At 34.5% G+C, this 231,407-nt stretch overlaps 8 protein-coding genes and 1 long non-coding RNA gene across 25 annotated transcripts; 4 read left to right on the top strand and 5 right to left on the bottom strand.

Moving 5' to 3' along the window:
- Positions 1-13,787: 13,787 nt before the first annotated feature.
- LOC106052575 (tubulin alpha-1 chain-like) lies at positions 13,788-32,875 on the bottom strand. 2 transcript variants are annotated; one of them, XM_056039819.1, is made up of 7 exons: positions 32,704-32,875; positions 30,731-30,947; positions 29,630-29,778; positions 28,855-29,007; positions 26,009-26,179; positions 18,777-19,133; positions 13,788-14,595 (listed from the first exon to the last, which is right to left on the bottom strand). In XM_056039819.1, the coding sequence occupies exons 1-7, from the start codon at positions 32,704-32,706 to the stop codon at positions 14,332-14,334; spliced, it is 1,314 nt and encodes a 437-aa protein (XP_055895794.1). In that variant the 5' UTR covers positions 32,707-32,875; the 3' UTR covers positions 13,788-14,331. The 2 variants fall into 2 exon arrangements, with proteins under 2 accessions (XP_055895794.1, XP_055895795.1); XM_056039820.1 differs by having other exon boundaries at positions 30,731-30,794.
- Positions 32,876-32,947: 72 nt separating this feature from the next.
- On the top strand, positions 32,948-82,462 carry LOC106080093 (rab GTPase-activating protein 1-like). Of its 6 annotated transcripts, XR_008779596.1 has the most exons (25): positions 32,948-33,002; positions 36,343-36,668; positions 37,886-38,090; positions 47,376-47,396; positions 51,918-52,101; positions 52,649-52,905; positions 54,944-55,010; positions 57,035-57,137; positions 58,785-58,954; positions 59,929-60,085; positions 60,689-60,936; positions 61,332-61,445; positions 61,700-61,774; positions 62,343-62,468; positions 64,549-64,692; positions 65,288-65,329; positions 66,707-66,835; positions 67,184-67,276; positions 67,380-67,490; positions 67,963-68,067; positions 68,918-69,001; positions 69,112-69,183; positions 70,378-70,494; positions 74,476-74,874; positions 80,775-82,462. XR_008779596.1 is itself a non-coding variant. In XM_056039817.1 (24 exons), the coding sequence occupies exons 2-24, from the start codon at positions 36,377-36,379 to the stop codon at positions 74,665-74,667; spliced, it is 3,105 nt and encodes a 1,034-aa protein (XP_055895792.1). In that variant the 5' UTR covers positions 32,948-33,002; positions 36,343-36,376; the 3' UTR covers positions 74,668-82,462. The 6 variants fall into 6 exon arrangements, 5 of the variants coding, with proteins under 5 accessions (XP_055895792.1, XP_055895788.1, XP_055895793.1 ...); XM_056039817.1 differs by having other exon boundaries at positions 47,379-47,396; positions 74,476-82,462; XM_056039813.1 differs by having other exon boundaries at positions 74,476-82,462.
- LOC106080094 (uncharacterized) lies at positions 52,709-56,526 on the bottom strand. Of its 2 annotated transcripts, XR_001220125.2 has the most exons (3): positions 56,277-56,500; positions 54,685-54,766; positions 52,709-52,891 (listed from the first exon to the last, which is right to left on the bottom strand). It is a non-coding gene; the product is annotated as an uncharacterized LOC106080094 (long non-coding RNA). The 2 variants fall into 2 exon arrangements; XR_001220126.2 differs by lacking the exon at positions 54,685-54,766 and having other exon boundaries at positions 56,277-56,526.
- Positions 82,463-85,432: 2,970 nt separating the features above from the next.
- LOC106061769 (zinc-binding protein A33-like) lies at positions 85,433-89,250 on the top strand. Of its 3 annotated transcripts, none has more exons than XM_056041443.1 (4): positions 85,433-85,557; positions 88,244-88,431; positions 88,538-88,775; positions 89,020-89,250. In XM_056041443.1, exons 2-4 carry the CDS (start codon positions 88,264-88,266, stop codon positions 89,037-89,039), a joined length of 426 nt encoding a protein of 141 aa, XP_055897418.1. In that variant the 5' UTR covers positions 85,433-85,557; positions 88,244-88,263; the 3' UTR covers positions 89,040-89,250. The 3 variants fall into 3 exon arrangements, with proteins under 3 accessions (XP_055897418.1, XP_055897417.1, XP_055897419.1); XM_056041442.1 differs by lacking the exon at positions 85,433-85,557 and adding an exon at positions 86,376-86,511; XM_056041444.1 differs by lacking the exon at positions 85,433-85,557 and adding an exon at positions 87,558-87,621.
- Positions 89,251-91,086: 1,836 nt separating this feature from the next.
- On the bottom strand, positions 91,087-133,877 carry LOC106061766 (DNA (cytosine-5)-methyltransferase 1-like). 2 transcript variants are annotated; one of them, XM_056041440.1, is made up of 29 exons: positions 133,682-133,877; positions 122,194-122,242; positions 120,495-120,602; positions 120,074-120,337; positions 112,480-112,672; positions 112,083-112,161; positions 111,499-111,645; positions 111,270-111,387; positions 111,073-111,182; positions 110,591-110,709; positions 105,749-105,993; positions 105,207-105,388; positions 104,933-105,101; positions 104,262-104,359; positions 103,052-103,265; positions 101,841-102,068; positions 98,747-98,995; positions 98,110-98,265; positions 97,651-97,826; positions 97,121-97,385; positions 96,710-96,824; positions 96,047-96,241; positions 95,268-95,524; positions 94,590-94,736; positions 94,009-94,129; positions 92,979-93,174; positions 92,646-92,886; positions 92,301-92,417; positions 91,087-92,064 (listed from the first exon to the last, which is right to left on the bottom strand). In XM_056041440.1, the coding sequence occupies exons 1-29, from the start codon at positions 133,750-133,752 to the stop codon at positions 91,879-91,881; spliced, it is 4,815 nt and encodes a 1,604-aa protein (XP_055897415.1). In that variant the 5' UTR covers positions 133,753-133,877; the 3' UTR covers positions 91,087-91,878. The 2 variants fall into 2 exon arrangements, with proteins under 2 accessions (XP_055897415.1, XP_055897416.1); XM_056041441.1 differs by lacking the exon at positions 133,682-133,877 and adding an exon at positions 125,698-125,784.
- Positions 133,878-136,568: 2,691 nt separating this feature from the next.
- On the bottom strand, positions 136,569-157,539 carry LOC106050159 (procollagen galactosyltransferase 1-like). Its single transcript, XM_056042320.1, has 14 exons — positions 157,256-157,539; positions 149,664-149,776; positions 149,245-149,360; positions 149,062-149,126; positions 148,259-148,334; positions 145,970-146,171; positions 145,221-145,340; positions 144,738-144,817; positions 144,297-144,403; positions 143,867-143,941; positions 142,754-142,811; positions 142,458-142,585; positions 140,807-141,010; positions 136,569-139,427 (listed from the first exon to the last, which is right to left on the bottom strand). The coding sequence occupies exons 1-14, from the start codon at positions 157,513-157,515 to the stop codon at positions 139,169-139,171; spliced, it is 1,863 nt and encodes a 620-aa protein (XP_055898295.1). The 5' UTR covers positions 157,516-157,539; the 3' UTR covers positions 136,569-139,168.
- A 54-nt stretch (positions 157,540-157,593) lies between these two features.
- On the top strand, positions 157,594-184,467 carry LOC106075069 (hamartin-like). The gene is made up of 25 exons (XM_013235989.2): positions 157,594-157,735; positions 159,016-159,146; positions 159,717-159,820; positions 160,236-160,388; positions 161,210-161,354; positions 161,878-162,032; positions 162,393-162,466; positions 162,661-162,806; positions 162,997-163,203; positions 163,818-163,888; positions 164,915-165,051; positions 165,310-165,418; positions 165,699-165,843; positions 166,241-166,365; positions 167,056-167,326; positions 167,452-167,685; positions 169,170-169,313; positions 171,033-171,199; positions 172,286-172,416; positions 173,701-173,797; positions 173,924-174,019; positions 177,447-177,588; positions 177,954-178,042; positions 179,979-180,047; positions 181,962-184,467. Exons 2-25 carry the CDS (start codon positions 159,026-159,028, stop codon positions 182,463-182,465), a joined length of 3,636 nt encoding a protein of 1,211 aa, XP_013091443.2. The 5' UTR covers positions 157,594-157,735; positions 159,016-159,025; the 3' UTR covers positions 182,466-184,467.
- A 1,491-nt stretch (positions 184,468-185,958) lies between these two features.
- On the bottom strand, positions 185,959-206,778 carry LOC106075070 (28S ribosomal protein S18b, mitochondrial-like). Of its 2 annotated transcripts, none has more exons than XM_056042323.1 (6): positions 206,637-206,778; positions 193,850-194,015; positions 191,452-191,546; positions 189,294-189,365; positions 186,724-186,850; positions 185,959-186,092 (listed from the first exon to the last, which is right to left on the bottom strand). In XM_056042323.1, the coding sequence occupies exons 2-6, from the start codon at positions 193,986-193,988 to the stop codon at positions 186,034-186,036; spliced, it is 492 nt and encodes a 163-aa protein (XP_055898298.1). In that variant the 5' UTR covers positions 193,989-194,015; positions 206,637-206,778; the 3' UTR covers positions 185,959-186,033. The 2 variants fall into 2 exon arrangements, with proteins under 2 accessions (XP_055898298.1, XP_055898296.1); XM_056042321.1 differs by lacking the exon at positions 206,637-206,778 and adding an exon at positions 197,664-197,802.
- LOC106068769 (serine/threonine-protein phosphatase 1 regulatory subunit 10-like) lies at positions 206,127-231,140 on the top strand. 6 transcript variants are annotated; one of them, XM_056042318.1, is made up of 21 exons: positions 206,135-206,286; positions 210,052-210,139; positions 210,368-210,443; positions 210,575-210,672; positions 210,885-210,971; positions 211,812-211,996; positions 212,410-212,484; positions 212,851-213,373; positions 215,548-215,696; positions 216,748-217,028; positions 217,410-217,572; positions 217,951-218,085; positions 218,950-219,014; positions 219,135-219,188; positions 226,071-226,192; positions 226,617-226,695; positions 226,801-227,088; positions 227,986-228,067; positions 228,215-228,403; positions 229,245-229,382; positions 230,363-231,140. In XM_056042318.1, the coding sequence occupies exons 3-21, from the start codon at positions 210,441-210,443 to the stop codon at positions 230,458-230,460; spliced, it is 2,814 nt and encodes a 937-aa protein (XP_055898293.1). In that variant the 5' UTR covers positions 206,135-206,286; positions 210,052-210,139; positions 210,368-210,440; the 3' UTR covers positions 230,461-231,140. The 6 variants fall into 6 exon arrangements, with proteins under 6 accessions (XP_055898294.1, XP_055898289.1, XP_055898291.1 ...); XM_056042317.1 differs by lacking the exon at positions 210,052-210,139 and adding an exon at positions 207,876-208,003 and having other exon boundaries at positions 206,137-206,286; XM_056042315.1 differs by lacking the exons at positions 206,135-206,286; positions 210,052-210,139 and adding exons at positions 206,769-206,904; positions 207,876-208,003.
- The last annotated feature ends 267 nt before the right edge of the window (positions 231,141-231,407 follow it).

The raw sequence follows: 231,407 nt of genomic DNA, 5'->3' as shown, positions 1-231,407 counted from the left end.
CTTGTATATGGAAAGGAAGAATTGTGTGGACTGAATATAGAATATGTATGTTTTAGAACCCAATAATTTGTCCGGCGGAACTGTTCTCACTAACAGGAGAATGGGCAAAGGCGAGTAATTGGCGCCTTAACCAATAAGCTTCGGTAAGGAGGGGCTAGTTAGCCATGGCTGGCTACCCACCTAGGAGAAAGAAAACTGAATTCAAACCTTTGTTGCCTTGCAGCTATACCCAATCATGGAAAGGCCTCGGGAGTCAACCCTGAGGAAAAATCAGGAGCTGGCGACCCTAAGGCAGTTTGCAGCACCCAGTGCTACACCCTGGCAGAACCTGCGAGGCCGCTGACCCCAAACTATCGGCACTGCCGTTCCTTTGGATACATCAGCTACGTGGAGAGGGGGGAACTGATGTGTGGGCGATATCGTTCCGACCACAGCTAATGCCCAGGCATTCATCTCATGTCCATAAGATGATCCATAGTTGCTTCGCGACTGAAGGAGTCCATCGATAGAATAGAATCTGTTGAGAACAAAAGATACCTATGAGCATTAGTTAACATTGAATTGCAAACATTTAAATAAAGCCTCAAAAAAAAAAAGTGTAGGTCTATGTTTAAAAAAATAAGGTCAGTAGTTTTTTGAAAGAAAATATTTTCCAATGGCATACTAAACACAAATGCTAAATAATGGGGATGACGGGTGGGGGGGGAAGTTAAAGTATACCCTTTTAGACGTCAATCATTGTCACCAAACTTAATTCGTAGAACAACTGACACTACTTTTTCAGAGTGGTTGCAGTGATGTTTCGTAATCTAACACCATACTGGGGTTAGCTGACACATTGCATGCAGTAAAGAATCAAATAAACACCAAAACCCCAAAAGTTTGGAGGAGCTAAAAAAAAATAATCAAAACAAAATTAAACAATTAGTTTATTATGTGTAATTGTTGGTGATTAAATATTTTGATTTTGAAATAAGGGGAATAAATACTATTTAATAAGAGATGTGGATATATGTATATATATATATGGATTTAGTCCCCTTATAACTTTCTGCCACGTTTTTTCTCCCACTTCCCTTTCTCGGATCAAGTTGAAATTTTGCATAATTATTCATAGTCGATAACAACACACGAATCAATCCAATTAATTTTGTTTTATATAGTATAAAGGAAATTAAACCTTGTGATTAGTAGTTAGATGGTAGTAATTATTCGGTTATTGGATTTTAAAAAAAAAAGTATTCTTTTTTTCTATTGCTTGTTACGGTTGAAATTCAAAACAACAACAACAAAAATAGTTAGCTGATAATTAATGTCTCGTGATTTGAAATAGTCTAAAGTTGAACAGTTGTTTTTACTTACACAATTCCGGACTTCTCAAAACAATGCAGCGTGGTAGGTGATGATTGGAAGCAGTTGTTGGATTCAACTTCTCTTTCAACCTCTGGTCTGGTCTGTTTTATTGATGTCAATGTTTCTATTGTGTTGTTTTTATATGAGAAAAGAGTCCTTGTAATCACAACACATTTCCATAAGGATTAATAAAGCAGTTTTAGTCTCTTCATATATCATTTCATCCTCTAATTGTTTTATCCAACAAATAACAATTGTAAAAATTATGACATCTGCAATATTTCATATATTTATTTTTATTTACATGACAAAAAGTGCGAAATATTATAAATAATAAAATTTAATGTCATTAAAAAATGAAAATATTAGACATCTATAGATAAAGATCTAGCGGGTTACCCGACTAAATAGCGATGACAAGATAGCGCGGACGTATATATAATATGTATATGAAGTAATAGGATTTTAGAAAGTGAAATTCCTGGGCAGGATCTTACAGATCGTCCAAGTACATGCACTCATTGATCACTGAGCCGATCATCTGTTATATGCACTACTGACATCTAAATTGGAAGCAGAGTATGTTCGACTCTTCAGGAAACTGCAGCTACATATCGTGATGATAAAAATGTTACTCCCTATAAACATGCCCATTATGGCTCAGTACCGTTTTTTATTAGGGTTGTCCCCCATTGCCCCAAAAATAGCCCCATGCGGGCCCTAATTGGCGCGGTTATCGTTTGCACATTTGCGTCATTAGGAATTTCCAGAATCGCGCCGTAATCAAGCCCATACCACCCCCAATGGTTTAGTAACTGACATTTTTATTGGGGCTCAATTAGGGAAAATCTTTATTATGCCATTATCGTTCCGATGCTGGCCCCAATGGCTTAGTAACTGAACTATTTATTAGGGCTCAATTGGGGATAACCTTTATTGTGCCAATATCATTCCAATGCTTGCTCCAATGGTTTAGTAATGTAAATTTTATTGGGTTTCTATTAGGGATGACCATCATTAAGCTATTATCATGCCGATACTGGTTTAATTAATAAGGGATGATCTTTATTGTTCTTCAATTCTTAAGTAATAAAAAAAACTCATCATGACTGATTTTTTGTTTGTTATGCCCCTTTTTTGTTCAGATGCAGCTCAATGGTTTAGTAGAAATGAAGCCACATTGTTACAATCAGTGTGTGATCTATATACATGTAGCTATAATGTCAACATATTCAAGCAATAATGTACATATTATATTACAGTTTTGGAAATGTACTATATAGGACTTGCATGCTCCGATCATTCATTCTAAAATTAAACTTACACACACAAGTAAGACACACAAAAAAAATTAAAATCTTTATTCATGGAATAATAAACCAACACAAAAGACAAATATAATGACACAAACAAGATATGAAGACAGCATTTTCATTCTATCCCCAGCACTCTTTACAGGCTAACTTCAAGGTTTGTGCCTGGTGGTAATAATTTGAACATCAGTAAAGCGATCCTATTTTGACTTCCATGCACAGCAGCTGAAACAAAAAAAAAAATAAAAAATTATTGATCATGTAACAAAACTGGTGACCCTACAAAATAGCGCCGACATAATAGCGCGAAATTTCCCGACAAAATAGCGCGGACTTACATATGGTGTGTATAGAAGTACCGGCTTATTAGTAATTTAAAATCCTGGGAAGCATTTTTGTTTAGGTCTCTATCTTTTTCAAAATGAATACATCTGAAAGTGTGCCATATTTTCACCAATATTTCAAATGCATAACTTGCTAAAAATAGGATTTTGAAAAGGGTTAGGTTTATAATGATGCGTGTCTTACAGTGTGTTATGCTATAATCAGAAATGTGCGGCATAATTCTTTGATCAAAATAGTGCGTTTTTGCCGCAACATTGACAAACTTAGGTGTGTCAGGAGTAGTTAAGATGGCGATCACATTTCTAATCTCGCCAAATGTTTGTTTCATCTCAGGCAGTGACTGACCGATTCAATCATTAATTTTGGTATTTCCTGTCTATCTTTGTCTAACACCATCAAATAGATATCAAATTTAGGATTGTCAATTTGGACTGTAGGCCTTAATCAACTTCCAGTTACACCTGTTTTTAAAGTACACTTTGGAATGTAAATAAATGATATATTTTGAAATAATTCATCTGAACTTATTATGCTACTATTTGCATATTTATGTTTTAAGATATCTAAAGTGTTTCATGCAAAATGACTGAAAAATAATGATAACATTAAAACAAAAACATTGGCTTTATTCATTCTATATTTTACGATATCTAAAGCATTTCTTTCAAACTGACTGAAATATTATTATTTTTTTTGCGCTATTTTGTTCGCGCTATTTTGTCGGGGTACGAACAAAACTATCTTCATCAAGCTGTATTAATAATTTAAAAAATCTAACCACTAAGCATCAAAAGCATCATGTATGTGGACATACTATTTTACAGTGATATTTCCAGACCTTGGAGGACATTGAGAACAGAACACTGAGAACAGAAGTACGCTGAGAACAGAAGTACGCTGAGAACAGAAGTACACTGAGAACAGGAGTACACTGAGAACAGGAGGACGCTGAGAACAGAAGTACACTGGGAACAGGAGTACACTGAGAACAGAAGTACACTGAGAACAGAAGTACACTGAGAACAGAAGTACACTGAGAACAGGAGTACATTGAGAACAGGACAATGAGAACAGAAGTACACTGAGAACAGGAGGACACTGAGAACAGGAGTACACTGAGAACAAAAGTACACTGAGAACAGAAGTACACTGAGAACAGGAGGACACTGAGAACAGGAGTACACTGAGAACAGAAGTACACTGAGAACAGAAGTACACTGGGAACAGAAGTACACTGAGAACAGGAGTACACTGAGAACACAAGTACACTGAGAACAGAAGTACACTGAGAACATTAGTACACTGAGAACAGGAGTACACTGAGAACAGAAGTACACTGAGAACAGAAGTACACTGAGAACAGAAGTACACTGAGAACAGAAGTACACTGAGAACAGAAGTACACTGAGAACAGGAGGACGCTGAGAACAGGAGGACACTGAGAACAGGAGGACGCCGAGAACAGGAGGACGCTGAGAACAGGAGGATACTGAGAACAGAAGTACACTGAGAACAGGAGGATACTGAGAACAGGAGGACACTGAGAACAGGAGGACGCTGAGAACAGGAGGACACTGAGAACAGAAGTACACTGAGAACAGAAGTACACTGAGAACAGAAGTACACTGAGAACAGGAGGACGCTGAGAACAGAAGTACACTGGGAACAGGAGTACACTGAGAACAGAAGTACACTGAGAACAGAAGTACACTGAGAACAGGAGTACACTGAGAACAGAAGTACACTGAGAACAGAAGTACACTGAGAACAGGAGGACGCTGAGAACAGAAGTACACTGAGAACAGGAGGACGCTGAGAACAGAAGTACACTGAGAACAGGAGTACACTGAGAACAGAAGTACACTGAGAACAGGAGTACACTGAGAACAGAAGTACACTGGGAACAGGAGTACACTGAAAACAGAAGTACACTGAGAACAGAAGTACACTGAGAACAGGAGTACAATGAGAACAGAAGTACACTGAGAACAGAAGTACACTGAGAACAGGAGGACGCTGAGAACAGAAGTACACTGAGAACAGGAGGACACTGAGAACAGGAGTACACTGAGAACAGGAGGACGCTGAGAACAGGAGTACACTGAGAACATGAGTACACTGAGAACAGGAGGATACTGAACAGGAGGACACTGAGAACAGGAGTACACTGAGAACAGGAGTACACTGAGAACAGAAGTACACTGAGAACAGGAGTACACTGAGAACAGAAGTACACTGAGAACAGGAGTACACTGAGAACAGAAGTACACTGAGAACAGGAGTACACTGAGAACAGAAGTACACTGAGAACAGGAGTACACTGAGAACAGGAGTACACTGAGAACAGGAGTACACTGAGAACAGGAGGACACTGAGAACAGGAGTACACTGAGAACAGAAGTACACTGAGAACAGGAGGACACTGAGAACAGAAGTACACTGAGAACAGGAGGACACTGAGAACAGGAGTACACTGAGAACAGGAGGACGCTGAGAACAGGAGGATTATTTTTACTATTATAATTAATGGAAAACTTATGCTTAGTATGAAGTCATTGATAATTTATAGGCTTATAGCGCTGTCCCATCCGATACTCAATGAAAGGATCCACATATTGACATATAGAAGTTAATTCGGTTCGGCTTCTCTACTCACTTAAAAAGTTTGACAACACTTTCTAATCTATCAATAGAGATGTATGCTTAATTTGAAAACTTACATACTGTATTGGTAGACTTTGTTATAATTGTAGGCTACTCATTAATGCAGCACAGAAAGTGACAGATGTCTCACCAAAGATCTATCTAGGATGAACATAATGACTCTCTGTACGACAACTTATCAAACATTAATATTCCTGTAGAGAGTACTGTAGACACCAAGCGACTAGGTACACGTTAACATACACCGGGGAAAGTCGACAGTCTCCGATTTCGGTGTTCTACGGTTACATCCTCACGGACAAAAAAGTGTTATGCTTTTACTATAAGAATTTTAAAAACAAACAAACAATTTTTTTTTATTCTTGGCCAGTCTATGGTAGATGTATATCTGCCCTGGCCTATAGTGCGCACTAAATGAATAACAATAGGGTTGGGCAGAAATAAAAATTGAATGTTAATTTGAAGCATTCTGATTTCATAAAACGTTTTCTCGGAGGTTCTCGTGAATATATTTGAGTCCAAACATGAACGTAAAGTGTAGGGGGGAGGAGGCCCATCAATTATACGTAGCGATCATAAGACAAAACAGCTTCCAGTTTCAGACTGGTCATGCACATGCACGCAAAACGCAGAAGTAGAAGACAGACATGTAGGTAGAAGACGGACATGTAGAAGACAGACATGTAGAAGACAGACATGTAGGTAGAAGACGGACATGTAGAAGACAGACATGTAGGTAGAAGACGGACATGTAGAAGACAGACATGTAGGTAGAAGACAGACATGTAGAAGACAGACATGTAGAAGACAGACATGTAGGTAGAAGACAAACATGTAGGTAGAAGACAGACATGTAGAAGACAGACATGTAGGTAGAAGACGGACATGTAGAAGACAGACATGTAGGTAGAAGATGGACATGTAGAAGACAGACAGACAAGTAGAAGACACAGACAGACAGATAGAAGACAGACATGTAGAAGACAGACATGTAGAAGACAAATTGACAGACAAGCAGAAGACAGATAGTTGAAGACACAGAAAGACAGGTAGAAGACAGACATGTAGAAGACAAACAGACAGACAAGCAGAAGACAGTTGAAGACACAGAAAGACAGGTAGAAGAAAAACATGTAGAAGACAGATAGTTGAAGACGCAGAAAGATAGGTAGAAGACAGACATGAAGGTAGAAGACAGACAGGTAGTGTAGACAGACAGACAGGTAGAAGACAGACAGAAGGTAGAAGACAGACAGGTAGTGTAGACAGACAGACAGGTAGAAGACAGACATGAAGGTAGAAGACAGAGAGGTAGTGTAGACAGACAGACAGGTAGAAGACAGACATGAAGGTAGAAGACAGACAGGTAGTGTAGACAGACAGACAGGTAGAAGACAGACATGAAGGTAGAAGACATAGAGGTAGTGTACACAGACAGACAGGTAGAAGACAGACAGTAGAAGGCACAGACAGGTAGAAGACAGACAGACCGGTAGAAGACACAGACAAACAAGTAGAAGACAAACAGCAGACAGATAGTTGAAGACACAGACAGACAGACAGATAGGTAGAAGACAGACATGTAGAAGATGTACATGAATGTAGAGAACAGACATGTAGAAGACAGACAGACAGGTAGAAGACAAACAGAAAGACAGACAGACAAGTAGAAGAAAGACAGGTAGAAGACAGACATTAGAAGACACAGACAGACAGGTAGAAGACAGTCAGACAGACAGAAAAATAGGTAGAAGACAGACAGACAGGTGGAAAACAGACAGACAGGTAGAAGACAGACGGACAGGTAGAAGACAGACGGAAATCTAGGCTCATAATCACTAGGTCCCTAATACTGAACAATTCTAGCACGCACTCCAGGACACGAGAATACGCAACGGACGTAATAACTTCTCTTTTGAAGGAGCGTCTGTGATTCATAAGATTTAGAAGACAGAAGACAAATTATTTAATTAAAAAAAGACAAATTTAGATCTAAATATTTTTTTTTTATTATTATAATTAATGGCTGTCACATCCAATATTTAATGAAAGGAGATTTATATTTTCAATAATGGGTCATGACATATTCATATACGATTCACGTTTTTTTTAGAATGTACTTGTAAGTGCCCCTCAAACCGTTCTGCATTCTCTTCTTTTAATGGAATAGGTTGCATGAGTCAGCCAAGAAAACCAATGACTTAGCATATTTTAAGTCACAGATCAACATGCATGACTAGAATGACACATAAAATGCGTAGGACGTAACTATTTTATTTTTTTGAAGAAACGTCTGTAATCTTTAAGTAATACCAAAAAAAGTTAAAACTCATTAAGGCTGATATTGTATTGTTTATTGTATTCAGACTACATGCATGTATAAATAAAATATAAAATACATTATTTAATCCTACGCAAGCAAACATTCCAGTTTTCGATGGGTTATCAAACTGTATTTATTTTGAAGAGAATTTGGCTTACACCTATGGACGGAGCCGGGAGGAGGGGGGGGGATTCAAATCATCACTTGCCTCAGACCTCATAGTATCTTAAGTAAACTACAGCCACCGAATTTCCTAAGCGTAGCCAAAAGGGTTTTGTGGTTATCCTCCCCCCCCCCCTCCACTACAAAAACTAAAGCAAACTCTAGTTACCATGTTCTACCAGTCGTTGGTCTCCATTAATTAAGTGCAGTGAATAGCAGATTTGGTTTATGAATTTTTTTGCGGAAGAGTAGCAAGCTAATTGCACTGTAGATAGGCTACCTTAGAATATGCATTTTTGTAAAGCTTAAAATAACGGAAATAATGCTTGGATCTGGAGCGAAGCCTCGGACACAGGTGTGTGCTCCCCCAGACTGCCTAGCTGTTCTTGGTGGTGTATACTGTCTTTCTACTAATTAAAAGAGGAAGCTAGTCTAGGTTTAACAAAACCGCCCGAAAGAATGAAAAGTCAGAATGAAATGAAGATTAATTACATACATATACATTGCAGAGGGGGGTAGAAAAAAATCCCCCCCCACACCGAAGAACGCCCATGACATGACGCCATTCATTTGTGGGCCGTTTATATGGTAATGCCCGGGCCGATTTTGATACCCAGTCCGCCCCTGAAGACAAGGTACCTCCAACTTAACAGACCTCTTGCAGCTATATTACCTATGCACGATAAAAAGACACTGATGAAGTTTCTAGTTTCTACATAGCATTGCATACAATTTGACTTTGTGAAAATCCTTTTTTTTTTAATCTGACGAATGCGTGTGTGTTTTTGAAGTGGGGGGGGGGGGGGTTGGAATATAAATAAATATGAAATATATTGAGATTATTCATTTCTGCTATTTTTGAATATTCCTATTTTACTAAATTTGAATTTTGTTTACTGTAAAATGACTGAAAAATAATGATACAATTAAAAATATTTGTTCTGCGTTTTTTGTTTTTTTTTTGCGCTATTTTGTTCGTGCAATTTCGTCCGCGCCATTTTGTCGGGTTACCGACCTAACGTAACAATTGTGTTTGTGTGTTAATGTAATTCAGTAAGATAGGTTTGATCGTAGGTAGGCCTACTTGAATGTTTAACAAAGCTTATATAGGCGATATGAATCAGCTCCAGAGGATGGGAGTGTCACGAATCGATAGTGTGACCTCATTCTACTTTTTCTAGAAAAGGTCATGTCAAAAGCGAGTCTCAGGAATAAGCACGCATTAATCATAATTAACCAATCAGAGAAAGAGGTCAGGAAAAAGAGTCGCAAACATCAGTTTCTTTTCAAGAAAGTCATAGCTAAGTGAAACATTTGGAACTGAAGTTTCTGGGATTCTAGAAAAGATTTTACAACGTACAAATTGGGGGGAAATGAATTAGTCGGGGTACTTGAGTATTAGCGGGTCCATCAGCTGTTGCAGGTCCATAAGTCGTAAAAAGTCTTTGAGTACTTTACATCTTTGAAGTCAATTCTAGAAAAGTTGAGTTGTTCAGTTGTATCAGTATATTTAAGTGCTAATACTTTGTGGATTTGTCATTTCAGTGGTCTTGTTAGAATATATGTCAAGTACTGCTGTATTGTGATCTATTCAATAAATGTTTTGAAGGAGTTCATTAAAAGAAAGAAAAAATAAGTCTAGAAGTTTCTGTAGATGTATTTTGGTCAGCTTAAATTTCCCCGGCAAACAATTCTGTTTGTGCCATAATATATACACAAAGGAAAAATTAGCATTGTATTGTAAACACAATCATAAATATAAAATCGTCACATATTAGACAAAGAAACATAAATTTTCACAGGGTGAAGACAAACGTTTATTAGAATAAATAAAATGTTATCTCAAGGTTAAAATGACGAGGCCATATTATGATATTTAAGAAGGTTTGATACATAGAGAGAAAAGAAAGATGGCCGTCTGGAGATGGGTTATCAGCGTCTTTAACATAATTATTCTAATCATTCTCATCTCTAAAAAGAGTTCCACTACTTCCGCCATACCTTGGCCTTTTATGACATCTGGTCAAATAAGTTAATCACAGGGTGGTCAAATAAGTTAAAACTGGTCAAATAAGTTAACAAAGACTGACCAAATAAGTTAACAAAGACTGGCCAAATAAGTTAACAAAGACTGGTCAAATAAGTTAATAATAATAATAATAATAATAATCTTTATTATCCGTAAGGAAATTTGTCTTACAATTTGTGCATTACACCAAACAAAAAACATTATAACTATAAGAAACCAAAGTGTACATTCACACCAGACGCACTCATAATTTACATGTGACAAAGTTTATACCAGATTGTTCTTATTTAATGATTTGATTGCCAGGGGAACAAAAGAGTGTTTGTGTCTGTTTGTCTTTGCTATCGGTGTCTTGTATCTCTTTTGTGATGGTAAAATCACAAAATCCTGACACAAAGGGTGATTCTTTATTTCGAGGACCTTGTTAGCTTTTTTATAGATGTTTGTCTCAAACAACTGCCCAAATGGGGTTTGTTTTTTGCCAATGATTTTGCCAGCAGCATTTAGGATTCTATTAAGTTTATTTTTATTTTTAATGCTCAGATTGCCATACCAGGCAGTGATATTGAAACTTAAAATATTGCAGATGTGAGCGTGATAAAACATAGCCAAGGCCTTTTCGCTAACATTAAACGAGGACAGTTTTCTTAGTAGTCGTAATCTTTGCTGCCCTTTTTTGCTGATATAATCAGTATTTGCAGTAAAATTTAGTTTATTGTCTAGGATAGTACCAAGGTATTTAAAGGTTTGCACAATTTCAATAGTCTCTCCAGCTACAGAAACAATATCATTTTCCTTCTTTTCCCTACGAAAATCGATTATCATTTCTTTGGGTTTTTTTACATTTAATAATAAAAAATTATCTTTACAGTATTCCTCAATGTGTTCTAGTTCTTTGAAATACTCATTTACGTCTGAGCTCTCTGAGAGCAGGGCAAGAAGAGCCGCATCATCAGCGAATTTTGTGAAGGAGCAACAAGAACTATCGGATTGAAAATCATTGGTGTACAAAATGAACCACAATGGCGATGTTACAGCCCCCTGGGGCGCCCCTGTGTTAACTATGCGTTCATTAGATATAACATTGTTTACCCTAACCCTCTGATCTCTCTGGGTCAAAAATTCATTAGCCCATAGTATTATGTATGGACTAATCTGCAACGCTTTCATCTTTTCAATGAGTAAATGAAGTTGTATAGTGTTAAAAGCTGATGAGAAATCCATAAAGAGCAATCTTACATAAGTGTTCGGTAAGTCCAGATGTTTGTAGACACAGTTTAAAATATTTAGGATGGCATCGTCTACACCTTTACCCTTTTGGTAAGCAAATTGTAAAGGGTCTAACTTATTACAAAGATCATTCAGAAGAAACATTTTAACCAATTTTTCTAAACATTTAGACACAATGGAAGTAAGTGAAGCAGGTCTATAGTCATTCATTTCCTTCGGTTTGGAAACCTTTGGCACAGGTACAATTATAGATGACTTCCACACAGGTGGTATCTCATGGTTTAGTAATGAAGTAGAAAAAATATCTTGGAAAGGTTCAGCTAGTTGTTCAGCACATTCTTTTAAGATTCGCCCTTTTATTCCATCAGGCCCACCAGCTTTCATTGGGTTGACGTTTTTGAAAATGTTACAAACTTGCTCTTTAGTAATCGCTAATTCTAAGCAGTTGTTAACATTGACATCCTCAAGGGCTTTGAGTCTTAGATAATTAAAATCTTTCGTGTCGAAGCGACAATAGAAATCATTTAACTCGTTGGCCAATGTTTTTTCGTCTCTTGTAGCAAGATTATTTTTAAATTTGACTTGTGCTCCTGCCATTTTGTTCATGATGCCCCACGCCTGTCTCATGTCACTTGTATTAATTGAGTCTTCCAGCTTGGTGCGGTAGTTTCTCCTCCCTTCCTCAAGAACGACGTTGAGATTTCGTTGAGCAATTTTCCTTATCTGTCCATCGCCACTCATAAATGCTCTTTTCTTTTTGATTATTTCCCGTTTTATTTTTGCAGTGACCCATGGTTTATTGTTGGGGTATATCTTGATGCTCTTAGTACTGACACACATGTTTTCACAGAATTTGATGTAATTTGTCACTGCGTCGACCCATTCTTCCAGATTTGAAGTGGTCTCTTTGAACAGTCAGTGCAGTCTAGACATCCCTGTAGTTTGAGAATATTGTCTTGTGTCCATTCTTGTACGTTTTTTTGAATGATTTTTCCTTCTTTAAGTTTTGTACGGTAAGTAGGCAGCAGTTGTATTGTTTTGTGGTCCGATGATCCTAGTGGTGGCTTTTCACGAGATGTGAATACTCCTTTGATGTTACAATAACATAAGTCCAGAGTTCTGTTTTCTCTTGTCGGACATGAAATGTGTTGATAGAATGTGGGTAGGTCAACCTTCAAGGTGCATTTATTAAAATCACCCAGTATAACTACTGGTGCATCCGGTGACCTTGTCTGAAACTCATGCACTACGTCAGCGATTATTGCAGCTGCAACTTCCGTTTTGGCTGTGGGCGGAACATAAACCAGGACAATGTAAATAACCCCAAAGTCTCGTGGCAAATAAAACAAAGTTAACAAAGACTGGCCAAATAAGTTAACAAAGACTGGTCAAATAAGTTAACAAAGACTGGCCAAATAAGTTAACAAAGACTGGACAAATAAGTTAACAAAGACTGGACAAATAAGTTAACAAAGACTGGACAAATAAGTTAACAAAGACTGGTCAAATATATTAATCAAAGACTGGTCAAATATGTTAACAAAGACTGGACAAATAAGTTAACAAAGACTGGTCAAATATATTAATCAACGAGTGGTCAAATAAATTAACAAAGACTGGTCAAATAAGTTAATCAAAGAGTGGTCAGATCAGTTAAGAACTGGTCAAATAAATTAACAAAGTCTGGACAAATATATTAACAAAGACTAGTCAAATAAGTTAATCAAAGAGTGGTCAGATCAGTTAATCAAAGAGTGGTCAATAAATTGAAAACTGGTCAATAAAGTTGACAACAACTGGTCTAAAAAAATTGAAAAGAACTGGTCAAATAAGATAATCACTTGTCAAATAAGTTAACAAAGACTGGTCAAATAAATTAATCAAAGACTGGTCAAATAAAATGACAAACACTGGTAAAAGAATGTTGACAACTGGTCAGATAAGTTAACAAAGACTGGTAAAATAAGTTAATCAAAGAGTGGTAAAATAAGTTAATCAAAGAGTGGTAAAATAAGTTAATCAAAGAGTGGTAAAATAAGTTAATCAAAGAGTGGTAAAATAAGTTAATCAAAGAGTGGTAAAATAAGTTAATCAAAGAGTGGTAAAATAAGTTAATCAAAGAGTGGTAAAATAAGTTAATCAAAGAGTGGTAAAATAAGTTAATCAAAGAGTGGTAAAATAAGTTAATCAAAGAGTGGTAAAATAAGTTAATCAAAGACTGGTAAAATAAGTTAATCAAAGAGTGGTAAAATAAGTTAATCAAAGAGTGGTAAAATAAGTTAATCAAAGAGTGGTAAAATAAGTTAATCAAAGAGTGGTAAAATACATGACAACAACTGGTTAAAAAGCAACACAAGAAATGTTATACTTCTTGCATGATTTTTTTTTATTTGATTGCTGACAGAAAAAACAAAACAAATCCTAGGCAGCTGTTTTACTGGACTACACACATTTTTAACAAAAATACCGCACAATAAAATATCTTGTACAAGATCTTTTTACAACCAGAAATCTCGAGAAACTGTTTTCAACGTACAATGAAATAAGCATTTCATTAGCTATATATTTTATAAAGACATAACACTTTGTCACCGTTCAGACTTATCGTTATTCTGGGTATTATATAAGTGAACCTATCAATTCAGAAAGCTCTGTATGCAGCCGTCAGGTAATCAAGCATCACAATGATGTGGTGACACATCAGCCCACTTATTTGCCCCAATGAAATTCTATTATGTTGAAACCGTATGTCAAACTGTTATTTAACATAAATAGTTAAAAGGTAGGATACACTATAGCTCAACTTCGTAATAGTTGTGTCATGTAAAATGCGGCAGATCTGGTAAACTTTCTAACAGTTCTGTTATTTGAAGAAGCTGTTTACAACTTTGGCAGAGCTTGCAAAAAGTGGGTTATGATGGCAGTCCAACTTCGTAATAGTCCCTCTCCAATGCTGCCAAATCAACTCTGGCATCAAGAAACTCTGTCTGGGCCATTCCCTCTTCTGTGTACCAGTGCACAAAGGCCTTCTTGGCGAACATCAGGTCAAACTTGTGATTGAGTCGAGCCCAAGCCTCCACTAAGGCCGTAGAGTTGCTGAGCATGACTACTGCTCTGTTAGTAGCTGCTAGATCTCCGCCAGGTACTGTTGTAGGTGGTTGGAAGTTGATGCCAACCTGGTCAAGAACAGTTCATGAAATCATTAGAAGTTGTAAGCAATGATAGGGTAACGAAAACAATTGGCAATTGAAAGAAGGAGTATCTAAGCTTGTTGCTTCCCTTTTTTCTAAGCTTAGATATCTCATAGGTGTCACTAGCGGATCCAGGACTTTTGAGGGGGGGGGGCTATTTTTTCCAAACCCTAACCCTTACGCCAAGTAAACCTAACCATACGTATGAACACACACAGCATATTGTAACGATTCTTACAAGCCAGGTTCTCTGCAAACTGTTCCACCCAACACCACTAAAACAAAGAACTTGACAACTGTCTCCAAAATAACGTAACACTTAAATGTCCAATAAATCACAGCCAATACTGTACCATTGGCAACACGTAACACAGACTGTACAAATACTTCTCCGTTAAAAACTGTAGAGCCGTATCAACTCTTGCACTGGCCTCTCCGCACTGGCGGATTCGGGGGAGGGGGGGGCGGCGGTAAGGGCGATCGCCCCCCCCCCCACACACACACACTCGGCCGACCCCCACCCTTCGGGGGGGAGGGGTCGGACGAATTTTAGTATAGAATTCACACAATTTGTATACGAATTTATTACTTATGTTAATAATATATACTAATTATTTATATTTCAAACTATTTTTAGATTATTTCGCCCCCCCCCCCTCTAGTATGTTGGCCGATTTGGTGGGGTCGGGAGGCCATCGCCCCCCCCCCACCATAAACTTTCGAGTGTGGGGGGGCGGTCCAATTTATTTGTAGAAATCACAGCTTGCTAACAGAATCAATTAAATATCTATTTGATTTCAACTTGTTATTGATATTTTAACCGATCGTTATATTATGTCGTTCCCCTGTTGGCCGATTGGGGGTGGGGTGGAGAATACCTCTACAGCTCTTCTTACCTAAGCCTTTGAGTGGGGGGGGGCGCTCCTACTTTTATGGGGAAATCATAGTTTGTGACAAAATTAGTTGAATTAATATATACATTTTATATTATGTCGCTCCCCTTCTGGTATTTTGGCCGATTCGGTAGGGTAATGGGGGTGGGGGCGATTGCATGTACTAACCTCCTCACTCTAGCCCTCTGAGTGGGGGGCCGGTCCTATTTTTATATTGAAATCATAGTTTGTGAACAAAATTAGTTTGGATATCCATATAATATAAACTACGTATTGATATGTGAACCCATTGTATATTATGTCGCACCACACTCTAATCTCAAATTTTATGATTAGTAAATATAAAATGAAAAAGGGCTGCACCAGGTGGGAGGGGTGATACATGCAATCGCCTTCCCCCCCCAATCGGACAAACCAATACTTTTTCTTTTGTATTATATGTTAAGAAATTACAAAATAAGAAAAATCTGTCACTAATATAATTTATCTATGCTATAAATTAAACTCTTTTATCGAGTCGCCTCACCCCTATTCTTTAATGCCAAATGCAATCATTAGCAGAAATTATAAAAAGGAGCGAGGATTAATCGTTTTCACTCTACCGCCCCACCCCTTTCCAGACAGAGTTTATGTAAGTTTACATGAATTTATCATAATTATTTTACAAAAGACTTTGCTTTGGAAAAGTTAGAATTCAAACGAAATTTTTTTAGCATAAGAGTCACGATTGAGATGAGTTCTAAACCCAGATAATAATTTCTTAGTCGCCTTTTTCCAACCTTTACTCAATCTGATATTTTTCTAGTTAAATAAATTTGGGACTATAACTCACATATTATGGGTGAAGTTTATTGAATATTATTAATCGAATAATTTATTTTCGGCAGCGATCCTCAGCCTTAATCTTCGCCCCGAACCCCATTAATGAATAATGAGCTGTAGATGTTACGCGTATGCGTTTCTGCAGTGAAAAATGCAAGAAAACGCTTTTGGCGTCGGGGCTAAGCCCCGAACCCCATTGGGAAAGCTTACGGCGCTCCCCCAAACTCGCAAAAGGAAGGCCTCAACATGACTGGGGTTTTTTTCCCTCTTGAATGTGACACCACTGTTCTTTATATAGGGTCCCCGCTGGCCTTCCAGAAATCGACGTATCGTCGCTTGACCATTCCGGTGGATCACATGACTATAGATCTATCAGACGTGACTGGCCTGAGTAGTGTTCACATTAGATGTTTCTTGAAACTTCGCCAGTCATCTCTCGTCTCGTGCCGGCTGGGGCGATTTGCGTCGGCTAACTACACACTCACTACTACACCTATTTGCACCACACGGTATATCAGAGAAAAACAAAAAGTGATCTGTATTTTTTTTTTAATGTATCTGGTGTCCCTTCTCTTGACAACTAGGGGGCCTTGCACTCTTAACTAGCAGAAACGCATTCTCCTGACATCTAAAGCTATTATTCATCCTATTAAAAAGACAGGTCAAATGAAGTAAAAGTTGGGGCAAGGGCCGATCCTGAAGTGTGACGAGGCAGAAGCAGCGTTAAGTAGATCTTTATTACGGGTATTTATCGTCATATTCTCTTCATGTTAAACGAGACCTCTTGTAGTCGGTATGTTTTGGTCAGCAGAAGACGACAACAGAACTGTAGTTGAACGCTCTTTGTTTATTCGACGCGCGCACAATGTCTAATGTTTAAGAACCTTTTGAATAATGTTTTTACTTGAAAAAATATTTTAATATAAATTCATAGGCCCTAACTACATTTGAAATCCAATCAATTTGTTCTTTCAAAAGAAATATACCCCACATAAAATGATTTAGATTAAAGGCTTTAAGGGTCGCCGCCAAAAAAAAAATTTCTTCGAAAATTAACATTTGAAAAAGGCGTTCATTTATAGGTCATTAATTTTGTTCACTACGCCTTTTTTTGTAATTGTTTTGTTACATATTATAATTAAAAGCTTTGTACATATAAATTCGGAAGAGGGATTTTAGAAATCATGCATACATTGTGAATTATAGTCCCAGAGTTATTTATACAATAGAAAAATAGCAGATTGAGTAAAGGTTGGGAAAAAGGTGACTAGAAAAAAAAATATTTGGGTTCAGAACTCATCTCAATCTCATCTTTTATACTTAAAAATTTCTCATGAATTCTAAGTTTTCCTAAACAAAGTCTTTCTTTCAATAGTTATGACAAATTCATGCGCAATTACATGGTGTCTGTCGCCATATTAGACTATTCTGTTTTAAAACGACATGTTTTCGTCGGAAAATGGGAGGGGGCGGTAAGGGACAACGAATAATCATGTACGAGTCCTCTCTCCTTTTTATTAGTCTTGCTACTGATTGCATTTGGCATTATAAGACTAGGAGGTGGGGCGTCTCGATGTAAGCATTTAATTTATAGCATAGTGAACTAGTAGTGACAGGGGGTTTTTTTAACTTATTTTTTTTAATACAATAATTCTTTAAAGTACTACAATATAAAAGATAAAGCATTGGTCTGTCCAGTTTGGGGGTGGGGTGGGGAGGAGGGAAGATTGCATCGATTGGCCTTCCCACCTGGTACCACCCTTTCATTCTATATTTACTTATGATTTCATTTTTAGATTAGAGTGTGGTGCGACATAATATACAAATGGGTTGAAATATCAATATGTCGCTTATATTATATAGGTTTTCAACTAATTTTGTTCACAAACTATTATTTCTGCTTGAGAATCGGCCAACATACCAGAAGGAGAACGAAATAATATAAAGATTTGTTAAAGTTTCATTAAGAAGCTTTTATCATATAATTATGTAAGTAATTCTGTTAACAAACTGTGATTTCTACACAAAAAAGGAACACCCCACTTCCACTCGAAGGTTCGGGGAGGGGGTTGATGCTTTTGCCACCCCCAATCGACATACGTAGCCTACTAGGGGTGGGCGACATAATATAAAAATTGGTTAAAATATAACTAAATAGTATGTATTATTAACATAAGGAAAGAATTCCTATTCAAAAAATTTTGTGATTTCTCTACTACAATTTGTCGGCCATCGCCCCTTCCGCTCCCAGCCCCTCCCACCCCCCCCCCCCCCCCCGATCACCCTGTGGACTGCAATAATGTACTCAAAGTTTCATCAGAAACTCGACACTAACACATGAACACACTCCAAAATTTACGCATTAAAGATGTATGCTTGCAAAAAAAAAAAAGGAGGCGTTCCTCAGATTCAATTCATAAGACACTTGTTATATGAACTACAAATGATTACCTTAAAACCAGTAGGACACCAGTCGACAAAGCGAATCGTTCTTCTTGATTTGATACTGCTAATGGCTGCGTTGACATCCCCCGGAGTCACATCCCCGCGGAAGAGGATCGTACAGGACATGAAGAGGCCGTGGCTGGTGTTGCACTTCACCATCTGATTGGCCGGCTCGAAGCACATGTTGGTCAGCTGGGACGTGGTCAGAGTCTCGTGGTACGCCTTCTCCGCGGAGATGAACGGAGCATACGTGACCAGAGGAAAGTGAATTCTGGGAAAGGGCACCAGATTGGTTTGCCACTCGGACAGCGATGTGTTGAGGGAGCCTTCAAATCTCAAGGGAGACGTGATGGCACTGACCACCTTGAGAGAATCCACAAAGTACCGTATTAAACAAGCTTATTGAAGAATAATGTCTTTATGTACAGTTCTAAAATGTTTATTGTTACATGTTGATTTCACTGCTTGAAATTGTACAAAACATGTCTAGCATGAAAGTTGGTAATCAGCTAAATTAGTAACACGTTATTACATACATTATGAATCGGTCATATACAAAGACAATGAAACAAGCTGATGTCATTTTTTTTGGTTGGATTGAGAAACTCGAAGCATATACAGATGGTACAATCAAACTTGATAAACTTCCTCCTTAATAGGAAACAAATCTTCCAAGTTCCAAATTTACCTTTCAATCAGATTAAGTTCCACACACCTAACCATTATTTAAATTAAAAAAAAAAACATCTCTAATAAGACTGATCTGCGAAAATGAACCATCCTCTTAAGTAATGTGTCTCAGTTAAGACCAGTGGCGTCACTAGGGCGTGCGGGGGTGTGGTCCGCACCGGGTGACACCCGTTTTACCCAAGTAAAAAATGCATATTGTGAATAACTGACAATGGCTAAATATTGGAACATGTTATTCACAATACATAGATCTATCTCCTTTTTTTTTTCATTTCGACTAAACGTTTTAATTGTTTAATGAAATTCTATCAAAAGGTTTAAAATACTATATCATACTTAATACCAGAACCAATAGTCAGTGTTTAACAAAGAAGACATTCTTCAGACATAAATATTATTGAAATCTTACATGTAATTAATGTAAATTGTGTAGAATTGGAATGTAAATAAGTGGCCATTGAGATTTCTAAAGATACTGATGTTATTTTTGTAAAAGAAGCGGTAGCCAAGATGAAGAAATTGTTACAATGTGTCAGTCGAATGTTATACTTGAATATTGTAGAGGAATTTCCATCTTGGCCAGTGCCAAGAATGGTTTTAATGCTGCCTAATGGGGACGATTTAGTCGCTTAATAGCAAAAACTTTCTACCGTTATCGACTATTTTCAACTAATTGTATTGGAATGAAATAGAAATTTTTAACTTAATTTAATGTGTGACTGAAATTAAGTCCGATATTAGAATATTAAAAGACTTATGAAGAATTCAACTGAATTGGAAAATTGGAAAACAAGAACATCCGGCTACAAATACGATTGGTAAGGAAGTCGTTGCTATGATTGATGTCAAGAAGTAAAACAATGGACGGATATATTGCACGGACTGTTTCTATAGAAGCAGAATATTTGACATGTTGTGACCATATTAACAACGAGTTTTTAATAAATAAAGAACTCCCGTAAGATGAGGAAAATTTCACATAAATGGGACCCGTAGCTTAAAATACATCTGTAATGTTAAAAAGTTTATAAATGTTTTAGCAAACAACATAAAAGATACTTAAGTCAGAATGACTGTAAGCACCTTTGTATTTTGTTTGACAACACACCTGACATAGCACACACTTTATATGTGGAGCTCAAAAATATGAAAATGCAGCTTCAATGTCTGGAGCCATGGAGGAGTACAGGAAATGTATCAAGAACCAACAGAATGGCTATTTAATAGATATATAGAGCATTTACTCAATCTATGTGGTCAACATTCTTTCTCAGAAATTAGTTTTTTTCCTAGCATTTTGTGATACGATTGAAATATTTTTTTCGTTCGGAAATTATTGCCACTAGAGGCGCAGCTTAAGATCTTTTATTTTACTTATCTTTACATTTTTTTTTTGGGGGGGGGACTTATACAAGTAGGCCGAAGATACACAAGAGTAGGGGCCTATCTTTAAACTATTGACAATGTGGTAACTAATTAAACCTTCTCTTTAACAAAAGCATAACATTTTAGCACAAAGTGTTATAAAAAAGGCTCTTCTTAAAAAAAGAACTGTGATTCCGAAGAAAACAAGTAATAAAAACAAGAAGAAAATGTCAGGCGAGCGATTACAAGATGCTGGACTCACTATTTAAGAAGAGAAAAAGTGGTTCATTCTTATGCGCATTGATTTTTTTGTTAAACCCCGAGCTTCAACTCCTACTGGAAGCAATCATTGATATAGCAGATACATTTGGAGCAATCCAACCAAAAATTCTTTAGTTCAACAACCAACAAAATATTGTTGATGCCAGTTTCAAAATATTGGCGTAGGCCTATATGTTAATTTTTCCAATAGGCGAATTTCTAAACGAAATACAATGACTAAGAAGGAATCTAAAGGCAACAAAAGTTATTTTTGAAGAAAATAAACGTTGATATTGCATGATTCATATGCCAATAAGACATTAAAAAATATATCTAAATCATTTAACAAAGCCTTCAACCATTTCTTACCATCTGGTTATCTATGGCGTCTCGTGTGAAAAAGGATACATTTTTAATTAAAATTAAAATTTTTTAGAGACAAAGGAACAAGCGACACTTTTACAAAGGGGAATTATATAAAAAAAATAGATCATATAGACATTAACTTTGATACAGTTCATAATACGTTTTCAAGTTTGAAATCCAGAAAAAAAACTGTCTAATTTACTTATGGTTTTATTGTTGCAAAATAGAACTATAGATTAATGACAATATCTTCAATTCCGAAGATTAAGGATGAGTGCAGAGTGTCACGTGACTACGCAAACCCTGTGAACTGTAGATAAATTGTAATAAACAACTGAATTTTAAAATTTAATAGACACTCGTTTTATAGTTGTTGAACACTCAAATAACGTAGGTACATATAAACTAATAAGTATTACATCGTAACAAACAAACGGAAAAAATGTAAAAGGGGGGATGGGGATGACACCCTGAGCTGACCGCACCGGGTGACACCCACCCTAGTGACGCCACTGGTTAAGACTGTCTCTTTTGGAACGCACGATATTCTTCGGGTAGGTCTATTAAGTAGTCACATTATGTGTATGGTATCGTTTAAACACACATTGTATTTAGCAATAATGTGTTCATTACAGGTTAGATCTTTTAAAATATATCGTAAAAAGAATGATCGTTTGACTGCTGAATGGAGAATGGAGCTATTTATAAACTCGTTTACGTTATTATTCATCTCGTTTACAAAGGATTAACATTGCCAGTGTGGGACTAGAGTGTATAACATTGCCAGTGTGGGACTAGAGTGTATAACATTGCCAGTGTGGGACTAGAGTGTATAACATTGCCAGTGTGGGACTAGAGTGTACAACATTGCCAGTGTGGGACTATAGTGTATAACATTGCCAGTGTGGGACTAGAGTGTATAGCATTGCCAGTGTGGGACTAGAGTGTATAACATTGCCAGTGTGGGACTAGAGTGTATAACATTGCCAGTGTGGGACTAGAGTGTATAACATTGCCAGTGTGTGACTAGAGTGTATAACATTGCCAGTGTGTGACTAGAGTGTATAACATTGCCAGTGTGGGACTAGAGTGTATAACATTGCCAGTGTGGGACTAGAGTGTATAACATTGCCAGTGTGGGACTAGAGTGTATAACATTGCCAGTGTGTGACTAGAGTGTACAACATTGCCAGTGTGGGACTAGAGTGTATAACATTGCCAGTGTGGGACTAGAGTGTATAACATTGCCAGTGTGTGACTAGAGTGTACAACATTGCCAGTGTCGGGCTAGAGTGTACAACATTGCCAGTGTGGGGCTAGAGTGTACAACATTGCCAGTGTGTGACTAGAGTGTACAACATTGCCAGTGTGGGGCTAGAGTGTATAACATTGCCAGTGTGTGACTAGAGTGTACAACATTGCCAGTGTGGGGCTAGAGTGTATAACATTGCCTGTGTGGGGCTAGAGTGTACAACATTGCCAGTTCGGGGCTAGAGTGTATAACATTGCCAGTGTGTGACTAGAGTGTACAACATTGCCAGTGTGGGGCTAGAGTGTATAACATTGCCAGTGTGGGGCTAGAGTATATAACATTGCCAGTGTGGGACTAGAGTGTATAACATTGCCAGTGTGGGACTAGAGTGTATAACATTGCCAGTGTGGGGCTAGAGTGTATAACATTGCCAGTGTGGGGCTAGAGTGTATAACATTGCCAGTGTGGGGCTAGAGTGTATAACATTGCCAGTGTGGGACTAGAGTGTATAACATTACCAGTGTGGGACTAGAGTGTATAACATTGCCAGTGTGTGACTAGAGTGTACAACATTGCCAGTGTGGGGCTAGAGTGTACAACATTGCCAGTGTGGGGCTAGAGTGTACAACATTGCCAGTGTGTGACTAGAGTGTACAACATTGCCAGTGTGGGGCTAGAGTGTATAACATTGCCAGTGTGTGACTAGAGTGTACAACATTGCCAGTGTGGGGCTAGAGTGTATAACATTGCCAGTGTGGGGCTAGAGTGTACAACATTGCCAGTTCGGGGCTAGAGTGTATAACATTGCCAGTGTGTGACTAGAGTGTACAACATTGCCAGTGTGGGGCTAGAGTGTATAACATTGCCAGTGTGGGGCTAGAGTATATAACATTGCCAGTGTGGGACTAGAGTGTATAACATTGCCAGTGTGGGACTAGAGTGTATAACATTGCCAGTGTGGGGCTAGAGTGTATAACATTGCCAGTGTGTTACTAGAGTGTACAACATTGCCAGTGTGGGGCTAGAGTGTATAACATTGCCAGTGTGTGACTAGAGTGTACAACATTGCCAGTGTGGGGCTAGAGTGTATAACATTGCCAGTGTGTGACTAGAGTGTACAACATTGCCAGTGTGGGGCTAGAGTGTATAACATTGCCAGTGTGGGGCTAGAGTGTACAACATTGCCAGTTCGGGGCTAGAGTGTATAACATTGCCAGTGTGTGACTAGAGTGTACAACATTGCCAGTGTGGGGCTAGAGTGTATAACATTGCCAGTGTGGGGCTAGAGTATATAACATTGCCAGTGTGGGACTAGAGTATATAACATTGCCAGTGTGGGACTAGAGTGTATAACATTGCCAGTGTGGGACTAGAGTGTATAACATTGCCAGTGTGGGGCTAGAGTGTATAACATTGCCAGTGTGTGACTAGAGTGTACAACATTGCCAGTGTGGGGCTAGAGTGTATAACATTGCCAGTGTGTGACTAGAGTGTACAACATTGCCAGTGTGGGGCTAGAGTGTATAACATTGCCAGTGTGGGGCTAGAGTGTACAACATTGCCAGTTCGGGGCTAGAGTGTATAACATTGCCAGTGTGTGACTAGAGTGTACAACATTGCCAGTGTGGGGCTAGAGTGTATAACATTGCCAGTGTGGGGCTAGAGTATATAACATTGCCAGTGTGGGACTAGAGTGTATAACATTGCCAGTGTGGGACTAGAGTGTATAACATTGCCAGTGTGGGGCTAGAGTGTATAACATTGCCAGTGTGGGGCTAGAGTGTATAACATTGCCAGTGTGGGGCTAGAGTGTATAACATTGCCAGTGTGGGACTAGAGTGTATAACATTGCCAGTGTGGGACTAGAGTGTATAACATTGCCAGTGTGGGACTAGAGTGTATAGCATTGCCAGTGTGGGACTAGAGTGTATAGCATTGCCAGTGTGGGGCTAGAGTGTATAACATTGCCAGTGTGGGACTAGAGTGTATAACATTGCCAGTGTGGAACTAGAGTGTATAGCATTGCCAGTGTGGAACTAGAGTGTATAACATTGCCAGTGTGGGACTAGAGTGTATAGCATTGCCTGTGTGGGACTAGAGTGTATAGCATTGCCAGTGTGGGGCTAGAGTGTATAACATTGCCAGTGTGGGACTAGAGTGTATAACATTACCAGTGTGGGGCTAGAGTGTATAGCATTGCCAGTGTGGGGCTAGAGTGTATAGCATTGCCAGTGTGGGACTAGAGTGTATAACATTGCCAGTGTGGAACTAGAGTGTATAGCATTGCCAGTGTGGAACTAGAGTGTATAACATTGCCAGTGTGGGACTAGAGTGTATAGCATTGCCTGTGTGGGACTAGAGTGTATAACATTGCCAGTGTGGGACTAGAGTGTATAACATTACCAGTGTGGGGCTAGAGTGTATAGCATTGCCAGTGTGGGGCTAGAGTGTATAACATTGCCAGTGTGGAACTAGAGTGTATAGCATTGCCAGTGTGGAACTAGAGTGTATAGCATTGCCAATGTGGAACTAGAGTGTATAGCATTGCCAATGTGGAACTAGAGTGTATAGCATTGCCAGTGTGGGACAAGGATGTATAACATTACCAGTGTGTGACAAAAGCCCATTACCCAAATACAAATAAATAAAAGAATAAAGCTATAGGGTTAGGTAATGTTACTGGTGTACTCCTTTTCCGACCTCATCGTGGCACCTGGAAACTTCTAGAAGAGGAAAGAAGAGTCTAGCGCGAAAAAGAAAATGCAACCTCTTCAGTATGGAGTAGGCCCTACTTTGCATGTTGTTAACCCTGTCTCATCAGCCGTTTCACGCAGGGGCTCTACGCTACGTGAGGTTCTTTCTAGGTTATGTGCGTTAGCCTACATAGGAAAAATATGAAAGAATCCCTGGTGGTGTTCGGCCTCCGACTCCGCCGGATAGTTGGAACCGGGCGTGGCTGGAGGAGTCGCAACTTCACAATAAATATATGTGAATAAATGATTGAGGGGTAACCTGCGGGCAAAGAGACAACTTCATAGATCTGGTCTCTCTGTAAACTTTTTCCATCTACTCTCAAGGACTAAGACTGCTTTATTGATCCTTATGGAAATTTGTTGTGATTACAAGGACTCGTTTCTCATATATATATATATGGCCTACCTTAGTTCGACTCTTTAGTCACTATAAAGGTTTTGGTGTAGGTATTTTTCAAATATATCTATGAAGTTTATAAATTACAATCTTGTGAAGAAGAAAAAAACTCTACTTATTAATTTAAAAACCCAATCGTGTATCTGTGGCGTACCTGTGCTATAAGTCTATTCAAATTGGTGTAGGAGGGACGCTCCATGTCTAAGTTTCGTCTACATATGTCATAGCAGGCTTCATTGTCAAATAGAAAACAACAGTCTGAGCTTTCGATGCTAGCGTGTGTGTTTAATATCGAATTGTAAGGCTCGACAACAGCTGTGGAGATCTGTCCATGGACGATACAGTAAGAATCAAACAGGCATAGGCTTCATAAGTTCAACTCTTTATGCTGTATAAACTTATAGTTTGTAAAAAAAAAAAAATAGCTTTATTACTTTGTTTTTGTTTTATCATTCACAGACACTTCTTATCCTGACGAGTTTTTTTCCAAACACATTTTAGTAGATATTGCCAGAGTGATACTTTGTGGTCAAATTAATATTTTTTTTAAAAAGAGAGGAAATATAATATAACTAGTCGACCGGCGGCGTAGCATACGCCGCTATTTGCAGGGCCGGCCTTAGATGACCGCAGTGGGCTCCGCACTTATGCGATCGCAGTGGGCCTCACACTTTCATAGGACCCGCGCTAATTCTAGGTGTATAAATCCTATTAAATTAAACCATTGTACAACTTATTACAGATTTCCCGCTGCCTCCTGTAGATTTACCAGGAGCTCCTGGAAATCTCCTGAAATTGTAAAACATACGAAAAAGTCCTGGAAATATCCGGAAATTATTAAAATCTTTAGAAAACTCACGAATCTCCTGAAATATACAGACTAAAATTGTCATTTCGGGGTGTTATTCAATAAGTAAAATGCCAAACCTACGAGCGATAAAAGAAAAACGGCATTATCCCGTAATTGTGTAATCTGGTGAAAGAAGCTTCTCGCGCCTCAAACTAATGAAGAATTACTTTAGTTCAACAATTCTCGTAGATAGATTGAAACATTTGGTGATTCTTGCTATTGAGCATGATCTATGTAGGAAATAAAATATTATGATATACTGTATGACTTTGCTACACGCAAGGCTAGTAAAGTTCGTGGGATAACTCTATCCGCAGAAATAAAAGAGTGATCTTTCCTTTACTTCTTCTTCTCGTTCAAACTCTTGAGCGAAGAAGAGAATTATATATATATATATATATATATATATATATATATATATATATATATATATATATATAGATAGATAGATAGATAGATAGATAGATAGATATAGATATAGATATAAGTGAGTGCATAGAGTTGTTATCATTGTGTAAAATTTTACAGATAATAGGCTGCCCACCCAAGCTGCTAAACGTAATTGTCTTCTTCCCCCAAAATATGATGGGTAGGTCTACTGTGCAGTTCAACGGCGCCTGTTCGGAAAGTTTCAGTATAAACAGCGGAGTTAAACAAAGATGTGTGCTGGCCCTAACCCTCTTCAAAATACTCTTTTCACTACTAATCAACCAACGTTTGACAAATCCACCGAAGTAGATATTTTGAAACAATTATTAAAAGAATGATAAATGTATGTTTTTCTATGAACATACATATCACTAACTACACACATTGGGTGATGGATAAATGTCTGTTTTTCTCTGAACATAACGCTAACTACACACTGTCACACACATTGGGTGATGGATAAATGTCTGTTTTTCTCTAAAAAAAACGCTAACTACACACTGTCACACACATTGGGTGATGGATAAATGTCTGTTTTTCTCTGAACATAACGCTAACTACACACATTGGGTGATGGATACATGTCTGTTTTTCTCTGAACATAACGCTAACTACACACATTGGGTGATGGATAAATGTCTGTGTTTTTCTCTGAACATAACGCTAACTACACACACATTGGGTGATGGATAAATGTCTGTTTTTCTCTAAACATAACGCTAACTACACACACATTGGGTGATGGATAAATGTCTGTTTTTCTCTGAACATAACGCTAACTACACACATTGGGTGATGGATAAATGTCTGTTTTTCTCTAAACATAACGCTAACTACACACACATTGGGTGATGGATAAATGTCTGTGTTTTTCTCTGAACATAACGCTAACTACACACACATTGGGTGATGGATAAATGTCTGTTTTTCTCTAAACATAACGCTAACTACACACACATTGGGTGATGGATAAATGTCTGTTTTTCTCTAAACATAACGCTAACTACACACATTGGGTGATGGATAAATGTCTGTTTTTCTCTAAACATAACGCTAACTACACACATTGGGTGATGGATAAATGTCTGTTTTTCTCTAAACATAACGCTAACTACACACATTGGGTGATGGATAAATGTCTGTTTTTCTCTAAACATAACGCTAACTACACACATTGGGTGATGGATAAATGTCTGTTTTTCTCTGAACATAACGCTAACTACACACATTGGGTGATGGATAAATGTCTGTTTTTCTCTGAACATAACGCTAACTACACACACATTGGGTGATGGATAAATGTCTGTTTTTCTCTAAACATAACGCTAACTACACACATTGGGTGATGGATAAATGTCTGTTTTTCTCTAAACATAACGCTAACTACACACATTGGGTGATGGATAAATGTCTGTTTTTCTCTGAACATAACGCTAACTACACACACATTGGGTGATGGATAAATGTCTGTTTTTCTCTAAACAAAACGCTAACTACACACACACATTGGATGATGGATAAATGTCTGTTTTTCTCTAAACATAACGCTAACTACACACATTGGGTGATGGATAAATGTCTGTTTTTCTCTAAACATAACGCTAACTACACACATTGGGTGATGGATAAATGTCTGTTTTTCTCTAAACATAACGCTAACTACACACATTGGGTGATGGATAAATGTCTGTTTTTCTCTGAACATAACGCTAACTACACACATTGGGTGATGGATAAATGACGAACTCCATCAATCCTTTTTTAGCGTAGTCATTTCTCAATTTGTTTAGGAGCAGAGAACAGAAACCGGAACCAGTCCCGCCACCGAAACTGTGAAAGAAAAAAAATCCTTGCGGAGATGCACACTCTTCAGCCTGTGGAAGAAACAAAACCAAATTCACAACTTTTAGCCAATGGCTAAATAGCATCACCAAGTCACGAGTATGAGCGGGCAGACATTTGGGTACCTGGCGACGTGGACTTCGAATACTGACAAGAGATCATGCCCACTAAAGGCAGCATGGAAACCTTCAACCTGTAACCTTCCTCTTCCACTATAGACAAAAAGCATGCTTCTTGGTTGCATAATGAAATAGAAGCTTATTTCCCTTTCAACACACTTTTTCTAATTGCACTTTCCTCGTAGTCCAAAAAAAAAATATTTCGATAACTTTGTATTAGCCCATCCGGCAGACGTTCGCACATGCTGCGTGACAACAAATTAACATTTCAGAAGGATCAGTTGACTGATTATGGAATTCATTAAAATTAATTAAAGCCCAGTGTTCCGGTTATCAGACTTAATGGAACTAACAATAATAGTACTATTGTATTTTTTGTATTACTTAGTGTCAGTAAAATTCCTTTTGCATATGACCGCCCCCATGCAATGATAAGACTTACTTTTAAAATATCATTGGAATTAAAAGTAAGAAATTATATTCATTTAATAGTGCTTGTTGTTTGAGCAAAGTTAAAGAAAGTTATGTAGCCTACTTGTCTCCAAATCTTCTCCACAGCAATATCCAGCATTTGGCTGCCCTTCGTGTAGTGCCCTCGGGCATAATTATTGGCAGCGTCTTCTTTACCACTTATCAGTGCATTGGGGTGAAACAGTTGACGATACACACCAGTTCGTATCTCGTCTGTTATATTATAGGATAAACAAGAAAAACATTTAAAATACTTTTTCTAAATCACAAAGCTTAGATGAAGTGTAATTGTATCCATTAGTTTGGATCAGTCATAGGATGACATTTGTCATAGATCTAGACTCTAGACAAACAATAATAAATCTGTACGATTAGAAATATTTTACCAATTTATTTTTGTTTAGCGCAATTTCATGCTTTTTAGCTTTCTCGATACGCTATGATCCTATCACTTGTCTGGACCAGTTGGGGTGGGTGGAGTAGGGGATATCTGTTTTAATGTTACAGTGATCGCTTTTTTAAATGCATTAAATAAAACGTGTTCACTCATGGCTCAAGCCTTCTGTTGTGGCTAATTCGACTAATACCGCCTAATCTTTCAAGTACGATTTCTAGTTAATTAACTAGTTGGTTAATTTTGTCATGTATACGAAATAATTGTGCGGCAGAGTGAATTTGATAATTAATTATATTGTTTGGTATCTCGACAAGAGAAAGAAATAGTACTTGACTGTTAAGGTGGTATAAGTTGAATTAGTCCCCTTTATACTTTGTAGAGAAAAAGGTTTTAAACTAACAATAGATAACTAAAAAACCTTCTATTTTCATAAGCACTTCACTTGCGCAATGGTTAGTGTATTGGCTTGAAGAGGTTGAGGAGGTGTTGGCCCTCGAGTTCAAATTCAGGTCGTTCACCTTTTTTTTATAAATGCATTTTAAAAAGCGATCACCCAGATACCCCCTTTCTTTCTCTTCCCACCTCTTTCCAAAGGGTCCAGACAAGTGATAGGGTCATAGCGTATTGAGAAATCTAAAAGCATGAAATAGCGCTAGACAAAAACAATTGGTAAACATATTTTTCTTGTTTTTATTTCTCGAACTGTATACTTTTCGGATGTCACTAAACTGTTTTGATCGTCTGGTTAAAGGGTGAGAAAGTACTAACCAATGCATGTCGGCTCGAGATCGACGAAAGTAGCTCGGGGAACGTGTTTCCCTGCTCCGGTTTCCTGAAAGAAAGTGTTAAAGGAATCGTCAGCCATGGCCAACTGATGTGGCATGTAGCCTTCCGGGGAGATTCCATGTTCCAGACAGTACAGTTCCCAACATGCATGCCCCACTTGGACACCGGCCTGTCCAATATGCACTGAAATAATTTCACGCTGGCGAACAAAACAGTAGCATGTTTAAAAAAAAAAAAGTTGGGAGGAGAAAGTTTGTGAAATTAGAGTAGGCCTACCTTCCTTTTGATTCTTATGAGAGTGAGGGTGTAGTCGGCCTACCTTTCTTTTGATTCTTAGAAGAGTGAGGGTATAGTCGGCCTACCTTTCTTTTGATTCTTAGGAGAGTGAGGGTGTAGTCGGCCTTATACCTTCCTTTTGATCCTTAGGAGAGTGATGGTGTAGTCGGCCTACCTTTCTTTTGATTCTTAGGAGAGTGAGGGTGTAGTCGGCCTACCTTCCTTTGATTCTTATGAGAGTGAGGGTGTAGTCGGCCTACCTTTCTTTTGATTCTTAGGAGAGTGAGGGTGTAGTCGGCCTACCTTTCTTTTGATTCTTAGGAGAGTGAAGGTGTAGTCTGCCTTATACCTTCCTTTTGATCCTTAGGAGAGTGAGGGTGTAGTCGGCCTACCTTTCTTTTGATTCTTATGAGAAAGAGGGTGTAGTCGGTCTACCTTCCTTTTGATTCTTAGGAGGGTGAGGGTGTAGTCGGCCTACCTTCCTTTTGATTCTTAGGAGAGTGAGGGTGTAGTCGGCCTACCTTTCTTTTGATTCTTAGGAGAGTGAGGGTGTAGTCGGCCTACCTTTCTTTTGATTCTTAGAAGAGTGAGGGTGTAGTCGGCCTACCTTCCTTTTGATTCTTAGGAGAGTGAGGGTGTAGTCGGCCTACCTTCCTTTTGATTCTTTTGAGAGTGAGGGTGTAGTCGGCCTACCTTTCTTTTGATTCTTAGGAGAGTGAGGGTGTAGTCGGCCTACCTTCCTTTCGATTCTTAGGAGAGTGAGGGTGTAGTCGGCCTTATACCTTCCTTTTGATCCTTACGAGAGTGAGGGTGTAGTCGGCCTACCTTCCTTTTGATTCTTAGGAGAGTGAGGGTGTAGTCGGCCTACCTTTCTTTTGATTCTTAGAAGAGTGAGGGTGTAGTCGGCCTACCTTTCTTTTGATCCTTAGAAGAATCTCTAGGAAATTTTGTAGTATTACATTAGCTAACCAGCCCAGTTGCTCTGTTGACATGACATGATTGACATGAGTATATCGTGGCTTTTCAAACAAAAATCCTAGCAACGAACTTTCATGAGTCTTATAGCCTTACTTAATCTACGCCTTATTTAATGGGATATCCCCACTCCCTTAATTTAATTAGGACTTTGGTTACTTAGGGGACACGACAAATCGTTCACTGACATTTCGGGGTCTGAAGGTAACTCCATTTAACTCCCGTGTCTGTTACATTTTATTTATTAAACTTGTGCTGGTGGAAGCAAGAAAGTCCTTATGCACAAAACTTAAACGTTTAGTGTCGGCTGATGTCAATTTAGCTGTCTGGCGTCTAGTAATTGGTTAACATGCATTACGCGTAGGACGTAGACCTAATCATATTCTTTTTTTTTTTTTTGAAGTAACGTCTGTAATATATAAGATAGGCCTAAGATAAGAAATAATAACTTTTACCAGTTAAAAAAGATAATTGCGATTTCTTAAAACATGAATTCCAAACTAGTTTTAGACCTAAATGTAAATTTAGTATAGAACAAATATAGCAATAAGCCTAGTTTATAGACACTCTAATTGAATTTCTAGATTGCAGTTGTTGTTTTTTCTGCATCTAGAATCTAGATGTATATAGGTAAAGTTCTGTAAACTAAAGCAGTTCTATTTCATCTAATCTAAACAGTAAACGATTGTAAATGTTTTGAATACCATATTATAATGTCGGTACGGGTTAGAAACTTCAGTAACGAAATACTTAAAAAGTATCTTGCTACCAACTATCTACCACGATACTTTGTGTACGTGTCGGATCAAATGGACATTCTCCTAATCATCGACTTCGCCAGCATCCTGGGCAGTTCCATATTTTGGAGATGTAGCGGGAACTAGGTCAAGGGAATACCTTCCGTTACGCATTTCCGCGAAGACATGCGGAAGTAAACCCTGGTTGTGACCCGAGAGTAAATCATTTTTGACGTCATTGTTATAGACGCCACCTACTTCCATGTGTAATTATTGTTTTGATCATGATTTACACTGACATAATCTAGACTCTAGATCTAAAACTAGTCTTATTGTATGAAAATCAGATTGGGGTTCGCATTATGATTATCAATGTAAAGTTTAAGTAGCTCTAAATCTGCTTACTATTTAATAATTTATCTAATATGCAATTGTTATGGTTTGCATATGATAATAACACGAGTCGTTAAGTGTCATTCATAAAGTTTCATAATAAAAAAAAGACAGTCAATAAATTTGAATAAAGACTAAATTAGTGATCTTAAGTCGTAAGACTTATAGTCTAAGACTTAATTAATAAGATAATCATAAAGTAAAGATGTGCAGTAGCAAAACCAGTGAAGTCTGTTGTCAGTGTTGTTAGTTTTTATTATTAATAGAATTAATGACTTTAATCATCATTAATGTGTTGTTACTCACTCAGTTTACTGTTACTCATTGTCACTTTGTGTAAACGGTTACTAGATCTGATCTAGATTATAAATCTAGTCTAGATTCTAGATCTATAATTTATAATTGAATAATTCTAGATCTATATCACTAAATAATACTATTATTATTATTAATATCATTCAGTGTGTTGTCACTGTTCAAGAGACTGTTGCATGTACACATACTGCTTAGCAGCATAGTAATTTTAACTTCAAATATTATATGGCTCCTTTTGTCTCGAAAGGCAATGGATGCGCCCAAATGAGTCACTGGTTTTGGCTTAATCTTGAGACGGGGCAGAATCTGGTGTGGCTAATCAAGCCAATTCTAGAACGGCAGACTTTGCCACAATTCGTACATGTGTATGCCTCTGATTTAGGGCTAGCAGACAGGGCAGCTTTCTTTTTTTCCCTCTTAAAGCCGCTTCAATTCTTTTGTTCTCAGCAAGGGTTGTCCCAGCACGCACAGTCTGTCTCTATGCACTCCGGTCTTTGGCTATGTTTTCCCACATACTTTCGCTGATGCCTGAGGCTCTCATGTCTCGCTTGCAGACATCTCTATATGTTAGTCTTGGGCGGCCCTTGGGTCTGACTCCTTCCACAAGCTCAGCATATAAGATATTTTTCGGGATTCTACCATCTGGCATGCGGGTGACATGTCCGAGGCAGCGTAATCTTCTTTGTGTCAGGAGAGCTTACATGCTGTTCATATTGGCCAATCTCAAAACTTCCTGATTGGAGACATGGTCCCTTCAAGAGATGCCCATTATGCGTCTCAGGCAGCGCAAGTGGAAACTATTCAATCTGTGCTCTTGGTACATGTATGTTGACCAGCTTTCACTGCCATAAAGGAGAGTGCTCACAACACAGGCGTTGTTGTCTTCCCATCGCTTTCTCTGTCTTACTTTCTTCTTCTTCTGGTACTGTTCCTAGAAGGAAAGTCTTTGCGACCCCTCAGGACTAGTGATGTGGCCTTAGAGTTTGAGTTTAATTTTTTATTTTTTTTACTGTAGTTAGCAGGTCTTCATGAGTTCCATTTGCTCCTGTTTCTCTTCTCTTCATTCGTGATGCAGTCTTGGTAACTGACACCTAAGATCTTTCTGTAGCATCTTAGTTCCATTGCTAGGATCCTCTTCTCAAGATGTGCAGTCAGCGTCCATGATTTGCATGTATATAAGAATGTGACAGGGACTGCATCATTCTGATTTTTATGTAGAGGGCTATGCCTTTGTGGGTCCAGACAAGTGCTGCTGTAGACTGTGCAATTCTAGTCAGTAGTTCAGGTTTGGCTCCTTCATCTGAGACAATAGCTACAAGATATTTAAAGCTACTGACACTTGTCAGCTTTTCGCCTCCAATACTGGTGTCCATTTTTAAGCCCTGTTGGCTATTGGTCATAAATTGTGTTTTTTCGGAATTGATTTGCATACCATATGCTGCAGAATTCAAGTCTTGTCTATGCACATAACCAAATCAGCTAATTCTTTTTCTGTCTTTGCCAGACTATGTCATCCACAAAGCACAAGTTAATAATTTTTCTTCCTCCAATGCTTACAGAACCTTCGTAAACCTCGAGTGCATCTTCCATTATCCTATCAAGGAAGATATTGAAAAGAGTTAGTGAGAGTAGGCAGTCATGTGTCACTCCAACTGTGGTTTTAAACCAGTCTGCAATGTTGTTGTTGAAGTACACTGCACTAAATCTATATAATATTTATAATTAGTCTAGATCTAGTGAAATCCAGTCTAGACAGACTAGGCAGTCTAATAGTTATAATCTATGAAAAAAAATATATATATAGATCTAGATTCCAATTTTTATAGAAGACATACTTGATAAATATTAGGTAACTAATGTATAGAGTAAAGATCTAGAAGTATACTAGACTATACATTTTTTTATATATTACAGACGTTACTTAAAAAAAGAAGATAATTATGTCCTACGCATTTCATGTGTTGATCTGGTCATGCATGTTAATCAGTGACTTAAACGCGTTTTCCTGGATGATTCAGGCAACCCATTCCATTCTCTATGGTACTTGGGAAGAAGGAACACTTGTAGGAATTGTTCTAGCATATGGAATAAGAAATTTGCCTCTATCTTTGTGTCTTTCTGAGTACTTCATTAGGTTTTGTTTTTATATTTGTAAATTATGGTTTAGTGTTTTATGTATTATAGCTACTTTACTTTTGTTCTTCTGTCCTTAGTCTTGAGTTGAGGGATCCCAAAGAGAGGATGTAAACAAAAAGTATTCACCATGAGAATTGTTTCAACTTTGATCTTGTCCTTATGTAATAATTTCTTATACCTTTTATACACACACAGACAAAGTTCTTTTAAAATTTCATAGCTCCTTTAAAAAAATGAAACAATAAAACTCAATCTGAGATCACATGTTTTCTTTTCATCATTTTCATTGGCACTAATGAAATGTCAAGTTTCTCAAGCATTCTTAATTGTATGTATTAGTCCAGTTAGTAAGATGGTGATTGGGGAATAATGAGCTTGAGACCTGTGTCTGTCAGATTAACATTTGGATTTAATCAATGACATTAAGAAATTAGGCATCTAAAGTAATTGTTATGCTTTTTCATTTTTACATACTTTATGTTAGTTTCAAGGAAAGTAGTTCATGAACTTATGTATTTACATTGAATACAACTTGCAATGTGAGTGTTAAAAAAGAATAATAATATTTAATTTTTTGAAAAATATTCTAATAGTTAAATACTTTATTTTTTAAAATAAATTGCTAAAATCAATTTTGAGTGGGTGTGTTTCTTAAAGATATCCGACTTCCATGATGCCACTTTAAAATATATAATAGCTCATTACAATGTTTAAGCGGAAAGACCATAAAATTTAACAATCTCCTTTTGTGTTCATTTTTAGGTATTGAGGGACAACTAAGAATGTCAAGATCAAAATGGATGATGCTGTAAGTCGTGACTCTGTAACTTCCTCAACAAGTGAAGAGTTTGTTGTTGTTAACGGAGAACCCAAGCTAAAAGTTGCAGCAGATGTCAATGACATTAGTGAGGAGATTGCCAGTGCCACTGCTACAGACTTTAAAATGTCAGACAGTAGAGACAATCTTGAAGAACATTGTGACCATGTGATACCTGGTAGCCAGTCAGTTAACATTCTGAGCTCCGAGTCAATCTTGGAGAACTACCCAGACACTCCTAGTGAGGAAAGTAAACCAATGCCTGGTTCAGGTAGGGATTGATGCATTCGTTACTAAAATAAACCTGTGTGCTAGATTAAAACTTCTTGTGGTACTTTAACTTTATTCATTCATTTGTACTTTGAGATGTAGCAGACCATTTGTTGCTAGGTTAAGTCCTCTTGTAGCATTTCTTTCAGTCCAGCAATAGATTTTTTTTTTTGGCATTTATGTTAAGTATCTGGTGATTTACTCTTACCCTGTGTACCTAATGGTGTATTTTTATCATGAGTGTCTAAATGGTGTACACTTATCTGAAGTCTCTAGTGGTGTGTTCTTATGAGTAGCTGATGGTGTACACTTATCTTGAGTCTCTGGTGGTGTACACTTATGAGTACCAGATGGTGTACACTTATCTTGAGTCTCTGGTGGTGTACACTTATGAGTATCTGATGGTGTACACTTATCTTGAGTCTCTAGTGGTGTAAAGTTGTCTTGAGTCTCTAGTGGTGTACACCTACATTGAGTCTCTAGTGGTATAAAATTATCCTGAATCTCTAGTAGTGTTCACTCTAATGGCTAGCTCATTGGTTGGCTTTATTCCTTGGTGTCAAACCATTGTTTCTTTGCTGAGAAATCTTGATTGATATGGCACTAATTATTCCCTCCCCTCGAGATCTTGATCTGATTTTGCTGTCTGAACATTCCTTTAAAAAGTGGTTCTTTTCTGTTGTATTAGTGCCAGATCTGACCTTAACTTGCAACTGATATACTAAAGGGTGGGGTGATTTTAATAAGAGCACTTTACTTCATAGCTAAAGTTGGTATGAATGCAAAGTGCCCTAACCCATGGATTGCAAATGAACTTTTGAGTACTACATTTGTAATTTCAAGTTCTTTCTTACAAGCAATTTAATGTTCCTTACAGCCCTATGCTGTTGTCATACCCAAATAACTTGTATTCCCTTACATATTTCATAATTTTAAAGATTATGGTGAATGAAAGAACTTCTTTTTAGCATGATAAGTACATTGTTTCCCTTGTCCGTTACTAATGATGATTGAAATAAAAAAAAAAAATTAAAATAATCTACCATAACTAGTTCCTGTCACAGATTCTAAGTACATTTTTCAAATAGCATTTCAATGTTACATTTGTAAATACCACCACTTATCGCCAAATTCTAAAATTAAATTTAAAAAATGCATGCATCACATTTTACAAAATCATTCTAAGCAAAGATTAATTTTATTTAAAACTAATTCCAGACCGGGTGCGATCAGCTTCCCTTCCTGCAACTCCTAATGGGGACTGCACTATCTTCAATGGAGTGACCTACCTGGGCAGTGCCATGGTGAATGCTCCTCGGAGTGAAGGGGAAATCTATCGCAACATGGCAGTGCTTAACCAGCACAGTCAAAGCGCCATCCCAGTAGCCCTGTCTGTTCCAGCAACTTCTGAAGGAATAGTCAAGTAAGGAACTGAATTTGTCTCTCTATGTAGTATTGTTTTGTTGTTGGTTTTTTTTTTCTACATATTGTATTTTAGCAGCCCCCAAAAGGGAAAAAGATGCTATTAGTTTTGTGTGGCCTGTCTGTCCATCCGTCCCATTTATATCTCAGAAACTAGAAGAGAAAATGAAAATCAGACATCATGATATTTTAGATCATTCAAAGTTCTGATGCAATGGCTACTTTTTTCTTTTCCGAAAGTGAACCATCTAATTTTTTAAATTATTTATGCAAGAAGATTCTTCAAAAAATTACACCACTTTTCAATGAAAAAGTTCATGGTCTTCTTCATTAATAACTCAAGCTTCATTCATAGATTCGCGCATTGGTACAAAAAATTTGCATCTAAGGTCACAATGGTAAAAGTGTCAATGGTTCATTATAAAATATATTATCCATTTATTAACTAACTCATTTTATAGAATACTGATTCAAATGTTGTTTTTTTTTTAATAATTTTGATACGAACTTCGTTTTAGTTATACGTTTAAAAAAGAATGAACTACTTTTATAGCGCGCAGTTTTGACATATCCTCATTATAGGGGCCTACACTTGACAGTCTTAATAAGACTAAATAGAGCCCAGATCTAGATATATTTATAATAAATGTATTAATAATTTGAACACAATTTTAATTATTTAGGCAATGACTTATCTTCTGACAGCTTAGGGGTGCAGGTTTATTTATTATGTAAACAATAGTTACGAATAGTATCACATTTAAGAAATGAATCGGATACAAACAGCATAGTACACCATTGGTAATGGCATTACCCGGTAACAAAAAGCCTACTATTCATGATCATAACATTGGCCAAGGTCTAGTAATTTTAAGATTAAACATGTAAATTCATACAAGTTCTAGTCTAGATCTAGACTAGACTTAGATCTATTTCTAGATCTAGACTTAGATCAAGAGTCTAGATCTATGTCTAATTTGTATGACAAATGACAATGGAGATATTAATTTTTATTTTGCGAGGGGAATGTCTGTGCACTGTACGTATTATCATTTGCAAAACGTTAGACTGTACTTTCTGCTATGCACGAGCGGCATGGACTGCTTTGATGTCTTCGAGGTTGTGTTTGGCCTAATCATTTTGTTGGTCGGCATGGACCTTTGATGACACTCCCATTTTTTGCCTTCCCTCCCCTTTTAATGGTTCCAATGAAATTAAACCAAAAAGAGGGATGAGAGAGGTTAAGTAAGAAAACATGGATATAACGCAGCAAAAAAAAAAAATTTTTAAAAAGATAGGCGCAACAATTAGCTCTTTAACAATACTTAATAGAAATTAACTTCAACACATACACACAGCCGCGAAATTGCAAACCACCCAACTTATTCACAGCTCAATATGGGTATAAAGCTCTACTTTCTGCGATTTGAAAAGAAAAAGCAAGTTTGTTTTTGTTTATTTTTAATAACATAGATCTAAAAATACTACACTTAGGGCTTACAGAAAAAATTTAATTAAAAAAATAAATCTAGATCTAAATCAATTTTCATACTATTATAATTAATGGCAAACTTATGCTTATTATAATAAGGCTAGTCTTCGAGTCCGAAGATAAGTGAGAAATGCAGTATTTCCCGTGGCTGCGCAGTCCAAGCTGTGATCTACATATTTTGCCACATCCAGAGCAAACATAACCATTGTCCGCAGGTGGTTGATTTAGATTTTCTTTTCGCCGTCTGTGTTTGTCCTTGGCAGCAGACTTTCTTTTGGTCTCAAATGTGTATCCCGCGGCCTTCGTGAGTGACCTCCAGCTGTCTCATTATGAGGCCGCATGCAACCAGGTGCTCTCTTCTATGTCAGCCAAGGAAAGTTGACGCCTAAGCTGGTCTTTGAAGCGTTTCCGTGTGACGACTCTGTTACGTCGACCACCTTTTAGCTCACCAAAAAAGAATGCCTTTGGAATACGTTCGTCTCCCATACGGGAAGCATGCCCTAACCAGCACTGACAAAAGAAGTCCCTCTATATTGTCCACACGTTCGATATGACATCGCTGTTTGTAATGCGGTCTTGCCACTGTATGTCCATGATGAGCGCAAGCATCTAAGGTGGAAGCGCTCAAGAAGTCTTAGATGTTTCCTGTATAGTGTTCATGTCTCGGAGCCATACAGAAGGGTTGAGAAAACCACCGCCTGGTAGACACTGATTTTTGTAGGCAGGCGGAGCGATCTGTTCCTCGCCTGAAGGCGTCCAAAAACGCTACTGGCCGTGGCAAGACGGTTATCAACTTCCCTTGAAAGTGAGGCGTCATTTGACACTATACTACCTAGATATGTGAAGTGGTCTACCACATTAAGGGGCTGTTCATTTACGGTGATCCTTGGGGCTACGTATGTTTTATTATTGACTTCTGGAACATGACTTCTGTTTTCCCGAGGTTTATAGATAGACCGAAAGAGGCGGCAGCGTATGCAAATTCGTTTACCGCGTTCCGGAGGTCATGTTCATTGTGAGCTAGCAGGGCGCAATCATCGGCTTAGAGAAGCTCCGTTTGCATTGGTCTTGTAATTGTCGTAGAACAAATATCATGCCAGATGTACCTCTACCGGCTCTGAAAACACATTGGCTTTCAGATAAGACCTCGTCCACTAAAGAGTGGGTTAGTCGGTCGAGCAACTTAGTATGAAGTCATTAATGATGAAAATTATTACAATAATTACAATAATTTATATAGCGCTGTCACATCCGATATTTAATGAAAGGATATTTATATTTTAAATAATGAGTCATGGTATATTTATATACCAATCGCGTTTTTGAGAATGTACTAGTAGTAAGCACGGGCTTTTCACATTAAGTATGTGCCTCTCTAACCGTTCTGCTTTTAATTTTATTTTAAGTCACAGATCAACATACATGACTAGATTGACACATGAAATGCGTAAGACATAACAATCTTATTTTTTTAAGAAACGTCTGTAATCCATAAGTAATACCAAAAAGCTTCAAACTCATTAGGCTGCTATTGTATTGTTTATAGTTTTCATTGTCTGAAAGAGAAACTTTACTTACTGCCCCAGTGCAGCCAACTCATCACCAAATTTCATGAGCGTAGCCAAAAGGATTTTTGTGGTTTCCCTTCCCCCTCCAATACAAAAAAACTAAAGCATTTTACCATTTTTTACCAGTCGCTGGACTCCATTGAATAGCAGATTTGGTTTTTTAATTTTTTTAGCGGAAGAGTAGCAGGCTAATTGCACTGTAGATATCTCAGAATATGCATTTTTAAAGCTTAAAATAACGGAAATAATGCTAGGTTCTGGGGCTTCGCCACAGACCTCACTGGGTGCAGCTCACAGCGCTCCCCCGGACTCCCTAGCTGCCCTTTGGCTGTGTGTACTGTTTTTCCACTAATTATAGGAAGAGAGTATTCTAGGGTAGAAAAAACGTTTGAAAGAATGAAAGATCAGAATGTAATGAAGATTTATTACATATACACACACTAATATAAATAATACACACACTAATATAAATATATGACATGCCATTTGTGGGCCGGTTTATATGGTAATGCCCGGGCCGATTTTGACACCCAGTCCGCCCCTGCATGTTATTAATTTTGAATTCATGGATAAGGTTAATAATTATTATTTTTAAAAATATAAGTATACGCTAAATGAATATATGGAGATGCTGTGGCTGAGTGGTAAAGCACTTGGAACCAGAAGTCTGTGTTCAAATCCTGGTGAAAACTGTAGGTAGACCACTTCGGGGGCCGATTTTGAGTTTGTGTTTCCACACAAACTGTCTTTGTAACCTTGTTTCTTTTATATAACTATGTGTCTGATTGTCTTATATAGAGGATTGTTGTAAACAAAAAGTATGTACAGCCAAACCTCTAATCAATTTCACTGGAATGACTGACTCATTGTATTGATGTAATACATTCAGAACAAAGAATAAAGTTGATGGAGGTTTAGCTACAAGTGTTTGTGTTTGGAGACACAAAAATCTGTTATAATAATATAAATGGATAGACTTCTAATTTCAGAAAATATTTATACAAGTTAATAAGCACATGCAAATGATATAGATTTTAGCTACAAAGTCTTGCAAAGTATACTCAAGTTGATTGTAAATATGAGTAGAGTCCTTTTTATTATTAAGTCTATTATAATGCATATTTCCATCTCCAAAGAAAGTGACAGTCAATACAATTGTTACATATATACGGAGACATGCCTACTGTGACAAGTCGGATTAAAGTATTGGCCGTTTTGGGTGTCTAGGGGATTTTATAGTTTGAGAATCCTTACTTGCACATATAAACTACAAGCACAGCGTTATAATGCAGGCAACAATACTAGGTTTAGATGTAAAATTATGTACAGTTTATTATACAAAATAAGATAATGAAGGGTGAAATGCTGTACAGATGCTAGAATGGGGTCTAGCGTATTTACATTAGGAGACTATCATCATCAGATATTAGAACCAAGTGGTCTGAGTGTCATTAGGCTGGTTGCTTAGCTTTTGGTCCTTGTGCTGCACTGGTGAGACGGGTGTGGCTGGTACTGATGCTGTCTGCTGGTGGGCTGGCGTAGTGGATCCAGGCTCCGTGTGCAGTCCAACTTGTATGGTTGCAGAGCTAAGCTGCGTCTACCAATCAGTTAAGCCAGTGACGAGTCTGTGGCTAGCGTTGTTACTTGGACTCTTGAAGGATGAGTAGGTCTGACGTCTACAGATCTGGTGCCAGCAAATCTGCTATCAGCTTTAGGTTGCTAAGATTTCAGGCGGATGTAGCCTATAGATAAAAGCTGCAACGATATGATGTATGCGTCGGTTTAGCCATAATGATAACACTGGGAGGTAGATGCCTTTCCGTGAAGGACATCTTCAGACTGATGTATAGAAACCATAAGCTAGTTTCATATTTATCAAAGGGACCTAACCAATGAATAGTGTCCCATCAAGGGAGATAACAATAATAATGGGGACTCCCATAAAGGGAAATAACAAACAGTAATAAGTGATATATGATAAGTAATACAAGTGTCGTTCACCAATCACGGTGAGTAGCAAGTACATACATCACTAAGATAAATGAGATGACAGGAGAAGGGGAGATCAACATGTGATACTCGCCCGTGCTCTCACATAAGTAAACATAGAGCATAAGTAAATACATACTCAGTAATAAGACATGTTTACAGAAATGCTTTGATAACTCCCTGCCAAGGAATTAATCAATGATAATATATTAAAAGCTCGTGCCGAGCGCTAATATATCAGAGTTAAATTAATAATAGTTAAAGAGCTAAATACATCTGGTAAGAATTGTTAATAAACTCTAGTCCAGCTGGTTTGAACATTTAGCCACAAAGTCATGATATAAAATATAAGTATACAGTAATCTACTTACATTATCCATGATAAGAATGCACAAATAGGTACACAAATAATGTAGTAATAAATGCACAAATATATATATACATTACTAAGTAAAATGGTTCTCAAGCACTTTACTAAGTTACATACCACCAATCCAAAGTGAAATAAGGGAATCAAAATAGTCTAGAGCTCAAGCAAGAGTTAGATGTGCTCCCTGTGGGCTCTCCAGCGTGAATGAGATCGGACGATGAAGTTTGTCCATATACACATGGATAGAAGGGGGGGGGGTGAGTGGCGGGAGATAGGTGCAAAGGTGGTCTAGACTATTTGACGTCTTTGACAAAGGGGGTCCACGCTTGACCGTGACGACAGTTTCCGGGAGATAGACATTGCGCGAAGGCGCGAGTTGAAAGTCCAGGAAATCAGCCCAGGTGGTCAGGTGGATTATGAAGGGGAGATTATCGGAGCTCGGCCAAAATCAAGGGAGATTATACCATGATAATGGCTAGTGCTAGACGAACAGCGTTGCCCGAGGCGTTAAGTTGAAAGGGTACTTTGAAGTGACCAGCCGCTCCCGGAAAAGGGGGGGGGGGTCAACGGATGTTTGCCACGATAGATGGAGGGAGTGTAATCTTGTCAAGAGTCTAGTGTGACACGTGTCAAAGTGGGGATAGTAAAATGTGACATCGATGCCAAAGGGGTGGGGTTGGATTGGAGGGGTGGTGGCTGTGCTTTTAGCGCTTGATTGGCTAAATTAATAAAATTGATGATTAATAGCGAGTAAATAAATTAATTAAATGCTTAGACCTGAGTGATACCTCGAGTGAGCTAAAACGGTTCGTCACACCTACTATTCCACATTTTCTGAAAGTGTCTAGAAAATCAGTCGAAATTTTATTTCCATCTGAGTAGTGGGGCCTTATTTGTTCTACGCTGAAAACTTTTTATTTGATAACTCAAAACTAATTTTCTGAAACTAGGATGAACAAAAAAGACTGAATTTTTTCTTTCTGTCTGGGCATGCACACACACTTCCACTTCCTTTCAAACAATAACTTTACAGTAAGAACAATTTTACTAACAATATCACTAACTAATGAACAGTTATGTGGAAAAATATGTAGATTCTAGACTAGTGATAGCACTTGTATTGACAAAACAGTAGAAATCATTGATACCAAATATAGATATAAATCTACAGTTCCTATAAAGCCTAGAAAAAACAATGATGTAAAAACAGAATTCTTAACATACTTTACATTTACTTCACTACATTAGAAAAATGTATTCAGACCTAATATATAACTACTGGTTGAATTCAAGTATAAGGCATCTATAGATGTCAAAAGTTTTTTTTTTTTTTTTTTTTTGTCCATTTCAAGTTGCCCCCAAATATTTGTGTTGTGTGCATGGTGCTGGTTTTTAGAGTTCTGATTCTCAACATAATTGTGTTTGTATATGATGGACATTGTGGATTATGCATGTCTATATACATATCAATTTTTATTTAAATTTCTGGTTCAAGCAAAGTTGATTACCTTTCTAACATTTCATGAAATAATCTGAAAGTAAATTATTAATAATTTTCAATATCAAAACGTATGAGCACCTTGTCCTGATTTTCTTTTATAATTTTTTATTCTTGATTTTATGAATCAAGAATAAAAAGTTTTTCACATCTTATAAAATAGTGTTTTAAAATGTTTATTTTCAACTCCAGACTTGGGGGCACAGCTTGCTCTGATCAGCAGTTTTTGTCATGGTATTTACGAACGTTTATATCATAGTGAATCACCAAAATGAATTTTGTGAACACATTTCTCAGTGTATCAAATCCTCTTTTGAAAAAGTGTTTAGTTTTAATACACATTTTGTTTCTGTAAAGGAAACATTGCATGAGCTATTACAAATTTAACTTGTTTTTCTTTCTTAGTTTTCTGTTTGAGCAAAAAATGTCATAGTTAAAAAAAAATATTGTAACATGAGATTGATTTTTCCTCAATATGTTCTACCATAAGGTTTTACACTAGCTAGTACAAGTCCAAATGTTTCTCTCCTTGTTCTGGAGCAGCTGTGCTACTGTAGCTGGCCGTGCTACTGTTGCTGGCTGTGTACTGTAGCTGGCTGTGCTACTGTTGCTGTCAGTGTTTCTTTCCACAAGCATATCATCTATTGGTGTGATAGTTACTCATGGCTAGATTTTGTTTTCTTTTGGCTTTTCATTTTCTTTGCACACTGCAGCCTGTTTTATTTGGTGTGTAATTTTGTTGGATATTGTTGAATTCTATATATAGTACTAACTTGTACCACTGCTGGGTGTGCTAAGTATTTCAATCAGTTTACCAATTAATTCTTGATTAAAATTGAAATATATTTCAGGACATTTTTTTTCAAAGCACATAATAGTGCTAGAACAATTAATAAAATAAAACCCCAAGACTGTTTTTTTTTTCTTATTCTCTAGTACTAGCTTAGGCAACTTACTTTTTGCCCATCAGTTATGGCAATATCTTATTATAAATGGAAATCTTGTATAGCCAAAATGATTTACACAGTTGTTTTTTTTAAAGCTAAAATTTTATACACTTTTTATTTTAAATATTTAACTTCTAGAGTTTCCTTCTTTTCATTAGTTTTTCCGTTCAGGTTTTTGAAAAGCAAGATTTGTTTTTCTTTTGCATCTCTCAATTTCTCAAGGCTCATTTTTTTTTTTTGTACTAGGAATAAACAAATGAAAACAATTTCAATCTGTACTGGACTATAATCTTTACCCTTTAGAATATTGGGGGACCATTCATAAACTGATTCTTTTTTTTTTTTAATATGACCTTCATCTATTTCTTCTTTTCATGTCCATCTCATAGCATTCTAGTCACAGCCATCTTCTGTTGTTGATTACTTGCAGGATGTCCATTCTTCTTTTAAGCTCTTCCTTTAGAATAATATTTGAAATGAAAATTCTCAATACAGTAATTATTGGTGTTTAGGCATCAGACTTTATTTTAGCTGTAATAAGCATGGACCTGTGTGGTAGAATTAGTCACTTGTGGCATTTTACAAGTTGTATTCATCAATGATTCTTTTCTATGTCAATTATTGTTATATAGATTGCACATTCCTCTTCATTAATGTTTTATAAATATGAACAAACTAAAACATTCAACAAGATTTTGGTCATTATAACAAACTCATCTTTTATTTTACAAAGTAGTGACTAGGTTTTTAGAATTCCAATCATGTTTCTTGTGAAGCTCAAATGATCATGTTTTGTTTGTGTATCAATTATTCATGTTATTGGTTGTCTGCCTTGTCTGTTCAATTCTCTCATTTTCAAATCTCATAGAAGTTGCTTATAGCTCATGAACACATTCATCTTTATCTTGTTTCTTTAAGAATGGGTTAAAGTTTATAATATGCATTCATAGCACACATTACTAGTTGTATGTAGCAATTAGATAGGTGTACATCAGACATAGAAAAAATGTGCTTTACTTTGAGTAAAGCATGTTTGATAAATTAGATTTCATGTTGAAATAAAACTATATGCCTATAAGAGGAACTACCAAATCTTTTGAGTAAAGAATAGGAGAAGTTAAACCCCTCTTTCTGGTGCTATTAATGTGAACAGATTCAATTGGATTAATTCCCCCTGAGGTTCTTTAAATAAGGGACTTCAATTTTGTATGTCTCTCTTTGACTGGTTCTACTTAATAAATGTTTATACCAATTTATCTTGGTGGCATTATCTTGATGCATGGTCTTGCCTATTATTGTAGTATATTGTCATTTACATTTGTTTTATTTACATATAATAGAAAATGAATAGTTTTTTTATGTGTTAATTTCATGTGTTTTTTTTTGTCTCTTCCTATGTTTTTTTTTCTTTTTGTTTTGCAGCAGAAGTGGAGAACTAGTCCGGTATGCATGATCATTTTTTTTTTTACTCATAGAATTTTTTTTTTCTATCATTTTTTTTTTCAGATAAATAGCAGAAATTAGAATGGGAAAAAAATCTTTGTTGTTTTTTTTTTCCTCAAATGCATTAACACTGACACAGGAAGGCATTTGTTTGCATGTTCTTCATGTTCAATTATTATTTTGAGTGCTGGCAATGAGTTTTTGTTTAATGCAACATTCAAGTCAGGAAGTTTTATTTCTTCATGTAGTTGTTTGTTTTTATTTTAACAATGGTTTAGCTTGTTTTGTTTCGCTGTCTCCATTACTGCATGTTTTTGTTGTACTAATGACAAAGAAAACTTGTTCTCACCAGCAAGCTATCTCCCTGGAATGTGCAGACAACTCTTCAATGAGCATTTTAGTTTGACCTTCTTTAGTTATCTTTCCCTTAGCGTATCCTTTTACAAGCATTGTCCAGAGATTTGTAACAGAGCTTTTGGTTGTCTGTGTTAACATTTGATTGAACTGGATGAGCAGTGTGCATTCTATATAATTTATGAGCCTCCATTTTTTTTTAAATTGGCTTTTAAATTGCTTCATTGTGTATGCATAAATACTTTATCTGTTGTTGTTTTTTTTGTTTGTTTTGTTAAGCTGCAGACAGCTATATATATATATCTACAAATATCTGGACAAAAAAAAAACTAAACTAAGTTTAATTAACCTAACTTGTTTGAAATGCGAGCATCCTTGCAAATATAATTAATATTAATTCTGCATTTTAAAACATATTAAGTAAATTATTTCCCTAAAAAGATGTAATTGCATGATATTAGTTGTCTCAGAACTAATGCTTCAGTGGTGTAGTCCCTCAAATGATATATAAATATGTATTAAGTTTAAATGTAGATGTATGTGTTTGTGTAGATGCTTTGATTGTGTTTTCTTGCTCTAGAAGTGTGCTAGCCACAGTGCTTGTTGTGTCACACTACCAGATTATATAAACAAGCAAAAAAAAAAAAATTTTAAATACTCGAACTTGTAGACTAAAACCTTCTCAGGCTTCTCAAGCCAACATGATAATCACTCTGCTAGGGAAGAGCTTATGAACATGGAACATTGTTTCTATTCCATGGCCTATAAAAGGGACTAATTCAGCTTATACCACCACTTTAGTCAAGTACAATTTCTTTCCCTTCTTCAAGATACGAAATGAAATAATTAATTACCAATAGTTAATTAACTAATTGTTTGACCAGACAGACAGAGTGATTTGATATAAGCTTTGTAAAAATACTTTGTCACTTCTGTTAACAGACTCTCAAGATCAACAATTTGTAAAATGAAAAATGTCTGGAATTTTTTTTATACATAATTTCTGTTTCAGTTATCATATGAAACTTTTTCTTCTGTGCTATTTTAATATTTACACTTAGTTGACATCTAGCTCCCCTGCACTAAATGAAACTTCATAATACATTAGAATATTTTGTCCAATATCTGTGTGGGAATTGTTTTTGCTTAAAATGTAATTCTGAAGTAATCCATGTTTGAAGTGCTAAATGTAATCAACATTAACACTCTACAGTTCAAAGATAATTGACATTTTATATTCATAGTTGTTTTTTTTTTGTTGGCACAGACTGAAAAGACCTAGCACTTAGCTGCAAAAAACTGAACTGACTTAATAGATAGAGGATGAAATAGTTCAATTCAAAAGATGAGCCTCACTGCAATGACTTTGTTTTCACTCTCCTTTTAAGTTATTAACAAGTCTTGCTTTTTTTTTCTTTAAATAATTAAACTTTGTACTGTGAAAAATTCCATTTCAAATAGTTTGTGACTTGAAATTTGGTCTAACCACTCATTTCAGAAGAAAAATAAAAGCTGATTGTTTGATGTCAGTGTGTGCCATCAGCTGTCATTGTAGTATGTTGTTGATTGTATTCCTCTCACTTGCTAAGTATTTGAAAATGTTTTAATAACTTAAAACATTTGTAAAGGGCTTTATTGCTAGAAAAAAAAAGTTAACATTGACAATATTCTATTAATTGTGTCAAAGTACAAAATGATAATTTGTACTGTTAAGACCTAAATGATTTTGTTACGAGTATTTTATTTCCCAAGTCAACAGCAAAAGAACAAAGTGCAAAGATAGATGAATCTAAATTTCAAATTTGTCTCTAGTTGATTTGTAGTTTTTAGACCTAGATTGAATAGGGTTTGAAAACACTGAAGGAAATCAAATTTTGAAACAAACTACAATCTCTACATCTATTGAATTGAATGTACAAAACATAAAATGAATTCCATATATAGTGAAGACACATAACAGAGATCAAAGCTATTGGAGAAATACATTTAGCTCATTAAATAGCAATGTCTACTGATGAATTTTGGGGTTGTGAGAATATATTTGATGCAAGTGAAACAGAAGAAGATAACATTTGATCATTTGAAAATTTTTCTTCACGATTAAGTACTGAATTTGGAATCAACTAGACAAATGTCAGCAATTGACTGTAAAACCTCCAACAACAAAAAATGTTTTCAATATTTTAAATTTCTTTGTTGCAACAAGGTGCTCACACACACACAAAATGTACTTTTATTTATGAATGAATCATTTCTTGCCACACTAATTCCAAAAGCTAAATGTCTGCAAGGATTTGAGATTTCTGTTTATCTAAATTATCACCCACTCTGAAATGTAAAGTACTTGTATATGGCATTTTTCTAAATTAGTATCATGTGACTGTGGTACTTATTAAATCTTCTGTGCTCACTAGCCACTCTGTCAATGTCCAGAGGGTTACTTTTTTTTTTTTCAATCACTGATGCAGTGGCTGAGTGGTAACGATTTTTTGGCTTCCAAACTGAGGAGTCTCAAGTTGAATCCAGGTGAAAACTAGGATTTGAATTTTGTTATTTTAAGAACACCCCTTAGTCCACTCAACTCTTATTAGTACTTGACATACATTGGGGAAGTAAAGGGAGTTGGTTCTCAAGCTACTGTCAGCCACAGAAACAGATGAGCGTTACATCATCTGCCCCAAGGTCTGGAAGCAGTATGCCTTTATCTATAATTTCTTCTGTTGGTCTTTCCTCATACTCATCTTTCTTCAGCACAAAGGTGAACTGGCACTTGTGGTTAAAACATCTGATTTAAATACAGACTTTTAACATTCTTTTTTAGCATGTTATTGAAAATTTTCTCTTTAATCTAATATTTAATTTCTTCATATGCAAGAAGTTCTATACCTCCACTTTAATTAATGGGAGATGCTAAATAAAGAAAACAAAAGTCGTTTAGTGTAAACACTTGCCGTCATGAGATTAGGTATTTTTTTAAAAGTCTGAAAGGATTTTTTTTTTAAAAGAAGAAAACTTCCATTTAGAATAGAAATTTTTTTTTAAATTAGAAAATGGAATATTTACATTAACGAAATCTTTAATTTTTTATGTGGCTTTTACTCTTTCTTATAGAAATTCAAAAGTTTTAATAAGAATGTTTATTAGTATGACCTTCTTTTTCTTTTCATACTGAAGTGCATGTAAAATTTTTTAATATATCAACATAACTTTATGAAGTACATTGGTATTTTCTAATAATAACCTTATTTGTGTAATGTAAAGTCACTAATTAACTTTCATGACTTTAAACCTTTTTAGGATCTAAGTTCTGTTAACTGCTACATTGAATACATATATTTACATATAGACATTCATACAAAGTAAAGGTATTGTTAAGATGTCTTGAATGGTTGTTAAATGGGTTTTGGTCTGTCTCAAAGAAAATGGTAGGGCCTTTGAATTGAAAGTCCATGGCAAGAAAAGGTTGTTATCTTATTCAACTCTTAACAAATCACAACCACATTTATGCAAGTTGAGCTCAACAGAAAACTGCACTTATCTGTAATGAACAATGAAAGTGTGCTCTGTTTGATGGAGAGTGTGTAGTTATAACCTGAGCAATGAAACAGAAAATGTAAAACCTGATCAGAGTAATTATTTCTTGTCATTGTTCTCACTTCTAGTCTCCCCTTGTCTGCTGATTCCCAGCTATTGGAACACTAGTCAGTTTTTGTCTCCCCTTGTCTGCTGATTTCCAGCTATTGCATTTCATGTCATGGGCTGGAACACCAGTCAGTTCAGCTGTGAAAGCTGCTAGATTGACTTAACATTTATGTTAGTGGGTTTGTCTAGAATTTAGGCTCATGTCAGTTAAAATTTTAATTCATATAGAACAGATTTTCTTGTATTTAAATTCTTTGGTTATTGTTAAAATTGTATCAGTGACAGTAATATTTCATGAAATTATGCAGGGGTTATTTATCCAAATTGATACCAGTTCATTGAAGTATATGACTATGAACATTTTATTTTGGTATTCCCCCAAACTAGTTTCAAAACTGTATTTGAATGTTTCAATTAGAAATATCTGAATGTTATCTAGCCAGCCTCAGCCACCTTCTCTTTAGTGATCATTGAATCCAATGAAACTAAGGACCTAAGGAGACATCATTCTTCTTGTCCTTTCAGATTGCTGGAACCCACCTCCAACACAGAGATCACCAATTTCAGGATACATCGCATCTTGTTTTGTGCCAGAGGCCCCTCAGACACTGACGAGAGGCAGTGTTTTGCTTTCACTTGTAGCCATGGCGACACTGCTGAGAATACCATCTTCCAGTGCCATGTTTTTCGCTGTGATATCCCTGAAGCAGTAAGTTAATGTATTTATTAACCAACTGAAAAAACTTTTTTTTTTCTTTTTTTTTTTAAGCTTCTTTGATCCAACAAAACATTCAATGTCCTAACAAAATGTTAATCATTAGTGAATTATTAGAATTATTAATGAATAGTTATTTTCTACACACTTTAACTTGGATGGTTACCTCGTCATGTGATATGCACTTCAGACTGTTTTTACAATGGTCCCAAGTTCCAAACCTGCCTGCTGTTAATATTATCCCATGTCTTCTTTTAGGAGATTTGGACTAGGCCATAATAATTGTAAAGTCCAAAACGTATGAATAAAAAAGAAAGAAACAAAGATTACAAATCATTATTATCTTGTAAGTTCTATGTGAAATGGTTATACATATTGAAAGACTTTAAAACTATTGAAATATTTCGTTATTATATAATTTTTCAAGCTATAACCATATCTTTTGTTATTGTTTTATTTATATTTTGTTGAAATCTATAGTGTTAATTTAATAATTAGTTAATTGGCTTTATTTAACCAGAATCATTTTTGTTGCTAACAGGTTCCAAAAATTTTATACTGCTTTGCTAACACATTTAGAAGAATTCCAAAAAGACAAAAGTCTAATGAGGCATCATTTACTAGCAGTGAGCATACTTTTACATTTTCTGTGAGTCTTGAATTCCGTGAAGATGATGGCAAGGGAGGCTACTCTGTGTGTCCTAAAGACAAAGATGTATTTAAATTCAGAGTCAACACAGAGAAGCGTCTTCAGATTTCTGTACAGCAGTCAGGTCCTCATGATCTGAGAATTGAAAGGTGAAAGATTAATTAATTCAACTGAACACTCAGTAATTATAACTGTTTCTAAAACTTCACAGAAATATCTTAACAATTTGATTATTGTGCATATCCTGGAATCAAATTTAGCCGGTTTTTATCCTTTCAATAGGGAGTGAAAGTAATATTTTTTTACATTCTAAACATTTTATAAATATTTGGAATCTTAATTTTTTTTTTATAAGAAATCAATTTCTCATTGACTCAGCCATTGAGCTAATATCTTTAATCTTATTGTTATAACTCTGGTGGTGATGTGGATAGGGGTAATTGTGTGTATGTAATCACTAATCAGCTGACACAAATTACACAGGCCAGCGCTAGACGAGTGTCAACCACGGCGAGTGGCAACGAGCAACCACTACATGTGACAGGAAGGATCTGTGTTATGAATAGTATTAAGGTCAGTCATGTGATCAACCAGAATGGTCAAGCGACATTCCGTCAGTTTCTGGAAGGCCTTTGGGGACCCTATATTAAGAGCAAAGATGTCACAGTCAAGACTGCTTGGCTTGGTTCATTTCATTACGGTTCAACAGTGTAATTCTGTCCTGCGCATTATGCCGGTTCAGTGCGGAGTAGAGTCAAGACACCTCTTGAGAACGAGAAGACATCTTGATCTACTATCAAATCCAACACAACATGCACAGTGTGTGAAGTTAGTTGTGAAAAGTGGAACTCAGTGCAAGTTCAGGATGAAAAGGGGAGAGGCCAGTGGAGTTCGATACAGTGATACAAGAGTGATACGCTGGTATGGTTGACAACTATGAAACATTTGTACAGTCAGCGTTACATGTTGCCAATTATACAGTATTGGCTGTGATTTATTGGACATTAGTGTTGCATTATTTTGGAGCCTATTTTGGAGCCCTAAGTTGTGAAATTCTTTGAGCTGGTAGTCATGTGTAGTGCAGTTTGCTGAGAGCCTTGATAGTGAGAGTGTTTTGTAATCTTTTTTTATGTATTACAAACATTCCTTCAAAAAAGAAAATAATTATGTCCTACACATATTCATGTGTTACTCTAGATGTGCATGTTTATTAGAGAAATTTTGTTAAGTCATTGGTTTTTCTAATTTAGGCAAACCATTCCATGCTCTAATAGCACTAGTGAAGGAGCACTTTACTTATTTGTCCGAGCATATGGAATAAGGAGTGCGCTTTCATCTTTGTGTCTTTATTAGATTGTGTTTTGTATCTGTAGGTTATGGTTCAATGGTTTATATATTGTTCCTGCTTTACTTTTGAGTCTCAAGTGTCTCTAGGTTTAGTGATTTTACTTATGGTATTTCTTTAGTTAAATGTGAATATTCATTTGTTATAATTCTCTCGTCTGTATTTTGTGTTGTTATTGTTTCTTTATGCATTTATGCATGAGGACACATTCTAATACTGGTCTAACCAAGGCCGTTTCCTAATACGCCTATTTACAAGTTCTTGACGATTGTTGAGGAATTGGTCTAAAATGCAGTATGAATGATTGATTGTAGAAATGGGACGAATTCCACATCTTTATGTCTGAAAGGAAAACTAACTAGTAGGATCGAAGCTTGACTTTTAAAGTTTATGTGATTGGTTGTAAGCCAGCTTGTTAGTACAGTACTTATTATCTTTGATAGTTTGTTATTATTAGACTTGAAATGTCTTTTGGCTTCCAAATAGAATTGCCGAGCTTGAACCTTGAAAGAAATAGATTTTTGTTTTGGATAGGAGTTGTAGAACTTAATGTGTCACTGATGTAAGTTAGAAAATGTAGTACCTTAGTCAATCTGTTGGACACATGGAAACAAACTTTATATACCACAAGGAGCTGTATTTCTTTCATAAGTTAAACAATAAGCCTTTCAAACATAAAGAAAAAGTAAAACATTTTGAAATGAACTAATTAAACATTTTGATATGAATTAAGTAAAACATTTTGATATGAACTAGTAAACATTTTGATATGAACTAAGTAAAACATTTTGATATGAACTAAGTAAAACATTTTGATATGAACTTTATTTTTGTTATTGCAGATGTTTTGGCTTATTGATTTCACCTGGAAGAAATGTACAACACAGTGATATGCAGTTGATAGAATTGGTGAGTCAATCTTTACCTTTTTTTTTACCTATCCACTTAGAACAATATTTTCTCTCTTGACTTTAAGGTTCATAATGCAAGTTTAGAAGAGGTTGTTGTTTTTTGTGTTACTTTTATGGTCAGAGTGTATTGTATAACTGTTATTGTCAGAACAAAATGTTTTACTGTTATGGTAAGTGTGTATTCTGTAGCTGTTATGGTCAGAGTGTGTTGTGTAGCTTTTATGGTCAGAGTGTATTGTGTAGCTATTATGGTCAGAGTGTATTGTGTAACTGTTATAGTCAGAACATAATGTTTTACTGTTATGGTCAGAGTGTATTGTGTTATTATTATGGTCAAATGTACTTTGGTGAGACTGTACAGTGATGTGAATAGAAAAAACATAATTGAATTTTATTAGAATTCAAATAGATAAGTTCAAGGCAGTCTTTGTTAATGATTGAATCAATAGTTGTAAAACGGAAATAAGAGTGGTGTAATGTCACCAGGAATTTCTCATTGTGTTATGTGCCAAACAGCTAGCTTAGTTGAAATTCTTCTATAAGTGTTCTGGTTAGCTAGACATCATATTTCCTCTGGATAAATTGTATCTGAATAGTTTTAACATGTTTAAGTCAGCAAATTTATAGTTCATATTCAGATTCATAGTGCCCCTTCTATGATGTCACCAAAAAAAATCTGGATAGAAGAAGAATAAAAGCCTTATTTAGAAACATGAACAGTTTTAGCAAAGAGTTTAAATAAATACTGTTTAGATATAATTTTAAAAAAACAAAGAAAATTGTGTGATGAAGAAAATTAAAAACACACAGAACTGAAACTTAGCTAATTTAATGCTTGCTCATCAAAATTATTTTTCAAAAAAAGGATAAAGAGAAAAAATTTGTTGATAAAAATATTTCATTGGAAACATTAAAATTAAAAATAATTGTTAATTGCGAAATTAATACTAGAGTTAACGAGTGAAATCTAGGTCAAATGAGAATGAAAATAATTTTAATGACACTTCTATTTCCTAATTTCTAGGAATACAACAAATATTTTCTTTCTAGACTCATTGCAACTTTTTAAAAAATGTGGATATATAAAAAAAATTCTTAAAGTTTCATTTCGGCTACTTCTTATCAAACAAGTTTAGTGTTTGTATTCTTGAATGCTATGAATATTAAGTTGGTTTGCTAAGTCAGTCCTTATCTGCAGTCACTTTAGAAGTAAAATACTACACGAAATATAAGAAATAAAATCTCCAACAAGTATATTCCTTACAAAGATTGCTTGTAGTTATCAAAACATAGTTGTTATCTAAATTAGTATATATTCCATTATATAGAGAGTAAGTAATACAGAGACATCTAGTTAGCAGTTTTTCCATTCATAATGAATCAGTTAAGTGATACAAGATACCACAAACTGACAGCCTCATCTAAAGCTGGTATTGATTTGGTTTCAGGCCAGATGTAATTGATAGGAGTTGTAACATATGTTAGGGTTTTTCATCACTACACACAGATGATTGAATCAGTTCACACACACACACATACACACCAACCTTGTCAACATACCTATTAGATATCTCCATTTCAGACGTGCTCAGCACAGCTGTGGTGAGTTTGATGACAACAAATATTATTAATAATGATCTCATTGGAGTTTGAAATCTATGCAGTAAGATAAAGTACTATCAATGACATCAGAAAGATGTGTGCTCCAATAGCTACAGACTTCCTATGTTATTGCACTTAGTTGTTGTTTTTTTATCTATGTATCTTTAAAGATGTGAACTTGGTATTTCTAAACAAAGGAATTTTTAGTGTGTATATTTGTATCTTATTTTTGTAAGTGCACATTACAAAGCCTGACAGTTTCAGTCAAGTGAAATAAGAGGAATAGTGCTAGGATCTAGAGATACTCTACACTAAATACATATTCTTATGTCTGCTCCTTTTTATGTAGTGAAACAAGTTTGTTCCTGATGTTTGTGTATTGCCAAATGTTGTTTAGTTGTTTGCTTGTACCACTTGTAGGTGTCTATGGGCTATGCTCCTGACACCAAGCTGTACAATGTTGCTGGACAATGGGATCCTTCAGAAAAATGTTTTGCTATACTCAACACTGAGACAGAGAAAGGTGAGTTCCATTTCATTTCAGTGCGTATCTCTCATGATAACTGAGACTTACTTCAAGCTTACTGAACAAGTCATTACTATTTTAATATACATTTAGTCTGCTGGTTATTTAGTGGTTATTTGATTTTTCTTGATTTCAGATTCTTCTAACATTCAACATATAACTGAACATTGAATGTTCTATCATCTTTGTTTATCTTAAAATAATGGGGTGTCTTTTAAAAATAGAAGGGGAAATTAACAAATTTAATTTAAAGCTTAATGAACCAAATTATTTTTAAAAAAAAACATGATTGTAAAGTATTCATTTGGAATGATTTTCATTTGAGGATATTTGATAGACTTCTATGCTTTTATTTGAGGATATTTGAAAGACTTGACCCTTCACTTGATTGCTCAAGTAAATCAAGATCAAATAATCTAAAACATTGTTTAATAAACAATTAGAAGTAATATATCAGAATACTTAAACATTGTACACTCAGTCTACAAAGTTAGTAGCTCTTATATCTACTTACATCCAACACTCAGTCTACAAAGTTAGTTGCTCTTATATCTACTTACATCCAACACTCAGTCTACAAAGTTAGTTGCTCTTATATCTACTTACATCCAACACTCAGTCTACAAAGTTAGTTGCTCTTATATCTACTTACATCCAACACTCAGTCTACAAAGTTAGTAGCTCTTATATCTACTTACATCCAACACTCAGTCTACAAAGTTAGTAGCTCTTATATCTACTTACATCCAACACTCAGTCTACAAAGTTAGTAGCTCTTATATCTACTTACATCCAACACTCAGTCTACAAAGTTAGTTGCTCTTATATCTACTTACATCCAACACTCAGTCTACAAAGTTAGTTGCTCTTATATCTACTTACATCCAACACTCAGTCTACAAAGTTAGTAGCTCTTATATCTACTTACATCCAACACTCAGTCTACAAAGTTAGTAGCTCTTATATCTACTTACATCCAACACTCAGTCTACAAAGTTAGTAGCTCTTATATCTACTTACATCCAACACTCAGTCTACAAAGTTAGTAGCTCTTATATCTACTTACATCCAACACTCAGTCTACAAAGTTAGTAGCTCTTATATCTACTTACATCCAACACTCAGTCTACAAAGTTAGTTGCTCTTATATCTACTTACATCCAACACTCAGTCTACAAAGTTAGTAGCTCTTATATCTACTTACATCCAACACTCAGTCTACAAAGTTAGTTGCTCTTATATCTACTTACATCCAACACTCAGTCTACAAAGTTAGTTGCTCTTATATCTACTTACATCCAACACTCAGTCTACAAAGTTAGTAGCTCTTATATCTACTTACATCCAACACTCAGTCTACAAAGTTAGTAGCTCCTATATCTACTTACATCCAACACTCAGTCTACAAAGTTAGTAGCTCTTATATCTACTTACATCCAGCACTCAGTCTACAAAGTTAGTAGCTCTTATATCTACTTACATCCAACACTCAGTCTACAAAGTTAGTAGCTCTTATATCTACTTACATCCAACACTCAGTCTACAAAGTTAGTAGCTCTTATATCTACTTACATCCAACACTCAGTCTACAAAGTTAGTAGCTCTTATATCTACTTACATCCAACATTAACATTTTCTCTTCAGATACGCGAGTTTTTCTGACTGTGGCAGTTGACTTGGTTCTTTTTGGCATCCAGGAACCTGTCAGGTTTATACTGGAAACTAGGGCTAAGATATATCCAGTGTCTGAGAGGTTCTGGTACCTGAGTCGTAACAAAGGCTTCACAGAACAGTTTAGTGTCAGGCTAAAACAGGTTGTTAGAATAGTGATATATTAGTTTAAAACAACTTGTTAATGTAGTAATACATAAGGTTGAAACACAAGGATGTTAAAATATAAAATAGTCATACATTAGTTTGAAACATGTTGTTATAATAGTAATACATTAGTTTGAGTTAAAACTTGTTTGATAAGCTTATCTAACCCTCACACAGTTTTTTATCTAGATAGGCTGCAACTGTGACCATGTTCTTACTGTCAACTTTTAAAAGTCTAATCTAATTGTGTGATATTCATATGGTACTCAGAAGAAACAACCCAAAGCTTAGGAGTGCTCTTTGTAAACATTTTCAACTTTAATTTTGTGACATTCAAACACTGTGCTATTTACATGTCAAATTTTTAAAACTCATTCAAAATGTTTTACAGAGCTAGAAAAAAAAGTGTATCATATTGTGAACTTTACTTTAGATTTAGAGTGTTGCTAACTCTATTCTACTGTACTGATCTAAAGCTCTATTCTACTGTACTGTTCTAAAGGTCTATTCTACTGTACTGATCTAAAGCTCTATTCTACTGTACTGATCTAAAGCTCTATTCTACTGTACTGCTCTAAAGCTCTATTCTACTGTACTGATCTAAAGCTCTATTCTACTGTACTGATCTAAAGCTCTATTCTACTGTACTGATCTAAAGCTCTATTCTACTGTACTGTTCTAAAGCTCTATTCTACTGTACTGATCTAAAGCTCTATTCTACTGTACTGTTCTAAAGCTCTATTCTACTGTACTGTTCTAAAGCTCTATTCTACTGTACTGTTCTAAAGCTCTATTCTACTGTACTGTTCTAAAGCTCTATTCTACTGTACTGTTCTAAAGGTCTATTCTACTGTACTGATTTAAAGCTCTATTCTACTGTACTGATCTAAAGCTCTATTCTACTGTACTGATCTAAAGCTCTATTCTACTGTACTGCTCTAAAGCTCTATTCTACTGTACTGATCTCTAGGTGGAGGGTAATGGTGATGGCAAATGTTATGAAGTTGTTAAAGTAGAAAGCCAGACAGAGGTGGAGAGAAGAACTCACAATATGACCTTGAACTTGAGTGGCACTAACAGGGCTCCACCAGAATCCATTAAAACTCCACAAGAAGAGGAAGATTCAGGTATGATTGAAATTTGTTTCATTTAAATTTAGTTGCAATTAAGGAACAGTTTTTATATCCCCCCCCCCCCCTTTTTTTAATTAATTTACCATTGTGCAGTTTGCTTGGATGAATCATTCCTGCTTCATATTTTAAGAACATGAGAATCAATGAATACAAATTATTATTATCTCTGTTTGTTAGCAAAAGTTATAGATATGTGAACATTATATTAGTGAAAGTTATAGAAATGCAAACATTATGTTAGCCAATGTTATAGAACTACACAATATATTTTTTTCTTGTTAACTGTACTTGTTATAAATTAAGTAATAAAAAAGTATTTCAACTTCCAGGCAGTACTTGTTATATACTCATGTTATAAAATTATACTTCAACTTGTTGGCAGTACTTGTTATATACTTATGTTATATATGTATACTTCAACTTGTTGGCAGTACTTGTTGTATACTCATGTTATAAAAGTATACTTCAACTTGTTGGCAGTACTTGTTATATACTCATGTTATAAAAGTATACTTCAACTTGTTGACAGTACTTGTTATATACTCATATAATAAAAGTATACTTCAACTTGTTGGCAGTACTTATGGTTTTTTCTAGATATTGATGAGCCTTTGTTAAGTGGCTCTGGTATTGTCAGTAAAGAGGTCACTGATGAGAACTTGCTGGAAGCCTGGGCAGAAGTCCTGGCCAGGTGGAGGAAGAACCTCTCCTCAAGACCACGTCAGGTGACCCAGCTGGTACGTAAAACCATTCCAGAAGCTCTGCGTGGGGAGGTCTGGCTGCTGTTGGCTGGTTGTCATGACAACCAGGACTTGCTGGAGGCTTACAGAACATTAATCATCAAGGTATGAATCATATGCATTGCATTCAGCTTCTAAAGTTAAGCTTTTGTACATTTGTTTGTTACACTCTGCTACAAGGGCTACACTGCTGAGTTTCTAGTTTAAAGTTGTACTTTAATGTAAAATGTTATTCAATCAAGAATTGTAAATTTAATATGGTTCTATATTTAAAGTGTCAGAAGTCAGATCCAAGTAGAATTTTTTATCTTTTCTCAGGATGTGAGATTATATTTAAGCATCCCAAATACCAGTATGTTGTTATAAAATGTTCTGCCTTAATTCCCGAGTAATTACATAACAAATGTTTAACTTTTTATTTCTATAATGACATTAAAGTTAAAAAAAATATTTACCAGTTGTTAAAGTGTTGACATTCAAATGTCTTGTACACTATTCAGGATTCCCCATCTGATGCTGTGATACAAAGAGATATCAACAGGACATTCCCTGCTCATGATTTTTTTAAAGATGCTGGAGGTCAAGGTCAGGACTCCCTTTACAGAATCAGCAAGGTAGAGATGTGTTTGCTTCAAGTTTAAAGAACAGCTCCAATTGAGTGTTCATGTTCATCTTGGAATAGTTTGATACTGGCAAAGTTTTGCTATACATTTACTATTGGCTAAGTCAGTAGTTAACAGTCCCCATAATTACTTAGTTGGGTTGTTTTTTTATATTATCTTTTTGTTAGTCTTTTAATAACTAATAGATTTTTCTCTTGTTGCTTCATTATTTATTGTCTATTACTTAGTATTATTCTACTTGACAGGCTTACTCTGTGTATGATGAAGAAATTGGCTATGTTCAGGGCTTGTCATTCCTTGCAGCAGCTCTCTTGTTACATGTAAATACGTTTTCATTTGGATGATTCACTAAAAAAAATAATTTTGCAGTTGTAATAATAAACATTTTTTTTATTGCTAAAGTTAACAATTAACATTTAATGGTCAAAAAAAAAAAAGTCAAAATGTTCAGTATTAAAGTTTGTTTGTTTGTTTGTTTTTTGTTGTTGTTGTTGATTGGTCTTGTCAGAAACAACTTATCTGAATTATAATATTATATTTATAATTAATCGAAACAGAAACCCAATGTGGGAAAAAAATCTCTTTAGTTGAAAATATAATTGAACTAGAGTTTGATCCATATGCTTGGATACAATTTCTTGTTGTTTGTGAAATAACAAAAAAAAACAGTGTGTAGAAATTGAAATATTGACATTTCTTTCTGACCTTATTTTCAGGGAATACGTAAATAAGATTTATAATAATATACTTCTGTCTTCTTCCTAATATTAAGAAAAATTCAGATATCATTAGTGTTTTTTTTTTCTGTGAATTTATAGACAATTATAAGATTATTATAAATATAATTAATACATGAACCTTTGGGTTTAAATTACTCTTTGAAACTAGATGCCAGAAGAACAAGCTTTCTGTGTCCTTGTAAAGATCATGTATGACTATCAGCTGAGGGAACTTTTCAAACAAGGTTTTCAAGTTTTACACTTAAAATTTTATCAGCTGGAGAGACTAATGCAGGTAATGGATGCAGGGGTGCCACTTTTCCGGAATAACCCGGAAATCCGGGTTTTGATGGGTCCGATTTTCCCCCCCTCCGAGTTTGTCTTCTACAATTTTGTAAAAATCCAGGGTTTTAGTTGATTTAGATTTTTTTCGAAATTTCTGGTCATTTTCCCCCGTTAATTTTAGTTTGTTAGTTCCGATCGCGCGAGCCGCCATTTTTAAACAAAATCGACCAGTCTCGTATCTCGCTATTTGCGAGACTTTCACTTTGCATGCGCACTAAGCTTTATTTACCGGTATAGTATTTTTTTATTCTAAGTGACAAAAAAGTGTAAACATTCTAGATCTATAGAGAATTTCTAGATCTACGGAACGCGCCTCGAATCGGCTCGATTTAGAGTCTAGATCTATTTCTATGATCAATCTAGATCTGATCTAGACTGTAAAGTCTTGTATTTAGTATAGATATAGTCTAGAATAGTCTAGATCTACTCGCATACCTAGCGGCTAGTCCTAGATCTAGAAATAGAAAGAAAAAAAAATTCACGAGTGAGAAAATTTTTTTTTTCCCGTGTTTTATATTTTAAAATTTGTATAGGTTCCATATAGACATAGAGCCTTAGCCTATGTCTAGAGTATTATAGAAGTAGGATCTAGATTTAGGATATTTATATCGTTTTTAGATCAGAACTAGAATCAATGATTGAAGAATTAAATTAGTAAGTTTGCATTCGCCTGGAAAAAATAGATCGATTGGTCAATAGATTTATAGTTGTTTTTTTTATATAAATAAATTATAATTATGTATTGGCAGTCCAGCACATTCTAGCCATCTAGGTCTACATTTAAATATTAGAAACTAAATCTTAATGTTCATTTTGGAGTAGATCTGTACTAAATCTCAAAATCAATTTTATCTTGTTGCAATAGATTTGCAGGTCCATGCGTGTACATTGATGGAATCAGTTTTATCAATGTTGATTAAAGTAGGCTGCTTCAAATGAATAATGAGGGAAAAAATGTTAAGAGAGAAACATCATTTAAAATAACTGTGTGTTGGGGGGGGGGGGGGTTTACAAACATTGTTAATATAAAATTGTACTAAATCCTCTTAACTTGTATTACAAGCTTTATCAATAAATACACACAAACTCTATTTATTATAATGATAGGCTTACTAATTACATATTTCAAACATGGGGGGGGGGGGGCATATGATACAGATCTAGGTAGTAATTTAATACTGTTCTTCTTTCGTAAAATTTTGGTGCTTAAATTGTATATGCGGTACGTTTCAGGGTTGGTAAAGTTTGGGGTTTATGATTTCAGGGTTTGTAAAATTTGGAAATTCTGGTTTCAGGGTTTACTTGGTCTCATGGGTGGCACCCCTGAATGGATGAAATTGTTCCTTGTTAATAAGTAGACTTTTTTTTTAACAGGTGTATGTTATAGTCATGGTATTTTTAAATATGAAAAGTTTATCTGCCAAAAAAGGCACAGATTAGAGTTTTAAATATTTCTGTAAGCTACTTGTCTGTGTTTGAGTTTCTGTAGCTCTAGCAGAGGCACTTTGGCTGAGAGGTAAAGCACTTGGCTTCCAAATCAGAAAGTCCCGGGCTCATATCCTGGTGTTGACTGGGTTGTTGTTTTTCAGGATCTTTAGGGCCTCAGTCCACCCAGCTCCAATGGGTACTGACACTATTTGGGGAAAAGTAAAGGCAGTTGCTCATTGTGCTGGCCACATAACACCCTCCTTAACCATGGGCCACAGAAGCTGATGATCTTTACATCATCATCATAGACAACATAGTCTGAAAGGGGAACATAAGCATTAAGATCTGTAAGAATACACTTGACAAATTTTAAGCAAAATCAGCTTGGGAGAAGTGGTTAGCAGCAGAAATGCTTGTAAAAATAAAGCAAAAATTAATTGTAAAATTGTCTAAGAACAAAACAAGTTATGTAGAAAATTATAATTACTATTATTTAACAGGAACAAACAAGAGTTAATTGGGAAATGTTTTTGCATGAAAAAAAAAATTATGTCACATGTAGTAAACTTGTTTGGTAATTTAACCATTGATTTGATTCCCAGGACCATCTTCCTGACCTATATGATCACTTTGCTGAGATGGGTCTAGAGATTCACATGTTTGCCTCCCAATGGTTCCTGACTCTTTTCACTGCCAAGTTTCCTCTTCATTTAGTCTTTGGAATTCTAGATTTGTTCTTGAGCGAGGTGATGTATACAATAAATAAGATAAAATTAAAGCTCTCTTGCATTTATCTGTCCTCGTTTCTTTTATCTTTCTTTTCAACTTGTTCTCTCTTTCTCAGAATCAACTGCTCTTTCTTTTTGTACTTATGCATGTGAATGTACTAGTAATAAAATGAGATCAAGAAAAGGGAAGTTTTAAAAACAGGAAGCTAATGAAATAGGAAGAGAATTGCTTGCAATTGTAATTTAAATCCTTATCCCATGTGTTATATTTAATCTTTTTACTTCATTAACTTTCTCTCCATAATTATTTTCCACGTTCTGATTGAATTATTCATTTGGCTAATATGTATTTCACAACTCTGTTATGATTAAACTTTAATAACTTTTCTGTTTGTTATCAGATAATGTTATATTTGGTATAGAATTAAAGGAGAATGCATGCCTTTTTTAGATAATACAAATGGATGAAAATCAACTATGGTATCATATAATTGACTGAACTTTTGTATATGTGGTTACATTTACCGCTACAGTTTTCCCTCCAATTGATTCCAAGCTAGAATTGATAGCTCAGTCTGTGCCAATGTTCTCAATGTCCACTCTTTTGTTACAGGGTCACCTCATTATATTCTGTGTAGCTTTGGCTTTACTGAAAGTGAGTACACCAATAGTTTGGGTTGTTTTTTTTTACATCTAAGGTAAAGTTTCTCTTTGAGATTTACAGTTTTACTATGAAGAGATGAAAACTGGGCTGGTTTGGTCATATTGTAAGACATGACTTACTATCAAAAGTCATTCTTCAAGATACAGTGGAGGGAGCACAAAAGAAATGGTTGTCCAAAGAAAAGCTCATAACATAAAAGAATCTGTGGCCTCTCTTGATATCCTGCTAAGAACAGTTGCTGATCAGGAAAAGTGGACTTATTAGCTTATGCAAACTGTGACAGCCTCCCTGTGACAAAAGTCAAGGGACAGATGAGAATAAAGATGAGAATAGGTCTTTGTTATAAACAAAATAGAACACTCGAGAACCATTTCCTTATAGTATGGCTTGCATACACTAAGTGTACATATCTGGCTTGTTGGGAACATACACATCAACTTAAGGAGGGCAACTGATACAATAAATCACATTCATGGCAGTCCTTTGTTTTGAATAAAACCTTAGGCAAGTGTCATGTGGTTAGTGCAATGATCAAACATTTTGATATTTGAAAACAAATGTACAATAACTCACTTTTTCTTAAACCCCAAAGTAATATTCCAATCCTGAACATAGATTTTAACTTAAGACCCTCAGTTTGGAAGTTTCAAATTTGACCATTCTGATACCTTTATAAGAGATTGTTGTTTTAAATATGTTGACTTATGATTATGTTAGTTATTTGAAATTTTTAAGCTGTGTTATCATTGGGACAACAAATTTCAAAAGGCAACTATTATAATAGTGGGATGTGTGGATGAGTTGCATAAAGTGTTTCCCTACCTAATATAGGGGCTTCAGTTTGAATCCCAGATACTCCCACTCCCCCATGTGGTCTATTAAGGGGATTGGATCACAGTGCTCTGAGCTTACTGGATCACAGTGCTCTGAGCTTACTGGATCACAGTGCTCTGAGCTTACTGGATCACATCACTCTGAGCTTACTGGATCACAGTGCTCTGAGCTTACTGGATCACAGTGCTCTGAGCTTACTGGATCACAGCGCTCTGAGCTTACTGGATCACAGCGCTCTGAGCTTACTGGATCACATCACTCTGAGCTTACTGGATCACAGTGCTCTGAGCTTACTGGATCACAGCGCTCTGAGCTTACTGGATCACAGCGCTCTGAGCTTACTGGATCACAGCACTCTGAGCTTACTGGATCACACAGCTCTGAGCTTACTGGATCACACAGCTCTGAGCTTACTGGATCACACAGCTCTGAGCTTACTGGATCACAGCGCTCTGAGCTTACTATTAAGTTGTTCCACACAAAACTATTTTTTTTCAAAGTTAACAAAAACAAAATGTGTTTTATCTCTGACAGTCATCTCGCAAAGACCTTCTAGCTCATGACTTTGAGGGCGTCTTGAAATATTTCAGAGTTCATTTGCCCAAGAGATTCAGAGGAGAGGAACCTGCCAAGGAGCTGATGAGGTCAACTGTCAACATGAAAGTAGGTCAAGCACAATAGTTTTATACAAATGAATTTTCATCTCGGGATCAAGAAGTGCCATGAAAACCTTTTAGAAAAATCAATAATTTAGCAATTTAAGCATTTGAAAGAAGGAACATTAATTATAACATCTGGATAGACATCTAAAAATTCTTTATCCTAACGAACTCTAGATTTCTGGCTATTTATTTTGGTATTTAAGTGCTCTGCTCATAAGCAATCATGTTCCACTACATTGTCTTATGACCAATGTATATAGTTCTCATTTTATTGACTTGTATTTGAAATAAATAAATATAGTATATATATTATTATTATAGAATCTAGTCCTTGACTTTGATTTGACAGGTGAGCAGTCGTAAACTTAAGAAATATGAGAAGGAATATCAAACAATACAGGAACAGAGTCTAGCACAGGAAGATCCTGTAGAGAGATATGAGGTGAGTCAATATTTGCTTGGATTTGGTTTCATTTAGTGTAGCTCATTTAAAAGCAGCTCTGTAGTGGAATTTCTATGTTTTGTTTGTTTTTTCAACATTCTAGAGAGAGAACAAACGGCTCCTAGAAGCTAACATGAGGCTAGAACAAGAGAATGATGACTTGGCTCATGAGCTTGTGGACAGCAAACTAAACTTAAATAATCAAATTGATACTGTGAGTTATCTCCCTTTCATTGATAAATAATGTCATTATTATGACATTGTAAGTTGAACATTATTTGTTGCCTGCCTAAATAAATCCTGGGAAGGGAAAGAGAGATGTAAACTTTTTTTTAATGCAACCTTGGAAGATTTTTTTTTTTTTTGGTAAACTTTTAGGGAACATTTCTTTAAGCTTACTTCAGTCAGTATTATGCTACTTGTATTAATGACATTAAATTTAAAAAAGCAATTTGATAGGACTTGGGAATGTAGGATAGACATCACAGGGTGAAGCTTGTCATTTGTTTTTATAATCAGTTATGTTGTGCTGTTTAGGTCTAAACATTCAAACTTATCTACAACACAATGACATCATTTAAACCAAAATTTCCCTCCCTTTCTTCAACAGACTTTTTCGACTTTTTCCTTATTTTATACATGTTTTGGCTGATTTATTGATAATAATGGCAAACTTTGATCTTCAGCTGACTGACAAATGTCTTGAGTTAGACAGAGACTTGAAACAAACTAGTCATCTCCTCAAGGAGACTGAAGATGAGAAGAAAAGACTGGATGCTGAGTCCAAGTCTGTAAGTGAATTTCTCTTTAGCACTCACTTGGAAAACTGTTTTTAACACTGAATTTTACAAATTATATACCATACAGCTCAACTTTTTTTTGTGACTAAACAAATGCTCATGAAAAAAATTAACCTTTTAAGCATTTAACTAAGGAGTTGTCAGAAGGAATATAACTCCATATCAATAATTTTAAACTATCTTTTTTTATACTAAATTCACAAAACAAAAAAAAATAAAACTCATAAAATTTTTCTTTTTATAAAAGAGAAAAATAGGTCATCATGTTGCAATTCATAAATAGGTTACAGAAATCAAAAACATTAAAATATCACATCAAATTTAGCTGCATTCCAACCTCCAGTTTGACTAGATGTAACAAAATACTGTTTCTTCACGTTCACTTCTATCTGTCTCAACTGGCTCTAAATCACTTTCCCCTATCATTATTTCCTTGTTCAACAGCTGAAACAACATTCCCATTAAAATCCTATTCAATTAAAGCTAAACTTTGGCTAAATATGTTCCATTTTTGAAGGCTGGAAATAAAATAATTTTTAAATCATAAAAAATCTATTCCAACATGCTGCAGATACCAAATAAACACCTAAAAAATTGCTTCACTATTGCTCTCTTAGGTCAAAGTTTGTAATGGTATAAATAGGTACTAGAAAAATAGTGACCCAAAATCAGTGACTTGTGGCTACTATAGTTGTCTACCAGTAGCGGCGAGTCCCAACGACTATAGTTGTGAAAGCGTTATGGATTGATTGCAAAGTCCTGACATTTTGTTGATTTGTATTTACTTTATGGTTTGGTAGTTTACATTTTTGCTCAGACATAAGTTTTTTTTTGTCTACAGCTGAAAGAAATGTGCCGCAGAGAACTGGAACGGGCTGAATCAGAGTCCAAGAGAAATACAGCCATTATAGCAGATTATAAACAGGTAATCATAGGACTTGATAGTTTTAACTTTAAATTATAAACTTTATTGGATATTTCACAAATATTTAGTGTACTAGGTAATTTAAACTAAACTTTATTCTTTGTCTCTAGATCTGTACACAATTGAGTGAGAGGTTAGAGAAACAACAAACAACATTCAAAGAAGAATTAGTTGCTATCAAGGTAAAATTCCCCTTACTGACCTTGCAATTTCATGATAATATAACATGATATTGTAATGACCATGTTCTGTAGTGACTCTATGGACTCTATAAAAGGTGAGAGTTCGTCTAGGACAAACATGGCAGAAAGCAGTCGTCATTAAGAAACATCCATCACCCAGATCTTACATCATAAAGACAAATGATGGGAAAATATACAGACGAAATCAACGGTTTTTAAACAAGAGCTATGAAGAAGACATCTCTGGGTACTATGACACCGACGAAGACAATGAACAGCAAACTGTTAGAACAAAAGAAACAGACAATTATAAACCAACATCTAGAGAACTTGCTGTGCCGGTCAAGACAACCAGAAGTGGTCGAGTTCTCAAAATTCCTTGTAAATATAAGTATTAAGAACTTTAAAAGGAAGGATGTGATGATAGCTTCAAAAGGAAGGATGTGATTAGAAGATATTACGTCATTGTTTGTTATTTATGTTTTATGCGAAAGCAAAGAATCGAACGGAAATAAAAAGTTAGTTATATATGTCTACCTTGATCAAGACAGTCTCGTTATTATCATTATTAAATAGTAACGTCTACAGTAATTTATTATTAATCTGTGACTACGGAACAGTTTCAATTGGAGATAGTTAAGAAGAGTATTATATTGCCAGCACAATGACCAACCACTTTTACTTTACCCAACTATTGTCTGATACATATTAGAATTAGTGAACTTGGGATGTCCTAGAGATCCTAGAGCTAAATAAAAACAAGTCTTCATCTAGTTTCAAACTCAAAATGACTTGGTTTGAAAGCTAAATTAGCCATCAGGCCCTTAATATTTGAGACAGAATCAGTTTGGACCAAGATAACATGGGGTTGACTAAACAATTTAAATGCCAGTGCTAAAAGTAAGTTTTATGCACTTTTAAAATACAAAACTTTCCAAAGACACTGAGTATTTTATTTCTAGTATTGTTCCATTATAAACATACAAAGCCTGCACTTTAGAGCAGTTTATTTTAAAATGAACTTTATTAGAATCAGTTTAGTGCTCAACCTTTTCTTCTTGTTGCTTTGTAGTCAAGTAAATGTCAATTCTGATAACATGTACACAAAAATTACCTTCTGAATATTGTAAAGTGAGTCAAGTTATATTGCAGTTGATGATTGCTAACGTTTAGTTGTACATGTTGACCTCCTAGGCTCAAGTGAAATCCTGTAACCAATGTTGTGCTTTGTTTGATGGAGATAATTTGAGAATGGTAGACAACTCTAGAGAAACCCAGGAAGATCCAGATGTAACATTATTGCAGAAACATGTAAGTCACAGAATAATGTTGTTGTTTTTTCAAATATCTCATTACTGAGGTTTGTAAAAGTTGTATAGTTTAAATGAAATATGGCTAAATGTTAAATTTTATATATTTATTAGCGGCCCCCGTAAGGGGAAAAAGCCGCTATTAGGTTTGTGCAAAATGTCCGTCTGTCACACTCAGATCTCGAAAACTAGAAGAGATATGAAAAATATTATTTCATCATTAAATCCGGCTTGAAAAGTTTAGGTGCAACGGCTACTTTTGGTTTTCTAAAAGCAAACCGTTTAATTTATAAAATTAATTATGCAAGCGATTTTTTCATAAAAATACACCAATTCTAAAACAATTACGTAAATGTAAGGGAGGCAATGTTACAATATGCTAACAAAGATGGACAATTTTTGTGTATTTTCAGTATCACTAAGTCAAATATATTTTTAAAATGTACAGGAAATGTTTACAACAAATACAAATAATAGTTAAAGATGTTTTTTCTGGTCAACTAGCTGCTAAAATTAAAAGAAAACATTTCTGTTTGTTTATAAAGGCTAATAATGCACTTTGTATATAAATATCACGCACATTTTTTTAAATGGACTTTTTATGCTGCGATTTTCGTGCAGTAGCGTAACGTCGCAACATGATCAGGTGCTAAACCAATTCCTTAAACTTTTTTTAAAATCAGATTTTATTTATTTTTTGTTTAGTGCCCCCATCCGAATAAAAGAAGCTTATTTTTGTGCGTTTTGTCTGTTGGTCGGTCTGTCCGTCACGTTTAGATTTAAAAAACTAGAACTCTAAAAGCTATTGAAAATCTGATTTACCCTTTAATGTTCCTCCCATAACATCTCAATAGTTTTAAGTATCTAAAATTGATTGTTCCGGATTTTTTTGTGCAAAACTAATCAACGCCAACAAATGTTTGTTTGCTCTTCTAACTTATATTACATTCAATTTCCATGCTTAAACGTTGCAAAAACACATTATCAATAATATGTTGTTCCGTTTTTTATGTAAATAGCATATTAATGCTAAATCATAATCTCTATACTGACTTATATTTCATTAAGTGTAAAAATGTTCCGGATATTGTTTTATAAAACATGAATTATGCCTAATGATTGTTTGAAATCGCATAAGGCTTTTAAAAAAAGTAATTTACTAGAATTGATTACTGAAAATTACTTTTTAGACATTTAATTTTCTTGTAAAACATAACATAGAAGTTTTGTAATCGATAAAGAAAGTTCCGGATTTTGTTTCCTACAAATCGTCGCCAGAAATTTCCGAATTTATTTAAAAATCTACTAACGCCAAATAATTGTTTGAACTCCCTCTTCTAATTAATAAACAAATAATTTTCTCATTTACGAAATAATGTTTCTACAGATTTTTATGAAAAATATTTTAACTCACTACTCTCTTACAGTACATTTAACTTTCTACCTAAAACATTAAAAAATCTAATTATCGTTAATATTATGTTCCGATTTTTAAGGAAAACAGAATCTAAACACCAAAGTAAGGTATGAAAATCTCTCCACGTGGCTGTAGTACATCTAATTTTTATACGAGACCATCCAAAAAATTTAATTAACGGTATTACATTTATCTGAAATTCTCTTTTTCTTTTACTATTTATACAAACATTCGGAACAATCTATTATATAAACTTTTCAATTGTGTTCATACCTAAAAATTATTGCGATGTTTTGAAACGTAAAATAAAGGTTAATCAATTTTTAATAACTTTTAGTTGTTTTTTTTATATCAAGATAACGGACAGACCGACTGACAGACAAAACGCAAAAACAATGTGGCTTTGATCCTTTTTAAATAATATCTATTAGAACTCAGTGCACCAATGTCTATGAACCCTCGTTAAATATCTCGTGTAAATAAAGACATTTTTTTTTATGGTACCGGTACTAGCCTATTGTGAGGTAATGGAATTTTTTTTCTTTGACGTCATATGAATGGACTCTTTAAATGTAATGTTAAAAGAACGCAATCGGTGCACCAATGTCTATTAACCCTCGAAAAAATTGCTTGTATTAATGAAAACATATTTTAGTCTAACTAAGCCGTGTGACGTAGTGTTTTTTTTTTCCTTTGACGTCACATGGAATGAATTCTTTAAATGAAATGCTAAAAGAACGCACTCGGTGCACCAATGTCTATGAACACTCGAGAAATGGCTCGTGTTGATAAAGGTGATTTTTAGTCTAGCTAGGCCTTGTGACGTAGTGTTTTTTTTTCCTTTGACGTCATATGGAATGAATTCTTTAAATGAAATGCTAAAAGAACGCACTCGGTGCACCAATGTCTATGAACACTCGATAAAAGGCTCGTAATGATGAAGGCGATTTTTATTCTAGCTAGGCCGTGTGACGTAGTGTTTTTTTTCCTTTGACGTCATATGGAATGAATTCTTTAAATGAAATGCTTAAAGAACGCACTCGGTGCACCAAAGTCTATGAACACTCGATAAATGGCTCTTATAGATGAAGGCGATTTTTAGTCTAGCTAGGCCGTGTGACGTAGTGTTTTTTTTTCCCTCTGACGTTATATGGAATTAATTCTTCAAATGAAATGAAAAAAGAACTCGGTATAGTAATGTTTATTAAGCCTCGTTATGTGACTCGCGTTTAAAAAAGGAATGATATCTTGATTTAGATCTATCTAGATTTTTTAAACTAGATCTAGATTTTTATTACAGTATATCTAGATCTGGATTTATATTCTAATTAAAATTATTTTAGAGTCTAGATCTAGAATTTCTAGATCTAGTTTAGACTAAAATAGACTAGATTAAGATGTAGAATTTCAATTTCTAAACTTAAAGTGTAAAAAAAAAGTGTAGATTTTCATTTCCAAACGTTTTGATCAATATTGTAATGTTTTAATATACTAAAACTAATCTACTATTTTTTTATTAAATTTAAATTTACGGCAAATGAATCTTTGAAACATTATTACTTTTGACCATCGGATGGCTGCCTGGTCGTGCGGTTTGCGCGCTGGACTGTCGTTCAGATTTATGGATGGCCCAGGGTTCAAACCCTGCCCGCTCCCATCCCTCGTCGTCCTGCGGGAGGTTTGGACTAGGAAGTAATTATCTTCAACTCTGAAGGAACATCCGAAACGTGTAAAACATTTTACATCAAAATTAAATCACCTCTTGAATATTATTTGCGAATATGCAGATCCGACAGGGATCCAACTTCGACGGGGGCCGCCTCTGAGTTTGTGTAACACAAACTCTCTTTGTAATCTTGTTTATTTTATTTTAGTATTCTATTTCAATTTCATTTTTTTATACAATGTTAATATGTTTTGTTAATAATTTAACACCAAAATTGGTTTTGCAACTTTTGTAAAACTGAGGCTCTATTTCACTGTTAATTAAGATGTATATAAATTGGATGAATTAGATTTTTTTTTCTTACTGGGAAATATTCTTTCTCATGGTCCATCCATCATCTAAATGTTGTCTATTCTACTCATCCAATTTGTTTATGAAAATGTTTTCTTAATAATAACTATCTATATAGAGTGGCTGACTGGTTTTTGCTTTGTATCTGATTACCCAGGTTACCCTACCATCCCCAGCCCACCTTGTACAATGTACTGAAGATCCTTTTTTTTTTTGTAGAGAGATAGAAATGAGTTCAAATGACATAAACTTTCTTGTAAAGCCCAAACGGAAAGTATACAGTTATCCTAAGATTTATAATTAAGCTCTGAAAAAGTTGCATCTATTCTAGCAAGCCATTTGTCAGTTTTAAATTACTCTGGATACCACAAGCAGCAGGTAACCATAAAAACTGACTAATTTGCGGCTGCTTAGTGTTGGCATATTTGTCTCTTCATATCAGATTTCAGCAGTAAAATGTAAAATTCCTTAATTCTGTTGCCTCTGAATTTCTAGCATAGAAATACTTTACATTCTTTTATACATTATCTTTTCTTTTTTAAATTCAGATCCGTGAGCTAGAGCTGGAGTTAGCTCAAACTAAACTAGCTTTAGTAGAGTCAGAATGTAAGACTCAGGACCTGACCCATCAGCTGAATGCTGCTGTCACAGAGATTACTGCCAACAAGAACACCTGGTTCCAAAAGACTCTTAGTTCCATCAGGGACGTGGCCTCCACAAAGAAGGACCCAAAGGATTAGAGTCAGTTTTATCTCTTTAGTCTTGGTATTCATGGAGTTGGACTGTGGACACATGAAAATACAAACGATGTCATTGTTAAACACTTGATCTGTTGGTGAATGAAGAGATAGATGACCACTGTGCTGTTGAAACTATCAAACATCTCTTTGAGAACTTTGGATTGTTGAGTATTCTTTATGGAGTTGGTCAGCAACTGACCCAAGGGGGTAAGGGCATTCTGTTCAAGTCTTTGAGCTACTTAGGAGACCTTCTAAGTTTGTGAGCTACTGAACTAGGAAGCAGTGTATGGGAATCTACTAGTCTACATGTATTATTGGCTTTGTTGTTTTAACTGGGCATAATTTTAGTGAGTTCAAAATGTTCCTGTGTCAATGTCACTGTGGGGTACATCTTGCTGAGCTTCTTTCATAACAAACACAGCTCTCTTGCATGGAGTCTCAAATCTGCTTCATGGCTGTTCTTGTTCTTTTCTTAAATGTACATTTGTAAAGAGTGCAGTGTTGTCCTAATTTCTTGGTCTCTCTTCAAATCTCAAGCTCTCAGCAGTTAACGTTTTTTAGATAAATATCAGATTTGACAACTATTTCCATTCGTGATGCTAACAAACAGAAAACTGAATGCTACACTATTTATATACCTCAGGGTTATACCAGACCTGCCTACCTAAAAAAGTCCAAATGTGTAACACACAGTCAAAATGGGTATTTTGGTATCTCAATATGCAACATGTGCCAACAAATTATTTTTAACAGTATAAACTGGAATATTATAATTATTATAAAAAATGCTTATATTTATATAGGCCTACAATTTTCACATCCAGATCAATTTTAAGTATTTACAATTATATTTTATTTATTCTCTAATCCTCTTTTTGGAGAGATTTCCTAGAGACTTTTCAAATCTCTCAACTCAACATCAGTATACTTTCTTTTTTGTCATGCGCTGCTGGAAAAGGCCTGGGCATGTGTGTAATTAAAATCAATTATTAATATAATTTAGTTTTGGTGACATTAGGTCTTGTGGTTTTTTAACGCCGCCACAGACCAGCGTGCATTACTGGAGGAGAAACACAACACACAGGTAGCATACCATAGAGAAGAGAATCCCTTTCATTAACAAGATTAAAATTTTAATGTAATTAAAGATAAAAGTGAGAGGGATTACTAAGATGAGGATTATAATTATGCATTCTAAAGTAACATATCTATAAGTAAAGATAAATGATATGGTTAAATCATCATATTGACTGCTGACAATAAATTTGTAAATGCTCTATTGTTTGTATGACTTAGCTCTTAGGCTCCTGGATTTGGTCATTGTCTCAAAAGTTTATCCATCTGCCTTGGTGCTGTAGACTGTTTTAGTCTGCTAGCGCAAGCAGCAACTTGGGAGGTGCCAGCTACAACCAAAATACTACAGTTGAGTTACAAATAGCCAGCCACTGTTATGTGACCTCAAAGTGGGAGTGACACAGCAGAGGGTGGGGCAACATCAACGTTGATGCAGGCTGCAGGTGCTGAGAATAGACTTCAGATATAGAAATTAGTACTCAATGTTCACTGGTGCCAAGGTTCCTTCCTCCAGTCACAGAGTTAAGGGTTGATTTAACAGGAATAGCAGGAAATGGATTTCGTTGTATTGAGCCAGGAGGGCTACTACAAGTTCAGATATAGAGTAGGGAGGAATCAATCATTCGGATCCAGCAAGAAGTCTGCAAAACAGGAAGTTTGCAGATTCAGCTAGAAAGGGGAGATAATTAGCATGCAATTAATAAATAATAATTAATTCTGTGATAAAATTTATTGTAAGCAAGCTTGTGACACACATCCAGATCAATTTTAAGTCTTTACAATTCTAGTTTGTATAGTCTCTAATCATCTTTTTGGAGAGATTTCTTAGAGACTGTTTTCAAATCTCTCAACATCAGTATACTTTCTGTCCAATGCATTATTTTCTGGTCTTGATTTGGCTATAAGCAATGCTTCCAAAGTGTCATTACTGAGGCTACTTCTGGCATCAGTCTTCATTTTTCTCACAATTGAGAAAATGCATTCAAAGTGAGCAGATGAATGAGGAATAGTCAGAACTGACATCATGGTTTGTGTCAGAAATGTAAATATTTTCTCATTATTTTCTTTTAATCCTGCTCTAGCTGACCATGCTGAATCTTTTCTTTCTCTTACACTGTCACTGATATCAGTCATGTTAGCTGCATTCTCTGGCACTATGAAAGGAAATTTATCAGCAAAGTAATCACTTGCTGAAGTTTTCCCATCAGCTACATTATGTAAGGATGTATCTACAATTTCAGCATGTTTCAAAAGCTCAGTTGAAGTGGCAGCTTATTTGTTTGATACTTAACAGAAGTCACATAAAACTGTTTGACTGCTTCCAAAAATTCTTGCAGACTTTCTTGCCTAAGGTGAACCTCTTCTTTTCTCTTCTTGAAGTCACTTGCTGACTGACCTAAGTAAATTTCTGTGGAGTCTTAAATGTTTGTTGCAACAGAAATATTAACCTCCAGTACATCTTTGTTCAACATGGCAGATGGTTTAGCAAAACGAATGAGCAAGGATTTGATCAGTTTTTCAAGCCTTCTTCTTAAAACATGAATCATTGGAGAAGCACTTTGCAATTTTAGTGTTGTTGTCATCCAATGGTTGAAGAGCTTCAACCAGAAAATAAATCAGACTGCTAGTAGGTGAAGAGAACATTTGTCAAAGTTATCTGCTTTTCTATGCCTTTTGCTTTTCACAAAAAGATTTGGCATGTTTTTCTTGATATTTCAAAAACTCCAGTAAAGGCTCCCAGTTCTCCAAAAGTCTTGGTAAACATCTCTTAATACTCAGCCACCTGGTGCTGACATGCTTCAAAGCTTTGAGTTTGTAATTTCATGCCAATTGTGAATGTGTTTAACATTGCTTTGTCAAACACAGCTTCTTTTAAAATCATACAAAACATTGATCAAAAGTTGTTCAACACTGAATGCTTGATGCACCTTGTTCTGCTGCAATATATATCTGATGACATAATAAAAATAGTAATAAGGCTTGTCTTCTGCCACTACCAGAAAAAAAAGTAGTGGGATTTTCTTTTTTAAGATATAACCATAGACTCCTTTCTCTTTTCCAGACGTTACTGGAGCATTGTCTGCACCAAGAGAAATACAATGTTCCCTGGGTACTAAGTTTTAAACTCATTGTCAGCTAGGGTAAATTTTGTCTCACCTGTTGTAGGTGTCTCACACCTTTTTAACAGAAGATTTAGCTCTCTATTGGAAATAGTTTATTATTGTTATTGTTTCCATCTGATGAAGTGGTAAAAAGAAACATCCGCTTTCTTGATGCAAGAGTTGTTGTATTTTTTGCAGCTATCTCCTTAACAATGGCAGTTCCTTTAGATCTTCCACATGGAAATATCTGTGCCACATCACTGTCATAAGTTTAAAAGCATTTGTCAGTTTGTCAAGACATGACAATGGAATGCTCATTGTTTACTGCTAGATCTTCTAGCCTAACTTCAGATCTAACAATGTTTTGGAATCAGATTTACTAAACTACTTATAGACTTTGTCTCTTTCACACGTTTGGACAAATCATTATTTTAGTTTTAGTGTCTATTAATGATGAATTTCTGACTATTACAAATGTCACAATAAGTATTTGACTCAAATGTTGGTCTCGCTTTAACATAAGAACATTCTCTAGTATATTCCTTTCTGAAAATTTGAACACGTTATTTTGCATTTGATGGAGCAATATTTTCAATGACTGTGTACTTAAACATTCTCGATTCAATTGAAATTTCTAAGGAACAGGAAAAACATTTGAAGGCTATTATTGTCTTCGACTTTTAATTGTTAGAATAGGCTATCAAGAACAAATAAATAGTTGACCTATGGTACCAAAATGTCACACACAGCACAGTGTCTTCGCACAACATATTCTGTTAATTTTTTTCCACATAGAATGGCTTGGTGACCTACGTACCACTAGTAAGCTATCAAGAACCCATCAATAGTTGACTTATGGTACTAAAATGGTACTAAAATATCACCCACAGCAAAGTGTGCTTTCTTCCTGAGGTAGTATTTTCAGCCCACCTTTTCTATTTATTTTTTTTCCCAATAGGACAGCTTAGAGTGACCTCCATAACCACTCATAAGCTAGCTTAGAGAGGAAAAAAAAGAAAGCAAAATGTGTAAGGCCTCAGACTAAATTGGCATTTGCCTACTGGCTCTCATTTTTTTTTTTTTTTTTTTTTTTTTTTAAGAGATTTTACGTAACATTAGGCAGGTCGGGTATACTTTATTTTTATAATTTATAACTGTTGAGAATGATCTATTTGTTTAGAATGAACGTAATTTTTTTTCTTTTTGTCTATGTTACTAAATGATTTAAACACTTCAGCATTGACGACAGCTTTGTTTGTGTCAAAACGAATTCAAACTGTACTTATTGATCCCCTCAGAATTCATTTCTCAGCACAAAAACTTACACAATATCATTTCATTGGGGAATCTCTTCATACATTCAAAGTCCTACACTTTTTTTTTTCAAGTATTTTATTTTGTTGACACCAGAGATTATTAACTTACTTTATTGAATGGAAATTCTCTAGCATAATACTCAAATGTGACTTTCAGTCTGTCAAGAGTTTGTCCCAGTTTTATACGAGAATTATGTTTGAAAAAGTATTTCTCTAGCTAGTAACTTGTCACACTTACATGAAACATGGATATTTTGATTTATTTTTCTAGATCATTAAAACATTGAGCTCAAATATTTCAACCTTTTTCTAATTATCAATAATAATGATAAGATTCAGTGTTTTTATATCATTACAAAGCTTATATCAATTCACTCTGTCTAACTGTCTGTCTGCGATCTCAGATTAAGCTGAAATTTTACAAAATTTTTTCTTTTACCTGATAACACAAGAATCATAAAAAAAATTAACCAATTATTTAATTAACTTTTGGTAATCAAATATTTTGTTTGGTATCTAGAACAAGGGAAAGAAATCATACTTAACAGATGTGGTGGTATAAGTTGAATTAGTCTTGAGCCCTGAGTGAACATTTTTTTTATGCATTTAAAAAACAATCTTGTAAACATTCATCGAGATACCTTCTTCTTCTCTCCCCCTTTCACAACTGGTCTAGACTCCTGATACAATCATAGCACATTGAAAACGCTAAATGCTAAACAAAAACAATTCATCAATTGGTAAAAATATTTCTAATCACACAGGTTTATTATGTCTAGGTCAATCATACATATACATGACTGATCCAAACTAATTGATACACTTACACTTATTATAAGCTTGTTTTTTTTTTTTTAGTAATTTTTATGTTATTTTTTTTTAGTTAAAATATAAATTTCTTTTAGTTCTTAAAGCTTCTTAGGGTACTCATATGATTTATTGGTTGTGAAAATTTAAATTAAGTGTAGCTATCAAATCTTTCTTTTGTCTGGGAAGCGTGGTCGAGAGGCTAAGTGCGCTAGAACTTGGCTTTGCTTGGCTACATACGAAGGGGGCTCGAGGTTGGACACCCGACTCGAGCATAGTTGTGTTTACTGAGGCAGCACGGAAAAACCTTCTCCTAGATACCTTCTCCCCCCATTGGTTCTACAAACGAGATTGAACCAAAGCGCTCTGAGCATGCTATAAGCATGAAAGTAGCGCTATATAAAAGCCATAATTTATTTAATAAGCCAGTTGTAGAGAGTTGATCTGTTGAAGTGAGAATCCTTATCCAGACTTCTGTTTCGTCAAAGTATTGAAAATTAAAGAATTGTCATGAATGATAATCTTACTAGTCATTTTGTGTGATCTTGTAATGATTGTTAGGAAACAGTCTCTTCCCCTCCCTACTGACTCTACATCTAACTCCATTCACTGACTAGAAGAGGCTTCTTGTCTGAGTCAGGGACCAATATTATTTTAAGAATGACCGCAACTTTCTTGTTTTTGCTGATATTTATATTGTTATGATCTGTTTTCATGGCAAGACAGTGAATCAATGTGATAGCAAGCTTTTGTTTGTTGTTTAAGAATAACTGCAACACTTCTTTCTATTCTTTGTTGTATTCTGTAGGTTCACTTTGTTAGCATCTGTTGACTTGAAAGTAAATCTTGGAAAGACAACATTGGTTTCAGCGCTAGATTCTTTTAGCTTCTAAAAGTTTATCATTTGAAAGTCTGCACTTTGCATTAATTATGAGATTGCTGACAACTAATGCAAGTTAATACAGTATCTATTACTTTTAAAATAATAATATCTTATCTTATAAATTACAAGTGTCATCTAAAATGAATCTTAATAAATACTATGCATTTAGTATGTCCTCTTGGTTTTATTAATTAGAGACAATAGAGTCATTTCCTGGCTGATTTAGGTACACCAAAATTACAATATTTTGTTTCAATACATTAATAATTATATTAATTGGTATTTAACTTGGGGATTTTTCTTTACCATTTTTGTAAAATTAACAAAGAAAAAAAAAAAGGTTGGTCATATTAACTAAAGATAATATAGTCATTCCAAACAGATTTGGCACCAAATTTTTTTAAGCATTGATAATTATACTAATTTGTATTTAAATTACTGATAGTTTAATTATCCCAAAAACTTGCACTGAGAGATACACTACACTGTACTGCAGTTTGATGAGTGTTTTTCTTTTACAGTACCATTTTTGTTTTAAAAAAAAAAAAAGGATCATGCATTATCTTGATAAACATAAGGACATTTAATGGAACAAAATGTTTTTTTTTATTCAGGTGAAATAAGAACAGTATGTTTTGGTTAGGCTTTTTTCTGTCATCATAAACTCTTGTATGTGCTACTAACATTGAATATTGTTGTGTATATATCAAGTCTGTGTACAGTGTGTAGAGCAGTGTACAAAGAAAAAGTGCTTCTTTCTAAGTCTGTGCAATATCCTGTACTACTTATTCCCCTATATATACATATATAACATTGTTTTATATCATTGGCATTAATGTTATTAATAGTTTATGAAAACGCCTCAAATGTGCATTTTTGTTTTCTACATAGAATTTCATTTTTTAAAACTAGTGTTTGATTTTTTTTTCCCAGACCAAATTTCATAATTGTTGTTAGCTTTCTTACTCAAGAAATACTAATAAATGCTGTGCTACTTGAGAAAAACAAATTGATGTATGTACATAATAGTATATTAATATATTTCTTTCACCTATATTTGTTTCATTTATTACATAATCAAAAGAAATGTAATAAACAAATGTAAGGGTTTACTTTTTAATATTTAATCAAAATATTTGTTTGTTCATATTGTTTTGTTGTTTGTTTGTTTTTTATAAATTTTTGAATTGTGACATTTCTTTTATTAATTAATCCACTGTTGTCTGTCACTAAGACAATTATATTTATTTATCCAGTGTTAACTCATAAATTTATGATGATCCATCTATTAAATATGTGCTTGACAATTGTTGTATTTATTGTTAGAAAATTCCTAATTTCACACTTCAACTCTTCAATACTGGTGGAGCTATTTGAAATATTATTATTGTCCTATGAAAATGAGTGTAAATGCTTGTATTAGTTAGAACTGCAAGAGATGAAATGGAAAGTACACGTTTCATTGTTCCAATCATTGAGGTGTTATGTAGGATCTCAAGTTGTTTGCTGGATGTTAATGCTAGAATCTAGCAAACATTGTTAGCTTCTAATCTGTATTTTGTAGTTCTGCCCTAAATAAATATTGCACATAACTTTTGCAGTGAATGACGTGACATATCATTTTTTGTTTTCTTGAAATGTTTGTGCACATTCAGGTTTGCTGATACTAAAAAAAAACGTATTAGATATTTGGTTGGTCTGTGGTAAAATTTCAAGCTATTTAAACTTTAGAAATCACTATCCTGACCTTAAAGCATGCTCAAGGTACTGATAATTTGTAGACCCAATACCCAGGGTATTGCAACATATTTGAGGTTCTAAGCAATTGAAAACAGCGTCTCTAGCAGTATGTCATGGGGACCTATGATGGGTAGGAGCCCATTGTCCACATAGGGTCAACTTTTTATTAGACCAATAGACTTATGATCTGAGAATAGTAAATACCAGGATCAGCTATTGTCCATCAATTTAATCTCAGACAGACAGTTCCAAATAGTCACTTATACTAGCAACTTGTGAATAATTATCAAGACTTTTAAAATCCTTGTCTGACATCTTCCTTGTCAAACTAAATTATATAGGGATAAACCCACATTTCTATCAAAGAATCAATCTACATAGATTGGATGAAATAAATAGTATCCATCTTTCCTGTAAAGCTTTAGGACACAAAGGGTTACATATTTTGACAAGTCCTTATCCATCTTTCTGCAACCCAATGGGTGAGACCTGTAGAAAAAAATCTTTACAAAATGTGTAAATTTTCTCATAAAATTATCTAGTAACTACAAGTTTGAGCAGGGTTTTCTTGCTGCATTATTTTATTCCAACTTTGAACCTGTTTCACTTATCACTGATAGTTTTCAATGTTGGAGGACCACAGAATAGAAGTTATTTTGTTTATACTTAATTTTTTACAATTATATCCCTCAAAAACAAAGATTTACCGATGCAGGGCTGAACGACTGTATAGAAAATACAATAAACACAAGAGTTCACACTACTACTAGTAACTACCCAAATAGTAAAGAAAGAATAACTTGTGAGTGAACAACTCAATACATCAGAGTACAAGTCAAAGAAAAGTTAATTGTTTTAAGGTAAAACATAATTGATTTGGTTAATACTGAGTCACTATGTGCAACACAAACAAATTAAAAAGTATTTTAGTCTAGACCATTTTTTTTTTCTTCTCAAGCAATCAATTAGTGATAAACTATGTGCTCTAATGACCTCTCTCTGAACAATGTCAGTTACACCTATCCAAATGTAGGCCTTTAGATACAGACATTATTCATGTTTTTTTTATCACAGACTTGTTCCTGACTAATTTGTTTTGTGAAATATTTCCTAGACATGAATTTATGAATGTCTGTTAATCTTGTCAGACTAGTTTTGTTTCAATGCTTTAACTATTCATTCCACATTTTTGTATTTCTCCTTATTTTGTTATTGTTTTTCAAAATAAAAACACTTTCATCCAATTGTACTTTGCAGAACTAAACAATAAAACAAGTTTAAAATGTGTTTGCCGGTCATTAGACATTGATTGATTTATGATCTTAAAATATTTTTCAGATTATTCTAGATGTAATAATTCTGTGGCATCTAATGGTCAGTACATGATAAAAACTGTCCATACACACAAAAAAATGACCTGAAGCTTTCTACAGAATAAAAAAGATTTCTTCTACATTTATTATCAAGGTTGGCTGCCTAAATTCGACTTTTCCTGACCTGAAGAATTGACATGTACTCAGGCTGTGTAAAGTTAGACAATCTCTTTGAGCTTTTCTTCACTGTTCCAGAGTTTCCATGTAGGTTTTAAGGACTTAAAACGATTTTAAATTAAAGGACATTTTAAAAGTTAGTAATGTCTTCCTACGCGGAGTGGTAAAGTGCTTGGCTTCCAAACTGACCTACGGGGAGTGGTAAAGTGCTTGGCTTCCAAACTGACCTACGGGGAGTGGTAAAGTGCTTGGCTTCCAAACTGAGTCTCGGGTTTGAATCTCAGTGAAGACTGGCATGTTTAATTTTGGGATTTTTGAACACACCTTACACTAGTAGGAGAAAGTAAAGGCTGTACTGGTCACGTGACACCGTCGTTAACCGTTAGCCATAGAAAAAGATCACCTTTACATCACATGCCGTAGGCCTATTAATCTTAAGGTCTGAAAGATTGCTTTACTTTTTTTTTTACAAAGCTTATTATCAACTCGCTCTGTTTGTCTGGTAAAACGTGTGTAGGCCTACACGTTATTTCTCCCACACCCAATTCCAATTTCAGATCAAGCTGAAATTTTGCACAATTATTTCTTTTACCTGATAACACAAGAATCAATAAACAAAAATTAACCAATTAGCTATTTAACTATTGGTAATAAATTATTTTGTTTTCTCGAACAATGGAAAGAAATAGTAATTGCTTGAAGTGGTGGTATATTAGCTGAATTAGTCGTCGTCTGAGTCTTAATGAACACAAGCCTGAAAAATTGGACGAGACTATGGAAACAATACCTACATTACATAAGGCTACAAGCTTCCATGTTTATACGCTCTGTACTGGCTTAGTGGTTACCGTGTTGGCTTGAGAAGGCTTGAGCCATGAGCTTAATGCAGGTCGTTCCCCCTTTTTTTATTTTTATAAATTCCCTTTTTTTTTAATGGCTCCATCTGTAGACTTTAAAGCAGCAAAACATTTAACTCTGTCATCTCTTTGGTGGCCAATGAATATAAAAGTAGCCAATGTACAATTTATTCAACTGTTCCACTGAACAATGCAATAGTTTATAGCTGGAATGTAGTTTAGGGTTTATGGAAGTAGATTTAAATCTAAAAAGATAATTTCCAATTATTTTTAAACTTGGCTTAATTCCCTCAATGTGTTGTTTTTGTTTTACAAAATGCTTTGATAAAACAAGTAACCCACAACAACAGAGAAATACAATTAAGGGAAGATAGCTTGTACATGATTGTGGTTTTTATGAAATGACCTAGGACTTACTTGACGTTGTTTTTAATGACCTAGGACTTACAGAAGATCTCCTCGTGGTTTGGTCCACAGTTCACATAGACTACTTCCTGTTGTAACTTTTCATTCTTGCAAGATCTTCTTATCTTAGCTTATAAAATACAGACGTAACGTCTGTATTATATAAGATAAGTAACTTCAAAAAAGAAGATGATAACGTCCTGCGCGTGTTCCTAGGTCAGTCTAGTCACAAACATCTAGTAGGATGGAATCTTTCAGTGTGATCTAACGAAAAGCTTTAATTTTGTCAACTTGGCAGCTTCTCTCTCTCTCTCTTTGGTAGCTTAAATTGGCCGCATCTCTCTCTCTCTCTCTCTCTGGTAGCTTAGCCGCTTCTCTTTCTGTCTGTCTCTCTCGACTTAGCCGCTTCTCTCTCGACTTAGCCGCTTCTCTCTCTCTCTCTCTCTCTCTGGTCACCTTCTGTCAACACCTATCAACTAGCTCTAGATCTAATTCTACGTTTCTAGGCATTTCTTCATCTCTCGCTGACTTTGTGTTTGTTTGTTGTTTTGTGATTTTTAACTTCCCGGTCGTTTGACTGGCGGGAAGTTAAAAAAAAAAAGTAGACTACTAGTATAAATATTATATGACGCTTTCTATCTCAAAAGACAATGGATGCGCCCAGGTGAATCACTGGTTTTAGTTGCTTCTTGAGTCGGGGCAGAATCTGGTGTGATTCTGGAGCGACCAAGTTTTAGTTTGCCACAGTTCAAGCATGTGAATAAACCTGTTTTAAAGCTATCAAATAGTGCAGCTGTCTTATCTCGTTCTCGTGTCTAAAGCCGCTTCGTTTCTTTAGCTCTCACCGAGATATAGGATTATAGGCCTATGTAAAAATGTGAATGTATTTGTTGAATTTTGTTCACTTCACTTTGTTCTCTTTCTTATGAGTTAACATACATGTAGGCCTATCAGATCTAGAGTCTCTTCAGTTTTAATGATTTTTTTTTATTGTGCCTGTGTTGCGCACGGATAGCAAGTGCGCACCAACTGGCGCACCATCCTTAACAGAATTAACGACTTCTGCTTAGGACTTATAGTTATAGCCGCTAGGTAATCTGGAGCAGACTTTACCAGAGACCTCGCTACTGGCATCAGTTTTTGTACTAGATTTACTAGATCTAGTGCAGGGTAGGCTATATCAAAGTAGAAATATAGTCTATGTAGCCTACAAGTCTATCCTTTATTGTTAGATCAAAACAATTTAGCATTAATTAAAAATCAAGATTTAGTTAGTTGATGCTCGGTAGTTGGACTGTTGCTCCAATGCCTCTAGAGTCTTATTTGACACTCTCGTAGGCTCTAGACAGCTTTAGAATAGGCTACTTTAGATTCTAGATATAGATATATATAGATTTAGAGAATGGATCTCGATCTAGAATTAGAATTAGAACCTTCGATGGGAAGTTTTACCCTAGAAATAACTTGAAAAAAAACACTTCTTTTGTGAACAAAAACTCAAAATAACTTTAATTGACAATATTTTGAATATTACAGATTCAATTTAGCAATAATAATATGAAATGATTTTTTTTTAATCTAAGTTTTAACACTACTACAGAAACACACCCTTTATAGTCTCTAGTTATCCCACAACTATCAAACGTTTATAGGCCTGTGTCACTTTTAAATACTAACATGCATTATTACATTTAAGAGTTAATTAAAATTTAATTGCTTATTATTTTAGACATGAGTTTACCTTCAAATATGCCTGACCATTAGTTTTTTTTCTTCAAAGCCAAGAAGCTCTTCAAAGATTATCAAATTAGAAATTATCATCAATTTCTCTAATAAGAATTATACACTGGGCAACATCATAAATATTAGTAAACTCATGCAAGACTAATGAAACAAAAGAACATGCTTAAACAACGCTCTTTAGATGCTGGGATACATCATGAGAAAGTTCTTCGTTGACTTGAGAAATTTTATTAGTCTTTCTTTCAATACTTTTTATCCCCTGTTTCACATCACTGCAAATATTTGAAGACACGGTTAAACAATTTCATTTATCCACATTCTTTTGATCCAAGACAAAAGCCATTTAGTAGGCTGCTTCAAACATTACAAAACTTTAACAATTTTTCTAAACTAAGAGACTTTGCCTATTTTTATATTGTCTTTTTTCTTGTCCACCATTTCTTTCTGCAACTCAGATCCAGACAATTACTTCTTCTATTTCCACTTGGTGTTTCATAATGTGTCTGCTAAGATTGTATCTTCTTTTATACCAGTAAAGTGAGTAACAATTAATGCACGCTAGTTTTCCAGAAAGATTCGCAAGAATAAGAATTTATTTTCCCAATGTTCATGAAACTTTGTATCATTTTCTTCTGTTCATGTTCTTGCTATTAACAGGTTTAAAAAAAATTAAACCCTCCTATATGTAACTGATGACATTTTGTAAGAGGGATAACTTGGCTCTCAATAACTAATGTAAGAGTAGTTATGAAATTTACTAATGTCAAGTATCCATTAAAGTTGAGTAGACTCAGGGTGTCCTAAAAATACAGATATTTACCATCAAGTCTTCACTGAGATTGTAAACTAGGACTCGCCTTGATTCGGAAGCCAAGCACTTTACCTCTCAGCAACCACGCAACCTATGTATGTCCCCTCCCCGCAAGTGGCTCCATCCACTTATAAATCTAAGAGTCTAAAAGATTCTAGGTTGGTGATTTAGATCCAGAACTGGAAACATTAAAAGAAAGTAATCTAGACTACTCCATGTACCCAATAAAATACATCTTATAACTGATTGTAATGTGACACTTAAAAAAAAAATTAAAATTATTTTTATGTTTTGCAGCCTTAACTTTGCATACAAAACTTCATTTAAAAAAAAATGTGCTGTTTTCAGTTTCTGAAATTGATCCAGACATGTCAGAGCAAGAACTGGTAGGGCAAGAATTTATTCTGTCAGAGCAAGAACTGGTAGGGCAAGAATTTATTCTGTCAGAGCAAGAACTATCAAGAGTTTCTGAGGAGTTGCAAGATGTACGAGCTGAACACGAAAGAATATTGGATGTATTGAGAAGAATTAGAGATGTCAGTTCACTTTTAGTTACTTGTAATTAACAATATAAAGAAAATAAAAATAATCATTCAGCATTAACTATCTAGAAATATATTTTTGATGGCTATTTTTTTCTAGGCATACCTATCACTTAAGTGCCCAGGATGTAAAAACACTTTCACCTCAAAAGGGAATCATTGTCCTAAAGTATTAGGATGTGGACACAGCCTTTGTAAGGCTTGTGTCTCTATGTATACAGTGAAATGTACCTGCTTCTGTCCTGTAGACAATGAGGAAACCCTTGTAGAGAGAAAACTAGCCACCTGCAAACTTATAGCATCTCTTTTGGAGAAAATGGAACTTATATTTTTGGATGGTAAGTAAATTCTATATGACTCAGTTTTTAATGTGTGTAATAAAATTTATTTTTTACATTTTAATTAGCCATTTCGTTCACTTTCTGTTTGGATTTCTTTCATATTGTGATTTTTTAAATACTTAACCCTATTGTAGTTGTCAATACAATCATTAGTTTAAAATGAAATGATTTTTAAGAGAATATGTGACATACGTTAGACTTATTCTAGTTTTTTTTTGATAAATGTATTTCTTTCAAAAAGCAAATTTTCCAAAGCTCTAAGCCAGTAGACCTACTGGAATGTCACTCACCCCAGCTTGCCACACAAGACATCTTTACAAGAATGTAAGCTCTGGCGAAGACTTCTTTTGTGTCTGTTCACAATGTTAATGAAAGTGATTCAGCTTCTCAAGATCTTTAATTGAATTAGAAGATGCATTGTTTGACTTTTGATACTGTACTAAATACTTTCTTTGCTGAACTATTTGTTCCATATTTTTTGTTCTCTTCATTTTGTTATCCCTTGTTTGTTTCTTATGGACACATTTTCATCCACTTGTTCAAGGAGGAATAACTTCATAAAAATTAAAAAAAAAAAAACTTGCTAAAATTGTTTTTATGATGGCAATGTCTTCGATTCCAAGATTAAGGATGAGTGCAGTGTTTCACATGACTACACAAACCCAGTTGGGACATGCATATTTTCCCGCATTTTTGTCTATGTTCAATAATGGCCTTTCTTTGAGTCTCAAATGTTTGTCCCGCAGCCTGTGTGAAGTAGGGTTTTGTGCTTGCTCTGACACTCTTTGCAATATTCTTCGGAGCAATGCTAAATAAAATGATTTGACACCTGCATGAGGGCATTTACATTAGGTTCCTAACCGATGGCAGCATATTTAATATACAGCGCCTGCTCTCCTGTACAAATATTAAAGAGATGATTGCTTCTGAGCTGCTCTGTGGACAATTGTGCCCTTCTTGCACACACCGAACAGGAGCTTCAACTTGCCGTCCATGAATTTGCTGAGGCTGCTGCTTGTTTGGTCTGTCCATTAACCTAAAAAAACGAGGTCATGCTTCAGAAGTCCCCAATGGGAACTAATCCAGAGCCACAAATCTATGTGAATGGCCTTCTCCTTTACGTTTACTTTACCTACTTAAGCAGCATGCTTGCAGCACGGTGTCCAACGTTGCGCCACTGTCCAAAGAAACCTCAGACTGAGGAGTATGGCGGAATAGGTCTCTTCACCTAGCAACAAAAATCAATGTTTATAAAGCAGTGGTTCTCACTACACTCTTGTATGGCTCTGAGACCTGGGTTCTCTACCGAAAGCATTTTATGCTCTTTGAACACTTCCATCAAAGTGCCTTTGCCTCATGATGGGCATATGCTGGCAAGACAAGACATTACAAATATAACTATGTTCTGTTGGAGGCCATGTGGAACTGCTACTGCTGCAACACATTTTGTATTATAAAAGAATCAGTTTATATTTCTTATATTGTGTCATATTTTTCAATATTTAGAATGATGGTGAACCTCAAAACTATATGAAATTTTCTAAAATCTCCATTCTGTATTGAGTATAGTTGACAGTTTTAAGAATATAATGGTCAGTGTAGGATAAATGCTGCATCAGAATTTGTAATAAAGTTGGAGTCATAAAGATTTTTTTACTAGTAGGTTTAAAAGGAATAAAAGTATAATGGGAAATAATTCTTTGGAAAATATTTGCATACCGGTACATAAGGAAAAACATTTAAAAATTATTTTTTTTTACTATTTAGAGCTTCACAATGTTTCTCATTATCTAGACTCTAATTATGACAACTTTAAATATATTTAGATTTAGTTGAAATGTTTCAAGCCCATTTTTTGAACTGAGCAAGAAAGGTGGGGACAATAAAGTTTTAATTTTGACCTAAGAACTACTCCTCTACAAATGTAGAATTATTTCCCTTTTTAACATGAAACAAAAAAACTTAGTAACCCCAAATATTGAACCATATCCTTTCTGATTTCAATTGTCAGTATCACACAAAATAAATAATACCAATAGTTAATTGACTATTGTGTTTTTTTAAATTGATTCATGTATTATCTTCCACCAATGAATAATTGTGCAAAGTTTCAACCTGGACTAAGAATGGGTGTATGAGAAATAATGTTTTAACCAATGTGAGTTGATAAAAGCTTAGTAAAAAAAAATCCATTTGGCAAACAAAAGTGAGTACCTGATCCAGTAGAACTGGCCCTGGATGGATTAGAGTTTATATAAAAAAAAAACATTTTAGACCAACATTTGCTGGAATGAAGTAAATACAGAAAGATCATTTAAAACTGTATTTAATCTTTTTTTTTTATCTTCATAATAAAATGAGTACTGTACAACAGAGAAATACAAGAAAAGAATACTTGTATATGATTGTGGCTTTAAAAATGTCCTATAACTTATGCAAGTTCTTGTCCCATGGTTTAGATCAGTTTTCAATTGATAACCCAAGGACAACACAAGGTGAAAAAAATTGTAAATATATTAGATGATGTGAGCTACTTACAACAAAAAAATAATATGACCAGAAATAAAAATTTTTTTTACTAACATAAAATAGTTTAGCAGAAAAATTTTGCTGACTCCCTACCCTGATCTATTTTTGCAAGCAGAAATGAGAATTAGCTACACAAGAATAATAGATCAGGTCCACTTTGTATACGGTACTCAATCTGTATGTAGGCAACTAAAATATATTCATAACAAAAGTTTTTAAAAAAATAATTACAATGTATTTATATAATAACAGTCTCATTAGCCACTGTGATTTAATGAGCTTTCTGAAATCAAAATTTACAATTTTTAAGTTGGTTAATTAATTTACTACATGTCTTTAAAAGTACCGGTATTATAATTTTAAAATATGAATAAAGACGTGATATTACTTAAAAGAGTGTATTAAAATTCTATAAATTTTTATAAACAAGCATTTAAAAAGAAATAATTAGCACAAATAGCAATAAGTATTTTTTTTAAATATAATTTCAAAAAATACATAACTTTTTTTAATTACAAATATTAATTTAATTTCAATATTAAGTTTCACTACTTTTTGTAATATATTCTTATCAGCTGCTGGAACCACTTCCCCCTTCTTTATGAAGCACAATTTTTTCTTCTGTATCTAAATCTACAACTGATATTGCCTCCTCTTTTCCTGGTGTAGGATGTTCTAAACTTTCCTTCCAAACTAGGCATTTTTTAATCTCTAGACCAATGGCGCGTCCCAAGGGTGGGGGAACAGCATTGCCAACCTGTAAACAAAAAGACAATTGTTTTATCTACTAATAATCCCATTAATTGACTACCAATGTGTTCCAAAAGGTCCACATGACAACAGTGGAAGTTGAAGAATTTCACAACTATGAGTTTCTCTGAGACCTTTACTAATCATGCATTTCTTATGGTAAACCTTTTTATTTTGACATTTCATAAAGCAAAATGAATCGACTAAAGATTATCATTTTATAAATCACTCAAGTTTATCGACCTGTCTGTGTTTATCCAATATGTTGCCAAAGAATCTGTATGTGTCTGGAAAACCTTGAGATCTGGCACACTCTCGAACACTGACTACACGATGCTGTTCAGGATGAAGTACTCTACCCTACACGAAATAGTTTGAACAATATATAGGTTAGCAGCAAAACAAGGCAACCTGGACCCCCCCTCAAAAGATCAGCAACACTAAACCCATATGAATCAAATTTATCCCCAATATAACTTTTTATTTGACTTACTATACTTCACATACAACTTTAATTCAAATAGTTAACTCTCTAACTACTAAACTCAACAATAATGTAATGAACAAAAAAAAACATGAAGGAATTACTTGTTTTCCCATTGGTTCAGGGTTGGTAATAGTTGTGCTAAAAAACCCATCCCAGTCCAACCTTCCATAGAGACCAGCCCAGTGGTTATGTCTGTTGCCTGTGTGAGGTAAACACCAAGGTATCAATGTATTGAACTGACGATCTAATGGTTCACAAGCCTTTCCTGTAGCACAGGTACACACACCACGGAGCTGACCATTTGAGCCATTGCCATTTCTTTTGTCTTTATATGGATACAATCTGAGAAAAGAATAATAAAAGTATACATCACTTAGACAAAAGAATCTAGGAGCCAGAGCAGAATTTAAAAAATCTCTGAAACTATTACTCACAATTTTTTAGTCTTGTTTCCATCAGACAATCTGAGTTCTAAATTTGGCAGGTCTCTCCAATCAGAACCTGGGGCAAGTGGTATGTGCATCATACGAGCAGCCACGAGTGGGTTCATTTCTTTACAGATATGGTCCCTGAGGATAGGTTGGTGTTGATTGCCCCTTATAAGTCTCTGGAAATGAGTTTCAGGATCACCTGATTCAATCAAGAATGCAGGATATAAATATAAAAATATACTATGGTAATTAACTGCATCCGACATATTAGTTAAACATACATGTATATAGAAAATATTGTCCCTGAAATGTCGTTTAACCCTAGCTGCTAAATTAAATGGTCTCCAAAGTTCCTGAAGGCCAGAATCTCCATTATCTTACAATTAACTGAGCCTCAAAGTCTCAATTAAAGGAACAAGCGAAATGTAAAAAAAAATAAAAAAAATACAGGCACTTAAGAAACAACACCCCTTTTTTTGTTGTTTGTTTCTTCTAAAGGGAAGAACTCCACATTTACAGCCATATACTTCAACGCTGTAAGGTTTATGTACTTTTGTAATGTCAAAATTAGTTAATTGCCATTATTTCATGACTTAATGTTTAATTTTTTGATTCATTAATATTTTGTTAGGAACAATGAATTATTGTGCAAAGTTAAAATTGATTTGAGATTGGTAAGTGGGAGAAATGTGTACAAGACAGAGTGAGTTGATAGAAGTTTGGTAAACAAATATATTCTTCTAAATCAACTAAATATTGATCAACTTTAGCTTATTACAAGCCTAGACAAATGTTTATGAGCCATGTTCATGTTTGTTGCAAGTTTTACAAACATTTTTCAAAAAAAAAAAAAAAAAAAAATCAATATAAACACGTCTTGGCAGCCATTTGCAAGGGCTAATCATGTAGTTTAATTGGGATTAGTTGGTTATTTGTAAATTCTGACAAATTTTCCATTAAAAATACAGTTCGATTTTTTTTTCCATCTCCATTTAAAAAAAGACAAAGGTACATACAAGACAAAGGTACATACCTTTGTAAGAAATTTCTTCAGCTTTAGCTCCATTCTTGACTTCAGGAAGATCTGACATTGCATCTCTCACAGTGATAGTACGATATGGTGTGGAGCTGGTATTTTTTATGTTACTAACAAACTAAAATAAAATACAATGAAAGCCTGTTTATTTTTGCTATTAAGACATTATGATTTCTGGTCAAATCAAGTGTTCTTACAATATCCAGTAATATAAGGTTACAGCCTTTTGTCTACAACACTGCCATTTTTTAAGTCGAAGTTTTCAATTAACCTTACAGACTAAGGCATTGGTTTCACTTTCTTTTGTCCCCATGGAAATAAACAAAAAGATTGTCATAAAGATGTAAATTTTTTTAAAAATTAATTTTCGGGTGTTCTATTATCCCAGTTTTGAATACATTTGTTTAAAATATTTTTGTTGAAAATGTAACTCTTTTCATTAAACTTTAAAATGTCAGCACTAACTTTAAACAGCGTTTTGAGCATATTCTGGTGGAATCATCTGATGGTGAAACATTGCTATTGGTACACTATTGTGCACATAAAGTATGACAAAATCAGATATTATTTATCCTTACCTTCTTTTCATCCACCATGACTGACAACTGCATAGCCCGTGGGGCAAAGGTGTGCATGGGCTCTGGAAACATTGGTAGTTTTTCTCCTGGAGCAGCAGCTAGTATAATGGCTCTCCGTCTGGTCTGTGCAACTCCATAACTTCCAGCCTGAAGACAAAAATATCAGCATTCTTCACAAAACCCAAGACACTTTCATCAGTTAACATGAAAAACTTTTCATAAACAGGATGAAATCACATCAAATGGTCTTGCCTATTGCGGTAGTATGTGCATTTATAGTAGATACCTAATGGGGTAGGGTGATAGGAAGTTAGCAGTTTTTAACTTTCATATAAAAAGAGCTTATGTCTTTTCGAAGCTTGTTTTATTCTAAAGGTATTAAAAGTATTCGTTTTTTAAATTAAAAGGCTATAATTTTTCTATTTCTTAAATTGTTTTTTCTTTTCAATTTTAGTTACCCCTCTTTGCTTACATATTATGTTCACTTTTGAGTCTAATCTATCTGTCCATTACTGAACATCAGTTAAATTAATGGTAATTTGTTGAATTTTGCTGCTACAAGTTTTGAAAGTTGTTTCGTGGTGAGGTTTTTAGTTTAAACTATCCAGTACAATGTATTCAAATATACTTGTATTTTATTAAGTCAACAGCTTTATGCATAGGTTAAAAAAAAGGTACCTGAAGTACACCAAAAGTACACTGGTAGCCCATTCTCAGCAGGCTGCGAAGTGTTAGTTTGAGAACCATGCTGCGTTTGAAAGAGACAAAGTTTCTGACATTCTCTAGTAAGAAGAATCTTGGCCTGAAGTAATCACAGTAACTCAGATAGGAAGCGATCAAAGAGTTTTTAAATTTAGAGTAATCTCTAGAGTTGAACCTATTCATTCCACTAAAGCCTTGACAAGGTGGACCTCCACAAAGGAGCTCCACATCACCTAGTGAGACATTAGAAACAAATAAGAAATGAAGTTCAAGGTGGAATACATCAGATACTTAACAGATACTTCAATTCTATTCAAATATATTCATTAGGGTCACAGTTCAAGGAAATCTGGTTGTCCATTCCACTAAGCATGATTCAATAGAGGTCAAGCCTTACAATACTCGTTAGGTTCAAACCCAAAGTGTTGATTTCCCCCAGATCAACAAATAGCTTCTAGATGCAGTTCAATACAAATTCTGAACCAGTGTGTTCATCAAAGAGAAGAGTCATTCTTATATATAAACAAAAACACACAACATAAAAACTATAATACAGATTTTATTGAATTCATAAGGGATGCGTGGGAGTGTTTAAAAAAAAATGAATTAGTAGATTTAAAAAAAAACACTTCTTTCATTTTTATTTCCAAATTCTTAGCAATAGGAAAGAGAAATATGGTTATATTATTGATTGCAGTTAATAAAAAAAATTTTGAATAAGATATAAAATAGCGCATTTTATAAAGAGACTCAACCTTTTTGTGGTAGTTTCTGTCCTAGTTCATTAGTTTTCTCCCCTTGCATGACTCTCTGCAGCAGTAAATTACAATCATCAGTAAACACAACACAACCAGGATTGTTCAGACGAAAAGCCTGGGCAGCAGGTTGCTCTTTCTCAATGGCCCAACGAGTTTCTGCCATACCAGCCTGATGGAGTCCTTCAGATAAACCTAAACAGAAGTGAAGCACAGTTGAATCCTTTATTGTAGAAAGAAAAGCCCATTTAAAAATTTTAAAAAGAAAAAAAACATTCTCTCATACAGATCATAGAAAGAAAGTTAGAGATTTTTTTCTAAAATTGATATACAGTGGTGCTGTTATGGTGAAGCATTTGTATAGTTGGTGTTGTGTAGCCAATTGTACAATATTGTTTGGAACCCTAAATTGTCAAGTTCTTTAAGTTGATAGCATCATGTTTACTGAAAGCCCAGATATAGTTGTTACAATATATAACTACTTCACTTGCCACAAGCTTGAAGGTCTTCAAAGAAAACTATTTCAGCATTATGAACTTATAAATTATTCCTTGGATATTTCTTAAATTTTTATTTTTGATAGAAAGAATGTGAGAAGATAAAAAGTTTAATCAACAGAAATACTTGATGAACTATTTTTAAATAGTCTCTCAAAATATCTACCTCCGCATCCGGCAAAGACATCCAAAGTTCTTAGTTTATGTATTTCAACTTTTTTACTTTCTTCCGTTTGTGTGTCTTGTTTGTCACTAGACTTTCCTTTGCCTTTACCTTTGCCCTGACATTCAAATAGAAACAAACATTATGTATTCAGCAGTCATTTGAACATAGATTCAAGTTCTAGTGATAAAGGTTTCAATAATGAAAACCATGCTAGAAAAATTGTGAGATAATTTAGTAATTAAGTTGTTTTTTTCTTGTACTTAAACAGAAATAAATTTTTAAAAAATTAATAGTAGCTTTTAAAAAATATATTCTTATTATGTTTAATAGAAATATTTCAGGTTATATTCTCTAAGGCTCAGAATTCACACTACCCATATTTTAAAGGAAGATTATTCTAGCAAGACTTACTTTTCCTTTACTTCCCATTAATCTTGCGATCCTTGGTGGATCTTCAAACTCCCGAGACTGACTATTGTATGATTCATTGAAATAAAATCTGTCGCTGGTCCCCAGGAAGTAGTCATCCAGGCTCTCTAACAAATTTTCTTGGTACATAACAGTGCACTTCCCTCGGATGTAACTGATGGTGACAGTCACCTGTTCATCACTCCAGTAAAGTTTGTTCAGATCCGAGTGATACACTGCTTGTTGTCCCTTATGTGTGTTCTCTATTCTGTTTACACAGGTTAATACACAAAATATATAAATAAAAGATAGTTTGTCCCTAAATTTGTCATGTGTTCATTAAAATATTTCTTAATGGTCACAATGATAGTTTATTTATATATTTGTTTCTACAGGGATATTTTAAAATTGACAAGAAAATATATTCATGTTAAAAAAGTAGCCTATCATAAAATTTACAAAACTAATGAAGGAAGAATTTTTAGGTAAAATGAAAAGGAAAAAATGTAAGAAAATTACAAATTAGCACTTACCTATAAAATTTGTTGACTTTAATTTTAACATCTTGAACATCTGACTGTTTGTTTTTGTCTTGCTTGACAAATATCTCAACAATACGAGCCACGCGAAATGGTTCAGGGCAATCATCATTAGATCCTTTCACATATTCTGATTTTCTATAAGCTTCAGGATAAATATCCTCATCTATCTGTAAACAATGTACATTATGTGAATAAATATAATAGGAATAAATTAACTAATTTGGTCAAGAGGAATGTTTTAGGATTTTTGGGAACAAATCAGAAATCTACAATTGTCTTAAAAGTTTTTGTTTTCAAAAAAGGAAATTTAAACAAATGAGTATAGAAATTGATTTAGTTAACACCATTATCCTTTACAGTAACAAGTATGAAGATAGTCCAGATTAAGCATGTGTTAAAGATTTCCATCGACACAATAGGCAATGTACAGAGAGACATATTTTCACTTACATGTTTATCTTTGGTTGTTCTGGGTGCAACTTTAGGATGTTTAATAGAGAAAATAAAGGCTTCAGGATCTAGGTAGCAGCAATCACCAACTTTGTAGGTATCGCCATCTTTGCTGACACTACTGTAATATGTGTACCCAGATTGAGCATTGTCCACCTTTAATCAGAAATAAACGCATACAACAGCTGTTTTATATAAATTTTAAAAGTTAGATGATGTTTTTTTGTGTCTTTTTCCTGATTGTTGTTGCATTGAACAAAATTCTTAATTATCACCATTTTCTTAGTGTGTCATAAGTTAAGAGACAACTCTATATTACTAGTATGAATACAGAGAATGTACATTGGTACGAATGTGCTGTTGAATGGAACAGACATCATAGGAGAAGCTAGCTCAGACTGTTGATATGAGAGTAATCTTTTGGTCAATCAAAGAACTTTCAAGCCAGCCATTGCTGTTGAATGAATCACTAGAGATAGCTAGGTAACAACAAGTAGACCCCATGAAAAGATAAAGACCCAAGAACGCTATAATATTTTTTTAAAAATCCTTTCTACTAACAGGTTGAGCCAAATGGACTATTACCTTCATATTATATCACGAATGAGGATGGCCTTACTAAATCAACATTAATTACCTCAGCCTTTGTTCCAAGTGAAGTTTCCATCAATTTTTTGTGTAATTCCACTCTTTCACAGCAGGAGCAAACTATCTGACCTTCAGCACATTTTAAAACTGGAGGATCCTCAAATCTACCAAACTCAGGGTCATAGAACTTCTGGTAATAAAAAGATTTCCCATCATCCTCTTTAACAACACTATCTTCGTCTGGATTATCAATACCACCTTTCATGTTCCAGTCAATGGGCACTGTCTTTTGAATGACCTGATAAAAGAAACAATAATTTGATGAACTTCAAGATAAATCTAGTGAAAGATAGTTATGTTTTGCTGTAACTAGTACATAATGTAGCTTAGCTCATTATTTAAAGCTTTTTTTTATATTTCAAGATATAATAACAGTTTTGATTTAACTCTTTCTCTCTAATTATTTACCAAATTCTGGTGAAATCAAGGCTGGTATCTGTAATAGGTGGGGAAATGTGACGTGTGTTTGGCGCGTTTAATGTCTAGGGGATGATTATTTTTAAAGCTATCACACACCAACCTATCAGCATATGAATCGGGAGCAGACACGCAACGAGACAAGCAATGAAAGATAGATACAAAAGTTAAAAATGAAGAATATTTATTTACATAAATATACATATAAGAATAAAAAGGGGGAGGGTTTGCATCTATCTCCAAATAATACTAGATTTAATCATCACTCTTGCACTTAATAAGAGAGTATGTCACTTTGTCCTCTGACTTAGCTGGTTTTCCTGTTGATGTCGCAGCTGGCTGTGTCCTGGCTTGAGGTTCTGCAGCTGGAGGTGGGGCTCTAGCGGATAGAGGGACGCCGGTGATTCAGTTCTTGTGGAGCCTCAAGCCAAAGTTCTGATATCTGTAGTGGGCACAGTAGGGCGGGTGGCCGGTTACCGTGGGCACAAGGTTACTGCGGGCAGAGCGGATCTGCCGTGGGCAGCGTAGTGAACAGGATAAGTCCAGTGAGTTGCAGAGGGTTTGGCGTAGCTATGACGTCTCGCACAGATCTGAGTCTATAGGGACGTCGCACCTAATAAGTTGACAGGTGGGCTGTCGAATAGGCGGGCAATGCCAATAGCGCCAAGTAGTAGAGTTGAGTAGTGTCGAGTAGACACTAAACAGCAAATAGGCAGATCTCAGTAGGAGAGTGCAGTGCTGAATAGCACTCAGCACATAAATAGGCAGACACCTGCGGAAGGCTGCGGATAAATAAAGACAAGTTAGGACATGTCTCTCATGCATCTTATCGATGCCCTCGACTGAGGCGCATTCGTCAGATTGGTAACTTGCTTTAGAGCACAATGGGGAGATGATGACAAATGGGATTTGGAAAATAGATGGCAGATAGTAGCAATATAGAAATGTAGATAAAAAGGGGAAATAATAATATAAAATGTACATATAAGGGGAAATAATAATGTCAAATAAACAACACAGGTGGATAGAGAAAGAGGGGGGAGGTGCAATGGGCGGTGGTCAGCGACCAAGACGGTTTGTTTACATACGACCGTCGGTCGAGAACAATAGAGCGCGCTTGAATGGAGAGGGTGTCTGTTCAAGGGGCGCAACTCTCGCTAGAGTAAAATGACTACAGGGGAGATAATTCCTTACAGGGGGGGGGGATAATTCATATCTCTTTACTAGATGCAGTATCAGTGGGCTAGTAAAATTATCAAGGCGGCCAACCGAGATAAAGGAAATAAAATATGATGTACAAATATATACATGGTTGCATCAACGATCAATTGAGCAACATAGCATTAATAGATTAATGCAATACATAAATAAATACATAGGACATGTTTGTGTTTTCTACTTACGCCAGTGAGAAATACACAATGCACTAATTAAATATAAATGAAATAATAAAATACACATAGTAGTCTCCAGTGAGAAAAGTAACTAAGATGGAACTTGTGATTAAGTTCGGCTTACCACCAGGTATTCCTCTAGGAGTAAAATAGTATGAAGTAGTCCAGACTCGATTGACAGCGATAGAGAAATAAGAGGGTCTGATTTGATTTGGATCTACTTTATATAGGCCTGGAAAATGCGGGCGGAAACAGGAAATGTCCTAGGCTTAGAATTATCTTACACGTGGGTGAATTAGACTTGAGATGGGAGTCGCACATTGGTACGCCGAGAGGCGCTTTGACTCGAGTAATCTCCTAGATCAAAGAGAGACGTAGGAGAAAAGGGGGGGGGGGGAGAGGAGTGACTTGCATTCCGCACAAGGTGGTGTCCACTACGGCTGTCAGACATCCTGCCGATAAGATCAAAGAGTGTGTATCTTTGCCCCGATCAAGGGAAGATAAATCGAAAGACGTGGCCTAGCTATCTCCAATGTGGTCAACTAAGTCTAGCCTGGAGCGGAAAAGGTGGTGCGGGTGAAGAATTTGGGGGTAGGATGGGGAAATAATTAAAATAAAATAAATAAATAATGAATAATAATAATTAATGCTGTGATAAATTTGAGTGACTGACAGCGAGTTTTTGACTTGTCACAGTATCGAGAAAGAGTTAAAAAGTTAAAGAAAAAAAAATTATAGTTATAATCTAGTTAAATAATTGTGAAATTATCTTGACTTTGCAAATATCTTTCTTTAAATGCAATTTTTCTCACTTCATACAATTGCAAGTAGGTATAATTGATTTTTATTTGTTGACTAAAAATACAAATAATATAGAACAGCTTCTGTTTATAAGTAAAAAGTGATGCACTGGTCATCTTGATGTGTGACATACTTTTAAAGCAAAGTTAGTCATATGAATTTCACTAAGCTCCTCATGTTTATAAGCATGTTTTTAAGACTATTTATCCTACCCAAAACAAGTTTAATACTTTTTTGACAAGTGAATGTAGAAATTAGATGAAATTAGCCAAAAATACTGAACTTTCAGACTGGTAACATTTTACATTTAATTTACCTAGGCTGGCCTGAACAGTAATAAATAAGCCTTGTTTAAATTATATATTTTTTCTAAGCTTCCAATAGTCTCATTTGAATTGTGACACCATTGGTGTAGCGTTCACAATCAGTCAACTAAAGTGCGTCTCTTCAATATCTAAAAGTTGAACTTACTGTGACTTTATTGTGTATGGTTACTAAATCATTATCATTGCAATCATTGGATATGAACAGCTCCAATGGATCAGAGGCTTCACCCAGAACAGTTTCAGACCCTCTGTACAACCAGTTGATGTGTGCATACTTGCCAGAAGCATCTTCGTACAGATATTGTATCTGTGCTATGAAATAGGGTTCAGTAGGGTCTGAAGGAGTTACTGAAACATAGTCACCTGGGGCAATCTGAAGAAGATAGAAATAAACTAGTTTAACCAAACTGACTAATTCTAGATCTTATTTGCAAAAAATCAGGATGTGCCAAAATAGACAGAAAATAAATATACTTGGTAAAAAAAAAAAATTTTTTTAAAAAGTCAAATCTAACAGGGGTGGTATAAGACAAGGACACAGATTAATACTAGTGTTCCTTCTTCCCTAGTGTCCCTAGAGTATGAAATGGGTTGCCTGAATCAGCCAGAAAAAACAATGACTTAGCAAAGTTTAACATGCATGACTAGATAAGCAAATGATGTCAAATGGATAGACATGTAGGATGTAATTATCTTTTCTTCAGAAGGAATGCTTATAATTTGTGACAAGATTACTAATTTTCCTTTTCTGTTTAATGAGATTTATAATTAAATTTTTAAAAAAGACAAAAATAAAAAAAGACATAAGCAAAAAATAAATAAATAAATGAAACAAAGTCCAATTATTGGGGACAGACTTAAGACAATCTGGGACAGAATAAAATGAACGAAAGTACATAATGCAAAGACCACCGTGGCCTGTAGAGCTACAGGAGTAGAAAATTTTGTTAGGACTAAGAATACATAGAATGCAAAAAGGGGGTAAATACTATACTAGGTCATAGTTAATTTTTCAGTTTTAAACATGTTTAAATTTTAGAAGCTAGCTTAATAAAAAAAAATATTCCTATTTAAATTTAGAATTTCAAACTAGTTTGTATGCCCAGATATAAAACTTGAAATCTAGATAACTAGAGCCCAGTTGCTAAAGATGATTTAGAAATTTAAATATTCTTGAAAAAAAATTATTTATATATAAATAAAATAGTATATATTTACTATAGAAATATCCTAGAGAGGATAAAGGCAAGAAGATAAGGAAACTCATAGACAAAGAAGAAAATGTTGAAATCAAATGAGAGTGAACTAGAGCCACTCATTGTGTTCTACATGGGAAGTGAGTTGTGAACATTTTACCTCAAACTCATTCAACATTGCTTTAGAATAATACATTCTTTTTCCTTTCTCATTGATTGAGTCACCAATCCATTGGACTTGAGTTTTGATATTTTTAGCAGCTTTGTGTTTAGGGGCTGTGCTGATACATTTCTCTTCTTCAATCTCTTTGTCTATTTCTGTCTCTTCTTCAAGGTCATCATCTTCTGCTGATTTCACAGCCATGTAGGGGCATCTAACAAAAACAAAATATAATTTACAAGTTAAATCAATTTTCACTGTTTCAGAATAAATGCTATTAAAAGGGTAAAAGAAAGGGACTTGGAACTAATTCAAAAGATGTAATTAATCTTTCTTGTCCACAACTGATTTCATGTTCCTACTAAAGGCTCTGGAGGCATGGTGGCTGAGTGGTAAAGCACTAGGCTTCCAAACCAGAGAGACAGAGCCCTGAGCTCGAATCCTGGTAAAGACGGATTTTTAATTTCATGACATTTTTTAAAATTTCCACCCAACTATAATGGGGTACCTGACATTAGTTGGGGAAAGTAAATGCGGATGGTCATTGTACTTGCTACATGACAACCTCGTTAACCGTGGGCCGCAGAAGCAGATGACCTTTACAGCATCTGCCCTATAGACTGCATGGTCTGAAAGGGGAAATTTACTTTTTATGATAGGCTCTAAGGCTTCGATCCACAACTATGAGAGGAGGTTCCCATTAGAGTTTGAAAGATAAAAATCACTTCTAATTTGTTTAAGTAGAACTTCAGCCTATAACAATGGTTATAATAACAAACCATCTTTTGCGATGATTTCATATCTTAAAAAGATGAGCATCTTCTATTTTCATTACATATCAAATTGTGGAGTTTCAAATCACTTCATCATCTTACAATCTATGGGGGCAGATGATGTCAAGTTCATGTTTCTATGGCTGACAGTTAATAAAGTTACCAGCACAAGGATCTATTGCCTTTCCTTCCCCAACATATGTCAGATAGTGTTGGCTGGATTAAGGGGTGTCCTCAAACTCCTGTCTTCACCTTTATTCAAATTCAAAAACCTTCCATTTGGAAGCCAAAAACACTCTGCCACTATGGCCCACTTTGGGTTGAATATATCTCTATAAATATTTTCTGTTGATTCAAAAACATTATCTTCCTTTGACTATTTCAGTTGAAATATTGAAAAAGGAACTGGAGAAAAACAACTGAAATTAATCTCTCACCTCCTCTCTTTACAAGCCTGTTTAGCACGGCCTGTACCACCAAACTTTGTCATATCCTTACAAGCTGTACATTTGCCACAGTCTGGCTGCTGACAAATCTGGAAAGGAAAACAATACTTTATCATTAGTACAATAGAAATGGACAAACATGTATAAACAACATGAATAGTAATATATGATATGATAATTGGCTCTGTAATTGAAATTTTAAAAAGTTCCTACATCATTTAAGGGTCCTACTGTCCACTTCATCCACAAGATACCAACAATATAATTATTTTCTGATATCTGATCCAATTGTGCACTTTTCCATTAGTTGTGATTAAACTTTTTTTTTAAGAATAAAATGTTTATGGATGTTTATTAAAAGAGAACTAATTATATATTAAATTCAAAGCAATTAAAAAAAGAAAAATTGAAACAAATTAGTTTTTAAGCATTTCTCAAACAGAAAATAAACTATTCAAATCAATGTAGAGAATACTAAACTAAACACAGAAGAAATAAGTAAGTTTTTTTTTCTTCAAAATCTTTATGTCAGATATTATTTATGCATGGGAATTATAAAAAATAATCAACAAATATTTTGTATTAATATAAATTTAAATTTGAAGACTAAATTTGTAAGCACAAGAAAAAAACTAGTAAAAAATGTGAAGTGTTTCTAGTACCTCACAAATGCCACATCTCTGTTTTTTAGTTTTCACTGCCTCATCAATTATCTGTCCTTGAAAAATAGAATCAAAAATGCTGTGTACAAGGGGAGTTACTGTTGCCTTGGTATGAACCTGTTTCTCTTTCTTCATTTTCATTCTGTTAACTTCTTTAGCAAGTTGCCTCCTAAATACAAAGTAATACAATTGTATCATTGTTATAAACATTCAGCAAACATTTTACATTTGTATTAGCTAAAATGTATTTACACTAGATGGCAACGTTTCAAACCTTTTCCCCAGTGTTACTCCAGCCAGTTTGATCAGTGCTCTCATGCATGGTGTTGTGATCAGTAGAAACTCATCATTTTCAGCAGCATCATCATAACTCTGAACTTGATCCACGATGAACTGTGCATGCCGCAGTAAAGAATCTTCTGAAAAACTAGTCAGTCCAGCTGGTGGAACTGTGGTCTGAAATTGAAAATATATAGTGTTACTGTAGAGAAAGGTCCTAGTTTGTGTCAATTTGTCCAAGGATTTAAGGAAGTTTGTATTTGAACAAGCAAGCACTACTGGTGGTATGGGAAGGTGCTAAGATGACACAATCCTTCACTTCTTGGCCACAGAAACACTATTTTACACCTGCCCAATAACTCTTCAGAACCTAAAAAATTACTCTTATATTTAAGTTTCTAGTCTAGAAATAGATAAAAATAGCCAAAGTTAAAAGACAAATAACCATCTCCAGAAAAGAAGGTTAACTTTCCGTTGATCAATTATTATATAGAATATTTTTTTTAAAACTATATTGGTATGATAAAAACAAGATACCTGTATTTTGTTTAACAAATCTTCATACAAAGCATCTGGATTGTTGGACAGAAACTCGATGACTATCTTGGACATGTGAACCTTGACCTTCATCTGATCAATGAAAGGCGCATAGGCTTCACTGGGCTGCATCAGAATGTACTCTGCAAACCCAGTGGAGAACCCAATCAGAGCATTCTCTCCACCATCAAAACCTGATACAAACCATTCATTGATTGGACCCATATTACGACATGGCACTCCTCCTAGAAAACAAAGTAAAAATTTTTAAGTAAATGAACAATACTATTGCATTTGAATGTATTCTTTCTAGACTGACTACGATATTGTGGAAAATTATTTTTCTTTAAAAGTAAAAAAAAAAAAAAAAAATATTAAAAAAAAAAAAGACATTACAAAACTTGAAGAAAGAGCAACCTTTTTTTTTTCTATCTTCAAATTACTTTACTTAATTTATTTTTAATTTTAATAAAACAACAAACTTTTTTGTTAAAAATACAATTCAAAGCAAGAGAATATCTATATTATAAAGTAGAATGTGTGGTGTATGTATGTATGTATGTATGTATGTTACTTATAGACATCAAAACCGCTTGAACAATCTTGATAAAACTAGGCAGGAATGTTCCTTGGGAACCAACTTAGACCGTAGTGTATGTATTGTAGCCCTAAAACAAACTTAAGACCCTCAAAAAAAATAAAGTTGTCCGACTCTATTACAGCTATAGTATTTTATGGATCTAGGCCATGTCTACAATGTTGACATGAGAAAAGATAGAAAGGATTTAGACCTAGATCTAATTTTAAGAAATACACTTTGCGCAGATAGTTTTTTACTTTGACACATGAAAATACAAAAGAAGATCCATTGATTTCATTATATAATAAAATTAACCTTCAATTTTATGTTTCAAAAGCATTTTTTACATTAATTAGTTCCTTATATCTGTGATTACAGATTTCCTGACGAACATTCTTTCATTAGACAATTCCGTAATGAATCGCGTACTAAATATTATTTCGTTTAATTGTTTACTTTATAATCCCATCCCTAGATCTAAAACTCTAAGATGATAAAACTTCTCTTCGCACAGATAGTTTTATACTTTAACACATAAACATATTAATTAAAGTCCATTCATTTCATATTTTGATCAAATTTGGTTTTCTAATTTGGTTTTCTAAAGCTACATTCATATACATTCATATACGAAAACTGCGAAGCCGAGTTGAGATAGGCCTAGATCTATATTCATTCATGAATCGCGTACTGAACATTATTTCGTTTAATTGTTCACTTTATAATCCCATTCATTTAACAAAGCTATCGCTCTTTTCGTTTTTAATAGATATGAATGTATCGACTTCGGGTAAACCCATTTTCGCAAAACTAATTTTATTTTCGTAGCGAAAGAGAAATAACGTGAAAGGATCATTAGCTACGTTTAACATACATCTAAATCCAATCCACTAGATTATCCAAAAGCATTTTTTACATAAATTAGTTCCTGATATCTGTGACTACAGATTTCCTGGCGAACATTATTTCATTAGACATTACCTAATGGTTACACATTAACACATCTCTCTACTGAGTCTATTCCTAGGCCTAGGTCTAAAACTTTTATTGAACTCTAAGATGATAAAACTTCTTTTCGCAAAGATAGTTTTATGCTTTAACACATAAACATACTAATTATTGTCCATTCATTTCATATTTTGTATCAAATTAACATTCAAATTTTTTTTTCTAAAGCATTTTTAATACATTCGTTCGCTGTTCGCTAAAGTTGCGTAGCCGTGTTGAGGTAGGCCTATATTCATTCATGAAAAAAAGTTCATGCATGCACAGTACAGAATGAGCTCTATAAAAGCCAATTTTTAACTCTAGATTAGTGTAGATTTAGATCTATGTCTACCTCAAGATCTACTTTATACTTTATACACATGAACATACAAAATTTAGTCTATTCATCTCAAATTTTAATCAAATATATGTAGGCCTACAAGCAAATGTTTTAATTTGAAAAAAAAAATGGATTTAAGCCTATTAGCTATTTTGATTTGATAGCTTCATTCACACTATTTTTACATTGACACATTCGCTTTACTTATTACATTATTATTTCGTTTAATTGTTTACAAAACACTCTCAGTGACTATATCGACAGTAATGCGCAAATAAAGACCCGCGAGTCGCGGGTAACATATGTCTAGTTCTAAATATATCCAACATATTCCTGTTTCACTGTTATACTACTGGTCATAATATTGCACTTTTGTGTGCATGGGATACTTGGAAACTGTAAAAGAAAATTGATTCAGCAAAAGAGAAAAGTGTATCACAATTAATGCAACTTAAGATTCTTTTTGAATGCTGAAGCTCCTAATAGGTAGAAATTGGTGGAATAGTTTGGTCCAAATAATCTATTTAAAAAACTAGTCGACAAGTCGAAATTGCAAAATATATGAAAAAGTAATGGAAATCTCCAGATATTATTAAAAATCTTTTGAAAACTCATACAAATCTCATGAAATATATAGACAAAATTGTCATTTTGGGGTGTCATTCAATATGGAAAATGCAAATCCTATACACGATAAAAAAATTGCAATATGCAATACCAGTGATCTATGTAAGAAACAGAATTCTTATGATATACTGTATGACTTCGATACACACAAGGCTCGTAAAGTAATTCAGCATGTAGTAAAGAGTCAATAAAATGCAAAGACGAATTTATTTTCTAATACAAACTCTTAATTTTCAATTATTATCCGTATCCCTACCCAAACGGGGCCCTGCGCAATCTGTTTCACATAGGGCCCCACAAAGGTTAAGTATGGCCCTGCTATTTAGTGATGGGTGAATACAGAGTAGAATATTTGTTCTCCCCACCCCACCCTTTTTTTTTCGCCACTAAAGTTACGTGGGGTAACTGTAGTCCGACTTGCAGAAATGATCTTTCCATGACTTCTTGGTCACAATGGCTAAGTCCGGCCCTACTATTTAGTGACGGGTGAATGCTACTCATTCTCCACCCCGCTCTTTTTTTTTTGTCGATAAAGTAACTCTAGTATGACTTGCAGAAATAAAAGAGTGATATTTCCTTTACTTCTAGGTGTCAGGAATGGTTAAGCCATGAAGAGAATTATATGTATATATATATATTTATCTTTTGAAAACTCATACAAATCTCCTGAAGTATATTGACAAAAATTGTCATTTTGGGGTGTCATTCAATATGGAAAACGCCAATCCTAAACGCGATAAAAAAACGGCATTATCGAGTAATTGTGGAACCTTATGAAAGAAGATTCTCGCACCTCAAACTAATGAAGAATTACTTGAGGTCAACAATTCTTGTAGATCAATTGAAACATTTCGAAATTCTTGCTAGTGAGCATGATCTATGGAGGAAACAGAATTCTTATGATATACTGTATGACTTCGCTACACGCAAGGCTTGTGTAGTAATTCTGTGCATGGTAAAGAATGAATAAATCCATTTTGCATTGGACCCACAATGGTAAAGTCCGGCCCTGCTATTTAGTGATGGGTGAATACAGATTAGAATATTTGTTCTCCCCATCCCCCCCCCCTTTTTTTTTCGCCGCTAAAGTTACGTGGGGTAACTGTAGTCCGACTTGCAGAAATGATCTTTCCATGACTTCTTGGTCACAATGGCTAAGTCCGGCCCTACTATTTAGTGACGGGTGAATGCTACTCATTCTCCACCCCCCTCTTTTTTTTTTTTGTCGATAAAGTAACTCTAGTCTGACTTGCAGAAATAAAAGAGTGATCTTTCCTTTACTTCTAGGTGTCAGGAATGGTTAAGCCATGAAGAGAATTATATATATATATATATATATCTTTTGAAAACTCATACAAATCTCCTGAAGTATATTGACAAAAATTTTCATTTTGGGGTGTCATTCAATATGGAAAACGCCAATCCTAAACGCGATAAAAAAAACGGCATTATCGAGTAATTGTGGAACCTTATGAAAGAAGATTCTCGCACCTCAAACTAATGAAGAATTACTTGAGGTCAACAATTCTTGTAGATCAATTGAAACATTTCGAAATTCTTGCTAGTGAGCATGATCTATGGAGGAAACAGAATTCTTATGATATACTGTATGACTTCGCTACACGCAAGGCTTGTGTAGTAATTCTGTGCATAGTAAAGAATGAATAAATCCATTTCGCATTGGACCCACAATGGTTAAGTCCGGATCTGCTATTTAGTGATGGGTGAATACCGAGTAGATTACTTGTTGTCTTTCCATGACTTCTTGGTCTCAATGGTTAAGTCTGGCCCTGCTATTTAGTGACGGGTGAATACTACTTGTTCCCCCCCCCCTCTTTTTTTGTGGGTTAACTCTAGTCCGTCCATATTGCAGAAATAAGAGTGATCTTTCCTTTACTTCTTGTCTAAACTGTTGAGCCATGATGCCAGCCTTCAACTATGATTAAGCAAATTTTAGGTACAAGTGAATAAGTCTGGTTAATAATTAATCATTTTAAAATAATTAGCATTTAAAGAATTATAAAATAAAATTTTAACCTAGCAAGAGTAGTTAAGACGGGAAAGCTAAATACTTTTTTTATAGAGTCAAAATGTCCAGACTTTAAATATTTTTTTTTAGTACATGCATCATACAATTACTCAAACTTAGTAAGATAGGAAGGATTTAAAAAAAAAAAAGGCAGTCTCAAAGTAGACATTTTCTACTTGCAATTATCAAGCATCTCGATAAATTTAAGTAGCCAGTCAAAATAAAAAAATGTATCAGAATTAAAAAAAAAACAACAACTAATTAACTCAATGCTCTAACCTTCAGGACTAGAATCTTCCTCAAATATAGGTTTTAAAACTCCACTGAAGAAAAGATATTTGTTGCGTTCTATCAAGCCAGTATCAAAAGCACAAAGATGAGTATTTTTGTCATAGACGCTGAAAATGTATAATGTTATAAAATTATATATTTATAGTATTGTATAGTAATAGGTCAAACAAAAACATATTTAGAGCATACTAGCTAAGCTGGTAACAAATGAATGTTACAAGCTAAAATGTTCAAGCGCTGTTGGAATACAATGTTATACATATAATGAGAATAATAATAATGAATTCTAGATAGTACTAGTTAGTAAAAGTTACAAAAAACATCCTTGTAAATTAAACATTATTAGCCATGCCTCCATCGGTGGTTGTATTTTCTTGTGATAAGATATAAAATCCTTTTAAAGAAACTTGACAATCTTAAAATACACTTTGATGCACATTATGAGTAACTAAATAATTATTTCCATTTACCTAAAGTTGGTTATTTTATGCTGTGGTCTGTCTTCTGCCATTTTGTCATGATCTTCATCGCCAGTGTATAAAGATAACTTTGGATCAGTGAGAGCTATCATTTCTTCCACCTGAAATTTCATAAATGAAAATTTGGTATGAGGAGCTGTATGATGAGTATCATTTGACAATCAGCGCTGAATATCTAGTAAACTTACTGCTTCATCAGCATCACCAGGGAAGAGTTTTAGGTCAGGATCATCCAAATATTTCAAACATTCATTGCATCTCAGCGGTAAAGCTTTAGCAGGACTAGGACTGAAGACTGAGTTAACTCTGAAGTTAAAAAGTATACACATGTATTTTTCCTTCAAATATAAATTTCAAGAGAAAGATTAACAAAAAATTGAATGAATTCTTAAATTTATTAAACTTATTAAAACATACCCATCAGACTTTCTCCTATAATCTTTCTGAAGCTTTATTCTCTTCGCACTCCCTTGTGTGTCATCATCAGCTTCAATAAAATCATCTTTAACATTGTCCAATACAACATCTTCCATTTTATCTGATGCTACATTTTCTGTTTTGGGTCTAGGGATAACAAAATTATTCATTGGCAGGAAGAATATGCATGCAGTATTAGCAGACAACAATGTTGATGTAACAGCATTTAAGAGTGTCTCATTAATGCAAGTATTTTATCAGAAGTGACAATTAGACTAGCAGAACGGCAGTAGAGATTATAGTGAAGTTGTATTATGCAATTAATACCATAGATAGATGGTGCTGTTTTTAAAAACAATGTAGAGAGACGGTGCTGTTTTTAAAGACAATGTAGAGTTGTTGTACTGTTTTTAAAGATAATAAGCATTGTTTATATATTATGATTAAAAAATAATCTCATAATTAACAGTCAAGAATTTAGGCACCTTTCATAATAAGGACATTCTACTCAATTTATCTTAATTGACATTTTATTTTCAAACCTAACTTTTTGGGCAATTGTGGCTTTTTAATGTTTTACTTACTTGGCATTCATCATAGATAAAATAGTTGGCTGTTTTTCATCTTTCTTACTGCTCAGTCGTCTAGAGGTTCGGGATGGTGCTGAAAATAAAATACTTTAGACTGTTATGCTAACAGAAATATGAAATTGAGTTGAATATGTTTTCTTGAAGTGATCTCAATGTTTATTCAACTGGTGAAAACAATGGATAAATTAGACCAAGAGTTTTGCACCTAAAATGTTTCTTTAAAAAAAATAAAAAGTTTAGATATTTAATTTTTTTAGTTATTTAAATTTAAAAAATCATTAATTCAGAAAATGTAAGAAAAGATATAAATGATTTAATTGTATCTCATGCTTGATAGGTATCTGACATACTAAACTTAATAAAACATGTCTTCTAATTCACAAAAACTTACTTCTCTCTTCTTTGAATGTACTAGAGTTTCTCTCCTTAGCAGCTTTAGACTTTGTAAGTTTTTCATCTGAGCCACTTTCACTTTTAGACTTTTTAGCAGGGGAGTTGTCATTTGTGTTAACTGATTCAATTTGAGTTGTGTCATTATCTGATTGTTTCTCTGGTAAACTTGTTACTTCTGAGCCACTTTCGGCCTTTAAATAAAATGTAAAAATCTTTTTTCAGAATATAAAAAAAATGCACTGCTATTGAATTCATCTTCTGCTGTTGAATTGAATCACTAGTGTCATATTTGTAACCAAGTATATTTTTTTGCAAATCATTTCTTTCATTTTAGTTTCCATGACAATGGGAGAAAACTTTTGAAGCAGAATCCTCAACAAATAGGAGACCTACTTTTACTTATTTTGTTTTTTCTTTCTATAAGAACAAATTTCCCACCCTGGTACTGACATTTTTTAAAAACTTGTACCAGGCGGTACAAAAACTCGTTCGTTTTGTATTCAGACTCTATCAACATCACTCGATCAGGAAACATGAACAGGACCAAGAGGTCTGTGTGTAGTCGCTGAATGAACTCTTTATGTTGTGTCTATTCTATTTATGTGTTTGTTTCTGTTATGACTTTATATGAGAAAAGGATTTTTTTGGATTTTTGGATTTGAGGCACATCGGCACAATTTAGGCCATGTCGTGCCTGCAGTCCCTTAAGGACTACTCTCTCTCTAAACAACAAGGGCCAGATTCTATACAGTCATATAATTAAAATCAAGGTCTATTCACAGTTAAAATAGTAAAGGTAGTAAAAATTTAAATATTTGGTAAAAATCTAATGTAAATAGTGCATGTTCACAAATTCAGAAATCAGATCTTCGTAGATAGCCCCACTTCCCGAATAAAGCCCAGTACCTTCCCAGGGTCGACATTATTAAATAGTGTTTTTAGATTAGTGGCTCTAAAATATTTCGCCATGACATCCTGGTATCTGGGGCAATCGATGAGGATATGTTCCACGGTGAGGCGAGAGTCACAGTACTCGCAAAGTGGGGGCTCCTCTCTCTTCAGTACAAAAGAGTGCGTGATGTAGGTGTGGCCAATCCTAAGTCTGGACATGGTTGTGCTACCACGCCTTGTCAGACCCTTAGATGTGGGCCGCCACCTGACATCCGCCACAATCTGCCTGAGTTTACTGTGAGTCTCAGCCTCCCATCGGTTCTGCCACTCTCGATAGGTGGCAGAGGCAATACTTTGTCTCAGGTCCGAGTAGGGAATTTGGGTTCCTGACACCGCATGATTTAGGGCTCTCTTTGCTTCTCTGTCTGCGGCTTCGTTTCCCTCAATGCCAACATGGGAGGGGACCCAGATGAAGGTGACATCCCTACGGTCGGCTGTTATTAGGTCCAACAGCTTCAGGCTCTTATGTACCAATGGGATGTCAGTCTTCATCCGCCCCAAAGCTTGCAATGCAGATTTGGAGTCGGAGCAGATTATAAATTTACTCCTTTCTGATGCTTTTACGGCCATAAGTGCAAGCAATATTGCGTGCAATTCGGCCGTAAAGATGGAGCAGCCATCGGGGAGTCTACGGGAGATTGTTTTGTTCCGAAAGGAGCAGGCACACGCGACCTTTCCCTCCATTTTGGATCCGTCTGTGTAGATGGTGCCACAATCTCCGTAGCTCTCCTGCAGTTCCCTAAAGTGGACTTGTAGTATGCTTGGGTCTGTATTTTCTTTTTTGAAATTAAGGAGGGATAAATTTAATTTGGGTTTATTCATTAGCCAAGGAGGATTCTGAGGGGTTTCTATTTTAGAGATTTGGTCAATGGGTGGGGTTAAATTTTGGATGGGTTCTCTCATTCGAAGGCCCAACGGCTGTATGACGTTAGGCCTTCGATTGTATAATTCTACCTCTGTGGGGTTAAATATGGAGTCAAAAGCAGGGTTCGTGGGGTTGGATTTTAGCTTGACTATATATTGCATTGCAAGCTTTTTCATTCTTATATCCATGGGGAGTTCTCCAGCCTCCACATGGAGACTTGGGATAGGTGATGTACGAAACGCGCCGAGACAGAGACGCAGGGCAGCATTTTGTATTGGTTCCAGTATTTTTAGGTACGACTTCCTTGCTGCTCCATATATTATGGATCCGTAGTCTAGCTTGGATCGAATTAGACTCAGATAGAGCAGCAGCAAGGTATCTCTGTCAGCTCCCCAGTCCGTATGGCTGAGTACTCTTAGTATGTTTAATGACTTTTGGCATTTCTTCTTAAGTTCCTTAATGTGGGGGAGAAAATTAAATTTGGAATCTAAGGTGAGGCCTAAAAATTTTGTAGTTTTCACGACAGGGATCTTCTTTTTGTGTATAAATAGTTCAGGGTCTGGGTGGAGTCCCCTTAGATTACAAAAATGCATACTAACTGTTTTGGAGTCTGAGAATTTGAAACCATTATAGTTTGCCCAACCCTGAATTTTGTTTAAACATAACTGTAATTTCCTTTCTAAGGTGTTCATGTTTTTCCCATAAGTAAGAATGACAAAGTCATCAACATACAAAGAGCACTCTATGCCAGGGGACAGCGCATTTATGATGCTATTTATTTTAATGTTGAACAGGGTGACTGACAGAATGCTGCCCTGGGGTACACCCATTTCCTGGTCATGAGTGTCAGAAGCGGAGTTGCCCACTCGAACCTGAAATTTTCGATCTTTCAGGAATTCCTCCACAAAACGGGGGAGGTGTCCCTTAAGCCCCATAAGCGCCAGGTCACGTAGAATGCCATGTTTCCAGGTTGTGTCATAGGCCTTTTCTATATCGAACAATACAGCTACTAGATGTTCTCTTCTGAGTAATGCATTTCTAATATAAGCTTCCAGCCTTACCAGGTGGTCAGTTGTCCGCCCCTGCCGGAATCCGCACTGGTAGTTTGAGATCACTTTATTCCTTTCCAGGTACCAGACCAGCCTACTGTTAATCATTCTTTCCATGGTTTTGCAGATGCAGCTTGTTAGTGCTATTGGTCGATAGTTAGCTGGGTCAGAGCCGTCTCTTCCCGGTTTAGGTATCGGTATAACTGTGGCTTTCCTCCAGCTGTTTGGGAAAGCGCCTGTTTGCCACACACAGTTATAGACCCCTAGCAGGACTGCCAATGAGGGTTCGGGAAGGTGCTTGAGGAACTGGTAATGGATTTCGTCTTCTCCAGGCGCTGTGTCATGTGACTTGTCCAGCGATTCCCTCAGTTCCTCAAGCGAGAACGGTTTGTTGTAGTCTTCATTGTTCTCTGACCTGAAATCAATGGGGTGTCTTTCCTCCCTGGTTTTGACTTTTTGGAACTCTGGCGTGTAGTGTGCAGTGGATGATTTTTCTGCTATTGAGGATGCAAGGCAGTCAGCTATTTCTCTGGGGGACGTGACAGTTCGTCCTTGGTTTTTCAAATGCCCTATTGCATTTGATTCTTTCCCTTTGATTCGCCTTACTGCCTTCCAAACCGCTCTAGCAGAAGTTTTGGCATCCAGACTGCCGACAAAACTTCTCCAGGAATTCCTTTTGGCTGACCGTATGGTTTGTCTAGCCTTTGCTCTAGCTATCCTGAATAGCTTTAGGTTTTCCTGGGAAGGATTCTTTATAAATGCAGCCAGTCGTTTTTTCCTATCACCAATAGCACTTTTGCAAGCTGTATCTAACCATGGTTTGCTAGGCCGTTTTGGATTTGCAGAGGTTAGGGGTACAACTTTCCTGGCTATACTTAGTAGCTTGCTAGCAAAGGTATCAGCTGGGTTCTGTTCATGGAGGATATTTTCTGTGATATCCTCAGAGCATCTTTTTTGGAATTGTTCCCAATCGGCCTTATTCAGTTTCCACCGCTGAGGTCGTCCCAATGAAGGGAGATTGTTAGTAATGATGATTGGGAAGTGATCACTTCCCCGTAGATCATTGCTAACTGACCATTGAAAATCGTCCAGAAGTCAGGGGACGCATACGGTGAGGTCAATGCATGTGAATGATCCAGTTCCTGGGTGCAAGTAGGTCGGTGATGCATCATTAAGTATGCATAAATCATGTTGGAGGAAGATATCCTCCAACATACGACCTCTTGTGTCGGTATTGTTGGATCCCCACATGGTGTTATGGGCATTGAAATCCCCAAGGATTAAATAAGGCCGGGGGAGTTGTTTCAATAGGTCCTCCATGTCTGTTCGGTTTAATGGAGCGCCTGGTGGTAGATACAGGCTGCAGCAAGTGATAACCTTGTGAAGGGTTATCCTAGCTGCTACGGCCTGTAGTGTGGTCTGTAGTTCTACCCTCTCATGGGGGATGCTATCCTTCACAAGGATACAGACTCCACCTGATGCTCTCTCTGCATCCTCAACATTCTTGGTGTAAGCACGGTAGCTTCGGAAGCTGATGCAATCTTTCAGAAATGTTTCCTGTAAGCAGACAGCTACAGGAGTCTCAGAGTCCATCAGTAGCTGCATTTCCTCGTAATTGGCCTTGAGGCCTCTACAATTCCACTGTACAATTCTGGAATCCATGGCTTATTCTAGATGACCTACTTGGAGCTATTTGGCCTTGGGAGGCCCCCGGAGGGGTTTCCCTTTATTCCAGTGACCTTGGTATTTTTATTCTTGGGTTTGGATGGAGAGGAGGACAACCCCCTTTTGGGGGAAGTCTTTCTCTCTGGAGAGGGGAGATCCCTCTGGTTAGAGCGGAGGTTATTTCCTCCTCTCTCACCTCGGGCATCCTCTCCGCTTTGATTTCTCCCCTTAGGGAGTTGGTCAACCTCTAACTCGGTAGAGGTTGGGGTGTCTGGCTGGGTTCTCTGAGGAGAATCTGTATCAGACATGATGTCTCCAGGTTCTCCCGGAGTATTGGTTTTGACATGCTGCTCAGTCTCCATGCTCTCATCAGCGAGCACAGAGAAACTGTTCTTTAGCATGACAACAGGGCTTTCTTGTTTCTTCAGAGGTGTGTTCTTTGGCGGTGTTTTCTTCTGAGTTGGGGGAGGAGGAGGGGGTGGTGGGGTCAATGTGTCCGTCTGTGTGGCTATGGATCTTCCTTTCTTAGCAACAGCCTGGGCGTAGGTCTTTGTCAAGCCGAATTGGCCCTTGGGTAGGGCCAGTACAGCCGATTTCGCCTGGCTAAAGGTACATCCGTTTCTTGCCTTGTACTCCTGCACGGCAACCTCCTGTTTCCACACAGGGCAGTCCTTGGAGTAGGCTGAGTGGCCAGCTTGACAGTTTGGGCATTTGAACTGGGCTGTGCAGCCCTTGTCCTCATGACCCTCTCCAGCACATCTGGCACACACAGTGTTCCTCTTGCAGACTGCCGCGCCGTGTCCATAACCCTGGCACTTGAAGCACCTCATGGGGTTAGGTATGTAGGGCCTCACTGGAACTCGTAGGTATCCTGCCTTCACATACTCTGGCGGTGTCCTAGTTCCGAATGTGAGGATAATAGTGGCGGTTTTGACCTCCTCACCCTCCCTGCGCCTGGTAATGCGCCGGGCATGGGTGACTCCTTCAATGCCCTCCACTATTTCCTTCTCGGAACATTCCAGTAGGTCCCTAGAGCTGATTACACCTCTGCTGGTGTTCAGACTCTTGTGTGGCATGACTTCCACTTGGAGATCACAGAGTCTTCTGCATCTTAAAAGCCCATCAGAGTGTGTCTTGCTGTCTACTTCTACAAGGAGTTCCATTGTTTTGTGTAGCTTAGACACACTCTTGGGCTCTCCCACTACTGACTTGAGTCCCTTATAGATAATAAAAGGGCTCAACTTTGTCAGGCTTTTTTCCTCCTCTGTGCATCTAACCACCAGAAATGATGGCCAGGTGGCACAGCTTTTTGGGACCTCCTCTTTTTTATCGTCAATTCGACGTTTCTTGCCCAGACATAGGTCTGGGGCAAGTAGTTTTGTGTGTGTTTTTTTGTCCATATATATTTTGGTTAATTCGGCACCTGTGCTCCCCACCCGCCATCGAGTCCAACAAGGGGACGGGCCATTCGGATGTCCAGAATGAGCCCGCCAGGGCTACACAGGTGCTATACTCAGTCAGCTGCTACATCGGACATGTGTCCGATACAGCAGCTCCCTGATTGACCCTCCAGCCACCGCCCTCCAGCATAGGTCGACGACCTATGCTGGTAGCTCGGCATGACCAGCCGGTTGACCCAGAGCGGGCCATCTGGGTCTCAGGTCTAGGGGAACTTGGAGCCAAAGTATTGTGTTGTTGTGGTTTATCCTCAGATAGCCACCACTCAAACACCAGGATCTCTTTATCCCCCCTTACCCGTCGCAGTCCACGGCAAACGGACTGGTCTAGGACGTAGTGAGAATTTAAAGTTAAGGAGACAGTGTGATGATCAATGAAGGCAGACTTAGGAAAAGAGGAGGCAGACACAATGATAGAAAAGAAGTAGGGCACTTTTGAGCTCCAAAAGTGCTAAGGAAAGAGGAGCGCAGTTTAACGTCATGTCTCGGGACGGGATATGAGAAAAGAGTCTTTGTAATAACAACTCTTAGTCTTATTTATTACATGAAAAAACTTGGCATAAATAACAAGAGTTAATGGCCCTGTGTAAAAGTAACAAAGATATGAAATGAAACAACTCAACAATGACAATTAACAGTAAGAAAATTGAAAAAAAAAAACTTATGTCATGATTAGATCTACAATCTAAATCTAGATCAATACGACAATAGAGATGATATCTAGACTAGATCTATGTCTATATAATGAATATAATCTACTCTAGATCTGGGCTCAAGAGTTATCGATGCTGTGGATCCGCTACAAATGTAGGTCTACTCCAAACTTTCGTAGGCATACCTTCATCCTTGATCTATTCTATACTAAGACTAAGAATCTAGTCTAGATCTAGACTAGATGGTAGTAGATGTTATCGATCTAGATCTAGATCTAAATCATATTACAACTAAATTGGATCTAGATTGTAGAGTAATGTAGAGAATCATGACATAACGTAATGACTAGCTAGACTCTAGCTAGATCTATTCCTGTATAACAAGTTATCTAGATTCTAGATCTAGAATCCAGATCTAGATTAGATATCTACAATGTCACTCAATGTGTTTTAAAACTGATAGTACTTCGATATTTTTTTCTATACAAATGAATACGGGAATCAGGGATTAATTAATTTCCACTAATGAACTTACAAAAAAAAAAAAAAAAAGTCACGTTGGTGTATCAGCTAACTGACGGTACCAACCCGCCACTCCCTCACTCTCGCGTTCTTCATTTCTAGACTAAATCTAATTGCTTTTAAGAACCAATCAATGTATAGATCTGGACACAATGTGTTCCCACACCTTTCCTGATCCCCCCCTCCCCAACAGGACGGCTTAGCGTGACTGCTCGTAAGCTAGTCAAGAGAGGAAAAAAGAAAAGGATATGAAATGCTTAACGCGACGGGTTAAATGCGTATTTGCGTGCTGACTGTCATTTTTGGGAGATTTTGCGTAACGGTAGGCAGGTCTGATATTCAGTATAACAATATTTTGAGTATAAAACGACTGTTTAGAAAATGATAAATTATCTGAAAATAATACAATGTTTCAAGAAAAAAAAAATACCTCATCAACCTCCATTTTACTTTCACAAACTTGGCTTTGATGGTGTCCATTTTGTTTCAGTTCATTATCACACTTGATCTCAACAATATTTTGTTTGGACACTTCTGTTTCTTTCCTGACCAGTGGCATAGAACAATTCCCATTTGTATTCACTGAATTATCTCCAGTAGTGTCAACAGAGTTCTGGATCAGCTTGCAGACATTGTCTTTTGTTTGTTCTAGAAAGTCTTCAATAATACTTTCCAACTTTTTGTAATAACCTTTCTGTTGATGAAGGTTACTATGTTACTAGGTTGACTGACACATAAATTAAAGTAATTTTTACAACTGGCAAAGTCTAAGTAAGTATCTTAACATTAGCTTAACACTTAGTGGATCTGAACTTTGATTTAAATCTGTAATACTGAACAAAATTTAATACCTCTGTGATGTCGCCACCTTCAAATTCTTGTCTGAGATTTTCCACTTCAGATCTAAGTTTTCCAGGCAAAACTTTTTCCAGTATACTGTACTTTTTCTTCCAATAGCCCTAGAGTTGCAATCAAAAATAGGAAAATGTAAATTACAAAAAAAATTTTAGAATAAAAAAAAAACAAAAAAAAAAAAATGACTTTCAATAGTTGTTAAATAACTAACATTTCTGATATGAGTGCCCAACTATGTCATGGCACTACATGACTAATGTAAGGTAGGTTAGTTAGACCCTGCTCATAGTATTTTGTGTTAACCAACAAAAACTTTTGTTCTCAAATAAATAGCCGTTACCTATTTGTACAGTTTGATTATATTGACTTGGCGCGCGTCCAAACCGAGGGTTCCGAGTTTGAATCCTGGTGAATACAGGGTTATTTAGTTTTGGGATCCTATGGTACCTCTAAGTCCACCCAGCTCTAATAGGTACCTGTTGGGAAAAGTAAAGGTGGTTGGTCATTGTGCTGGCCACATGACACCCTTGTTCACCCCAGGCCACAGAAACAGATGGCATTTACATTATCTGCCCTATAGACCACAAGGTTGAAAGGGGAATTTTACAGTGGTGTGACAACAAATTTAAGCAACCAGGCAAAAGTTCTTGATTAAATTGGGAAATAACTATAATGATAATTTAAAAAAAAAAAAAAAGCTTGTGTATCTGCAACTATTATTGAACTGAAGTATCAAATTTCACAAAAGAAATAATAAGGAAAGGAAGTAATTAATTCTGATAAAAGCTGAAATCTAAAATCTTGGCTGTAAAATAAACATAGAGCATACTAGCTAAGCTAGTATCCTGCATTTACAGAACAACCAGATAGACGACCTGTTAACTACCTCACCCTAAGGTCAATGTTAGTCAACAACCACAAGAGGATTGTCTCAAACCAATGGGCATCAGAAAACACAGGCAGAGCCATGTACAAAGAAATGACCATGCCAAACAAACCAGACAGTATTAACTTCCTTCCCCACAAAGAGCAATCATCCAACTAAGAAGAGGACACACACCTCTGTTAAATTACCATCATAACAAAATAAATCCCACACACCTACCCATTTGTAGACACTGCCCACCCTTATGAAACCATTTACAGCATCCTCTTTGAATACCCATTCCTAATCCACCTTAGGCAGACCCTACTACCATTTCAGCCCAACATAACCAATACCCTGTACAGCAGTGCTGAACAACTGAAGAAAACAGCATGCTATTTTTTCCTTGGCACAGTCTGCAAAAGAGCTCACAGCTCAGCAGCTAAAAGCTGGCTAGAAGAAGTAAATCCTGCATACAGGGAGAAAAGGGAGCTACACCACTATGCTTGACCCAACGAATTAAAATCACTGTGCCAAGAATTAGAAAAAAAAAGTTTCAAGTGATGGTGACCAATACAATGTGGTGGCAAAGACCAGCAAGTGAGGAGATTTGTAAGGAAATAAGGGTGGACTGTGTTGCTTTGATGTTGTGCTGAACTTTATCTTTTGGGACATCAAATTTTTTTAAAAACATTTATAATCCCAGGCCAATCCGGGATTCAAGCCTAAGATCCTCATGAAGTAACCAAGTGTTTTATCATTTGGCCAACATGGCTAATATACATCATTATCATTATTATATAATAATAAAAACACCAAAACCAGTGTACCTTAAGAGTGATATCACCGTCTTGAAACTCATTTTCAATTAATTTCAACCTGCAAAAGATTTTTAAAGTTACATAATTGTGTTTTCAATCTAATAAATATTGATATGACCAAAATAAATATGGCCTCATTCAGCTATAGCATAGCAACTATATATCTAAGGATCGTTTCATAGAAATGAGATGAATGCCTGAGCATTAGCTATGCTATGATTGGAACGATGTCACTCACAGTTCCCCCCTCTCTACACAATCGATCTATATCTATAGATCTAAAGCAATACTGATAGTTTGGAGTCAGTGGCATCACAGATTCTTCTTATCTTATATAATACAGACGTTACTTCAAAAAAGAAGATGATTATGTCCTACGCGTCATGCATATCAAGCAATGACTAAAATTCTACCAAGTTACTGGTTTTCCTGGCTAGCTCAGGCAACCAATTCCATGCTCTAATAGCACTAGGGAAGAAGGAGTATTTGTACAAATTTGTCCTAGCATATGGGACGAGGAATGTGCCTTTATCTTTGTGTCTTTCAGAGTATTTTATTAAATTTTGTTTTTTGTATTTGAAGATTATGGTTCAGTGTTTTATGTATAATTGCTACTTTACTTTTGAGTCTTCTGTCCTGAAGGCTTTCTAAATTTAGTGATTTTACTAAAGGTGTTACTCTAGTCTAATGTGAATATTCGTTTGTTATGAATCTCTTCCTTAGGTTTGCCAGCTCCTGATTTTACTTCAGGGTTGACTCCCAAAGCCTTTCCCATCATTGGGTATAGCTGCAAGGCAGCTGAGTCTGGCAGAGGTTTGAATTTAGTTTTCCTTCTCCTGTGTGGGTGGACAATAGATTATCTTTTAGATCTAGATAACCCAAGCTTGATACAGATTCTAATCTATTCTACAAGCATATATATTTTTATTTTACACATACCACTCACTTATGTTCTATCAAGAGATCTCTTTTAAAAGATATCAAATGTATCAACAAGAAATTTCATCACACACAGATTCCTTTTACCTCTTAGGTCAAGTTATGTTTAAATAAGAATCAGCTGGGGGGGGGGGGGGGCATCCAGAAGGTGTAAACAATTACAACTAATAAAAGAAATTAATTATTTGATAAAATAAAAGTATGGAAAACAGGAAGAGGTATTCGATTAGGGCTTTCAGTGAATGCATTTTTCCCTCTTGGTCTGAAGATGATGATCTAAAGAAATGTGTGAAAGTGGAATTGGTTAGAATTTACGGCAGAAAAGTATGTGAGCGTGTGTGTGATGGGAGACATTATAATTATAATGCAGGTCATTCCAATTCAACTAAAAAGTAAATGTCTATAAGAACATAATAATGTGCAGGGTGAAAGAAAAAACAAAAAGCTTGAAAGAAGTTCAGAGAGAGAGAGAGAGAGAGAGAAAAGGTAAGGAAAGAGAATGAGACTGGGTCTTTTCATTTTAGTGTAACAGATTAAAAGTTCATTAAACAGTAGACAATAATTCATGGGCTAAAACTAGTAAAAAGTAGATAACTTGAAAAAATGTAGATCTATTCTATATAAAGCCTGGCAGGGAACAAATCAAGGGCTTTGCCTTTAGGCATAACTCTAGTGCAATACATACTAGATATATAATATAGTATAGTACTTGAGTTTAATCATGATGATACTGATTACTGATAGTATATTGATACTCATACTTTACTAAGCCATACTGCACTGATAGTGCCAATCAATACTAGATTCTAGATCTACTATTATCTAGAATCTAGATCTAGAAATAATTTAGATATGATATTCGAAATTCTAGATTATTCTAGATCTAGATCTTAAGTCTAAAGTTAATTCAAGTATTTTCAAGGCATCAAGAATCCAGGTAACTTTTATATACCGTATAGATCTAGATGATACTACCTCTAGATCTAGTTATTACTAGATTTACTAGATCTAGAGTATAGATCAGTGATTCCCAAAGTGGTCTATATAGACCCCCAGGGTCTACGAAAGTGAAAAAAATAAATTGGGGGGTCTCTGAGATGTCCATGGGGGTCTACGATAATGAATTTCATTTCATTTGTGACTTTAATTTTCACTCCCATTAATGCAATTATTTCCTACACTAATATGTAAATGTACCTTTAATCCTTTAAATATTTATACTGCTATTCAAATGAAAAATAAAGATAAAGTTCAGAATACACTTACAAAATCTCTCTTCGACATCATATAGAGAAGATGATGCGTTAAAAACATTGATTTTACCTGCCCTTGAAGTAGTTTTAAAAACTTGTATTACACACAAACCTACATCTGATATTATGAATTTTTTAAAGCAACAATACAGTTCAAGGGCATATCGGTGGTATAAATTATAACATTAAAAGCTTCTTATGTAATTCTTTGCAAACGACATATATACAGTTTGGGATCAACGGTCTAGCAGGCTCTGACAGGATGTAGAGCTGTTTGCTGCAAACTGCCTAAGGGTTGCTGGCTCCTTATTTTTCCTCAGGGTTGACTCACAAAACCTTTCCCATGTTTGAGTATAGCTGCAAGGCAGAAAAAGGTTTGAATTCAGTTCTTCTGCTAGGTGGGTAGAAAGCACCAGCCTTTCCAAAGCTTACGGGTTTTGGCGTTAGTTACTCGCCTTCGCCGCTTCTCCTGTTAGTGAAAACAGTTCTGCGTGCTCAATATTTGAGCCACACATGAAAAATCCAGAAATACAAGAGTAACTGCTCTTTGTGAAAATGTTTACAAGAATCCCTAAAGCAAATTACTGAATTAATATTTAATGTTTCATAGTACAACAAATTCCTATATGAAACATAATATCCGTAGCTACGGATGATGAGCCTACAAAAAAAAAACCAACATTTCCAGTGTGTTTGATTCCAGAAATATAAAATCTAGATATATTTTATATTTAATTTATATCTTTTTTTTTTTTAGCTCTTTTAGCTATATCTTTTTTTTTTTTTAGCTCTTTTAGCTCATTAGTACTTTACTAGACTTCTAGTCCTAGATCTTCGTCTTCATCATGATTTAGATCTTATAACTTATATAATTAAATAATGCAGCTGTTACTACGTTTAGATCTATCTGAATCATCTAGACCAGTGGTTCCCAAACTTTTTTGTCTCGTAGACCCCTTGCCATGGTTTCTGATTTTCCGTAGACCCCCTGCTTAACTTGTGTTGCATTATTGCAAATCAATCAACATTTTTTAAAACTAATGTCTAACTGTATTAAGTATAAGAGTGAAAAGGCAATTAAAAGCTACATTTGAAGTTATACAGATTGATAAAATTTAAATTTAAACCAATTAAAATAACAAAATATATATAATCTAGATTCTAGAACCATGCCTATGGCAGGCCCACTAGATCTAGATTATACTCAGTATAAATTATGGTAATCATGAAGATGAGCGTCAAAAATTATTGATTCACTGAAAATTCAATTTAAAAAAAAAATACAATTAATAAATATAAATAGTGTTTTTAAAAGATTTACTTGTAAAAAAGAGAACTTTTATATTTATATGACATGAACAAAAAGCATTAGCGACGTCAAGGTTGCTCAGCACGCTGCCATTTTGTTTACAATGTCACAGAGGTGTTGCCAACTTAGTATTCTGAGTTTTTCTTTTTGTTACACTTGCTTAAACCGGTGCTGCACGCTTGTTTGTAGGCATAAATTATATAATTAACTATATAAACACTTTCCTTTTTCTAACAATTATATTAATAAAGTTACAATAACACAAATATATGCTGAACTTGTTTTTTTTGTGTGTGTTGATTTGGTTTTTTTTTATGTTAAGTGTATAGCCTAGATCTAAATATAAGATGAATATTATGTTTTGTTCTGTTGTATTTGAGTCACTGGTAAAATAGTAATCATGTGGCAGTTTCTAATATTTAGGTGATTTTGGCCAATATAGAGCGTGAAAGGATGACATTGTGACCCGCTTCTATTGAACCACGGATAAAAGAATCAGCAATGCTATAAGCCATTTAAGAAGAAAGTCAAGCTGTAGTAGCTGTGTAAAAAAAAAACATGAAGGAAATCCAAGTCTAGTAACTAGGCCTAAGTAGACTAGTAGTCGGTCGACCTGAGAGTTGTTAGAAGTTTTTAGAAAAGTAGCGATGTAAAGAAAAGTGATTAGGTCACAGTAGAAGTCACGTGAGAAGCAATAATTATATAAAAGTCTGTATGAAGTAATTGACTAGTTTTATGTGTTGAAATTGATGTGCTCGTCTTTAATAATAGTTAAGTATCTGGGCAACAAGCTGCTAAGACATATTTCATTGTATATTTCATAGACAAGATATTTCGGGTGTTCATGTGCGCCCGCAGGATTTTTTGAAGGGGGATGCAAGTTGCCACCTATGGCTCAAAGTCATAGCTTCCATTTTTTTCTCCCGAGCATATTAAAGAAAAGAACTGGTGTCCACTCGCCCCCCCCCCCCGGCCACCTATACGATATTAATTTCACTGTAAATACATGGCGCGTTGGACGTAATCATCTTCTTTTTTGAAGTAACGTCTGTATGATATAAGATAAGTAGATAAATACTTGTTTCATGCTCTTGCATCATTTTAGGATGTAAACAAAACTGGTTGAACTGAGCATTAGTATTGCTTGAAAAGAGAGACGTTAACGAAGAAACTAACGAATCCAGATACGGACTGTAAAGCAGTGTTCTTTAATAATCCCAAAATCCAAACAAATGTTTTTTTGCTTGGTGTGTCTGTCGACTACAAATTATCGGAAGCACTAATTCATAACCTAGTTTGTCTGCCAATAATCTCGCCTTCCTCAAGATGTTATCCCTGAAGTGTTCCTAACCATGGTCAGTTTGGTTTTTGATTATGTAATTAATGTGACTGCTGGTGTGCTTTTGAGCGGCCACTTATGCTAAGATGGACAGACTGCAACGTACAACACGGAAACTGGTTCAAGAACAGATGAATAATTGATTACAATTAAAACACACATCAGAAGCACACGAGAAGCAGGCACTGATTACACATAAAGCAGTTTGTCTGGTTTCACTTATAGTCGACCTAACTAGGACGACGGGGGATGGGAGCGTGCAGGGTTTGAACCGTGGACCATTGACAAATCTGAACGACAATCGAGCGCTCAAACCGCACGACCAGGCAGCCATCCAATTCAAAGATCTTCTCAAATTGACAGCTGACTAGAATTTTTCCTCCAAGACAAAAAGAAAATAATATTTTATCATATTCTAGGCCTTTACTAAATATAATGATAGCTATAATTATGTGCAAATGAAAAAAAAATCGTCACGACTACGTTCTACAGAATTTTGAATTGCAAGCCATAAAGTGTGCATGGTCGGACATGAACTACAGATTAGCTTATTCCAGTTTATTAAAATTATATAGCTTATCCTTATAAACTTTATTTCAGTGAAATCACTACATGCTAAGTTGCTTCGTATCAGAAGTTAATTGATTTGAAGGTGTAAAAAACATGACAACTCTCTCTCGCGCTTAAAGATTGCACGAAACAGGAAAGGCTCGATATTAACTATCAAACAATTTACAGCCCAGACACCAGAACATAACATCTGGCATAGGTTTCTGTCACATACTCGTTTGAGATTCAATGTGACATGAAGTGAGTTAATAGTCATTTGACTATCTCGTGCCTTATTTACGAAGAAATTATTGGTCTGTAACTGACCATGGGGTGAAAACCTCAGTTACCTTTTGGACTCCTGAGAGTAAGGAGATGTATATATGTATTGTGTAAGAGATGCGAGATGTAATATAAATGGGTTCTAAGTGATGTATTTCCATGGCTGGAGTTGCCAAGTTTTTATGCACTATTTTATTATGATTATTAAACGTTTTGTCTGTTGAGACAATGCTTGCTACTAAATATATGTGTTGTGGTCAAATTACTCAGTGAACATAGTGGCACTATGCAACAACAAAATTGATCAGGATAAAGTAATTTAATGTTTGCACAAAGAACATTCTAACAAGGCCAGAAGAGGCCCTAATGCTACACAAATAAACATTCGCGTTATCAACATATGCCAAAGATATGACAGTTTCGAAACAGCTTATGGACCTGATGTAATCAGAAGAAAAAGGGAACATTATTGAACCCCAACCCCCCTGGCTGCGCCTATGCACAGTAGCGGCCTTAGGGGGTGGCAAGTGGGACAACCTCCCCAGGCCCTGCGATTGGAGATTCCCTTGACACTGTCAGCTTCGAAAACCAGAACAGTTCTCATATATACTCAATATCTTTGGAAATCTTTCCAGGCATCTTTATAATACCAAATACTATTTCTATGTAAGCTCTTAACATGACATAAACTTCAGCAGCACGAGGTTTCTGTATATCCCGTTAAGTGTGTGACTTTGTGGTTGGATTTAGCTCTGAGAATGTCAAATGGTAGCACAACGAATAACGTGATGCAAGAAAAATTAGAAAAGTAAAACTGCTGTAGCGCGCAGTCTTAACAAAAATTCTAGCGCTTGTACAGTACCTTTAAGAAAACAACACCGCATATAATGGGAGAACAGAGAAACAAACGAACAACGGTGATAGCCGAAGTCGACCCAACCATGCAAGTACATCTTCGAAGAATTAAGAACGCTGAGGCTCACGGCCATTACATCAGGCATAGGATTCAAAACGATAATATGAAGATTATGGCATCAGAAGTAAAAGGGAACATTATTGATAAAATCAAACTAGCAAAATATTTTCCCGTCATTCTTGACTACACCTGATGTTAGCCACAAAGAGCTGATGTTCCTTATATTGAGTTTTTTGGACGTATCCTGATGTTGACAAACAGGAAAGGGTTTGACATGGCGCTTCTTGATGCGCTGTTGAACGTTGGTCAGGACATCGCCGATTGTCGTGTCCAGGGATACAAATACAATGGTGTAAACTTGAAGGGAAAGCACCAAGGAGTCCAAGCACACATTATTCGCATCAACAATCAACCTTTTGCGCTCTTCTTGCGGCGGCCATAATCTTAACCTTCGGAGTGTTTACCAGAAATATATTATTATGTAGTTTGTTGATTGTTCATGAACAAATGTCTTAATCATTAGTTACGTTGATTAAACTTTAAGGCAAAATCTTTCATAAAGTACATTATGTAATGTAGTCAAACGGCCAATAGTACAGTACATACGTAAGGTACTATATTTTATAGCTAAAATAAGACAGCATTAAAGGCGGACGAGGCATTAGCGTGATGTGATGTGGTATGGATATATAGCCTACACTTGCGGCTTAGGGCCCCGCATATGACATTCGCCCAGGGCCCCGCGCACTGCCAAGGCCGCCTCTACCCATTGCCTCCAGAGTGTCGAAGTCCGACAGCCATCAACAAATACAAAGCAGGACTATTACAGTAGGCCTACACACACAAGTTTCTTTTTTCCATAAAATGTGAGAAGTCACCTTCCAGGAGCTTCTTGTAAACCAGAAGACCACGGAAAATCTGTTATAAGTTATAAAATGGTTTCGTTTTAATAATTTACACCTAGGATTAGAGTGGGTTCTATGACAGTGCGTGGCTCACTGCGGTCGCATAGGTTGCAGTGACCTAAGGCAGGCTCTGAAAATATCGGCGTATGCTACTCACTGTATAATAATAATAAGCTTTTTTTTTTAACATAAATTAATTACCCTTTTTAACATCGTTTAGTTTCAAAATACACCACCAATAAAATACAGCAAGAGAAATAAATAAATAGAAATCGCTATATGGCAAGCGTGAGAGACATAAATGATAAAACGCTTGGGCTTGTGGTAGCTACATATAAAGAGGCTCGAGGTTCTCAACATCGGAGTCAATCAGAGTTGTTGTGCTTACTGAGCAACTAAAAGCATTACTGAAAACATTTTCCCTGGATACCTCCCCCCCCCCCTCCCCCAGTGATCCTGAAAACAGATTGGACCATAGTGCTCTGAGCATGCTATAAGCATGAAAAATGCTCTTTATGAAAATAAAAACTATTTAAAATAATATGGAATCTGGTCTAGCAATTCATAAAAGCTATTTTTAAACAATCTCAATCCAGATCTTGTCTTACCAAATACAGACACAGGTTACTTCACAAAAAAAAGTATTTACTCAGAGATTTTAATAATTCATAATTCAGTGACAATGAAAAGTAACATCTATTTAGCACACACACAAAAAAAATGATTGCAATAAACCTTTTAAAAAAAAGAACTATTTTATTGTGGTCTAAACTATTTTGTCTAACATTAATACATCTGTACGTTAACGGGTGTTTCTTATTTCTAGTTGGCAGCACTTAATGATACCAAAATTATTTTTGATAAAAAAATCTGGATTTGTTTTTGGCCAGGAAGAGACAACAAGTAATGTCGCGATAAATAATTTTTGACGCTCACATTCATGATTACCTAAATTATTATTATTAATAGATCTATTTCTAGATCTACTATTCTAGTACTATGCTGCAGCTATCGTATCATAATCATCTAGAATCTAGACTAGTATTATCTAGATCTAGTAATCTAGTGACTTGTAGTCTAGTCTAGAATCTTTTTCTTAGTCTAGCCTCTAGTCAGTCTAGTCGACTAGTCCTCTAGCCTAATCTAGACTCTAGGCCTAGGTCTAGCTAGAATAGGTTAAATAATGAAATAGACATAGAAAAATCTATCTAGATCTAGTAACGTCACAGTGAAAGTCTACTAAGACTAAGACTACTAAGACTCAGTGAGACTAACTTAAGTGTCTTAAGTTAAGAAAGAAGTAGATCTAGTAAGAGTAAGAGTCAGGACTAAGACTAGTATTACTAAGTATTAGTAAGAGTAAGACTACTAAGTAACGGTTTTATTGTTTAGTTTTACAGTTACACTTCTTAGACTTAGACTTTTATGGTTATTTTAATATTTTTAATATTAGATCTAGAGTAACTTACATCTATCGAACACCTTCGTTTTAAGGTACTTATCGAACACCCCATTGTATTTTTTAAAATTCTCCTTTATTTCGATAATTATGACGAAACTAGTCCATTCCTATTGTGTATCGTCCATTTCTTTATAGTTTAGTTATATTTAGTTTCATTTTCACCCGAGGATAATTTTTGTACTTATATTCAAAGTGCATTGGTAATATTGGTATAAAAATTTCACTTTTTTTGACCTCTTGGGAAGAGTGAAGTGAGTCTCGGGTTAAGGGTATTTTTTAATGCCAATGACGTTCAGCTCAACAAAACCTATATAATACGCTTCTAATTAGGCTGAGAAATATTTTCAACAATTTTCTTTAAAGTGTCCTTTGCTACCTAAACATGAAAATTGAGGTTTAAAAAGGGGGTGTTCGATAATAGCAGTTTTTATATAAGCAATCTCAGCTTCGTAAGATATCGAACGCCATTTTAATGTTAAAAATAAACATCAAAGGGATATAACCCAAAGAACACAAAATATTTAAATTATATATTTTTTTATTGTTATTTTAAAAAATAATGTAATGCAAAGTACATATATAAATTACCCATGTGTTACAATTTGTATCAGGTTTACCGTAAATGTGCTATATTTTTCTAAATAAATAGATTTACATCGATATGCACTAATTGTACCCATTTTAAAAGCTTGATTTTATGACACATATAATTTGATGCTATTATAATCGTTGTGCTACCATAGGTGCAAGGAATATAGAATATAACACAGGAACAATGAATTTAGAATATATCCAGCTGTGTTTTTTTTTTTCAGATGCCCCATTCTATTAACTTCTGAATTATGTGTTATAAACCAATACCTAGCGCATGTGCTTGATGTGAAGAGATATTAATAAAACGAAAGGGCTAAGGGGGAGGTATAGAATGTAGATATGGTATTTTGAAATAAAAATGTCTTTGGTCTTTGGTAGGTAAAAAAGGAGGGGGGGGGGGGGGGGGAGAGAAACAGTCCAGACACTGTATCAAGAGATCATCAATAATTGATCGACCATTAAAATGTGACGTCAGCCTCAAATACATAGTCAGTTGTGCTTCTCGATCTAGACGTGTGGCGCAGGGTCTAAAAAAATTATATATAAAGTACCATATACCATAAAGTATGATAAAGCTCATAATGCGCTACAAAGAAACTCCTTTGAAACATCACAAATACTCAAAATAATAACAATAACACATTTAACCACTCTCTTATTCTGCCTACACCCCCTTACCCGCGCTTTCTTCTTACGCAATTCCACTCTCCAACATTCACACTTTTTCAGTGCAAAGTAACAACGTAAATTTCAAGACTCAATCCAAACGCAGCCACCAGACTAACACACAACAAAAAAAAAAATGGTCAGTGACAGCCCAACACACAGGTGTAAACCAGGCCACCAACGCAGCCCCAAAACATTGTTCAAGTTGTAGTAAGAACAATGTTGAGGGGAAAGGGGGGGGAGCCATCATTCGAGTACCTAAGGTCAAGCCGCTAATTAGGTCACAAACACTAGGCGTGATAGATATATAGATATGTTGTTTGTGTGTGTGTGACAAATACTAAGCGTGCTCTAAAATACGGTGTTTAGGTTTAGGGAGGGCAGATCTATCTACATGTATACTGTATAGGTAACACAGCTCGCAAGCTACCATAGCTTTTCAGCACCCCCCCCTTTCCCCGCCCAGATCGAAAAATATCTAGCACTGACTTTTGGGCTGTTACATACACTGAGCGTGCTAGATCGGCGGTTAGTTACGTAGGGCCGCGTACCGTATGTTTTGTTTTTAGGTCAACCAAGTAAACTTGGGGAGGATTATCTATTGGCTACCAAAGCTTATTAGGCTCTCCTTCAAATAGATAATATCTGGATTTAATTTATTAATGGCCTTATGTCTCAAAATAGCTTAGACCTAAAAAAGTACTACGGTAATGCGTTACTGGGCTTAGCACCGTCAGTTTCTAAGCAGAGCTGATCAGTGATAGATTATAGATTCCTTCGATGTGGACCATGTGAAAATGACTAAAATCTGTCTGTCTTGACATGGCGTAAAAAGAAAATGCTATAAATAAAAAAAATATAGATTATAACACTTTTGAAACACCATACTTTTCACAAAATTTTAAGATTATAACACTTCTAAAACACCATACTTCTCATGTGTTCGATAAGTTCTTAATATGTTCGATAAGATAAGATAAAGTAAAGGTAAAAAAGTGTTCGATAATTTAAGCTTTTGAAATCATCGACCTGACTCACTTTAACATCAAATATAAGTTTAACTTTGAGAAGTAATAGAATAAAACATGTCTACTTTTTAAGAAAAATGGATGAGGAGTTCATAGATATAATCAGTTTTTTTCTAGGTCTAATTTTTACGGAGATACACAAATTCAAACATAAAAAATGTCGGCGAATGAGCTTAACTTGTTCGATAAACGTAAGTTACTGTAATATAATAATATATTTTATATATTTTACTAACGGCAGTAACGGTGACTAACCTATTAGTGCACTCTTCATCGAGATCTAATTTCGATGTGCAAGAATCGGCATCATCTATGGAAGATGGCATGTTAATTTTATGTTCAGATCTAGACTAGTTTAGCACTAGAGACTAGATCTGGAGTCTAGAACTACTAGTTGAAGTGAATAGAAACTATAAGTCTAGTCAACAAATCTTCCCGCGAATATTTCGGAAGTCACCTTTAACCTTAATAAAGCTAGTAAAAATCACTGAACTAAATTTTATATTCACCAATAGTTTCACATATCTCTCAAAGTTACCTTTATACAATTGATGAGTCTCGATAAATATTTTGTAGATTTTTAGCGGCCCCCGTTTAGATCTCGTAAACTAGAAAAGATAGTGAAAATCCGACATCATAATATTTTAGTCCATTTAGTTCTGATGCAACGGTTACTTTTTTCTTTTCTAAAAGCGAAAAATCTAATTTTTTAAATCACTTATGCAAGCAGTTTTTTTTTCATAAAAATACACCACTTTTACAACTATTCACTATTAATAGTAACATATATAGGAAGCTCTTTAGTAGGGGAGGTGACAATTTGCCACACATTTATGCAAACGTTTTTTGTCCAAAAAATTATTTTTTTTACATTTGTATTCTTAAGTTAAGTAAATTCTGTCATACTAATTACTACATTTACACGAAAAAAATGTTTACTTTTTTAATGAGAAAAAAAATTATGAAGTATGCATATTAGTTAGACATAATTAAAACAACAATTAATAAGTAATTTTTCATATTATCGCGTGAACTATAATACCCTACTGTGATTACGATGTTCTTTCCGAAAATATTGATACCTGCCTTTTTACCTGCCTGGGTGGACTACTTCGGGGACCGATTTTTAGTTTGTGTTTCAACACAAACTGTCTTTGTAACCTTGTTTAATTTTGCTTCTTTGTCATCAGGTCCTGGACCTGGATCTGCGGAGAAAGTGTGCTAATCGGCGCCTGCATCCCCCCCTGGAATCCGAGTAGCCAAATTTTAGCCCTTTTTTTTTTTTGCACTACCTGATCACTTAAAATCTAAGTAGAAGCTGCTCTCTCTTTCTCTCTCTGTCTCTCTCTCTCTCTCTAAATTATTCTACCTGATCACTTAAAATCTAAGTAGAAACTGAACAAGTAGTGCTTCCACTGGTGGCTGAAGTACAGTTGTAGAGCTAAGTTCTTCTTCTTCTTCATCGTTCTCATTGTTATGTTGGAGTGTTCATATGACTAGACCAATACATGAGATGAACTGCGCAGTGGTTTCCAATTCAGGGAGCTCTCCATATAGTTTTCTTTCTATTGGGGTGATTTGGGGGCAATGTCTTATACGGGCCTCTTGGTAAAGAGAGCAGTTTTGGAGGACGTGGTCGGCATTTTCTGGTAATAGGCCTACTCCACATGGGCAGATTTCACTGGTTCCAATTTTGAGCTTCCGGTACATGTGTTGTCGCATTCTCTTGTGTCCAGTCCTGAGTCGAAAGATTAGACGTTGGTCTTGTCGGGATAGCTTATAGTAAGCGTCATCTTTCTTGTGATTTGGGTGGGAGCTCGTCCATTTCTCATTTATTTTATCTACAATTAATTTCTTCATTTCTTCTGGATAGAGTGCAGAGTTTATTTGTGAGTTAGTTCTCCCACTCTTGGCGAGTGTGTCAGCCTTCTCATTTCCTGCTAGTTGTATATGAGCTTAGAGATAAGTGATAAGTTAATGTTGTAGTAGACTAGCCTAGGCTTATCAGGAATTGATGGCTGACCATGTAGGCCTACATGCACCCCTCTGAATTCTGAGTGTAGCCTAATTTTACCTTGTTTTTTTTACATGTAGTGCTTCCAATGAAATAAAGTGAACGAGGATGTAATCAACTAGAATAGAGGCCAATCTGTAGTTCATGTCCGACCATGTGCGCTTTATTATAGGCTTGCAATGCAATATTCTATAGCACGTTAGTCATGACGATTTGTTTTCATTTGCACATAATTCTAGTTTACATTATATTTAGCAAACGCCTAGAATGTGATAAAAAAGTTTTTGATATTTTATTTTTTTTTTTTGGTCTTGGAGGACAAATCCTTGCCAGCTGTCTTTCGATTTTATATTCTGTGAACGTTTTGTGTAGAGAGTAGTCATCTTGGTAAATGTATTTACGTCTTGTGGAGTTGCGATCAGTGTAAGCGCTCAATAAAATAGCTGGTTAACACGTCCGCCAGTTTACGATAGAAGAGATATAAGAAAGCTCTTCATATGCCGTCGTCTGAGTCAAAACGTTGATTTGTATCTTTTATCTCTCTAAGAACTGGGTTTCCTTTTATCTCTTAGGTGCTCACTAAGACACTCTCTCAAAGCTGCACAAGATCTTGTTCTCTCTCCAATAGTTTCACAAGATCTTGTTCTCTCTCCAATAGTTTCACATCTCTCTCAAAGCTGCTCAAGATCTTGTTCTCTCTCCAATAGTTTCACATCTCTCTCAAAGTTACCTTTATACAATTGATGAGTCTCAATAAGTGACTTGCCCGAATTTTTTATTCTTCAAATTCCGCAAAATTTCATTGAATATTGTTGAGAAGTTTGTGCAGCTGAAAAACTAAAATCACTTTCAAGTATGTCAGGTGATGATGATGTTAATATGGGCAGCACTGCTTGTCACATTTCTTTAGGATTAACACACTTCTCTACGTGATAGTTCTCTCCTGCATTCCCTAGCTGTGTGTTACATTGAGATTATTTTTTTAATGAAAACCTACTGATGAATTAGCCAGTCAAGCAGAACTTTGACTCATATTTAATTTTTAATTATATATGGCGATTGCTGTGGTTGCTTTATTTTATAAGGCGATGTTGGCAAACTAAATACAATCAACTCAACCCAATGACAAAACTTTAAAAGAGTTTAATGACCAACAAAAAAAGTGTATAGAAAGTAAAGAGAAAGTTAAATAAGCTTAGCACATAAATCATGGACGGCAGTAAAGATGAACATTTTGTTGGCAGGCAGTAATGAGTAATAAAATAGATTGGGTTCCAATAGTTTTGATTAATTCAACTCAAGACAACAATTAAAATGCCTTCATATATCAGCATATAGAATAAAATAACATAATATAATAACTGTAGATGCATCACAAATAAATGTTTACATTTAAAAAGAACAGAATATTTGACATTTGATCAAGAAATTCAAATCTTTGACAAAGAAATGTTATTGTAACATGGAACATAAGTCTGCTAACTTAATTTTACTGCTTCTAGCAAACAGCCAATATAAAATAGAGTCATAGGTAAAATTGATATACGAGGTATTTTTATTTTGATTGATGACTCGTAATGAAAAGATTAGATAGAAATTATTTTAACAAGTGTTTTAAGCAGTAAACCAATTGATCATATCAAGTTTTTGTAAATAATATTGATCCAAACAAGATTTTGTTCAATAATAATAATTTATAGAATGCAAAAACAAATTTTTACTGAATATAATCACAATGATGAATTACTATGTTATGTTAATTTATTTAAATATTATAACTATTTAAAACTTTTTTCTTTTCAGTCAAGAATACTATGCTAATATTAACAATTTAAAATAAAAATATTTTTATAAAACAAATTATGTTGTTTTTTTTCAATGAGTATGCACCTAATAATAAAATTAAATAAAAACATTAGATGTTACCACATTATGTTAGTTTTTTCAAACTACTGAACAGGTTTAATTCTGTTGTGTAGACTGACATGTCATTTAATCCTGTACATTTTAATCTCTATACAATCTGTTACATGCACAAGAGGTCTAAGTCAACTTGTTGTGTACAAGACGTCTGTCAAACAGTTGTGCATACTGAGGTAAATTCAAACAAGTTGTGCACATTCAATATTATGTCGAAAAATTTCAATAAAACAATTAGAAATGCTGTAAACATAAAAAAAAAAAGTTAATCACAAAAAAAGTCTATGTAAAAAAAATATTCTAATATTGCATACCATTTTTTTTAAAGATAATTTCAATCATTGCCGTAATATCAAGTCATTTGTATAAGATATCAAAGGTTTTAAATTCAGCACAATGCGAGAGAAAGAGAAAAAGAAAATGATAGGTATGAAATAATATAAAATAATGAAAACATTGGCAAGACCAGATACAGATCAACAAAAACAATGAACAAATAAAATGAATGCTGATTCTACTAATAAATGATGCATATGAATCATAACATCCCGGTACTTAAAAACTCTTTGTTAACATATAAAAGAGCAAGTTGATCAACAAATAAACTGCTCTGAGTAAAAGAAATCAAAACATTAAAAAGTTAACTGAGTTGGTGGATTTAAATTTGGATAACAAAACAAGTCTCCAAGACTGGTACTTGATATGATGGGATTTCAAAGATACAAATATTTCATTGGTAGTACAGTAAATAAGACAACAATGACTTTTACACATATAGAGAGCAAATTATGCAGAACTTATCTACATCTAAATCGTTGCTGTTAAAATAAAGTCAATTTCTCACAAGCTACACTACAACCAGTCTTTAAAATAAAATAGAATAAAAACATTTCTGCCATTGTAGAAGATGACAAGGATACTGAAGTAGGTCTGGCAAAAAAAACAACAGCTGCAACAAACTTGTTCAAACAATGATGAAGCAGCTACTCACCAAGAGCAACAAGAACACACAAGTTGAAAAACCAGACCTATAAATTATGCCTGAAATAAAAGTACAAAATAGGAAATAGAATGCTGGGAAACGAAAGTACAATTTTCAAGTGCCACAACATTGTTGTTCGTTAATTGTGTAGCCTCAAAAAATGTGTGTATATCTTTACTGAAAGAACCACTGTTTGACAGAAAGAACAATCTTCTATAACTAATGCAAGTATAATATCTGGTATAAAACATTTGAATTTTTAAAGATGCTGACTATACATGGTTATTTTTTTTTTTTTGGTTACATAAATCAATTTAATATTCATACATTGATATTTGATAATACACAAAAAAAGGTTTGCACTTTGGGAAAGGTCAATAGGCATGCAAGAAATAAAGTCAAGAGATTCATATGCATCAAAAAATGAAGAGCTACTTCAAAGCATTATGCTGATTGAAAAAGAACACAAATCCAAAGCAGAATTTAATTAACATGGGAGATCTCTAAGGAAGACATTTGAAACAGCAAGCCATGGCTCAATAACATTGTTCAAGGAACATTAGCATTATTCATCACATTTTATATCACAATTAGATGTCATTTCAATGTTCCAGCTTCAGAACTTTAACAAATATGTGAACAATAAATATACGTATTATTTCTGCTCACAACATATGTCTAATATTTCAATTTTTTGTAAATAAAACTGATTTTGGAAGAGTTTGATGTGACTACTATTAATATGAACACTTTCAATGCAAAACAAACAAAAAAATCACTATTTAAACCTAACAATAAATATATTTGATTTGTGTGGAATTTTGATTTAAAGTTCTTCTCTGAATGTAGGCACTTCAAGTTTAAGCTGAGCCTCCATCTTGCTCAGATCTTCTTCCTGGACATCCTGCTGCTCCTCTCCTACTGGCCTGGCTGTCTTCTGGTCTGGCTCCTTGTCTATGACTACTGAGTCTTCTGTATCTGAAAAGTAGTTAGGTTCCCCAGTATAATGGGTTGGATAGACCAGAAAAGGCTCAGCAGACAAACCAATCAAATCTCTTGGTGAGAACTGGAGCTTCCAGCCGTCTCTGTGGTGATAAGAACAAAGTCAAGGATAATAAACATTATGGTAGCATCATATCTATCGGAAACACAATTTGCATTATGGTAGAAGCATATCTATAGGAAACACTATTTGCATTATGGTAGCATCATATCTATAGGAAACACAATTTGCATTATGGTAGCATCATATCTATAGGAAACACTATTTGCATTATGGTAGCATCATATCTATAGGAAACACAATTTGCATTATGGTAGCATCATATCTATCGGAAACACTATTTGCATTATGGTAGCATCATATCTATAGGAAACACTATTTGCATTATGGTAGCATCATATCTATCGGAAACACAATTTGCATTATGGTAGCATCATATCTATAGGAAACACTTTGCATTATGGTAGCATCATATCTATCGGAAACACAATTTGCATTATGGTAGCATCATATCTATAGGAAACACTTTGCATTATGGTAGCATCATATCTATCGGAAACACAATTTGCATTATGGTAGCATCATATCTATAGGAAACACAATTTGCATTATGGTAGCATCATATCTATCGGAAACACAATTTGCATTATGGTAGCATCATATCTATCGGAAACACAATTTGCATTATGGTAGCATCATATCTATAGGAAACACTATTTGCATTATGGTAGAAGCATATCTATAGGAAACACAATTTGCATTATGGTAGCATCATATCTATCGGAAACACAATTTGCATTATGGTAGCATCATATCTATAGGAAACACAATTTGCATTATGGTAGCATCATATCTATAGGAAACACAATTTGCATTATGGTAGAAGCATATCTATAGGAAACACAATTTGCATTATGGTAGCATCATATCTATCGGAAACACTATTTGCATTATGGTAGCATCATATCTATAGGAAACACAATTTGCATTATGGTAGCATCATATCTATAGGAAACACAATTTGCATTATGGTAGCATCATATCTATCGGAAACACTATTTGCATTATAGTAGCATCATATCTATCGGAAACACAATTTGCATTATGGTAGCATCATATCTATCGGAAACACTATTTGCATTATAGTAGAAGCATATCTATAGGAAACACTATTTGCATTATAGTAGAAGCATATTTGCAGGTTGGTTACGGTTAAGTCAGTCTGCAGCTCCTGGTAGTTGGCATATACTACACAAGAGCCAATGGCTCTGAAGCAGAAAAATATAAAGGCAGTAAGAAGAAGAATTTTATAAACCATGTAAACTGATGAAAAAAAAACAGAAAAAAAAAAACAACTGTTGAATAAGAGATTACAAATCCATCTACAAAAACAATGCTAAATTAATTGATATAAATATAAAAGATTTTTGACAAGTAAAATACCCTCTCAGTTTCACTTACTCTGGGTGCCGATCAAACATGATAGGTAAGAACTCATCCACAGGCACCATTTTGGATAAAGGATTCTGGTTAAGCAACTTGACTGCACCGTGATGAGATAGAATGTAGCTGACTGTCCAGTATGAATAGTGAGGCCAGGCCAGTCTGTCACTTCCTTCAACCATGCTTTCTAGGTCACGACGAAGTCTCTTTCTTCCAAGATACCTTTAAGGAACAAATGATCATCTGCATAAACATCAATGAGAATGCAATGTGATTAAAGTTAAGCACTTGGATTCTGATAAAAAGTGTCTTGAGTTTGAATCTCTGGGAAGGACTCGATTCTATTTTAATGGGTAACTCACAATTTTTGGGAGGAAAGTATGAGCAGTTGGTCAGTGTGCTGGGTCAAGTAAAACTATGTTTTTAAGGAAACATTTTACTTTTTTTGTGAGTAGCAACATTGAAAGCTTTTAAAGTATTTTCCCCTTTTCGTTTGACTGGGCAGTAAGACAAACTAGGGTCAAACATAATAAGAGGCTGAAAGAAGAATTCAAGTCTTTGAGATTAAACGCTACAAAAAAATGTTGGGAATCAGATACCTGCAAAAGAAGTCAACACTCTGGCTGGCAAAAAGGAGGAAATCCTCAATATTGTGAAGAGACCAAAGCTGAACTGGTTTGGTCATATGGTAAGACATGACTCAACCTACAAGGTACAGTAGAGGGCGCACAAAGAAAGGGTTGTCCAAAGAAAAGTTCATCACTCCTTTGAGTTTCTCATGGAACATAGGGCCTTGACAAAAACATGCCACTCTACACTGTCTCTTGCTAGTTTTTTTATGGTTTCCCAGCTCTTCCTGGTCTTCTCTGCTTCTTCAAGTACACTGCGTCGCCATGTTCTTTTTGGTCTTCCTCTAGGTCTTGTTCCCTGGGGGTTCCACTCTAAGGCCTGCCTAGCTCTGTTGCTGGTATCTTTTCTAAGGGTGTGACCAATCCATCTCCACTTCCTCTCTAAGATCTGCACTTCTATATTTCAACCTACAAGGTACAGTAGAGGGAGCACAAAGAAATGGTTGTCCAAAGAAAAGTTGGCTGGACGTAAAAGAATGGACCAGCCTCTCTCTGGTTATCCTATTAAGAACAGCTGCTGACAGCGAAAAGTGGAGGGATTCAGTAACGCAAATTGTCACAGCACCGCTACGAAGAAAGTTAAGGGTAATGATGAAGACAAAGATGAATATCTTATTATATAACCAAAACTCACTTACAGTCATTTTATTTGTTCAATATTATCCAACTATTTTTTTAACAAGGAGTAATGCATCACATAACATTGTACACATTATTTTATCTTATCTTATCTTATATAAAATACAAACATGGCTTCAAAAAAGAAGATGATTACATCATATGCGAATCCCTATGTCAATATAGTCATGCATGTTAATCATGTACACCTGTGTATTTTGAGTTTTTAGTCTGTGCAACTGGTTTACCATGAATAAGGTAAGTGTTATATTATTATTTTCATATTTTAGCAATTAATGCCAAGCTATGTCTAAAATAGACAAAGTAAAAAACAATATTTAGTTCATTAGTTAAACAGCTCACAATGTTGAGATGAATTATTCCCTATCCTATGCCTAACTTAACTGTCTATAATTACTTACACAAGATCCCAAACTTTAAATGTACTTTCAAGTTCATACATCATGTTGGCTAACTTGGTTCTGAAGTATGCTTCAAATCTCACATCATCCTCAAATATCAGAATTTTCTGGTAGTTCTTGTCAATTGCCTAAAAAAGCAAATCAGTTTTTGTATAGGCCACAACCCCTTTGATAACTTCTGAGTATGACTACATCAATATTATCCATACCTCAAAGCATCTAAATAGACATGGTTGAACATAAACATACCTAAATTAGTGACTAACTACAAAAAGATAAATAAAAAAATGCCTCACCTCTTTCCAGATAAAGTAATGACTCAGAAAACATCCTATTTCTCCCATAGTCATGGCTCTATAGTATAAAAGAAAAAATCCTACAACAAACTTCATGAAAATCATATTCCAAACATTTCCAAACATTATGCTAATGAGAGAAATTCTACAGGGCAAAAAAAGTGACGTAGGGTTAAGTAATTTTTAGAATTATGATCAAATAGAAACAATATAGTGTAGCAAATTTTCTTACATTAGTCTTAGGGATGACTAGAATAGTTGTAATTACTAAACAGAGTAGAGCTTGTTCACTGAACAATTCATTTTTCTACTACTGTCAACTACATGTATAATCATCTACTACTGTCAACTACATGTATAATCAAAACAATTAATTAAAATATGGAAATAAAAATAATAAAATTTGGCTAGAGACAAATGGTTTATGGAATAAGTTTCATAAGAATTGGTGTTTTGCTTATATGCAATTAGCATATGTTCAACTAAATTGCATTAGTAGGCTACATAAACACATGTTAATCTAAGAATGAAATAAACAGCTAAATTTAATCTAGGTAATAGAAAAAAAAAAGTTTTAATTGTGTACTCAATACAGAGTCAAGGTTAATACAATTCTGTCACTCAACATCACCAAGACAGAAGTTATACAAACTAGCATTTTAGTATTTTTAACTAATAAATGTATGCACTTCTACAGTTTCAGTATTAAGCATAATTATACAATTTAATTCTTTTTTTTTTTTTTTTTTAAAGTAGCTAAGCAAAAAAATCAAAAAAAATCATGTGCTCCCTATTTGAAAACAAAAAAAATGGTCCCAGCACTGTTATAAGCTCACTGCAATGATTAAACAGAAACCATGTCCATTGAATGAGCTAACATTGTACACAAGTCTAGCATGTTGTGAACACATTCTCACAGTCAGTTACCAGCACATCTAATAAACAGAAAGAAGGACGACTGTTAGGGTTTGGTGGTGGACTGTGTTTGAACTTGGTTCCATTAAGAAAACAGTCCAGAGTGCTTATCACAATTCCAGGCAGATATCTAGATCCAACTTTTTGAATGGTTTTCTAGCTTTCTGTCCCTAGGTTAATAAATGTAAAACAACTAACCTCCCATGGTAAGGATCAGCAAAACCAGGTAACATCTGTACACCTAATTTATTTAAGTATGTGTCATTCAGTTCTCTGCAAACAGAAAAATATTCAAATTGAAATGCAATTATAATAATATAATTATATAAAGCAGAGTTTTCACTGACCCCTGAAGTAAATTTCTATCAAAATTGGAAGTCCCTCATGATAATAAGGCCTGCACTGACCTATGTTGTGCATATTTAACAAGGATCTTGACAACACCAAATGCAGCAACATGAACTATGCAAATAAATGACAGTTCAGAATGCAAGTCACATGACTAGGCAGATATCTAGATCCTTCAAATGTACAACTACAATACATCAAAAGTAAGTTAAAAAAAATGTATTGTTCCTATAAACTAAATACACTGAAGTTTATATTCTATTTCAATACTGATGCTTACTTGCCATCCACAGCGTCTATGACCTTGGCCTCAATGCCCAAATAGTCAAAAGCTTTCAACATTCTAAATCGTCGAGCAGGACGTCTTTTTAAATTAATCATGTAGATCTGAGTCAAACATAGAAACAGTTTTTTTTTAAAACCAATATGAGATGCACTTTATTATTACAATATTGTTACCACTCTACTATTAAAACAAAGTTAGATACATGTCTGTAAAAAAATACATGGCTGCAATAATTATTATTAAATCATTTCAAGAAAAAAGTTACAATTGTATTAAAGATGTTTATAAAAATCTTCAATTGACAATTAGGGAAAGTAAAGAAGAGGCTGTGCCAGGCAGTGTGTTGAACCACTGGGCCTTACATTCCACAAGTAACACTGAGGACAAATGACAACATTATGGCAGGATTCAATGCTGGTAATTCAAAGCACATACCTGATCAAAACCTAGTTTATCTTTTGGTCTTTCAGGAATGTAGACATGGGGTGAGCTGTACAGTGGTGGAACTTCTTCAACTGAATCAAATCACAATACATAGTTGAATTTTACATAGAAATATTTGCAGTCATTGAACTTCTTAAATAAAGGTCTGAAGTAGTCAGTTTCAAAAACATATAAGGCGAAACAACATTAGTGGAAAGATGAATGAGTTTTCATTGCTAGATTTAAAACAAAACAAAACAAAACTGTAACCAGCATAGATCATGATAATAAAAAAAAAAAGATAAAATATTAACAGACAATGTTAAACATAATTTTATAAAGAATGCCTATCTGTGTTTTTTAATTGTTTTAAAAATACCAGTACTTAAGAAAAATTTCCCTATTTTTTTTCAAGCTTATTAAATTAAAATTGTTTGGAACTAAAGAATTATTTCTAGAGGTTACTGGTTCGTAACAAAGTTACCAAAGACATACCCATGGCTTCCAATTTAACATAATCAAATTGTGCACTCTCGTCTGCTAGAGTGAACCTTTTGTCCAGGGGCATCATTACTTTACCAAAATATTCTGTATTGAGTATATGCATAGTCTCCCCTGAAAGAAAAGAAAAAAAGTCTGTCATAATGGATTGTTAATGTCAGAGGATTTAAAACATAATATGTAAACATTTCACTAAAATAGTACATGTAAGATGTAGATGTCAAGGTAATTCTTTGTTACACTCTCAAGTAAGTCTAGTTGAAATGCTGTATATAGATAAATGTAGTCATATATTTTTACTCTTTTTACAATTGATTAATATTATTTACCAATGTAAATAAAACTAAAAAAAACAACACTCTAATCATCTTTTATTTATAATTGGTAGCTTAAAGTAATGTAGCAACACCTACATAGCCATCTATACCAAAGTAAGGTCCCAATGCGTATTGCAGATGCATTGAGTTGTTTAATCAATCATTCAGCTAATCTAAGTTTGACAAAGAGAAAGTTGCTGTGATTATCTAACAGAACATATGTAAACCCAAGTTTGAGCCACAGGCACAATGATCAAATCGGTGTCTATCTGAGCTTTGATGGACATAAAGACGTCCCATATTAAAATACTAGCTTGAAACACATGGTTTGAAAGTAAAATGTATTTACCACTCAGTGGGTCTTTACATAGATTATATTAAAAAAGGAGAAGAAAAAAATATATAAATGAAACAAGTCAGACTGACCTAAAAGTTTAACATTGTTGGCAAATATGATAATGTCATCTTTAGGTCCAGTATAGTCTGGCAACTGACTGTAAGACAAGAGAGGGGACAGCCGATGGTTCAGATCCACTAAGAAAGCTGAGTGCACCATAGGCACAGAGAATATACCTTTGATTTCACGCTCAACAATGGGGAGGTAAAAACTTGTTCTGATGTAGTAGCCCTGCAAAAACATTGAACATTAGGGGGGTGTCAATTTTTTTTCTTTCTGCTAGGTCCAAGGTATTTTATGTTATAACCATAAATGCCATAGATGCATGGCACATGAAATTTATGCACATTTATCTTTCGATCATATATTCTTACATGACCAATAGGTATGCATGTTCTTTGCTTTAAAAAATGCAATAAAGTCATTTGTAAGCCTAAATGTGTAGGGGTTCAAGTAGAGGGCTGAGTGAAAACCTGCAAGCTGCTTTGACCTTTGATTAACTCTTTGGCTCCGGAATTAATTCGGAATTATTTGCCACTTTTGGACGGAATTAATTTTTCCGCGATTTCAGAGTGCGCTACTTTGCTTCGATATAACTTGTATAACTTTTTTAGTTATTATTGGAAAATAATAAACTTGATATAGAATTAAAGAGAAATGGATGCTCTTTCCATTTCTTATGTTTTCTAGTTTGCAAATTATGTTGTTTTTGTAATTTTGGGTTTTGAATATAAAAATTAAAAATGAAAAACTCACCAACTGACATTGAAAATATCCATCCAAGTGCATGTTTAAAGAAATTTATTGTTCAAATTGAATTGAAATAGCTTTTTTTCTCATTTTTATCCATTTGTTTACAGAACACCACAGAAGAAACAGCAATAGATGCAAAAAATAATAAACTGGAACTAATAATCCAATGTCACTACTTTAACGAAAAAGCCCATAAAAAAAGCAACATGCTTGGAACAAAACACTTTTACCCTAAAACTAGTCCAACTGTACAGCATATATATATTTATAGTATTTTCTTCTAAAGTTCTTCATGTACTTAGTATATAAATATTCCTTCTAGTTGTGATATTCATGGAAGCAGTCAATATGAATGTGTGGGTTCGACTCCCATCCAGCGCAAACATAAACCGTTCTCCCTGACCCAAAGTGTTTACATACTCAGTCTTTCTTTATAGTTATAGGTCTCCATTCTCTGAAAATGGATCTTATTCTAGCAGGGGTGTTCCATTTAATCCTATGGTCAGAATAGCTATTTATTTTGCTAACAAGACTATCAACAATGTAATTGTCAATGAAAAAAACATTCCATCTCAATAGATGCAGTGCTGACTAAGTCTAGGTTGACAACCCTATTTCTTGGTGGAATAAATCTGAAATTGTTCTGTTTCAGTGCCTAGATGATAGATCTAGAGATATACATCTATCTGATTAGATTTAGATCTAGATAATGTAGAGACAGCTAAACTAGTTCTAGATCTACATTGAACATTAGCTGGGGGTGGAGCTGCTTCATCAGCTGATAAACTTCATCATTACTAGGCCTAGGTCTAGACCTATAAATTAATTTACTAGATCTAGATCTATATAATTAGATTTATCAATATCACCATCAGATGAAACAAAACCACTGTCATCTGAATTCTTATACTTCTTTATCAAAGAAATATTTAGATCTACAAAGTTTATATGGCCTTGGTTGAAGCTCCATGTTAAAAAAACACGCACACAGAAAAAATAAATGTCATCTCTTTACAAACTTCGTACAAAATAAAAACACGTTAAATGAAGGAAATTCCGGATGTTTAGCAAAGGGAAACTATTCTAGATAAACAATTAAGCAATAAAAAACAAGAATTGGAGAAATGGAAACGAAAAAATTAATTTGAAATAGCCGATGCCCCCAGCGTTGGTCCGACTTTTTCCCCCTTTTTTAAAATCAACGCCCTGTGCGTTGGTGCGGAGCCAAAGAGTTAACAAATTAAATGTTTCGATTGTACTCTGTTGTAGAATGATTTTTAGATTTGGGAGAAAAGAGAAAGAAAGTGACACAAATTAAGATTGGGGAATAACTTAAATAACTACTAATAAGCATAGTAATAATTAGTACATATAATTTATCCACAAATAAATATTCACAAATTATGTAACCCTTTGTACTATATTAGTCTAACAGTAACACCTCAGCTTAAAAAAAAAAAAGAAGAGAGAATTATGGTATATTATAAAACAGGATGACACAATAATAAAATGAATTGGTAAAGAGAACTCTAATGCATGCATACATAAATTGAAGTAAACTTTACCTTATCTGACATGCCTCCCCAAAAATTGGAATAATAACCAGACACTGAAGAATTGAGCATGGGAGCAACAATAAATCTGTCAATAGAGACAAAGTTCTGTCAATAGAGACAAAGTACAAATGATACTGCTGAAAATAGACTCAAGTACAAACTAAAGTCAATTGAAAAGTCAATTGAAAGTAATATTTCAAAATATTTAATAATGTTTAACAATTTTGGTGCCTGACAGGGCAGACTGGTTATATGGGCATTTGATCAAATGGGCTGATGTCGAAAGGGTTGTTAGGAATTGCAGTAAGACCCTTAATGCATTAAAGATTTTTAGAATATTCTCTTTAAAAATGGATCCACTGTGAGCCGTGATTGGCCCTTGAATTACCATTTATAAACTTTTACAGACTTTACAGCCCAATAGTAGCTAGCACATTTTCCATAATACCGTACATACTATGCATATTTTCAAAATTTTCATATAATGAGGACAGGTACTTATCATTATCATATAGTATGCAACATTTGGGCCAGACAGTATGGTAATGCCAGGGCTGGCTTTGACCCTCAGTTCACCCCTGGTGCCTGAATAGGAACATCATACAAGGTCTTTCCACCAGTAACTAAAGGTCCTTAATAGGAACATCATATAAGGTCTATCCCCCAGTAACTCAAGTGATTCTTCTAGCAATTAGGGTTAAGAACTTAATTTGCAATATGTTTAATGTTATTATGTTGGCATAGGATTTGGGGGGGGGGGGGGGGGGAATCTCACTGAAGTCTCCTTTTTGAAAGAAACTAAGGTGACTCACTTGTTTTGTTCTATCAGCAACTGGAGAGTTCTTTCATTTTCTAAGGTCACATCAGCATCAATCATCTGGTGGAGTAGAACAGAGGAATGCATCAAGCTAACATTTCCAGTAATTCTCTAAATTAAGTCTAACCCTAAGGTTATATATACAATGGTTTTATTCATTAATGAAGAACCAACTTACAAATAAATAATCAGCCCATATATTTCTGGCATAATTCAAGGCTTTCTCCCTTAATCTTATCACATTTGAAAATCTGGTCTCAGTCCATTCACATGGTGATGTTTCATCTGGGTATCCTTTCATTGAAAATAATGAACATAGTGCACTATTAGAGCATACACGTCAACATGAAGATAAAAAATTATGTCTCTTACTGTATTTCATAAGTCAGAAGTCTATTTTGTAACACAATTCAATCTCTTATATCATGAGTCTTGATGACTAACCATCATTATGTACTGCCACATGGATCATGTTATTTCAAAATCATAAAAAAAGAAAAATAGTATATAAGATTCACACATTTATGATGTAACTAGATTAAAGCAAAACATAACCAAAATTTCAAAAATATAATTGAAAAAAAAAATTTAAGTTACCTTCTTTTGTATTATTTATATTAACTTCCACTTGATGGTAGAAGTGGCTCACAGCAGATAGCCATTCTCTGAGAATTGCAGTGGAGTTGTCAATATTGTGGTCACTTTCAATCCTATGGAAACAAGAAAGATTGTATAACAAGCACATCACATGAAATTGAACTACTAAGACTAAGACTGATTTAGTGATCCTAAAAGAAATTTGTTGTCATTACAAGGACTCTTTTCTCATCTAAAAAAAACACAACAGAAACTTTCACATAAATAGAACAGACACAATATAAAGAGTTCATTGATTGACTACACACAGATATCTTGATCCTTTTCATATTTCTTGATCAACGAGTGGCATTGATAAAGTCTGACTGTGTAAGGAACTAACAAGTTTTTGTATCACTCGGTTCAAGTCTTGATTGACAGCAGTCGCCCACTTCGCGGCGACTTGATGTAGTTATGATGGAGGGGGTGGCTTTTGTCTTCCAAGATTTTTCCTAGACATTTTTGTTCATTTAAATATGGTACCGGTAGTGTTGTGCATGTTTTTTTTTTGCTTTTTTAATCATGTTGTTTAGGTAGCGCAACAGTTTAAATGAAGGGGGTGACTAGTTGAAATTTGACAAACTTTATAGTCAAGGCATTAAGAAAGCCAAAGCCAAAAAAACAGAGAATAAACAGCAATGCTGTATGGCAGGAAAAAAAATAGCTTTCACATCCGATGCCTAAGGCGATTTTTATAATAAGGTGGCAATATAAATTAAACAATGACGAAGTGCTACGAAGAGCAGGGTACCAGGACATCCGTTGTGTGTTATCAGCAGCTGGGAAAAAGTGGCACTGGATAGATCCACATGGAGAGCGAGCATAAAGGAAGGTTCCTGGATTGCAGATGCCATACACAACAGTAGTAGAAAAAGGGTGAAAATGCAACGGAGCCTGGTGATTACACATGTCCAACCTGTCATCGCAGCTGTCTATCAAGGATTGGCCTCTTAAGTCACACAAGAAGTTACAAAGGGAAAAGATCATCCCTCAAGACGTAAAATGCCACAGATGTGTATATTACTATATGTACACACAAATAAACAAGCAGATGTATATTACTATATGTACACACAAATAAACAAACAGATGATGCTGAAAGAGAACAAAGTGAAAGGGGATCAAAGTTCATAAATCTAAGTCATTGTTGAACACAAGACACAATTTGTATGAGGGCCATTTAGGGCTAGATCCTATTCCTAATCTTCAACTAATATATAGGGTTTTCACAACAAACAAACAAAAAAAAAAAAAAAAAAAAAGACTACCTATCATAATGTGTTACATTTGTGTAGAATGGTAAAGTTTACAAAGCACTAAAACCTTCCTCCAATAAAACAGCAATAATATGTGTATGTGTGGGGACTACATTGTGAAAGCACTGGACACAGTAATAATCATTCTTATATATAGAACATAACTGATGGATAAAACTAGCATTAAAGTGTATCTTGTGTTAGCATAATTTTTTTTTAAAAGTACAAATACATAAAAATTGGTATAGATAATCATGCACTGTTTCTACTACTCACCAACTCATTTTTTTAATTATAATTGCATGGTCAAAATAAAAAAATAAAATAAAAAATAAACGATGTTCTTGCTTTATTAATAGTACTTATAATATTTTTCAGAAATAAACTTAACCTAGATACTATGCAAATTTAAAATGATCTGAAATTGATATGCTCAAGTATCAATATTATCTAAAAACAATTTAATTTTTTTTTAAAAAGTGATCAAACACTTTCATAAATCAAGTTTTCAAGCACACCACTTGGGGGAGCTACCACCTTCTACCAAGCGCGTCCCCAGGTGGCGGATAGGGGAAAGACCCTTAGATATAAGGGTTAGCTGTGAATAGCAAATAAACAGCCGCGGACCAACTGGTTTGCAGTCATGGAGGATGAGGTGAAGTATTCCAGTGGTTAGAATATTTACTAAAACATCTCAGAAATCCAGGGAAATGATTGCAAAAAGCGAGTATAGGGCGCTCTAACTCTAAACCCGGGTAGATGAAACCTGTTAGCTAGGGATAGCAGTTCATCTAGGAGAGAAAACTCCGAAAATAAACACCTGCTGCCTTGCAGATGATCTTGGATGATCAAAGGCTATGGGAGCACACCCAGAAAGAAAAGCAGGCTGAAGTCGGAGTCAATGGGCCTCCTGGCGCATAACACATTGACACGCAACCTCATCTATGTTGGAGTTCAGTAACGATTCTAATAGATGTGGCGTCCTGCCTGTGGAATCCCGCCGCGCAGGTAGGGGGCCGGGCTCTCCGCCTCGAAGGAGCCCACACAAGCGAGCTGGTGGTTCTTCATATCTCTGCCTGTGGAGCCAGGAGCAGGGACAAGAAAGTAAATACTACTGGCCAACACTCCAAGACCAAAAGTCTAAAAATCTTACAATGGAACGCAGAGGGCATCCAAAAGAAAAAAGAAGCTCTAAAAATATTTCTGCATGAGAAAGAAATTGATGTAGCTTGCATCCAAGAAACTCATTTGAACAGTAATCTTCGTTTCTCCATTAGAGGCTACACCTGCATCAGACAAGATAGAGAAATCAGACCCAAAGGAGGAATCCTCACCCTCATTAAAAATGACATCCCTACCACAGACATAACTATGCCCAACTCCTCAGAATCAGAAATAATGGGAACTAAGCTAATTCTCCCGGATGGAAATATTAATCTATTTAACTGCTACTTCCCACCAGACAAGGAAATAGAGATTGACCACATACAAATACCTGACCAAGAAGACTGTCTAATCTTAGGAGATATGAATAGTCACTCTCAGAGCTGGGGATACCCAGACCTAAATGCCAGGGGAGAAGAAATTGAAGAATGGCAAGCAGAGAACAGACTTATCTTGCTAAATAAACCTGAGGACAAACCAACCTTTTTTTCAAGAGCCTGGCTAACATCAACCACTCCAGATCTAGCCTTTGCAACAGACAACTTATCCAAAAAGTGCACCAGAGAAGTTGCAGACCAGCTAGCCACCAGTGACCACAGACCCATATTGATCAGTATCGATACCTCCTTCAAAATATCAGAAAACTCCACCATCCCCAGATGGAACTACAAAAAAGCCAACTGGCACCTATTCTCAAAGCTCACAGACCTATACACAACTTCAATAAACTGCAAATCAAATCAGGTTAATAAGTCATTCTCAGCTTTCTCCAAAGCAATCCTCCTAGCAGCTAAGGAATCAATTCCTAGAGGAGCAAGAAAAGATTATATCCCCAACTGGTCTGATCACCTTCAACAACTCCATAATGCCACTATTGAAGCCAGAAACACAGTAGAAAATAACCCTTGTATAGAAAATAACATAAATCTAAAAGCAGCTAACGCAGTTTTCAGGAAAAATTACCTTTCCGCCATGAGGAAAATTTGGCATGAAAAAACAGAACAACTAAACGTAGATAGAGATGGCCACAAACTCTGGCGTATAGCCAAATGTCTCAACCAGGAAGAAAACAGAACAACTCCTATAGTAATAGAAAAGGACAACAAACCCCTGAAAGGCCAAGAAGCAGCAAATGAATTCATTAAGTTTTTCCAAAGCGTAGGACAAATACAAATTAATGAAAGTAGAAATAAAGATGTAAACTCAGAAATCCAAGATAAATTTAAAGAAAACAATCCAGCTTACTCCTTGGGAATGACCACTAATCTTAAAATGAAGGAACTAGATGAATCCCTAAAAGTCCTCAAACCAAAACAAGCCCCGGGCCCAGACAAAATATCAAATGACATGCTTCTTCACTTGGCTCCTCAAGCCAAAAGAAAACTGCTACAATTATTCAATGCTAGCTGGAAATCTGGCAGAATTCCAAACATCTGGAAAAAAGCCATTATGATCCCTATACTAAAGCACGGCAAGCCAAGAAATAAACTGGATAGCTACCGTCCCATCAGCCTCACTAGCTGTACTTGCAAACTGATGGAAAGAGTGATAAATAGAAGGCTGACATGGATCCTTGAGTCAAATAACCTACTCACTGAAGCCCAGGCTGGCTTTAGAAAAGGCAGATCAACAGAAGATCAAATTGCCTTCATCACACAAGAAATAGAAGACGGCTTTCAAGAAAAGAAACCAACAACAATTGTGTGGGTTGACTTAGAAAAAGCATTTGACAAAGTCTGGGAACAAGGTCTCTTGCTCAAGCTAATCCAGCATCACATATCCCACAGAATGTAAAACTGGATAAAGGAATACCTAAATAATAGAAAAGCCTTTGTTTGCATGCAAGGACAAAGAAGCCACACAGTGGGTATAAAAAATGGCGTCCCCCAAGGAGGAGTCCTATCCCCAACACTTTTCCTAATATTCATAAACGATCTAAATCAAAACCTACCCAAAAAAGTTAAGAGCAGCATGTATGCAGATGACCTTGCCTTAATTAGCACAGAAGAATATGTAGGAACATCGAAATTTCGATTACAAGATGCTCTTGATAAACTCAATAATTGGTCCAAAGACCGGGGCATGTCCATTAACACAAAAAAGACAACATATACCATATTCTCACTGTCAACAAAACAACAAACAATAAAATTAACATTAGATAAGGAAGCTTTAGAAAAAAATGACAGCCCTACTTATCTTGGAGTCACCTATGACCCGAGACTAACCTGGAAAAACCAAATAGATAAAACACAGAGTAAAGGCATCCAGAGACTATCCCTCTTGAAAAAATTAGCTGGCACAGATTGGGGAGCTAATCACAACATCCTGAAAAAGACCTATACCAGTTATGTAAGAGCTGTACTAGAATATGGTGCCACAGAATGGGGCTCAGCAGCCCAAACCAACCTAAGAAAAATAGACAAGGTTCAAAATATTGGTCTAAGGATAATGACAGGAGCAATCAAAACAACACCCATAAGAGCTATGGAGGAAACCGCTGCCCTGATCTCTCTGGATGAAAGAAGAGAAATAAAAATCCTTTCCCAATTCACTAAACTGGAAACCTTGGAGAGGCACCCACTCAGAACAAAAATCCACAAAACTGGCACAAAAAAACGTCTCAAAAGGACCAATTTCATACAGGAATCTCTAAACCTAAAAAAGAAACACCAACTTGAAAAAATTACTCTGGAATCCTCGATACACTATAATGAATCTCCACCCTGGGACGAAAGCCCTCTTCCTACTATAAGGGACCATATTGAAAACATAAAAAGAAAATCTGATTACAGACCAACAGAGCTCAAGGAAATAGTGAACTGTTTTCTACATACCAATTACCCTAGCAATCAGTGGATCAGAGTTTACACGGATGGCTCATCCCATAAAGCCACCACAAATGGAGGAGCTGGAATACTTATCGAATGGCCAGATGAAGGAAAACTAGAAAAATCCTTTGCAACTGGAGAGCTCTCTGACAGTCACAGAGCAGAAAGGGAAGCACTAGCACTAGCTGCTACCATGCTAGCAAATCATCCAAGTTCCCCTCACAGTCAGATTGTCTTTCTAACAGACGCAAAAACAACCCTCCAAAGCTTGCAAAACTCTGATTCCCCTTATATTAAAAACCTCAGAACAGCACTTACAAAGCTCAACCACAACAGCAAAAAAACTGTTATTCAATGGATACCAGCTCACATACAACTAGCAGGCAATGAGAAGGCTGACACACTCGCCAAGAGTGGGAGAACAAACTCACAAGTAAACTCTGCACTCTATCCAGAAGAAATGAAGAAATTAATTGTAGATAAAATAAATGAGAAATGGACGAGCTCCCATCCAAATCACAAGAAAGATGATGCTTACTATAAGCTATCCCGACAAGACCAACGTCTAATCTTTCGACTCAGGACCGGACACAACAGAATGCGACAACACATGTTCCGGAAGCTCAAAATTGGAACCAGTGAAATCTGCCCATGTGGAGTATCACCAGAAAATGCCGACCACGTCCTCCAAAACTGCTCTCTCTACCAAGAGGCCCGTATAAGACATTGGCCCCAAATCACCCTATATGGAGAGCTCCCTGATTTGGAAACCACTGCGCAGTTCATCTCATGTATTGGTCTAGTCATATGAACACTCCAACATAACAATGAGAACGATGAAGAAGAAGAAGCACACCAAAGTAATACATATTAAAACTTTTCTAATCTTCAAATTTCTTCCTTACAGGGATTTCTTTTGACACCAGTACATAATACTCAAGCCACTGTCTTTTTTCCCACACTTTGTATGATCTCCGTTGTGTGCTAGTAACTGATGTCAATCAATGACTGGTGGTCTCCTCCTCCCTACCCCCTCTAGTATTCACACTGCCCCAATTTTTTCCTGGCACAAACACGCTGACAAGCAACCTCATGTTTACACCTTCTTAGAATAATAATTATTATAGCTTTTATATAGCGCTACTTTCATGATTATAGCATGCTCAGAGCGCTTTGGTCCATTCTCATTTGAGGACTGTTGGGGGCGGGTGGGGGGGGGGGGGGCGCATCTGGGAGAAGGTCTTCTGTGCTGCATTTAGGAGCTCAGTAAATACAACTCTGCCCGAGTTGGGTGTCAAACCTTGAGCCCCCCTCATAGGTAGCCAAGCTAAGCCAAGCCCTTATAACTTTAGTGGACATATGGAGCATAATATCTGGATAGTTAATGTATTGCATTTAGATGCTCCTTGTTTTTTTTATATTTTCATTGCTTGTGCTTCACATCCATCAAGAACTAGATCTAAATGAGGCTGTTTTAATTCTCTATACAACTGTAATTTTAAAATGAACTAAATAAGTGTTAGGACTACTTGCCAATTAGATTTTTATTTTGTTATAAGGGGAAAAAAAATAAAAACAAGAACACAAAAATGACATTGTTTTTTATCTTTCTATGTATATGGAGCATGAGCAGTTCAATAATATACTAGTTCTACCAAAATCATAATCATCAAAATAAAAATGGTTGTAGATATTATGAATTATGATCCAAAGGCATAAGTGATGTGCTAAGTAGGTGCAAGTTTTAGTTTGGAGGCGCTGTGGCTGAGTGGTAAAGAGCTTGGCTTTCGAACCAGGTGTCCCGGGTTCGAATTCTAGTGAAGACAGGGATTTTTAATTTCAGAGCCTCTGACCTCTGAGTCCACCCAGCTCTAATGGGTACCTGACATTAGTTGAGGAAAAGTTAAGGCAGCTGGTCATTGTGCCGGCCACATGACACCCTCGTTAACCATCCATGGGCAGCACGGGCCACAGAAACAGATGACCTTCAATCCTTTACATCATCTGCCCTATAGATCGCAAGGTCTGAAAGGGGAACTTTACTGAGTGAGTGAGTATTACTATATTATACTACTACTAGTCTGTATTAATATATTACTAGTTTACTTTGACAACTTTGTCTTTGTTACTTGTAAACTTTTAGAATAGCTTAGTCGGCTTAGTAAAAAAATTTAATCCATTTTCTAGACCATCTAGATCTTTTTTTTTATCTTAAAATCTACCTCTAGACTCTATATCTGATGAATGTAAATCTAGAATCTAGACTCTATCTAGATCTAGATTAGAAAATCTATTTTTTTACCATAAGGAAATTCTTTGTTTTGGATATTCCAACTTTTCTAGAAGGCCCAAAAACCAAGGCAAACTGTGGGCTTTGTTTCTTACTAGAGTTGCAATTACGACAGTGGGTAATAGATGGGTATCTTCAGTTGCTGCTTTAGCATATGCACTGGATAATTTTCCATCAAATCCTGTATTATATAAAGTAAACAATAGAATGACACTTAAATGGAAATATTTAGATCTAGAATTTAATGGACACGTTAACAAGAAAGGCACCATTTTAGTACAAATTTACTTTTTATAAACAAGAGCTAGAGTCTACTTACCATTTTTTATATAGCAGTAGCTTCCCTTTATTACTAATCTAAATCATAAGATTGTTGAAGCTAGATCTACAAGTTACAAGGCTACATATTTAGATCTAGATCTAGGCTTTAGGATCTCTAGATCTAGAGTCTTGAGTGTATTTAAAAGCGTAATTTTATGTGGCTAAAGTAGAGTAAGTTGATCTAGAATCTAATATAGATCTAGATCTACATTAATATGTTTTGACGATTCTAGATCTGGAAATGGTGCAGTCTGCAGATTCTAGTTCTAGATTCTAGATCTAGATCTAGAATAAAATCTAGATCTATCTAGATCTAGATCTAACAATTTACAATTCCTACTTATTAGATCTACTATAATATTACTTATTATTAATGATTTAATCGTATAACAACGTATAGAGTAATATATATATATATATACTAATAGACTATAGTAGTATAGTATAAGTATAACTTATAATTATTAGATCTAACATAATTAATAATAGTTCTACTCTAGTCTTAGTGACGTTAGTCTTAGCTCTAAGTCTAAGTAAGTAAGTTCTAACTAGCTAGTCCAAACTCTAGACTCTAGACAGATAAATAAAATATTAGACTTTTGTCACTTTAGACTATATTTATAATTTATATTATAATTATTATGTATAAATAATAGAATAGATCTAGATCTATATATCTTATTATTTAATTTTACTTTAATATTAATTATCTAGTCTATATTAATAGAATTAATATAATAGATCGATCTGTAGGACCATATAGATCTAGTCAATATATATAATATAGTTATACTTAAACATATGTTTTTCAATCTTCATATTCATAGTGGCGATAGCCAGTAGAAGATTGGAGCGGACAGGGTTTGAACCAGATACTATCCTGACAACAGTCCAGGGAACATACCACACAACCAGGCAGCTCTTGTACATAAAACCTAATTAATAATCTTCTTCTATTTAGGGAAAGACTTGTGTATTATAAAAAAAATGTAATATAAACAGATAAATAATAAAATCATAAGCAACAGAATGCAAAAAAAAACTTTGCCAATTATCTTAATACTCCTTTGTCCTGAAGTCTATTAGGATTTAAATATAAACTTAGTTGCTCCCGTTCTCTCATTTGATGCATGAACATTACCTGAAATTTACATATTTATAAAATCTTGCTCCAGTTGGCTCTAGATTCTAAACCCTGACTTTAGCTTAAAAAAAGAAAAGGAAGATGTTAAAATTTATTTAATCCTTTAATTATTGCTTTATTTTAGATTTGAAATAAAACTGTTGATCATTTTGATTGCAAAGCCTGAATGACACATATATTAATGTTGCCTTTCTTAATTAAAATATTTATTTTAACAATGAAACAACATGATTCTAACATTCCAGACTGGAATTTTTTTTTTAATAAAAAAAAAAGGCATTTAATTTAAAAAAAAATATTTGTAAAGATTCTAGGTCATGGCATCCCTTGGACCTGGAGGAACCTTACAACTTGATCAGATCTGTAAACTTTTAGAAGCTCCTGACACATACAGTGAAATCAGAGGGACTATCTTGGATAACCTCAAATCAAATACTGGTATGTTTCCCACATATTTACACTAACACCTCAGTTATATGATGCTAGGAACATAGTTTATAATGTGATTGAGCTTAAAATCTCATCTTCAAATTATGCCAGAGATGTAAACAAAATATGTGCAGTGTACATGCTATTGAAAAGGTGAGCTTATCTCTACACTGGTCTTACAAACCATTGAATTGACTACACCCTACCCTCATTTGTCCTTACCATGTTGTCATAAATATCAAAGTTTACTAGACTACTAAAGAAAAAAGGAATGTTTCCCTTTCAGACCATGTGGTTTATAGGGCACATAATGTTAAGGTCATCTGTTTCTTTGGCCTATGGTTAATGAGCAGTGTGTCATGTGGCCAGCACAATGACCATGTACCCATTAAAGTTGGGTGGTCTCAGGGGTGCCCTAAAAATCCTGAAGTTCAAAATCCCAGTCTTCACCGAGATTTGAACCCAGGTCCCCAGGTTCAGAAGCCAGGTGCTTAACCACTCAGCCACCAAGCCCCTCAGACTACTATATATATATATATATATATATATATTTGTATAGCAATGGTTCATGTCCAACAGGTAAAGAATCATGGTTGACATGTGGACTGGTGGACTACTACTTCAATTCACTTTCACAGAAGACTCAAGACATTCTTTCAGAACTTCGAGACCTTCAAGCTAAGGTATACTGTTGCAATTAATAGCAGCATTGCGATGAGTAGCTTATTTATTACTATTTGAATGTGACACAGGTCTGATTAAAGAAAATGCTGGAATTCAATGATAAATTGATAATTTGAACTTTAATTACTTTAAACAAAATACAATAACTTTTTAAAGTATAATGATTCAATAAAATATAAGTTTATTTTTTTAATGACTGCAATATTTTAGTGTTTGGAAATTCTCATTTTGCATTCATTGATATAATTGTGTGACATGACAGATTCAAACACAAGCTTCATTTCTTCCCATGTCTCATAGTGTAAAATATGTGAATAAAAGCAAACTTTGCCTTTAAAATCTGCCAATGGTGACCTCACCTTGACACTAACCATATCAAACTCTCTAGCTTGTAACAACTGGCTTCCCTAACAGGTACTCATTGAGAAACTAACTGATGCCATTAAGACATCTGAACACAGACTGCCAGCTCTGCAACTAGTCCTGTACTTGGCCTATAAAGAGCTGCCGTGGTGTCACATGCTGATGGACTCTCCAATTATACAGTCACTCATCAAGTTTTTAAAGGTAACACTTTCTACTATCTCTAATTTAAACATTAAAAAAAATTTGTTCTTCTAAACCTTGTCCTTTGAATGATGAAAATGCTTTTTCTAAAGAATATCTGCTTAATGCAGTATTTTTGAAGGAAGAAAGAGTACATGGGAACTAGTTTTAGGGAGAGCTTTAAACATTTTGCTTTTTTACGCTACAAAGTAATTTTAAATTTCCCGACAAAATAGCACGGATGATGTGTATAAAAGTACCAAATTATTAGCTATTTAATGTCTTGGGCAGCATTTTTGTTGATGTTTTATTCAATATTAATAGATCTGAAAGTATGCCATATTTGCATAGAGCGAGAGTACTTTAAATTTTTATCATTCCCCTTTTTCATCAATGTTTAAAATGCATAAAGCTAAAAATAGGATTTTGAAATGTGGTGACCCCGTTTAAGCAGTTCCTACAATTTAACTTTGTGAAAGTTTGTATCTGTGTGTGTAAAAATCTGACAAGTATCTTTGCCTGTTTTCAAAATACACTTTTGGAATGTAAATAATTGATATATTTTGAATTTATTCATTTTAGCCTATTATAATTTTTGCTTACTGTTTGCATATTTATGTTTTAAGATATATAAAGTGTTTCCTGCAAAATGGCTGAAAAATAATGATAACATTAAAACCAAAAAAAAGGCTCTATTCATATTTTACGATATCTAAAGTATTTCTTTCAAAATGACTGAAATATATTCTTTTCTGTGCTTTTTTTTTGTAGGTGCTATTTTGTCCGCACTATTTTGTTCCCAAGATAACCATAATACATGCTGTACTATTTACTATTCACAGTCTGATAATGATGCTGCAGTACTTATGACAAGTCTGATGATCCTTGTCATCCTACTGCCCTCAGTTCCAGATAGTATTGTCAACCACTTGCATACTATATTTGAAATATTTGGTCGCCTGGCAACATATTGTAGCAAAAAGCCAGGTAAATAAAGATTTTCTTACTTAGACACAAAAAAATGTAGTTTAAACATTATATTAAACATTTACTGTTTATAAAAGTAGTTTTCTTTAATTAGTGAGCCAGAATTCATTAAAAAAAATGTGTGAAATAGATTTTTGTAGCTGTTACCTTCAAGTCTCAAAAACTTCACTTTGCTTAAAAAGTTCACATAAACCTGTCATTTTAGAAATAATTCTTAAAGTGTTTGATTGTCAACTTAAGTGTATCAGATTCAAATACCAGTTAAAGGCCAGATTCTTCATTAGGGTTTTTAAGGATTTCCAAACCCTTCTCTAATGAGTACCTGGCCATATTAGAGCCTTGTTAACAAATGGCAATATAAAGAGTTAAACTTGACTGTGTTGTGGACCTTAAGGCCTGGACAGAAGATTTTTTCTCACCTTGTAATGAACATGCATTTTAACTGACACATTCTGAAACCAAGCCATAACTTTAATTTAAAAATATATTATTATTATTATTGTACAATGTATCCCTTCTACAGCCAGTACATCAGAAGCTTATCTTGTTCACATCCATGTTGGACTGTACAGTTTATTCAACAGACTCTATGGAATGTATCCCTGTTTGTTTCTGGCATTCCTGAATAAATTTTGTACAGCTAAAGAAAATATTCATGCCTATGAAGAGATCATTATGGTAAGAACTTTATTGGAATAGATTTTTAAAAATTTTATATATTTTGTTCATTGTTAAAATAATAATAATAATAATAAATGTAAATATCCCACAAGATATTTCCTATTTCACATAACAATTAAAAACATTCATAAAATAATTCTCTATCTAATTAAAACAGTTACATAATGTACATGCATTAAAGTCATTGTTAAACTTTTTATGATATAGGACTAGAATACATTGAAAACAAAAGGCCTTTTAATTGTTGTTAGCAATCTATTTGCTCTGGGATGGCACAATTTGTTTCTGTCATTAATAACTTTATATTAATTCTTAAAGGTGAAGGTTTTAGTTACTGTTTTCTTTTAAACCTCTCAGCCAATGATAGAGAGAGTCCGTCTCCATCCAAGACTTATAACAGGACTGAAGGACACAGAAACATCAAAGAACAGGTAAGGGCTTCTGTAGTTGTCAATATTTCTATGTCTGACTTGCTACAAATAGTTAAATTGTTGTTCACCCTTTTTAGGCATTGTATTCTCTTGAAGGCCTATTCATTGACTTGGTAAGACATCTCAGTTCTAAACCTAACAGATCTATTGATAGTTATTTTTGAAATTGTACATTAATTTAAACTCACCTTTAGGTGGAAGGACCAAGAGACTCAAGACATCGTAGTCAACTGTTCTAAGTTTTCACTAGACCTGATTGAAGCATCATGGGAAGACTCTCCACTTCCATTTTTTAAATCAGCTGGGAAGTCTGAGAATTATGCTAAGAAAACTTTAACAGGTATTATTTTTTAAACAAATTATTTATATACTTTAGGCTCATAAGAACATATTTCTGCATGCCTTATAATTGCTAATGATAAAACTTTGGAGTTATTGAAATGTATTATATTTTGTTGCTAAAAATTTTTTTATATTGAAAGGAACTCATCAGGAATATGTTTTTTTTTTCTATTTATGTTATTCTTAAGATAACTCAAAGGCTGCTGTGAAAGATATTGAGGATACAACCCCAAACAGTTGTAAAGAGGGAGTCTCCACAGTTGCGATGCTTGTGCCCACTATTGACCCCAGCTATGTGGGAGAGAGTCCATCTGTGTTGATCGGCCTGTCCACTCCACCCTCGTCACAACGCACCACACCAGCAGCTAGTTTTATAGAACCTGTTTCTAGCTCAGGTTGATTTACTGTTAGCATGCCTAGTGATAAACACTTTTTATGTGGACTTTTAATACATTCATTAAGAAAACTTTATGTTTCATATTTCAGTATACTATTGTTGATTAAAGATGACCAATTAAATGAGGAAGTAATACTTAGAAGTATATATCTAAATATAAAGTCACTAAAAATGCCCACATAGTTGAAGGTCATGTTTTGAATAAAAATACAAATATTTTATGGAAAAAGTTCGGGTTAGGTTAAGGTTTTATTATTTTCAAGTTTTTTAATGCAAATTATTTTATAATTTTATAATTATTTTATAATTTGCATATTAACCAGTTGTACTTCTTTTCCAAATTTGAAATTTCAAACTCCAATTCTAGTGAAGGTTGCGTTTTGAATAATGTTAAGGATTAAACTGGTACTTGTTTGATTATTTGGTAACTAAATCTTGTTTATGTACGGATGGCATTGATTTAACTGCTCTTAGGTCTCTGGCAGTATGAAAAACTTTTTGTTGAGAGTTTTGGTTTTGATGGGGAAAGATTCTCTATACTTTTATCTGATACCTCATTTCTTATTATTATCTGATGTGTAACTTATTAGTTTTGTCTTTATCTCTAAACAGCTGGACCTCTAGACACACCAGAGCTGACTCCACGGCTACAAACACCATCCCACTGGGAGGATGGAGACAAAGTAATTTTGCTTTGGTTGTTATGAATAGAATTGTAACACTCCTTGTTATTGAGCTTTAGGAGATCTTCAAACAAATCAAAAGTTTTACTCCAGATAGAAAACTTTGGGAAATTTGTACAAATTATTTTAAAAAAAAAATGAATGTATTATGTTACTGTAATAAATTTTGAAAAAATAGGCTATTAATCAATATACAGTGTTCCCTTACTAATCATGCATGTTCCTTTCCAGAGCCAATGCGATAAGTGAATTTCCTTGCAGTTGGAACGCTATACTTATTTGAGTAGTTATGCATTATTTTAGCTCATCATAACCATCTCCCCCACTACTATACATAACCCATTTCCTGAATAAATTTTCCAATACTGTACATCTGCCTTTCAAAAAACATTTACTTCAATGTTGAAATAAATGTTTCATATTCTTAAACCTAGATACATGATCATTAATAATTGATACTGAAGAAATGAATGAAGATGTTGAATTAAATGTAATATGTATAATATTGAAGATGATGATGAGATGAATGCCAAGGAGTGCATTACTGCTCTTTTAAAGGCAAAACAACGAAAATAAAGCAATAAATATTTAACAATTATATTATTTTTTAATACCCATGAAACAGCAAGTCTGTGATAAATGAACTGTGAGGTAGCAAAGGAGCACTGCGTATTAATATAAAATTAGTAAATTAAGTAATGGCAGTTCCACAAACTAAAGTTTACAGTTGCTCAAAAATGAATTAGTTTTTTAAAAGTATTTTTAAGATTAACTGGGTTGTATCAGGTATTTAAAAAAAATGTCCAGATTTTTATTATTTAAAAAATTACATCATTAAATTTGCTATATCAATGTATCTAATTTATAATAAAATATAATAGTGTAATTTTTTTTTTTCAATTCTTAATTTAAGAAACATCTGCCAAACACTTTTTTTAAACTGTTTTTGAAAATATTTTTTTTTTTACAAACTTCTTTCACTTTTTAAAAATATTTTATTTTATCTGACTTTTCACAATTTTCTAGACTCCTCAGACTGGATTTAAGAATATACCCTGTTCTTCTGATGGAAAGAAAGCAGGCCACCTACTTCTGACAACAACTCCAGTGTCACATGATCTGAATTCACCAAACATTTTACAGTCGGACATTTCTTCATTCAGGTAAATATTGTTTATTGTTTTTCAACTTACAAAGACATTGGGTGAAGTTATATTCTAACAATTTCCTTGTTTGGTCCAACTTCTAATCTAATTAAGTCTTGTACTTCTAAAAAGGTTTTGTTTGGAAAAAAAAAAGTTTTGTTTGGAAAAAAAAAAGTTTTTTTTTAATGTTTGAAATGGCTTAATGACATATCTGCATATGAGAACTTAACTTCAAATAGCTCGCATATGACATTTGAAAAATGACTTTTATTTAAGTTCTAAAACAAGTGCATTTGGAGCACCGACTCCCAACCCAAGTGCTGCAGTTCGAAGTCTGTTGTTTAATTCTCCCCAAGAAGACAAACAGGAAGCAGATAAAAGAGAGGTATTATTTGAACAATAATTCCCATTAGAATTGTAATCATTAGTTTCAGGGGAAATAAAACATTTGGTCATAAACATTTCAGGCTCTAAGACTTATTTTTGCATTGAAGAATAGCTGATCACTAATTTAATTTGAAAATTTTAATGTGTAACATTGAACAGTAATGCACATTTTACAAACATAATTACATTATGTTAATTTGAATTTTGGTTTTGATCATTTTAGCTATAAACTTAAATACTTAGAGATTTACTTTTGAACATTCACTATTATTTTACAGTCCCATTTTAAAACAGCATTCCAAGATTCTTTGAAACTACAACCAGAGAATGAGGATGTCAGGAAGTCTTCAGACAATTCTAATACTTCCTTTTTATTGGATTCCTTGCCACAAGTCATAAGCACTCTGATTACACCTGATACAGGTAATATAACAATTTTGTCCTTTCATATTTCATATAAATAGGTATATTTGTTTAGAACAGATGTATACACTAGATTTATGTGTTTTGGATATTTGTTTAGAACAGATGTATACACTAGATTCATGTGTTTTGGATATTTGTTTAGAACAGATGTATACACTAGATTCATGTGTTTTGGATATTTGTTTAGAACAGATGTATACACTAGATTCATGTGTTTTGGATATTTGTTTAGAACAGATGTATACACTAGATTCATGTGTTTTGGATATTTGTTTAGAACAGATGTATACACTAGATTCATGTGTTTTGGATATTAGTTTAGAACAGATGTAAACACTAGATACACATGTTTTGCCTACAAACAGAACTTTTTTTTCTCTGCTCCTGGTACTAGATATTCTTGATAAGGAAGTTGCTAATATTACAGAGAAAGAGGACCACTTTGAAACCAGCAGTCCTTCATCTTCTATAACTACAATGACCTCACAGACAGATGTAACAGCTGAGTCAGTCAGACAGGTGAGAAATTGTATATGTTACATCTTAGCTGTTTTTTATGTAGCTGAGCCAAACAGATGAGAAACTGTGTAGGTAACATCTTAGCTGTTGTTTAGTAGCTGATCTTCTGAGCACCTGATAGTAGACTCAATCTGTGAGTATAAATAACAACTATAGTTCTTTGTAGCCCAGATGTAAAGAAAGAAAAGCAAACATCTTTAACTTTATGGCATTAACCCTGACTAAATAGGATCACAAACTAGGAGCAGTATTACGTCAAAAGGAAGAAATCTGTGACCTTGAATGCAAAAAAACATTAAGCTATAAAACACCAGAACAACACAAACTGAAAGTCAGTTGTTAGTGGGATTATATTTATGAGAGCTTTCTTTTTAAATGTTATAAAATCATATTACATAAAGGCATATCTGCCAGCTAAACTAATAAATTAATACAAATTACAATTTGCATCAATCTTGTTCAAGCTTATCTTCCTTAGATTATTTATATGCATAAGACATTCTTATCTTATTTTTGAAAAAAAAAAAAAATCAAAATTAGCACATCAAATCTATTATTTTATTTGCTAAAATGTAATTGTCTCCAATGCTGCTTTATATGTAATTGAATTCCTTGTATCCTTTCAATAAGAGATAGTTCTCCATTGTACAGAAACTTTAGAAATCATTCTTAAACAATTTTTCCTCCTAGTTTATGAAGAAAGTCAACAGAATTAGATTCAATAGTCTGACTTCCAACTCTTCTTCTGACTATGATGCTGTGTCCATCCCACAAGGGATAGTAAATTTGGGCTCTCATCGACCCAGGTCATGCCCACCATTCAAACGCCAGCTTCTCCAGCCTACAGCAAGAGGGAGAGGCAGTGACAAGAAGCAGGCTTCGGCAGGAGACAATTTTGTATCTAGAGGTTACAATAGACAGTCAAGTATGTTTGACCAAATACGGCAAAGAGATGGTGCAAGTAATTTAATGCTCTATTTTCATTATTTAGTTTTTGTATGCATTCAATTTTTGTTAACTTTCATTTAAATATTTTTTTTAGCCTTTACTAAACATGTCGAAGCATTAATCCATCATTTCTAACAGAAAACACCAGCTATATGGAGACTTCCATGGAAAGACAATCAGCTCAAAAGAATTGTTCAGAGTACAGAGGAAATGAAATGTGTGGGTTACCTCCCATTCCTGCCCTCTTCAATCCAGTCATACAGTATATATTTGCTCCATCCACACTGACAGTGTGTAGCCATTGTCACAAGCAGCTAGTTGTCACACACAGTCATATGGCATGTGATGGCACAACAATTGTCACTTACAAAGGTTTGTGGGATAATTAATGTGATATTATTACGTATTTCATTTTTATTGGTCAATAGTTGTAGTGTAACTGAGTTGATTTTCTGCATGCGTCCAGCATGTCAGAAGGTCATGCCCAGTGCGTGTTTCATGTCCAGTGTGTGTGTATAGACTGCATCAGTGTTATGCGAGACGTGCTGGTTTCATTCACTGTTTACTGTGGTCTAATTTTGTCGAATAAAGCCATGTTATTGGTATACTAGTATTTGTTGTTTCATTACAATAGTACAATGAAAGGATGGTCCCAGGATTCAGCCAGAAGAGTACATAATTCATAAATTAGCCAAATATGGAGATGATGATTTAAAATAACAGCTTATGAATTTAATTACATATATATATATATTGTTATAACTCTGCCATGCGCACCGCCATCTAAGCTGGAAGGTGCGCACTGTGATAAACTAGACTGAGAAGGATGTCAACATTAGGAAGAGAAGAGAATGATTTCGGCCCAAGTTGAGAGCCGAAGTGAAAAGATTGTGCCTAAGAAAGATGTTGTTTTGTGTACCTGTGATGTTGTGTAAATAAAGGTCTATGTCTCGTTGAGTTGCCTCACTTAAGTTATTACAATATATATATATATATATATATATATATATATATATATATATGTATAATAATCCATACAGTGACAGTATGAGATTTCAATAATGATGAAACAACATCGGTAATGGAGTAGTACATCAACTGATCCATAACTCGCATCAACTCCGTATTGGTAACTGACGCCCAACACTGTCAATAAACACCAATACTGACAATGACTCTCAAAAAAATTTAACTGACACTGCTGAGAGGATAACACAACACCTACACTGGCAATGAAATCTTAGTCCAGTAATACAACGCCAACACTGGCACACTATAAGAAATAAACAAAAAACTCAACATCTACTCTAAGACTAGACAAAATATTAAGTTGAAGGAAGTAAAACAAAGAATCTTTTACAGACCAAACACACGGCCGCTTTAGTTAACTTCAGTGGAGTAACTGCCTCTTGAACAACAAACATGACCAATAAATGTCACCGGACTTTATGACATAGCAAAAAAATAAAAGGCACTCTCTCTCTCTCTTTCTCTCCCCAATCCCCCCAATACAAAGGCTTACGACAAGAGAAAAAAATAGGGAGAACGAAAAAATACACTTCCGAAACTACTCATGACAATTAACCTCTGTTAAAACTTATTTTGACCATATAACTTATGCGACCTAAATAATATATATTAGCATATGCTATATAATTTTTAGAAAATTCTGACTGTTTTGTTTTTAATCACTTACTCATACCAACAATATGCTGTTAAAGTGTTTTTTATTCATATGATATGTTGTTAAAGTGTTTTTTTAATTGTGTTTTTGTCAAACTTGTGTAACGTTATTGAACACAAGAATGTTAGATAAACATGTCAGCTCTTAATACTCATTTTCTGTGTCTGTTTAGGTAATGAAGTTCCATTGTTTAATACGATACCTCCCCCTGAACTTCTGGACAAACATATCCGACTGGGCAGCGACACACACAAGAAGGAACTGACCAATGTGCCCTTAATAGCTAAAGACTCAACCAACTGGACACACTTTGGTGGTGAGATATCCATTTGCATAAACTCATTCCATTGTTCACTTAACGTAGTAGAAGCCATCACATTGTAATCAATGTACTTTTTGTGTGATGCAGCCATCTTCTTTTATGGAGGTTATTTTTAGAGAAGAATCCAGACCTTAGTCAAAAGTTTTTTCTTGAACAATCCAGGCTTAAAGCATTTAGTGAATTGAAGTGTTCTGCTCTTGATCATTTTCTTATTGTGGTCTGAAACAAAACGTTCCATGGGTATGGTGATAAAACAAACCTTTCCAAAGTGTTCTGCTCTTGATCATTTTCTTATTGTGGTCTGAAACAAAAAGTTCCATGGGTATGGTGATAAAACAAACCTTTCCAAAGTGTTCTGCTCTTGATCATTTTCTTATTGTGGTCTGAAACAAAAAGTTCCATGGGTATGGTGATAAAACAAACCTTTCCAAAGTGTTCTGCTCTTGATCATTTTCTTATTGTGGTCTGAAACAAAAAGTTCCATGGGTATGGTGATAAAACAAACCTTTCCAAAGTGTTCTGCTCTTGATCATTTTCTTATTGTGGTCTGAAACAAAAAGTTCCATGGGTATGGTGATAAAACAAACCTTTCCAAAGTGTTCTGCTCTTGATCATTTTCTTATTGTGGTCTGAAACAAAAAGTTCCATGGGTATGGTGATAAAACAAACCTTTCCAAAGTGTTCTGCTCTTGATCATTTTCTTATTGTGGTCTGAAACAAAAAGTTCCATGGGTATGGTGATAAAACAAACCTTTCCAAAGTGTTCTGCTCTTGATCATTTTCTTATTGTGGTCTGAAACAAAAAGTTCCATGGGTATGGTGATAAAACAAACCTTTCCAAAGTGTTCTGCTCTTGATCATTTTCTTATTGTGGTCTGAAACAAAAAGTTCCATGGGTATGGTGATAAAACAAACCTTTCCAAAGTGTTCTGCTCTTGATCATTTTCTTATTGTGGTCTGAAACAAAAAGTTCCATGGGTATGGTGATAAAACAAACCTTTCCAAAGTGTTCTGCTCTTGATCATTTTCTTATTGTGGTCTGAAACAAAAAGTTCCATGGGTATGGTGATAAAACAAACCTTTCCAAAGTGTTCTGCTCTTGATCTTTTTCTTATTGTGGTCTGAAACAAAAAGTTCCATGGGTATGGTGATAAAACAAACCTTTCCAAAGTGTTCTGCTCTTGATCATTTTCTTATTGTGGCCTGAAACAAAAAGTTCCATGGGTATGGTGATAAAACAAACCTTTCCAAAGTGTTCTGCTCTTGATCATTTTCTTATTGTGGTCTGAAACAAAAAGTTCCATGGGTATGGTGATAAAACAAACCTTTCCAAAGTGTTCTGCTCTTGATCATTTTCTTATTGTGGTCTGAAACAAAAAGTTCCATGGGTATGGTGATAAAACAAACCTTTTCAAAAACTCTGTCAAGGAATTGCCTTACTTAGCCTCATGGAATGGAATCGATTAAATCATATTGTACGTGTCAAATAGTGTTCAAATAATTTGTAGATTATTAAGATTACTAAGTTAATTATAGAAAAATAAAATTGCATCAATCTTTCAATTTTCTTTTTATACTTCCAATGTGCATATAGAAAAACAACTCAATGACAAATCGTGAGAGCACAATTATCCCACTTTAACAATTTTCACAGCCTTAGATACTAATTGTATTTAAACATTTATTGATATCATTCTGTTAATTCCTATATAGGACATCCACCAGCAGATGAAATCAAAATTTTAAAGAATCAGATCCTGATGGTTCAAAATCAACTCATGTTTGAGAGGCACAAGTCAGTCAACCATGACAAGAGAAACCGTCGCTTACTTCGTAGGATAGCTGATGTCAGAGCTTTAGAAGAACAGCAGAAAACTTTGGTAAGTTTTGGATGCTAGTCAAAAGTCCTTAGGTATAAAAGTTTATATAGTTTTAATGTAGCTATTATTTTTCTTTGAATTGATATTTCAAGAATTTTCTAGCTTTGACTTGCTGTTACCTCTACTTACAGTATTTAATTTCAAAAGCTTATAGTTACTTATTTACAAAAAAAAAAAAAAAAAAATTACTGTAGCTGTTTCCCAGCTCATCAGCTCATAGCAAGCTTGTAAAAAACTAAAAATCCCCCAAAATTGTTTTAGCATTTCCATACTGATAAAAGTATAAAAAAATTAGAGAATTTTAATAACAAACTTACAAAGAACATCCAAACTAGAACACATTTGAATGATAGACCAATAGCGCATTATTCTTCCTTTGCATAGAATCCCTCATGACAATATACAAAGTATAGGAGCGCCCCCCCCCCCCTCCACCTCCTTAGGTTTAACACAAAGAAATATTTATTGATCAAGAGTCACATCATTATTGAATCAATTCATATCATCATTTGTCAGTCATATTTTTTCATGGCACAGATGAGAGAAATACACAAAACACTAAACCCTAACTTGCTAAACAAAAAACTAAACACCTTAGACATTTCATGAGAGACACATCTCTTGTTCCATTTGCTTGGACAAACTTGTATAAGCTCTCTGTCTTTCAGAGTGCACTTGAGCCTGGAATGGGTTGTTTGAGTAAGGAAAAACAATGATAATTTTAGTGTCACTAATAAGATGAATAGTTAGATGAATACAAGTTATTACAATGTAAAAATCTGTTTTGAAAAATGTCCAGCATTAATTATAAATTTTAAAACATGTAAAACTGTTTAATTCTTCACTTGAGTTTTCCAAAAGTTTCTTTTTTCTTCTTCTAAGTTAGGTTTGTTCCCATTGTCATTTGGAAACTGCTGGATTTCAATTTAATTACTTGTTAGAATGGAATTTTTTTACTTTGATATGAAATAAAACAAAAATCTTCAATTTATGCTGAATTGATGGCTTTATGAATCTAAATATTTGCATAGCTTATTGAGTCTTTATGCAAATTCTGTACAATGAATTGACTTCCATGTCTTCTAGTTGAATCAAGTTCGGCTTCATGAAGAGACAATACAGAATTTAAATGTTTGCATTAAACTGTTAGAAGAAGACAACAGACGGATGAAACAGATGCAGGAATCTGATGACTATGAGAGACTTATTCAGTACAGGTATATCATTGTGTAACTATAGAAGTTAGAGGAACATTTGAAACTTTCATTCTTTTCATGTGTATTTTTTATAGTTGAGGGGTTAGGAAGTTTCTGTGAAAGCTAGGATTTATAATTCAGACTTTAAGAAAAACTGTGAATCTAACCAGACACTATTAGGTACTGGACAGTAGTGTCAAGGAAATATGCAGCTGGCAAACTTATTAGCTATGGGCTATTTTTTTTTTCAATTACCTCAGCTTTTTAAAATTTTTTGTTTTTAAAGAGATTATGAATGTATAACACTTTTCCATAGCTTCTTATATTTTATAGTTACATATTTTTACATTACTTTAGTAATTTAAACATGTAACTTATGATATTTAAAGAAACAAGATATATAAACACTCAGTCATTCTAATGATATATTTCAAAGAATCAATAAATATTCTATGTTACTTAAGAACTATTATTACACTTCTTATATTGAGGAATTTCAGCCAAATTCAATAACATAAACAAATTCCTCTTGTCTCATTTCTGTTAATAGCAGACAACTTTCAACTACTGTTTGTCTCATCTGTTTGACCAATACCAAGGTTGGGTCTTCAGCCACTATTGTAACATATACAGATGATGGCACTCATTATTAAGTTGTTAATTATCTTGAAAGGGGGGCACAGTGGCTGAGTGATTAAGTGCTTTGCTTCTGAACCTGGGGTCCTGGGTTTGAATCTCAGTGAAGACTGTGATTTTGAATTCCGGGATTTTTAGGGCACCCCTGAGTCCACCCAACTCTAATGGGTACCTGACTTAAGTTGGGGAAAGTAAAGGCGGTTGGTCATTGTGCTGGCCACAAAACACTCTGCTCGTTAACCGATGGCCATATAAACAGATTACCTTAACATCATCTGCCCTATAGATCACAAGATCTGAAAGGGATACTTTTAATTATCTTGAAATGCTAGTACCCACTTACTAGTGACATGACTGACAAAAAGAATTATGTTAACATGTAAGCATCAATAAGCATGTAAGCACAATAAATTTTTACTTCTTAGAAATAATCTAGAAAAGACAAAATACAACAGGTTCTCTGAGGTTCTGGATGCTCTAACAACTACTCTGCATTTGGTATCATGCCACTTGAAACCAAATTTTCTGATGAATTTAGTTTTTCAAAGATATGCATGGAATTGATAATAGATAACAATCGGATACTAACTGAAGAGCTCGACTAAGATAATGTTGAACACACATTTTTTTCAACATGCATTCTAGATAAAAGTAAAACTTATTTTGCAGGTTAGCGTTGAAAGGAAATAAAGATTTAAAAGCTTCCAATGAAGCTCTGAAAAGTTTACTTCTGACACAGAAAGAAGATTATGACAAACAACAAAAGGTGAATCCATTATTTATGTTTGAATACATTTTATTAGTAGTATTTGTGTCTAAAATAAACCTAGTTCTTGAGTGTCTATTTTTAGTGATTAAAACAAATTTTTATTTTCCTTTTTTCTCATTACAGAACTTGGAAAATGTTCAGCATAAATATCTAGAAGCTGAGAAAGAATTACAGATGTGTAAAGAGAGACTAGGGAAAGCAGAACATTTAAAGGAAAAAGTAATCTATCCTGTTCTACATTTAAAGTCTTGTTACATTTTAAGAATTAAAAAGAAAAAAGTTTTTTTTTCCTCTACATTATCTTACTGTTCATTGGTCTGTAGAAGAACATTAACTTTTTAAAAATTACAGTCCCACAAAGTAATGATTTTAATTTTTGAAGCAGTTATTCAAAAATGTCTTTACATGGTCTACAAAATAATGAAATTTTTAAATTTTAAAATCAATATTTGTTACTCCTTGTGTTATGTTTTCAATTAAAAATACTAGATACTATTAAACCTCATCAATTCTAGCAAAACTGTGTTGTTAATACCACAAGATTTACATTTTAGATACTCTTTCAATTCTGTTTGTGGCATTTTTTAAACAAATTAGCTGATTTTTTTTTTGTGATACCTTTCTTTAAGTAGTATTGCACATATATTTTCTTTTATTTGCTGTTGCAGATCTTTTCCAATTTGTACAAATTATCTTTCTTAAAATGTTTCTACCCAGATGTTTTTTTTTAGTTAGTTGAAAAAACTTTTTTTTATTTTTTCCTATGGCACTAATAGAAACTGGAATGAGGCAAGAAAATTCTACCTTCACACCTTTTTTCCTGTCTTAATCTTAGGGAAGCCACTCATGGGATAACTCTAGGAAAACTAGTGTTTTTTTTTTAATTTACTATTTAATTCTGATTGGGGTTTGCAAGTAAAGATTCCAAATTTCTGGGATTTGTGAACAACAAATGGAGTAAAAATGACAAGCTATGAAATTAGAAAGGGCTCTTTGAGTTATTAACTTCTTCCTTTGCCCTTGCCACATAAAGAAATTATCCTATTTACTAGTACCCAGTATTAACTGAATTGTGAGCAAACACGTTTTAAGTTTGAATTTTAAATATCTTTTTAGGGGTAAGGCTTTGAAGCCTATTAAAAGTTTTAATTGAATTTTTTTTAGCTGTTTTATCTGAAATTTTTTGCTTAAATTTTAATTTTGGGCCATGTTCTTTCAGAGATTGTTAAATTTAGGCTAATAGTTTCAGGGTTTCAATTTTAATTTTTGGTTTCGCTTTACAATAAAAGCAGTAGCAACTCAAATTGTAAAAACAATCTAGAACAGTTACTGCCAAATTGTCATAACTTTTTTTTTTTAAGCATCCCTTAGTTTTGTTTCCATTTTCCCCCTCAATCCACCCTAAATCACCTGTTCTACTTACTTGTCTTCCTTTAGCTCAATCCACCCTGACTCACCTGTTCTACTTACTTGTCTTCCTTTAGCTCAATCCACCCTGACTCACCTGTTCTACTTACTTGTCTTCCTTTAGCTCAATCCACCCTGACTCACCTGTTCTACTTACTTGTCTTCCTTTAGCTCAATTCACACTGAATCACCTGTTCTACTTACGTCTTCCTTTAGCTCAATTCACCCTGAATCACCTGTTCTACTTACTTGTCTTCCTTTAGCTCAATTCACCCTGACTCACCTGTTCTACTTACTTGTCTTCCTTTAGCTCAATCCACCCTGACTCACCTGTTCTACTTACTTGTCTTCCTTTAGCTCAATTCACCCTGAATCACCTGTTCTACTTACGTCTTCCTTTAGCTCAATTCACCCTGAATCACCTGTTCTACTTACTTGTCTTCCTTTAGCTCAATTCACCCTGAATCACCTGTTCTACTTACTTGTCTTCCTTTAGCTCAATCCACCCTGAATCACCTGTTCTACTTACTTGTCTTCCTTTAGCTCAATTCACCCTGAATCCCCTGTTCTACTTACGTCTTCCTTTAGCTCAATCCACCCTGACTCACCTGTTCTACTTACTTGTCTTCCTTTAGCTCAATTCACCCTGACTCACCTGTTCTACTTACTTGTCTTCCTTTAGCTCAATCCACCCTGACTCACCTGTTCTACTTACTTGTCTTCCTTTAGCTCAATCCACCCTGAATCACCTGTTCTACTTACTTGTCTTCCTTTAGCTCAATCCACACTGACTCACCTGTTCTACTTACTTGTCTTTCTTTAGCTGAATCCACCCTGAATCACCTGTTCTACTTACTTGTCTTCATTTAGCTCAATCCACCCTGAATCACCTGTTCTACTTACGTCTTCCTTTAGCTCAATTCACCCTGAATCACCTGTTCTACTTACTTGTCTTCCTTTAGCTCAATTCACCCTGAATCACCTGTTCTACTTACTTGTCTTCCTTTAGCTCAATCCACCCTGAATCACCTGTTCTACTTACTTGTCTTCCTTTAGCTCAATCCACCCTGAATCACCTGTTCTACTTACTTGTCTTCCTTTAGCTCAATCCACCCTGACTCACCTGTTCTACTTACTTGTCTTCCTTTAGCTCAATCCACTCTGACTCACCTGTTCTACTTACTTGTCTTCCTTTAGCTCAATTCACCCTGAATCACCTGTTCTACTTATGTCTTCCTTTAGCTCAATCCACCCTGAATCACCTGTTTTACTTACTTGTCTTCCTTTAGCTCAATTCACCCTGAATCACCTGTTCTACTTACTTGTCTTCCTTTAGCTCAATTCACCCTGAATCACCTGTTCTACTTACTTGTCTTCCATTAGCTCAATTCACCCTGAATCACCTGTTCTACTTACTTGTCTTCCTTTAGCTCAATTCACCCTGAATCACCTGTTCTACTTACTTCTCTTTCTTTAGCTCAATCCACCCTGAATCACCTGTTCTACTTACTTGTCTTCCTTTAGCTCAATTCACCCTGAATCACCTGTTTTACTTACTTGTCTTTCTTTAGCTCAATCCACCCTGAATCACCTGTTCTACTTACTTGTCTTCATTTAGCTCAATTCACCCTGAATCACCTGTTCTATTTACTTGTCTTTCTTTAGCTCAATCCACCCTGAATCACCTGTTCTACTTACTTGTCTTCCTTTAGCTCAATTCACCCTGAATCACCTGTTCTACTTACTTGTCTTCCTTTAGCTCAATCCACCCTGAATCACCTGTTCTACTTACTTGTCTTCCTTTAGCTCAATTCACCCTGAATCACCTGTTCTATTTACTTGTCTTCCTTTAGCTTCAGCTTTGGGTGTCTGTATATGGTAGGGCTAAAGAAGGTTATTTGGTATGTCCAGTAGCACCACACATGAGAAGTAGAGAGATACATGTTGGTATGTCCAGTAGCACCACACATGAGAAGTAGAGAGATACATGTTGGTATGTCCAGTAGCACCACACATGAGAAGTAGAGAGATACATGTTGGTATGTCCAGTAGCACCACACATGAGAAGTAGAGAGATACATGTTGGTATGTTCAGTAGCACCACATGAGAAGTAGAGAGATACATGTTGGTATGTTCAGTAGCACCACATGAGAAGTAGAGAGATACATGTTGGTATGTTCAGTAGCACCACACATGAGAAGTAGAGAGATACATGTTGGTCTATTATTCTCTCTACAGGTGTTTCAGCTTCAGAAAGAGATTCTTTTGATGCAAGAGTTATACCAGAAGTGTCAAGAGAAACTTAATTTCAGCAAGACATCAGCTAGCTTCAAATTGGAAGAGTCTTATCTGATTAAATCTTTGAATGCAGAACTGGAAGGTTAGTTCATGCTGTGTTGACATTTAGGTTTTTAAAACTGTGAGAAAATGTGTTTACATAGAGAATATTAAAATAGATTTTGATTCTGTTTATCTGAATAATGAGAATCATTAATCTTTTAGCTTACAGTTAAAGGTTTGAAAAGTAGAATGGCTACTTAGTGAGTTTGTATGTATTTTATGTGTATGTATTTTATGAAGGCTTTTCAAAGGATTCTTAAAAAGTTTAACAGTTTTGTGCTTTGTGATTTCTTCTGTTATTGTTGTCAATCAACCTCAATAGCACCCCCCCCCAAAAAAAAAAAAAAAGAAGACATTTAGTTAGTGTTAATTAGTCTTACAATTTTGTTTAATTGCATTCAATAGTGCTAACAAAGGAAAACAAAAAGAGGAACAACTTGTTAGAAGCTTATCAGATGAGAACTGCAGAGTTAGAGGCAATTTTGAAGGCTAAGGTTAGTAATTTTTCATTACCTTGTGCTTTAAACATAGTTATTGACTTTATTGTAAAAATCTTATTAAATGGTAGTGAGGGATGAGTTGAGTATTATTACAAAATATCCGAGCAGATAAAATGACTTTTAGTAAAGAAGCTATTTTAATTGTATACAATTTTCATATTTCTGCTGACCCCCTACAGTCGTTTCTAGGACCCCTGGGATCAACTGAGCGCAGTTTGAGAACAACTGCCTACCTAAAATGTACAGACAATTACTTAAATGGGAAAAAACAACATTAAAAACGAAATTATATGTTATTTTCTTGATATGGAAGTATTCAGTCATTTGTTGTTTTTTTAATCTTTGTCTTTATAAAACCTCCATATTGTTTGTATAGGTTCACTCATAATATATTGATATCAAAAGCTGAACAAAACAAGGTTACAAAGACAGTTTGTGTGGAAGCACAAACTCAAAATCGGCCCCCAGAAGTGGTCCACCCAGGCAGGTATAAAGGCAGGTTTCAAAATTCTCAGAAAGAACATCAGAATGAAGATCTATCAAAGACAAATGACAGAGAAGAATGGAGAAAGAAGGTTGACATCTCTTGTGTGGTGCCCCAACGTTCCAGCAGACCAAAGGATAGGTGAAAGTGAATGTGAAGTTAGATGTGAACCTGGCCTAACCTATGTCTTATAATGAATATCAAATTGATCTAATTGTTTTGTAAAGGGTCAATTCTCTTATTCAAATCCTCAAGAAAAAATAAGTTTTAGGTAAAAAAAAAAAATCCTTTTGTTAAGCGTGCTATGGATAGTAGAGCGCTGCAGTTCACACGATAATATGAAAAACTACTTTATTCATTGTTGTTTTAAATTACATCCAACTTATATAATAATAATAATAATCTTTATTGTCTGTATGGAAATTTGTCTTACAATTTGTGCATTACACCAAACAAAAAACATTATAATTATAAGAAACCAAAGTGTACATTCACACCAGACTCACTCATACTTTACATGTGACAAAGTTTATATCAGAGTGTTCTTATTTAATGATTTGATTGCCAGGGGAAAAAAAGAGTGTTTGTGCCTGTTTGTCTTTGCTATCGGTGTCTTGTATCTCTTTTGTTATGGTAAAATCACAAAATCCTGACACAAAGGGTGATTCTTTATTTCGAGGATCTTGTTAGCTTTTTTATAGATGTTTGTCTAAAACAACTGCCCAAATGGGGTTTGTTTTTTGCCAATGATTTTACCAGCAGCATTTAGGATTTTATAAAGTTTATTGATATTGAAACTTAAAATATTGCAGATGTGAGCGTGATAAAACATAGCCAAGGCCTTTTCGCTAACATTAAACGAGGACAGTTTTCTCAGTAATCGTAATCTTTGCTGCCCTTTTTTGCTGATATAATCAGTATTTGCAGTAAAATTTAGTTAATTAAATTAATATGCGTATTAAATATATTTTTTCTCTTTAAAAAAATATAAATGTAGTAGTTAGTATGACAGAACTTACTTAAATTAGCAATACAAATGTGAAAATAAAAATTTTTTGACAAAAAAATCTAAAACCGTTTGCGGTGTTAAAAATATGGTAAATAGTCATCTCCCATACTATTACTATTAATAAAACTGCTTGCTTGTTCAGTATAGTAAACTCCTCTTTGTCTTTTGTATAAATTTACTTTTAAAGGCTTGACACTTTTCCAGATTTTAAAATCCTTAACATAGCGCAAAGTTTATTTTTTAAAGCTTGAAAACATAGGAATTAGATTTTACCTTCCAAAAGTAAAGAATGCTCTTCATTAATGGTCTGTATTGGTAAATATTTCCCTGCCTTCTGCTTGCATACATCTTAAAGTGTAAATGTGAAATGGAGTATTTTGACTTGTCATTACTCATACAAAGGTACTAAGATATAATTGCAGTTGTTTCTTTCCCAGGAGACTGCTGTGATTGAAATCAAACATGGGTTTGAAGAAATACAAAGTGTTTATAATGAGAAACTAAAGGTTAGTCATACGAGTTAAGCTCTTTTTCAAATATTGCCTCTGTGGACAGCTAATTATACTGTCTCATTGCCTTCATATTCTTAAACATTCTTTCGAATTTATTTTCAACTTTTCAAAGAGAACAGTTTCATCATTCTGTTCATTTGTTGTTGTATTTGTTGCATTATCTTTATATACTGAATTATCTTTGTTTCTTGTATTGCCTGTATTTATGTTAAAATCTATTTTTACAAAGCTTATATCAACTCACTCTGTATGTTTGTCTGTCTGGTAAAATGTTTGTACACGTTATTTCTCCCACACCCTATCTCAATTTTACTCATTTATTTCGTTTTCTAGACTAAACAAGAATCAATTTTAAAAAATTCCAATTAGTTAATTAACTATTTGGTTATTAATTATTTTGCTTGGTATTGAACAAAGGGAAGAAATTTTTTGACTCATGTGGGAGTTGAAATTCAGGTTGTTCAACTTTTTAAAATATTTTAATTATAAATGCATTTAAAAAGCGATCATGCTAATATTCACCCCTTTCTCCCCCCTTTTTTCTCCTCCCACCCCTTTCCCAACTGGCCCAGACAAGTGATAGGATCACAGCGTATTGAAAATGCTAAAAGCATGACATTGCGCTAAACATAAACAATTGGTAAAAATATTTTTAATGGCACTGATTTAGTATTGTTAGTCTAGATCTGTCACAAATTAAATTACATGACTGATCCAAACTAATTGATACAACTATGCTTAATAAAAGCTTTGTTTTTTTTAATTCTTTTTTATATTTTCTTGTTTGTTTATTTAGTCCACAAACCTTAAATGTCAAAATGAAATGAGGATTTGAAGAACTTTGTTAATAAATGCTTTCACTAGCATTACAGCTTTAAAGAACTAGGAAACATGAATTGTTTACTCATTGCAATAGTTTTATTTGTAGATTTTACAACCATAAACACAATGTTTGATGTTTGAGTCACTCCACACAAGTGTTGTCCAAATTTCCTTATGTAATAAATTTTTTAGGTTTGAATAAGCTTCTTTTTTTTATTTTAGTTAGGCCATTGTTTCAATTTAGTTTGGTCATTGTTTCATTTTAGTTTGGTCATTGTTTCATTTTAGTTTGGCCATTGTTTCATTTTAGTTTGGTCATTGTTTCATTTTAGTTTGGTCATTGTTTCATTTTAGTTTGGTCATTGTTTCATTTTAGTTTGGTCATTGTTTCATTTTAATTTGGCCATTGTTTCATTTTAGTTTGGCCATTCTATTAAGTTATCATTGATTGTTGTGAGACAAGTTTATCAAAGTTTTTGAAGCTGTTTAGAAATGGAATCTCTCTAAGATCTAGTTCAACGTGTATTTGTTTGTGTCCATATAGAGACATGTGTCTAAAATATAGGATCATGTTCCACTGCATTCCCAAAGCTTGTTGTATCTTCTGTTTTTTTCCAAAGTGAACTCAACAGGTTGTTATATCTTCTATCCTTGTTCAAAGTGTACTCTTGTTTTCTCTACAGGTTGTTATATCTACTGCCTTTCTTCAAACTGTTTTCTCTACAGGTTGTTATATCTACTGTCTTTCTTCAAAGTGTTTTCTCTACAGGTTGTTATATCTTCTGTCCTTGTTCAAAGTGTTTTCTCTACAGGTTGTTATATCTTCTGTCCTTCTTCAAACTGTTTTCTCTACAGGTTGTTATATCTTCTGTCCTTGTTCAAAGTGTTTTCTCTACAGGTTGTTATATCTTCTGTCCTTCTTCAAACTGTTTTCTCTACAGGTTGTTATATCTTCTGTCCTTGTTCAAAGTTTACTCTTGTTTTCTCTACAGGTTGTTATATCTTCTGTCCTTCTTCAAAGAGTTTTCTCTACAGGTTGTTATATCTTCTGTCCTTGTTCAAAGTGTACTCTTGTTTTCTCAACAGGCTGTTGAAGACAGATGTAAAAGTATGATCAACATCAACCAACTACTAGAAGGGAAGTGCATGGACCTGTTGGCTAAATTGGATAAGGCCACACATAAGATGAAATTAGAAGCAGTGACTAGCGAGCCACAATCTAGAGGTAGGACCACTGCACCAGGGTCAGGCACCATAAAGGACCAGGTGGTGGTAAAACATGGCCGGGACAGTCCAGTGGCACAAGAGAGGCTCAGCACCCATTCTGATAGCTCTAACCTTTCCACTAATGTTTCTGTTCCTGCAAGCTCTAGTACCGACTGTGCGACAGTAGTGGTAGCGAATGAAGAGGTATCTGTTGCCAGCTCCTTTTTCAGTGAACCAAACCTGACCCCATTACCACGAAATTTAATTAACAATCATCGAAATCCAGATGGTATGTCAGATTCAGGAGCTGCTAGCAGATCTTCATACAGAGGAGACAGTGATGGCTCAATTCATAGTTTTATTACTGGGGACAGTGGCTTATGAAGCTATTGGTTTTTTTTTTATTTGTGATATATAAATATATGTGTTTGACTTGATTATGATTGAAGTGTTAAGCATTTGGTGAATACATTGTAATACTTCCCATTATGTCTCTAAGAAATGTGTCTCATACATTGAAGATCAGCTTTTAAAGTTTCTTTCATGTTGTACAATATGTCTTTGGGACAATGTGTCAGGTAGTTTTATTGATAAATGTGTTCATTGTTTAACACTACATAAAACCTAGTAACTTACTATTATAGTAATAATAATCTTTATATATATTTATGTTGACCATCCCAAGGTTGTGCAATACAGTCAATTGCTGACCTCATCATGTCTTTGTATTCCATCCAATTAACACTATTTGTAATTAAATACTCAATTCAGACTTACAGCGTGCCTTTAGTATTAAAATCTGGTTTGAACTGGTTCACTTCTAGAGCATTGAACATTGAAGGCTTTAAGTTGTTGAAAGAATGTGGTTTATTCACCAACCTTGTGGAATAAATGAATCGACCAACTTGTATGGTGTCTTCATTCGATTGATAAAGTCAATCTGTGTACTACTGGTATAGTTAATTCTTTTTAAACGATGTTAAGGTTATGTTGTTAAAATTGAAAAGAACAGTCCATAGGTCTGTACAATTTAAAACTGCATTCTGTATGAGTAGTGTTTGGACAGCACTGTGACCAATTACTTTGACCTTTCTGTATGGTGGGTATTTGAGTTGAATGAGCTCCCTAAAACTTCAGTGTATGTTACTTAATTATCCTAAGAATTGAGCATGGGTCATTTAATTTTGCTAATTATGGCTGCATCACTACAACCTTTTTGTTGCAGCACTCAAGAGTTCAAGTTCATAAAACTAGATCTTAGTTTTTGTAAGTTTTATTTAACATGTATATGAAGCTGTACTAGTGAATTTGAGCAAAATTTCATTTTCTGTGAACCTTTAGAATTTCCTGCCCCCTGCTTTGATTTCTCCTTTTAAAAAACCAGTTACAATTTAGATAAGGATTTCTACACCTATATCTAATTCACAATTACTCAAGAGCTATGTGAGATGAACTCGGTCCTCCTATAGTGCCCTGGCGAGAAACTCTGCTATTCAGCCTAGTGCCTCTTATCTGCCATACAGCTCTAGTGACACTGCAGATCTGTCACCCTACAGCTCTAGGAACTGCGGAAACTCATGCAAGATTTTTGTCTTAAACCAGATCTGTTCACCTTTTTATCTTCAGAGATGTAGAATTAGCTTGTTGCCTAATTAAACTCTAAAAAAAAGGAGATGTCAACACTGATCTAGATAGTTATTTTAATAGATCACCCCCCTCCCTCCCTGAATCCTGAGATCAGTTGAAAAGTTATTGGTAATTGTGTTGGATATAATAATAGGCCATAGGTTATAGGTAAATGTTTTCTTTACCTACTTGATACAGCATGTAGAGCTACATTGCGATAAAAGCGACTTTTGTCTCAGCGTATTAAGTCTTGATATAAATTTCATGACAAAGTTTTGTTAATTGAGCATTTTGTTGGGTCTAGATTTACCCCTCCTCCCCCCCCACCAAACTTGGTTTTTAGATAAGTATCTTGAAGAACAAGTTTATGGCTGTGAATTAGTTGGCACTGTTTCTCACAATAAGTTTCTTCTTCTTTTTAGGTTCAACAATGACCATTCCTTGAAGTGAGCTGAGTAGCTCAGACTTCTCAAAGTTAATAGAATGCTATACAATTGTTGTTTTAGCATTTGTATTCTTTTCAAGAATTATCAATGAAACAGACATTGTTTTAATTTTTATCTTTAAATTCTTTCTATTTTTCCTTTTTCAGACTTTTCCCCTCCCCCCTATTCCTGTAGGCTGCTGGGAATGAGAAGGAAAAAATGTCTGTTCGTTTTTAGGGCAAATTAAGAGGCAGGGGAGGACTCAAATGTAAAAAAAAAACAATTGATGACTATAATATGCCCCACCAAAGATTAGTACTAAGTTTTATATGTAGTACATGAAGCAATATTGTTCTAGTCAGTCAACCACAGCCAAACTGCATTTATCCAAGATGAATTTTTTTTATGGCCATGCCATTAATTAATTATTACTTTGTATTCTGTGATGTCATGGGTGAGTTGAAGATTTTTTTTTGTAATATTGGCTGAAATAAATCTGACATTTCTTTATGAAACCATCTTTGCATCTTTAGGCCCTACCCCTTACTAATTCATACCAGAAATAAATCTAAATTAATGTGCCTAGGTGGACTGTGGATCATTTCAAGCATTTGCAAAAGCACTTTATACTATATTCTATTTTATATAATTGTTGGTAGAAATATATTTAGATATATTAAGTCAGCTTAGACATTAATAATACAAAAAAAATTCCAATACATTTTTTAACAAGATTTTTATGCAATTCAATAAGAGTAGAATGTTAAATTCCTGAATCCTTTTATTTACCAAACTCTTATAAATAATTAAGGTATATTAATTGGAAAAAAAATTTTCTGCTACTTTTCTTGTTTAAGCCCATGAGGCAAAATTTCTTATTTATAGTTGCATTATGACTAATTGATTGTAATTGGTGGATCTGTCAAATTGCTCTTTAAAAAGAAAAAAAAATCGCTTTCTAGTCTATTGTACTATAACTTTTATGTTGTGTTTTTTAAATTATAATTGAATAGAATGATATTTTATAATAGTGAGCAGTAATAGTATAAATTAGAGTTTGATCTGAGGAGACTGCCATTCAAATGTTTGTGACTATATACTAAGTATTTCTTAGTGGTATCCAAATGAATGATTTCATGCAGTCTAAACTTAGTCAAGTATTTCACTCACTGGCCAACATTAAAATTAAAATAGTGCACCACCTTGGTAATGAATGTAGTGCACCACCTTGGTAATGAATATAAATGTTAAACTTGTACACCTGCATTACTTTTCTTTGGGTTCACAACTTTCTACTTTCACAATTCAAATATTTATATTGGTTTGTTTTTCTTGATATTGTAGTTTGTACAGTTGCTTTCAAGTAAAAGTCTGGAGGACATTTTTTTTACAAATAGAGTTATTAATTATTATTCTTCATTTGAAGCGTGGTCGAGAGGCTAAGTGTGCTTGAACTTAGCTTGGCTTGTGTTAACTGAGCGCCTAAAGGCGGCACGGAAAAATCTTCTCCTAGATACCCCCCACTGGTCCACAACTGAGATTGGATCAAAGGGCTCTGAGCATGCATGAAAGTAGCGCTATATAAAAGCCATAAAAATAATAATCCCTAACACTACATTGTGAGCTAAATGTCCCCTTTTAGAATAGTGAAACTTTAAATTTGATTCAAAACATAGCTTATGATTTTCAAAAAAAAAAATTGAATCACAGTGCTGGCAGTTTGAAATCATTACATAAACCCCCTTTCTGTATTCTATAGAACACCAAAGCATGTTACACTAATAATTATAGAAACATACATCGATAACAAGTCATTACATCACAAATGTAATATATATATATATTTATTACAGCATAAATTAATTAATACAAATTCAGCAAAAGAATCTTTTTTACACTAGTTATTTCTTGTAATCTTCATAGTCATAGGTACGGAAAGGTAAAGTCACTTCGATGGCACCTGAAAATACACATCAAGTTTAATATTAAATATAGCCTCCAGATCAATGAATACAAGGACTGAAACTATCCATCAGTATAGAACATGGGTAGAGCTTGTTAGCAGGAAACGAGAAGGCAAATGGAAGGAAGAGTGAAGAACATAAACATCTTAGATTTTTTTTTATCTTAACCAAGATTGTCATCAACTTTGGCCAGGAAGATGATTTATTCTAGCAATTAATGTATTAAATCAAGATAAATTCAGTCTTATGATAATGGAAAAGTGTTTACAATGATCAAACTGGTTTGCTTGTACTGGTATCATATGAAAACTAAAAATAAGCAACTTGTGGGCTAAAGCCTTCTCAATCCAAGGGGGGTAACCACTGCTGTGTGGATGAGCTAACACTAAAGAAGAGCTTAACACATTTTAAAATAATAAAAAAAATGTTTTTTTTTAGTTATCCAGGCAACTGTATTTCAATATCTATAATTAGTAAAGTGTGAGTCTTTTTTATTAGTCTTCTAAAACAAGTTGTTGTTTTTTTATTTTAAAAGGCAGACTGGATTCATTAGTGACCCCCCCCCCCCCCCATTTATGAATGATAAAAGAGAAACCTGATTAGTTAAAAATGATTTTCCTTTCCTACCTTCGTCCCAAGCTTTCATGATCTCTATGGTTAATGTTTTATGCTGGTGCTGACATAGACCTGTCTTCATAGTGTCCAGAATTTCTCCAGAGTGTGGACATATGAACTGCTCTAATAACTTGGTATTCTGAAGTGGAATAGAGTTAATACAATCACTGTCACATATGGTACAATTTATTGTGCCTTACTTACACAAACTTGTATGAATGATATTAATGGTTTAAATAATAATTCTTATGTTGTCAAAAACATGATATCATGTACTCGACAGTAAGTGCATAAGGGGAATTCCTATAAAAAGTAGTTTAGAAATAAAACAAGCAAAATACACAAAAAATACTTAAAAAAAAAAAAAAAAAAACAAAGCTTATATTAAGTGTATCAATTAGTTTGGATCAGTCATGTAATTAAATTAGATCTAGACTAACAATAATAAATCTGTGTGATTAGAAATATTTTTTTACCAATTGTTTTTGTGATCGTATCACTTGTTTGGACCAGTTGGAAAGGGGGAAAAAGAATAGAGTATCTGGGTGATTGCTTTTAAATGTATTAAAAAAAAAAAAAAAAGAAAGAAAGAAAATGACCTGAATTCAAACTAGTGGGCTAAAGCCTTCTCAAGCCAACAGGGTAACCATTCTACTAGCGAATAGTCTATGAACAATGAACATGGAAGATTGTATAGTTATCTATTGTTTATACAGTATTTCATGCTTAAGCCTCAGATGACAATCTATTAAGGGGATTAATTCAGCTTATACCACCACTTGTCAGGCCTCAAATTTGACTGTCTAGTTGGAAATGAACAAGTTGATGTACTAAAAAAAAATGCTTGAAGCTCATTAATTGTTGTAAATTCTTTTTCTTTCTTATTATTACGTGGAGGGTCCATTTATCTGACATGAACTGTGCAATGGTTTCCAGATAAGCAGTTCTCCATACAGTTTGTCTTGGTGTTGTTGGGCCAGTATCTTTGTTCGGGACACTAAGGACTTGGTCACTATTGCCAGGTGTTACTCCACAAGGGCATGTTTCGCTTGTTAGTTCCAATAGTCATTTCCAGAATGTGTTAGATTCTGTTGTGCCCTGTACTGAAGTGAAAATAGTTGATCATGTTGAAATATCTTATAGTGACCATAATTATTCTTAATCTTTGAATTAAATCACTCTACTATTTTCTGGATAGAATGGTACTTTTGAATGCTTGCTCATTCTCTCGTTGTTGGTCAGTTTGCTATTCACTTCCCTCTGTTTATATGAGTGCGGGATACATTAGAGAACAATTTTCTTGTTAGGATTTTTAAGAGGATTCTAAGTGCTTGAGTTGTTTCAGGCTTCAGAGTTTGAAGGACTGTTTTGACTTCAGTCAGGAAGATGATAGGAGTGTTCTGTATATGTGGGTGGGTGGTTTAATACAGTGGCAGCTGCAAGTTTTAATGCTCTCCCCTTTCTGTTCTGTTGCTGTCACAATGAACTTTTCTAGTTTTTCTCCAATGTGCTATTCAATGAGTATGCACCTCAATTTGTGATGGATTCTTTGATGATACATCTGTGTACACTCTTAGTCATTGGTTGATGGAGTAATGAATTAGCAAAAAAAAAAAAGTATTTACTATTTCCTTAAAGCTTTCTTTGATTGTGGTAAGATTTATTTGTTATGTTTTCAATTTTGCCTCTGAAAGCTTAGGTCCAGTGAAAAAAGTCAATGCACTGTTTTACTGATTCAAGATTTATACTTTCTCCTTACTTCTTGAATAATATGTGTTCTTATGACTTCGTTTTGAGTGCCAGACTTGTGAGGTTTTTAAGAGGGTGCCATTTCGGTCAACTAAATAAGAATTTTTTTTTCTATCATCCAGAGAAACCACAGCAACGATTTCCTCCATCTCTCTGATGGTACAATATTTCGTAATCAAAACATTTTAACCAACAGCAGGATTAATCCATACAACCAGCACATTCTTCAGGGGCAGAGTTGAAGCTATAGTAGCAAACAGGCAAAAAGAAAACATAGAAGGGCATAGTTAATGCATAGTGTACCACTTAACAAATTGTCCAAATAAGTCCTTTAAGTATTCAACTAGTTCTACCCCAAGATCACTATGGCCTTTGTCAAGGTATATATGATGTTAAAAGCATACTGTTAGTTAATATACTTACATACTACAAGACTAATTCAACTAATACAACAACATTGTAGAAAACTTCAACAAATAACATGGCAAACAAAATACAAACTTTACAATAGTTTTTAACTATGACTCAGGCATTCAACATTTGTAAGGAAGAGAGATTGAGAGAGAAAAAAAACTAAACACTGAATGACTGCATTGAGAGAAACTCCAGTTTTTGTTCATTGAACACATTGTGCTTCAGCTAATTAAGTTCAATTTTTCTACTTATTGGCTGAGTTTCACTGTTTGTTTATTTGAACATGCATGGCATTAAAGTGAGAACCACATTGTGACACTGCACTGTGACAGTTTGGCAGCCAAGGGTTTTATATGTCTTCACCATGCCCTGGATTAAAGCATGACATGGTATAAATAGTTCACAACTGACATCCTTACCTTTTTGTCTAACACAAGATATTCATCTCTACAGATTGGACAAGGGCTGGCTGTTTTAATCACACCTTTGATCTGTAAACATAAAAATTGTTCTGTTAAGCTCAGATACACTGCAATTTCTATCATACTTCACCACCTATTTCTTGATCTAGTTTATATCTATTTTTTTTACATCTAGTAATATTCCAAACCCAGAGATATACCTAGATGATAGGTCATTTTTAAAATGGTTCATTAGCCCCAATAGACTTAGGGTACTTTGATATATAGAATTAACCTTGGTCAGAATCTACAAATTATTAACTTGTTTTATTAGTATTTACAAACCCTAAAGTACACATTGCATAAAAATTGTGTAAAAAAAAAAAGAAAAGTAAAACTAAAACTATTTCAAATTGTATATAATAAAAAACACTGAGTATAATAGAACAGTGTGAGCCACTCAGTGTCTGAAACATAGACAACATCAAGATTATAGGTAAGAACAACAACAACAAAAAAATACTTTTTTTTCTCGTGTGTTGATATAGTCTTGAAATTTCCTTTGTAAAACCTTATTAGGTCCTTTTAACTAGATAATAGTTGTTTTTTAAAAAAAAATTAATGCGCAAGGTTTTGTATTTGATTTGAGCTACTACTAAAAAATTAAAATTTACTTATTTTACTTTATAAATTACAGGTATCCTACCTTCTTTTGAACACTTCGAATAAAAAGCATCTATTAATATTTAAAAACTTATGTATATCTTTAGAACATAGTGTATAAATGTTAGCTGGAATCAGTGAGGTGGGAGAAGTGCCAGCCAGCTCATCTTTGTCCCTCACACCCAGACAAAGAAATTCCATTGTATATATGTACTCAGTGTTCATCTTCTAATCAGTGACTTCAAATCTGAAAAGTCTTTGGTTTTCCTGGCTAACTCAGGCAACCCATTACATGCTCTAACAGCATTAGGGAAAAAAAGAGCACTTGTAAAAGTTTGTCCTATCATATGGAATAAGAAATGTGCTTTTATCTTTCAGTCTTTCTGAGTATTTTATTAAGTTTTGTTTTTGTATTTCAAGTAAAAAGGAAGAGTTCCTTTTGGCCATTGAAGTTTTTAAACTGCTATTGATTAGCTTTTTTGTTTAATATCCTCTCACCAGTTTGTGAATTGAGCATAAAGTACATCTGAAGCATCTTGGAAATAAGAAACTATTTTTTTTTGTCCACTAAAAAATTGAATAGTAAATGTTTGCCTATCTTACCATCTTTATCTGTAGACACTGCTAATTAAATACTGAAAAATATGCAAGTTTATTACCATAATTTCACTTGTAATATTGCATAAATAACAAATTGACTGCTGCTTCAATTTGAAATGAATACAATGATTTCTGTTTTGAAATAATTTTAGAAGATGATCCAGTGAAGTAATAAATGGATCAATTACTGAAAGATAGCTCTAGCCTTACAGACTTCATTACTTCTTTCAGAATATTCATGCGTGGAAACTGTGGAAGAGGTATACAGCACTTCCAAGAAGTGTTATGCATATTTTGTGGAACCTTTTCTGAGCATAAGGGCCTGGGCAACTGACACTGTTAATCAGGCCCTTCCTGGAATGTCTTTTCATTAAGTGATTTTATAATAATAATAATAATAATTTTTATTATCCGTAAGGAAATTTGTCTTACAATTTGTGCATTACACCAAACAAAAAACATTATAACTATAAGAAACCAAAGTGTACATTCACACCAGACTCACTCATAATTTACATGTGACAAAGTTTATACCAGATTGTTCTTATTTAATGATTTGATTGCCAGGTAAACAAAAGAGTATTTGTGTCTGTTTGTCTTTGCTATCGGTGTCTTGTATCTCTTTTGTGATGGTAAAATCACAAAATCCTGACACAAAGGGTGATTCTTTATTTCGAGGATCTTGTTAGCTTTTTTATAGATGTTTGTCTCAAACAACTGCCCAAATGGGGTTTGTTTTTTGCCAATGATTTTGCCAGCAGCATTTAGGATTCTATAAAGTTTATTTTTATTTTTAATGCTCAGATTGCCATACCAGGCAGTGATATTGAAACTTAAAATATTGAAGATGTGAGCACCAACTCTAAATAATTTTATTTTTCTCAGAAATGTAATAAAAAAATAAATAACTTACTTTACAGTTTCTGCGTGTGGGAGGCGCCCTCTGACCTTTAAAATTACGTCTGTAATAAAACCAAACAGGTTTGTCTCCGTATCCTTGTGTAAAAGCTTCAGTTAGAAAAAAAAAAGCTATTATTGATACTAGAGAAAACAAAAGCTATTATGCAAAAGAGTATATACATTTTTCTTATAAGATACAGTCAAGCATTTGAGTGTTGCTCCAGTACTGGTATCAAAAAGTGTCACATTAGGTCAAAAATTAAAATGGAAGTTTTTGGTTTCATTTTAAGTGCATTCATTTCTTCACCCATTGCACTTTAAGAATTTATCAATAGAAAATGAATTGGAATACATACATTTCCTCAGCAGTGCTGGCAAAAGGGGTACCCACTATTGCATTTCAGGTGCATCACCGGGACACCATTGATGATTAAAGTACAACTAACTGTTAATTTGTTTGCTTTTTTAGCATAATTTGAATGTTTCTATTGTATTAAGGAGCTAGATAGAGAAATTGAAGTTTTTGAGCACTTACGTTATGTTTACGCTCAATTTAAAAAATGGGACACCGTAGCACCTGTAACACTACTGTAAAAGTTTTTTAAATAAGATTTTTTATAAGAAAATAGAATTTATGCTATACTTGCATTGTAGCTAAATATATAGGCTATTATTTGCTGCAATATCTTAACAATAATTCAAGCATTTAGTATTACATAACTATTATATCACAAGATGTTGCGGGTGCTACAACGGGACACCAATATGAAATATATAGGTTTTTTTTGTTAATACATGCTGAAATACAATTTTTTAAAGTCTGTAAATACATTACCAATTATTCTTTTATCAATGATTCACAAAATAGTTTTCTATAACCACAAATGAATGTACTAGACCTTTGTGTGTGTGTGTGTGTGTGTTCAATAATCATTTAAAAATATATTAGATATAACTGCCTCAAACATGACTTAATCATAGACTAAAGCAGCTTTATGACTTTCAATGTACCAAGAAGAAGATCCAAAACTAGATTTACATATAAATTGAAATATAGAGTAGATTTAAATCTACACAAGACCTTTATCTAGATCAAGACTTGTATAGTGTCCCGTGAAGCACCACAGACAATGATAAAACAATAAGGTTTACATTAACTTAAATTAAAAAATAATATTCTATGTATTTTAGATCAAACTTGAGAATAATAAACTTAATTCTCATTATAATTCAAAACTACTTATATCTAGATCTCTGAGATTTTCTGGTATCATTCAACATGAGGCGTTTCGGGTGCTACAATGAAAAAATGTGGGACACCATGTCTATTAATGTCTCCTGTTAATTACTATGTAGCCTTTTCCCAAGAAAATGGAGCTTATTGTGTACTAAGCAGTATCAGAGATACCATTAAGTAAAAATCCCATCTCATTAATAACTTTGTTTAAAAAATATTGTTGTTTTTGTTAAGAGCGTTTGAGGTGCTTCACCTGGGACACCAAGAGCTATTTTACTAAAATTATATAAATTTTTACATTTTTTAAGAAAAATTACACTGTGTAAATTAATCACAGATGCTTTTAGTAACAGAAACACAATTGGGAGCAGAATCCTTAACTTCGTTTACAATTGATAAAGGTTTAAAATTTCAAGTTAAGTGGGACACCATGTGATGCACCTGTGACACATTTTTTACGGCGACATCTAAGTAATACCAAAGTAACTATAAAATAAAAAGATATAGATAATGCAATAACATTATATTGTTAAACTATTTCAATAAAAAAGTCTGTTGAATAATCTTTGCTTTTAGTAGAATATTACTTCAACCTAAGCCTGGTATTCCATGTTACATCAAAAGATGCCATTTTGTGCACTATTTCACACATTTTCTACAATTTTAAAATTCCACAATGCACCTTTCAAGCTCAAAATATCACAATTTATAGATAAACCATTTCTAAGTGAAATGAAAAGAAAATTGTGACATTTTAATAAGAAGTTTTTGAGTTATACTTTTTAGTGAGCCAATACCTATTAGTCACCAATACTGGAGAAACACTCATTTGGCAATGTATTGGTTTTAAATCGTAAAAATTTTGATTTCTCACTGGGGATCTGAGGACCTGAGTTTGCCCAGCTCTAATGGACTCCAAGATAACCAAAAGTCAATTCATTGAAACACTCTCACAACAAAAACAGATGAAGCTCCATCCAACTCAATGCTTCCTCTACTTCTTGAAATATTTAAACAAGTTCAAAGGACAATTAACTAGAATATACTTGAAGAATAATGTTGACTTTAAAAATATCCGGGTTAATTCATCCTCAAACTCAATAAAAATGGTCTAGGACTAAATTTGTTTGGTCCAGATTGTGTGTTATTCTCCAGATAAAACAGAATCACCAACCTTTGCTATTTAGATATCGAATGCTTGTATCAACGTCTATAATTTTTACACCCTCTTTTTTGGCTCCCTGGTCATCTTGTGATGTAGGTTCTTCAGTCTCATTTTCTTCTTCATCTTTACAAAGCCTTGGACTTAACATAAGAGTTCTACATCTTGATACAATGGGCTGAAACAAAATATGATACGAATTTGAGATTCTCCATGCTTTAGTTTTAAGACAAAAAAAAACAATAAGTCATTTTTTTTTATTCATTTCATTTGAAAGTATTTCACATTTCAAATCATATTCAAATACATATTGAGTAATGTACTCAATATGCAGGTTTTATATTATTAGTTTAGGCAGTATGATACAAATTTCAAAATGACAATACACTAATAAAACCTACATTGTTAAAAGAAAAAAAAATGTCCAACTGCATCAAATATATTCTTCTAGACGTAGAAGAAGCAAAAATATTAATATTGTAATTTTCAAAAATTTATTATTGAAAAAAAAAAATGATAATCTGGGAAAGCAATGTCAACTGAGAGCACTAGCTGAAACGTTCATGTTATTCTGACCTGCGCTTTGTTAGTTAGTGTTGTAATTGAGTACTCAGAGAAGAGTTGTGTTTAGTAAGCGCCTAAAGGCAGCAAGGAAAACCTTTCCCTAGATACCCCTCCCCCACTGGTCCACAAATGAGATTGCACCATAGCGCTCTGAGCATGCTATAAGCATGAAAGTAGCGCTATTAGATATAAAAGCTATAATTTATTTTATTTTCGGTTATGTGGCCCGCGATATGAGTGTCAGAAATTAAAATGGCCCACAGGCTGAATTAGGATGGGCATCACAGCTATACTGTAATATAATACTAAATAAGACTAAAGTTTCGCTTAAATCATGTAGGGTAGCATTTCTCATATTCAATTTATTATTCAAAACACAAAAAATAATTATTTTGAAAGTAGTTATAAATTCCATTTGAATATTAGTCAAGCAAATATGACATTATCACCTAAGTTTCACAACTTCAAATAAATTAAGTTTAGATGTCATTTCATCTTTGAAGTGGGACCTTTAGGAATGTAAGTTTTCCCATTACTGTTTAAAACACTTCATAAGTTCTGCTTCAGTATTACTATTAGATGTAGAATCTAGACCTAGATTACTTTTGATTTAAAATTCGAAGTTTAGAATCTTAGGTCTAGATTCTATTTTAATCTAGTCAGCTTATTTGTATAGGCTCTAGCAATAGTGAATAGTTACAAAAGACTCAAGAGAAGCTTTTGTCCACTGGGGGTCTATTTAGGTTTTCTTTACGACTTCTGCACCTGTCTTCTACAGGGGCTTTTTTAAAACTTTGGGCCTCAAATTTCATGAGTGCTCTCCAACTGTCTCATTCCAAGGCCAGATGCTGTCTCTCCTCTATGCCAGTGAAGGCAAAATGATGCCTAAGCTGATCTTTAATTATAGCTCTTACGGGAGGGGAGGCACATCTTTTAGAGATTAGAATAGCCTTGAATAGGCTTATAAATCTTATAACATAACTAATGCTAAGCCTAAAGCCTTTTTTTCTTAGCCTAGGCCTAGTGAACTGAGTTGATGGTAAAAATACTGAATTGACTATTATTATACAGATCTATTTACTATAATAGTATAAATATACTAGATCTAAATCTACTATAAATTAAATATCACATCTACTAGTAGTTTCTAATAGATTTTTTCCTAAATAGTACTAAATTTAGAATTTAGATCAAATGATTATTTGTACTAGATGTTGTACTAGATCTGCCTCTTGCTATTCAAACATGAAAATTGAGGTATAATAATTTATCGACCATGAAAATGTGACGTCAGTCACAAATACAGAGTCAGTTAAGAACATTGTGCTTCTAGATCTAGATGTGTGGCGCCGGTCTATAATTTATTTTTTTGAACACATTTTTTTAAATACTTTTTTTTTCCACAACGCTTAATGCGCTGCAAAGACACTCCTTTGAAACAGATAATAATCACTCCTTTGAAACAGATACTAATGTCACAACAAATGGATAAAATAATAACAATAACACACAAACGCAGTTATACGCACAATACATCCCTCTCTTATAACTTATTCTGTCTACACCCTCCTTCCAGGTCTCTTCCTTCTCCTTAGATAATTCCATTTTCCAAAATTCACACATATTCAGTGCAAACAAACTTCAAGACTTAATCCGAGCATAGCCATCAGACTAACACACAACAAAAACAGTTCAATGATAGCGCAACAGACAGGTGTAAACTAGGCCATCAACACAGCCCCAAAACATTGCTCTTGGGGGAAGAGCCAATTATTGATTGACCATGTACTAACGGTCAAGCTGTTAATTAGGTCACTAAGCATGCTAGATAAATAATATAGCTATAGATACGTTACTTTTTTTGTGTGACAGACAATAAGCGTGCACTATAGATACATAGTCAACCAGGTGGCTTAGGGAAGGCCAGATTTATCTATAAAAGCAACACAATTCACAAGCTATCATAGCTTATTAGCCCCCGAAAAATATTTAGCACTGACTTTTGCGCCTTTTTTTTTGTCACAGAGTGTGCTAGATTCAGAGAGCTGTGCATGTTTTGTTTTTATGTCAACACTTGAAAGCATTGACCTGGCCTACTATTTAACATCAAATCTAATTTTAACTAGATGAGTCATAACTGAGTAACAGAATAAAACATATCTACTTCTATAATTTATAGACATATGAATGAGGAGTTCCATAAAATAAACACAATTCAGTTTTTTACCTAGTGGCTAGGGCTAGGTCCTAGGTCTATATTATATCATCACAGAGATAGGATCTAAATTCTCTAAACATATTCGAAAAAAAAAAATTATTTTATTGCAACTGGGCTTAACTTATGACTGATCTAAGACCTAATCCTAATGCCATGGGCATGGGTAACGTAGTCGTAAGTGTCGTAAGCTACACTCTAGAGTGACTCTAGACTACTCTAGTCTCTAGTCACTCTAGACCTAGAGTAGTCTAGAGAAGTCTAGATTTCTAGATGATGAGTAGATCTAGTCAAGTAGTAGAATGTACATTTAGATTTAGTTAGTTTAAACTTTAGTACTAAGTCCTCTAAGTTAAGTGACACTAAGTGACTAACTATAAGTCATGCCCATAAATCGCATGATAGATCTAAGTCTAAGACAGTCTAAGTCTAAGTCATTCTAAGTATTCTAAGTCTAAAGTCTATGTTACTCTTAACTCTTACAGTAGTCTGTATCATGTATGTATGATAAGACTAAGACGGTCTAAGAGACTAAGAGCTAAGGCTAAGTTTTTTAATTTTAGTAAGAGTAAGAGTAAGACTGTAGTGTAAGACAGAGTTATTGAGTTAAACTACAGACTCAGACAGTTAAAGTTAAACTACTAACTAGTTACACTAGTAGATCTACTAATTAAAAGTAATTATTTACTAGTCTATAGATCTAGTACTCTATTATCTATACTCTAACTCTATTAGTAATATAATTAGTATTATTTATATGTAGATCTATAGTATATTAATACCGAGTATAGCTCAGTCTCAGTAACACTAACGTAACACTAGTAACAGTATAGTCAGTATACCAGTATTACCAGTATACCGCCGAGTATACGGTATACCTGACTCTACTCTCTAGTAAGACTAGTACAGTTGAGTTAGAGTCTATTAAATTTAGTAGTATTAGTATTACATTAGCAATTACGGATCTAGAAAATCTTTTTTTTTATCAATCTATCAAAAATATTCATTTATTCAATTAAAAATTGAAGATTTAGATTAGATATCTACATTTTGAAGCTGCAAAACTAGTCTTTTCAACATCTTCAAGGGCGCTGCCATTTTGTTTTTAAACAAAAATTAGGAGTTGTTTTTGATATGGAATCTATATAGATCAAGATGGAAAGGCCCATCAGCGAAATGGCATATAAAGCGAACACCTCCCCGTAATTTTTATCCATTCTTATTTATTTCAAAAGTAACTGCAGAACTAATAAAATGGTATTACAAAGACTCCATTTTTCTACATTTCCCACATATTCACTTTCGTTTTCCCTCATAAAATAAAGCATAGCTGAAGGTCAAAGTTGACATGTATGGAAATTTCATTCTCAAAACGTTTCCGGATAAACGAGAATAGGCGATTTTAAAGCACCAATGGACATTGGCCGAAAAAGATTTGCATATTGTACTTCTAAATAGATGAGGAAATAGTTAGCTATAATAGCTAAGGCTATTTATTCCGTTGAAAAAAATATATTATGGGGTGTTCGCTCAAAATGACCCTTTTAACTGAAAACCTATTCAGCGAAAGCCCCTATAATAAGCTTAAAAAGCTATTTAATTATAATTTAATGACTGATTTAATCTGTTTTTCTTGTCTTATCTATTGTTATTGTTTGTAAACTGAAATATTAAAATAAAAGGCCTATTTTAACCTTAACCCAATGTCTTCGATTTCGAAGATTAAGGATGAGTGCATTACGTGTTTCGCATGACTACGCCCAGCATATTTTCCTGCATTTTCTTTCTGTCTAAAATGTTTGACTCGCAGCTCTCCAACAGTCTCTCAGAGGTCATATGCTGGCAGTTACTTTCCTCTGTGCCAGTGAGGGTGAAATGACGCTTCAGTTGATCTTAACAGCGCTTATATTAGGCCTATACGGCTTATACGGGGTGGGGGTGGTGGATGGGGGGTGACCTCTGTTTTGCCGTCCTCCTTTCTTTAACTGGCTGGTTAACCTCTTGTTACTAATTAATGATATTAATATGTGTATAAATGTTTAAAAGATCAGAATTCATTTTCACAGGGTTCCCCCACCATTCTGAGATTAGGATTTCAGGAGATTTCCAAGAGTTTTCCAGGAGAAAATATTCGATCTCAGGAGAGGAAAAAATGCGAACTATATATTTAGAAATAAATATAAGAATTATCATATAATATACATGTATAAAATTACAAGATCTCTCCTGAGCCTTTCGTCTCCACGCCCGAAACCCAAGCTGTTGTAGATCTGCCCCCCCCCCCCCCCCATACATCATCAATCCATCGCATTCGGGATCTGCCTTTGGGTCAATCAGCGCGCGTGTGTGTATGTCTGTGTGTGTGGGGGGGGGGGAGATCGAGTTGATGGTGATTACGTGCACTGAACATGTGTTCTTAAAAAAAAATAGTCGCAGTAACGAGAGTTTATGAAATGGAGAGTAAAACGACGTGGAGTAGCCTATAGGGAGGAGGCGAGATAGAATTTTGTAGTTTCTTTTAAAAATATTTGATCGCAAGTTTCGTTGGCTATATAGACATCAGTTCCAAGCAGAGAAAGGAGATGTGAAGCACAAGAAAAGTGAAAAAAAAATTAGGCCTAATGCCACAAGGAGGACAATAGTTATAATGCTTCATGAAGAAGTTAAATGATAGAACTAATTGAAGCATAATTTCCTATATTTTAACATGCTATTTCGCTATTTTTTACGGCCTTTCGCTCATTATGACTCCCGCGAAAATTGCGTTCGCTGATTAGGTCCGACCCCTACCGTAAGTTGACTTGAATTATAAATTTAATAGCTGATTTGGAAAAAAGAGTCAAATTTAGTTTTATCGCCCAATAGCTGAGGAGTCCGCAGATGTTTTCATTTTTTAAATAAGTTTAACCATTGCGGAGTTATAAATTCTAAACTAAAAACTGGCACAAAAGCGTTCGCCATTGGTCCTTTCCCATAGATAAGCTGTGATCTAGATTTTGATACAGCCAAGAGACTCTCTACATAGCCTGGCCTAGATCTATCTGAATCATAGACTATGATCTGTTATGTCTTATATATAGATCTCTCTCTCTCTCTCTCTATATATATATATATATATATATATATAGGCCTATATATATATAGAGAGAGAGATAGATAGATAGATAGTAGATACTAGCTATGTTTTAACCCGGTTTCAGTTTGTTTTTTTTTGTTCGCTTTTCGTTTTGTTATATAATAAATGCATCTGGGCTGTTTCAATAATTAAAATAATTTCGGTCAAGATTCCTCATTGACCTAAATCTGGTAAACTCTTTTGTTTAAGAAACGTTCAAGCCAAGTTACATTAAGATTGATCATTGATCAAACAGTTTTGATAGATAGATAGATAGATAGATATAGATATAAAAAGATAAATAGATAGATCCACTCTGCACCAAAACTCGTCCCCAGACGTCTTGGCCATATCTTGCTTATGGAAAAGGATGGGCTTTAGGGCTAGAGAGAGGTCGACGTGTTGCGCTAACACATTTTACATTTTCTGCGCAAGTCACTTGGTCGCCCCCCCCCCCTCCCCACAATTATTAATGCAAAGCCCTCGGCCCACTGGATGACACCAGTGGACATCATCGAGCCACAATGGATGAACTATATATATATATAGGGTCGGAGTCTATATTGACTGATTTTAGGTGAGATTTTAATACTAAGCTATCACTTGTCCCAGCGAAGCCAAGGGGGTTTTGCAGTTGAATCCCCTTATTCTATAAAACTAAACAAAAAAAAAAAAAACGCAAATGACAATCTCCAAATTCCAAGAGTATGGCTTAGGAAGATTTTGATTTTAAAACACCTAGAGCTCTCCGAAATTATAATAACGATAAACCCCCTCTTCAATATATTAGGCCTACTATCCATTTTTCAGTCACCAGATTCTATCAGCGCAGCCAAGAGGAGTTTTTGCCAAAGGGGTTTTGAGTTTAAGCCCCCTTTCAGTGGCGTTTGAAGCTAAAAAAAAAAATACCTCTTCAATATAAAAAAAAAGCCAGTTACTAAAAATTCTATGAGCGTAGCCAAAGGGGTTTTGAGTTAAAATCCTCCCTTCAGCGGGGTTTGAAGCCAAAAAATACTTCTTCAATATATAAAAAAGTACACACTCAAAATGCCATGAGCGTACAAAAAGGTGATATTGAGTTTAAATTCCTCGCTTTCAGCGTGGTTTGATTCTAAAAATACCTCTTCAAAAAAAAAAAAAAAAGCAAATTACACAGTAAAAATTCTAAGAGCGTAGCCAAGCCAATGGGGGGGGGGGTTGAGTTTAAATCCCCCTCCTCCAGAGGGCTTTTTTAAAGTCTAAAACCCCTTCAGGTGGTTTTGAGTTTAAAATCCCACTACAGAGAGTTTTGAGGATGAAAACCTATCTTTTCAATATTATTCTAAAGCAAACTACAGTCGCTAAATTCTATTAGCGTAGCTAAGGGGTTTTGAATTTGTTAAAAAAAATTCCAGAGATTTTTTACTTTAAAACTATCCAACAGATGATTTTGACGATAAAACTTCCCTTTTTGATATACAATCTAAAGCAAACTACAGTCACCTAATTCCAAGAGCGTAGCCAAGAGAGGTTACTAATTTCTACCAGTGGCTGGGCTCCATCAATAAAGTGCAGTAAATAGCCATCTGTCAAAATTGAAAAAAACTAAATGTGGCTCAACAAAGATGGCTAAGACGGATTTTTGGATTCAGTTATGAAGGTCACGTCTCAGTCAAGGAAATCCTATGCCGAAGTGGGAGTCGACCCTTTAGTAAGGTTGTGACAGAGCGTCGCATGAGATTTGCGGGACATGTCTCTGACAAAATGAATTACGCATTATAATTTTAAGAGTTGCGATGTCATGGAGGCCATTATGAAGAAAGAGCAAACAGGGACATCCTAGTACAACTTGGCGCCACACTCATGAAGGTCCTCAGAGTAGGTGGGAAGAGGCTGCAGACATTGCCAGTGACAAATTTTTGTGTAAGCAGCTTGCCGCCTAATGCGCCGAACGGCGCGGAAGGAAATAAGTACCGTAAGTAAGAAAAGCACATTTAGTTTTTAAAAATAAAACTTTTTCTAGCAGGATAATGCACTGTAGATACCTCAGAATATGCATGTTGTCAGCTTTCAATACCGGAAATTGTGCTTGGCCGCGGGGCTCCGCCCCGAACCACGCTGGGGGAACTCACAGCGCTCCCACAGACCCCTAGCTAGTAAGAGCGTGGATTCTACAATTTTTCCACTAACTCCAGGAAGAACTCATTGTAGGGTACAATAAACGTCTTCCGAAAGAATGAAGGGTCAGACACACACACACACACATATATATATATATATATATATATATATATATATATATATATATATATATATATATATATATATAGTGCCAAGCACTATTTCTGGTATTGAAAGCCAACAAAATGCATATTCTGAAAGATTCTGAGGTATCTACAGTAATTTTCCTCCTATTAAAAAGTTTTGTTTCAAAATCTAAAGTGCTATTCTTACTGACTTAGGACACATCCCACCCCCCACCCCCCGCGCCGTTCGTCGCATTTGCCGTCAAGCTGCCTCCACAAAAATCTGTCACTGGTAATGTCTGAAGCCTTTTCCCACCTGCTCTGAGGACCTCCATGAATGTCAAACGCCAAGTTGTACTAGGATGTCATCGCAACTCTTATTATGCGTAATTCATTTTGTCGGAGAACATGTCCCGCAAACATGTCCGGCCCTGCCTATAAGTATCAAGTCCATAGCACAGGCTCTGGTGGAAGAAAGCCCCAACAAACATGTCACTGTCCTCAAGGGTCCGTTTTTATGGAGGACACCTGCACGGCTGATGTGGTAGGCCTACAACAGTCGGTGTTCTTGGCTTAGCCTGCGGAAAGGATGCAAAAATGTACACCTGCTTGGATCTTAGTCAGACAGACCTTTGTTCAGACATACATATGGAACCATGCCTCCATATAGGCTAAGCCTAGAGTACCGTAGAGTCTTAAACTCAACTCTTAGGACAATTACGAAGATCTAGAGTTAGGAGAGAAGAGCTCGGGGGAACTGCAAAAATGTCTAAAAGAATAAAGGGTGGGGGGAAAGCAAACTTCATGAAGCCATAAACCCAGCAGGTTCAACAACTTCATTTATTAGTTTACAAATCCTCCCTAATCTTTTTTTTTTTTACTGTCTTCTGTGCACCATCTCTTATCTCCATATCTTATATAATACAGACGTTACTTCAAAAAAGAAGATGATTACGTCATAGACTGCTGCTATAGGTAACTGTTACAAAATAAACATTTTTATTGATGAGGTCACTTCAATAACGATGACATTAGTCCCGCACAATTCTTGACTTTCACCAATCATATGTCAGATACCGGTACCTGTACTTAGAGGAGCTGGGTGGATTCAATGAAACTAGATACAAAATTACAACCTGTCCACTTGGAAGAATAATCCTTTTTTTTTTTTTTTTACTGTATCACAATGCCCTTCCATCTTTTTACAGCCATGCAAATGTGCTATTTTTTTAAAAATAATATCTTATCCTATTATATAATGCAGACGTTACTTCAAAAAAAGAAGATGATTACGTCCTACGCGCCATGCATTCAGTCATGCGTATTAACCAATGACTTAAATTCTGCCAAGTCACTAGGCTGGTTTTCCTGGCTAGCTCAGGCAACCCATTCCATGCTCTAATAGCACTAGGGAAGAAGGAGTATTTGTACAAATTTGTCCTAGCATATGGGATGGGTAGTGTGCCTTTATTTTTGTGTCTTTCTGAGTATTTTATTAAATTTTGTTTTTGTATTTGAAGATTATGATTTAGTGTTTTATGTATAATTGCTACTTTACTTTTGCGTCTTCTGTCCTGAAGGCTTTCTAAATTTAGTGATTTAACTATAGGTGTTACTCTAGTCAAATGTGAATATTCATTAGTTAAGAATCTCACTGCTCTATTTTGTGTCTGTTCCAGTTTCTTAATGTTTTCTTGAGTTGAGGGGTCCCAAACAGAGGATGCATATTCTATTATTGGCCTAACCAAGGTTAAATAACATTTTAGTTTTATGTTCTTATTTGATTTATAGAAATTTCTTTTAATAAACCCTAATGCTTTATTTGATTTTTTGATAGTTTCATCAATATGGGGATTCCATGACAGTTTTTCATTTATTATAACACCTAGGTATTTTGCGTTTTTAGTTTGTCTTACGTACTGGTTTACCCTGAATAAGATAAGTGGAATTAATTTATTTTAGCTTTTTTGTTACTCTTAATAACCGACATTTTACTGGGTGGAAAGACATGCTCCAATTTGATTCCCATTTCTGTAATTCATCTAATTCTCTTTGTAAAATTGTCTGTATCTTGTGTTGTTTTTATTGTTCTATATATTATGCAATCGTCTGCGAATAATCTGACTTTTGTTCCTGAACTAATGCAATTTGGTAAATCATTTATGTAAATTAAAAATAGTAGTGGACCCAAAATTTAAGATTGTTCCTTGAGGTACACCTGAGTTTACTGTTATCGGTGTTGATTTAGAGCCATTCCAAGTTACTTTTCTCTGCTACAAAACGTGGTGTAATGAATTCGTTTTGTTTGTTTAATGTGTTTCGGGTGTCCTTCAGAATTGAAGGCGATAGTATATAGGTCTACCCTAGCTCAACACTCCTACAGGATGGCAGGGGATGTCGGCTTCACGGATCGAACCCGGCCCCATCGAGACGATAGGCCAGAGCGCACACCACACAAAAAGTTTACATAGGCCTAAAAGTAATAAGTAGGTCTAGCTATAATATGTGACTGTTGCAAGTCGTCGAATCTCATTTATTCAGGTTCATAAAATTTATGAACTTGATACGAGTCACTGTTTAACAGATCACTTTGGCATAAAAAAATAAATACAAATCCCCCCCCCCCCCAAACCAAAAAAAAAAAAGCATTTAGTGGGAGAACTGAGAAACTTTATGCGCCGAATAACGGTCAGAGGCTTTGTTGAGATGTTTCACAAAATCGACCCAACTATGCAAGAATTTCATTTCTTCGACGAATTAAAACATCGAAGCTCACGACCAGTAGCCTAAAAACGAGCTTATGGACCTGATTGCATATTTTCCCGTCATCTTTGACTGCACGCTAGATCAGAGGCGTAGCTATGGTGGGGGGAGGAAGGGGAGAATTTGAAAATCCCCCCCGGGCCTCTACTTGAGGGGGGCACCAAATGAATTTTATGTTTTTTACATTTAATATTATGAAAAATACAGGGGCCCCCCCAAAGAGGCCAAGCCCCCCGGGCCACCAAATGATGGCCAATTCCTAGCTCCGCAACTGCGCTTGATGTTAGCCACAATTTCAAAGAACACATTTCTTTTACATAGCATTTTGTTGACTTATTTTGGGCATCACTGAAATATACCACATATATATAATATATATATATATATATGTGTGTGTCTCAAATAGCCTCTGACAATCAGTCCAACTTCTGTCCTTTACGTGTGGCTCAGATATTGAGTCCGGCGGAACTGTTCTCACTAACAGGAGAAGGGGCAAAGGCGCGTGCATGTAACAGAGTTTCAAACCTCTGTTGCCTTGCAGCTACACCCAATCATGGGAAAGGCTTCGGTAGTCAAACCTGAGGAAAAAATCGGGAGCTGGCGACGTAAGACAGTTTGGTCCCCAGTGCTACACTCTGGCAGAACCTGTGATGCCGTTGACCCCAAACTGTATCGGCACTACCGCTCCTTTGGATACATCAGCTGCGTGGAGAGGGGGGACTGATGTGTGGGCGACATCGCTCCGACCACAGCTAATGCATAGACATTCATCTCATTTCCATGAGATGATCCATGTATAGCCGATTCAACTGAAGGATAGGCATACCGTATATTGGACTATAATGGTCATTGAATTAGGTCTAGGGTAATTTGCTAATTGATAGGGCAATAGATTAGTTAAATCTAATTCATCGGAAAAGTGCTGGTGGATATTAATATTATATAAGGGGTATTAGCTTTTATTAATATTACAAAAAGATAACACATCTTAGGCCCTATATTACTAGATTTAATAGTATTTTTATTGTTATTTGGATCTATTTATGATTTATAATTCTCTATCCAACTAGACCATTGACTTTTTTTAGTCGTATAGACTCTTGTGTTAGCCTTAATAATTAGCCCCAGAACGTTGTCAATCTAAATTGAGGAAACCAATATGTGTGTGTGTGTGTGTGTGTGTGTGTAGAAATGCGAAATGCGGAAAAGGAAAATCGAAAGGAATGAAGAAAAAAATCTTGGCATCAAATAAAAAAAAATAAAAAATAAAAGATGATTAAGTGATTATATCAAATTTTGATTTTTAGAATATGAAAATAAAACTAAATATTAATGTGTTTCAATTACTTTTATGAAAAAAAAGCATTGAAAAAGTTTGTGTGCTTTCGAGTTTTATGACTACGTCATAACCTTGACATTGGTCACGTTAACGCATAGCTTCATGCTAGTCCCTATCGTGGCGACTTAGATCTAGTATTAATCGAGAGAAGAAATTTGTTATTAAGGATAAACAGTCATTGAGTTAGGCGTGGGGGGATTATTTAATTTAAAACAAGATATTCTAAAGGTACTAATACAATATATAAAGGGCTTTAAGTCATAAATCTAAATGGGTAGGATCTATGAACCTGACGTCGATAGGACGATACGATAGGAAGGGTGTTGGTTGATCATGACTCAAGCAAGTGTAATAATGAAAACAATAAGCATCTCATGGTTGCTTTCGTTTAGCAAAACATTTGGCACATAGATCTAAATCTAAGTGAATATTTATTGTAAATGTAATTAATATAACTTTTTTTCTACACTTAAGGGTATAATCATTCTAGACTTTCGATAAACAACAATGTTTATGCTGCGATAGTTGGAATGAACAAGACAAGATGGATGACAAACATGCGGCTGCGAGGAAGCTACCTGAAACAGTCCGATATTCACTTTGCACTTGGCATGTGCTTTTATTTTGTTTTTTCTCGAAAAATCTTTTACTAGTCTCTAAAAGTAACATATTTCTTTCCACAGGTTTGTGTTAATATATTTACTATTTCAGATTTTAGAGCTCTAAGACTAATGAATCTTTGTTGACTCTGCTGCAGTCTGCACTTGGCTGACCTACTTTTGTTTTTAAGTAGATCTACTAGACTAGATCTAGATTTCCTAAGCCATTTCGATTGTTCAAGTCCAGGTAGGCGGACTTTACCGCATAAACGTTAAATTTTAGCCTAGTTTATGATTCCACAAATATTTATTTTCGTATCAAAACGCATTTTTTAGATCTAGAAATCTAGGTCATACTTGTACCCGACCAGACGATCATGTGACCAGTTGGGACATGCTTAGTTGCTAAATTTATCGATAGATAGAATCTAGTAGATCTACAAAGATTTCATTTTTTTAAAAGACAAATATCTATATTCTAGACTCAACTGAGTCTATTGAAAAGAGTCCAGCTTAAAAAAAAAACAAACAAAAAAAAACAACATACATCTAAAAGCTTCTAAATCTAGATGTGATCTAGAATATTTTTATTTCTATAATTCTATCCTTAGCCTGCCTTAGGCCGTCATTAGTTACCTTATATTCTTAGAGCAAACTACTTTTTTTTTTGTGTATTAGATTTTAGGCTTCAAAAGTTCAAGATCGAGTCTTGATTTATTAAGCTTTAGTTACAATATCAGTATAAACAGTTTGGTTTAATTGTTTTAAGATTTCTGACTGCCTCTATAACCTTAAGCAGACAATAACAATATGCCGAAATTAGAATTAGATATTACAGTTAAGACTAGATCTTCTAGTCTTTTCTAGTCATTCATGCTGTCAATAATTCAATTTTATTATTGTTCCGGTAGTTTAAATTAAAAATAAAAGTGCGTGTATAAGATTAGCTATACTAGGTCTAGATCTATTAGTAAGACTTTTTTTAAATTTTCATTTGCAATAATTTTGGTACCATAATTTTAAATATTTGTTCATCTGCATTTTAATCTTCATATAAATTTACTTAATTTTCTGTTGCACCAGTCCACAGGTAGGAGTGCCAAGAAACACAACTCTTCCTTTCACAGTTCAGTCCAGTGGCTAATGTGAAGTCTTTTTTTTTTTTTTGTTAGTTTAAAAATACAATTATTTACTTACTTCTACTTTCTCTTTCTCTAGGAAGTTCTTCAATATAAAGTTCCTATGAAAACAAGATAACAAGGGGATCTTTGGCAACATAAACTTATAACTGTATTTGATTTCAAATTTATATATACTTCCTGTAGAAAGTTTCAAATTGTTAAAAGGTAGGCATACAAGATACAGCATACTTTGAAATGTCCTCACTCCAACTAAGGAGGTATAGTAGTTTCAGGTAGTTTACTTAATGATTTTTTTTTATTGTGATGTTAATAAAAATGTGTATTCAACAAAATTGTGTTGTTGTTTTTCTTAAGAAAAATTAGTATACATAATCATTAAGCACAATAACACTTAGTTCTCAAACATTTCTGAAGTTACTGAATTAGGGTGTGTTTTTTTTTTTTTTTGTATAGACCATGTAGTATTCTTTTTACTACACTGAAAAAGTATCCTAGATTAAATTTTTGTTTGACCTCTAATTTCTTTGAGCAGATTGGGCTCCATAATGTGTGAAGTATTTTGTCTTAAAAGATTCTTAGAGTAAAATTGGATTCCATTTTTTTAATATCTAATGAGACTTGAAGAATAAATTATTGATAAAAGGTTCCTTTGAATGAAACTATATAAAACTTTAATTAGCATTAGGCAAAATCTTAATAGTTATGAGGAAACTAGGAAAAGAGAATACCTAATAATTTGATTTATAAAACAAAAATTAACTTTTTTTTTTCTTGAAAACAACTTTTTTTATTCTAGACTCAAAACTAAATAAAGAAATGCTTTAAATAATTTATCCTAAAGAAAAATGTTTCTTTATCTTTACACACTTTTTAGGACATGCTTAGTTGCTAAATTTATCGATAGATAGTAGATCTTGTACAGTGTAAAGTACCATACCTGTTATATTGGTATTGCATTGACATTAGCTTTAATGTAGATTTCTTTTTAAATTTTAGTATTAGACTGAACTCTATATTAGAATATCATGTTACCAGAACACAACTTTGTCAATCATTTGTAATTTCTTCTTGTTTTGTAAATAAATGTTCATTCTTAAAAATGTACTGTGATCAGCCATTTTAATCTTTTTCAAAACTTGTGTATGATATTTAATAGTGCCAGGCAATCAGGATTATTACATTATTATCAAACTTTCATAAACCTAATTTATCATTGTGAAATACATCACAAAGTTATCATTGAGTTGACATTTATAAATGGATTCAGCCAATTTGATTTAAGGTTTGTCTGTGTTGGAAATTTAAATCTTAACCCCCCATGGTATTATGTACAAGTAACCAGAATTATTAACAGTATTTTTCTTCAACAGATATTGACTGATTTGAATGCAATGCTTGGGGAAATTTTTTTTTTACTAATAATAATTCTTTTTTTTTTTTCAGATAACTTGTTCATTCCAATCTTAAACATTTTTCATATAAAGATAAATTTGGAAGTATTTTTTTTTAATAAATTGAGAAATTTAAAGAAGTCATGATCACCATAAACCTTTCCATTAAAAAAAAATGTTGAAGTATGGGTACCAGGATGCATGTAAAGGACAGTAATGTAACACATTTAAATTATCATTTAACACACACACAAAGGGCCCCTTACAATGATCAGTAGTATTGCATATAGATATAAAATTATATAGCAGTACTATAAAACAAAAATCTAAATACAATCTATGGTCCCTTTATTTTCCAAATGGTAATTTGGTAAAATATACTGTACAGTGTTATGTACAATAGAAATGATGTGCTGTAAGCCTGTTTCTATTTAAAGTCACTATCGTATGGGCAGATCTATCAATAACATATTTGAAAATGATTTATATCAGAGGGAAGCATCTTCTAATCTTTAAAATAAAAGGATATTCTGTAGGCTACTTTTATAAACTAACTTTTTTTTATTTGTCTTAATGGGAACTTCATGTACAAGGCATTACATTCACTAAGTTGCATAGTCTGAAGAATTGTGATGGGCCTGCAAAGATTGGGAGCAGGTGAAACAACCTTCATGATAGAGGCTATTTAGGTTTGAATAAGCTATTAGAGAAGAGTGTTGGACTTGCCATTGTTTATAGTTTACCTGAATGAGATTAAATTTTAACTCATGGTGCCCCTGCTGCTGAGGGGAAGAATAAACTCATATTTTTCATCTCATATTTTTTTCACTGTCACCAGCTTACTAAATTCTATCTTGGCAGGTCTAGAAAGCCACATCATCTTATCTTTCACAACTGCAGGGTTTTTGGAAGAGAGGATTAGGCATCTAAAACCCTTAGTGATATGAAGGTTAATGAATGATGGTGTGCTAAAAACTACAAATATTAGTTTTGTTAAACTATAATATCATTTTTTAATGAAAACAAGTAAAAAATGGAACTGGTTCACAGATAAAAACAAAATTTACAGTGTTTATTAAAGGCAAAAAATTGTTAAAACAAAACTCATTACAAATGATTTTAATTGAAATATAAATGTTAGTGAAACCTTCATCATATACTTTCTTTAATTTATTAGGGCAACTGATGAGCAAGATGTGTTGATTGACATTGGTTAGAAATCCTTCTATTTCCTTTAAAAAAAAAAAGCAATGGTAAGTTAAATAATTAGAGCTCTGATGTAAATTATGAAACTAATATATATATATACACACATATTGTTTAAACATTTAACAAGAGCTTGGAAGCCAGTTTTCTAACATTGTTTTCTGTGACTTAATTTCAGCCACCCATAGATCCTCAACAATTACTCAAGGCTCTGGGTTCACTCTTAACTCCTCTAGGTGGTATTAAAGGACCACAAGAAGCCACTAGAATAGCCAGGTACTTGATAGCATTTAAAATTACTTCTATTGCAGATATCTGTACTGAAATAACCTCATTGGCTCTTTTGTAAACTAAAGTTTCTAGTACTGGTACCAGTATAGTTGATGATAAAAAAAAAATTAGGAATTTTTTTTTGTATTAAATTGTCATATCTGTGTTGAATTCTCATAGCAGTATTAGCTGTATTTTTCTATATATTATTTTTTCAGTTTAATGAAAGATGCTACAAAATTAGTAACAAGATGTATATATTTAAATATACTTAGAGTTACAGACTCACAAGAAGCTTTATTGAAGTAAGTCATTACATTTGGGAAGGGGAAGTGTGAAATTGCACAGTTCTATAGGCAAACATTAAGAAACAAAAGATTTTAATGCAGATATTTTAAAATTCATAATCATTCTTTTAATGTGTAAGCATATCTCAGCCGAGGGGCGCGGTGGCTGAGTGGTTAAGCACTCGTCTTCTGAACCAGGGTCCTGGGTTCGAATCTAGGTGAAGACCAAGATTTTGGGATTTTTAGGGCACCCCCGAGTCCACCCAACTCTAATGGGTACACCCTGCTTGTTAACCATTGGCCATAGAAACAGATGACCTTAACATCATCTGCCCCATAGATCGCAAGGTCTGAAAGGGAAACTTTACTTTTAATATATCTCAACCATACAATGTCATATGGTAGAGTATATATTATATATACCATAATCATATACCAAGCCACCCCTCCTCATTACCATTATTCGTTGTCATGTATCAATCAACTTTTTTTTTTCATGAAACAAGTGTAGGAAATATCTTAATAATATATTAATGGCAAACTAATTGTGAGGTACCGTTAGAGAATTCTTATCAAAACCTAAGATTCTATATTAACTTGATTCAGTCTGCAGCCATTTCATAGTTCAGCCAGGTGCTATATTATCCAGTACTTGTAATATTGGGAAAAATCTGAAATCTATTGATCTTTAAGTTAGTCTTTCAACACCATTATAATATTTTATCATACACTAGTTCACTTTACTTTGATTACTTTAAAGTTATGAAAGAGAATTTAGTATACAAATTTTTGTTTTCAAATTTCTTCTTTATTTTTATGACAAAGATCTTTTAACTTTTGTCTATTTTGAATTGAAAGGTTCATAGAAGTTGGAGGCTGGAATACTTTGAATTCCTGGCTAGATGTGGCACGTAATGACAGCAATGATCCATTGCTAGGTGAACTCTTGGAAGTCTATCTAGTCATGCCAGTGACGGTAGTTGTACTTAAACAGAATAGTGCTGCTAAGACAATCAAACAACTCAGTAAAACTGAGAATGAAAGTAAGCACTAATTCTGTTCAGGTCATTTGTTTATGAACAATTAAAGGCTTTCTCATATCTATTTAAAAAAATAAATTTTAAAGATCCTTTTATTAAATACAAACATAATATAGTTTTACTTTTAATTTTACCTACATTTCTTTTCCTTTCTTCATGGATATGTTCCTTTTTACATTGTCATAGAGAAATAGGCTTAATTTTGTCAGACTTTTTTAGTTAGATAAATGTAGATACAAACTAGAAACTACAAAATACAAACTATGAATGGGTTGAAATTTATCTGCTAACCAGCTCAATAGAATCTCAATAATTGCTTATAAAACTGTCAAAGCGCTTTAGTTGTAACTAATATTTTTTAATACATTTTGTTAAATGATACTCTCAGAAAATAATATTCTGTTTAAATTTTCCAGAAATAAAGAATTTGTCAATGAAACTTGTTGAAAGTTGGACTAAGACAATACGTGGACAATCAGAAGCGGAAGATGGTAATAACTTATTTAAGCAGTCTAAAATATAATTTTAACTTATTTAAGCAGTCTAAAGTATAGTTTTTACTTATTTAAGCAGTCTAAAGTATAGTTTTTACTTATTTGAGCAGTCTAAAATATAATTTTTACTTATTTAAGCAGTCTAAAATATAATTTTAACTTATTTAAGCAGTCTAAAGTATAGTTTTTACTTATTTAAGCAGTCTAAAATATAATTTTTACTTATTTAAGCAGTCTGAAATATAATTTTTACTTATTTAAGCAGTCTAAAATATAGTTTTTACTTATTTAAGCAGTCTAAAGTAAGCCCTTATTAAATTATCACATATTTATAAGACTAAGGAAATTAAATTTTTTAAACAGAAAAAAAGAAGAAAAAGAAATTGAAAGAAAAAGAAAAGTTGAAGGAAAAAGAAAAAAGTGATAAGGACAAAGAGAATGACAAGAAAGATAAAGAAGTCAAAGATTCTGAGAGACCTAAAAGTCGTGAATCTAAGGAATATAGTCGAGAGAAAGATAAAAAAGAAAGAGATAAATCAAAAGAGAAAGATCGTTCAAAACGTGATAAATCCAAATCCAGTTCAGACACAACATCGAAGACATCATCATCATCCTCATCTGATAGTAGAAGTAAAGAATCTTCCAAAAGATCTTCTGTGGATGAAGTAAAAGCATCACCCACTTCCAATTCTACCTCTACAACAAATAAAAACTTAGAATCAGACTTTTTGAAAGATGAAGATTCTAAAAGAAGACCAAAGACGGTGAAACAACTTAATACAAAATTTAGGTCCACCGGCTTATTTGATGAAGAGGAGGAGGAGTCTGCTGCAAACTTGGACCAGTCTAAAAAGAAAAATGAAAAAGCTGGACTAAAAAGAATAGGGTAATTATGCTCTTATATTACATAAACTCAACATCTTATACTATAAAGCAGTGGTCCTCAAAAGGGGCAAATACACCTTTCTTCCCACTCAATGTCATGAAAATGTGGGGGGGGGGGGTGCACTACTTGGGACAAAGGGGGCACTAGCAAAGCACTCAGCACAAAAGACCATGCAGTGCTGAAAGAAGAAACTGTAGATGCTCTAAAACAAAATGAATTTTTAAAAAAAGTTAGCAATAGCGAAGTAAAGATAGACATTATTCACTTGCTTCTAATTTTAGGATAGAAACTACATTTTAATATATTAATATGTAAATAATATTTTTTTGAAATCTTAAAAGCTAACAATGCTAACACTGACAAAGTCGACCAAGAGAAAAACCTGCCAGTATACAGTTATTTATCTTTCCTTAGTTTTTATTGAATTACCTCAAGTTAAACATTTGACAGTGTGTCTTCTTTTAATGAAAACATTTCCAAATGAGGCTATTAAGCCAAGTCGTGTACAGGAGCATATAACAAGCTATTTGACAAAAAGAACAAAGTCATAGAGTACTTTAATGAGCAATAAAAAAAATGCTTGACCATTCAGCAATATACAAAAACCAGCAACGAAGAAGAAGGTTTAGTGGCCTCTTACAAAATTGTAGATCTTATTGCAATTTATTGATGAATATTCCAGCTTTAAGGGAAGCTATTTACACAATATGGATTGATGAAATGACCAGTGATGTGAAGCCAAAACTAATAAGGAAACTTCAAATTATACAATTTTCCTTATAAGTGGATTAGTCAACTTTGGTTTATAATTCTTCAATGTTACTTGGTTACATACAATATGTTCATGATGTTAATGAGGAGCTTTTTTTTTGTCTGAAAAACTTAAATTGACCAAAAGTTTAATCTATTTTTACTTAAAAGATTTTTGTGTGTAAAGAATGAAATACCATTACAAAATTGTGTAGCTTATGCAAGTGATGGAGCACCATCAATGCTTGGACACTAAAAAGGCTTCATACGTTATATGAAATAACAAATTTTGAAATGTTTATAATTAACAGAGTGTATTATAAAAACTGTAAATAAAATAGAAACCCATGCCGAAATGATCACATCTTTCAACAGTTGTGTGAAACAAATGATGAGCAAAATGTTCAAATCTTATTGAACACTTAAGATTTGTGGCTTTCAAAAGGGCATTATCTTAGCTTCTTTTGTCAAACTCTTTAATACAATTTAGGATTTTTGAGAAACAGGAAGACTCATCAGCTGACAATGACTTAAAGAAGGTTAAAAAAGATGTTTTATATGGCAGGCATTTTACGCAAATAATGAAATGAACCTGTGACTTCAAGGAAAGAAATTGACCTTTACTGTTTTAAAGCTAATAATTGTCTTTTTTAATGAGCCATTAAATCTCTTGTCAAGAAAAGAGTTTAACAATGTAGGATGTGAAACATGGATAACATTTTTTTTAAACATCTGCCAAAAATTGAATTTTTATTTTTACCATTTCCCTCAACATAAATGGTTGAAACTGGATTTAGTGCTGTAACAAGCTTGAAGAGTAAGCAAATAAATAGACTGTATGTAGCCATTGCCGTCAAACTTCATGAGGCACAAATTTCCTTTTTTAGAGCATTTGAAAATAATAATAATAATAGAATAATAAATAACAAAATAAAACTTAATTTAAAATGAAATGTAAACAAATAGTAATGTTCAGCAATTTAAAAAGGGTACTATTTAAACGATTTTTTTTTAAAATCATGACAATGAGAGTCATTTTTGTGTGTAATCTTTGTAAGTTATTTTACACAATTTCTTTATAGTAGTTAATGATCTGACAGTGGCAATAAATCTACCAACTGAGGAGACTTATGATTCTAAAATATCATTTTGTTAAAGCAATGAGAACACCGCCAAATCAGACAGATTCTAATTTTTTATTGATTTTTTTTTTTATTGCTATGGTAAATGTGTGTTGTTGAAAATTAGATTATACTCAACACACATACACTTTTCACTTGTGTTGAGTACAGATTTTCTTTAAAATGAAAAAAATAATATTATAAAAGATGATTATTTTAAAGCTTTGTAGCTCCATGTCCATGTGTGAATTTTGTGTTATTTTATTTGCTTTACATATACTTTTTCTAACATTCTTTGACTAGTATGGATGTAAAAAGTGAAGAATCAATTGAAAAGAAGCCTCGATTGAACCTGACAATGCCATCTTTGACATCAGCTATCAGTGATACAGGCTCTACAACACCACCTGAAGTTACCCATGGAAGAATAAAAATTATTCCACCTAAACGAGGTGATTTTTTTTTCTAGATTATTCCTTAGACTCTATTTTTATACAGGTTTACATTTACTCTTTTGCAATTTAAAGTACTGTAGGAGAGATGCAGTTTGCAACAGGCTTAGTACAAGAAATTGTAGGCTTTTGTAGAACTCTTCTTGTATAAGGTGGCAATTAAATACAAAATGGTGGAACAACTCACAGACTCAAAGAGATTTAATAACACTCATCTCTGAACTATAGGAATTTATAATGATAAACAAAATATTTCTCATATTAGCAAATCAAGAAAATGTGCAAGTATTAGTTATAAATCACATATCAAATTACTAGTACAGTTGAGTTAATGAAAACTCTGCTTAATGTGGGTTATAGAGAATTGAAAAAAGTATAGTACTGTACTATATTGTACTTGTGAATTGTTTGCTTGCAAATAATTAAACTTCCTAACTTTATCAAGAGAAAAAGTATGTATTTTATGAAGGCATAAAGCTGTCTAAATAAAAAAAAAAAAAAATTTTTTTTATTTTTTTTTAAAGAAATACATAATGCCCTTTGTTTTCCATTACTATACTATGCATTTTGTTGAAGATGACAGCTAAGGAACAGTAAGTTCATTACCAATGCACCTTTTTGCTAGAAATATTGAAAGACATCTTTTAGTCCTTCATGTGATATTTTAGAAGCTTGTGAATGGCACAGATTTTTTTTTGGGGGGGGGAGGCCTGCCATAATGTAGAAGAATTATCCAAAACTCCTGTGTTAATAGTACAGAGTTTTCAAGGCTCTACTGTATCACCCTAATACATCCTGTTTCTTGAGGACTAAAAATAATACTCCTTTCTCATTCACACTTTCCAGTCACATGACTAATATTCATAACATTGTCTATCATATCTCTTGTGTACCATGCACAATCACAGTAAAGAACCTAATTATTTATCACTTTTTCTAATGACACATTAACTTATATAAGATTATCAGAAGGTTCCAACTAATAATGTTTATTGCAATATAACTTTGAAGAATGTTCCTAGATTATTTCAATTTCTTTTCCTTTGATTAGCTCCAGCCCACGAAATACAGGAAAGTAATGTGTTCATGGATGCTCTTCAACAGTCTACTGTCAGTGGAGTGAAGAGGAAAAAGAAGTCTTTGGTTTCACCATCTATCACAGGTCCTCCATTGTTGATAAAAGGAAGCTCAGCCACATCGCCACCCCCTGCCTCATCTCCCCTCGCTACTTCACCACCACTGATCACCAGCTCTGCAGAAACAGAGGCAACCTCCCCACCTTTGTTGTCACCCACCACAGCTATGGCTCAAAAGCTTCCATCAGTTCCATCTGTAAGTAATGAAAAAAAAAACCCAATGAAAATAATCAAGCTTTACTTTCTATACTTTTTGAAAACAAATCACAAAAGAATAGGATATTTATGTTGTGTAGGGGTGCAATTTTTCATCAACTGTAGAACTGCAGAATAAATTGTTTTACAATCTATTTTCCTCTTTGTTAGGGATTTTACTGTGACAACATAATTTTCAATGCCAATTTTAAGTCAAACTTCAAACAAACATTTAGGTAACTTGAGTTTTGAATTAATGAATTAATTTTGTTTTGCTTGTTTTATAAAATGGAAATCAGTCACTTGTGGGTACTGATGATAAGTTATTCCATTTCTGTTGAAATATTCTCTTAATGTTTTTAAATGATCTTGCATCCCCTAGTTTTATCGAGATACTTTAGAAGATGTACCAGAGAGCTCAGCAGATAAGAAAGATGGACTTGGGGCCAGTGAAGAGCCACCTTCATTAGAACTAATGGAGATAAATGAAACTGGTCAAGAACCAGAAAGTCAAAATGGAAATCAGTCACTCATGGATACTGATGGTAAGTTATTCCATTTCTGTTGAAATATTCACTTAAAATAATTAATGGAATCTGATGATTATTTGATTGGCTGGGAATGACATTTACACTAGTAGCTGTTTAAGGAGTCAGTAACATCAAAAAAAAAAAAAAAATAATAAAAGAGGTCTTTCAGAAGTTTATATATAAAGTCTTGGGGGTTTTGTGTTTTTTTAAGTAGGAGTAGGACTCAATGCGCATGAAGAGAAATCTATTTTTTTTAAATGTGGTCCTGAATTTTAAAATATTGACAACCACTGTTGTAGTTAATCAGTTAATTTTATAACTTGTGTCTGTTGAATTACATATTCATTAGTATTTCCTTATCTCTTTAATGTGTTTCTATTCTTGACATTTCAGAACCTCCACTAGTTAATGAAGATAGCTCAGAGACCAAGCCAGCCAAGCCAAAGAAAAATAAAAAAAGTGTCAGCTGGGCCAAGGATACCAGCCTGGAAGAATATTTTTACTTTGAAATGGATGAAACAGAAAGAGGTTTGTTCTTTGTCATCACAAATTGTGAATGCAGATGATCTGGAAGCCTGGGTCGAAATTCCAGTTTGATTGAGAGTTATTAATTATCAACTTTGCATTCCCTCCTCTGTGTCCATGCTGTTGATACTTACATAGAGTGAGACAAGTCACATCTTTCAAAATTTCTTACACTGATTAGATTATGATTTGATTGAAACCTGAATTTATCAACACTTTTCTGTTGCAGTTCTGAATCTGTTTCTGTTGATCTGTTCAGTTTTTGACTTATTTAGCTGCATCCATTTCCTTTGGTGAATGATCAATATAGTCATAAACAAAAAAAAAATGTTGTATGTTGTGACATGTTTCTGACAATGTTTCTTGACCCTCTTTCTTTTCTTCATTATGTTTAGAAACCATGTCTTTTTTGTTGCTGTAGGTTCTAAAATCACTGTTGTATATTTTTAGAACTGTTTTTCTCAACTAGGTTTTTGGATCTTTTCAGGGTACTTAAAATTTGACATGCCATACAGCAGATTTAGAGAAGAAGCACAACTTTTATTAAGTGTTTATGAATTGATAGAAAGAGGGGGTACTTGGAAATGAAAAGTGATCATATCAGTATTCAAAATAAAAATAAAATGGTGTTCTAGTTTATTAACATTTGTATCCCCTTCCCTTTCAACTAGTCTACACTTACATGCATTGATGAAATGATCATTGAATTGTCTTGGCTTGGTTTTGATCATTAACACTTGTAATTCTAAATAAAAACATAGCTTAGGGTTCAAGTTAAAATGTAAAGTGCACTGTATTTGTCAAACTTTTGATGAGATGGAGATAATGTAATTGTAATGAATCAATCAATACTTTATATTCTAACAGAAAATGTGAATCGACCAAAGACTTTCAATGAGATGAAGAAAGAGGAGATGTTGCTAGACAGGAGGGTTTGTAGAATTCTATTGCTTTCAATAATGGAAAGGTTTAGATTCAATTTAGAACTCAAATATCTTCTAATGTATAGCTTTAATTCTAAATTGTAAGCTGAAATGTGTTTTTGTCCCCAGGCAATGGAGTCTGCTAAAAGGTTTAACAATGATACAATGGTGGAAGTATTGCAGGTAAAAACTAATCCTTTCTATATTTTTGTTCCAGTGACCAATTTTTAGGATGAGTTAGTTAACAAATGGACTTGGCAGGTCCATTTTGCAGAACTACTGTACAGTTCAGAGTTTTTAGTGCCTCTCTTAATTATGAAATTACCTTTAGAAAATCAGTCTCCTAGAATTCTTAAACTGAGAAACGTTTAAAAAATTGGATTTAAATAACATTGAGAACCACACTAAACTTAGAAAAGTGAAGGCTTCTGATTGAATGTCATTAAGGACAGCTTAAACCCCCACTATGGTTCAAAATTATTGATTTTTAGCGGCCCCCCCGTAAGGGGAAAAAGCCGCTATTAGGTTTGTGCAAAATGTCCGTCTGTCACACTCAGATCTCAAAAACTAGAAGAGATATCAAAAATATTATTTCACCATTAAATGCGGCTTGAAAAGTTTAGGTGCAACGGCTACTTTTGGTTTTCTAAAAGCAAACCGTTTAATTTATAAAATTAATTATGCAAGCGATTTTTTTCATAAAAATACACCAATTCTAAAACAATTACGTAAATGTAAGGGAGGCAATGTTACAATATGCTAACAAACAGGGCTGCTGCGAGGGTTGTGGCCGCCTGCGTGCGGAATTTTAAAATGTCGCGCCCCCCCCCCCCCTTTTTTTTTTTTATTTTCTTGAGAAAAAAAAAATTCCAATAAGACTGAGCTGGACACTTTAATTTAAATGTATCTTTTGTAGACCATTCCCATTTTTCCATTTCATATTCGCACCATTGTTGTACCCCTCAAGTACAACTATGAACCATGCACTATGAACAATTTCGGATATACGTGCCTACAGAAATCTAACATTTATGTTCTTTGTGATGAACACTACCAACTGATCTCGTTCTGACTACTCAGTTATGGTCCTGTATTTGCAACGATTTTAATTGATGAACTTCTGCTGGTATATTACAATGAACAACATAAAAGAGCATGATCTACAATCTACATACAGTTTCTAGATAACTTTGACTGCTCAACTTTTCTTCTTTTCTTCTTCATCGTTCTCATTGTTATGTTGGAGTGTTCATATGACTAGACCAATACATGAGATGAACTGAGCAGTGGTTTCCAAATCAGGGAGCTCTCCATATAGTTTTCTTTCTATTGGGGTGATTTGGGGTCAATGTCTTATATGGGCCTCTTGGTAAAGGGAGCAGTTTTGGAGGACGTGGTCGGCATTTTCTGGTGATACTCCACATGGGCAGATTTCACTGGTTTCAATTTTGAGCTTCCGGTACATGTGCAGACCTGCCTACCTTTACGCAAAATGCGGATTCGTTACGCAAAATCTCCCAAAAATGACCGTCAGTATGCAAATACGCATTTAACCCGTCGCGTTACGCATTTCGTATCCTTTTTTTTCCCCCCTCTCTTGACTAGCTTACGAGCGGTCACGGAGGTCGCGCTAAGGCTAAGCCGTCCTGTTGGTGGGGGGGGGGACAGAAAAGGTGGGGGAACACATTGTGTCCAGATCTATACGTTGATTGGTTCTTAAAAGCAATTAGATTTAGTCTAGAAATGAAGAACGCGAGTGTGAGGGAGTGGCGGGTTGGTACTAGGTTGGTACCGTCAGTTAGCTGATACACCAACGTGACTTTTTTTTTTGTAAATAAGTTCATTAGTAGAAATTAATTATGTTGAATCCCTGATTCCCGTATTCATTGTATAGAAATAAATATCGAAGTGCTATCGATTCAAAACACATTGAGTGACATTGTAGATATCTAGTCTAGATCTGGATTCTAGATCTAGATAACTTGTTATACATGAATAGATCTAGGAATCTAGCAATTTTATCTAGATGTAACTAGAGTCTAGCTAGTCATTACGTTATGTCATGATTCTCTTACATTACTCTACATTACTACTACTACGACTACAATCTAGATCCAATTTATTTGTTTGATTTAGATTGACTAGATCTAGATCGATAACATCTACTACCATCTAGTATTCTAGTCTAGATCTAGACTAGATTCTTAGTCTTAGTATAGAATAGATCAAGAATGAAGAGTAGACCTAGATCTACGTTTGTAGCGGATCCACGGCATCGGTAACACTCTTAAGCCCAGATCTAGAGTAGATTACATTCATTCTAGTCTAGATATCATCTCTATTGTCGTATTGATCTAGATTTAGATTGTAGATCTAATCATGACATCTAGATCTAATAATAATAATAATATATATATATATATATATATATATGACAAAATAATGGATCGGGTTACGCATTCTGGTGCCAAAATACGCATTTTGACCATCAGCGTTACGCATTTGGACTTTTTTTGGTAGGCAGGTCTGCATGTGTTGTCACATTCTGTTGTGTCCGGTCCTGAGTCGAAAGATTAGACGTTGCTCAACAATGTTACATATTATGGTCTGGACGTGGATATGATAACTTTTCTTTTTTTTTAAATTAAAGCATAATCCGAAAAAAAAATCTCTAAATACAAAAGCCAGTGACAGTGGAACGTTTTCAACGTTCCGTAATGTTCATAATAATTATCATCATTGTATTTTGGCGAGGTGTGCATTGCATCCACAATCATCTGACATACACGGATTTAGAGTTGCCTACAAATTTATCCAACAAATGAAGCAACTCAGCGCTGAATATTTTCATGAGTCTAATACAAAGGATATAATCCAAAGTACAAGTCACTTATACAATGACTTGAAATAAAACATAGAAAGCAATGATTCTCACATTCCCTGGTGGCGACTTCCTATTATAGATAACAATATTTTCGCTCGAGCCCATTTACAAGCTGGAGCTCAGAGGAGCGATGTAGGCTTCCACAGTGAGGTTCCTGAGTTTTTTTTAAGAATCTAATAAAAAAGAAAAGAAACTTAGTCATAATGTTTAGATGTTATTGTTCATTTATATTAATCCAACACTCTGTATAGAATCCAAAGTTACGTCATGAAAGTTCACTAAAACGTTTCTACTCAGGACGGCAACGGGTCTGAACATTTTTTCGTTGCCCCCCCCCCCCCCCCCCCCCCCATGTTGTTGGTCGGTTGTTGGCTTGTAGCTCCAAACAGCTAGTACAACTAAACCGATGTAGGCGTTTTATATTTGTTAAATAAATAAACTTTAAATAACTTGAACAATCTTCTTGTGAAGAAAAACTCAATATAACTGATATTATTCATGATTTAACTTGAGATGAGATATAGATCTAATAGTAATGAAATAACTGAGATTTAAACAAAAAATTCAGCTCACAACAAAAAAAAAAAGTCTTTTAAGATCGTCTCACATTTGCTCTAGGTATGTTAATTTCATCATTGTCACTGTATAACCAGCAATCAATCGCTTCACCTCTTCTCACAACCGCTGAGGAAACACACACACTCCACAACACCCCTTTTTGTCAGGACATTGCGTCCTCATGAAAATGTTTTAAAATCGACTTTTTAATTACCGGGTGGGCTATTCGACTGAAAACAAATATTACAAACAAACCGCGTGATCCTGAGCACGCTGCTCTATTTTTTTAATATATAGATTTCAAAATAGTTTCTATTTCTTATGTATGAATATGGTTCAAAGGATAATGGAATAATAGGAATTTATATAAAATATTTTAAAAAATTTAACTAAATAAAAAAAAAAGTGAACTTGGAATAAGATTTGGCCGCCCCCTAAAGTTGGCCGCCTGCGTGCAATGCACAAGGTGTTTTTTCTGGTCAACTAGCTGCTAAAATTAATAGAAAACATTTCTGTTTGTTTATAAAGGCTAATAATGCACTTTGTATGTAAATGTCACGCACATTTTTTAAAATAGACTTTTTATGCAGCAACTTTCGTGCAGTAATGTAACGTCGCAACATGCTATGGTGCTAAACCAACTCCTTAAACGTTTTTTAAAAAATCAGATTTTATTTATTTTTTGTTTAGTGCCCCTCATCCGAATAAAAGAAGCTTTTTTTTTGTGCGTTTTGTCTGTTGGTCGGTCTGTCCGTCACGATTAGATTAACAAATAACACTAAAGGAAGGCTATTGTAAATCTGATTTAACCATTAATTTTTCATTCAGGAATATTGCAATAGCTTTAAGTATCTATAATAGATTGTTCCGGATGTTTTGTGAAAAACAAATTAATGCCAGCGAATATTTTTTTGCTCTTCTAAATTATATTAGATTTTATTTCCATGCTTAAACGTTGCAAGAAACACATGATCTTTAATACATTGTTCCGGTTTTTTAATTTAAATAGCATATAAATGCTAAATAAAAATATCTATACCGATTTATATTTCATTAACTATAAAGTTGTTCCGGATATTGTTTTATAAAAAATAAATTATATCAAATGATTGTTTGAAATCGCATAATCGAATTATCTTACACTTATATTCTTTGACACTATGTCATTATAGTTTATTTATCCATATCAACTGTTCCGAATTTTTAACTTAAAACAAATTTATGTCAAATGACTTTATTTTTTTCAAAAATATCGACAATAGGTTGTTCAGGATTTTAAAATAAAGTAATTTACTAGAAACGATTATTGAAAATCACTTTTTATTTTATTTTACAGTTAATTTTCTTGCCGAAACATAATAAAAGTTGTTTAATCGGTAAAGAATGTTCCGGATTTTGTTTCGGAATGTTTGAAATCCCTCTTCTAATAAATTAAGAAATAAATTTCTCTTTTACGAAAATTAGTTGTTTCGGATTTTTTATGAAAAATATTTTAACTCTATTTATGTAAAATCGCACTTCTCTCTTACACTACATTTAACTTTCTAGCTAAAACGTTAGAAAATCTTATTGTTAATATTATTTTCCGATTTTTAAGGAAAACAACTTCCTAACACCAAAGTATGGTTTGAAAATCTCTCCATAAGGCTATGGTACATCTAATTTTCATAACAGACCATCCCACAAATTTAATTAACGGTATCTCACTATAAATACATAAACATCCGGAACAATCTATTATAGAAACTTAAAACGAATGCAATGTTTCGGAAGCGAAATTAAATTTTAATCAGATTTTCAATAACTTTTAGTCTTTTTTTTTTCTCGCTATTAACATGACGGACAGACAGACTGACAGACAAAACAAAAAAAGCGTCTTTAATCCCTTTATATATATGTTATATACATATTTAGTCTAACTATATCAAATGAAATGCTAAAAGAACTCACTCGGTGCACCAATGTCTATGAACCCTCGAGAAGCTGCTCGTATAGAAGACATTTTTTAGTCTAACTAGGACGTGTGACGTAATGGAATTTTTTTCCTTTGACGTCATATGGAGTTAATTCTTTAAATGAAATGCTAAAAGAAATCACTCGGTGCACCAATGTCTATGAACCCTCAACAAGCTGCTCGTATAGATGATATTTTTTAGTCTAACTAGGCCGTGTGACGTATTGGATTTTTTTCCTCTGACTTCATATGGTATAAATTCTTTAAATGAAATGCTAAAACAACTCGGTACAGTAATGTTTATTAAACCTCGTAATGTGACTCGCATTTTAAAAATACAATAGCTAGATTTAGATCTAATCTAGATTTTTTATACTAGATCTAGATTTTTTTTAAATACTAGAACTAGATTTTTTACACTAGATCTATTATTTTTTTTTTACACTAGAGCTAGATTTTTAAAAACTAGATTTAGATTTAAGTTCTAATTAAAATCATTGTAGGATCTTGATCTAAAAATTTCTTGGTCTAGTTTAGAATGTTTGTTGTTTTACATGTTTCGGATGTTCCTTCAGAGTTGTAGTCCAAACCTCCCTCAGGACGACTGGTGATGGGAGCGGATAGGGTTTGAACCTGAGACCATCGATGAATCCAAACGACAGTCCAGCGCGCAAACCGCACTACCCAACAGCCATGATTTAGACTAAAAAAAATTTTTTACAACGTCAAATGAATCTTTGAAACATTATTACTTTTAACAATCAAAACAAAATCACGTCTTGGATATTCCTTGCGAATATGCGGATCCGACAGGGATCCGTCTCCCACTGGGGCCGCCTCTGAGTTTGTGTGTGAACACAAACTCTCTTTGTAATCTTGTTTTTTTTTTAGAACTGAATTTTATACAGCCTTCATTTCTGAACAATTTGGTGTATACAACATGTCCAAATTCAAGTTGAAGTATTTTAATTTTTTAAATATTTTGTATACTAACTTAGTTTTTACCACAGAGGTTGTCGTATTTTGCTGTTTTCTCCTATTAACCATTTTCATATTTTTTTGTTCAGAGATGGCATGATAAAAAATTTGGCACAAATATTGTTGTATATACAAGTATTAAAGTGAAGCAGAATAATTACAAAAGGTTGAAAACTTTTAGAGTAATTAATTTTTTTCTATGCCTAACGCCCTATAAAAACTTGAAATAATGGGCCACAACCATGTTTAGAGCTGTTACTTTTTTTCTATTCAATGAATATGGTTAATTCTGCTTCACAATCTTCTACTAGTATTGAATAATCAACAGCTAAAGTTTTATTGAACTAGCTTGAGTAGTTTTCAAGAAATCTTGACAAGAAAATTAACTATTTTTTCATCATTTTAGCTAAAAATAGCCACCAAAATTTTTTTTCCTCAAAAAGTTGATAAGATATAAAGAAAATTATTTATTTTCTTCTTATTTGCATGCCTACACATAATAAAAAAAGTATTTTTTATTATTAAAACATGTAATTTCTATTTGGGGGTTTAAGCTGTCCTTAAAAGTGAAGGAAGGAAAAAGTGTTGGAGATGGAAGTGGAAGCTATTTTGCCATGTATTTGTTTCAAAACGTAAGCTGACCTACTTGAATGTTAAGGAGGTTGACATATATATGTTTCCTTTGTTTTAGTGGAAGCGACCTAAGCCTATAGATAATGTCATTGTGGTGGTGGAGCCTGGCTGTAACAGTCAAGAGAAGAAAATTCAAATGGAGAGAGAAAAAATCATACTGTGTGCTCTTTTCTTTAACAAGTAAGACAAACTTTTGGAAATGTTCTTATTATCATTAGTCACACTTCAATAGTGACATTTAATTACCATACATTTTAGTGTCCAAAAAAAAAGTTACTAATAGAGACTGCTGAACCAAAAGAAATATATTTTGATTTAAAAGAAATTTATTGTTAAAATAATGTTTTGTAATAGTTGTTTAACTTTTAATGGGCAGTTTAGCAAATAGATATATTTATAATATGTATTTTTAAAAAAAATAATCTTTTTAACTGTATTTTAAGTTAAACGTAGTTAATTTCTTTATGGTATGATTATATCTAATGATGCTTGCTGTTCATATTCCTTACAGAAGAGATGTCAAAACAAACTAACCAATCCATTTTTCTTTTTTTTTAAATGTACTTACTTTTAAGTTAATGGCTGTTGCGTTGCATACTTTCAGGGTGCCAGATACTCCAAATGAACCAGATTTGGAAATTTCTAGTGATAAAATAGACACTCAAATAATTCCGCTGGAAGATGTGAGTATCATATTTTTTCGGTGCTGAGGCATTTATAGTACTTATTTTGATTTTCTTGAAAATTGAATAGATCACTTACATTCATGCTGTTGTCTATCCCAACAGGAAAATGGCTCTTGTACAGAGTATGAGCACACGTACAATGGCAATGACCCTTCATCATTGCCCTATGACCCTGAATTTGGAGGTCTTCCACTTCAGAACCATGGTCCACCAATGAATCAAGTAGGACCTATGGGAGTGGGTATGATGCCCCCAAATCTTCATGGCGGTGGTATGGGCATGAACATCCCCCCAGCTATTAGTCATATTCTTAGTACATTGCAGCAACAGGCTCAAGAGACTAGAGACCCAGTCATGCAGAACCTTCAAGGAATGCTCACCAGTGTTTTGGTTGGTTACAGTTTTACTTACTTGACATTGTGTACAAATAATTAATTCTCTTGAAGCAGCTTAACATTTGTACTGCATTCTTTTAGGGGATAGGGGTCAATTATTGCTCACTTTTATCTACTTGTTCTTCAGATACCTACTAATTCATGGTATTCTGTCCTCAAAATTTAATCAGACCTGGTGTTGGCTGCATGTTTAGGTAACTAGGCTTTAAGGCGGCCTTACTCTCTTATGATTGTGGGTTTCTCTTCATTAAATACCTAATGTATCCAATCCAGCCCAGCTTTCTCATTCTGATTTCTTTTTAGAATGGGTTAAGTCAAGTCCTAAGCAGAAGATTTTACATTACTGACATATACTGTAATATCTGGTCTTTTATCTTTACCTATCCCTTAGTCTGTTGGACCGTTGGGCACCATGCAAGATTAGTTGACTGTCTTTCTCCATTTCTCTCTGTATCTGGTCAGTCAATCAGAAAAATGATTCAGAGACGGCTGTTATCACCTAAGTGATAAAGTGTCTGCTCAATATAACCAAATTGCCTTCACATTAAAAATAAACAGACAAATCTTGGTCATCTAGAAGAACTCTCTTAAGGTCTATATTTTCTTGAGCGCCTTGCCCATCTTTCATTAGAAATTGGCTTCTGAAATTAAACATTGAAGTTAAAAATTATGGATAAGTTATGCAACAGTTTCCCTTTTTTTTTATTATGTTATTTGGTCTTGGTGATTGAGTCTTACCAGATGAAACCAATATTATCTACTTATTGAGAAAGTCATTAACTAGTTCGTAATCAATTCTTACTTAACAAGTGTTAAATATAAAAATTATTAAATTAAATTATTTATATTTCATTTTAATGAGCTAGATGTATATTATTTCTTCTTTTAATAGCAAAATACTAATCCTCAAGACAGTGGTATGCTGATGGATAGAATACTTAATGCATTAGAACCTTTTAAAAATCAAATACCAGGTAGGTATATTATACAGATCCATTTAATTATATCTAAAATAAAATCGTATGGTGCTTTGTAAAGTAGATAATTGACATGAAAATACATTATATCTCAAAGTTCAAAATGTTATGAACAAGTTAATGTGAATATTTTTGCTCTCACAGGTCTAAGTAATCTTATCAACTCTGTTATTGGCAATGGAATAGAACACAATGGGCCACGTTTTATTGGCCCCAACCAAATGGGCAACCCACGTCATGGTTTGCTGGGTTCTGCTCCACCAGGATTCAACATGATGGGAGGAGGTGGAGGAGGAATGAGGCCTCAAATGGCAGCAGGTGAGAACAGACAAGGTATTGCACTCAGCTAGTGGTTGAATAGAAAGTTAATAGCACACATTAGAAATTTTCATGGAGAGATGTGCATCGCACTTGGAACCCTAAGGCCAGCAAAAACGAACAAGAGCTCCCTTCTACCGGCCTGAATGAACAGTTGTACACCTTGCATACACAATTCTGTCAGAGGGAAAGAGGGGGGTGAGATTCGAGGTTAAACTCCATAGTTTAGTTTTGCATTCACTTCCAGTGTCACGGACACTCCAAACTCGCAGACTAGAGATGCTGCCAGAGGCCGCCTACACTGCCTCTGTCATTTTCCTTTGATCTACCAGGCTAACTGTGCGGGACATGCCATTTATGAAATGGCCCTTTTAGTGACGGCACCTGGACGTCAACAGATCGCTGTGGGAGCTCTTTTACATCCCCGCACAGTGCAATGAGGATGCTCTCAAACCCTCTATAGCACTCCCAGGAGAGCCTTGTGCACACAAACCATTGCCAAAGAAACTATCCTAGCACACCCTATCACAGTCTCTCACTTAAACAGTACATGGGAAGTGAACTTCAGACATTGGTTACAATATATACTTTTGAAATGAAGTTTTTAACAAATATATTCTAAATTGTTTAGGTTAAAAAGCATAAATGTGGCACAAATACTATGTCAACACCATGATAGAATCTAATGTGCCAAAAATTAATTAATTTTTTTTGAAACCACAAATCTTTGTTAGTCCATGAAAGTAACTAAACTTTATGTGGGATTGATGTATTTTTGAGTTTACTCAGTAGGTCTTGAACCTGACATTAATTTGTTATGTTCATGATACTGATGTTTTATTTTCTTGCCATACAGGTCCAGCGAATATGATGAATAATAAAGGAGGTGGGATGGGCGGTGGTAATTTTTTTATGCCTGGAGGAGGTGTTAACAACATGCGTATGCCTGGTCCTCAGTGGGGAAGAGGTCGTGCAAGACCATTTGGAAATAGAGGTAAGGGACCTTGCTCTTAGTAGCTCTGGTAATTGCCTTAGTTTGTAAGTGTGCTACAAAGAATGAACCTATTGGTTTCTACATGCTCTTGAGTGTTTGTTGATCAGCAAGACAATGTGTGTGCTACAAGAGCCAACACTTAAGACAGTTTGAAATGGTTAAATAATGGGGCAAGAAAGTTCCACCCTTAACATTTTGTATGATACTAAAATCCACTCTTGGTAGTCAAATCATTTTTTTTGTGTCTGTTTATGAAACTTTATGCTGTATCTGATAGCCTGCAATGATTGCCCTTTGCCTCTAGAGTGTTGCAAAGTAGCAATATATAAACTAAAGATATTTATACTGGTTTGGTATACTTGCAAAGTATTCACATGGATGTCTACCTGTGTGGGGAGTGCAGTTTTTAAAGGTTGACTACTAGTGGTCCACATTGAAGTAACGTTTTCATTTTACTGTCTGGGAAATAAGAAGGAGAGTTTCTGAAATATTTATGTTCCTTATGATGATAATCTTCTGCTAACATTGAATATGAACTTAATACCGTTGTATGTGAATTTTCTGGGTTCAGGATTTCAATGTACACAATGTGTTGAAAAAAAAAACAACTTTCCAAAGACAGTGCTTGTGTTTGTGAATCATTAACAAGTGATGCATTGTCTTTGATCTCTATTTGATGATATAACCAGGACAGTTACTATGTCAACAACAAAAATTATTTTTTTTCATACTGTAGAATCATTATTTTTGTAATTCTTTAAAATTAGGATTATATACCTGACATTAGGAAATGAAATGAAAAGCAATTTAAATCCTTTGTTCAGTATTTTGCTAGTCCTGACGACATTGTGAAATTTTGTAAATTGTTTATAGTTCCCATGTCATTTAAACTGTTTTCTGAAACACTGCACTCATCCTTTATCTTTAAAAGTGATGATATTGTCATTATTATTTAACTATTTCACTGTTTCTTCTACCAGGTGGTATGCGTAATGCTATATGCCAGTTTTTTGTGAAGAAAGGCAACTGTAAGTTTGGTGATGTCTGCCAGTTCATCCACCCTGGGCCAAACTCTTAGCAGGAGCTTTACTCTTTAGGTTTTATTCTAATGTGTAACTCAGTATTCATTTTAAATCAAGTGAAAGCTTGCTGAACAGGAGAATGGCACTGGGAGAATGGGTTTGCTTTCACTGTGATCTCTTCCATTGGTCATGTCCATACATGGAAAGTAGTTGGTATAATTTCTAGGAAATGACTGCATTTATACAAGCAAACATTGAATGATTAGTTACTAAATGATTAATGCTTTTTAATAAATTGTTTTGAGTTTTTTTTTTTTAATGACAGTGTTGTTGTTGTTTCCAAAAATATCAATACTTTAATGAAAATAATGTATCTTTTAATTTTTAGAATATTTTTTTTGTTCCATCTGTTTAATACAATGTGTGTATGTTTTGAGATTTGAGCATGTCTACAAGTAGACGTATGTGTGCACCAAGTAGATGTATGACTGGTCCTACTGCAATATGCAATAGGACATCTAGAGACTGTATATATTGGTAAAAATCATCATCACAAAGTGACTGGTCCTACTGCTACATTGTGTATATATATGATTGATATTAGTTTGGCATTCTGTACACAGGCTAGTATACAACTCTATATTCACATGTGCCAAATGTTGGGTGTAGATAATGTACATACTGCTCTAGACCTATTCATGTTGTTGTCAAATAAATACAACAATTTTTGCCATAAGTCATGCTGGTTCTTTGGTTATTACAGTGTGTGTATATTTTCTTAATGAATTACTTTGTCTCTAGTTACACTACTGCTTCTCCACTTTTACTTTGTCTCTAGTTACACTACTGCTTCTCCACTTTTACTTGGTCTCTAGCTACACTACTGCTTCTCCACTTTTACTTTGTCTCTAGTTACACTACTGCTTCTCCACTTTTACTTTGTCTCTAGCTACACTACTGCTTCTCCACTTTTACTTTGTCTCTAGCTACACTACTGCTTCTC

This window comes from Biomphalaria glabrata, chromosome 9 (assembly GCF_947242115.1).
Source record: "Biomphalaria glabrata chromosome 9, xgBioGlab47.1, whole genome shotgun sequence".
Taxonomy (NCBI): domain Eukaryota; kingdom Metazoa; phylum Mollusca; class Gastropoda; family Planorbidae; genus Biomphalaria; species Biomphalaria glabrata.
The sequence above is the reverse complement of the archived record's forward strand: the minus strand, read 5'-3'. Positions and strand labels throughout refer to the sequence as shown.

Bases quoted from the DNA above. Each gene is read 5' to 3' on its own strand.
- LOC106052575 (XM_056039819.1), bottom strand. The intron at 26,180-28,854 runs GTGTGTAGTTAG...GTCCATGGACAG, and splicing joins TCATTTATCCATCACCCAAT to ATCTCCACAGCTGTTGTCGA. The intron at 14,596-18,776 runs GTAATCATTTGT...GTTCTTGACCAG, and splicing joins GGTGTCCTACTGGTTTTAAG to GTTGGCATCAACTTCCAACC.
- LOC106080093 (XM_056039813.1), top strand. From the start codon at position 36,377: ATGGATGATGCTGTAAGTCGTGACTCTGTAACTTCCTCAACAAGTGAA. The intron at 61,446-61,699 runs GTAGAGATGTGT...TCTACTTGACAG, and splicing joins CCCTTTACAGAATCAGCAAG to GCTTACTCTGTGTATGATGA. The intron at 69,002-69,111 runs GTAATCATAGGA...CTTTGTCTCTAG, and splicing joins TTATAGCAGATTATAAACAG to ATCTGTACACAATTGAGTGA.
- LOC106061769 (XM_056041443.1), top strand. From the start codon at position 88,264: ATGTCAGAGCAAGAACTGGTAGGGCAAGAATTTATTCTGTCAGAGCAA. The intron at 88,432-88,537 runs GTCAGTTCACTT...ATTTTTTTCTAG, and splicing joins TATTGAGAAGAATTAGAGAT to GCATACCTATCACTTAAGTG. The intron at 88,776-89,019 runs GTAAGTAAATTC...TCTTTCAAAAAG, and splicing joins GGAACTTATATTTTTGGATG to CAAATTTTCCAAAGCTCTAA.
- LOC106061766 (XM_056041440.1), bottom strand. From the start codon at position 133,752: ATGCCATCTTCCATAGATGATGCCGATTCTTGCACATCGAAATTAGAT. The intron at 97,386-97,650 runs GTAAGTGCTAAT...CTGTGTAAACAG, and splicing joins AAAGTCAACAAATTTTATAG to AATAGAGAACACACATAAGG. The intron at 96,825-97,120 runs GTAAGTCTTGCT...TTTGAATGTCAG, and splicing joins TAATGGGAAGTAAAGGAAAA to GGCAAAGGTAAAGGCAAAGG.
- LOC106050159 (XM_056042320.1), bottom strand. From the start codon at position 157,515: ATGGTGCCTTTCTTGTTAACGTGTCCATTAAATTCTAGATCTAAATAT. The intron at 145,341-145,969 runs GTCAGTCTGACT...CTTTTCTTTCAG, and splicing joins CAACAATGTTAAACTTTTAG to GGGAGACTATGCATATACTC. The intron at 141,011-142,457 runs GTAAGTAATTAT...TGTTCCTTAAAG, and splicing joins TTTAAAGTTTGGGATCTTGT to GTATCTTGGAAGAAAGAGAC.
- LOC106075069 (XM_013235989.2), top strand. From the start codon at position 159,026: ATGGCATCCCTTGGACCTGGAGGAACCTTACAACTTGATCAGATCTGT. The intron at 163,204-163,817 runs GTTGATTTACTG...ATCTCTAAACAG, and splicing joins AGAACCTGTTTCTAGCTCAG to CTGGACCTCTAGACACACCA. The intron at 173,798-173,923 runs GTGAATCCATTA...TTCTCATTACAG, and splicing joins ATTATGACAAACAACAAAAG to AACTTGGAAAATGTTCAGCA.
- LOC106075070 (XM_056042321.1), bottom strand. From the start codon at position 197,714: ATGGCAGCGCCCTTGAAGATGTTGAAAAGACTAGTTTTGCAGCTTCAA. The intron at 194,016-197,663 runs GTAGATATCTAA...ATTTTGTTTCAG, and splicing joins TAGTTTTGCAGCTTCAAAAT to CCCATTGTATCAAGATGTAG. The intron at 186,851-189,293 runs GTAAGGATGTCA...ATTCCACTTCAG, and splicing joins ATCTTGTGTTAGACAAAAAG to AATACCAAGTTATTAGAGCA.
- LOC106068769 (XM_056042314.1), top strand. The intron at 210,673-210,884 runs GTACTTGATAGC...TTATTTTTTCAG, and splicing joins GAAGCCACTAGAATAGCCAG to TTTAATGAAAGATGCTACAA. The intron at 212,485-212,850 runs GTAATAACTTAT...TTTTTTAAACAG, and splicing joins ACAATCAGAAGCGGAAGATG to AAAAAAAGAAGAAAAAGAAA.